The following is a 288358-nucleotide window of genomic DNA, read 5'->3' as shown; positions in this document are numbered from 1 at the left end:
TGAGATCAATTAACTCAATTCTTTCGGTATGCAAAATAGTCTTTTAATTATTACAGAGAACAAATTTAGCAGAAGTAATCATACATAATTTCTGCAACACACCCTGGCAAGGCTTCAAACATTATATTAGTGCCAAATTGTATTTTTAATGACTAGATTGTACCTAAATAGAATATTTTATTGAGCCAATAATTTGTTCCCATTTTACTTTTCATCTAAAGAAACAATTAGCTATTTACGATTTTCTGTAAGGATATAAGAAAACAGTAAAATGTCCTCGTCATATTTGTTCTACGTCTTTACTCAATGACTTTCCTTACGAACCGGCTTTGTTCGGTTTAGAAATATACAGCGCAATTACAATTCTGCTTATGTAACAAAATAATTGGTAGATCACAGCATATAGCAATGGTCTCCAGTATGGAGAGACACATGTTGGAGCCTACTGGTGTATAGTGTAAATACTTCGACATTTATAAGCCAGATCAGTCCTGTATTTCTGGTAAAACCTGCCTCAGGAATAAAGGTCTCCGGCTTACATCGAAATCATTTGGTGTGGAACCGGACAGTTCACATTCTGCATGCTCTGATTACTACTCATTGCTGCATGTAGAAATTTAAAACTGCCGGGATCAGACTAAAGTCCTTTCCCGGTAGTTGTAGGCAAGTGTCAGCTGTAAGATGCATCCAACATTCCTGACTCCACTCTATATGCAACAGCCATAAAAAGACATAGGGGGGCATTTATTAAGTCCGGCGTTTTTTACGCCGGACTTAAAAATGCCCCCGCAGCTGCGGCGCTACGGAGATTTATGTAGAGGCGGACTGCCTCTACATAAATCCCGTGCGCGCCAGTGCGCACCGCCGAAAACCTACGCCAGCTGAGGACTGGAGTAGGTTTTCGGCGTATATTTGGGCGGAACGGATGGTAAATCCGCCCACTACACGCCCCCTTTCCGCCCCCCTGGCATACTCGGCGGAAAGTGCCGATTTGCGAATATTTTATTCGCAGATCGGCCATTTGCGTATAAAAAAATACGCAAATCGGCACTTTCCGCCGAAAATCATCCGTTCGCAGGATGATACATGTGGCCCATATTGTCAGTCAATAAGAGGTTAATATTTAAGAGAAAAACAAATAAAATATTCCAGTAATATCCCAATTACCCATATTTAGAATGATATGACATTCACATACAGAGGACATAACACTGAGGCAGGCTACCGCTATGGCCAGTGATTGGCTGAGTGGGGGTTTCTGGGGTCTTAAAGTGGTTGGGGAGCGGAAGACGGCTGAAGCCTTCTGTCCTCTGGCATTTAGTTCCTATCATTCCACATCTTGGAAGTATCCCTTACGAGACGTGTCTGTGTGGAAGGGGGAAGGGGGGGGGGTGCAGCTACTGGACATCACAGTAAGGTTTTTTTTTCACCTGAAGAGAGAATAGAATATTAGTTGTTTAGAAATTTAATGCATATGAATATGGCCCGCTGTCTAAAACCAGAATCATTTACATTAACATTATAGAATTACAGGTGTTCTTCTTCTGTAAAAGTTGATTGATTGATTGATTGATTGATTAATTGATTAGGGAGGCCCCATTGTCTGACCTTGAGAATCTGCACAGTTCTTCAAAAAGTCTCCTGGTCAACTTCTATAGTGCTTTGTGAAATTGCCTCCTTAGGATTATACCAATCAAATATTTGCTACACGGGAGGATTCAAAATAAAGAAATCCAGGATAACATTCTGGAAGGTGGTTACATGGGCACTATCAAAATCTAAATCAGCAGGGCTGATGAATTAAAGCATGTTTTCAATTGACATTTACTTTTTATTTTTTAGTTATCATGCTTAACCCCTTCAAGACAGAGCCCTTTGATGCACAAAAGTCTGGGTCAAATTAATGCAATGTTCCTCCCCTCTTTCTGAGAGCCATAGCGCTTTTATTTTTCCACCTACAGGGCTGGTTGGGGTGTCATTTTTTGCGCCATGATCTCTAGTTTTTATTAATATTATATTGGTGTAACAGAAAAATTTTGATTGCTCTTTATGAATTTTTTTGTGATATATAATTTAATAAAATCAGCAATCCTGGTTCGTTTTTTTTGTTTCCATTCACGCCGTTCACCATGTGGAAACAATAATGTTAAATTTTAATAGACCCAACAATTCCGCACGCTACGATATGTAATATGTTTATTTATATTTATATTTTTATAATGGGCAAGGGGGTATTTTAAACTTTTATTGGAGGGGGGTTTATAAGGGTTTTTTAATACTTTTTAAAAACTTTTTATTACACTTTTTCTTTAACACTTTTAACACTGTAAAATATGCAATCATTAGATTGCATATACTAATCTATGCTATTCCATAGCATAGATCAGTGTTATCGGCGATCTATGTATAGAGCCTGCCTGAGAGCAGACTCTACACATAGATCGCCGATGCGACAGGACAGAGGTAAGGAGCTTACCCCCGCCTGTCAGCACATGCGATCGGGTCTTGATCACTCAGGGACAGATACTTGATCTGTCACTGAGTACCCTAAACGCCGCGATCGCTGTAGACTGCTTTGTTTAAGGGGATCGCAGCTGCCTCTCATTACCTCCAGGTCCCGGAGACTGATATGAGCGGGATCGCTCTCTCTGCAGCGCTCCCACTCACATCAATAACCCTGTCAGTACAGGAACGTATATATACATTCCTACTGCATGGGGTATGTGCAGAAGGAACGTATATATACATGTTACTGACAGGAATGGGTTAAAAACAAAGCTATATTTGCTTGAAATGCAAGGCCAGTCTCCTGAAGGCAGATTTTTAGTCTTGTGCTGTTCGAAAAAAAAGAGACCAAACACAAGAAATTCTGTGTTTCCCAGGCCATCTGAAAGCTCGTAGGGAAGGCAGTCATGTGACACATTGAGCCGTGACTCTCTGTACTGCTGGGACTTCCTGCAATTGGTCTCTTTTTTTTCAACCAGCACAAGACTAAAAATCTGCCTCCAGGAGACTGGACCTGGATACAAGTAAGTATAGCTTTGTTTTACAGCATGAAAAAAAAAAAATATATTTTCTGTAAGTGACAAATTTGCTTTGTATCGGATCCCTTGTTGATTTAGATTTTGAAAGTTATAACGACAGTGACACTTTACACAATGCTTGTTTTGTGGCCGCTTTTTGGGCCAACCTTAATTTTAAAGGCGAAAAATAGGAATCATTTTTTGCGGCCACGATTATTAAAAGACGGTAGTCCAAAAAAGACAGTCGCAAAACAACACTGTGTGAACATAGCCTAAAAGTGTGTTTGTGTATTATCAATGAGCATTGGAAACTGCCTTTCTTCAAGGTAATGTGTGTAATAAGTTTGAAATCTTCTTGAACCCAGAGGTGAGTAACATCAATTCACATTTGTATTGACTTACCCATTTATCCTCATGCACCATTCTTTGATTTTTCTACGTCCATCCACAAAACAATGCAAGCTCAGAATTGGTAACTATCTCAGTAGCTATGAATGGCTGGATGAATGATAAAAAAAGCTGGGGACTGAATAATCATTTGAACAACAGCTATTAGGAGGATGTATAGGCAGTAAGCACCTATAGCAGTTCAAGCACCTATAGCAGTTCACCCAATGTCTTCTTTTGGCCGGACGTCATTTTGAAGTGAAAACTGTATTATGCAAAGTTTGGCAGCAATTTGCATATTATGACCGCATTTTTAGTTTAAAATGACGGCCGGTCAAACATTCGAAATACGGCCTAAGAACACAGCCCAAAAGTGATTTATGTGTATCTTTCCTTAAAGTAGTGTCTTTTTTTGGTAGGGATCAGTGCAGCCACTGGTTGGATATACTGTACACAGTTCAGTTAAACAACATGTGATATATAAATTCTATATCTTGTTATATCACTCGGTCTTTTGACCACATGTATTGCTTAATTGTAAAATTCTAGTAAGTAAATAAAAAAAGAACTGATTCTCCTTGTAAAGATCTAGCTGGTAAGGTGGTGTAGGATAGGAAGGATCACCTTTAAGGAGAATCTGGTGTAAGTCACCTGGGGGGGGGGGGAGTTCTAATCTGCAGAATATATGTAGAGATATATGTAAAATATATGTTGCCTTATGTAGAGAGTCAGCGACAGTACCACATAAGGTAGAAGTACCCAGGTAGTATATTTCATATCATAAGTGCGATGTTTTGAATGTATATCTCAGCCTTTATAAACTATAGGGTATACTGTTATCAACTCTCTACATAGAGCCAGCTGGTAAGATATCCTAAAGTCAATGCTCCCTTGGTAAAAGTATGTAAAACAGTTCTCTTCCTGAAGGAAGAACATTGCTTTCTAGAGTCACCTGTACCTATTTTCTTCCTTCTGGGTGACCACTATATATCATTCCTAGAGACCTCTCCTCTCAGTAGTCTTACATCTGAAAATAAGTTATTAGAGGATGTCCCAGAAGTGACAGGAACTTTGATTTCTTTCTGCTTCTTTGAAAACTTAAAGGAGTAGTCTGCCAAGGAGACTTTTTTTTTAACCGAAGGGGCATGGGGGAACATAAAAAACAAGCTTAAAGGGGTACTCCAGCAAAAATCTTTATCCCAGTTATTGAAACACATTACAAAGATATATAACTTTGTAATATGCTTCAATCACCTATCTGCCCACCTTCCCTATCTTTCCCCCCTCAACCCCCCACCAGGAAGTGAAGTAAACTCATTCTTACCTAATGACTGTTGTCCCCAGGCTGCTCTGTGGCAGCCATTTTGTGACAAAGACATCATCAAGAGGGAGGCGGGTCTAAGCCCTGTTAAGCCAGCCTCCCTTCGTCAGATGACACGGGTTGCTCAGTTTTGATTGGCTTAACAAGATGTAAGCCATCTAACAGTTTTACAGAGTCAGTTAGACATCACAGGAGACAAAGTGCATCATGGGAAAGACCAAACCAGGAAGTAAAGAAAAAATTAAGCCACCAACTGAAGCTTCAGGGACCTGCAAACAGCGGGAAAATTCAAACGGAGACAGACTCAGGAGGGATGGTGAATGTAAAAACTGTGTTTTATTTCTCGGGCAATCCATCTGCCGAGAAGGCATTTTCCCCTCGTCGTGACATCTTCAGGACTCAGGGGAAAATGCCTTCTGGTAAGGGTGCTGGAGCCAGTTTAGTGGCATGGCGCAGGCATGTGGAGAGGTAAGTTAGTGTTCTGTAAATTAACCCCTGCCCTGGGGAATGGTCGGACTTCAACTTTAAACACTTTAGGGCACATTTATCAATATGCCCACTGGTGTGTTTGGCAGAGAAGGCACAGATTTTTACGCAAATTACTTGGTTTGTACAGTAATCAGCCCCTTTTCCATGGCATAAGCTCCACTTGCCTGATGAACGGGCCAGGGTGGGGGGGGGGGGCACGGCAAGGTGGGGAGGCACAGACTGGTTTACTCCTGCAATGAATGGCCAGTGTCAATGTCAAGGCAGCTCTAAACCATCCTTAAAAGGGAATTGGTTTAGCGGCGACAGTAATTTTCCTCTTGTCATGGTTTTTCCTGCAGAGCTCCACGTATTTCAGCTCTTAAAGTAACAGTCATTATGTTTTCCTAGTGAAACAGCTGATAACATGTTTTTACCAGATGTGAAATTACACTTGACTTTTCCCATGGCACATGTCTGAAATGAGTCTTTTTAAGATGTGATTACATAAAAACAAACTTTTCCTCTTGTAACTCTCCCATGCTGTATTTCAGCAATGTGTAATAAAGAAAAGCTGATAAGGCATATCATCTACCATGCTGTCACTGAACCGTGCGCTATGTAATCTGCTAACACAAACATATTATAGGATTTCAGGTGACAGGCATGCGTAGCATCAGTCTGTTCTTTAAAATAAGGACAAATTGGGGGAAAATACGATTTCCCATGTTTCCTGTGGATTGATTATTGTTTTATTGCATACAGTAGATCCAAATTGTATTTTATACAAGATTGTGGTAAAAATGGGGAATGTAGTGTGCAGAGGGGACTCCAATGATGGTGAAAAGCAGGCCTTACTACAATTAAAAACGGGTTTGAACTGATGCATTATATTAAATTAAACGTACTGTATTTCAAATGTACAAGCATTTCTAAAAAATAAAAAAATATATATACACACACACACACATATATATATATATATATATATACAGTATAAATTTCATGTGCTTTCTTTGTCCTGTTGCCTGTGGTTACGACCATAATAGGGCATCCACACATATGGTCGAGCATGCTCAGTTGAAGTGCAGAATGCTTATTGGTCTCTACTACATGTGCAAGCAAGGTGGATTGTGGTACATTGTGTGCTTTGCTACATGGAAACAGCAGGGTCACAGTTTAAAGAGGAAACCAGGAAGTGATCAAATCCATGGGGAGGAAGAACAGTAAAGTGATGAAGGTAATTGTCACTTTTGCGTTTTAGTTTTTTCCTCCTCGCCTTCTAAGACCCGTAACTCTTTTATTTTCCACACACAGGGCCATGTGAGGGCAGGTGTACTTTGTAATGGCATCTTTCAATCTGCCATAAAATGAATGTCAAAACCCCCAAAATATCATTTATGGGGTAAATTTGGGTCAAAAAATGTGATTCTGCAAATTTTTTGGGGCTTCCATTTTTACGTGTCGCACTTAACGGTAAAACTGTCATTTTTTCTTTATTGTATAGGTCAGTCTGAACACAGTGATATGCATGTTTACTATGTTTTCTAATGTTTTACTATTTTTATTAGCAGTAAAACCTTTTTTTTTCTGCAAATAGGCATATTTAAAACGGCCTTATTGTGACTCTTATAGCGCTTTTATGTTTTCACCTACGGCGTCGTATGGGGAATCATTTTTTGCGCCATGATTTCTAGTTTTTATCAGTAAAATTTTTTTTCTAGATCAGATGTATTGATCGCTTTTTATTATTTTTTTTATAAATAAAATATTATTTAAAAAAAAAAAATCTGTTTTTTTTACCGCTTTTTGTTCACGCCGTTCACCGTGCGGAAATAATATTGTTTTATTTTAATAGATCGGACGATTACGCATGCTACAGTATATTATATGTTAATTAGCTTTGTTATTTTTATGTGTTTTATGTATAAAATGGGAAGGGGGGGGGTGATTTTCACTTTGATTGGAGGGGGTTATGGGTCATTTTTTAAAACTTTTATTTTTTTTTTCTTCACACTTTTTAAGTCTCCTTAGGGGAATTTTACATTAATACATTTGATTCTATACAGCAGGGATCAGTGTTATATGCAATCTTCTGATCTTCTGCCTGTGGCAGACTGTCAGCAGACCGAAGATCTGACTGCATGGAGGAAGTTAAGAGACCTCCAGCAGTCTCCTGTCACTTACACTCAAACGCTGCATTTAAGAGGTTAATGGCGTGCAGCCGTGCCATTGAGGGTGAGGGCCTGGCTGCAGATAGCAGCCGCTCCTCACCGGCTATGGAGCGAGCTCAGCTATTGAGCCTGCTCCATAGCCTGGGACCCCAGCAGGGCGTACATTTATGCCTTCCTGCATTAATGCCCAGGCAGTGGGGGCGTAAATGTACGCCCATGGTCGTTAAGGGGTTAATATCACCACATAGAAATAATTCATGTGTAAAAGTTGATGGGCGGATTCCTCCATCCGTCCAAAGAATGAACAGGTTTATTCTTTGAACAGACGGCGGAGTCCACCCGACCATAGAATGGAGTCTATGGCATGGGCGGAGACGCGCACGGCCGCCAGAGCTACGGAATCCGCAACAGGTTTTGCTTTGGGATTCCATAGTGTGCACGTACCCTAAGGAAGGGAAGGATTTTAGAGATGTGCCAGAAGACCTGCATGTGGTACATGAGGCAATATGGTTTGATTAAATTATATACTAACATTCTGGCATAGGTTTTTAAATATAGCCGGGAGGCATTAGTATGGACCATGGGTGTGATGTACAGCAGCTCCTTTTTCTCTAGGTCTGTATTTTAAATGTTCTCTTTTTTCTTTGTGGCTTTCACTCCTCTCTTGTAAGACCCATGTGACCCCAATCAGCAGGAAGCACCTGTGCACACATGATAAGTACCTCCACTTTTTTCCATTTTTCCTGCTGGTGCATTGGTGAGTAGTAACACCTTGTTCACACTTGTGTTGCTTGGTGGCCGCCTTCTCCACTGGCGGCGCCTGCGAGGTATGGGAAGGCCCATGGGTTTGGTCCTGTGACAATGGGGTTGCAGGGCCATTTTGTGGTGCTTGGTGGGCAAGGTTGGTGGTCACTGACCAGCACAGTATTGTTTTTAGTGTAGGGACTCACGTTTGTCAGAAGACCTGCACGCAGTGCAATGGGGAATATGGTTTGATCAAATTAAATACCAACATTTTTTCGTTGGTTTTTAAATATAGCCGAGAGGCATTAGTATGAACCATGGGTGTGAGGTGCAGCCACTCCTCTTTCTCTCTAGGTCTGTATTTTAGATGCAGGTGGCAAGAATGTTCAGTTATTATAGATTTACCTACCGCATCTACTACTCTTTCAGTAAAGTAACATTTTCTTGTGTTGTTTCTGACCTTTCCCCCAACTAACCTCAGATTATGGCCCCACGGAAAGGTGTTGAAAACAACCTGCATTAAAATATGTGTCAAAAATGTATAAATTAAAATGTTTCAAAAAGACACAAGAAACCTGGTTCTAATTTCAAAAGAGAGCAACATTAAGGCACGTGCATATTTTTAGCCTCCTTTTCATGCTGTGTGAACATACTCTAATAGTGAGATTCACTGCAACATGCTGACTGCAGTGTTATAAAAAAAAAAGAAATAATAGTTACGAGGCAGAAAACTGAGTTAACGTCTAACAGAAAACAGTAACATGGCAGTGGTATCTGAGGGTGTGGATTAGGGATGGTCCGAACCGAGTTCGGTTCGGGTTCGTATAAACCCGAACTCTCGGTAATGATTCCCACTGTCTGCCCTCTCTGTGCAGCGGGCGGATCCAGTGGGAGGACCGCCTGGAAAACTGGGATACAGCCATAGCCATAGGCTGTATCCCAGTTTTCCAGGCGGTCCTCCCGCTGTATCCACCCGCTCCACGGAGCGGGCAGACAGCGGGAATCTGATGCCGAGCGTTCGGGTTCATACGAACCCGAGCCTCAGAGGGTTCGGACCATCCCTAGCGTGGATGTGTGATCTTCTGTGTGCGGGACAGTACACTCTATCTTATCTGCTTTGTCTTATGGTCCTTTTACACGTATTGATTCTCGTTCAAAAATTTTCAATAGTAATCGAAATGAAGTGATTATCTGCTGATGTAACTGCAGAAGCTGAATTAAGAAATTAAATTTTTCGAAGTTGCAAAACTGAATAGACACTCCACGGTATTGTGTGAGAGTATCAGACGTATGACACAACCTCCATATGTGAGTCATTGTAGTGCACCAATCCAGTATCAAAGCATCACAGACACTCATTTATTTTATTATACTACTAGGGTAGGCTGGGTTCACACATAGAGGGACACTCATTAAGTCCAGCGTTTTCTGCGCCGGACTTAAAAATGTCCCCGCAGCTCCGACAGTACGGAGATTTATGTAGAGGCGCACTGCCTCTACATAAATCCGTGCTTACCAGTGTGTGCGCTGAGGAAACCTAGCCATCTCAGAGCTGGCGTAGGTTTCCTGATGATTTTTCCGTGAGAAAGCGGACCCTGAGTCCGCGCCCCCCGTTCTGCCCCCTTGGTGTACTGAGTGGAAAATGGCCAGATGCAAATATTTATTCGCAAAACAGCCATTTGCAAATAAATTTATTCGCATTTGGCCATTTTCTGCCAAAAAATACGCCTTTTTGGCTTAATAAATGTCCCCCATAGTATTTTTAGTGCTCAATTTGATAAGTATTCTTAGCTGGAATCAACACATTGGAAAAGATTGGCTAGTGTGTGACATGGACAACACCACTGACTAATAAATGAATAGTGACCTGTATGCAGAACATTCATGTTTTTCTTCATGAGATGAGCACAAACAAATAGCGGTACAAGATAGATAAATCGAGTCTTGGTGCTCGTTCTATGTTCCATTCCACTTTTTAAAAAAAAATTAATTAGACACAAAGCACATACAGACAGGCGGATATGACTGCAAATGAAAACTTTAAAGGGAACCTGTCACCCTGGTAGAGTGGGCCGAACCCACCCCACCCCTGGATGGAGCACCCCCCATACTTGCCCTCTCCTGACAATCCCGATCCCATCGCCGGGAAATTGCCACCACTCCTTTTTGAGCTCATTATGCAAATGAGCAGAGACGAGACATCTCTGCTCATTTGCATAATGAGCGCTAAGTATGAGGGTTCTATCAAGGGTGAGAGGTTCCCTTTAATTTTTGTGCTTTTTTTGTGTTCCATGTGTGACACAGTAATTTTGTTTCATTTTCCATAAATTCAATGAATCAGGGGATCCCTATTCTCTCTCTCTTTTTTTTTTTTTTTTTAGAAATAAAAAGAGCTTGTTGCACACAACAGAGGAAGCTTGTCCACCCCCAGAGCCCCAGATTGGATAATAGCACATCTAATAGACCCACACATCCCTTGTGTTCACGTTTCACTGGTCAATTTTTTGCTGAATATTAAACAAAAGAATTAGCTGAAATGCTGACCAAAAAATTCACAAATATTCACTAGATGCCATTTTTTATACCACTGTATTATGGATATATTTTGAGATAAACAAAACTAGAATAAGAAACCCCAAGCACTCAACATTTGGAGAAGATGGATACAGTCTATGGCCACGACCATGCAACGTCTTTTTTGGCTGTTTAACAGCCATTTTTTGGAGGAGGCCGTCATTCTGACACCAAATAACCGCCTTTATTTAAAAAAGGGGCCGTTATTCCACAATTCAAACGGCCCCAAAAAAATGTTGTATGATCATGGCCCATGGTTGTATCCATGTTTTCCAGGAAGTTCTAGGGCTGCATCCATTAGTCAAAGTTAAATGCTGAGTGTTCAGGGTTTTGTGAACTTGAATTTACTGTAGTTACGCTCACCTCTAGATGTAATACTTGTCTTGAGTGCGTCGGCCCAATACTGTGAGACCAAATTGATATACAGATCCCATTCTGTATTGGAGTGCTGAGTTTCGTAATGCACTTTTTTAGGACTTTAATGTAAAAGCTCTATATGGCCATATTCATCAATACTAATAATAATTTATGTATCTTAGGCTGGAATCACACTACATTTTTGCAAGCTGTTTTTTTCATCAGTTTTTGCAAAAAAAACGGATGTAAAAACAGATGCATTTGTGTGCATCCGTTTTGATCCCTTTTTCCTTTGACTTCCATTATAAAAAAAAAAAAAAAAACAGATCTCAGCGCATCTTTTTTAACGTACACAAAAATAAGGTCAAGTACATTTTTGTGCACATTAACCCTTTGAGGACCAGGCCCAAAATGACCCAGTGGACCATGCAAATTTTGATCTTTGCGCTTTCGTTTTTCCCTCCTCCCCTTCTAAGAGCTCTTGCACTTTCAGTTTTCTATCTACGAGGCCATGTAATGGCTTGTTTGTTACAGAAATAGTTGTACTTTGTAATGGCGTCTTTCATTTTACCATAACATGTATGACGGAATTCCAAAATTATTATTTATGAAGATATAAATTGGTGAAATCGTAAAATAGAATGCAATATGGTAACGTTTGGGGGGTTCCTGTGTCTACATAATGCACTATATGGTAAAAGCCATATGATACTATTACTCTATAGGTCAGTCCGAACACAACCATATGCAGGTTTACACAGATTCTCTAATGTTATATATATTTTTTTAATTAAATCCTTTTTTTGGCAATTAATTATAAATAAAATGGGCCTATTGTGACGCTTATAACGGTTTTAGTTTTTCACCTACGGGGCTGTATGGGGTGTCATTTTTTCCGCCATGATCTCTAGTTTCTATTAATACCATATTTGTGAAGATCGTACATTTTGATCACTTTTTATTGATTTTATTTTTATATATAATGTAACATAAAATCGGTACACTTCTTTCCCTCTTTTCGTCTACGCCGTTCGCAATGAAGCTTGTTATATTTTAATAGATCGGACAATTCCGCATGCTACAGTATATTATATGTTTTTTTATTTATTTTTATATGTTTTATTTTTATAATGGGAAAGGGGGGTGATTTAAACTTTTATTGGGGCAGGGGTTTTGGGGTAGTGTGTTAGTGATTTTAACTTTTTTTTATACATTTTAAGTCCCTTTGGGGGACTTGTACATACATAACTTTCATTTTACACACTGATCATTGCTATGCCATAGGCATAGCAATGATCAGTGTTATCGGCGCTCTGCTCATTGAGCCTGCCTGTGCAGGCTCAGTGACCAGAGCGCCAATCAGACCGCACGGAGGCAGGTAAGAGACCTCCGGCGGTCCGTTTTAACGATCGGGACCCTCGCAGTCACACTGCGGCGGTCCCGATCGGTAAGTGACAGGGGACTCCCCCTATCACTTACACCCAAACGCCGCGGCCGCGAGGCGATCGCGGTGTGTAAGGAGTTAATGTCACGCTGCAGCGCGATCGCTGCAGCGTGTCATTAACGGTGAGGTGCCGGCCGCTTCATAGCTCAGGACGTACCGGTACGTCCAGGGTCGTCTGGGCACAGACTTCCAGGACGTACTGGTACGTCCTAGGTCGTCTAAGGGTTAAAAAAACATGCGTTTTGATCCGTTTTTTTTAATAATGAAAGTCAGTGGAAAAAAGTATGCACGCAAATGCAAAAACAGATAACAAAATGTAGTGTTAGGCATCTTAATAGGCAAATGACTCTACAGTGTTATCGGCAAACCAAAGAGGTTATAACAAATGATTGGACATCATCAAGTAACAATCAATTTAAGAATCATTTACAGGCCCCCAAATTTTTCAAAGCAAAGGAATTTTATACGCATTACTTTGGAATGAAGAAAAATGGCTGAAAGCATCAGTACCAGAGCTTCCACCGAAACAGTAATAGATTCAGCGAGCGAAGCTATGGTGAAGCATGTCTGCCGCTAATGGATTTTAAATAACAAGGAAGAAATCCTTGCTTTGCTACACCTAGGCGTGCAGATGTTTCTAGCACATATATTTGTTGTTTTTCTAACACAGCAGAGGAGGGAAGGTTATTTGCATTTCTAGTCTACAGCCTTTAACTGAAATGACATATGTGCAGTACTTCAGCAGGCAGATGTCAAGACTAAATTATAGCCCAGGAATGCTATCAATTGAGAGCTCTGAAATATCTGTCGTAACTGTTCACCCTGCAATGCTCAGACAAGGAGATGTTTTAAATAAAAACATATTGCTTTAGCATCTCACAGTTAACTCTTGAAGTGACACCAGATGAGGAATGTGTAAGTGATAACGTGTAAAACCATCTGATAAAAAGAATTCGAGCGATTCAACAAATGTTTGATGTAGATTTATGTGTTTATATAAATACGCGCACGTACACAAATATAAATATACGTGTAAATGGATGCATGCTTTATTATTCGAGATTAACTACTCTAACCAGTTTTTAGTAGGAAACATGTAAGGCTGGGTTCATATATTTATGTTGCATGGGTGCGATAACTCAGGGTCCTACCTGATGGTGTAGTGTAGGAGAAAGCAGGTGTTGTGGTACCACTGCGGCACTCGTCACGGGGCCTGAGGTGTAGATCGCTCTCGTTAGGTACCAACTAGAGATGAGCGAACCGGGTTTGGGTTTGGGTTTGGGTTCGAGTCGATCCAAACCCGATTGATCAGCATTTGATTAGCTGGTGCTGCTGACCTTGGATAAAGCTCTAAGGTTGTCTGGAAAACATGGATACAGCCAATGACTATATCCATGTTTTCCACATAGCCTTAGGGCTTTATCCAACTTCAGCAGCCACCGCTAATCAAATGCCGAAAGTTCGGGTTCAGATCGACTCGAGCATGCTCCAGGTTCGCTCATCTCTAGCACCAACACACACTATGAAAAGTTTTCCTAGTACTCCCTCCTATGGTGTGATGGCATAAGGTTCAAACGGACAGAGTTCAGGAGTAGGAGCCTTGATTTTGATCAATTAGAAGAGAGCTTAGAAGGTGGGGGCTAAACAGACTACCTAGAGGGGAAATTGTGATAAATATGCGGAGTAGTACATCAAGGAGTACGTGGCACCAGGAGGAACACTTGTAGGAGCCGAGCTTCGGTATTAGCCTAAAGGACTCGACGACTAACAGAGGGGGTCTTCGGCAAGATACAACTTTTTCAACCTATGGCTGAACTAGGAGCACTGCGTATTGCAGGACTTGACTGGAGACTTTAGAGAATGACTCCCTCAGCATGGATGGGCTTGATCCCTGTAATGGTAGCCGCACCTCTGGAGACTTAGCAATCTATGCTTAGAAGGCTCAGGAACACAGGAACTGGAAGAGACTGTACAGAAGTTCACGCTCCTCCACTATAGTCTGACTGCACTAAGGGCGTTTAATGCCCTATAACCTAAATGGCTAACCCACAACCCTTGATAATCAGGACCCAGGGACAATAATGTTTTTGCCTCTTTTTTGCCATGTACTGAAGTGTAATTGATGATGGACTTATTGAGAGACTCTTCTTACCCGTGTATCAGTCTCTGTAACAACAAGTGTAAAAGGTGTTGAGACTATTTGCACCTGTTTCTAGACCACTACATCCACTTTGACTCTCATCCTCAATGATGGAGATCAAAGCCACCCTTCTCTTTATAGTTCATGAAAAGGCTGCTTTATACTATTTAAGGCTGGGTTCACACTATGTATATTTGAGGCTGTATTTGTGAGGCTGTATAGCAACCAAAACCAGGAGTGGATTGAAAACACAGAAAGGCTCTGTTCACATAATGTTGTAATTGAGTGGATGGCCGTCATTTAATGGCAAATATTTGCTGTTATTTTAAAACAACGGCTGTGGTATTGAAATAATGGCCGTTATTTACTGTTATATGGCGGCCATCCACTCAATTTCAACATTGTGTGAACAGATCCTTTCTGTGTTTTCAATCCACTCCTGGTTTTGGTTGCTATGAGGACCTGACATGAGGACCAAATACAGCCTCAAATATACATAGTGTGAACCCAGCCTTACTCGTTCTATGTGTTAATGGGACCAATTGAGATAAAAAGGAAATGCCAGGCGTTCTATCTGTGAAATATTAACATGCAGAAGAGATGTCACATCCGTAGAAATACACTAATCAATCCTTATTGTTCTTCTCCATCCACAAATTTATACTTTGCGAGGCTGAAGGTGCTGCCTACTCCATTATTATTATGGCTGTCATTGTCATCTTTATCATTGCTGCCAACTGCTAGACGAGAAAACACCGGAACACCTCATTGTCATACATCTGGCCTTCTTAATAGCTGCTTTCTTGCTCTAATTGCAAGGTTATCAACAAGAGTTCCAGCCTTAAACCGGGATTTTGTGCCATCGGGTACTATTATGATGCAATAAAAAGTCAGTAAGAACAGACTGTAGACCAGGGGTGTAAAACCTGTGGCTCCTAGGCTGCATTTGGCCCACATTGCCTCTACCTGTCACCCCTCTCGGGCTGAGCAGGGACATGGATGATTGCAGTGACAGATGGGGAGTTTGGTCCCTTCTTCCCTTCCTAATGGAGAAGAATGCTTATTGGTTAAAGGAGAAGTCAGAATTTTTTTTTTTTATTAAAGTATTTTATTGCCCCCCAAAAGTTATACAAATCACCAATATACACTTATTACGGGAAATGCTTATAGGCTATATTCACACTGCGTATGAGTCCGGCCGCATTTCGTACACCGCCGTACATGTGCGGCTGAAACTACGGCCGTGGGAAAAATCGACATGCGGCCGGATGCGTACGAACTGCGAACATACGCCCGTAGTATAGTTATGCTTCCCTAGCTTGTTTCGAAGCGATCTGAAACAGGTCATTTACTTGGAAATCTTCGCCCAGCCCAATAAAACTAACAGAACCTTTTGGATCGAAAAATCAAGTTCAATTTGGCTGAAATAAGTACTTTGTACGGGACCGCATGGAAATCCACGGCCGTGAGTTGGAACATTGCCGTCCTCAAACAATGGTCTTTTTCATTTTTCATGGCGCCGTATATGATCCGGCCGTAAGCTCATACATACTGTGCATTGTGCGGGCGTATATCGTATACTTTCAAGCGAACGCATCAACCTCAAAACTACGTGCGTATATTCGCGGTTTGCACTGCGGCCGGAAAGATACGTAGTGTGAACATAGCCTTTTTTTCCCTGCACCTACTACTGCATCAAGGCTTCACTTCCTGGATAACATGGTGATGTCACTTCCTGGATAAAATAGTGATGTCACTTCCTGGATAAAATAGTGATGTCATGCCCCGACTCCCAGAGCTATGCGGTCTGTGGCTGCTGGAGAGGATGATGGCAGGGGGACACTGAGGGACACAGGGCACTGGAGGGACACTGAGCATCCCCCTGCCATCATCCTCCCCAGCAGCCACAGCCCACACAGCTCTGGGAGTCGACATCACCATGTTAACCAGGAAGTGACATCACCATGTTATCCAGGAAGTGAAGCCTTGATGCAGTAGTAAGTGCTGAACATCTCTCCTAATATTAATAGTACTAACAAACTGACCCACTATTACTGATAGTACCAGTAGCCTACCATTGCTCCTTGACAAAGCAGTTGCGAAATGCATTGGAATGTGGGGAGGTGGGAACTGGTACACGTGGCCACCGGGTCAGTATGTGGATATAGGGCTGCAGTTAGGTCTGGTTAGGTCGGCGATGAGCATGGGACGAGGAGCATTGATGTTATAGATAAACTATTTTGGTTATTACCATACGGTTTTTAATTGAGGGGATGTGGTAATTGGAGTTATATTTGTTTTTTTTGTTTTTTCTTTACTATTGCTGCTATTAGGCTGTATACCACAAGGGACTGTGCAATATTTACTCTGATGCTCCTACTGATTTACCCCAATTAATTCTTATATATTGATTGGCCCATTCGTGATTTACTATGTATATATGAATTTATATGTTATTTTGGGACCTGTAGTCCTCTATCATCCGATTACTTTGCATAGAAACTTATGTACCAGATTCCCCCCATCGGTTTTTAATGTATCTATGGTTTTATTGGAGGGCTGATTCTTTTGTCTAAATAAAATAAATAATTTGTTTTATATAAAATTGATCAGTTGTTATTGTGGAGATTATTTGTAGGTTTTTATGTTATTGATGAAATCTCATAGGGGTATACGTATTTTATTTTGACTTTGATGTTCTGAAATAGGTTCTATCACCTATTAGTAGTAGTGCTATAGACTAGCCCCTATTATTAATAGTGCCAGAATAATGCCTGCTGCTGTTATTTATTATGCTGGTAGTCTACTCCATATTACTAATAGAGCCTTCAGACTACTATTATTAAAGTAGTACTTCCAGCAAAAGTGTACATATATAGAGGGAGATTTATCAAACATGGTGTAAAGTGAAACTGGCTCAGTTGCCCCTAGCAACCAATCGGATTCCACCTTTCATTTTATAAAGAATCTGTGAGGAATGAAAGGTGGAATCTGATTGGTTGCTAGGGGCAACTGAGCCAGTTTCACTTTACAGCATGTTTGATAAATCTCTCCAATATTGTATAATATATATTATATATTATTACAGTGTTCACATTTCAGTTATGAGCTCTGTGCCAGTCCCGACCTAGATCATGTGAATGCCGCTGAAACTTGTGTTGGATTTGTGTACATGCTTGTGTACATGAGTTTCAATGAGTTTATTTACCGATCACCTGATGCAGTTCAGGACTGGGACAGAGCTGATAACTAGCCCATAAAGGTACCTGTAAAGGAACTAACCATACTACAGTGTACACCATAGAGGTGGCTAACAGGCTGCAAAATAGAACTTTTAAAAAGTGTTTATGTAATTGTTCCAGCAGTGTCCATCCTATTACAAATAGTGCCATTAGACAGCCCCCTAATTAGAGTGCATTCACACCTACAGAATCCGCAGCGGATTTTTATGCTGCGAATTTGCAGCGAAATCAGCTGCGGATCCTGTACTGTGAAGCTCAATGGGTCCCATACACACAGCGCCTGCTGCCTCCATGGGGCCTGGCCCCTTTAACCCCTGCGCCGCCGCCGGCCGCCCGCAGCTTACAGCCCCGGCCCCCTTAAACCCCCGCACCGCCTGCACGCCCGATCGCCGCACCGGATCCGCTGCGTGTATATGACCCATTGAGCTTCACAGTACAGGATCCGCAGCTGATTTCGCTGCAAACTCGCAGCATGAAAATCCGCTGCGGATCCTGTAGGTGTGAACGCACCCTAAGGCTATGTTCACACTAAGTTTCCGGCCGTAGCGCATTCCGTGAATAAGCGGCCGGAGACTTACGTAGTTTGCGTATAATGGAAAGTATACGAAGTACGGCTGCACAGTTCACATTACATACGAACTTACGCCCAGATCGTACGCGACGGTGTAAAAAATGAACCAGACCATTGTTTGCGTACGAAAATGCCGGAACTTACGCCCGTAGCGTTACCTGCGGTCCCGTACGTAGTGGTGATTTCTTCATTTTTGCAGCTTTTGGTGCCGATCCAAAAGGTTCTGTGGGGTGTCCGGGGCTATGCGAAGATTTCCAAGTAAAAGACCGCTGTCAGATCGCTACGTAGGGCACTCGGGAAGCGTAAGTAGACTAAGGGCGTAAGTTCGCGGTCCGTACGTAGCCGGCCGCAAGTAGCGTAAATCTCCGGCCGGAGTTTACCGCGTATATGTCCGGCCGCGAAAATATGCGGCCGGACATATACGCAGTGTGAACATAGCCTGAGGCTGCGTTCACACTACGTATATTTCAGTCAGTATATGTATATTTCAGTATTGCAACCAAAACCAGGAGTGGATTAAAAACACAGAAAGGCTCTGTTCACACAATGTTGAAATTGAGTGGATGGCCGCCATTTAATTGCAAATATTTGCTGTTATTTTAGAACAACGGCCGTTGTATTGAAATAATGGCAGTTATTTACTGTTATATGGCGGCCATCCACTCAATTTTAACATTGTGTGAACAGATCCTTTCTGTGTTTTTAATCCACTCCTGGTTTTGGTTGCAATACTGACTGAAATATACTGACTGAAATATACATAGTGTGAATGCAGCCTCAACAAACACACACACACACACACACACACACACACAAACACACACACACCGTATACGCAGTAGATATGCAGCCGATCTTCAGCAGATTTAATGGTGCAGATTTGATGCTGTGTTCAGTTATTTAGATCTAATCTGCTGCGTATCTTCTGCGTATTTGCTGCGTATTTGCTGCGTATCGCAGCAGTAAATATGCAGCGTATACGGCGTGTGTGTTTGTACCCTAATAGTGCTTCATAGTGACTTTAGAGCGTCCCCCGGAAATGCCTTCAGCATGCCCCAACAAATAAGGTTGAGTTCACACTACAGAGTTCGTTAAACGTATCCGTTTGATGCAAAAAGACTAGATGCAAAAACGGATGCATTTCTGTGCATTCGTTTGGATCTGTTTTCCCATTGACTTCCATTATTTAAAAAAAAAAAAGGATCAAAACAGATACGTGTTTTTTTTTTGTTTTTGTTTTTTAAGCGTACACCAAAACGTGGTTGACCATGTTTTTTTGCAAAGTAAAAGTAACCATTTAAAAATGGATCTGTTAAACGGACAGCAAAAACGCAGTGTGAACCCAGCCTAAGATGATGCTAATCATCAAAGTCTTAGCCATTTAGGCAGTTCCATTTTTTTCCCTTTGAAGTTGCAAAGTCTGACAATGTATCCCATCTTCCCATACAGCAACTGCCAGCCCTTCCTGTACCCCCTGTATACCCATCATTGGTCTTTAAGGGGTTAAACTGGCTTCATTAGCCACATATAAAATCTAGAACACATCCAAACTAAAACACACTACAGTATAAAAACATATGAAGGAATTAAAATGTAGGTTTTAATCTTCTCATTTAATATATCAGCCTGATGATAAAAAGTCTTCTACCATTAAGTCACCAACAGCCCATCTGATAGAGACAGGAGGGGATGAAATACACATAGAATAGAGCTATCAAAAGAAGCAAAATTGCAATTCCCTGTCACTTTCTAATCACGAGACGCCCCCGGCTACTCCTCATACTCCTCATTCCCCCGAAATTGCTATTTACTGCATAATCTACATAGTCATTGTTGTGCACTCAGCACATTCTGCTTGGCCGATTATTCAATATTCAGCACTATGCATGTCAGCAGAGTTTATTGTACAATGCCTCATCAGGAGCGCTAACTAAAGTCTCCTAATACGTCCTGCACTGGTGCTAACTAAAGACTTGTAAGACGTCCTGCACTGGTGCTAACTAAAGACTCGTAAGACGTCCTGCACTGGTGCTAGATAAAGACTCGTAAGATGTCCTGCACTGGTGCTAACTTAAGACTCATAATACATCCTGCACTGGTGCTAACTAAAGACTCGTAATACATCCTGCACTGGTGCTAACTAAAGACTCGTAATATGTCCTGCACTGGTGCAAACTAAAGACCAGTAATACATCCTGCACTGGTGCTAACTAAAGACTCATAATACATCCTGCACTGGTGCTAACTAAAGACTCGTAATATGTCCTGCACTGGTGCTAACTAAAGACAACGACCTGTAATATGTCCTGCACTGGTGCTAACTAAAGACTCGTAATACATCCTGCACTGGTGCTAACTAAAGACTAGTAATATGTCCTGCACTGGTGCTAACTTAAGACCAGTAATACATCCTGCACTGGTGCAAACTAAAGACAACGACCCGTAATATGTCCTGCACTGGTGCTAACTAAAGACTCGTAATACATCCTGCACTGGTGCTAACTAAAGACAACGACCCGTAATATGTCCTGCACTGGTGCTAACTAAAGACTAGTAATATGTCCTGCACTGGTGCTAACTTAAGACCAGTAATACATCCTGCACTGGTGCAAACTAAAGACAACGACCCGTAATATGTCCTGCACTGGTGCTAACTAAAGACTCGTAATACATCCTGCACTGGTGCTAACTAAAGACTCGTAATATGTCCTGCACTGGTGCTAACTAAAGACTCGTAATACATCCTGCACTGGTGCTAGATAAAGACTCGTAAGATGTCCTGCACTGGTGCTAACTTAAGACTCATAATACATCCTGCACTGGTGCTAACTAAAGACTCGTAATACATCCTGCACTGGTGCTAACTAAAGACTCGTAATATGTCCTGCACTGGTGCAAACTAAAGACCAGTAATACATCCTGCACTGGTGCTAACTAAAGACAACGACCTGTAATATGTCCTGCACTGGTGCTAACTAAAGACTCGTAATACATCCTGCACTGGTGCTAACTAAAGACTAGTAATATGTCCTGCACTGGTGCTAACTTAAGACCAGTAATACATCCTGCACTGGTGCAAACTAAAGACAACGACTCGTAATACATCCTGCACTGGTGCTAACTAAAGACAACGACCCGTAATATGTCCTGCACTGGTGCTAACTAAAGACTCGTAATACATCCTGCACTGGTGCTAACTAAAGACTCGTAATATGTCCTGCACTGGTGCTAACTAAAGACTCGTAATACATCCTGCACTGGTGCTAACTAAAGACTCGTAATATGTCCTGCACTGGTGCTAACTAAAGACTCGTAATACATCCTGCACTGGTGCTAACTAAAGACTCGTAATATGTCCTGCACTGGTGCAAACTAAAGACCAGTAATACATCCTGCACTGGTGCTAACTAAAGACAACGACCTGTAATATGTCCTGCACTGGTGCTAACTAAAGACTCGTAATACATCCTGCACTGGTGCTAACTAAAGACTAGTAATATGTCCTGCACTGGTGCTAACTTAAGACCAGTAATACATCCTGCACTGGTGCAAACTAAAGACAACGACCCGTAATATGTCCTGCACTGGTGCTAACTAAAGACTCGTAATACATCCTGCACTGGTGCTAACTAAAGACTCGTAATATGTCCTGCACTGGTGCTAACTAAAGACTCGTAATACATCCTGCACTGGTGCTAGATAAAGACTCGTAAGATGTCCTGCACTGGTGCTAACTTAAGACTCATAATACATCCTGCACTGGTGCTAACTAAAGACTCGTAATACATCCTGCACTGGTGCTAACTAAAGACTCGTAATATGTCCTGCACTGGTGCAAACTAAAGACCAGTAATACATCCTGCACTGGTGCTAACTAAAGACAACGACCTGTAATATGTCCTGCACTGGTGCTAACTAAAGACTCGTAATACATCCTGCACTGGTGCTAACTAAAGACTAGTAATATGTCCTGCACTGGTGCTAACTTAAGACCAGTAATACATCCTGCACTGGTGCAAACTAAAGACAACGACTCGTAATACATCCTGCACTGGTGCTAACTAAAGACAACGACCCGTAATATGTCCTGCACTGGTGCTAACTAAAGACTCGTAATACATCCTGCACTGGTGCTAACTAAAGACTCGTAATATGTCCTGCACTGGTGCTAACTAAAGACTCGTAATACATCCTGCACTGGTGCTAGATAAAGACTCGTAAGATGTCCTGCACTGGTGCTAACTTAAGACTCATAATACATCCTGCACTGGTGCTAACTAAAGACTCGTAATACATCCTGCACTGGTGCTAACTAAAGACTCGTAATATGTCCTGCACTGGTGCAAACTAAAGACCAGTAATACATCCTGCACTGGTGCTAACTAAAGACAACGACCTGTAATATGTCCTGCACTGGTGCTAACTAAAGACTCGTAATACATCCTGCACTGGTGCTAACTAAAGACTAGTAATATGTCCTGCACTGGTGCTAACTTAAGACCAGTAATACATCCTGCACTGGTGCAAACTAAAGACAACGACTCGTAATACATCCTGCACTGGTGCTAACTAAAGACAACGACCCGTAATATGTCCTGCACTGGTGCTAACTAAAGACTCGTAATACATCCTGCACTGGTGCTAACTAAAGACTCGTAATATGTCCTGCACTGGTGCTAACTAAAGACTCGTAATACATCCTGCACTGGTGCTAACTAAAGACTCGTAATATGTCCTGCACTGGTGCTAACTAAAGACTCGTAATACATCCTGCACTGGTGCTAACTAAAGACTCGTAATATGTCCTGCACTGGTGCTAACTAAAGACTGCAACTCGTAATAGATCCTGCACTGGTTCTAACTAACGACAACGCCCTGTAATATGTCCTGCACTGGTGCTAACTAAAGACAATGGCTCGTAATACGTCCTGCACTGGTGCTAACTAAAGACAACAACTCATAATACGTCCTGCACTGGTGCTATATCTACTGTGTCAGGTGGTTTTGATTATGGATGAGCGGATTTACTGTAGAAACAAAGCAAATCACTTTGTTAGGATCGGCTGGCAGCTTTTATTTATTTATTTTTTTTGGACTTGGGGCTTTAAAAAAAAATAAAAAATAAAAAGTATACCCACTAATCCTGATTCTGTGCGGCTGCCATTCCAACAGTGCTTGACCCTTTTTACCCATCACTTTTCCCTGCTTCTAATGTGTTGACCGTACAGGAAATGCCTGATCACCCAATGACTGGCTGCAGTGGATCCGAGCTTTTTATTTTTCAAGTCCATTATAAAAATCGTTCACCCCTTTAGTTCTTAAAGATTCTGTTTGTGTTATAGGAATCGCCCCATTATTGCAGCATATGATTTCATATATTCATATTTAGAGTAGCAACCACATTTTTCTGTACTAAGTACACATTCATACATCTGTGAAATACGGATTATAAGCTGACTGTATATCACGAATTGGACTCTTGAACTCTTATGGAATTCATGGCATCATAATTTGTTATTATACCGAGAGCTCCAAAACTGTTAAAGCTCTGTGCTCCTGTATAGACACAACTGCATCAGTTCAGCAGCAAAGAACTTTAGCTGTTACGGAAAGTTTAATCTGTAACTAGATTGAAAACTGGCTTAATAATCGTACCCTGAGTGGTGGACAGTGCTAGACAAGTTCTTAGACCAAAATAATTTAAATGCATATGTATCATAACCTATCATCACCCCTCCCCCTTCCCTTTATCCATCCCCTCCTTGGTTGAACTTGATGGACATGTGTCTTTTTTCAACCGTATTAACTATGTAACTATAAGCTCCAGGCATCATAATAAATTATGATGCCGGGAATTCTGTAAGAGTTCAAGAGTTCACTCCATGATATCCAGTCAGTTTACGATCATATATCATGGATGTGCAGCTTTAGACTCATTATTGAACATATATTTACAGGTACAATTACCAAACTAAAATTGAGTCAATGAGAAAAGTTGAGAACACAAATAATCTCAAACAATGCATTGGTTATTCAGGTCAGTAAACTAGTAGAGAAACCGAGATGAAGGCAGATTATCAAATCTCAGAGGAATTACATTACAGCTGCAGCCCATAGAAGTCGATGGAGATGAAAGGGGAGGAGGAAGCAGCAGCTGTATACAGTTTAAACAGAAAGGGAGAAAGAGAGGCACACACACCTTTCTGCTGCCTTTAGTTGCCTTCTGATTAACCGCAGTGCTAAATTTTCAGAAACACTGCACAATACTGCTGTATAAAGTCCACAATGTTTCTGTTTCTGCTCCTTCTTCTGTGTGTGAGAGACACATCATGTCTTATTCTAAAAGATCACCTGAACTGTGGTTTAACTTGTGTACTTTAACTGTGCCTTTATTTTGTGACAGCCCCTTGTCAAAACCCTCCCTTCTCTTGGGGATTGTTTAACCAATTCTATACCCTTGTGGTTATCCTAGCCAGGTACTAATAGGAGGTGCTATGCAGCTTCCATAACTGTTATCTTCCCCATACATATGAACGTGTGTCTGCTCCCTATAGGGAGGAGTAAACCGCCACCTGGCTCTAGTTTAACCCCCTGAGAACAAGTCAGGCAGTTAAACTCCATCAAACCCAACCTTTAATTCCACTGACAACATCTGTTGGTGGAGAATCAGAAGGCCCCCATACACCTTATACTGTTGGCTGAACCCGCTGCCAACAGGTTTGGATAATGTTAGTATAAAGTGTATGAGTACCTTTAAAGGGGTTGTCCGGAGATAAAAAATTATTCACAGAATAACACACATTACAAAGTTATACAACTTTGTAATGTATGTTATGTCTGTGAATGGCCCCCTTCCCCGTGTTTCCCCCCACCCACGCTAGACCCGGAAGTGTGGTGCATTATACTCACCGCATCTCGTGTCGTCCACGGTCTCCGATCGTCAGCAGTGACGTCTTCTTCGGGAGCTTGGCGGATCTTCCCGAGTGCCGGCCACCCTCTGCAGCGTCATCCGAAGCTCAGCCGCGATTGGCTGAGCATAACTGTGCTCAGCCAATCGCGGCTGAGCGGCTGATGACGCGGCCACGTCATCAGCTGCTCAGCCGCGATTGGCTGAGCACAGTTATGCTCAGCCAATCGCGGCTGAGCTTCGGATGACGCTGCAGAGGGCGGCCGGCACTCGGGAAGATCCGCCGGCCTCCCGAAGAAGACGTCACTGCTGACGATCGGAGACCGTGGTCGGCACGTGACAGGTAATGTATAGCGCACCACACTTCCGGGTACACGGGTGGGGGGTGGTGGGACACGGGGAAGGGGGCCATTCACAGACATAACATACATTACAAAGTTGTATAACTTTGTAATGTGTGTTATTCTGTGAATAATTTTTTATCGCCGGACAACCCCTTTAAGTCTTTCAAATCACAAGCACTACAGAAATGTATAATACATTTCTCAGCCAGATCCTATAAAATGTCACTGAAGGTTTTTTTTTTTTTTAATCAATCTTTCCATTATATATCTAACACTTCCTCAGTAACTCTTCCATATTCCCTATTTTGGAAACTGGAGAGGATAAACAGTTGTGTTATAACTAGAGATGAGAGAAACGGTCGAGGTTCGGGTTCCTATGAACCTGAACTCTCGGCTTCTGATTCCCGCTGTCTGCCCGCTCCGTGGAGAGGGTGGATACAGCTGGAGGACCGCCTAAAAAACTGGGATACAGCCATAGCCATAGGCTGTATCCCAGTTTTCCAGGCGGTCCTCCGGCTATATCCACCCTCTCCACAGAGCGGGGAGACAGCGGGAATTAGAAGCCTAAAGTTCAGGTTCATATAAACCCGAACCTCGACCGGTTCGCTCATCTTTAGTTATAATCTTAGGTTCCGTTTTTTTTTTTTTTTTTTTTGTTTTTTTTTTACTTTCAACTCAACTGATGACACAAAGTGCCAGAGATTTGCAATTTACTTGTATTAAAAAAAACTCAAGTCTTTCAGTACTTATCAGCTGCTGTATGTCCTACAGGAAGTGCTGTATTCTCTCAAGTCTGACACAGTGCTTTCTGCTGCCATCTCTGTCTAAGGCTATGTGCACACTGAGCAATTCTCGAGGAATTGTAGCTGAAAGTTTTGAGGCAGAATTCAAGCAGAATTTAAGCCCCCCATTGACTACTATAGGATTCCTCTAGCAGATCTACAGCAGAAAATTCTGCTTGGAAATTCTGCAGTGTGAACAACAGAGCAGAAAACCCATTGAACACAATGGGACTTTGCTCTGTACATTTTTTACGGGAGGAATTTCAAGCTGAATTCCTCGCCTTTTCCTCAGTGTGCACATACCCTATGTCAGGAACCGTCCAGAGCAGCAGCAAATCCTCATAGAAAAGCTCTCCTGCTCTCCAAACTAGAAAATTTACCACTTTCTGCAGGACATACAGCAGCTGATAAGTACTGGAAGATTTAAGATTTTTTTTTTTTTAATAGAAGTAAATTACAAACCTCTGGCACTTTCTGGTACCAGTTGATTTGAAAGAATTTTTTTTCCTTGGGAGCAACCCCTGTAACCTCTTAGGGACATATGCCGTACCCGTACGTCATATATGTCCCCAAGAGTTGTTCAGAGGTGGGCCGCGCCGAGACCCCGATCTGACCTGCCGTGACCCCGACTGCTATCTGCAGCACGGGACCGCAGCTATTAGCGGGAGCGGACGATCACCGATCCCGCTAATTAACACCGTTAGATGCAGCTGTCAAACATGACAGCTGCTTCTAACTGTGTTATTTGCAGCCCATCCCTGGAGTCTAGTGGCGGGATCCCCCCCGCAATGCGATCGCGGAGGGGGGATCCCTTGGTCTTACTGGACTGGGCCTCAGCAAAGCAATAGAGCACCGTTCTCATGCATTGGAAAATGTGTAATACAGCTACACTGATCTCTATGAGAGATTAGTGTAGTTGTATTAGAAGTCCCCCAGGGGGACTTCAAATTACTGTTAAAGTGAAAAAAAAAATAATGTTTTCATTAATAGAAACCGTCCTCCCCTAATAAAGGTCTGAATCACTTTATTACATTCCTGATCTCGCACGGTAAACGGTGTAAGCGCAAAGACCCGCCAAAGTTGGTCCCGCATTTTTGGTCGCATCAAATCCAGAAACATTGTAATAAAAAGCGATCAAAAAGTCGCATATACGCAATCAAGGAACCGATAGATAGAAAGAACAGATTATAGCGCAAAAAATTACACCTTAATCACCTTAATGACACCTTTTTAGGGAACGTTTTTTTGCTGTAGAAGGTTTTATTTTTTTAAAAGCCATCAAATAATTTAAAAGTTATGCAAGTTGCATATCGTTTTAATCGTAAAAACATGAGGAACATATATAACATGTCAGTTTTTCCATAGGACAGAGAAAAAGAGTTGCAAATATTAAGCCTTCCATTGCTAATTACAATTAGTAACGCAAAAAATAAGGGCTCATGTGGGTTTCTAGGTGAAAAAATGCAACTGCTATGGCCTTTTAAACACAAGGAGGAAAAAACGAAAACGCAAAAACGAAAATTGGCTCCATCCCTAAGAGGTTAAACTTTTTTGAGCTTTATCTGGCATGGATATGGAGACACTAAACTTACCTTTGTTATAGGAAAAAGACATTTCCAGTTGTATATGTCTGCCCGTTGAGTGTGTTCATATGCGAGGTATTTAGAGCCATTACACTGTATATATTTATAAGGCTATGTTCACACTGCGTATAAGTACGGCTGTTTTTGCCATCGGCAACAACGGCCGTACTTTATGCGCTTGTGAACATAGCCTTATCTTCTATGGGATCTCGGCCGGAGCGTATACACATCGTATACGCTGCGGCCGGGATCCCGTGCGGCGCCGCAAATAACTGACATGTCAGTTTTCTGCGGCCGCAATTCAATGAATTGCGGCCGTAGGAAGCCCTGTCAGTTCACACAATGAAGTGAGCAACTCCGGCCGCTTGCTTCATTATGTGCTGTGGGGAGTTCTGATGCGGGCGCGCGCTGATGCGCCCGCATCAGAACACTACGGCCATAAAGTTCATCCTGCCGGTACTTAAGTACAGGCTGGGATGATCCGGGCAGAGACCGGCCGTTCCGTGACCCGGCCAGGGTCGCGGAACGGCCGGTCTCTTACCCCGTGTGAACATACAGTAGCCTAAATGTAATATTGTGATGTAATTTGAAAGTTTTTGTATCAATTTTCTATAAATACCATAAACATTCCATTATCAAAGGAACATCTCATTAACGTCCGAGATTTTAAGTCTGATCTCACTTTTAACATTCTTCCTTTTAAATTAAGGTTACATAGTCTACATAGAGCTGTAAATTTACTAAATTGTGAAAATTTAATCTGCCACCAAATCCATCGCAGTATCTTACCCCCGAAAGGTCAAGAATAATCGCTCAATGCAAAGAAGTGTTTTAAATAATTTATTCCTTTTAAAATGTTTGTGCCTTCCATGCAGCTGGCGAGCCATAATGCTTTCATTAAGCATCACATCTGTGCTGAATTAGAACAGGAGCCTGCTCCAGCAGTGGGATGCTTGTCAGGTTGAATACCTTTACTTCTCCTTCTTCTTCTTTTTTTTTTTTCTTCTTTTTTTTTCAGTTCCTGAAGCTATTCCAAAACTGAAGACGGCAGACAGAGTGCAGGCCTTGTCACGGGCTGGTACTGAGCGTTAGGAACATTCTTCATAGGTTATTCACCTGTCTGGCTCCATTCTGGAGGTACATCTCCCTAGTGTTCAGTTTACTAGCCAGTCGATGACTACCCCTTTTGTTTAGTGATGGAAAAAAAAGTTTAACACTTTACCATAGATTTTCATTGGAAGTTGTTAAAACTTTAATATTGAAAACTTAAAAAAAAAGTCAAACCTACATTTAAAAAAATATATTTTTATTTGTTGCTGGGGTTGCCACTTGGCCGGCAACGCCAGACGTTGAGGCCAGTTTGTTCCCGGGGTTATCCACCATGTCTGTTATTGGGCACAGCACTTTTCTCGGCTCAGTGACAGCCAAAGAATCATCTCTATAAATCCCAGCTCTGGTCTCTGTTATGAGTTCAGAGATGTAACAGGAAGCCTAATGTTAGAGAAGAGGTCACTAGCGCCCGGGGAGTCGTCCAATAGACATATGGTTAACCCTCTTTGTCAAAGGGGCGGATTGTGTATTCATATTCACCTTTGCAGGAACTGTATCCTTTTGTAATTAGTTGCCTGTCACTTTAAACCAGGAATGGGGAACCTTCGACCCTCCAGGTGTTGCAAAACTACAGTTCCTATCATGCCTGAACACCAAAGTCAAAGCTAATAGTTTTGTAGCAGCTGGAGGGCCGAAGGTTCCCCATCCCTAGTTTAAACAAATACTTTGCACTAGAGTGACTCCTCCCTGATATATTTAGACGGGCTACAAAAATGGTGTCAGGCATAAAACATATCAGGAAAGACTCTGGGGAGAAGAAGAGAAAGGGGGGACATGATCAAAACCTTTAAAGCGAATGTACCAGCAGCAGTAGTGCTCCGCTGTTTGTGATCCTGTATCCTCTACTCCAGCTCTTCCCTGTCTTTAGGCTCCCCATCCTCTAGCTGCCAATCATTTTAAAGCAGACACCCAGAGCTGGACGGGAGAGCTGGAGTAGAGGACGTCGGATCACAAGCAGCAGAGCACTAGGTAAGTATGTACTGCTGTGTTATCCGCATACATATATATCCGTGCTATCAGTTTGCCTTGATCGGCCTCACACCCCACCAGTACCCACCCCACCAGGAAAGCTTACATTAACTGTTAGGAACCGGACAGCAGGACAAGACAAGACAGTGAGCCCTAAGCTCAGCCCCGCCCACTGTCCTCTACCTACTTGCCACTATCCGCCCTAAGATGGCGGCGAGCAACTGGGCGGCAGTCCCTGCACTGGCTAGGTGGGACACAAATACAAAACAGACAGGCAAACATAATGAAGAATAGTCCACAATCCGGGTCACAACAGTCGGGCAGCAAAAGTACAAAATCAGGATCCAAAGGCGTAATCAGAAAACAGGCAATATGGTCAGGGGCAGGCAGCAAGCAAGGGAGGTCAGAGATACAAAGCAGTAGTCAGGAGATGCAAAGAATCAGAATCCACAAGCAGGCAGAGACTAAGTCAATAACCAGCAATGAGTGCAGAGACTGAGGTAGTTATATAGGAGGCCAGGGTTCTGATCAAGAACATAATTGGACCATCCCCCTTAACTCCAAGCACAGACACCTGGGAACAAAACAGATCCACTGGCAAGAAGACCTGTCAGTCACAGCAGAACCAAAACACAGATTAACCCAGACATGGCCAAACAGAACTCAGCAGGTGAAGTCGGGTGTGTCTCCCAACATATAAACCAGTGTTCACACATTGCAAACAAAAACACAGAAACAGAAGACAAGAATATCAGCGCCTTCTCGGCCGCACAGCACGAGCCGAGGGGCGCATAATGCTCTGCAAAGATACCATCCTGACATTAACTCTCCTAAAGGGGATATTCAGAGAGCTGTCCACTTCCTCTTTCTGACCGTCAGCATTGATATTTCTATAGAAGTGAGTGGGATAGGAGCATTTTGCGGACGCCTGATGTTCCTGGCACCATGGGCCATTACTGATCACTGCTCGCAACATTTTCCCACTCCCTCTCATCTGTGGAAGTTATCACCATGAACGGCCAGATGGATGAAGTGGGGTGCTGGGAGTAGAAGTTAGGGCATTTCCTTCTCTTCGGATATCCCCTGGCCTAGACCATACGTCATGTTATAAGAGCTCAGTGGTCATTTCTATAACCTGGAAACTGAAACCTGTTCCTGAATATTATTTTTTTATGGACAGTTTTGATAATTAAGGCCGATTTAGTATGTATTCACACCCGGCCTTGTGACCCCATGGGTTAGTGAGCTCTGTCATGTACTGTACCATCATTCCATGTATTTTCCATGTATTGGAAACATATGGCAGAACTGTACAATGACTGTCCCCATTCACTTCGGTTCCCGTCCCCAGTGGGGGTTAACAATCTACGTCCCCTATCTTTAATGAAAACAGGGCCAATTTTATAGAAATCCAATTAACCTATCAAAGAGCTAATTATGTTTAGAAATATAGAAATATATCTTTTTCTACATATGTCCCCACAATATTTACCCAGCTAATTAAATGTAGAAAAGCCAAATAAGCATATGGACCTATCAACGTATGTGTTACCGAGAGCATTCACTTCAATAGAGAAGTGATATAATTATTCAGATTTGGCTTACTGACGAAACAGCGCTCGCTATTCCAATAGCTGAAGTCATCTGTGATCTCTACATTCTTCATCGCAAGAATATAGGAAATTATTTATAGCCTATGTACATCTGTTTCAGAGGATGACATTTAAAGAGCAACTAATTACCCTGAAAAAAAACATTAAAAAATCTGTACGTGATATAAGTCTTATGGTTTAAGATCTGGAAGAAAATATGGCCATGCTTTATATGTCTTTTATAAAAAAACTGAAGGTTAACACTACAAGTATGCTACAAGTACGCTACAAGTATACTATTACATTCCCAAGTAAGAAATTCGGTACAGTGTTTGGGATTCATTGCAGTTTTCTATTATACATAACGTACAACTTCACCTGTTTATGCCTCATGGAATCGAAACTAACTGTTGGATTTCCTTTCTTACCACTTATAAAGTTGTATTTCAACCATAAAAGACAAGAAAGGTTAAAGGGGTTTTCCAATTAACTTATTTTTCTTTGTGTAAAGTACTTGCCCTGGTTTCTATTACCATTTCAGGAGCAGGAAGACAGGGCAATATGCTTACCTGCTGTCATCTGCCCAGCCATCCCATTCCTGCAGCTATAGACAACACTGTCCGCTCCTAAGGGTCCTATTAGACTAAGGGCCCTATTCCACCGAACGATTATCGTTCAGATTATCGTTAAATCGTTCGAATCTAAACGATAATCGTTCGGTTGAAATGCAGTTAACGATTAACGACCGAACGAGAAATCGTTGATCGCTTTATAAGACCTGGACCTATTTTTATCGTTGCTCGTTCGTAAATCGTTCGCATTGAATAAGACATTGTTCGGTCGTTCGCAATAGATACGAATGCAATAGCGAAGAAATAGCGAAGAAAAACAATCGAAATTACGATCATAAGTAACGATTATCATTCCATGGAAATGAGTGAACGTTTTCAGGTCTTTCGCAATAGCGGTCGTTTGAGATCGTTAATCGTTAACGATTATGCAAACGATAATCGTCCGGTGGAATAGGGCCCTTAGGGTACTACAACACAAAGTGATTATTGTCTGTACTTGGCCAATTAGCGGACGAAAATCGTTTCGTGTAATAGGTCATGTTTTAACCCCCCCAAGTTTGATGTCAGTGCATGTAATAGCACAGACAGCGAGTGGGAAACCAGGAGCAAGCCAGTGCTGACCCGACAGGTAAGCTTGCTTGCTCTGAAATATCAGGCAGAGGCCTCCGTTGGATCAGAATTGTGCGCTAATCGTCTCCTAATGCTAATACGAGCAGTCGCCGGAAGTTCTATAGGCCCCCATTATAATTCCGAAGACTGCTCTTATTATCAGTTATAGCAGAGATGAAGTGTAGAGTGCGCAATGCTGAGTGCTTTTGCCCCTTCATTCTAGCGATCAGTCGGGCTCTCAGCAGCCGGACACCCACAGATATGGTATGCCATGTCAGAAGTTTTTATAAACGATAGTTACACTAAAGGGAATCTGTCATTACCAGGACCCAACCTGAGGTGCTAACAGTGTGCTGTAGGTGGTGTTACATCAGTTAGCAGGTTACCTGGGACTATTTTGTCAGTGGAGGGGGTGCTGTACAATATCAATTTTCCGACTGTAACCAAGAGTCAAAGAGGAGTCGCGGTGAGGCGCTTGTGCCGCTCTTTGGCATGCCTTACTACTCCTTACTCCTCCTTCTTGCCATGAAAATTCTGAACTGCCTGCTCTCCGGCATGATCGGCCATCTTACTGATCTGTGCATGTGCCGCTGATGTCAACAATGGCAGCAAACACAGGTGGTGCACAGTCTGGGACATCAGCAGCACACACGCAGACCAGGTAGATGGCACGATCATGCAGGAGGCTGGGCAGTTCACAATATTTATGGGAAGGAGGAGGAGGAAGGAGTGGTGAGAAATGCCCCAGTGCGGCACAAGCGCCTCACCACAACTGCTCTTTGAGGAGCGCATCTCAGGTCAGGTCCGGTTGCTGACAGATTTCCTTTAACCCCTTAAGGACCAGACCTGAAATAACCTTAAGGACCGTGCCAATTGTTACTTTTACGTTTTTTCCTCTACGCCTTCTAACCCATTCCCACCTACAGGGCTTGTTTTTTCAGGAGCAGGTGTACTTTGTAATGGTATCTTTCAATCTGCCATAAAATGAATGACAGAAACCCCAAAATATCATTTATGGGGTGAATTTGGGTCAAAAAATGCAATTTTGCTAATTTTTGGGGGTTCTATGTGTACATAATGCACTTAAAACTGGCCTTTTTTCTTTATTCTATAGGTCAAATTGAACACGGCGATATGCAGCTTTACTAGGTTTTCTAAGGTTTTACTATTTTTATTAGCAGTAAAACATTTTTTTTTGTTGCAAATAGGCATATTTAAAATTGCCCGATTGTGACTCCTATGGGGCATCATTTTTTGCGTCATGATCTCTAGTTTCTATTAGTAATTTTTTTTTACCGCTTTTTGTTCATGCCGTTAACCGTGCGGGAATAGTATTGTTTTATTTTAATGGATCGGGCGATTACACACGCTACGGTATATAATATGTTAATTAACTATAAATTTTTATGTGTTTTATATATGAAATGGGAAGAGAGGTGATTTTCACTTTTATTGGGGGAGGGGCTTTGGGGCATTTTGTAAAACATTTCCTTTTTTTTTTTTTACACTGTTATAGTTCCCTTAGGGAACTATCACTTACATACAATAGATCAGTAACACTGATCCCTGCTATGCCATAGCATTGCAGGGATCAGTGTAATCTGCAATCTTCTGATGGCCTGTGGCAGACTCTACCGGAAGATCGGACTGCACAGAGGTAAGTAGCAGACCTCTGGCAGCCAGGAAATGCAATTGGGACCCCGCAGACTTGCTGCGGGGGTTCCGATTGCTAGGTGACTGGAGGTGCTTCGGAGGTGCTAAATGCCGCGGTCGTGGCATGACTGCGGTGTTTAAGGGGTTAATGGCGGGCTGTCGCGCAATCGCGGCAGCCCGCCATTGAGGGTGAGGGCCTGGCTGCAGATAGCAGCCGGTACTCACCCGCTATGGGGCAGGCTCAGCTTATGAGCCCACTTCATAGCCCGGGACCGCTCCAGGACGTACATTTACGCCCTGATGCATTAAGGCACAGGCAGTGGGGGCGTAAATGTATGCCCATGGTTGTTAAGGGGTCAACACAAATAAAAAAATATACTGTTTCAGCTCTGTATACCATCATATTTGTAAAGGTGAACAGAACATGTTACATTAGGTTAGCGTAACTTACAAAAATTAAAATGAAACAAAAAAAAAAAAATCTGTGGAAAAGAATAAGCAAACATTCCCAAGCTCAATGTGATAATTTGTTTAAATATTCTGTAACTAAATCTTGAAAAGCTTTGGGTCACGGTATGCCAAAATATTTTTATCTTATTCTGTAGATATTATATAAAGTGGTCGGGTCTCTCACTTAATGGAAGATGCCTATGAAAATCCATAATACTATGAAGCATTGGTTCCACATCTTCAGGGTGAATTTTCCATGCACATTGAGTGTTGATAAAGCACATCACCATGGTGGATGCCGAGTTTATGAACCCATAGTGATATTACATAATGAAACAGAGCATTATATTATCTCCCTACAGGTTCTCATATAGAATGTTTGGTCCCTTTCTAGGACTACTGTATATTACTCTACAATCTTCCTGCTAGCTCTTCTCCGTCTCCTTTTTTTTCCAGTCCTTTTATCATTATTACACATGCCACCTGCATAGGCCTGGAAGACAAGGATATCTCCCGTAATATGGGACACTGCTGTGAGCATTTTCAATCACACTGTATGGCAAATGTTGTCCTGTAGTAACTACTTATGGAGACCTCCATGACACGAATTTCATTTTTGTTGGTGGGAGGGGGGTTAGAAAGGGTGGGAGATTGGTTAAGCTTTCTCAACAGGAAGGAGGTGTTTTGATTCCAAAAACATCCAGTCTGTCATCCAGTTTCAATCTGTATTAGAAGAGAAAAAATAATTTTGAAGCAATTTACTAAGACTGGCCATTCCCATGTAAATTCTTGCTAGTGTTAGAGTTGGTAAATTTATTAAGAGGCTGTGCTCCCCATTATGCTAAGCCCTGTCCACTTGTTTAAAAGTGGTAAGGATTGCATGAATCTTCAAAAAGTCGCCAAAATGTCAAGAAATTGTAATACCGTAAAAGGGAGATAGAGTTGGTTGAATTCCCAGCTAAAGTATACAGCAGGGACTAGAAGCCAGTTTCAAGTTGTAATCTATACAGAAGGTGGGGCAATGGAGATAACAGAGCAGAAAGTTTGCATAAAAGTAAAATAACTTTACCAGTATAGCAGTAGCTAGTATACTTTTGTTTATTTATTATACAGAGGAAATGACATTTAATTGGAAAACCCCTTTTAAAATAATAACATTAGTCATAGGAAAAAATACAACCAAATGATCTCTTTTTTTATCATTGGTTTCTTCCTTTTTTTTTTAAATAATTATTTGATTTTCCCATCTCCATGAACACATTTTGTATTTCTTCTCTTTACTACAGTGTCTTGTACATTAATCATTTGTGTCATTTTCTTTAGCAAAGTCACAAGAGAGGAAGACAATAGGGACATCCAGCATTGTTGATGACTATTCTTGCCAACATCAACACTAGAGATGAGTAAACTTTTGAAAAATTCGGTTGGCAGGTTTGTGCCGAATCGAACTTTAACTAATGGCATTGAAACAGCTAACGACTAAGCTGTATTAATGCAGTTTCTAAAGGTGACTCATTATACTTACAATTCTGCGCTCCCTCTGGGCCCTTCTTCTCCATCCTGGTGTCTTCTGCAGTGAAGGCCCACTCAGCCAATCACAGGCTGACTAGGACGGGGCAGCAATGTGGCCCGTGATTGGCTCACCCAGCCCGCTCAGCCAATCACAAAGTTCTGTGCTTTCCTGTCCTAATCAGCCTGCGATTGGCTGAGGGGGCTGTCACTCTTGTTTTAGGAGTGACAGCCTGCTTAGTCAATCACAGGCTGACTGGAATGGCACCACGGCCTGTGATTGGCTGAGTCGGCCTTCACTCTAGAGACAAGAGTGACTACCCGCTCAGCCAATCACAGCCCGCGGTGCTATCTCGTCCTAGTCAACCTTTTATTGGCTGAGTAGGCCTTCACCACAGAAGATGCAGGGATGGGACGAGAGAGCCACCAGGAGACACCGAAGACAGGTGAGAATATGTTTTTTTATTTATTAACATGAGCGGCGCCATCTTGCCGAACCCCTCTGAACTTTCAGGAAGTTTGGTAGCAAACCAAATTTTTTGCTAAGTTCGAAGCGAATCTGGGTTTGCCAGATTCGGTTCGCTCATGTCTAATTAACGCTCTCAGAATAGGGATTCTAGGTTTGGCCAACCAAACCAATTTAGATCCATCATGTAATATATCGCCAGATCTAGTCGTACATTCTAGGAGCAGATTTTTGACAGTTCAGGAATTAGTACCTTTGAAGTTTTATACATCTCTAGAGCAGGTGCATGAGCTCAGATTTTATGGGTGTCCATAAATGGACCAATATCTTCTCCCTATTTCTGTGTGAACTTTTTAAAACAGATTTTTCAGTAATGCTTTATAAATTTTGGATTTTGCTCTGTTTTATACCTATACATCTCTGTTTTTTCAAAATTCCACATCAGGTCTTAACCCCTCAATGGCCCCCATATGGCACATATGGCTATATACAATGGCAGTCGGAAAGGGGTTGTTGAAAAGGCTCAAAAGCACAAAATCACAAGCTAATTGCTTTATAAATGACACTGATGTCCAACTTTGAAACCCCTAAATCACAGCTTTTACAGGGCTGAAAATTTATTTTGTAAATAAAAAAAGTCTACGTTTCTAAAAAGAAAAAAAAACAGCCACATATTTGATATTGCAACATACAGAAATTTCAGAGCTATTACCAGAATTGCAGATTTTTTGGTCACATCATATCCCCAAAACATTTTTAAAACAAAAACTACAGATTATTAGTATTAGTCCTTCCTGTATATTTCCCATTCAGTTTGATTCCACTCTTAATTTTGGCTAAAAAAAAAAATTCCCACTTTCGCCAATACACTTTATAGTAAAACAAAAGGTCTCAATGTAGCAAGGTAAAACAGGAAAACTTTCCAGTCTTGTAAGGGTTAAAATAATCAGTCATATAAACTTAATAGCTTACCTCTCAGACATCTGGGACTCCATTGCTCCTTTTTGCTGCAATCCATTGTACATTAATCATTTGTGTCATTTTCTTTTTCCATGTCATAAGAGAGGAAGACACTGGGGACATCCAGTCTTGTAGGACGACTATTCTTGAGGCCATTAGCTCAGAATATTATTCCTAGGATCACATAAACAAACCAATTAAGACCCATCACCTAATAAACATAAAATAGTATACGTGTGGATTTTTTTACAAGCCTTTATTGATCGTAACCCAATAGCTATTCAAGATATACTTTTTTAAAAATTTAAATGTAGTCAAAATGGTACTGTTAAAAATACAAAAAACTTGCATTGGAAAAAAAGCCATCATACAAGAATCTAAGAATCTGAGTTCTAAGAATTCAGGGAGGAAAAAAACTATTCCTGAGTTCTGAAGGTCAAAATGTTCTGCGCCCTTATGGGGTTAAGTGAATTTCAATTGAAATTTGAAGTGAAACACTAACAAATTTCCCTTTCACGACAATGTTAAACTCTGAATGACTGGGCTAAGAAATTATAACTGTAACGTCATCCATCCAGAAATTGGGGCTTGTTTGACAGACCTCTCCCTTTTTGCTTAAAGGCACAGATCTGTCAATCAAGGTTGACAAACAAACTAAACAAACTAAAATAATGCTTTTATTTGTACATAGTTTTTGCCAATTTTGATCCCTGTCCAGAGTACCAGGAGAAACCAGAGTACCAGGAGGAAACCCATACAAATATGGATTTAAACCCATGACCCCAGGGCTACAGTGACAACCACTAAGCCACCATGCTGTCTCCTTGACAGACAATCAGAGGTACAGTAGTCATAAATTGTTTAGATAAGGGAGCCTACCGGTGTTTCATACTGACTCTGGTTTAGGCAACAAGAAACTAGTTGCAGATCTCCATTATACATTGCCAATAAGGATATTCTAGACCTATTGTGACATCACTATATATATAAAAAAACCTCACCCACTGGAGTCCTCCACAGCTCCCCCTTTGGCGTTTTTTTGTTCCCTGCCCAATACTCTGCTTGCTACTCCTGCTACTAAACGGGACGATTATCGTGCGGAAAATTGTTATATCGTTTGAATTTAATCGATAATCGTTTTGTGTAATTGCAGACAATTATTGAAAATCGTTTGCGTTTAGTTGATCGTTGATTTAGATCTGACCCTAAAATCATTGTTAATCGTTCGCTAATCGTTTGCTGTAATTCCGCATTCGTTCACTAATCGTTCAGTGTAATTTTAAATTGTTCCTTGTTTTGCTGGAGTCAGATGGAGTAAAAGATCGTAGTAACGATTGTTGTAACAATTGTAACTAATGACTATCGTTCTGTGTAATATTGTGAACGATTTCAGGTTAACGTAAACTATCTTTTTTGCGATCATTTAGCGTTAATCGCTAATCGATAAAAAGCTTTATCTTAGTGACTGACTGAGTTGCTGGGATGGGTCCGTTCAGAAGTAGTAAGCAGACCAACAAGTGGGGAATTGGAAGGCAGGTAGGTGAGTATGCATTTTTTTATTTATTTTTTTTTTTTTTTATAGTGACCCCATATTAAAATGTTCATGTATCTAAAACTTGCAAGGTTTCATATACTGTAAGTATCAGGATCCTCCTATATAAGTCTGAATAGAAAGCCACTCATTCATCTCTGTCTATCTGCATCTTCCCCCATCGGTATCAGATGATTGCCCGAGGTTTAAAATAAAATAGGTGAACACATGGAATGTCATTGAAAGGTTCACTACCCTATATAAGCATGAATGACCTCCTCAAGAGCGGCATGTGTATAAGATTTCGATCCAAGTGGATCCAAGGATATAGAATTTACAGAATTCGTTGTATCAACACAACCGAGTGTTTCCGAAGAAAATGAGCAATTACACTAGAACGTAATAGGAGGCAGATGTTGTGCCTAGCGAGTCATTGTTATAGCCAGAGTTCAGAAGGTTCCACCATATGTAAATGATTTAGGAAGAGAAGAAAGAAAAACAAAAACAATTGCAAGTCTTAGGAAAGACGGGTAACAATCTCTTATCTTTGTGTAAATCTCAAGTCCTATATGACGGCTCTAATGTGTTACGAATGGTAACTGTTGTATTTGAGACCGTATGACGGACACTCTAATGATGTATATATGTGAAAGCTTAGAACAAAGGGAACGGGAATATGGCGTAAACAATAAGAAACTGCATGTAATGGAAATTCTCTGCGGATGCATTTTACTTTTAGATATTGCCTAAAGTGTGGAGTATAACTAAAGAAGGTATTGACAGATCAAAGACTGAAAAGCGTTGACATTACTTGCAGATGAGAAATTTAAGACAGTATAAGAAAGGATTCAAGATTAAAGGGGTAGTCCAGATATCAAGAAAGCACTCTCTCCTTTTTTTAAATTAATTATACAGCTAAAATATATATTTCAGATAGTATTATCTCATTTAGGGTCCTATTCCACCGGACGATTATCGTTTAGATTATCATTAAATCGTTCGAATCTAAACGATAATCGTTCGGTTGAAATGCAGTTAACGATTAACGACCGAACGAGAAATCGTTGATCGCTTTATAAGACCTGGATCTATTTTTATCGTTGCTCGTTCGCAAAATGTTCGCAAATTGTTCGCATTGAATAAGACATCGTTCGGTCGTTCGCAATAGATACAAACGCAATAGCGAATGAGTAGCGAAGAAAAAACAATCGCTATTACGATTATAAGTAACGATTATCGTTCCATGGAAATCAGTGAACGTTTTCAGGTCTTTTGCAATAGCGGTCGTTTGAGATCGTTAATCGTTAACGATTATGCAAATGATAATCGTCCGGTGGAATAGGGCCCTAAGATGTTCCTTACTATCTGAAAATTCCTGGAATCCTTTTCTTTAGTTGGTCATGTGATCTCATGGTGACTCTCTGGAAATTACATGTGTTTCTGTGCTCTCATTGGGGTCACTATCTCAGCCATAACTTCCTATTATAAAGTTGCATGGGCTGCTCCACAAAAGATTTTTTTTTAAGAGAGCGATATAGACATAGGGATTACTACATTGTTCTCCTTGGCTGTCAATCACCCCTGTAGAGCGCACTGATGGGGGAGACTAGTCACAGCCTAAATGACTAGTTCTTAGCTCTGTCCCTGCCTCACGCAAGGCATGAAAACATGTTGTACCGTGATATGAAGACACTGGAGGAACAACCATAGACATGGTAGAGGGTCTCCTTACAGCATTGACTAGGCTCTTTTCCACGGCTCTAGAGTGCAGTGGCGACATGCTCCTTACTACTCCAGCCACATGATGATCCTAGGCTTGTGTGAAGCTACTCGACCATGAAAAATGATTTAAAAGGGTACACCTGGCGGTGAAAAAAAACAGGGGGTTCTACTTGCCCTTCCCTGTGCCCCTGTAGCACAGCGTCTCCACTCATGGTTTCCCCGCTGGGCTTCCGAAGCCAATGAACCTGTGACATCTTGGCCCCTCCCAGGAATGCCCGCTCAGCCAATCAGTGACTGAGGTGGGACCGCTCTGCAGCCCCTGATTGGCTGAGCTGGTAGTTCCTGTGGGGCTGGTACAAAACAGGAACATCAGAGATTCAGGAGACCGGACGCTGACAGAGAACTGGGGGCACGGAGATAGATAGGTAGGACTTCTTTATTATGTTTCCACCATGTACATTTGGACATAGAGGGTGCGTTAGATACCATGGTACCTACTAAGCCATGACGGCAATAGTTCTCCTATAAATTTTATCCTTTGTAAGATATTCTAAGCAAAATAAGAAAGCTCATATACATTGTACATAGTAAAGCTTAATGTATATTCCTTTATACGGTTACCCTTATATATTCTGTAGCCGGTTCTGTGGAATAATATACTTGGTTACAGAGGGTATGACACCAAAATATTAAAGAGATTGCATTTGTTTCTGTACAGCTGTGCGTATGTGTTTCCATAGTAACCTCCTGTATAATACTTTTGCTAATAATCAAGTTCCTATGCATAATTAAGAGCTGAAACAGATGTTGCTATATTACCATATTATTAGATGGCTGTGACCACAAATCGGCAAATTATCTTGTATTCTTGATAGGATTGATGGAGTTTTATGAAAGGACTTTGGACAATATTCCTATACAGGGAATGATGATATAGATAAAGTTGTCCAAAATTGTCCTAGTAAGTTTTTCTTGTAAGTACCAGGAATATAACAACACATTACTAATATAGGGTATATACTTAAGACTAGAGATCAGCGAAGCAAATCTGGTGAATCAAGATTTGCTGCAATTCGTGCTGTCAATTCTCTTCATTTTGTGAAGCGAATTCCCTCCGATTTGTTAAGGAAATTGGCAAAAAAACAAAATGGCAGCTGCACATGCTGTCTCTAGGAAAAGAGGGATATCCAGCTCCAGATGCAGTTGCTCATATAACGAAGTTTATTGAAGACACAATTAAAAACACTCCATAGTCCTTGTAACACCTACATGTTTCGGGCTATGCACCCTTATACATGGCATGCTGTCTCTAGGTGGGAGAAAGGGATTAACCATAATCCCTAGTGCCCGTCCAATCAGCTTCAGGCCCCTGTGTGATGTCAGCACCTCCCCCTCCACCTCTTTATAAGGCTTTTAGTTTCCAGAGGTGGCCAATCAGCTGTGTGTGGAGGAGACAGCAGGATGGCAGAATGCAGTTAGAGCAGAGCAGGGAGAGACTAACAGAGATACAGAGAGGAGAGGAATGGCGGAAATTGGATGATTGGCTGGCTGATTGACATTTTTTTTTAATTGGGATTTTCTGTTTTTGACACTTTTACAACAACATGCTTTAACATATATAGTCCCAGTATTGTAGCTACAACAGTTTTGGCTGTTTTAATGAAATTTATTAAGATGAGATTCCTGAACTTAACGAGTTTGACCAAAAACTCATGAAGCTCGCAAAACAAATTTCCGGGTGCTTCGCTCATCTCTTCTTAAGACCAAGACCAACAACCAACAAATCTTTACATCCATAAAACAAATTTTTTATTTAATTTTTCTAGAAGATAAAACAACCCGTTTTGGATGTGTCATCAATTTCGCAATGTGCATAGACAATGAACACTTAGGGGGAGATTTATCAAACATGGTATAAAGTGAAACTGGCTCAGTTGCCCCTAGCAACCAATCAGATTCCACTTCTCATTCCTCACAGACTCTTTGGAAAATGAAAGGTGGAATCTGATTGGTTGCTAGGGGCAACTGAGACAGTTTTACTTTTCACCATGTTTGATAAATCTCCCCCATAGTTTCTTAAAAATCATAGCCACTACGTTTTTAGGCCCCTATACAGGGCATATGAGGGGGCGGCATGCCAACTCTGTGGTCTGTAGAGCTCTGCACAGAGCAAGAAATCATGCATACGCTCCACCGCTCCATTGGGTACAATGCTCAGTACCTTCTGCAGGTCCGTAGATGATGAAGGAAGCAGCGCCATGCATAGACGAATTCCTGTGTCATTCATAACCAGAAGCTCTAACTCCATTCTGGAGATCGCGGGTGGTTCTAGCAGTTAAACTTATGTGATAGAACACCTGCCCCACTTTCCCCTTTGGATATTGCATAAGTTATTTTCACTTTAAACACCACTTTAAGGCTATGCTCACACAAAGTTTTTTACGGTGAAAAAAGGCCATTTTTTGTATAATGCCAACTGTTAATAATGTTTCTAATCATTATTTATGGCTGCCAATATAAACTAACACACGTAATTGAGAAAACAATGGCTAATATTAGATCTAAAAAAGACGTGTGAACATAGCCTAGGATTGATCCGGCTACCTCCAGCAGCTCCCATTGACAATGAATGGAGTGGCAGGCACATATATGACTCCATTCCAATGAGAAACTTGAGGCCCCACTCTTGAGATAGTTGAAGGGTCCCAGCAGTTTGACACCCCCAAGACTGTATACTATAATTATTTATTTTTAAAGTGCCCACCATGAATAGGACAGCAGGGATCACTTGCTGCTGGAAGTCCCTTCATGCCATTACTGCAAATCTTGAACAGATGAATGCTTCTTTTTCTTCTCTGTCTAGATGAAAACAAAGTCCCTTCTACAAAGCAGAAGAAATAAAACTCACTGGCTCTCGGTCTTTGTGGGCTATTTATGGTACTCTAATTAGTCTAATTGTTATCTGCTGACTAAATTCTCTTTTGCCTCTTCCCAGGGTACGTAAAACTCAACCAATTGTCGTGCTACAGTAGGACGTCCAGGAAAAGAGTTATTATAAGAGATAAGCTAATCTCAAGCACTCTCAGGGTTCGTCCAAACCCGATCATGTGGCATTTACTTAGTGGTGGCTGAAGATGTTGGATGCAGCCCTAGGGAGTCCTCAAAAACGTGGATACTGCCTATGGCTGTATCCATGTTCTCCAGGCAGCTTAGGGCTGCATCCAACTTCTTAAACTACCGGTATTCAAGTGCTGAATGATCGGACTTGAGCATGCTTGAGATTTGCTCATCTCTAGTTATTATACAGTTACTCAATGACAAATTGAATTTGGCTAGTTGCCCTACAGAACCCATAGTGACTCCTGCCCAGGGCTTAAAGCTGCTACAGTGGGCATGTGAACAACCGGACTGGGCCATGAAGTGATGGGTCAATGGTGGAAGCAAGTGGCCTGGTCTGATGGTTTCAAATTATGTTTTTTTTTATTAGATTATGCAGTTAGCCTGATGAAGGGCTGGCACCAGGATGCACCATGGGAAAAAAGCAGAACAGCGGAGGCAGTATGATGCTGGGCAGTCTTCTGCTGGAAACCTTGGATCCCGACACTCATGCATATGTTATTTTATCATGTTCCCAAACATTGTTGCAGGCCAAGTACACCACTGTTTTGGATAAATTAGACTTGAATAAGGACAGTTTCTTAGGTAGGTTTCTGGTTAGAAGACTTCGTAGAGTTGATAGGGGGCTACCAGGGGGACCTGTCTAGGCAGTGCAAAACTCTGTCAGGGTGACCTTAAAGGGGTTGTCCAGTGCTTCAAAAACATGTCCACTTGCTTCCAGAGACAACACGACTCTTGTGTCCAGGTCAGGTGTGGTTTGCATTTAAGCTCCATTCACTTCAATAGAACTAAGTGGCAAATCCCACCAAAACTGGAGACAAGAGCGGTGCCATGTGGCCATGTTGATCCAAATACAGAAATAAAAGGGCACCTACTGCCCTTTAAAACAACTTACTTAAAATCCATATAAAAAACAGCTAGGAAAATTTCCAACATGACACGTTTCGAGGTAGCAAACCTCTTCCTCAAAAGCATAGGACATCTTAATACTTGAGACTTGATAGAAGAAACCCATACTCACGGTTTAGACTAGAGAATACTACCTCATGCCGGAAGAGATCACCGAGTGCCAGATCCAGGAACATGGGCCCTGGGTTTGAACAACTGGGAGCAGCTAACATCTCAAGATTATCCAAGGAGATCAAGTGAAGATTTATTGGGGTACTTTAGCTTTAACTGCTCTTTGCCAACCACTGAGGATAGTCCAGACAGCTAAAGGACTTTCTGATGACAACTTTAGAGAGCAAGGTCACCCCAGACGAAGACAGGTTAGGTCCCTTTGGCGGTAGTTGCCCCTCTTAGGGTTTTAGTAATGCATGCTCACACTTGGGACGAACTCTGCTGTGCAGTCAATTCCCCATCGATGGAGGAACTGTGAGTTGACTCAACATACCATTGGTGGCAACTTTTTAGAATAAATCTTTGATAGGCTAGGGAATGAGACCTGTAAGGAAATCACACTCTTGCACTTGTAAAACATCACACAATATAACTAGAGATGAGCGAACCAACAGCATGCTCGAGTTCTTCCGAACCCGAGCGTTCAGCATTTGATTAGCTGGGGCTGCTGAAGTTGAATAAAGCTCTAAGGTTGTCTGGAAAACATGGATACAGCCAATGACTATATCCATGATTTCCACATAGCTTTAGGGCTTTATCCAAGTTCAGCAGCCACCGCTAATCAAATGCCGAAAGTTCGGGTTCGGATGAACTCGAGCATGCTCCAGGTTCGCTCATCTCTAAATATAACCAATGCATTAACCCATATTAGCTTTAATGTGCTGAAGAATGATAATACTCAGTGGCGGCATCTTATGGCTAAAAGTGAATATAGCAAATCTGAAAATATAATACAGAAAGACATAGGCAACCCATACAAAAATACTTTCAGGTGCTAACTGGACTAAGGAAAGGAACCCTTTAGTGGAACATGGTTTCTGGGCCACTACAAAATATAAAATCTAGTCTTTTCTAGTTTTGACTGATATAATTACATATAATTGATTGTTTTCTCAACTCTAATTTTAAAATGGTATAATGCTCAAACATAACTTTTGATATGTTTCTGCCCCAACTTTGTAGCTTATTTGTAATGCTGCGAGGGTTAATCTAAGGTTAAATTGCTGATGAATTTTGATTCATCCTCCTGGCATTACAAAGTTGCAGATAGGGACTTGTTTACATCAGATGTCTCAGAAGTGAGGGAGGAGGAGGGGGAGACGGAGAGAAAAGCTCACACACAGTTTTTTTGTTTCTTCAGCAGAAAACAGCAGGTCAGAACTGGGGAAAGGAGACAGAATAGATAATAACAAGTATGGAATGAATTGTTAGTCTCACCATGGGCAGCAATATATGAAAAGTTATGTTTAAGCAGAATACCCCTTTAAGCACTAGGCTTTTCTTTACCTGTAAAATATTTCTATTTGTTTTAAATGATAATATTTTTGGATAGACATTGGATTATGTTTATCAGTAAAAATTTGCATCCCATTAAATTAATTGTGTTCACATTACAATATTATTGTGTGTAAAGATTTTTATGTTTGCATTAGCATTCTATTCTGTATATATGTATATTCTTTACCCTGCATGTTGAACTTTTCAAAGAAATCTGTTTCCTATTTTGCTGGATGAAAAGTCTTTCGTGCTATAAAACTCATGATCACAAACATCTGGAAAACTGGTGGATTGCCATAGGGCAGGATCAATTGTTTTGATTGACAGTTGCCTTCATATGAACATTTTCTGTATGTTCCCCAGGCAGTCAAAGAGGAAACCATGTGTTTGTTAGTTTAGAGGTACTTTCCCTTGTAGGGTCAGTATGTGCCAATGGCAATGACACACTAGGAGTTATGTCAGGGTGACTGTACAGTATGTGTCTGTGCGCACTGATAATCCTGCTTATATTTCAGAGTTTTAGTAGCATAACATTGTGTGTACAAAGTTATAGACAATAAACAGGCATTAAGTTCAATGGATGATAATAATTATAATTATTATAAATATAATTACTAATTATTTAAATGGTGGTTTACTTACATCCATTATGCTACTAGAGGTTTAAATAAGGCAGGATTAGAACACTGTACACTAGAGAAACAGTGTAACAATCCATTTCCACATTTATAACCACCTCCTTCCCCCCATTGCAGTTACCATAGAGCCGTGATGGTGAACCTATAGCACACATTCCACAGGTGGCACTCAGAGCTGTCACATGCTCCATAGCCAATAATGGAATTGTGGACAGCTGTTACAGATTCCCCAGTGAGTGACTGATTTTTTTATGGTGTATGTGTATTTGCACATACACCTGAAAACTGTAAGTGTAGGCTGTGGGTCTGCGGCTTACACTTGTAGGCTGGGTTCACACACTGTATATTTCAGGCAGTATTTGGTCCTCAAGTCAGGTCCTCATAGCAACCAAAACCAGGAGTGGATTGAAAACACAGAAAAGATCTGTTCACACAATGTTGAAATTGAGTGGATGGCCGTCATATAACGGTAAATAACTGCCATTATTTCAATATAACAGCCGTTGTTTTAAAATAACAGCAAAAATTTGCCATTAAATGACGGCCATCCACTCAATTACAACATTATGTGAACATAGCCTTTCTGTGTTTTCAATCCACTCCTGGTTTTGGTTGCTATACAGCCTCACAAATACAGCCTCAAATATACATAGTGTGAACCCAGCCACAGGTTGCAACCTGTTATGCAGGAGAAGGAGGCTGTATAACTGCTCCGGAGTCCAAGTATGTTTAACTGATGCAAGTGGTGATGCCTAGCATCACCACTTACCTTCTGGAGCTTTGCACAGTGGGGGAGCCTGGACTCCCATCATAATGATGAGAGTCTCTGCTATGTATACGGTTTCCTGCTCAAGAGAAGAAAGCTTCTGCTCCTGAGTGGGCCCTCAAACTGTAGAGCCTTGGCTGGGCTAAGCAGGAGGACCTGATGCTCTGGGTCCACTAGTACCTGGCTCTTCCCAGTACCCCTATCTTGGTGGGTACTGGGGTAATAATTTTGGGGTAAGTGATAGCTGTTTTACAGGCTAACTCTAAATCACATGTCAGTAAGGAACACTGTCGATCAGAGAACTTCCACTACCAAGCCTGGAAAGTGAGTAATAAAAAAAAAAAAAAGACATCCGTGATTTTTTTAAATTAGTTAATTTGATGGTTAACATGTAGTCTTTGGGATTTCCATTTTGGCACGTTATGATAAATTAGTGGGTTTTGGCTTGCAGTTTGGGTCGTCGGTCCCTAAAAGGTTTGCCATCACTGATTCTGATAAGAACAGATACTACACTTTATGTGAGCCAAAAGGCCGAGAAGGGATACGGGCATCTAATTATTATAACTAAAATTAAATGTTTGATATATTCCTTATAATTTAAGTGAATATTTTGGAGATGGTCTATAGTTTGCCTATGCTGGTTATGAAAAGAATTTTGTCATTTTCTTTAGGAAACTGTTCCTCGAAAATACACTTCTAGGTGGACTTGAGGTGGATTCATTCTAACTTCAAGCAGTGTAAGTACAGTAATGGGGATACTTGGGGCAAAAGCAAGTACCATTTTAGTGTTAGCAGGAAAGGGGGGGGGTAACTTTTATTAGGAGAGGAATTTTTTGGGACTTTTAAAAACATTTTTCGCTATACTTTATAAGTTCCCCTGAAGGACATTACCATGAAATTAATCATTAGATTGCTTATAGTAAACAATGCAGAATAATTCTATTGCACTGATCAGTGTCATTGGCGCCTAAGGCAGACTGTACAAGCGGATATATCATGGTAACCATTCAGCACTCTGCAATTGTGTCATGGACACCTGTCAATTTACTACCTAAATACCCCAACCTCTAGCAAAGTAGAAGGTCAAACTGCCAGGATTGGACTGAAGTCTATTCTGAAAGTTTTAGGCAGATGTTAGCTGTAAAAAACAGCCAGCACTCAAGGGTTACAGACTCTATTATAGTGCTGAGCAGGTACGAACCAGAAGGTTCTTCAGTAAGTCCGGGTTATAACACAATAATGGGTTCCAAAAAGACAACTCCATTTGGACCTACTTACTTGTCACTAGGTTCTATTTCTTATGGGTTGAGTCCCAAATACTTCTAAATATCGGGAATATTTCTATGCATTAATCTTGTGTAAAGTCCTCTCATAATGATTCATCCCCTTCAGGAATCTCCTCCCTGCTGTGAAATGAAATAAGATGGATCTCCTTGAGTTAGACCCTTATCAGAGATTAGATAAGTCATGTACAGGATTATTTATAGTTCTTGATAGCGGTACATTAAAGATCGCTGACTTCCTCAGATCTCTGGAGTGTGTATTCTAGTTAATTTCTCAAGAACTGGCCATGGTGTTATTTACAGTCATACGATTAGAAAAAAAGGGCCACACATCTGTACATGAGCGACATCTGATAATACAACTCAAGTGAGAAGGACCATAGCTGCAGTACCAGACGCTTCCTATAGTCAATAGTGGCACTGTTTCTTTACTAATCCTTGGACAGATCCTTTAAAGTGACTCTGTACCCACAATCTGTCCCCCCAAACCGCTTATACCTTCAGATAGCTGCTTTTATTTCAAGATCTGTCCTGGGGTCCATTCAGCAGGTGATGCAGTTATTTTCCTAAAAGACAACCTTTAAACTTGCAGCCCTGTGTCAAATTGTGTGTGTGCCCTAGGATTGCGCCGCCTCTCCATCCCTCCTTCTCACCCTCTTCATCATTAGGAATACCCCATGCAGGAACACTGCACATGTGTTGGATTGTTAAGGCACATGTGCGGTGTTCAGACAAGTGATGATTAGGAGAAGTTCTGCCTAGGGCATTCCTAATGGTGAAGAGGACGGAGAGGCGGTGCAGGCCCAGGGCATGGATACTCTAGGCCATAGCAATTTGACACAGGGCTGCAAGTTTACAAGTTTTTTTTAGGGCAATAATTGCATCACCTGTCGAACGGACCCCAGGACAGATCTTTGATTAAAAGCAGCTATCCAATGGTACAAGTGGTTTGGGGGGGCAAGTTGTGGGTACAGAGTCGCTTTAAATACCCTGACTCCAAATAAGGCCATGTTCACACTATGTATGAGACCGGCCGTTCTGTGACCCGGCTGGGACACGGAACAGCCGGTCTCTGAAAAAATCATCCCGGCTGGTACTGCAGTACCGGCTGGATGATCTTTTTGGCTGCAGAGTTCTGATGCGGGCGCATCCCTGCGCGCCCGCATCATAACTCTCCACTGCACGCTATGGAGCAAGTGGCCGCAGCTGCTCGCTCCATTGTGTGCATAGACACAGTTTTCTGCGGCCGCTATTCAATGAATAGCGGCCGCAGAAAACTGACATGTCATTTGTTTGCAGCCCTGCGAGAGATCCCGGCCGGAGCGTATACTATGTGTATACGCTCCGGCCGGGATTCCTAGGCAGCAATGGCACGTATATTTCCGTAAAAATCAACGCCGTTGTACAACGGCCGTGGTTTTACAATAATATGGTGTGTAAACATAGCCTAATACTTATATCTGTCAGCCCCTTTAAATACCCTGACTCCAATTAATACTTATATCTGTCATCATAACAAGCTTGACTTTGCCTTGAAGATAAAATCTTCTATAAAGAAATGATTGGAGGCCCTGGTTTTCTTATTTTTTATTTTATCTAACTTGTGCATTCAGTGCCAGAGCTCGTCAAAGACACTTTCAAGCAACACTTCTATACAGAACTGAAATACACCTGGGAACATTCCAGAGGGTTCGAAGTTATCAATTCACTTTGATTGAATGCCAAGTTCAGTTCACACAGGCAGATTCTTGATTTAGAGAACATTTTTTTTTTTAGTGGGAATGAGTTAACCTTTTCTAGACGTCGAGCTATATGTTATAAATATGCTTTTTGAACTGTTGTGATCTTAAAAAAAAAAAGATAATACTGTATCATCTCATGATCCGCGTTACACAGTATATGTCTATAATGTTTTAATGCCAGTGTGTAGTCATATCTGATAGAGCGGGATTGTGGTGGCACATCTACGTGGATCTACGTTGAAGCTTCATTGTAGTCATGTCCGATACATAGTAGAGGTGACGGTGATGTTACACTGATCTTAACAAGAATATAAAACCAATGGAAAAATTTTTGTTGGTAGGTGGAGGTGATAGTGACACGTTAGCAATAGTGTTGAGCTCAATGCCTGACCAAGCATCTTGTGGTGCTTGAGTGCCCAGTAGAGATGAGTGGACTTTTCGGATTTCTGGTTCGTGAGAACCAGAACGATCAGCGTCGGATTCCCGCTGTCTGCTCGCTCCGTGCAGCGGGTGGATACCTCCTAAGGAACGCCTGGAAAACTGGGATACAGCTAATGCCAATGGCTGTATCCCAGTTTTCCAGGCATTCCTTAGGAGGTATCCACCCGCTGCACGGAACGAGCAGACAGCGGGAATCCGACGCCAATCGTTCTGGTTCTCACGAACCAGAAATCCGAAAAGTCCGCTCATCTCTAGTGCTTGGGTGGCAATACACATTTAGGCCATATTCACACAATGTATATTTTCACAAAAGTTCGTCCGTTGTTGCCGATTGCAACAACTGCCGTGATTAATACGAAAATATTCATTATGTGGCCATCATACAGCATCTGAACATAGCCCTAATAAGGAGAAGCTGGTGAATGACGTCAAGACTCTACATTTCGAGGAGTTCCCCTTTGTCAAGCGCTTGACAAAGGGGAACTCCCCGAAATGTAGGGTTGTGTGGTCGTTCACCAGCTTCTCCCGAGAGTGAGAGTCTCTGAGGACGTGTGGAGCTGAGGAGCGCCGCAGCAGTGGTTTAAAGACTGAAGCCCAACCTCCGATTTGCCCTGGGGTGACAATTATTTTATATTACTGGAATTATCTTCTGTGTGAACTCTATATTTACTATAAAGAAGAGGAATTTCGTCTGTCCTGCTTTTGCATTTATAATGTCCGGCTATGTCATAGTTTGACGTCATAATGTGAGCAGCTGGGGATCACTCGCTGGCACAAACCGATCATTCATCCCGCCTAATTAACCATGTAAATCCCGCTGTCAAAATTGGCAGTGACTTGTAAATGGCTTGTTAAAGCCATCCCGACGGTCTAGTCACAGGATTGCCCCCACACAATGGGATCACTGGGGGGGGGAGGGGGGTTGACCCAGCTCGGCAATTGCTTCAGGCTCTCTTCAGGAGCCTGACACAATTGAACTCAGAAAACATTGATCAATGCAGTACATATGTACTGCATTGATCTCTATGAGAAGTCAGGGTATTGCTCATAGGAGTCCCTAGGGGAATTACAAATTACTCATTTTTTGTCACATCACATCCAGAAAAATTGGAATACCCAGTCAAGATACCGACAAAAATTACAGATTATGGAGCAGAAAAATGACACAGCCCCATACACCAAAAAAAATAAAAGCGTTATAAGGATTATAATCAAGCAGTTTTAAACACATTGTTTTGTGTTTTTTAAAAGATAACATGTCAGGTTTACAACAGTGTGAACGGTGTAAAGATGAACCCCCCTTCGCCCCTATCGAGAAGGAAAAAACACAAACACACTTTTTACTTCACCGTGCGATTTATTATTTTTTCCAGTTTCACAGCATCTAACCTTTGTACCCACTAATAATTTCCAGACCCCCCCCCCCCCCCAGCTCCTTTGTTTAAATAGAGCTACAGGTCGGCACATGACAATCTACTATATTCATTATCTATGAAGCCGCTGGAGAAAGCCAACTACAGCACCTTTAAATGTAGAGGTGCTAGGAGTGACTACTTTAGACATGTCCTGTTCACTGTAATATCTATCTATGTATTTTCCTCCTCCATTATTTTATAAGATTAGTTTTTTTTACAATATAAAAAAAACTTAAAGGGAAAACTATAAAATAAATTAATTGAACTAATTGCCCATTGCAATTGGCTAAATTGCTCTCATAGGAAACACCACAATGGCTCTGAGCAGTTGACACCAGGCTATACAAGTAGTTTTTTTTAAATTGTTTTTTCCTTTTTCTTTTTCCAGTGATTTCTGTGTAGATTGTGATGCATTTTCCTGTAAACATTAACAAGGAAAACAGTGATACTGAAGGGATTCTACAGTCTCTTTAAACCCTGTAGTATACTATTAGTATTGATTGTACATTGTAGTATTTTATCCTGAATACTTGTAATCACGTAGCCCTGTTTTTCTGCATAAAGCAACAGCTGGTATTAGAATAATTTGTAGTCTGGGGGAAGCCATCTGTAGAGGTATTGCATAACAAGGCAAAGGAAGAGAAATGTTATTGGAATAGAAAGATTTATAATAGAACTTGAAATGAACATTGAGATTTGACATCCTTCACAGTTAAACTACATGTCCATGCCTAACGGAATAAGAGAATCAGCAGATCGCCAAGTCCTTGTGAACACGTCATCTCTTTATTTATTTATTTTTATTTATTTATTGGCATTAGTTGGTTAGAAGGGTTGTCTAATTTGGAAATGTATTTTTATATGTAGAACATAAAGGCATTCTCAGTTAATAGAGGAGGGGTTCTCTTTTTAGAATTGGTCATAGTTAGTGTTGAACCAGCACTAAAATGCTTAAGTGCTCGACTTGAGTAACGAACCCCTTTGAAATCAATGGGAGACTTGAGCCTTTAAAGGGAACCAATCACCACAAAATTGGCCAGAAGCTAGTAACTAGTGATGAGCAAACATCCCGATGTTCAATTTGTGTTCGCTGAACATACACAAACAAATAACGAATGTACAGTAGGGCTGGGTTCACACTACGTATATTTTAGTCAGTATTGTGGTCCTCATATTGCAACCAAAACCAGGAGTGGATTAAAAACACAGAAAGGCTCTGTTCACACAATGTTGAAATTGAGTGGATGGCCGTCATTTAATGGCAAATATTTGCTGTTATTTTAAAACAATGGCTGTTATATTGAAATAATGGCCGTAATTTACTGTTATATGGCGGCCATCCACTCAATTTCAACATTGTGTGAACAGATCCTTTCTGTGTTTTTAATCCACTCCTGGTTTTGGTTGCAATATGAGGACCACAATACTGACTGAAATATACGTAGTGTGAACCCAGCCTCAAAGCGTACATTTCAGTTTATACACATGCCTATAGATTATCTAGTGCAAAGCGTAAATTATGCCATTGCATACGTTTTAGTTTAGAGTTACGTACATGCATACAGATTATCAGGGCCAAAAGCATAAATTACGCAGTTGCATACATTTTGGTCTACGCACAGGCGTACAGATTATCAGGTGCAAAGCGTACATTGCGCAGTTGCATACATCGCAAGATAAACCTTTGCATGTTAAAATATGATTGAAATTGATCATTATAACCATTCCCATCATGCAACAAACACAAACAATTAATGTCATGTACAATTAATGTCGTACAAAGATATCCGAACATGTTTGCTTATCACTGCTAGTAACATAGCATAATACAGCCAGCAGCAGTGTTCCCAGACATATAAGTACTCTGTTTCCACGTTACACATACCCCCGAAGATCAAGTTTGAAAACCCTGTGCTGTATGTAAATTATCGTCATATGGGTGGTCCACCGGCACCAAGTAGTCACCGATGGTGCAAACATTCACCTGTAAACACGGCTCTCTGGGAGTGATTCTCTGTCCCTGAGCTCCAAGCGTCACAGAGGAGCTCAGTGATAACATCGGACACAGGAAAGATTACAGAACGGCCCCTCTGTGAGCATAGTGCTTGACCAAGCAATAATTCTCTGCCAGACACATTAAAACACCAGCGGTATGGAGGCAATTGCCGAGCAGGGGGCACCTGGTTAAAGGGAAACAATCATAACAAAATTGGGCCAGAAGCCAATATCATAGCATAATACGGCTAGTAGCAGTGTTCCCAGACATATAAATGTTTCCACGTTACATATCAAGTTTGAAAACTTCCTGTGCTGAATGTAAATTGCCGCTATCTAGTCACGTGGGTGGTCCTCCAGCACTATGTAGCCACCCATGGTGCGGGCAATCATCTATAAACACTTTTCTCTAGGCATGATTCTCTGTGTTAGAGCCCTTAGTTTCACGGAGGGGCCATCCTGTAATCTTCCCTGCTCATGGACGTCATCACTGAGCTCCTCTGTGACGCTGGGGGCTCAGGTACAGAGAATTACACCTAGAGAGCCATGTTTACAGGTGAATGCTCGCACCATTGATTACTACTTGGTGCTCTAGAACCGCTCACATGAATAGATAGCGATAATTTACATACAGCACAGGAACTTTTCAAACTTGATGTTCAGGAGTATGTGTAACGTAAAAACAGAGTATTTATGTCTGAGGACACTGCTACTCGTCATATTATGCTATTTTATTAGCTTCTGGCCCGATTTTGTGATGATTGGTTCCCTTTAAGCAGGTGCCACCTGCTCAGCAATTGCCTCTATACCGCTGGTGTTCTAATGTGTTTGCAGAAACCTATTACATTTTTTCATTTAAATTTTTGTATATTTTGTTTAAATATCCTTTCGAGGGACAAAAAATACAAAAATTAAATGAAAAAAAGAAATGCAATAGGTTACTGCGGAGGCTGGGCAAAATTACTGACAACAGTTATTGAAAATGTATGTCCACCTTTACCCAAACACCACAAGATGCTCAGTGAAGCACTATGCTCAACCAAGACAGCAGTTCCAAAGAGAAACAATCACGCCAGTGGACAAAGGCAATCCATGTATGTCAACGTTCACTGCTTAATGTTTTCTCTGTGGCGGCACTGTAGGAAATTTGAACACTTAATATTGTGATCATGCAAGAGTTGTCCTAAGTAGACAACCCATTTAAAGGGGTCTTCTTACTGAGCCCCATTGCATTTCCCCTTTTATTGTATATGGATATCCCAAGTGGGAGATCCCCTCTATGACCCAGAGTCAAGAGCAAAGCATCTACTCATCCATCCATGTATTACATTTGCTAGAATTAGGACTGGATGATACTACCTGGCAGTAGCTGGTGTAGGGCAAATATATGGACGACTCAACCTGTCCCTTGCACTGGGTTTTAGTTAGTGGAACCAATGACCTTTAGGTTTCATTTAAAAATGCTATAAAGCCTACACACCCTATGATGCTATATCCAATATTTAGACATAGGAGAACTTAGGGAGAACTGAGTTTTTATGTGGGTTTCCTCCGAGTACTCCATCTCCTCCCACACTCCAAGCACACCCTGGGAGGTTAATTTGAAATTTAGATTGTGAACTCCACCGGGGACCGTAACAGATGTGAGTGATTACAATCGCTATATCGTGCTGCGTAATATGTTGGTGTTATAATAACTATAAATAGAGGAATTATAATATTGATGCAAAAAGCTAGTAATTAGGGATGAGTGAACTTTTGAAAAGTTTGGTTCGGTTTGATCCAGCGAACTTTCATGAGGTTCGGCCGAACCGAACCTAAAACGAACCTTGCAATAACGGCTGAATAATTGCAGCTACAATAGTGGGAGTCTGATAGGGTATAGTTTCGTTTAGTTGCAGTTGCTATTACAATGAAAAAAGTGGAAAAAAATCAAAGTGCAAAAATAGTGAAAATTAGCCAAGGTGTAAGTGATTACACGGGACATAGGACACAAAGTTCCTTGGACCCAGTAGGGTGGAAAACAGACATTTGACAGTGGAACAAGCAGCAGTAATAGTACTGTATTGGACCCAGTGTGGAGGAGGGGGAGGCAGTAGCACTTGATTGCAAACAGCCCAGTATGGTTAAAAAGAGACTATTTGAGGAGGAGGAGGCAGTACCTGATTGCACTCAGGCCAGTGTTATTGAGAACAAACTAGTCATGGAGCAGGAGGATGGTCAGCCTTGGAGTGGTGGCCTGGGATTCCTCGCTAATGATGTTGGTTACTGCACTTTCCAGAATACGGGGGAGTGGGATGATGTCCCTGATGCCTGCTCACAGAGTCGCATCTTTAAAAGGGATCAACAATTGGCACAACATGTTCGAAGAAACCTGTGCACTATGAGGTTTATCACATGTGCCATACAAAGTGTATGACTCCTTGCTGCACTGCAGAGACAATGATCCTCCCATTGTCGGCTACAACACTTCCCACCGTTAGTTGACCTGGGGTCAGCCATTCATATACCAAGGTAAGACATTGTTGGAAAGACACCGGGGCAGGTTGGACTGCAGTCAAAGCGGTGGATGGTTGCAAGCTGGTGGAGGCAGAACTTGTGCAGAACTGGCCCCCTAAAGCACTGGGGAGGTGACAGTGGCAAGAATGGGCTAACTTTCTGGTGGTCTTCTGGGGGAATGTTGACCCAATGGGCAGTAACAGACCTGTACTGTCCTTGCCCATAATTAAAGGACCAGACATCAGCACTGGGGTGCACGGTCTTGGACACCAAGATACCCAATGAGTCGCCAACATTTTTCTACACAACTGTGCAGTGATGGGACAGGCAATGGGACAGGTGATGGGACTTGTTTTGTTTCCAGGACAGTGATGGGACTTTTTTTAAATTAACTTTTTGTTGTTGCAGCTAAACGGGGTTCTTCTATTTTTTGAACCTGATTTTAAAGATATGAACTGATTTTACCTTAATAAATTCGATAAGTTTGAACATTGAAGTTGCTTTCATGTGTCTTGGTTAATACCCACAGACAGCTGTCACATTACATTTTTGATTAGGCAGCACCCAGGTATATCTGAGGAGACTAATTTAAGGTCTCAACCTAACAAGGGGTGACGTCACACATCTTGATATTCACAGAAAACCAGGATACAAGGGATTATAAGAGTAATAATCCCTTGTATCCTGGTGTATTCTGTGAAAAAAGTACTATTTGCGTCGTTGTTGTTGTTTTTAACAGATTCGTAATGAACTTTCTCAAAGTTCGGTTCGGTGCCGAACCGAACTTTTTGTAAAGTTCGTAACGGTTCAGTTCGCTCATCCCTACTAGTAATGGTACAACAATAAGGCAACATTAAAGAAATACTCCAGCTATGAACAGTTATCATCTAACCTTTGCATAGGCGGAAAATATGAAAAGTGTGGGCTAGAACTGGAGATGGTTCCCATAAACAAAGTTTACTTTTATCCGGTTCAGGGAAGAAAAAGAGCGCTGCACCTCACACCTATGGCTGATACTAGTGCCCCTAGGCTAAATAAAAAACACATCAGAATTTTGTGTATGAATTGATAAAGCCATACTGCCCCATGTACCATCGTGCAGGTATCTGATACACATGGGTCCCTACACTAAGTCCACACTGTGCCAGTCAGTGGCCACCAACCCCGCAGGCCCGCACAGTCAGGGAACGGGGGCCATGGGAAGGCCCTGCAACCCCCATGCCACAGGACCAGACCCAAAAACACCACACCAGAACCCGGCCAGCACCGCCGGCGGAGAAGGTCGCCCCCAAACAGCACAAGTCTGGATGAGGTATTGCGCTCACCATAGCTGCTGCAGACAGAATGGGAAAAGACAGGAGGGATTAAAACCATGTGCACTCAGGTGTCTCCTGCTAATTGCGGTCATGTGGGTCTCACCAGGAGGAGTGCAAAACACGCAGAAAAGAGAGAAACAAAATGCGGTTCAGGGAAGAAAAAGAGCGCTGCACCTCACACCTATGGCTGATACTAGTGCCCCTAGGCTAAATAAAAAACACATCAGAATTTTGTGTATGAATTGATCAAGCCATACTGCCCCATGTACCATTGTGCAGGTATCTGATACACATGGGTCCCTACACTAAGTCCACACTGTGCCAGTCAGTGGCCACCAACCCCGCAGGCGCACACAGTCAGGGAACGGGGGCCATGGGATGGCCCTGCGACCCCCATGCCACAGGACCAGACCCAAAAACACCACACCAGAAACCGGCCAGCACCGTCGGCGGAGAAGGCCGCTCCCAAACAGCACAAGTCTGGATGAGGTATTGCGCTCACCATAGCTGCTGCAGACAGAATGGGAAAAGACAGGAGGGATTAAAACCATGTGCACTCAGGTGTCTCCTGCTAATTGCGGTCATGTGGGTCTCACCAGGAGGAGTGCAAAACACGGAGAAAAGAGAGAAACAAAATGCGGTTCAGGGAAGAAAAAGAGTGCTGCACCTCACACCTATGGCTGATACTAGTGCCCCTAGGCTAAAAAACACATCAGAATTTTGTGTATGAATTGATAAAGCCATACTGCCCCATGTACCATCGTGCAGGTATCTGATACACATGGGTCCCTACACTAAGTCCACACTGTGCCAGTCAGTGGCCACCAATCCCGCAGGCGCGCACAGTCAGGGAACAGGGGCCATGGGACAGCCCTGCGACCCCCATGCCACAGGACCAGACCCAAAAACACCACACCAGAACCCAAAGTTTACTTTTATATTGTCAAATAAGACTTAAAAAACTGATCAGATTTAACATTGGTTATGACTCTATGTAGAGAAAGCGTAAGCAATACGTCAGAAACCTAGAACTTCTATAGGGCCAAAGGAGATGTTGTCATTCAGTGGAGACTTAGACCAGCAAGATGTGAGAAGATGATATCATCTGCTGGGTCTGTTGTAGGCTGTACCTATGTTTTCCAGGACTCCCTAGGGCATCCAACCCCTCCCTGCATCCAACATCTGAAGCCACGAGGAGTCAAATGCCAAGCGTTCGGCTTGGAGAGCGTTGCGGAATTTAAAGCTACTCTGTACCCTCAATCTGCCCCCCCCCCCCCAATCGCTTGTACCGTTGGATATCTGCTTTTAATAAATGGTCTGTCTTGGGGTCTATCCGGCAGGTGATGCAGTTATTGTCCTAAAACAAATTGGCGTGGCCTAGAGTGTGTGTGCCCTAGGCCTGCACCGCCTCTCTGTCCCTCCTCCCCGTCTTCTTCATCATTAGGAATGCCCTAGACAGGATTTCTCCTAATCATCCCTTGTCTGAACACTGCACATGTGTTTGATCCTTAAGGCACATATATGTGCAGTGTTCAGACAAGTGGTGATTAGGAAAAATCTTGCCCAGGGGCATTGAGAGGGTGGGAAGAAGGGACAGAGAGGTGTTGCAGGCCTAGGGCAAGGGTACTCTAGGCCACGCCAATTTGACACAGAGCTGCAATTTAAAGTTATTTTTATGGACAATAACTGCATCACCTGCCATACAGACCGCAGGACAGATCTTGTATAAAAAGCAGCTATCCGAAGGTACAAGCGGTTTGGGGCAGTAGATTGTGAGTACAGAGTCACTTTAAATAGTTTGGCCTCATGACTCAACACTGTTTTGAGTAGTGTGCATGAGCAGAGTCCAGTAACAAGCCAGGGGTCAGATCCACAGAATCAGCGGTCACAGTATGCCAAAAGCAAGTAATGTGGTATGCAAGGAAGGGCTCAACTCTGTAGAACCTTCAGTCCTGGCAAAGCATGGATGACAAGGTCAAGTGGCAGCACTCAAAATAAAATCACAAAGACAAACTAGCAATACCTATAACCAGCTAAAGTCTAATAGAACATGACATTTTTAAAGCTGCTGCCTTTGACATAACCTTTGGCCATTGCCTGATTCAGCAACCCTGCAGCGCAGAGCAAAAGAGCTGAGCTGGTATCTGGAAGAGTCACAGGTAATTGAGGAGCCATCCTAAATCCTGGACATGCTTAGCTGCACCTGCCATCTATAAAAGGACAATCACAGGGGTTAGCACTTAAATCTGACCAAAAATAACATCTGTATGGAATTTATATATATATATATTTTTTGTGTTGTGTTTTAATGGATTTTGTTAGTTTTTCCTGTGAAATTGAATGACGATCTCTGTCCCTATTACAGAATATGTTGGTTTTGCACAAGCAATGAAAAATTGATATAACATCAGGAACAAACGTGGTCCGCATGATCTATATAAAGTTACTGCAGGCCTCCCTGTCTGTGCTGTTGGCATTATTATTAGCGTGCACTAATCTACCGTATATCATTAGCACCTAGAATACCTATGAGCGTTTCTTTAATTTTTCCACATCTTCTCAACATTTAACTAACAAACGTATAAAAAAAAAAGTTAATGTATTGCAGAGTGGATAAAACATATGTAAATATTTTTCATCAGCTGCTCCCTTCTCTCTCCCTCCGCTTTATTCTAATGCATAGAGCCACATTGCACTCAATAATTTAACTGCAGGAGACAGCAGCTCGGAGAATATAAATATATTTATTCGGCAGAAGCACATCTTTTGCAATCTTTTCAGTCTATAGATAAAAAGTAATTGTTGCTCTTTAAAGGGGAAAAAAAAAACATAAACAAGCACAAAGCTATAAAATACACAGGGGCGCATTAACATTTTTATTTGGTCTCGAATGTTCTCCGTTGCGCTCCTCCTGCCTAACTCGTTGCGGACTGAAAATAGCATATCTGTCACGTTTAAAGCTTTAAGGAAGAGAAAATAGTTCTCAAGCCCTAGCAGTCTAAATTAAAACCTCACAGTTGTCTCCTTCCATTCTTAAAACGTGCAGGGTTGTGGTTGTGTTGCTGACAGTGTGGATTTGCAGATGCCACCATATGGGTCTCGGAAATCTAGATACACTGATGATTCTCTGCACATGTAGGAGACAGTCTGTATTGTTGGCATTCTCCCTGAACAGAAACAAGCACAGCTTAGCAAAGAGGAGCAGATGGTACTAGATCTGGTGCCAGAGGAGCAGTGAATTAAAGGTTATACCCACCAGGTTTGATGCAGTGCCAGTTTGAATTGGTACAGAAGTTTCAGCCCACCTGCTTACTGGCCTTGTGACATCTGCCTATTTTCTTCTTCTTCTTCTTTTTTTTTCGACTCATTTACGTTCAGCGAGCAAAATAGTTATTTCATTGGCAAGATACTAATAAATAGGATTACAATGAGGCAAAATAGCTTATGAGAAAATCTATAAACCGGTAATTATCTTAATTTTATCTTATCAAGCTCATACGGCATGGGAATGTCAATTGATAGGAAAATGTTTGCACTGAATTGGGAATCAATTTTTTATAATTATATATTTTTTTTTACTATTTATTTCCTTATTTATCTGGAAATAGAATCAGGAATCTTGCTATTAATATGATTTTTTTTTTTTGCATTTTTATTTTTTTTTTATTAGGGAATATTTACATGCAGCCCGACTGTGCCATTCATCTAAATGGGGTTTGTAGAAATCTTTGAGAACACAATTCAGATGGAACTGTTTTTCTGGTGAAGACATTTCTGCAGCTTGAAAAAATAATTTTTGGAGACTTGAGATAAGTGAGCACTAAAGTACTCAAATGCTCTTTACTGGAACCTCTCTTTTGGATAGGGGAGAAGGTATATTCTTTGGATGCTGTGATTAAAGGGGTTATCCAGCGCTACAAAAACATGGCCACTTTTCCCCCTCTCTTGTCTCTAGATTGGGTGGGGTTTCAAACTCAGTTCCATTGAAGTAAATGGAGCTTAATTTCAAACCACACCTGAACTGGAGACAAGAGAGGGGGAAAAGTGGCCATGTTTTTGTAAAGCTGGATAATCCCTTTAAAGGGAATCTGTCAGCTATATATTATGCCACTGTAGATATGGGCAGATAGCTAATATGGAGGTAACACAAATGAAACCTGTCTCCCAGCTGATGCCTGTTTGCAAAGTCATAAAATCAAGTTTTAATTCTAAGCTCAAGAGTCAAGACAGAGCTGCTGCATGCATGCCTCCTGCCTCTCCCACCCTTCCCTGCCCTACCAGATTCATGTGCAGGGTTTGATATGCAATACATCAAGTTTTGTATGTCAATCATACAGAGCAGGAAGGGTTGTGGGGAAGGGGGAGATGTGCATGCTCCAGCTTAGCACAGCCCCTATTACACTTGAGCTTAAAAATAAAACATGATTTTTGTAACTTTCCAAACAGCAGTCAGCTAAGAGACCGGTATCTCCCTATCTACTATCTGCCCATGTCTGCAGCTCTGAGCGTTATGTAGAGCTGAAAGATTCCCTTTAGGTATGGGCCTAATAAATTCCATTATATTACAGCAAGGCAATAACATAGTATAACACAGTATTCTAACATGTTTATTTGGAAAGTAAAAAGTAGGGCAAAACATGCTATAATTCTCATACACATGTCCATATTTGATATGACTGTTATCAATGGATCGGGGGCCTCTTTCCCTATCAAGTAAAAAAAAACTTTTCAGATGTTGCTGCCCATGGTAAGACTAACAATTACTTCATACATGTTATAATCTATTTAGTCTCTTTCCCCCATTCTGAGCTGCTGCTTTCTGCTGAAGACACAAAAAACTGTGTGTGAGCTTTTCCCTCTGTCTCCCCCTCATCCCCCCTCCCTTCTGAGACGGCTGTTGTAAAGTCCCTATCTTTGTAATGCCAGGAGGGATAATTACAATGAGGGACATTTATCAAAGTTTCTGCAGGGGCCTACGCCAGGGAGAACGAGCAGATTCGCCCCTTCTCCCTGGAGTATGCTTGCTGTATCCCCCGCTTGCCCGATGGGTGGGCAGGGGGGCTCAGGGGTGTGTGGCAAGGTGGAGAGGAGGCGTGGCTTGCAGGCTAACTCATGATCCAAATCTGAAAGCAGGTGTAGATTTGGTATGTCGGGCGCAGAAGTCAGGAACACGGCCAGCTGGATTTAAAAAGAGGCGTGTGTCTCTTTGTGAATTTGGCTGGGGAAAAGGGGGCAGGGCAGCAACTTGACCTCAGAATCACCCTCCTAGCCTTACAAAGAAGCTACAAAGTTGCAGATAAAGCCTGCCAGGGACTTTTTTACATCAGCTGTCTTGGAAAGGAGGGTGGAGCAGGGGGAGATTGGGAGAAAAGGTCACAGTTTTTCGTACTTTCAGCATAAAGCAACAGCTCAGAGTTGGGGAAAGGAGAATGAATAAATAATAACAAGTATGGAAGGAATTGTTAGTCTCACCATGGACAGCAACATATAAAAAGTTATGGTTGAACAGAATACCCCTTTAATTTGTCTTGCCCTAAAAAAAAACTTTAATTCTTATACTTTGCAGGTCACCATTAAAATTTGGTCACACTAAGTCGAGGCAACATGACTTGACCCTATTCCATCCCACCTTATCCCCAACCTCTCCTCAGCACTTGTCCCAGCACTTACCCATCTCTTCAATCTATCACTAACTTCTGGCATCTTCCCATCTCCATACAAACATGCAACCATCACACCCATCCTCAAAAAGCCATCCCTTGACCCTACCTCCTTATCCAGCTACCGCCCCATCTCGCTTCTCCCCTTTGCCTCAAAACTCCTGGAACAACATGTCTACCATGAACTTTCCTCACATTTTTCATCGAACTTGCTTTTTGACTCCCTGCAATCTGGTTTCCGCCCCCACCACTCCACAGAAACTGCCCTCACCAAAGTGGCTAATGACCGGCTGACTGCTAAAACCTCGCGCCACTACTCTGTGCTCCTTCTCCTTGACCTATCTTCTGCCTTCGACACAGTTGACCATTTTCTCCTCTTACAAATCCTCTCATCCCTTGGTGTCACTAGCCTAGCTCTCTCTCTGGATCTCCTCTTACCTCTCCAACCGCACTTTTAGTGTCTCCCACTCCCACACCACCTCCTCTCCTCGTCCCCTTACTGTTGGTGTTCCCCAAGGCTCTGTACTCGGGCCTCTTCTCTTCTCCATCTACACCTCTGGCCTGGGACATATCATAGAATCCCATGGCTTCAGGTACCATCTTTATGCCGATGACACTCAGATCTACCTCTCTGGTCCGGATGTCACCTCATTGCTATCCAGGATTCCAGAGTGTCTATCGGCCATATCCTCCTTCTTCTCCTCCCGCTTTCTAAAACTCAACATGGACAAAACAGAACTTATCATCTTTCCCCCATCTCGCTCCACCCCGCCTTCTAATCTGTCAATCACTATCAATGGCTGTACTCTGTCCCCTGTCCCCTAAGTCCGCTGCCTTGGGGTCACCTTTGACTCTGCCCTGTTCTTTAAACCACATATTCAGGCCCTGACCACCTCCTGCTGCCTTCACCTCAAAAATATTTCCAGAATCCGCTCTTTCCTCACCCCTGACTCCACCAAACTGCTGGTCCATGCTCTCATTACCTCCCGCTTGGACTACTGTAACATCCTTCTCTCTGGCCTTCCAGCTAACTCCCTTGATCCCCTCCAGTCTATCCTTAACTCTGCTGCCCGACTAATCTACCTTTCCCCTCGCTTTGCCTCAGCCTCTCCCCTCTGCCAATCCCTCCACTGGCTCCCCATTGCCTAACGTATTCACTTTAAACTGTTGACCATGACATACAAGGCAATCCACAACCTGTCCCCTCCGTACATCTCTGACCTGATATCCCGCTACCGTCCCTCACGCAACCTTCGATCCTCCAGTGACCTCCGTCTCCGCTCCCCCCTTGTTCGTACCTCGCACAACCGCCTCCAAGACTTTGCCCGAGCCTCCCCCATACTCTGGAACTCGCTACCCCGACACATCCGGCTCTCATCCACCATCAAGTCCTTCAAAAGTAACCTGAAAACCCATCTCTTCAAACTAGGCTACAACATACAATAACTCTGCATCACACTTGACTGGCTGCACTTTACCTCCTGTTTCTCTCCCTATACCCTATAGATTGTGAGCCCTCGGGGCAGGGTCCTCTTCCCCCATGTACCAGTCTGTCTTTTGCCTTCATGTAATGTTTTCTGATCTTGTATTGTTCCTGCCTGTTGCCTATCTATTGTATAGCGCTCTGGAACTAAGGGCGCTTTATAAATAAATAAGAATAATAATAATACCTAATGTATTTATTAGTACAAAGGATTTGTAGGTTCCATAGATTCTCCGTTAGGTAATAAAAATAATATGATGCAGACTCTGCCAAACAGAATTACAATAAACGCCCATAATGAATAATGAAGCATGACATGATGTAAACAGGGGTGAATGTCAGAAATGACAGGACTCAGAGCATGAGGATTTATCTCAAGACATGTATTTTTGCTAACATGGTAAATAACTCCAGTGCAGGTTCAGTCAAAGACAGAGTCTGAGGCTGCCAATATTACATTTTAGATTTCCATCTGCCATTGCTTTCATTTATTTATCTGGCACTTGGCCTTGAAGAGCAAACTGTTGAATACCATGAAGAATATATGAAAAGACAGATGTATCTAGCAGCTTAATCCTGTGTGTTTCTACAGTGTATATTGTATATTTGTATATACAGCATTTATTTAGAATACCCCTTTACATCTATAGGTCTATTAACTGATAACCCCTTAAATATTCACTTTGATTAAACAGAGAGAAAGCGTGACTCTGTAACTCAATTTAATCTGAGCTTATCAGACTCGACTCCTCTAGAGGGTCCATTTTGTGCCTTAAAGGTAAATCAAGGCTTCCCTTTTATCTACAAGAAATTCCTGATCAGCTGACCCTTTTTGTAAATACTGGTTTTCTTACTATGTTCACAATGCTGCCTCCTGAATGTAATACCCTCTCCCCGTTCCCTTTAGTATGCCATCATCATCACAATCAACATTTTTTCAACTTTTTATTTTGAAGGGTTTCGTGTTTACATCTATCACCCTATGACATGTTATCTGTGTTCCTCAAGTCGGTACAATTACAATCATATGTAACTTGTAGAACATTTATTTCATTTGATGTCTTCAAAAATTTGAACTTTTTAGAAAAAATAAAAGTTCTTTAAATTGTTCTATTCTGATCCTTATAACGCTTTTATGTGTTGGTCTATGACGCAGTGTCATTTTTTGCGCCATGATCTGTTCTTTTTATTGGTACCTCGCTTGCTTATTATGAGACTTTTTGATTACTTTTTATTACAATTTTTCTGGATTTGATGTTACCAAAAACCATCAATTTAGCATTTTGGCAGGTATTGGCGCTCGTTTACTGTGGGATATCCGGAATGTGTTAATTTAATAGAGGTTAATGTACGCAAAAAAAAACTGTAGTATTTTTTTATGTAAAAAAAAAAATGGATGCGATTTGATCCTTTTTAGAGATGAGCGAACCTGGAGCATGCTCGAGTCCATCCGAACCCGAACTTTCGGCATTTGATTAGCGGTGGCTACTGAAGTTGGATAAAGCCCTAAGGCTATGTGGAAAACATGGATACAGCCAATGACTATATCCATGTTTTCCAGACAACCTTAGAGCTTTATCAAAGTTCAGCAGCCCCCGCTAATCAAATGCTGAAAGTTCGGGTTCGGATGGACTGAAACCTAAACCCGGTTCGCTCATCTCTAATCCTTTTTTTTTTATTGAAGCAGATAGAAAAATGGATCAAAATGGATGCATACAAATGTATCTGTTTTTACATCCATTTTTTGGAAAAAACAGATGAAAAAAAAGATTGCAATAACGTAGTGTGAACCCAGCTTAGCTGTATTCTCCTTATATATTGTGCTGTAGACACACTATTATGCCACCAAACAACAAATTTCATATTATCCTTCAACTCATATACAGATGTTCAAAATAGAAAAAAAAAATCGATTTGCTCTTTACCTTCTAAACAAACACATGAACATATGTTGTTTACAACATCAAAAAAGGAAATGAGAATGGTGCGGCTGCTATAGTCAACATCCTTATCATAAAGATGGCCGCATCTTATACTATGGCTGATATCAGGAATCCCACTGCTCCATGGACCTGAAAATGCTGATAATGATCATAGCTAAATCAATAGGATTAGTTATAATAGGATTAGTATAGGAAAATTGATAAATGTGATTAGGCGATGACCATGACTGGCCTATAAGTGTAGCGTTTGTGTACCAGTTTCTAATAGATGCCTTAGCGTGGATTCACGAGCTGAAGAATTGTTGTCGAATTTTCTGTGACTTAAAATCAATTCTATTCATGTGAATAGGGTTGTTTGGGTGGTAAGCACATAGATTTTTTTGCACATACTATTGACAGGAATGGAACTTTCAAATTAGGAAAATTCAAACTTAGAACTAAAGAAATAAAAGAATAAAAAAAACAAACAAAATCTAACTCGTACCATCTCTGGGTGGGACAATAACTTTATTATGACCTTAGACCTAACAATTTAAAGTCGTTTCTCAGTGGGTGTTCCAGCTTCACGAAGAATGAAATGAAATCTTTACAATTTTTGAATCAATACTTTTTGTATCAATTCTTCATAGTTTCCATGTCAGTCATTCAATAGAAGCCATCATGGCTTACTACCAACTTAGACATTTAATGGTTTTATTTGGAATGTGGTCTGCTTTGTATAGTTGAATAACTCTGGGATGATATTAATCTTATCAAGAAATAGCAAAAAGTCTCAGATGCATGTTGCGAATTTTTTATGCCACTTATTCCTTGACAATTCTTGTTATTTGTTGAGTTGAACGAACTTCGAGCACGTTTGAGCTTGTCTGCATCCGAGCATGGAGCATTTGATTACTGGTGGATGCAGCCCTAGAGAGTCCTGAAATACATGACTACAGCCCATGGCCTAAGGTTGTATCCATGTTTTTCAGGCAGCCTAAGGGTTGCATCCAACTTCTGCAGCCACCAGTAATCAAATTCCACATGCTCGGGTTCAGACGAGCTTGAACGTGCTCTAAGTTTGCTCAACTATAGGAATGAAAAAGGTCAGGTCTTGTTCAACATAGCTCTGTCCCACTGCTATGTTACAGGGCCCACCCCCTACTCATGCCTATTAGCTTCTCTATGTCCTGCAGGAAGTGGTGTATTCTTTCACGTCTGACACAGTGCTCTCTGCCGCCACCTTTGTCCATGACAGGAATTGTCAAGAGTAGGGGAGGTTTTCTAAGGGGATTTTCTACGGCTCTGGACAGTTCCTCAATGAATATAGATCAGACGTTCAAATGCTACCCCCTTGTCCATCATATAAACGTACATAGCTTGCCGTGGAGGTCGCTTATTTATCCACCTCATGACGATGGCTTTACGAGTCAGGAAGAGTGTCTCTATAAGAAATATTTGCAAGTGGTTTGGCCATTGTTCCTCATCTAGTAGACCCAATAGATAGATGGCTCACATGGTACCAGTCTTTGAGCTATTTCAGACAGGAAGGTGGTAATTTCCCCCCAGAATGTAGCCTGCTTAGGGCAATCCCAGATCAAATGTTAAAAGTCGGCTGGTTGGTGTGAACATTTCGGACACTCTGGGTTTGAAATTCCTGCTAATCAGCTTTAAAGCTTCTCGAAAGGCTGCCCAGCTTTTTTATATCGATCGAGCACCCCAATGCTTCATTGAGTACCGTGCTTGATCGAACATGCTTACTCAACACTATTTGTAACCAATAAATGAATGTTTCAGACTGGAGCATTCTGTTTGGATCAGTGAAGACTATCCTTACACATGGTAACATCATTAGCCATACGTGAGTCAAAGGAGTGTCTTTTTTGTCATACAAGTGGCCAAGTTAGGGTGCGTTCACACCTACAGGATCTGCAGCAGATTTGATGCTGTGTTCAGTTATTTAAATGAAATCTGCTGCAGAAAATCAGCTGCAGATCCTGTAGGTGTGAACGCACCATTAAGATACTGAACTCAAGTATAGTATTTTACATACTGTAGTCATAAACAATTTACAATACAACTATATAAAAAAATAAAAATAAAGGTGGCTGTGCACATATATAATTGCATTCCTCTGAGGCTTATATTCAGTTGAACATAATCCCCGTATGTGTTGTGCATGGAGCCCAACAAGATTATCATGTGATAACAAAGTTCAACATCAATTATATCAGATAGCTTAGTAATTCTCTATGTTACGTTTCAGTAATGAGGTCAACGCATGTCAAATCTTTAGGGTAAGGGTTTATGGCTGCATTACTAAGACCACTGGTTCAGCCGCCATATGGAACCAATTAGATTTAGCTCATTGAAGATCTACACGGCCCATGAAGAATTTATTAGGTTCAGGGTTTGTTGTGCAGGAGCCGAGGAAGTCACCAATTCATAAAAGTATAAGGAACTCTGTTAATTTAGAGAATGGCTAAGCCTGAGTCATTCTATACTTCCTTTACTTTCGGGAAGGCATGAGGGATCTACCAGAAGTTTCTTGAATGGCCAATGTCGCGCACCTCCTTACAACCACTTTGTATTCAGACTCGATAGCAATTGAAACGCGAGGGTTAAAGTTAATGCGACCTCTAATAGAGGATTGTTTTTCACTGGGAATTCGGTGGCCACTCCTGATTGTAAAGCACCAAGATGTGATATGTAATATAGGCATTGCTTTAGCATATCACAGCACAACATTTGTCACTAATAGGGAACAATGTTGCAGGAAGCATCTTGATGTGCCATGTGGTGGAGCATCTGTTCTCCTCGCTGATATTCACAGATCAATTAAGATACTGTGCTATGAAATCAAGACGAAGTTCAAAGAAAAAAGTACAGTAGGCGAAGCCGAAATCTGTCCATTATTGCTAATTATTATTACTGGCGCACTATTGTTTCCCTATACAACTAATTAGCGTATATATAATATATATATATATATATATATATATATACACACACATTGTTATATAATGAACAAGTACCACAGATGCAAACCCAACAGAAATCAATGGGTCCATTAATGGGGAAATTAGGTCAGACAATAATCTTTGATTCAATTGTTAAAACAAGAAACCAAAATTAAATGTTTATCTCTACTTTTTTTCGTGTTATTAGCTATAGCAAAAGAAAGTCCTTAAATGCTACTTAGGAATGTCAGATTGCTGCAAGGCACACCATGCAGTTATGTCATGCAGATATGTAAATGATTACAGGTCGAGATGAATGAACCAAATCTTACGAAACAAGATTTGTTCCGAACTTTGCCAAAAGTTTGGTTTGATACCAAACTTTTTGCAAAGTTCGGGATGAGTTAGTAAAGACAACGGCCGCACACGTTAATACACATAAAGAAAAGGGTATGTTCACCTTTCTGTGCTCCTCCGGTGTCCTCCTCCAGGTCTCCAGTGTTTCCCGCTGATTGTAGCCGCCCCCAGCCTGCTTAGCCAATCACTGACTGAGATGTCTTGTGTCTTGTCTCGATGAACCCAATCTTTACTTCAAAGTTCAGCGAACCTGCCGAACCGAACTTTTGAAAAGTTCACTCATCTGTAATTACAGGTGAGGTGTAAAACTGCTTCCTCTCCTGCTCTATAAAAGGATCTCAGAGGCCACGTTTGAAGAAATGATCCTGGGGGCCCATCAATGAAGACCCAGTGAAAAACAACATGTCAGTCACTGTGCAGGTTTTAAAGCTGGGGGCCCACCGGAGGATCATCCGGTCCTTTGGTGGGCCAGTCCGACACTGAATGTACCTCATATTGAGAAAATGTTGACTGCTAGACATGTCGATGCATTGGAATTAGAGATGAGCAAACCTGGAGCATGCTCGAGTCCATTCGAACCCGAACTTTTGGCATTTGATTAGCGGTGGCTGCTGAAGTTGGATAAAGCCCTAAGGCTATGTGGAAAACATGGATACAGCCAATGACTATATCCATGTTTTCCAGACAACCTTAGAGCTTTATCCAAGTTCAGCAGCCACCGCTAATCAAATGCTGAACGATCGGGTTCGGATGGACTCGAACCCGGTTCGCTCATCTCTAATTGGAATACATTGGGCAGGAAGAATCAGTATTGTTTTAATGAATTGCTGGCTATCTAGGCTGTTCTAAATCCATTAGACAATGTTTGGAGCAGTGGTTACATGAGGGTACACACATAGCCAATAGGCTCCAGACAATCCAGACAGACCTCTAGTAGAGAAGATTGCTTCCTCTGCCAAGTATCTCCCGCAGGTTCCTATCCCACCATCCAGACATAGACGGCCCCTTCATTACACCCCCTGTCTCTGCCCATACCATTTCTAGGCACCTATTATGGACAGCGCCCATCATGTGTCCTGCTATGGACCTCCGTCCACCTTCGCCTTCATTTGCAATCCTGTGATGAGTGAGAAACCTTTATTGCTTCTGAATTGTATGAAGTTTATTGACAAATCCAGGTTCTCTTTAGAATCCAGTGGGTCGGAGTATGAAGACTTTATGGTGAACGCTCTGGGAAGCTATTGAAAACAACAGTTGGTCACCCCTGGTAGTGATATGAGGGATACTAACAGCTCAGTGATATGTATAGGACATCCCGCAGCTACATATGTTGTCTCTTGTGGCTTCCAGCTGGTATTATTCAGCAGGATAACACTCCCTACACAGCATAATATCTTCACCACATTGTAACACTTCCTTGCCCTGCCATTCGAGCATGCATAGGACCAGCTGGGATGTCAGCTTTGGCAACCTATGAGTGTGCAGGATGGGCAAATGTGGTGCAGAATGCCTTATGGCACCTGTTTCTTCCATGCCCAACAATATCTCATCTTGTATCCAGGCTTGAGGTGTCCAACAGGTGCCCCAGTACCGTATCCTTGTAATCACTTAGATTAATCACATAGATGATCATTACATTCACACACAGAAACAGTGTCTTATATTAATTTTTGCTAATTTTATGCTATGTCTTATTGTCAGGGGATGTCTTATTTTTCCATGAAGAAGAATACTCAAGAATACTCATCAAAGTCCTGGTCCTGAGTATGTGCTTGCTGCTGGTGCAGGGTGGCAGAGGGTAGCGGCACGGTGGTGGAGGGTGGCAATGGGGGTCTTACTTTCAGGGGATGCCTTATTTTCGAGGATGTCTTATTGTCAAGGAAACGGTAAAATTATTTCGTCTCCTGTAAGAAACCTAATAGAAACCCATTTATCTGCTGTAAAAATTGCAGCCAAAGACGTCTATTCTCCATGGCTGTAATAAAAACGCCTGGAGACTTTGCATCAGTGGAGACCAGAAATATATGCATTAATAGTTATACATGATAGTTTACATGATGTAAAAACCTCAGAACTTAGATCATTATATCAGAATTTATAAAATTTTCAAGAACGCAACGCTCTTCTACATAGTTCCGTCCCGTCGTTTCCCCTAATCTGCAAATTTTCCGCCCAAATAATCCATAACAAAGCCATGTTTTGTATTTTCCATTTGGCGGCGGGCTGACAACCTCGGCCATTGTTGTCAGGAGACATAAGCTGTTGTTTTGACCATTTTAAGCCATTAGTCAATAACAAATACTATGAGAACATATTCCCTTTTGCCCACATGACTAGTATCTCTACGAGTTATCAGACAAGGAGCACTAGCCTCATTCATTGTTACTAGCCCTATGAGGCGGTAAACAGCAGGCGCTCTCATGTATGTGGAATACTAATGAAGCAGTGATATATAAATTACTATGTGACACAGTAAGGAGCTATGGAATTCATGCAGGTTATTTAGCTCTTAGAGTTGTCCGCAATGTGATTGTCATGTTAGGAACTTTAAAGTGATCTTTTTTTTTTTCCCCCTAAGTAGCGGGAATAAAAGCTACAAGGTGCACTGACTATGGTTTCAGAATAAGTGCCTGTAATGAATAAAAATGAATACTATAGTCATAATAACATATTCCAGGAATGCTAGCCTCCCCCCACCTGCCATAGGCAGTGTATATTGGAAGGAGCATAATTATAAGTATGAGCCTCTCTGGACATTTCGTTATTGTGCAGGAAGCCTGTAAATCCCGAGCAGGGCTATGAATCATTGATGTGTATGGTATTCATGCCCTTTTACCCCTTTAATTGCTGTACTATAAAGACAGGTAATTATTGCCGGTCAGTCTTGTCGTTCTCTCGGGAAGTCAAGAACTTTTTTTTTGGTGTTTGGTATTGTTCTATAGCATTGGCTTAATAGCCATTGACTCCAAATACAATGGACTCTTTGGATAATCCACTTACCTCAATAATTGCGTAGATTGTCACCTTCAGTGAATTCTTGGATGAGTGACGCACAAACTGTGCATAGAGGTCATAAAAGAAGGGAAAATATAAGTTACTCGCATAGCGCTGGTCAAGCATGGACGTAAAAAAATTGAAGGAAAAATCAGATGACCCGATTTTCTTGTAAATTAGCACCAGTCCCGTTTACAGATCTTGTCGGCCTGTTTTCCTGATTATTACTCTATGTAATGGGGCCATCGCCTGAACACTGTATAGGAAATAGATTTTTCATACATCAGAATATTGCATTGAAGCTTTGGAGCTTAAAAGGGCTGTCTGGGAACATACTTTTTTTTTTAAGTGTCCCTCACTGCTGCCTAACCCCCCCCCCCATAACCCTTTTTAAATGATTTTAAACGATTAGCTATTAACGATAAACGATGGCAAGCAAGATTGTTTATCGTTAACCCCAAATCGTTCACCTTATTACACAGAGCGATGGTCGTTGGTTACCACGATCATTAACTCCATCTGATCCAGGCAAAAGAAGTAATGCTTTGGAATTACACTAAACGATTAGTGAACAAATGCGGAATTACAGCAAATGAATGAGGAATTACAGCGAACGATTAGTGAACGATCGACAATGATTTTAGGGTCAGATCTCAATGAACGATCATGGACACATGAACGATTTTTCGATGCTACTTAGTGATTGACAGCTCTCTTTATGTCCCCTTATAAACAGATAGCTGTAGCACTATGTAAGCACTATGTAAGACTTGAAAGAATACCGCACTTCCTGCAGAAAAAGCAGCAGCTAATAAGTACTGGAATACTTTTTTCTTTTTAATATAAGTAATTTACAAATCTGTATAACTTTCTCACACCAGTAGATTTGAAAACAACCCCCCCCCCCTTCCCTCTGAACTACCCCTTTAAAGGTGGAGTGTCCAATAGGCAAAAATAAGCAGGAGGAGCTAAGCAGATTTTTATGTATTTTTGTGGGAAAAGTTCCAGGATAACTTGTCATTGTAAACCTCTCCAAGTAGTCATGTGGGTGGTGCTACAGCTATCTGTTTATAAGGGGACATAAAGAGAGCTGTCAATCAGTAAGTAGCACCACCCACTTGACTACTTACCTAATGATCAGATATTTACATAAATAAATGGAAAGTTATTCTAACAAATCTATATATCACTCTGCTCAGCTACTTTTGCTTTATAATAAGATATCTGCAGATTAGACTGCATTTTCAATGCGACAAGTTCCCTTTTATTAAAATTCTTACCATGCATTAGTATGCTCTTTTTTTGTCTTTGTATATACCTTACACATCTTCAATTCATCGCTTTGGTTTTTCTCTGTAACTCTACATCCAATAAACCTGTATTGTTTCGTCTTCCCCGATATGACTTGACACCACTCATCGTATAAGTGGCTGAATATTTCTCCCCAATTAGGATCCCGTAGACGACAATTGTTCTGTTTCACTGGAAAACGTTTCGGTTCAGAGCATAATATTTGGCCCTGGGAAACAGACGCAGCTAAAATTAGCAGCTAATTTTCATGTGTTCTCTCTGCAAACATTCTGTCTGGTCCTTTTTTTTTTTCTGCTTAAATCAGATGGATGGCTGTGACTTTCTGCCAAATTGCCTCGTTTTTTTTTTCTTTTCTAAAACACTGCGTTACCATTAAATATTACCAATTGGTTATTAGGATTTTCTATTGCTGCCGCTAACAAATAATTTGGATATCAGTTTGTGCTTACTGTTGTGTTATGGTTCTATTCACTGTGGCTCCATGTATGAATATCAGGTAATGGGTACCATTAGTTTTTGTAGTTAGCATGTTTCCTGGGGTGCCAGTGACAGCACAAATGTATGCATTAAAACAGGCGTGATGAAAAGCAGTAGTGTTTATAATTTTAGCCCAGCTGCTGTATTGATGGATACGATATCTACCACATGCTCCAGGTGGTTTCTAATGCCTGGCTCCCTGCAGAAACCTTTATTTGTACATCTTAAACCACTTATTGGATTTGAGCAGGATTTTTCAGCCTGAGCGTAGTAACAGTGCTCACTTGTGTAATAGACTAAATCCTGGCTTTGTATTGTGCATATTGTACTCTTCATCTTTTTGAACACATCCAAATATCATCCACACCAGCTCTTTATCCTGTCACTTAATGTAAAATAATAAAGTAGTAAGGGAAGAATAAAATTATTTAAGTCAAATAAGAAAAAAAAAAACATAAAAATAAAAAATAATAGAAATAATAATAATAATAATAATAATAATAATAATAATAATAATTATTATTATTATCATTATTATTATTATGTTTATTATTATTACTACTATTATTATTATACTTGTTTATAAACAAAATAGTTTTAACCTCTCCATGTCCAAAGGTCATTGATGCACAGATGTTCAGGTCACACAGAAGCAGCACTCTCCATCTCACCTTCTAAGAGCCAAATAATAATAATAATAATAATTATTATTATTATTATTATTATTATTAGACTTATTTATAAACAAAATAGTTTTAACCTCTCAATGTCCAAAGGTCATTGATGCACAGATGTTCAGGTCACACAGAAGCAGCGCTCTTCATCTCACCTTCTAAATGCCTAATAATAATAATAATTATTATTATTATTATTATTATTAGACTTGTTTATAAACAAAATAGTTTTAACCTCTCCATGTGCAAAGGTCATTGATGTACAGATGTTCAGGTCACACAGAAGCAGCGCTCTTCATCTCACCTTCTAAATGCCTAATAATAATAATAATAATTATTATTATTATTAGACTTGTTTATAAACAAAATAGTTTTAACCTCTCCATGTGCAAAGGTCATTGATGTACAGATGTTCAGGTCACACAGAAGCAGCGCTCATGTGGGATTTATAGTTTTTATTGGTGTGAATGGAAATTTATGATTGTTTTTTTATAAAGAAAAATTAAAAATCTACAATCCTGGTGTTTTTTCCCCCTCTATTGGTTTACGCTTCCTCCTGGGCAGAATTTCGACAATTCCACATGCTACAATACTAAATATGTTTCATTTTTTATTCTTTTATATATCTTTATTTGTAAAATGGGAAAGGGATTGATTTAAACTTTTATTAGGGGAGGTTTTTTTTTTAATACATATATTTTTAAAAACTTTTTTTCTTATCCTAGGGGACTTGGGTATTTAGATTGCATATACTGATCAATGCTATGCTATTGCATAACATTGGTCAGTATTATCGGGCAGACTTAATCAAAAAATTGCTGATCCAACAGGATGGAGGTAAGTATTATTACTTCTCTTGCCAGGGAAAGTAATAGGAACCTCCAAAGTCACACTGCATGGATCCAATGAGTCAGTGACAGGTACCTCTCCCGTCAATGACTCCCTTAATTTTTTGCAGTTGCTGTATTTAAGAGATTATTGGCAGGCGGCTGCATGATCACTGCTGCCTGTCATCATGCCCGGGTCCTGGCACATTAAAGGACAACTCCCGCGGGACCCCCCCCCCAAAAAAAAAGAACACAGACACACACAGACACCATACTCACCATCCCTCCGGTGACGATCGCCACTCCATTTGCCCGCCGTCCGCCTCACCGTCACCGCCGTCCGCCGTCCAGCGATGTCTCTGATTTCCGGGTCCTGGGGATGGAAAAGGCTGCCAGTGCGCTTGCGCACCGGCAGCCTTTTCATTGGCTGGAGCGCATTACATGGCTTCCAGCAACCTCAGCCAATCAGGGCTGACGAAGCTGGAAGCCATGTGATGCGCTCCAGCCAATGAAAAGGCTGCTGGTGCGCATGTGCACCAGCAGCCTTTTCCGTCCCATTCACTCTCTATGAAGACGCCGAGGAGGAAGAAGACCCAGACTGCCCCCCGGCTCTGACGTCGTCGTCACCAGATGCCGCCCGGAAGAAGAGGACCGTGACGATCGTAATAGGTAATGTAATGTATATATTCTTTAACTTCTGGTTGGGGGGGTCGGGGGTCTGAAAGTGGGGGAAGGGGGCCAGACCGGGTATTTAACCACATTACAAAGTTATATAACTTTGTAATGTGTGTTAAATAAGCTAAAAAAAAATTTCGTGGGAGTTGTCCTTTAATATGTACAGGGCTGCTCACACTAAAGTGGCCCCGATCACATTAAAACCCCTTCAAGCTAGGAATGTTTATATACATGGGCATTGGCAGTGAAGAAATATATAGCTGATATATTCCAATGACTGTGTGTCTGCATGCAATGTCCATTAGCTGTACAATGTTACTGATGTTGCATTGTTCAGCTATCGGACTTTGCATGCAAGCATACTTCTGAAATCCGGAATCTAAGGAAGTGAGCAACGGTGAGCAGAGGTCTCCAGCAATCTTCTGTTCAATGGACAACCCCTTTAAGCCCAGTGCATTTAGCATACAGAGATGAATAAGTACTGTGCTGTGATTGGCTACAGAAGTAAGGGAAAGGAAGTCCTGTGCATCTGCTACTTACTAAGGCGGAGTTCACACGGAGTAAAACTGGCAGAATTCTGTGGCGGAGAAGCCTTTGTGTCATACTGGCAGTCTATGGGAGGCTCACGCACCTCCTCTCCCCGCACCTCTCTGATCGGAAGAATATACATGTCCATTCTTCCGCACGGAGAGAGGAGGTATGTGAGAGGTATGGAGAGAGGAGGCCGCCAGTTTTACTTTCTGTTAATTGGCCCTAATGGCTCAGCTCTGATCCCTCCTCTCAAATGGATAGAATAGGAAATAGGTGTGCACCATGGAAGGGATTCCTGATTTGAAATAAATGTACAACTAAGGATAATATATATATATTTTTTTATATCCCCTAGTGGGCATCAGCACGGAGGTCCTGGTGGCTCGGTCCATTTTCAAAATCGCCACCCAGTTCCCACCATCTGCACCATTTTCTTCATATAAAATCAGACCATGCACTGAAGGCGGGCCCGGGTATTGATATCCCCACTCCTCTTTGATGCAGCCAAACCTAATTATGCAAGAGGTGCATGACCGGGGGGGATATCAGTCCACTGGGGGCACTATATGCATATAAAGAAACTGGAATCGGGTGGCGATTTGTAAAATGGACTGTGCCACCGGGATCTCTGCACTGGCGTCAACCAGATGATATATGAAAAAAAAAAAAAAATGACAGGTACACTTTAAGAAAAATGTTCTTAATATGTTTTGAGTTGATCCAAACACTTTTCTATTTGTATTAAGGTCTGTATCTGATACTATGTACGTACAATGGAAGGATAACAATAGTAATAAAATAAAAAGATGTAAAGTTGACTGAGCCATGTGGACAGCTTCAAAGATAGATGAAGCGTAGTGGTCAGGAACCCCCCCTCCAGGCTGGCATTGACTAGACAAGAATCTAAATTAAATCTGACATTCATTGCTGATTCCTGCATAGAGCATACTGCTTAGTATAACCCCCTCAAATACTCAAGTGGGTGGCAGAGAAAAAGTGCAAAGACTGCACATACAAAGCAGAGACAACATGCAGTAAACATGGTTAGACAGGGCAAATCAGAAACAGATGGTCCATTGGTATTTCAGGCAGATTTGCTGGACACTAGCCAGGTCAGTAGCTGTGAATCTTAGACAAGGATCACGGGACATACAGTAAGCCAGGTCAGCAAAACAGAGTAACACTGAATGCCAAATTTCATTAGAGTTCACCAATCAATGGATATTTACCGTTTCACGCTCCATTACTCCAATGTTATCACTTTTAATACGTGTAAAAAATACAACAACCTTCCATTATGTAGAAGATGGTTTATTGAAATTTTAGCAAATATTTACTGCAGCATGACTGTATGCATTGCCTGCCAGTGTAATGCTGACAAGCATAATATACTGCCCTATGCCGTGGTGTAGCTACCATAGAGGCAGGCCAGGCAGCTGCTATGGGGCCCGAGGATGGACAGGAAAGATAAGAACGATTCTGTGTCCTTCTGCTTAACCCCTTATGTACTGCTGTGTGTAAATGACCCAGAGTTCACTTACATGCTGCAGCACAAAAAAAGGGTTAAAAAGCAGAATACAAGGAGATCTCTGCTTCACAGCTCTTATAACCCCTGTTCTTAGAGCTTCTGCAGGGGTTAGGGCTTATCAGTGCACAGCACTGAAGCAGAGATCTCCTTGTCTTCTACTTTTAACCCTTTTTTGTGCTGCAGCATGTAAGTGAACATTGGGTCACTTACACACTGCAGTACATAAGGAGTTAAGCAGAAGGTAGTCTGCTCCTGCACCTATGGTGCTGCCAGTGTTTCGATAACTTTCAATGACGTGCCACTCTTGCCAAAAATAGACGTTCAGCATATATTTCATGCCGACCAGCCATTTCCTATGGGAACAAAACGTCATCACTGACAGTGGTGAAAAACCAGGAATTATCAGCCACGGGGGGGGGGGGGGGGGGGGGGGGGGAGGCTGGACAGGTAGGTGTATATTACTGACATCTCCCTTCCAGCTCCGGCAGCATGGCTAGGTATGAATTTTTGTTGGACAACCTCTTTATTACTTATAGATATAATCTTAGGATTACAGTGTATTGACCACCTAAAGTTGGAGCTATTCTTGGTACTGAAAATACTATGAGGAGCAGGTTTATCAGCTTCAGTTTTAAAAATAATACAATTTTATGGCAAAAAAGTGATTGAAGGGGTACTCCAGACACTAAAAATCTAATTCTAATTCAATGCTTGAATTACTTTGAAATATGACCTTACAAAAAAATGTACAGTTATTTACATATGCACCGTTCATTGGCAGTGATAAGGGGCAACCCAGACCCATCTGCTGCTACCAAGGCTTGTGTATCTAATCCCTGCAATTCTTAATCCCCTGCTTCACAGCCACATCCATACACATGATCCGTGCATCCCTACACCTGATTTACTAAGATTGTCTAGCTTTAAGAACCCCACACTTCAGGATTTTAGTTCCCCAAGCCAAAAGATTTATTAATATGTCATATTGCCCTTAGTAAATCTGGCATGTTTTTCACATGAGAAAATTAAAACACAACCTTCCCGCCACAGTAGAATTGGCTGATTTTTAAGAACCCGTCAAAAAATGAGGGTTTGTTTAATAAATATGTTGGCTATGGTGGGTTTTAAAGGGAGACGCCTATGACACACCCACTTACATCACAAAATGACAGGTTTTTTTTTTTTTTTTTTTTTTTTTTTTTTTAGATTGTTGCGGTTCACAACGTTAGTAAATATGGTAAAACAAGAAACCAACAGGGAAAAACTAGTAAAAACCATAAATCAATATATATGCATGAAGGGTGCATGAAAATTTTCAGGACACCATTTTAGTCCAGAAATTAAAGGAAAAATGACATACCAGAATACCTAGGCAAGCCTATGGTGAGTGAGCCTATCTTTTAAGCTATGTCTAGAACATGGATCTTGAAAGCCACCATCAGTGGATCATATTGCAATATCTCATTATATGTTATTGACACAGAAAGATACAACCTGGAACGTTCCCTGTGATGAACAGCTATTTGACTTGTTTAATGTGTTGTGTATGGTGCTGAACACAGAGCTGAAGCTGACCATAAAGCAACTTTCTGTGCTGATATAATTTGAGCCAATTTTTTTGGCAATCTTTTTTAGAGACAATAATTCTTAAATATTCTACATGGCCACCTTCCCATTGAATAAACCCGCCTTTGATCCAATATGGCGGTTCTGGACATAGCCTAAAAGATAGGCCCTCTCAACCATTACTTTCTTTAGTATTCATATATGTAATTTTCCCTTTTGTTTCTGAAATAAAGGGTGGTCCTGAGACGTTTGACTCACCTTGCAGGATACTGTCGCATAGTTGAGTGTATTGGGTGTTTTGTCGGGTTACCTCTCCTTTTTCCCTAAATATTTATTTATTCGGTAGGAATGTTTGCAGGTATATAGGAAAGTCCACCAAAAAGCAGTTATATACTCTTAAACACCATTATCTTTTTCGGCAGACACAGACCAAAGACTTAACGAACTAAACCAAGAAAGGAAATGCTTAGAGGATTTTACTATGACCTGAAGAAAGGTAAATGGCTGTGTCGCTAAGCAAAATGGCCAAAAAATAAATGCAAACCATGAGAATTGAGTCTATTGGGTGCAATTGAAAATGAAAATTGCTGTTATAGTGTGAAGAGTTAATAGAGTAGATTTGTTATAGAGGCATTTTCCGTCTCATTGAAAAGCATCACAACAACATCTAGTCGGGAGGGTCACCAGAGCTGTAAAATAAGTTTTTGTCTTTACGACTCAGAAGTTAGCACGTTAAAGAGTAAAGTTGGAAGTTTAAAGGGATTATCCAGAATAAGAAAAGCACAGCTGCATTCTTCCGGAAAGAGCTCTACTCATGTCCTGAGGTTTTATGCGGTATTACAACTTGGCTTCTTTTACTTTAATGGAACTGAGCTGCAATACCACAAACAAACTGAGGGCAAGAGTGGTGCTGTCTCTGGAAGAGACCAGCCATGTTTTTCTAAGCTAGGATAAACCTTTTAAAAGAAATGTACCACCAGGTACATCGCTATGGGCTTTTTACATGAGCAGACCGACACTGGTGGCGTGGTCCCTCTTTTGAACCGCCGGCGGTTAAAAAAAAAGGACCTTACTACCAGCATCCCTGCATGCACCAGCGCTGGTCTGTTAATGTAAAAAGCCCATAGCAATGTACTTGGTGGTACATTCCCTTTAAGTTTGCCTAACTTACAAAATAGGATTATTTGATATTGATGTATAACTTATATTCAGTCTTGCTTCTATCCGTGAAGGTAAATCAGCCTCTCTTGAACTTTTTTTGTGAGAACTAAGTGCTGACAAAAAAGATCAAACTCTCAATGCCTCCACCAACTTTTCTTTCAAGTTGGTCCACCATATAAGTCAACAAATGGGAAGAAGACTGGAGGAGGTCTGGTATGGCACCTTGTATGGCTGGTATACCATACATCTGGATTCTACAACAATAACTCTATTGAAATCTGTAGTGGATTTAGTACAGCTGTATAGAAGGAATGTATAAGCATACAGGTATATACATATACAATCATTTTAAATGGGGAGCATGTATTGCATCAAGCTAAAGGTGTATCCAGTAGAGATGAGCACAACTTGAGCATGCTCAAGTCTGATCATTTGACATTTAAATACTGATAGCTGAAGACGTTGGATGCAGCCCTAGGGAGTACTGGAAAACATGGATACAGCCATATTTTTCCGAACTCCCTAGGGCTTCATACTCAAATTGTGCTCATCTCTGGTATTCAGCCTTTAAAAATTGAGTACATAGTGCTGCCTTGACTACATTTTCTTACATTGGACCTGCTGTACTCTCCAATACACTCTCTACTATCACATGTGAGTTTTTAAAACTGATTGATAGGAGTCCAAATCCTGACCTTCAATAGGCAAAATATACAATGTACTGGTTTCCCTCAAATTGTATGTAAAGAGAAGACAAAGTGAATTCACGCCAAATAAACTAGATTTACAGTGGTACCTTGGTTTAAGAGCGTTTTGGTTTAAGAGCTCACAGTTTTTTAAAATTGTGACTTGGTTTAAGAGCTCCCTGTACTTGGTGGGAGCGTGAGTGGAGGAGGGGCATGGTCTGCATAATGTGGTCTACAGCCCTGTACTATGACCCAGGAAGTCTCGCTCACCTTTCAAATCATAGTAGATCAACATCAGGCTGGGGCTTACATCAGGGGACAGGACTGTGAAGGTAATCTCTCCATAGCTGTAACCCCTCTCTCCCGGAGAGTGCTGCATGTATGTGCCCACATCCGTCCTGCTCATTCCTTCATGCTCCCTGCAGTCTCTGTCCGCCCTTGTGTTTCCCATCCTCTCAATTACTGTACAGTAACTTATAATATCACAGATTCTGCTGTTTCTGAATGTTTGTTTAATCTGTTTTACATGTTATTCAGAATAATAAATCATTATATTGGAGTGTGGAACAAATTGTCTGCATTTCTATAAGCATGGCTCCGGAACAAATTATGCTCCTAATCCAAGGCACCACTGTACTTTTATTTTAGGGGTTAAAATCCTTTTAGAAACCCTTGGGTAAGCTACATATAGCTAATGCCATGTTCACATGATGGAGTTCAATGTTTCATAAACCTTATTATAGTTAAAGATTTTGATCTTGCCCCCCCCCCTTTCCCGTCTTTCCACTGACTATACAGATTTTGATCCTTAAGTTTTCCCTGATATGTTTTTTGCCTCACACCCTCCACACCCTTTTTTGCCTCACACCCTCCACCATTTTTGTAGCCGGTCTTTGGACCCGTTCTATTTTATCATTAAATTTTTGTAGATGAGGTCTCCAGAACTGTACACAGTATTACAGATGTGGTCTCACTAGAGCTTTATACCGTGGGATCATAATCTAATTCAGACTCTCTTACAAAACTGTGGCAGTGGTTCAGTGATTCCTGCCTGTTCTTTTTTACTTGGCCGCACCTTAGACCATAGATCTTTGACCACATCTTGGCTGCACCTAAGACCACATCTTTGACCACACCTTAGACCACATCTTTGACCACATCTTGGCTGCACCTAAGACCACATCTTTGACCACACCTTAGACCACATCTTTGACCACACCTTAGACCACATCTTTGACCACATCTTGGCTGCACCATAGATCTTTGACATAGAGCGTAAGAAGTACATTTTTTCCAACTAAAAAGCAATTTACACAGTGTTGCTAACCTCCTTTCTAAGTTCTAATTTACACTAGATTCCTGAAGCTCAGTTCTCCATAATTTTTACCTTTCACCTTCCGCTTTTCTCTCCAGTTTTTGGTTTAGAACCAAAAATAGAAATCAAACTGTGGCTGTCAAGACTCTAGTGTGATCAAACCCTTGAGCACATGAAATTGACAGGTACATCTGTCTGCTGCCATATGGGCGGGTGTTAGATTCTTTGAGCATGTTGTTACATGGTACCCACCGACACCTACTAAGAGGGGGCACGAAGAGCTCAAGTCTAAAACTTTTTTTTGCCTCGATCTAACAGTTCAATTCGAACAAATCCATTTTTGTTTCATTTAATAATCAACCTGTGGGTAATAAAGTTAACGTTGGTCATGGTCGGTGACATAACATTTAATACAATTGGTGCTTGGACAGACTTAATTTAAGGAAGGTTGATGGTATTTGCTCAAATCCTTTTTGGTTCTATATTAAAGTGACAACTTAATTGGCAGTTGTGACCTGGAGCTAATTAACTCAAATAGGGAACTCAAGAATTTTTTCGCCTCCTACAGTTCAGAGAATTCAGTGAGGTAATACTTATTATCACACTATTATAGATTTTCTTAGTAACATACTTCAAGGACTTGCAAAAAAAATAATAAAAAAAAATTGTATATTTCAATTAATAATCCTGCATTTTGTGGCTGAAATTCAGGCATTTTCAAATGAAATGAGAACGTTTGAAGTAGAATGAAACCTTTTCAAATGTCAAGAAGGAAAAGCGTTCAAGGTAACTGCATGGTGATCACTGGCTGCCGTTTCCTATTTAATAATTGAAATTTTTCTATTTGCCGGAATGTCTGGAGTACAATGTGTGGCAGATAGATATTCAGACAACAGCACAACAAATTAATTGACACCAACCGGGAAGACGGGAATCATCATTTAGCCATTTGTGCCCTTTCTTCTTACATTTCGCGCACTTGTGCTGAGATCCTGGAGAAATTATTAGCTGCCCGTAGTAGGTACTCTATGTATCACAGTTATTCTCTATTTCCAATGGGCTTTTATGATGTTTAGCACTATTGCCATGCAATAAAGTTTGATTATGGATTAACTTTTTCTCCTAGAAGGGTATGTCCACACTATGGACACTACGGGATCCCGGCTCATTCTTCGGGCAGAGGTCGGATTCTACCAAACCATAGAATGAAGCCTTTGGGACCAGCGGAGATGCACAAGGCTGCGAGCTGTGGAATCCGCGGAAGGTGATCCCCCGGGTTTCCATAGTCTGGACATACCCGAAAAGAGAACTGTAGATGAGAAAGACCTGACTAGTCATAGGAAACCATTTAAAACCATACAAACTCTAGTTATTAACTGCTCATATTAAATACCTTGTGGCACTATGTAGTTTTTTTCTGTCAATCATTGATTTTCATGATTCATAGCATTGACGATGCAAGAAGAGTTAACTTTCTCCCTTCCTCCCCATACACATAAACAGCTAAATGTTCATATGTTCTCTGTGGGGAGTGGAGAGGTAAGCCACAGCTGGACAGCGTTAGTGGCAGCTTATCTCTCCAAGAACAAAGTTGTTGGGCAGTGAAATCCCATCACCTGTTGGTGGAGATTCTGGAGGCTGACTCAGGAGATTGATAGGTTTTGCTGACGTTAGTATGGGGACCTTATGCCTCCAACTGTGCTATCTGACTGCAGATTACCCCTCCTCTCCCCACGTTGAACGCTCATACGTACGGATGGTCGAGAGATAACTGTTATTTACATGAATGTTTGGTGACAGCTATTGATGGTGTATGGCCGCCTTAACAAATGAGCCACCATACTGCTATAGAGTTGTAGACACTGCTACTGTATCAAGTTCCTCTACAGTTTATCTGGAGGATAATGATATTAAATTGTTAACAAACCGACAGATTGTTGGCATTGTTGTCAAGTTAAATTCTCAAGTGCTTGTTACTCGAGACAAGCATTTTTCAATTCTCGAATAACAGCCCCATTAAAATCAATGGGAGGCTTGGCAGAGCGGAGGGTGTCTGATTAACCTATTTAATTTTTCCATTCTAATTATGTATATTTCATCCCTTAAAGGGATGTTTAAATGAAATATACAAAAATTATGTAGAAAATTTTTTTATAAATTTCTGAAATACACATTAGAGATCCGGCGGTATGCCAGCAATTGCTGGCTGGTACACAGCCGCAGTTCTAGGCCATGTTTACACAATGTAAGTTTCCCTTTAATTATGCCCGTTGTTGCCGATTTGCAACACTGGCCGTGATTAACAGGACATTTACATTGTACTGCAGTCTATGGGATCCCGGCTCGAGTGTATACACATAGTATACACTTCCTCCGGGATTGCTAGTGGGCGTACAAAAAACTGACGCACAAGCCTGACAGGACACACAATAGAGAGTGCTGCTCCGGCACTTAATGTTCAATGATGAATTGGTATGCGGGCGCACACGGATGTACCCGCATCCCAATCTACCACAAATGAAGATCATCTGGCTGGAACTGCAGTACCGGCTGGGATGATTCTCACTACCACCAGCTGTTTTGGGTCACAGAACAGCTGGTGTTTCACTCTGTGTGAACACAGCCCTAATGCGTATTGCAGAAACCTGTAAATATAAATAAATTAGAATGGAAAAAAAAAATACTAGGTTTCTGCGGCGGGCAGCAGTTATAACTGATGATCGTTTGGGCGTCAGTTATTGAAGATGTATGGCCACCTTTACCCCAGCACCACAAGGTGATTGGTCAAGCAATCCTAATAGTGCCCCCCCCCCCTCCCCTGGATGCTCAACACTATTGACCATACTTGATCGAGCCCGCTCGCTCAACACTATTCACAATTTATTTTTTGGAAACTCTTTACAAAAATCTTTAAATGTATCAACATTAGGAAAATGAAAACCAGAGCTCTATTTTTATGAGACTATGGAAACATAAAGCCCTCAATACATTTGCTTGTCATCTTCATTATAAAAAAAAATACTGTGCAATATACCTTAGTACGTTTCTTATGTCTTTTAGAGTTAAGGAACAAGTCTATGCATTGTCCATATTTACCCAAGTAGCGAGCGCGGGGCCGCAGCTGTTTTCAATCCGTCTGACATGTGTGGTCTTTTAGAATACAATACGTTTCCTTAAGAAAAACTACTAATTTGGGTTGAAAAACAGTAAAAATTTATGCAAAATATATGAACGACTTAAAGATCTGCAAGTCAGATTCCTACACGTCCTCATCCATAATTCTAAGCAGGTTTATTTACGACATCCACCAGCCATTGTAAATATCTCCGGTACACCGCACATCTGGGTGAGGGTGAAATACAGTGAAACAGCTGTGCCCATATTTCCACAAATCAGGATAATTCAGTTTACTGGAGAGTTATAGATTCACAAGGGAATGACACCTTTCAGTGCTGACAACACCAGCAAACACGAGAGCTGAAAATATGCCGTGCTGCCTGCAAGATGGAAGCTGTAATTATTATCTACAAGTTCTAATTTGTGCCATGACAGGAAGACGAGTCTATATATATTAGCTAGGAGGAAGCCTTTTTGGCACAGTTCTTCTAGATCATCACAGAGAATTTTTTTTTTTTTCTGCCTTTGCCAGCGTTGTAATTTACTATACGGCAAACATTAGCACATTAATTGTTTATATGGAAAGTAACTAACTGTTCTGAATAATGGATTTGGACAATAAAAATTAACTAGCTCTGCCGTATGTTACTGTTCAGTTTGGGATATACTGTAAAGGGGTACTCCAGAGAAAATCTTTTTCTTTTAAATCAAGAGAAAGTTATATAGATTTGTAATTTACTTCTATTTAAAAATCTTAAATCTTCCCATCCTTATCAGCTGCTGTATGTCTTGCAGGGAATGTTGTTTTCTTTCCACTCTGACACAGTGCTCTCTGCTGCCACCTCTGTCCGAGACAGGAACTGTCCAGAGCAGGAAAGGTTTCCTATGGGGATTTGTTGCTGCTCTGGACAGTTACTATCTCGGACAGAGGTGGCAGCAGAGAGCTCTGTGTCAGACTGGAAAGAAAACACCACTTCCTGCATGACATACAGCAGCTGATAATTACTCGAAGACTTGAAATTTTTAAATAGAAGTAAATTACAAATCTGTAAAACTGTCTGACACTAGTTGATTTGAAAGTAAAAAAATAAATAAATAAAAAATCACGGCGTACCCCTTTAAGTGCTATGTACAGTATATAGTCCAGACTAGAGATGAGCAAGTAGTGAAATATTCGACTTTCGAGAATTCGAATCGAATAGGCACCGATATTCGACTATTCAAACAAGTATTCGATCCCATTATATATACAAAAGAAAGAAGTATAGCAGATCTCCCCCACACTGGAGCACATATGCGCTATTCTATGAGTGGAGGATGTTGTGTTGAAATAATATTGATGGGTTCTAGTTACAAACCATATACCTATAGAGACAACTGAACCTCCTTGAATAGTAAACATACAAAAATTCTTTATTTCATAAAAAGGCACATACAATTAAGAAGAGTCATAACAAACAGTGAACTGCGACTGAGAAAATACGTTAAAAACAACGGAAAACATACAAATGAGGGGTGCTGCTATCAGGCAAAATAGAGATGATGAGGGAACAGAAAGGACTACAAATCAATGGTATAGTACCATAAAAAGAGGCCCTAAACCAGCTCTATCACAAGATAACCATATAAAATGTTATACTTTACCCAAGTGGATTCAATATGCCAGCCAGACAGCTTCCCCCACCCCAACGCACGTTTAGGCAAACAACCTTTTTCAAGGTTGAAAAAGGTTGTTTAATTGTATGTGCCTTTTTATGAAATAAAGATTTTTTGTATGTTTACTATTCAAGGAGGTTCAGTTGTCTCTGTATAGGTATTCGATCCCATTATAGTCTATGGGGAAAAAAATTTGCGGCACTTGGAATTCGACCACTTGGAGGTCACCAAGTCCCCCATGAAACCTTCCTAAACGATGCAAACACCTCCGGAATGACACTGGGACATTATGGGGAGCATGCCTGGGTGCACTCAACACCCCCAAATCGCAGTATAATGCCACTCTCTGCAGTTGCGAAGGGAAAATATTTGCGAACGCTTGACGAACATTTATGGCAATGTTCACACATTTTGTTCGTATTTCTTGTGCAGTGTTACATACATGATTCCAATGTGCGTCCGCAGAGTGTCATGTTATTCGTGCGTACCATGCGTAATGCTGTACGAACGTTACTGGAACAGTATGTATGACGTGCCTTTTTCTGGGCTACTGGAACAATATGTATCACGTGCCTTTTACTGGGCTACTGAAACAGTATATATCAGGTGCCCTTAGTGGTCTACTGGAACAATATGTATAACGTGCCCTTAGTGGTGTTAAACAGGGACACTATAAGTCACTTGTACACACAGGGTCCTGGAATAAATACACCTGCTGATGCTGATGCTGATGTTATATCATCTATTTCTTAGCACTGAGAAGTGCCTTTGATTCAGAGATGACTTTTTCGCTTGATCTTAGCCCTGAAAAGGACTTTTGTGTTCTGTAGTAATCCTGCCTAACCAACACGCTAAAACCTATCTCTCCCAGCTGCAAGATCTCTCCCTGGCTAGGTTGAAAGCGCATCTGCGGTCGAGAGGCGGGAGCCAAGTATTTAAGATTCGAGGTCATGTGGTTTAGCCATCCAATGAGGGTAGATGCCGTTTTTGCGCTGCGTGCGTACTCCCAGGGTCCCTCACGGCCTCCCTGCATGGTCATTGGATTAAAAAAAAGCGGCAACTGCGATGGGAGGGCTTTCGAATGTTTCCCGTGTATTTGACTCACTACTCGATTGAATTAGAATCTTTCAAATACCGCAATATTCGATCGAATACCATCTCGATCGAATCATATTCGCTCATCTCTATTTCAGACCTTCTGTGCTGTATTACTCCTTGGTAATCTTTGCAGGGTGAGGTTTCAAGATGAACCTTACCTCATATATTTAGAATTTGTGCACATTCAGAAATACATTTTTTTTTTCACCATGTGTCCACATGTGCCGGAGACCAATCTCTGCTGTTAGTCGTTCAGTAGTTGATATTAAACGACATTTCTGGAACACTAATGGACAAACTGGCAAGGCACCATTGAGAAATTCTCTGGTAACAATGCAGCCACATCTTCAAATAATACTTTGCTTTTGGATGGAGCTTCCCTGGAACGGCTCTCCATTGAAATAAGGCAGCTGTGTAAATCACTTCAATTGAAAAAAAAGGCATTCTCTTTGGATAGCTGCTCCTGAATTAAAAGCTGTTAAACAAAACTAAAGCTCCCAGAGTCCTGCTAACCTAATATTTCCTCTTTCTCTCTTTCCCCATGGGTTGAAAGGGAGGTGATACGGCTTCCGTCTGCTTATGATAACCTATCTTTGATTTCGCCTTGCTTCTACATTATTATCTCTTTGCTGCAGATTGCTATTGTCAACCGAAGACAGGGCACATTTAATTGTGTGTAGGATAAATTGTTTTTTATCTGGATTGAACATGCCTGAGCACTGCAGATGAGGACCCTGGTCCTGACTGCAAAAATGTTGTTCTGTAAATACAAAAAACCCTTCCGGAGAAAAATAATTATGGAAAAAGGGAAAAGAGGGAGGAATGCGCAAAAGGCAGCAATGGATGTAGATACTATTATACAGCATTTATAGACGGTGCATTGGTTCTGACTTATTTTATAGTTAATACTAGAGATGAGTGGAGCAAATCTGGAAAATCAAGATTTGCTGCAATTCGTGCTGTCAATTCGATTCGATCTGTGAAGCCAATTCTTGCCAATTCAATAAGGGAATTTGCAGAGAAGACGAAATGGCGCCCGCACATGCTATCTGGAGTGTTACTGGGAGGGAGAAAGGGATTAATCATAATCCCTAGCACCCGTACATTCAGCTGCAGGCCCCTCTGTGATTTCAGCTCCTCCCCCTCTATATAAAGCGGTTCGGTAACGGAGGTGGCCAGTCGGCTGTGTGTGGAGGAGAGAGCACGATGGCAGCGAGTAGTTAGAGCAGAGCAGAGCAGGGAGAGACTAACAGAGAGATATAGGGACAGAGAGGAGAGGAATGGCCGAAATTGGATGATTGAAATTTTTTTAAAATTGTGATTTTCAGATTTTTGACACTTTTACAACAACATGCTTTAACAAATTCGCCCTTCTGTAATAGTCCCAGTATTGTAGCTACTAAAGTTTTGGCTGTATTTATAAAACTCGTTAAGATTCGATTTGCAAATTTTAATGCGTTTAAACACATTTCTGGTTGCTAAGATCATCTCTAGTTAATACTATTTAAAGGAAAACTATCAGCAAGTTAGAAGAATCTAACCTGCTAAAATCTCCCTATTGCGCATGGGGCACTGAGGATGAAAGTTTTTTATCTTCATCCTCTTTGCTGTTTATGTTTATTCCTCTTAATTCATTTTGGTGCACAGACACATTTTTGGTGTGAGACCACCACCTCCAGTGCACCGATCCCCCTGGAGCTAGTGGTGGATCGGTGCACTGGGGGCAGTAGTGCCACCCCCAGTGCACTAAAACAACTTGAATGTGCTTACCTTCATCCTTAGCCCTCCGTGCACTATAGAGAAACTGATCATAGTTTCCCTTTAAGCCTAATATAAAGTAAAGAAGTTATGTATTTTACAAGTAAACCAGTAATCAAAATGTCAAGAAATAGGTGAGGGATATAATAAGTGTACTGAAATAAGGGGGGGGGGCAATGTAGCAGGAGTAGAAAATGGGAACCCATGTTACCCTAAAACCGGGATGGGGAACCTTCTGCCTTTGACTGTTGCAGGACTACAATTCCTATCATGTCTGGACAGCCAAAGCTTTTGATTTGGAATTGGGATGCGGGCACATTCGGGTGTGCACGCATTCCAAATCACCATAGCAGACAATTTAAAGTGCGTCCGGAGCCGCACTTTACATTGTCTGCAATGTCAGTTTTGTGGGGCCACTATTCAATGAATAGCAGTCGCACAAAACTAACATGTCAGTTTTCTATGCAGCTACATCAAATCCCGGCCGGGAGTGTATACAGTGTGTATACACTCTGGCCGTGATTCCATAGGACACAATGTTATTTCAATTTTTAATAAATAGCTGCTGGTGTTGCAGCGTCCATTGTTTATTGAAAATTTACGTTGTGTGAACTTAGTCTAAAATAGTAACAACATGAAAAACACATATAAAATAGGTGCAGCGGAACAGGAATCATAGTGGGACACTGCACTCACTTATATTATATATTTTTTTTCAACACTATGACGTAAGTTTACAAAACTCTTTACAGTAAAGGTCCAGTCCATCCCTGAGGCTGTAACTTTACTATTTCCAGCAACCATTTACTGTTTCGATACATAACATTTTACTCTGATGTATATTTGTCTGTGGGCTAGTAGTTCAAAGGGAATGTACCACAGGTACATAACTTTCCTGATATTTTTGTATTAAGTAAAATTGTGTTCTGGTCGTTTGTCTCCACTAAAAAGATTCATAAGCTCCACATCAATGTTCTTTCCTTGCACAGCCAAGCATAGCGGCCTTGCAGTGTATACCAGGACTTTTTATTGTACTGCTTTTGCTGTTATAAATATGAATGTATCTTAATAGAGAGAATAACCATTACACAGGAATAATAATTGGATCCTTTACATTATCTATGTAATTTCTTGGAAGTCCTGCACATCTTCCGTGGCATTTAGTATTACAATGTTCCATTCACAGGTTAAGTTTCCTTACACAATTCCTTGTTCAGCTAGTAATGATATACAGAGGGCGGATAGATAAACAGCGAGGTCAGGTCCTTGTCACTCGGGGCATAAATTGTATTGTTCACCTAGGAGTATGACACAGACGGCAGTACAATGGACTGAGTGGTGTAACTCTATGTGCTCCTGTGCATCATCTGGAGGGTCACACTGACTAGATATCTAACTAAATGGCATCCTGTTATTTCTTCCATGCTTTACTGTGATCAAATGTTTAAATACTGGGCAATGGGGTTTATATCTGCCATATTTCCCATGTGTCCATACTGTAGCCTTATGATCAGGAAACAGGAAAATTAGGACCAGGTTCACACTATGTAAAAATGATGGCCGTCTTTCATAACAATGGCCGTCATTGTGCAAATATCGTCCATTATTTAAAAATATAACAGATGTTTTTTGGGCAATGATGGTTGTTATGAACAAGCCAATCAGTGGGGGTCTGAACCCACAATGTGCCCAGCGACCATAAGATTGGAGGTAAAACATCCCTCGTAATGAATGAAGGTCACCATGCGTGCTCAAGTGCCGCTCCATTTGTTTTATATGTGGCTTCAGAATGTTGGTGAGCGCTGAGCTTATTCTGGGTGATATTTCACCTCTGTTCTCATGATTGGAGGGGGTTCCAGAACTTAAACCTCCACAGACCAGCTAATTATTCCCTATGATGGTTATAGGGCATAATTTCTAAATTTTTTGGGTAACCTCTTTAAAGGGGTGAGTCTGATCTGTAGTGAGTCTGTCCATAAAATTTCTGACATGGAGGATCATGTGACCATGCCCCGCCTCCCAGTGTCCACCACTGAGCCTGTATATGCCTATAGAGGACACTGGGGGCGGGACATTGTCATATGCTCCTCCATGTCGGCCATCTTATGGACAGACTCACCACAGAGAAGGGCAGCTTCGCCTGGAGAAGGGGAGTCTTATTTTACCTCTATGAGGTACACAGGGAGCTGCTGTAAGTGGGTGATCCGACGAAATTCTGTAGTGTGGACATACCCTAACAATCATTTAATAGGAATACGTCATGGCAGTCATAGAAATTGCTTGGTGGCATAGGGTTTATGTACAGGAAGCTTTACGTTGGGTACATCTGTGAGTATTTAGGCCTACACTGGTTATATCTGGAATCAGATCCATTTGTTATAGGTCCATTATTCCTAAAGGGGGAGCTAAATAATAGAAAAGTCACATTGCAAAGATTTCATATTCAACTGAACAAAGCAGAGCGGTAATTAGAGGACGTCTGGCTTCAAGTTATATTTGTGGCTTGTAACTTGGCCAGCAGTGCGGCTTTTATGTAACGTTAAGTAACTGTGTCAGTATATTGATGGAGCATCCAAACCAGGAGAAGATGGTTCCAGTGCCTAGAACTAAAGCATGTGAACAAAATAAACTGGAAAATCCATAAGAAGGCAATAGTACCCATATGTACTGCTTTGAGAGAATGAATCGGATGACATTTCTGGAACATCTTTTCTAATAACTCTGCATTGTGCCATTCCTCGGTTACTCCTCCTAGAAATAACCGAGTAGGTAAGTAATAGAACATTGCCATTCTACTTGTTCAGGATGTATGCCTACCATGGTCGATTATAAATTTACTGCTACCTATGGTCAAAACTGACCCTATTAAAATCATAAGAAAATCATTATAAACTGTACTGTATACCTCTACTGTATACTGTACTGTATATCTCTATATAATAGGTATACAGTTACCATATAACTACCTTAGTCCTTTCTGCCGTGTATTCCACATCTGTGTTCAGGTATCATTTGGGGTCAATGAAGTCAACAGTACAGATCAGGAGTAGTGTGTAGCAGAACAGAGCTGGACAGTATGAGTTATGGTTAATTTATGCAACATGCCGCCCCTCACAGACTCTACACTCCTCATAGAACGTAATGTTTCTGGTTTCTACACTGATACTGTAGGGACATGTCATTGGACAGTGTCTGAGTTTGTAGGAATACGGCCAACTGACAGGGACAATATTGAAGGGAACCAATCATCTGCCCTCCCCCTCCCCATACAGTGGTCCCACCATAGTCTAGGTCAGTGTTCCCCAACCTGTGGCTACCCAGTTGCTGTTGTTTTACATGGAGGGGCTTGAATGCCTAATATACACCCCCTATATAATGACTGTATGATCCCTCCCATTATTAAAATTAGGTTCACGCCCATCTGACTATAAAATGAATTGTCAGACAAACTATAAACCCACATTTCTTGGAAACTGGAGATCATGTTGGCAAACTGTAAAAACAAACAATGTATCAGAGTGGCTATAAAATTTTAGTAACATCAACTGCTAAAAAAAACATATTAACCCCTTTATAACATAAAGGTTTCTGCCCTTTAAGAAACTTTTTTGTTTCATCACCCGGACCGGACCCGAGGTGCTGGCAGTGTAGTATAGGGGTGTCTTCCCTTGTGTGCATGGTCACTATCTATAAAGCCTACTGCAGTAGATTTTTACACTCTTTACAAACACACTCTATCCAAGTCTTAACGAGGAAAAGTGGCTTGGCGTCTGTACCAAATATCGGCACGTCTTGCCACTACTTCCTTCTCCCTGTCTTTATACATATTTACCCATTAGCTTGCCTCCTGCTCTCTGTTGCCATCATGTAGTTGCATGCATGCTCTGTTGCTGGCAATGCGCCGACTTGCCAGTTTGCTCCTGCGCCGACAATTCCCTCTGGGGGCAGGCTCCTAACAGCGCTATTTGCACCTGTGCCGTAGGGTGGAAGAGCAGGTCATTCACAATGAGGGCCAGAAGCTAATGCCTTCAGTTGGAACGTTCAACGCGTGCCGCTCTTCTGCCCTACGGTGCATTCGCGAATTGCATTACCAGGAGCACGTCCACAGAGGGAATTGTCAGCGCAGGTGCACACTGGCAAGTCACTGCGTGGCCCTTTTCAGCAATGGTGCATGCGTACAACTACATGATGGCAACGGGGAGCAGAGGGCAGGCTAATGGGTAAATATGCATGAAAATGGGAAGGAGGAAGTAGTGGTGAGGTGTGCCGAGGTGCAGCACAAATGCCAAGCCACTACTCCTCTTTGACACTTGGTTAGAGCGTGTTTGTAAAAAGTGTAAGAATCTACTTCACAAGGATTTTTTTTTTTTAGACAGGGACCATGCACACAAGGGGGCACACACCTATACTACACTGCACCTCGGGGACGGTCCGGGTGCTGACAGATTCCCTTCAAAATACTAGAATGCATCAAAAAGCGACTTATTTTGTCCATGTTGTTCACTGTTTCCTAACAATACCACATCAGATTTATAGCACAGATAGGTTTTGCTATTTTTCAGATTTTTGTTTAATAGAAATGTTTATATAATTAAATTAATTATTAAATGTATTTCCTTTTGTTTTAGTTCCACCAGGGAACTTTAACTTTTGATGTTTTATTTTTAACTGTAATAAATATTGCAATGCATCACCTCCTACATGTAGAAATGTATTTGTGCATCTGTTAGGACTCCCGGATGTTACAGTGGGAGTGAGCCTGTCAATCACAGCTGCCCTCCCGCTGTTGATCACATGGGCACAGCTGTTGTGCCTTAGTAAGCTTCCTGACATACGTGTACTCCATGGAACCATGACATACATTTATATCAGGGAAGGCCAAGGGGTTAACACAATGTTATGCAACACTAAAAATTAAATTACACTTGAGGGGGGGGGGGGGTCTTAAACATGGAACGGATGGCCCACGGGGTGTCATCTGCAGGCCAGCCGCAGTCACAGACAACACACAGATATAGGAACAAATGCAGTCCATTTTCTGTTCTGGGCTCCAAACAAATGCACAGACCATGTCTATCTATAGTCCTTTTATTTGGGTAGATACATTACATAGGAGATTGCTGTATGAAATATTTCAGAATTTCATGCGATTTAGTAAAGCAATAAAGCAAAACTTTACCCAAACTCTTGGCAATTGACTACCGGTGGCTGAAGAAGTTGGATGCAGCCCTCAGGGTGCCTAGAAAGCATAGATACAGCTATAGGCTGTCTAGTTGGTCCATATTAAGTAGAGATGAGCAAACCTGGAGCATGCTCGAGTCCATCCGTACCCGAACGTTCGGCATTTGATTAGCGGTGGCTGCTGAAGTTGGATAAAGCCCTAAGGCTATGTGGAAAACATGGATATAGTCATTGGCTGTATCAATGTTTTCCAGACAACCTTAGAGATTTATCCAAGTTCAGCAGCCCCAGCTAATCAAGTGCCAAACTTTCGGGTTCGGATGGACTCGACTCCGAACCCAGTTCGCTCATCTCTAATATTAAGCAATGGTTATGCAGCATTATTTGTTCAATCCATGTCTTAAAGCAAATGTACCATCAGGTACATTCGCTTTAGCACGACCCATAAATAGATAGGCGCCGGGGCAGGGAAGCTGGTGCCATGGTCCATTTTTTGAACCGCTGCCCGATTCCTGTGTATGGCGCCGTTCTATCCACAGGTACCGGCCTGGAGCTGAAGCATTGGGGGCGGGCCGGACCGCCCCGCCCCCAGTGGGAGAAAATCCCCTCCCCTGTATGAAGTGGCTCTGTTAGAATCAATAAAGCCGCGTCATAGAGGGGCATGGGATTCCTCCCACTGGGGGCAGGCCGGGGCTGAAGCACTGAAGGCATGCCAGCCCGCTCCCAGTGGGAGGAATCCCTCGCCCCTCTATGACGCAGCTTCATTGATTCTAACCCAGGCCGGTACCCGCGGATAGAACAGCGCCGTACACGGGAACCTGGCCTCAGTTCAAAAAATGGACCGCGGTACCAGCTTCCCTGCGCTGGTGCCGATCTATCCGTGGGTCATCTTAAAGCGTATGTACCTGATGGTACATTCACTTTAAAGTGATACTGTTACCCCCTCACACTATATGTAGAGTACAAGTACTCAAATGTGTACTTCCGGATTGGCGATTTTTTACATACTATGTCTGAAGATATCTATTTATTCTCTGGCCATTTTATCTGTTGAAGAGGCAAGGGCCTCGAAATGTGTAGTTTGTTTGGACAGAAACTCTTTTTGTGCCTCTGTGAATGCCTAACTACTATATGGGGGAACAGAGGGGGCCTAACTACTATATGTGCTGGAGTGAGAAGCCTAAAATGTTTCTCTGGTAAATTCTACCCAAATTGAAAATAAAAATAAAAATGAATGACTCCATTCAGAGGAGATGTTACTTGCAAGTTACTGGATATGTGTACTGTCATTATTTGTACGGTCTGCGGAACCTTTGTAAAACTGGTATTTACCAATATATGTTTTAATAGCAACTTACCTGCTGCAATCTACAGTATAGTAGAAGTGTAGTGGATGGAATTTTAACAAATCTTTTCACTTGCTGCAACTAAAACCCAACAGGACAAGGTGACATGCGCTGCATGTTTTATAGCTCGACATGCCAATTATTCTTGCAGGTTTCATCCACTGCTTTTAACCTTTGTACTGCAAAACTAAAAAGCTGCTGGAGACTTACTGAGATTACAGCAGGTGTCCAGCGATTACATACGGTGTCAGTGGTTTCTACTGTCTTATTGCTGCATGCCTTGGTCTTCAAAGGGGCCCACATAAACCTGGAGCTGGCTCAGCGGTTGCTGTAAAAATGGCATCGGATGCATTTTTTTTAGCATACACAAAAATGTGGTTGACCACGTCTTTTGTACGTACGTTACAAGTAATCATTTAAAAACTTATATGTTAAACTGACTCCAAAAACGCTGAGTGAACCCAGCCTTAAGGTCCTATTACACAGAACGATTTTTGGCCGCGTAATAGAAGGCAACGTTCCGTGTAATAGAAGGCAACGATCAGCCGACGTGAACGATGTCGGCTGATCGTTGCAGTTGTCTTGATCTAGCGATCACCCGAGCAGGCCACCCGCACCTCCCTGCGCCCCCCCCCCCGGCTTTCACCCGCTCGCTGCTGCCGTGTGTCAGCGCTCGTTTGCTCCTCATAGTCGCCCCGTGGAATAGGGGCTTTACACTTGCCCCCAGACCAACTGCCTGAGGAGGTTAGCCATAATCCACTCCTTTCTCCACCATCACGACTAGCAATCTGTTTGCTGTTTTACAAACTTACCCGCACACACCTCTCTTTTAGGCTATGTTCACACAACGTTTTTTTCAGCTCCGTTTAAAATGACGTCCCTTATTGTGAGTCTAAAATAACGGACGTTTTTCGAAACCTGGCATCCCCTTAGTGCAATGCCGGGTGTTTGCACATTATTTAAGTTTGAGGTTACTAATTGCCCTTTGGTTGTGGGTTAATTGAAAAAAAGGTCAGAAAATAATGTTAATGTTCATTATTTTGACGTCCACAGCAAAAACGTAAATTTTTCTATGCATTGTGTGCATAGGACGTCCGTCTTCCCATTGACTTCAATGCAATTGCATTGAGGTCAATTAAATTGCTGCAAAAACGGCCGTTTTTAAAAAAAAAGCGAAATCGGACGTTTTTTCTCCATTTTTGTCGTTGTGTGAACATAGCCTTACTCCCATTCCTGGGAAATCCCTACTTTTTAAGGGTGGGTTCACACTGAGTAATTCTCTTGGATAAATTCTGCGGAATTTCGTCACCTGTACGCGCGCACGGTCGCGCACCTTTCCACCAGCTTGTCAATTCTTTCGGCGGAATCAGCCGGCCCATAAAATGGTTTCTATGGAGCCGGCGGAAAGGCGCACAGCCATGTGCGCGTACAGGTGACGGAATTCCGCGGAATTTATCTGCGAGAATTCCTCAGTGTGAACCCACCCTAAGATGGGAAACCTGCTCACATCTTATCCATCATCTTTTCCAACAAAGTTGATATATTTTCCCCAGTACTAACTCCCATTCTAACGTTTCCTGATGTGCAATCAAAATTTTATCTCTTTTTCTCCACATTTTCCCTGCTGCTTCTCCAAGTGGCTCCAACATATGTCAAATCTTACCTACTGCAACTTGGTCAACACATTATGCAGGTTATACAAATTACTTTGTGCCGCGTCCTACTCGGACATGGTGATTAAAATCACGCATAGGGCATATATAGCTCCATAGCTCCACATTATATTCACTTGATAGGACTGAATCGTTCACATGTCCCAGGTGTAATCCTGATCTATACCACAGTTCTAGATCGGATGGAAACGAGCCAAAGATTTTCTATGCACACACCGATTTAAATTTATACTTCTGACCCCTGAGTGGGCCATCTTTGGTCACATTGGCTTTGCTGCCCAACCCTAGCAAAGCCAATAGGCTTTAATGTGTCACTGTCGTTATAACTTTCAAAATCTAAATCCACAGCAGATGTGATATAAAGCAAGTTTGCAATTTACATTCATTATTTTTTGTTGTTATCATGCTGTAAAACAAAGTTGTACTTACCAGAAACCAAGGTCCAGTTTCCAGAAAGCAGATTTTCTGACTTTTGCTGGTTGTAAAAACAGACTAAACACAGGGATTCCGACCAGTACAGAGAGTCACAGCTCAATGTGTCCATCAATCACATGACTGCCTTCTCTTTGTGAGCGCTCAGATGGCCTGGGATACACAGGACTTCCTGTTTTCTGACTCTTTGAGGAAAAAAAAAACAGAAAACAGGAAGTGCCATATTTTCCATGATAATAAAAAAAAAAATGTAAATTGCAAACTTGCTGCTGGAAAAACACTGCATTTTTTTTAAAGTGCCATTGCAGTTTTTGTGCCAAAACCAGAAGTGGATTCAAATGGGATGGAAAATATAATGGGTGGACTTGTACTTTCCTTTTTCTATTGGATCCACTTCTGGCTTTGGCACAAAAACTACAGTGGGAGTTTTTTTTTTTTTTTAATTGCTGTGTTCCCAGCCTGAATAAAGCAATTTTTTCATATATTGGTGTGCACACATTGGTGTGTGTGTTTTATAGGCTCTGCTTGTTTTTATGTCCATAATCGATTTTGTACACATTTCACTTTTGTTCTTCCCTCTGGAGGAGAGCATGCGCCCCAGCTCCTGATCACACACTTTATTGCCTGCACTTTATTACTACTGTTCATTATTTGTTCATGTTTGCTTTTTCCCGGTGGGGTGTGGAGACCATCACAGAGACATTTCTTCAGAAACTCTCTCTTTCATAACACCTTTTGCTTTCTGAAGACGGAACAGTGTTTCCTTCCTCACATTGTGTGTATTTTGTCATTACTCACCCTGACCCCTACCTACCCCCTCCACCTCTCTTACTTTCTTGTTGTTTTATTGAAAAAGTCTAATTAAAAACTTGAAAAAAAAAATTCCTTGGCAGCAGTTTATAGAGTTGTTGATCCAATAATATCCTTTTTATGTTGGAAGTTGGTAGTGGTGGGCATCCAGTGTCTGTCCCTATCTTCCTTTCATGCCCCTTCCCCTTTTTTCTATTTCTCTCTTCTTTCTTTCCTTCTCCTTTCCGTTTGTTCTCTTTTCCTTCGCTTCTGGCACAAGGTTCGAACTACTGCTACCAAGGTAATTATTTGTTGATTTTATACATTTAGTTTTTTATGGGATACGGCACATCAGTAGGTGGACTGAGGACTCGGAAGGGTTTACTTAGTATAGGGCCAACTTGGTCCATTATGTGACTATTCGCATGATAATAATTGGCAGTTGTATACTAGGGGAGAGTTGCTTTTGCACATTTTTACACCAATGAGCATAGTTTGTGCTTGTTTTTCCGGTTTCACAGTATTTATGAAGAAAGATCCGCATGCAAAAATTTTTTTTTTGCATATAATAGACACATTTCACACACATAAAAAAAACCTGCAATAAAAAAAAAGCACACAGTGAAAAAATATTAATATGCACTGTAATCTTCTGCCCAGTCTTTTGTATTGCTTTTGGTGACATGGACTAGTGAGTCCGTCATTGCTATTGCTTATTATTAATTTCCATGCCTCGATTTTTGTTACAATGTTTATTTTTAAATTTCTTAATAAAAATTGATTACACACAAAAACCATGAATCAAAAAATTCAATTAAAGGGAACCTGTCACCCCCCGTACCGGGGTGACAGGTTCCCGACCCCCCGTTAGAGACCCCTATACTTACCTCATCCCGCCGGGTCCCGCTTCTGGATTCGGTCGGGTCCCGGAGATCTCAGCCGCTGCAGCCCGGCGCGCGCGCTGAGAGATGAGTCCAACACCCATAGAGAATGACAGGAGAGTCCAGCGCTCCGTCATTCTCTATGGGTGTTGGACTCATCTGTCAGCGCGCGCGCCGGGCTGCAGCGGCTGAGATCTCCGGGACCCGACCGAATCCAGAAGCGGGACCCGGCGGGATGAGGTAAGTATAGGGGTCTCTAACGGGGGGGTCGGGAGCCTGTCACCCCGGCACGGGGGGTGACAGGTTCCCTTTAAAACTTAAATTTTGGTAATTTTGTAAATATAGCAGTAATGCAGTCCAAAAAGAAAAAAAAAATGTTTTTAGTGTTCATGTAAGTCATTTGCAGAATTTTTCTTTATTACTGTTTTGAGTATGTGTTTTCATGTTTATTTGTGTGTTTGCTTTTATTACATTTAAAGCCTCACCCTTTTAAGCCAAGCCCCCTCATTGAACAAGCCATAAAAATGCCTATAACACATAATAAATGTGATTTTAATAATTTTGAATTGAAGCGCATCAAATTGTGCAAAAAAAAAAAAAAAGTGCCAAATTTCAGTGAATTTTACAACAATGCTTAAGTGCAAACCCATTAGTAAATCTGCTCTATTGTTCTAGCAGGTGAAAAGAGCTTTGTAAGAAGCTGAAGTCAGTTTTCTTTTTTCCACCCTCTTACTTTATAAGATACAATGCATCACTTTACTTCTGCTGAGAGATTCTCTATGATGTGTTTGTTTTTGCTGTATAGAAAGTGCCTGAAAGTGTTATGGTAATTTCCAAATATGCCTGGGATTCTCACAAAGCATTCGGAGTTGAAGCTTTCATCTAAAGACTGCACAAGGACAGAAGGTCACCTTCCTTTCAACCAGACATAAAAGGATGTTTCACCTTGCACAGGAGAAACAATTCAGGAACGCTCACAATAAGATGCTAGCAATAAACTGCCATCTTATACATGAAGGGCTGCATGCTAGTAAACACACATAACCCGAATAATAGCCAATTGTCCTTTACATGAATGTATTTTATTGCAGCCTTTATTTTCAAAATTCTATTTACTCTGTGTTCAAGGGATTCACTACTTCAACAATTATAGTGATACACTGAGTTGTTTTTCCCTGTATTTGTAAAATGTGTGTATATTCTATGAACTTAAAGGGGCTGTCCTTAGTGGCCATTGTTCTCTATACCGCATGTACCTACTGCAGGTAAAGTGTTTTATTACCTGTTGGATATTTATTACTCAGCAAGTATTACTTGCAAGTATTACTTTTTCCTGGAATCCTTTCCTTTTGTTGGATCACGTGATCTCATAGTGACCCACCAGAAAAAGACATGTGTTTCTGTGCTTCCAATGTGTTCTCATCTAGACCTTTCTATATGATCAAGTGCATTGACTGGTCTATACAATCTCTACAGGATATATATATATATATATATATATATATATATATATATATATATATATATATATATAGATGAGGATTGATGCAGGCCCGAAAATTGTACGACATATCTTATAATTGTTCAGAATCCCAGCAGGGATGCCCCATAGAACCCCATGGGGGCATCAGGAATTTCGGATGCACTGCTTTGAAGCCCAGGCCAATGCCAGCACCGGAGGACTATTATATCAATGACTCTTCTGGCTGGAGGCAGCATTATGCCTCCAGCCAGAAGAGGTCCTCCCTCCCCCAGTGTTGTGGCACACGAGTGACGTCATTTGTGCACTTGCAAAGCCAGAATACAGGGGGTAGCTAAAGAGTAGCACCGCTGCAGCCTGCAGCAGGTGAGTATGTTTGTTGCTTTTTTTTTCTCTGTTTTTACAGTCAGGAAACATTTTTGGTTACCTGAAGCCTCCTAAAAAGGCTTCCTGATCAGTGTTTCCTGACCGTAAAAATGGCCACCAATGTGTAAAGGGGGCCTTATCAGGCTTTCCCTGCTACACTTGTCTAATTCAGATAGACAAGAGGGAGAGACTTTATAATAGATGGAATATTAAGTATAAGTCTCAGGACAGGCTGGTAGGTACAAGACGAGACAGTGGGCCCTAAGCCTGAACCCACCCACTGTCCCTACCTACTTGCCTCAATCGACCCTAGGCAGCCGCGGACAACCACAAAGACGTGCCCTATACTGTATAAGTGTAACACCGAACAAGACAGACAAACAAACACAATAAAGGAGATTTAACAAGCCAAGTCAAAACCAAACGGGCAACGCTATACAAAATCAGGCGGGAGGTCAGGTAACGAGTCAAACAAGCTGATGAATTAGGAAAGGGGATCGCAGGAGTAGATGGGGGAGCTGGGATCAGGGTATGAACCTTAATTGCCAGCAGGGAATAACTGGCTCAAGGGCCCCGGTCCGGATCCCCATTGGACAAGTGCCCTGATCCTCAAGGTTCCGGACAGGTAGAGGCATCTGTCAATCAACAAACATTGCTCAGCTGCAGCGATCAAGGCTAGCAATGAGCAGTGTAACTCCTGCATTGCCAGGAGGCTGGAAGGAAAACGGGTGTGTCAGGCAAAAAGTAAAAACAGGCCCAGTTCACACCAGGCTCACTGCACATTCCTGACAATTTTCTCTCAATCCAATGCTAGAGTCACAGTTTAAACTGTTCAGTACTGCTCCTCAACATCCTTCAGGCTCCTGCTGCTGAGACTATAGATAATAGATATATATAGGGGAGCAAAATCTCTTCTCGTGTATGTGGTGTGTAGGAAACACCCAGACATTAGGCTCCACGCACTTGTTCTAGGACAACTGAAGGTTAGAGATGGAGCCTGCAGAGAAGAAAACTGGTGAAAAATACCATAAACAAGTTATACAATGGCCAGAAATATTGGTGTTCCCCATGTACAGTAACAGGGCAGCTTATCCTAAAAAGTTACCAGATATTAAAGGGGTTATCAAGCAAAAATCTTTTTCTTCTAAATCAACTGATGTCAGAAAGTTATACAAATGTGTAATTTACTTCTATTTAAAAATTTCGTCTTCCCATAGTTATCAGCTGCTGTATGTCATGCAGGAAATGTTGTTTTGTTTTCATTCTGACACAGCGCTCTCTGCTGACATCTCTGGCCGAGACAGGAACTGCCCAGAGCAGGAGAGGTTTTCTATGGGGATTTCCTACTGCTCTTGACAGTTCCTGTCTCGGCCAGAGATGTCAGCAGAGAGCACTGTGTCAGACTAAAAACAAAACAACATTTCCTGCATGACATACAGCAGCTGATAAGTATGGGAAGACTTGAGATTTTTTTTATAGAAGTATATTACAAATCTATATAACTTTTTGACACCAGTTGATTTGAAAGAAAAAGATTTTCGCTGGACAACCCCTTTAAGTTCGGTTTCCTTCCACTATTCCTCTAATTCTTAACAAAATACATCTCATAGATAAACAAGAAGTAGCGGATATGTAAGGGAATATGACAGCAGGATCAGACAATATACAGGGTTTCTCACTTGTTTGTTGCCATGGGGCTGTACACAGAAAATGATAGGACATTGACTTTAAAATTGATGCATTTGACATTATAGCTGCATTTAGGATGCGTTCACACCTACAGGATCTGCAGCAGATCTGCAGCAGATTTGATGCTGTGTTCAGTTATTTGAATGAAATCTGCTGCAGAAAATCAGCTGCAGATCCTGTAGGTGTGAACGCACCATAAAACAATAAAATACATGGATGAAACACACACATATCCTTCAATATCAATAAGAATTCACTGTTTTTCATCTAATACCGTCTATACTTGGCTTCCCAGGCTCCATAACAGAGAATCTATGTGGTTGTGCATGAATGCATCCTCCATTTTTTTTTTTAAATTAAAAATTTTCCTTTAAAAAAGTAGGAAGGTAACAATAAGATGAACCAATAAAGAATATTAATTTACAGTGAGTGTCTCAATAGATGGACCTTTTAGAGCTAACAAAGAATACTAACACAAACAATTATGTGTATTAGGAAAAGGGAGATGAATTAAGGGCCAAATATGAGACAAGTTAAAGGAAAGAAAAGAAAGGAAGGAGGGGTAATAAAGATACTGACATAGAGCTGCATATAGGTATGGTCACATTTAGTATACAGTAAATTGAAGAAGTCCGGCGAGAAGGCAAAAAATTATTATGGGCAGGGGGTGGGGGGGATATTTAAAAAGATAACATGCTTACATGTCCCCATGCCCTCGCTCTCCCGGTTTCTGGGTATGTCACGACCAGGGTTGAACATCACAGGTGGGTGGGATTTAGCCCCTTCAGCCAATTAGTGACTGCAGCAGTGTTCCCCCCAGTCACTGACTGGCTGAGCCGGCATTCATCAACTGGGTCGTGACGTAGCCAGAGGCGAGCTAAGAAAACAGCTGGCTAGGGTCCAAGAGTAGGATGAGGGTTAGGTGAATATGACTTCTTTTTTATGTCCCCCAGCCTGGAATAATTTTTTTAACCCAGTGCTGGACTTCCCCTTTAAGTGTACCTTGGCTCCCGAATTGCTTAGAAAGAGCCCAGAATGTTGTTTAGGGATGCAGTCAATTATTCCAGGGATACACTATAGTCTTATTACACTCTTCTCTCCAAATACCCCAAAACAGCTGTCTGTGGATGGATGCCTGCCTTGATAAACCCTTGTCATGTCGCAATACTCGCAACAGAGTTAGACTTTGACACAAAAGTGGCCACCCTGGTATTTCCGTATTTATTTTCCAATACTCACAACTGAGTGGGAATTAAGGGGCTAAGTATCAGGGTGGTTTGGAGATCTTCGCACTGGGAGGCACCCCTTGACAACAGGCTTTCCCTCCCTGGAGGGATATCTGGCTATTCCCCTGTTTTGAGACTTGCAACTGAGGTTCCACGGACCACTTTTTTGCATATTTAAATTTATAGAGGGCAATGTATCAATTGAGACTCCTGAGTGAGTACTTCATTGGATTTTTTTCACTGATCTCCCTGATCCCAGTGATTGCACCTTGCATAAATCACTACCTGTTATTACGGTATTATACAAGGCTCTGCCGCCTGTTTTTTTCTCTCCGTTCCTTATCTCAGGTTAGGACCCACCTGAATTAGGAACTTTGAAGCGGTGTGAGAGCTTATAAACTGATCAACTTGTAATTAACTCCTGTTTATACAATTAAATAGTTCTGGGAAGCGGAAGGCCATATATTTTTTTTTCTCCATGGAATTAAAAATATATTAATATTTTTAAGTGGCATTTAGCAGATTAGAGTACCTGTCACAAAAAAAAACTTTTGACATGTCAACATTTTTGGAGCCTCCCTAATCTAGAGCACTTCACTTTCTTATTGTCAATCATCTCTGTCCAGCAGCCCCATAGCCTTATAATTAAGCTGCCTGGATGGAGATTGCTATAAGTCGGAGTATAAAATGATATAATTTAGAAGGACAGTTTTGCCTATAGGGGTTCCCATGTATCCATATATCTGTGATGGACAGAGAAGAGAACTTGTGAGATCACGCAAATAAGGTCCTTAGTGGAAGTACCAGCTCAGCACAGTTCTTTTATTATGATGGGGGGAACCTTTAGTAGAGCCAGTGAGATTCTTTATGGTAATGACCCTTTTCCACTTTGATATACATGGCAGGACCTAGTTAAAAACTTAGAATAATGAAGTTTTAAGGAGAAGGCATCTATCATATCATCAAAGCAGAAGATACCAACTAGAGATTAGGCCAGCACAATGAGAGAAGATAACCTCTTGGGTATAAGATTTTGTGTGTGGCCCCATATCTCAAGATGGGGCCATCATATATGTGTCAGGGCTCTTCTCTGCATCATCAAAAACTTTTCATTACACTGTTCTCTCTTCTTTATTAGAGATGATCAAACAGCGCGGATGTTCAGGTTTGTTCAAACTCGAACCATAGGCATTTGACTCCCGCTGCCTTCCCGTTCCGTGGGGAAGGTGGAGACAGCCCAAGTACCGCCTGGAAAACAGGGATACAGCCTAGTTAACAACGGATCGAGTTCGATCATCAGCGCTGTTCGATCATCTTTATTCTTTATAGCAGGTAATCTTGAGGATTAGGGCTTCGTTGCTATTGAGAGTTCTCTAACCTTTAATTTGACTCCACCAAACAGTAAGGACCTGATGATGCTCTGATATTAATTATAGTCCACCATGGAACACAGTAATAAAAAAAACAACCTATGCCTGTAACATTAATGACACTGCCACATGGCGAGCGGGACAGCCAAAAAGTTGTGGAAGGTTTGTTGTACGGGACTGATTCTTCAGCAATGTTCTACCATTTGTAATACTTCAACAGATGGATAACTCATTTTGCATATAAACACCTGCTGCCTTATCACACTGATAATGTAAATCTCTTTTTACAGGCTGTCACATTTTACAGAGGGGACATCACTTCACACCAGTTCCATGCAAAATGAGACTAAGCCGTGATGTGAAGCTGGCCTAAGGGGAGCATTTAGATAAGAAGAATATTTTTACTTAACTCCTAGAAAAGCCAATACTGAACCATTGTAACACAGGGAGAAGTTACAGTCAGCGGTAAAAAAAAGTAGGATTTTGGTGAGGTGTGTAATGAAACATACAGCTAATGTGGCGTCACAAAAACACTTCCGCCACGACCAACATCAATAACAAGTAAGTTCACAAAAGTTTACTTGATAGAAACGTATCCGCAATCAACATCACAGCCATGGGTTTAAGGGGCGCTTACCTGCCCGATCCCCAGAGCTGCTGTTCCAATGTCTCCTGATTCCTGCTACTCCCTACATCCTTCATTTTTTTGCGCCTGCAGGTAATGCCTGTTCAGCCAATCATTGGTGGTCAATAGTGCTGAGCAAACACTAAACATTAAAGAGGAAGTCCCACAAATGGTGGTAAAAAACATCAGACAGGCAGAAGTGGGTGAGAAAAACAAACAAACAAGTAAACGTACCCATCCCCATGCCTCTCATTGTGCTGCTTCAGGGTCCTGTAGATCGCCGCTGGCTGTTATCTTCTTCAGGAAACTGGGTAAGTCATATGTCATATGCAGCAGCAACGTCACAACCTGGCTGAGCAATTACCCGCTTAGCCAGTCAGTGATTAGGGCAGTGTCCCGCCCCAGTCACTGATTGGCTGGGAAGTCACTCAGCCGGGGCTTTGACATAGCGGAGCTGCAGGACCCCGGCTGATGTGAACAATATCTGGAAGCGGTGCTACAGAGGCACAGGCATGGGTGAGCTCAACTCGAGTAATGACCCCATCAAAATGCAAGGGAGACTCGAGCATTTAACCAGGCGTTCCCTACCCGGCAAAGTGGAGGTTGCCCAGTTCACCTCTTGCATTTTTTGTGTTCTACATTTTATACATTTCATCCCTTGAAGGGATGTATAAAGGAAATATACAAAAATTTTAAGGAAAAAAATTTACCATATTTTCTGGTGTACAAAACGACTGGGCGAATAAGACGACCCCCAACTTTTCCAGTTAAAATATAGAGTGTGGGATATATTGCTCTTCCAACACACACCAAATAAAAATTATTAAAAAACATCAGACAGCAGCAAGACCTGAGAGGCAGAGAAGGAGGCACAGTAATACCGTTAGGATACAAGGGCGGCCAGACAGATGAGAGGGGTGATTTTCTGGGCACAGCGCCACTCTACCATAGACAGTGGTTTAAGAGTAACTTGGTTTAAGAGCGTTTTGGTTTAAGAGCTCACAGTTTTTCTAAATTGTGACTTGGTTTAAGAGCATTGCTTTGGTTTAAGAGCTCCCTGTACTGAGTGGAAGGGCGAGTTGGGGAGGGGCATGGTCTGCATAGTGGGGTCTACAGCACTGTACTCTGACCGAGGAAGTCTCCCTCACCTTCTAAATCATAGCAGATCCACTTCAGGCTGGGGCTAGTATCAGAGGACGGGACTGTGGAGGTACTCTCTCCATAGCTGTAACCCCTCTCTCTCTGGACAGAGTGCTGCTATATTGTGCCCACATCTGCCCTGCTCATTCCTTCATGCTCCCTGCAGTCTCTGTCAGTCCTTGTGTTTCTCATAATCTCCATTACTGTACAGTAACTTATAATATGACATACTCATCTGTTATAAATGTTTGTTTCATTTGTTTTACATGTTATTCAGAATGTAAAATCATTATTTTTGGGGTGTGGAACCAATTGTCTGCATGTCAGTGATTTCTTATAGGAATATTTGCTTTGGTTTAATCCAAGGCACCACTGTATCTTTTTTCCATACCCCGGACGCCTGCAGTCTGTTCTGCCCTTCATATGGTCGCATACGGTGAAGTTGCGGACATTTTTGAGCTCCCCTCTGTATGCAGCAACCGCAGATTCTCCAGTTTGTTTCTAAAGTTTTTCCTGGGTAAAAAAAAGTTGTCTTATACGCAGGAAAATACGATAATAGGTTTCTAAAAGACACATTAGAACTCAAAGTCAATTGCCAACATACACCACAGTTCTAATGTGTCTTGCAGAAACCTATTGCACTTCACTGTTCTAATTTTTGTATATTTCATTTGCACATCCCTTCAAGGGACAAACTATACAAAAATTAGAACGAAAAAATGCAATAGGTTACTGCAAGACACATTAGAACTCTGATATGTTGGCAATTGACTACATACCGACGGAATTCTAGTGTGTTTATCAGAGACTTATTGTATTTTTTCATTCAACTTTTTGTACAGTTCATCCTTCAAAGGAATATGTAAGCGAAATATACAAAAATTAGAATTACTATTAAAAAAGTTTCAGGGCTCCCGGCATAATAATGAATAATTATGCTGATAACCCCGAAACTGTTTAAATATTTGCACTACTGTACTGACATTCTGTGTCAGTACAGTTACATGAATATTTATAAAACACCCTGAGCACCACGAGATGCTCAGTCAAGCATTGAGCTCGAGCGCTCTGATGCTCAGCCAAGCATACTCGCTCAATACATGGTCAATTTTCTCAAAGATTTTTTGTAGATTTGTATCCACAGAGTAGATTTCTACAGGTCCCATCTACCTATCGTATCTGTCCTGTGTAAATATATCCTTAGGCTGTGCACACATAGTATGCATCATCCCCATGAAAGCCATTGTTGTCGATTCTTGGCACTTCTTTAGTTCTATGGCCCTTATCCTGCCTTGCCATTAGACACTGCTATTGTCTGATCTGCCTAGCACCTAAACTAACCTCAGTCTCCTGATTCCGTAAGGTGCTTTCCAATTGTTACCAAACCATGGTGGCTCATCTGTCCTCCAATTTTGACTTGACCCCTTTTGACATAAATGACAGATGACTTTGTCACTTTTTTTCTGGTGGGTGTTACTTTGCCTTATAGTCCTGGAGCTAGGCGAGTACAAAAACCTAAACTAAGGTCACTCTGATATGACTTTTTGGGTATCTTGAAATGATTACAAAATGATTATGATCCTTCTGTCTTTTCCTCATCGTCCATATCGATCACGTCTTTCCTCCTTACCACTGAATCTCCTTTTCAGCCAAGAGACCCCATGGCAGGTGCCGCATCTGCTACCTCGGTTGTTATGTCTTTGCATGCAGCGAGTTAATCTGTAGATGTACAGCCAAAAATACTCCAACTCTTACAAAGGTGCAAACCATCTGTAAAGATTACTCATAGAAGAAGGGCTAAATCATTTATCACAATGGAAATACAAGTTCTTATTGAATCAACAATGCTTCCCTTATCCTTTATGATGCTCGTAGCAAATTCATACATAGCAGGCTGAATATCTGCTCCCACAAGGGCGCACAAATGAGAGCTGCTTTAAATAACAAAATAATACTTGACTGGGAGAGAAGAAGATCCATAGAAGGTCACAGCAATATAAATTCAAATATTCAATAACTGTATTATGTTGCTACTAGAGAACATGTAATCTGAATGAGAAAAAAGCATCTATTGTTCTGAAAACCAAAGACCAATCTACAGCATCCCCCGCTCAATGTAATTTAGCATTTTTACACATTTTGGGAACAGGAACACCGGGCACGCAGCCTTTTGTTTTATCCTTTTGAATAATTTTCTTTTTCATAAACTAAATCAGAAGAGCACATGTATCAGTATTTCTGCACCAGAGGGTTAAACTAGTATTCTGTTATCATTGGAGACCTTAATATTCTTTATCCCGGTTTACATTATCTGAAGCCATTCAGTTTCCTAAAGTCGTGCAGAAAATGGATTATTAGTGTAGTATTACTGTTCTTACTGGAGATATAAGAGCGTAAGTCTGAGCTTCCCAATCCCAACCAACCTCCCAACTGGTGCCTCACCAGCCAAAACATTGTCATGGATAATTATATAGGTTTATAGACAGATAAGCTTGGGTGACATGAGAAGTTGACCTCCATACCCATGATGAAGCTGCTCCTCATAAGAGATGAGTGAAGCAGTCTGAAATTGTTAAATAAACCTGTTAAATAAACTCAATGTAACCAAAGCTCCAGGGCCTGATGGATTACACCCCAGAGTTCTTAGGGAACTCAGTTCCGTAATTTCTCTACCCTTGTATGAAATATTCAGTGATTCTTTGCTTACTGGTATTGTGCCGACGGACTTGTGTAAGGCAAATGTAGTGCCGATCTTCAAAAAGGGCTCTCGAACTTCCCCCAGGTAACTATAGACCTGTAAGCTTAACGTCCATTGTGGGGAAACTATTTGAGGGGCTTATAAAGGACTACATCCAGGAATATGTAGTGGCTAATAGTATTATAAGTGATAACCAGCATGGTTTTACTAAGGACAGAAGCTGTCAAACCAACCTAATATGTTTCTATGAAGAGGTAAGTAGAAGCCTGGATGGCGGCGCGGCTGTGGATATCGTGTACCTGGATTTTGCAAAAGCGTTTGACACAGTTCCTCATGGACGTCTGATGGGTAAGTTAAAGTCTATCGGTTTGGTAAATTTAATGTGTAACTGGATTGAAAACTGGCTTAAAAATCGTAGCCAGAGAGTGGTGGTCAATGATTCCTACTCCGAATGGTCCCCGGTAATAAGTGGTGTACCCCAAGGGTCAGTACTGGGCCCTCTTCTGTTTAACTTGTTTATTAATGATATTGAGAATGGAATTAACAGCAATGTTTCTATCTTTGCAGATGACACCAAGCTTTGTAGTACAGTACAGTCTATGGAACATGTGCAGATGTTACAGGATGACTTAGACACACTGAGTGTTTGGGCGTCCACTTGGCAAATGAGGTTCAATGAAGATAAATGTAAAGTTATGCACCTTGGTACTAATAACCCACATGCATCATATGTCCTGGGGGGAGTTACTCTGGGAGAGTCGCTAATGGAGAAGGATCTGGGTGTACTTGTAGATAATAGACTACAGAACAGCACACAATGTCAGTCAGCTGCTTCTAAGGCCAGCCGGATATTGTCATGCATTAAAACAGGCATGGACTCACGGGACAGGGATATAATATTACCGCTTTATAAAGCTTTTGTGCGGCCTCATCTGGAGTATGCCGTCCAGTTTTGGAACCCGATTCATAAAAAGGACGTTCTAGAGCTGGAGAGGGTACAAAGACGGGCAACTAAACTAATAAGGGGAATAGAGCATCTTAGTTATGAGGAGAGATTAAAAGAATTACATTTGTTTAGTCTGGAGAAGAGACGTTTAAGGGGAGATATGATTAACTTATTTAAATATATAAATGGCCCCTACAAGAAATATGGGGAAAAGATGTTCCAGGTTAAACCCCCTCAAAGGACAAGGGGGCATTGCCTCCGCCTGGAGAAAAAAAGGTTCAATCTCCAGAGGCGACAAGCTTTCTTTACCATGAGAACTGTGAATCTGTGGAACAGTCTACCACAGGATCTGGTCACAGCAACAACAGTAGAGGGTTTCAAAACAGGGCTAGACAAGTTCTTAGAGCAAAATAATATAAATGCATATGTATAGAACCAATCACCCCTCCCCCTTCCCTGTATCCATCCCCTCCTTGGTTGAACTTGATGGACATGTGTCTTTTTTCAACCGTATTAACTATGTAACTATGTAAGATTCGCTTTGAATTTAATTAGAACAGCCAGAATTTGTTAAAGCATGTTGTTGTAAAAGTGTCAAAAATCGGAAAATCACAATATAAAAAATGTTAGTCAGCCAATCAATGATCCAATTTCCGCCATTCCTCTCTGTCCCTATATCACTCTGTTAGTCTCTCCCTGCTCTGCTGTAACTGCCTGCTGCCATCCTGCTCTCTCCTCCACACACAGCTGACTGGCCACCTCCATTACTGAACTTCCTTATATAGAGGGGGAGGGGCTGACATCACAAAGGGGCCTGCAGCTGATTGGACAGGGCTAAGGATTATGGTTGATCCCTTTCTTCCGCCCAGTGACGCTCCAGAAAGCATGTGCAGCCGCCATTTTGTTTTTTTGCAAGTTTCTTTAACGAATTGGTGGGAATTCTCTTTGCAAAATGAATTGAATTAACAACGCGACTTGCAGTGAATCTTGGTTTGCTTTGCTCATCTCTACTCCTTACCGATTTAGGCACAAACTTCAAGGACACTATATTTCACTCACCTGCCATGGCTCAATACTATACAGGGAACATTCTGCTCATTCTCACAGGTGGTAAGGATGGGTATGGATGGTGTGGATTTAAGAAGAGATAAATATCTACTTGTTGGGGCACCAAAACTCTGAAACCTCATCCATCACAAGAGGGGTGTCTCCCATTTCAGTGGAGGTCAAACATGTGCACTGCTGCTTCATTGACCTCTATGGGACTGATAGCGATAAACAGGGCTCACCATGCAACCCTCCCATCAGACACTTTTTACCCTTCCAGTGAATTAATCATAAGTGGTATTTTTGGGACTACCCCATTTACTAGGGGAGATCTTTATCTCTTGATTTTAGAAGTCATTTTAGAACAGAAAGAAGACAGACAGATGTTATAAAAGTATATTTCTAATGTGTAGCACCAAGCTTGTGGATGGTGCCGAGAACTGCACATAAAGTAAGGCTGGGTTCACACTGCATTTTTGAAATCCATTTAATGTATACAGTACGTTTTATGAAAAAAACGGATGCAAAAAATGGATGCAGTTGTGTGTCATGAATCTGTTTTTCCATTGACTTCAATTATAAAAAAAATGGATCGAAACGGATATTTTTATTTTTTATTTTTAACAGACACAAAAGTAGTTTTGACTACCTTTTTCTGTCCGTTAAATTTAACCGATACATTGAACGAATTGCAAAAAATGCAGTGATAACCCAGCCTAAGGGGAGGGGGGGGGGGGACAGTATAACTTAAAAAGTTTTTATACATAACTGGAGATTGTAAACCATGCCAGAATATCACCCAGGAGGAAGAGTGACCCATCTGTAGACAGCACTTTGGACCCCCCCCCCCCCCATTAGTACAGAATAGTGAATTAAAAGCCCCCTTTGAGACATGCACTGCAGATTTTAAAATTCCCTCCAAAATAAGCAAACATAACTGCTTTCTTGCAGAAACAGCACCACTCAAGTAAAGTTTCAGGTGAATAATGTACTTTGGTCTTCTTTTAAGTCATGGTACAGTATTGGCTAATGTCAACGTTACTCCCATTCTTAGGACTTTCACTTTCTGTGCTCACGCTTGTTCAGCTGAATGTTCAGAGCTCAGCTGGCATGACTGTCTTTCCACCTTCACTTAGGCCTGATTCACACATCCATACAATGTGCACTTCCAACCACCCGGAGCCTACCAGCAGTTGCACAGACCTCTTCATTCAAGATGAATCTGTGCACCACCATGACTTGTTTGTGTTATTTTGCGACACAGATCAAGGCCCCAACACACATCCAAAACACAATTTGTGTATGGGGCCATAGAAATGAATGGGTTCATTTTCAGGTGAATTAATGGATGTGTGAAAGGGGCCTTATGCTTCTATGCCTGTGCAAACTATGGCTGGGTTCACACACAGTATATTTCAGGCAGTTTTTGGTCCTCATGTCAGGTCCTCATAGCAACCAAAACCAGGAGTGGATTGAAAGCACAGAAAGGCTATGTTCACATAATGTTGTAATTGAGTGGATGGACATCATTTAATGCAAATATTTGCTGTTATCTTAAAACAACGGCTGTTATATTGAAATAATGGCCGTTATTTACCGTTATATGGCGGCCATCCACTCAATTTCAACATTTTGTGAACAGAGCCTTTCTGTGTTTTTAATCCACTCCTGATTTTGGTTGCTATGAGGACCTGACATGAGGACCAAATTCTGCTTGAAATATACTGTGTGTGAACCAAGCCTATAGGTACTTGTCAAATGTTTTTATGGACCGGGTGAATGTTCAGATCTGGACCGATTACATGAACGAGTGGGAAGAGAAGCCAGCAGCCATGTGCTTCTCTCCAGACCAAAACTTTGAATATGTTGCAATGATATATGAACAGTTTTTTTTTTTAATCACATAAATATCTACATAGGAGCTGTATGCACAAACCTGTAGAAGATTTTCAGTCAATTCTGTAAAGTTTCTTTAATTTCGATGCATTACAGCAAAAGAAAAAGAAATATTTCGAAGGGCACACATCCCCTTTAAGTGATTCTAAACCTGAGCTTTACCATCAAGGTTATTACCCATGAGCTTCTTGCACAGAACATACAGTTAATTTCCGGTCTACGGTAGTATTAAGAAAATACTAGCGAACCACTTGTGTTAGTCTTATCTAGTGTTATTTTCCAAGCCGTCTACCACCAACTTGAAACTGGATCCGGTAAAATTATTACAAATTTATAATAAAATACCTCAGGGGTGTCTTTAGGGTCGGTAATGTAAAACGCAGAGACAATTAGCCTCTCCTAATTTCGGAAACCTCTGTTTTCCTAAGTCACTGTTTCCATTATAATTTACCTTTTTCAAAGCTTTGTAGGCCGTAATACTTGGCTGGACTTTTATGAGTTGAGCATGTGTGGCATTTAGGTTTCCTATATTGTTAAAGGGGTCACTTTTATGGAGTATACATAAGGTTTTGGCTTCTCATATCAGCAGTAATATGGACGGTCAAGGAGGCGCCTGTTATAAAAATATACATAGAGAGAGCTGGTGGGCTGCTTTTTCTCAGAGTGAATGTAATGCATTCCTTCTGTTTAGGATCACTTTCCACGCTCGCATTCTTTGTGAACAAGTTATAAAAGAAATCTGATGCAGGCCAATTATTTTTACTTTCAAAGCCATTAATCAAGATAGACCGAGAGAATGAAAACAGCCAAGAAACATTTCATATGTGGCTGGAAGTGAGATTAAAATAAAACCAGATGGGGATGGACGGAGACACTAAGCATTTTTTGACTTGCGTAATAAATGTATTTTACAAATCGCAGGGCTCTTATTTTTCGTACAGTAAATCAAACCGGGTTATGGCGTACAAGTGGTCCCGCTGCAAAAAAAAAAAAGAACATGCCGTATTGGTGTAGAGTAATGCTTCCCAATGAAAACCAGCAGTGTGGCCTTAAAGCTTGTAATAGACAAGCTGGGCTCAAGCTCAGATATACAGCTGTTTTGTGATGTGGAGGCCCTTACTGTGATCATACCCAATACTTGGCTCCATGGTGGTGCTGGGTTCACGAGCTTAAATCTGTCCAGGGCAACATCTGCATTGAGTTTTTGTCACCTCTGCCTGGTGGGTTTTCTCCAATATTCTGGGTTTAGCTGAGGGAAAAAAAACACACACTTAGACCTCATGCATCCAGTAAATCAGTGTACAGGAGGCTTTAGGGTAACACATAAGGTCAGAAGTGTAACTTAAAGGTTTAAAGTCATAATGTAAAATCTGTGACAAGACCCCCCTACTATGATTGTGTCCTTCCTTTTCGTTCTTCATGGCTCAACATAATTCCAAATGGATGTCATCTAATGACTTGCTTATCAATCAACTTTTGTGATACTCTGTCGGGAGATGTATATGTGTCTGTGTATGGCCACCCAGTGGCTGGGATGTGCATTGCAGCATGCATGTTGAGGATTTTTCTTGCAAGTTCCGATATTGTTTCGAATTTGCATAATGTGACACTGAAATCCTTAAAGGGATTTCTGGCATTTAAAATATTTTATATGTTGCTGCCCTTATATAAAAGCAAACAAACATCCTATTCTTATCTATCAGTGTTCCCTCTGATACACTCCTGCTGCATCTCAGGATCACACACTAACCGCAGCAACTGTTGCCTCCACAGACGAACTCGTCATGGCAACGACAGCCAACTCAGCCAATCACTGACTGAGAGGGGACAGCACTGCAGCCAATTATCAGTGGTGCCTGTGGTCAGCAGGGGACCAGGAGATGCAGGAGGACAATACAAGGATGGTGTGAAAAAAAGTACCATGTGTGAAAAACTTCAAATAACGGCCGCTGTTTGCACAATAAAGGACGCAAATTAATGACACAAACATTGATTTAATTATTTCATACATTGTATGGATCCAGTGGCGTAGCTACCATGGAGGCAGACCGCGCAACTACGGGGCCCGTGCGGAAGGGGGGCCCGTACCCACCTTGGCAATGCCTTTGTGGTACTAGTTGCCATAATCCTCCTCCTCCCTCCCAGACTAAGAAAACCTGCAGCTGCTGCCACGATCCTACTCCACCCCTGGACTGAAGCATAGTACCTGTGCCACCAACAGCTGCTGCCATGATCCTCCACCCACAATCCATGCCCTGACCCCAGGGATCTAGAAGAATGGAGTGTCGTGGGACAACATTGGGTCATGCGAGTATGGGGGGGGGGGGTCGTAAAGGATTCATGGTGCCCCATAGTTACTTCCTATGGGGCCTCCTAAATCCTAGCTACGCCCCTGTATGAACCAACGGCCATTGTTTCCATAGACTTTAACGTTAATCATTATTTTAAGTTCACAGAGTGTAAACATAGCCTAAAACTATAGGACACGTGTGACTGGCTGTATTTATTTCCTACCGCTCTATTCATTTAAGTACACAGGCATTCTCCTATTCTGACATCATCCTAGAAATAAGCTTTACGATATTTGTACATTCTGTAGACAGATCCTCTTAGTTCAGGATAATAATACCTTTTTATGTCCTCTAGCCTTTAAATCTCAGCATAAAACAAGAAAAGCCAATGGAAAGCTTTATTCTAGTTTTACATAGCAAAATAAATAAGGTAAAGTGCGAGAAGTCTGGCTTTGTGGCATAATGCAGAAGGAATCTGCACTTAATCAAAGACTCACAACAATGTCCAGAAACAGTCTGGCAACATACAGAGGATGTGTAGAGCCAAGACGTTCATTATCTGACTATGTGCCGATGAAACTGTGCAGCCAGTTATCCATCTCCGATAGGATATCCACAATTACTATGCGTATGTGTGCACAGACAACTACAATATAATGCACATGCTCAGACCATATGGCTCCATGCTATTCACTGCCACTAGTGTAGAATATCCCCATAATACTGGAGCAAAAAGAATACCCCATATGAAATCTGAGGCATCTGGACGTACAGTAAGATTTCATATAGTAACTATAATAAAGCTCCTTGAAACTCGGAGATTCACTGAGCAATAATACAACTATGTGCATTAAATGTACCTTTGTATAGGTGATAAAAACACCTCTAGTGCCATATGATGAAACTTCATTGCATGTCGTGTTTTGACAACAGTTGTTAAAAGGAACGTGTCATCAGAAAATAATAATATTCTTTAAATCAAGTTTTTATGTTCGAGATATTTTTTAAAGATTTTCTTTTCCTTCAAATTTTCATTTTGCTGTCTATATTAGGAGAAAAAAACTGAAATCTTATAGTTTCCATTCTGGCCACTAAACCTGATCTAAGACTTCCTGTTCTATACAGAACAGTTTTCAGTGGTGTCATCATGTATCATCATGTGCATCTCCCCACGGCCTCCCCTGCACAAACTCGCTTGCTGCTGACACATGTAATAGCGCCAGCAGCAAGCAAGGAACAAGGAGCAAGCAAGCGCTGACAGCGCTCATTTGCTCCCCTCTATTGCCCCGTGTAATAGGGGCTTAAAGGAGTACTCGGGCACTGATTAAAAAAAAACAAAAAAACAATCAAACATAGTTTTTACATTTACCATCCCTCCGGAGCCTGGCTTGGTTTGAATTTCCAGGTGTTTGCAGGTCTCTGAAGCTTCATTTCTTCTATACTTCCTGGTTTAGGGTTTCCCACGATGCACTTTGTCTCCTGCGATGTCTAACTGACTATGTAAAACTGTTAGATGGCTTACATCTTGTTCAGCCAATCAGAGCTGAGCAACCTGAGTCATCTGACAAAGGGAGGCTGGCTTAACAGGGCTCAGACCCGCCTCCCTCTTGATGATGTCATTGTCACAAAATGGCTTCCTGGGGTCAAAAGTTATTAGGTAAGAATGAGTTTACTTCACTTCCTGGTGCTGGATTGAGGGGGGGGGGGTAGGGAAGGGGGGCAGATAGGTGATTGAAGCATATTACAGAGTTATATAACTTTGTAATGTGTTTCAATTACTGGGAAAAAGCTTTTAGCTGGAGTACCCTATTAACTGGTGACAACATTATATAGATAACAGAGGTATACACAATAGCTGCTGCTTACACTCCAACCCCCTCTCCTTGTAGAATGACCTTTATAAAGGTCACCAGGTATGCCCAGAAGCCTTTGTCATTCACCTGAATGGAACAGGTCCTTTATACTGTGCCTATGGTCCATGGGGCTTTCTATAAAGAATATCTCTAAATGCTGTCAAAATAGGTCAGGTGTGATGATTGCCCCCATAGTGAAACTAAAATCAGAAAATAGAAAAAGATTAGGGAAAAAAATAACATTTTCAATACTTTACTCTGATCAGTAAAAATAAATCTAGGTTACACATTACCTTTAAGGGTGCGGTCACACCTACAGGATCCGCAGAAGATCTGCAGCAGATCCGCAGCAGATTTGATGGTGTAGATTTGATGCTGTGTTCAGTTATTTAAATGAAATCTGCTGCGGATCCGCTACGGATCCGCAGCAGAAAATCAGCTGCGGATCCGGTAAGTGTGAACGTACCCTAAATGTCACATGCCATCAGTTTCATGCTGCCTGAACTACAAGTGATCAGGGTGGTCTCCGTTGGCTTCTGCCTGCCCCATTGGTCTTGGTTAATAGATTTCTCCATTTACCCAACCATGGAGAGAACCATCATTTGAGGCTGATGGGGAGGCTGGAGCTGCCAGGGGCCAACCTGATGACTCAGGGCAGCATGACAGTGATGATGGGTTCCCTTTAAGGAACTTTAGTCTGCAGAACAGAATCTTGAATCCTCCAACCTCTTCTGAATCCCTTGCCAAGATGCAATTTCTCCGACTAGCTGATGTTACATATTAAAATAAACTATCATCTATAGAGAACAGAAATATACATTCTATTTCAGGATTTCTTTGTGTGATTTAAAAAAAAAAAAACGAGTTAGAAAAAAAAAAAAGTGATAAAAAAATAATGTTTGTTTACACATGAAAAGCTGAATAATTCTAAATAAATAAATACTGTTTGTAAGGCCCCGTTCCCACTGAGCAAAGCTAGCGGAATTCCGCGACGGAATTGTCCGCCGCGGAATGCCGTTAGCCTCCCGTTCATTCTTCAGCGCAGACAGGGCAGGAGCGCGCGCCTCCCATAGACTCCCATTATGAGCGGGAGGCTAACGGCATTCCGCTGCAGACAATTCCGTCGCGGAATTCCGCTAGCTTTGCTCAGTGGGAACGGGGCCTAAGAATAGGAAAAACAAAAGCCCTGGGTATCACACTAAACTTTTTTTCGGGTATACAGCTCCTGCTGCAGGCATGGCCGGTACGTGCCGCGGTTCAGGCAACCATATCAGCCCAGTTGGGCTGACTGGTTCCCTTTAAGGACCTTCAGGTCATGTGATCAGGTCCTTCACCCTTTTCTCTCTTTCTCCTGGTCCTGTTCCATCTCCTGTGTCTTCTGATGTTCAGCACTCACCCTGCACTACAGTGAGCGGGCTGAACCTCAGAACACAGGGCTCCTCTCCCTCTCTGGGCCCCTAGAGGTGCTGTTGGCCCGACACTTGCCCTGGGGACCCGTCAGGCTTTAAGGCCAGGGTGTGATTACTACCTCCACACATTATACTTATGCTCCTGGTTGTCTTCTTACTTGTTAGAACAGAAGTTTCTATCACTGACTGTAACTTTTGTGCTGCTGGAGAAGTTGGAACTAAGCTCAGCGCTGTTATGTAATCCACTCTCAGATATGAATGTGCATCTCTGCCAAGTATGATGCTGAGAACATTTATGTAATAGCTATCTGCCGCTGATAGCTGTAAACTCTGACAATAATTCCCATAGATGTAGATTCATTTCAGGTGGATGTAACAATAACAGCCCTGTCTTACATGCCGGAATCCTCACACAGTGCCTGTAAGCTAAACCTACATATAACACCTTCTATAGTGAGTATAGTACACTACGTTACACTAATACACTATAAGTGCTTTGGCTATGGTTGCACCAATGTGTTGTTCACAGGGTTGCACCAGCTTCTTGTATAGCAATGTATTGGCATCTCCAGGGATCACAGTAACTGCTAGGCCTTCACTCTTTCCTAGAGAGGTGCCATGGTTATTACAACCAATGTTATGGGTGTATCATCTATTAAAGGAGGGCTTTATCCTTCTTACTAAAACACACTTAAAGGGGCACTCCGGGCTAGGGGGCTTTTCTGGCTATTGCCAGGGAGGAGGTGGATGAGGCCAACGACGTCCATTTACCTCCCCGGTTCCAAGGAGGGATGGAGAGATATACCCGGATCCCGGATCGCTCTGCTCCGGTCCACGCTGCCCGGGCGCTTCCAACGCGCTCCCTGGTGTCTGACACGGGCTTGAGACAAGACGTTTCAAACCTGCTCAACCAATCAGTGGCAGAAGCTGACTGGCTGTCCGGGCTTGAAACATCATGTCTCAAGCCCGCGTCAGAGACCAGGAAGCAGGTTGGAAGCGGCCAGGTAGTGAGGACCGGAGCAGCGTGATCCGGGACCCAGGTGTATCTCTCCATCCCTCCTTGCACAGGGAACATTTTTATAGGCTGACCATGAAGTCTGTGTCCTCAATAAGTCGCATTGAGCCAGCTATTAAAGCGCTCAGTCACAAGCTTCTCCTGGCAATATGTAGCAATTTATAGGACCCAAACTGAACAAAATGTATCTCTGTGACATATCAAAGGTTTTTAAATTGACAGCAATACTTTAAATCTATCCATATATATTTAAAAAAAAACCTGTATAAGCTCCCTACGTGTTTCATCACCTTCATGTGGTGTCATCAGGGGAATAATAAATAGCAGATGCACAATGATGTGACAGCTATCAAGTCTGTGGTGCTAAGCAGCTATCCAGTAGCATTTTTCCCCAGAAACAGCATGACATTTGTGAACGGGCTGCAATACCAGACACAGTCTATGGATAAGGGTGGCGCTGTTTCTGAAGAAAAAATAAAGAGAGAGAAAACTTATCCAACCACTTTAACATAAATAACCAATCCTTCTATTAAATATAAAGATGTTATAATTTTGAATCCCCGCTCGTCCTCACATCCCATTGTAGCCAGCATGTGTTCAGTATGAGTTTCACATCGGCTCATGAAGAATTAATTAACATGCTCGATGCCATTCCTAGTCATTTTCAGCTCATCATATCCTTCATATTGGTTTGACATTTTTCCATCTTCATTTTACTTTTGCCATCATAAAATATTAAGTGCGCTGTGATCACACTGTTTTTTGAGAAGAACGTGGCGTCTGCTTAACATTCAGATGATTGTGAGCCCGGTCCTAGGGAGTGCGGAGATTTCTCGGATCCTAATAATCAGCGCAGGTCAGAAGAGCATTTACATTTTTTTATTTTACATGTAATCACTTTATAAAAGAGACGGCTCATTACCGAAAAGCCGCGCTTCATCAGAGCAATCAGCCCCTACGAGCAGAGGAAACTTCCAGCCATTACACATTCATCATTAGTTTTAACTATTTTTTAAAAGTTTTTTTTTTTGTAATGAATTATTATTATTCACATGTAATTAGAACAGTACAAAGAAGAGAAATGCGGGAACCAGGCAACTAGAGATGGAGAGAAGAACTAGTTAAAGGAATATTTTATAATTAACAAACAAAGCTTGTTCATTGCAGCATGAAAAGTTTTATCAATTTCTATTACACTGTCTGTATAATTCTGCTCCTTGTTATTTCATGGAAAACTTCTTTGTATACTTTCACACATGTGCAAAGCTTGTTACAGATGCAGTGAGGTGTGAAGATTTGTGACGTTTAAAGAAGTACTCTGGAGATATATATATATTTATATATATACCGTATTTTCCGTCATATAAGACGACTTTTTAACCCCGAAAAATCTTATCAGAAGTCAGGGGTCGTCTTATACGCCGGGTATGGTCGTCCCATACGATGGGGGGGCTCAAAAATGGCCCGCATCCCCACCATATGGGGCAACCATTTAAAAAAAAAATGTTCCTGTTCCCGGCCTCTGCGCCTCTTCTCCTCTGCTCCCATTGCCGGCGCAGCAAGTGTGACTGACTGCACTGGGGATGCCCGAAGCTCTCCCGAGCAGCCGAGCGTCTTATCGGAGACGCTCGGCTGCTCGGGAGGACTTCGGAAGAATGACAGCTTCGGGAGGCTCTGGAAGTACCCAAAGCCTCTGTCATTCTTCCGAAGCTCTCCCGAGCAGCCGAGCATCTCCAATTAGACGCTCGGCTGCTGGGGAGAGTTTTGGGCATCCCTGTTGCAGTCAGTGTACATCACACTGGCTGCGCCGGCAACGGGAGCAGAGGAGAAGACGCTCGGAGGCCGGGAACGGGCCCAGGGGAGTTAATTGTTTGATTTTTTCATTAGTTTAGCTGCAGTAAACCCTTGCTCGACTGCAGCAGGGCTGAGGTCAGGCAGGGGTTAACATTTTCCGGCGTATAAGGCGAATCCCTGACAATCTAAGTTAAAGTCAGGGGTCGTCTTGTACGCCCAGTCGCCTTATACACCAGAAAATACGGTATATATATGCTGTCTTCTACCATCTTCTTTCCTTTTCTGCTCCAATGACACTTCTTGCCATTAGGGTGTGTATATGGTCAACTTCTCTGGATTTTTAGAGGCAGCCATCTGCCATCTGCCAATCCAGAGCCACATGCACCTATTTAAACTAGCTCAACCTGCATTGCTCTACCCTTCCTGAGCATTGTTGGATTTTTTCATTCCAAGCGAAGGTATGACTTACTGTGAATCCTGACCTGTGCCTGTTCTTCAGTATTCAGATAATTCAGTCTGCTTTTCAGATAATACTTATTGCCTAATCCCTGTCTGTACTGCCTACCTCTACTGCTGCCAACTCAGATTGTTTAGCCTGCTTCTGAAGCCACCTGCCCTGACCCTTTGCCTTTCTAGCTACAATACTCCTCTCATCCCTGGTCCTGCGCTAACTCTTCTGTTGACAACCTGGCCTGCTGACTATGACTACTCAACCTGTTCCCGTTGCCTTGCACCTACTCTGTCTGGTCATTTGAAACCAGCTGCTGCTCACAATGGGACCACACTTGGGAGCAACCTGGTGCCCTCTAGCCACAGAAGTTCAGCTTGCACATTCTCGAGTGAGATAATGGGTGAAGACCTAAAGGGCAGTTAGACTTCACTCACTAGTGTGGCCCAAAGCTAAACTGGCTGAGTAGCACAGCGAGTCCACACTCGCTGTTTGTTACACCAGTAGATGAAATAAAGTTGTCTATGATGCTACTTTATTTCCTTGTTTTTGTGTTATACTAACATAAACTGGTCAGGCAGAGGCCAGGGGGGCTCTTTCTCAGCCTGACTAATGGACTCCAATGGACATGTGTAGAGTGTTTATCTGGATCTTTCCCAGCATACATGCTAAGCAAAAGAAGAGCCCGTGGAGCCTCATCAAGACACCGGACTAGCCAGATATCCCTCCGGGAAGGACCCAGCCAAGGGGTGGTTCTTGTAAGGAAACCACCAAAACCACCATATTAAGTGGCCCTATAAGTCAATGTAATGATGACAGGGGAAAACCAAGGCCAGGTATCCATCCACATACAGCTGTTTCAGGGTGTTGCCCCTCATCAGTGTGGAGCAGGACTCTGGCTAGGTGGGAGCAATGCCTAATAGAGCCACAGTAGAGGAAAACAGGCGAGAGGCTGCAACTCGTGTGATACCGTACATTAAGGGAAAAGGAAGGTGAGGTAAGTAGGAGGCAACAACGGCTGTTCACGTTGTGTGAACATAGCCTAAAGATATATATATATATATATATATATATATATATATATATATAAACATGAAATAAATGGAGCCTTATACTGGTGTTTATATGAACCTATTAACTTTACTGCAGCACAAATGTCTCCATCTCTGTATAAGAATGAGCCTTGCCTAGTCTGGAAACTGTTGAATGAGCTAAAATACATCAACACTTCTGCCTCGCTTGATTTACTCCTCATTCTTCTCACCAACTACCAGCAACATGTTCCAGAAAGAATAATTATCTTGTTTCTTTCAAGATCCCATTCACATTATTTATTTGACTTGTCCACTTATCCGTCTTATAAATCGGAGAGGATAGTAGAGGGAAGTTCTGCACTTCAGACGGCCATTCTACTCCCCATTGAATTCAAATATAAAAACAAAAAAGGGGGGAAAAAAGCAATGGGCTAGCAAATGTTAAAAAAATGGTAAGTAATATATAGAGCTCTTTTTTACAGCTGAGCCATACAATATCCAGAGCTACAGAAGATAAAGAGAACAGACGGCACTTATGTCAAATTATTATCTCAAAAAGAACTGGAACTTACACAGATGTTTTTTAAGGCATAACACTTACACCCCCTGTGACTAGTCAGTGTTGGCTGGATTTAACGCTCTCGAAAATCACAGCTGCTGGTAGAAGTTCTGTTATACAGTTTCAGATTATATGCTAGATGGTATATTGTAATTAGTCACCATTTTAGTATCTAATTGTTTTTTACCATCATAACATTTCTTATAGAGACAAGCTAATCTTTCAATAATCCAATTGGTGAGATTCGCGAATATTCTGTCGGATTCTCGAATATTTGTGAATCTCATATAAAGAGTAGGGATGGTCCGAACCGAGTTCGGTTCGGGTTCGTACGAACCCGAACTCTTGGCAATGATTCCCGCTGTCTGCCCTCTCCGTGGAGAGGGTGGATACAGCGGGAGGACCGCCTGGAAAACTAGGATACAGCCATAGCCATAGGCTGTATCCCAGTTTTCCAGGCGGTCCTCCCGCTGTATCCACCCGCTGCAGGGAGCTGGCAGACAGCGGGAATCTGATGCCGAGCGTTTCGGACCATCCCTAGTAAAGAGTCTCAATAAAAAAGCCAAACCATTGTAGCTACAATAGTTGGACTATAACAGAGTAATGTTTTGTTCAACATCTATTATTGTGACAACAACTGGAAAATGGCATTTAAGGTCATTTTGATCTAAAGAAGTCTGGCCCTTTTCAGGGTTTGGCCAGTGGCAGCGGGAGAGGTACTGTATCAGTCAAGGGTGTGAAAGTGGTGAAACATGGGGTTGTGGTAGTGGTGATCCTAACAGGCTAGGATGAAGGTAACAGCTCCCAGTAAGATCCTGTGGTCAGGAAAATACTAGTCAGACTGGTATTGTAGAGTTCGAGCTCCATGGCAATCAGTAGTCAATCCCGGAGACAACAATCATCTAAAGGGTCCTCAGTGTGGCAAGTGTGTCCAAAGCTTTTTGGCTGATGGTGCCACAAAGGTGACTTGCGACCAAGGAGACGGGACCGAGCCTGGAATCTGGGAGTACAGGCATCATCATCTTCATCAGGAGATAAAGATGTGTTTGTTCCACCAAGCCAATGTCAGGTCCCAAGCACAACGTGTGGTTCCAGAGGCAAAAGGGTAAAACAAGGGGTACAACATCAGCTAGTTTGCAGACTAGCGTTCAGGAAGGCCCAGGGTACACCAAGGGGTACACCATTAGCTAGATGGCAGAGTAGGGTTCAGGAAGGCCAAAGCACTCGACATGTACCCCAAGGCAGCAGCGGCACTAAACAGCAGTCAAGCAGTGCAACTGCTACAAAGACCCACCCACTGTTATCAGAGGTGTGGCAGGTGAGGTTTTCCCATCTCAGTGGTGGCAAAGACCATCATACTATATGCACCATCTGTGATCATAAAGTGGGTCGGGTTTGGGTTCAAACCCAAGAAAATCTTCTATGTGGCAACACATGCAACGCCACCACCCCACTGCCTGAAAGAACCGGGATTTCCATGCCACTTCTTGATTGTAACCAACAGCTGCAGCTAGGGGTCAGGGGTCAGCAACCTCACTTGGAAGCAGGAAGTCAAGAACATCTACTTCTGCCTCCTTTATGGAGACCAGTGGAACAAACCGCTGCTGAGACAACAGTCTCGGTGTAAAGACAGCACTACATCAGCTTTCACCCTACGACAAACATGCTAAATAAACGACTGGCTAAGTCGATTGCCCTGTATTTCTAAATATAACAATAAATAAATACAAAAATAAACATATCATATGAGAACAAAATAATAAAATTAAACAAAACATAATATACCACACCATAAGAAAAGCGTGAAACCATTCCTTCCCCACACTCATTCCTTCCCACTAACAACCTATTAAATCTATATATACAGTGGGGGACATTTACAAAGACTGGCAAAGGCCCCGCCCCCTTTTCCATGGCCGAATTTACTAAGAGGCGCACATCTCTCAGGAAAACCCGGTTGAGCCTGCACCTGGTGCTGCCACTGAGCAACAAATCTGTGTCTTCTCCCTAAAGTACACCAGTGGCGCAGCCTTTTTAAATGTCCCCCAATCTAACCAAAATTAATTTTAATTAATACTTACTCTAACATATTAATGAACTATATATATACTGCTATATACAGTTTAACCTATATAAATAACTAAATGTGAACCTTCTTTTGGTTTATTCTGCCGCTGCAGACGGGTCTCTTGCAAGGTTATGGATCATTCTGACTTTGCTGCTGGGCAGTTGTAGGCTTATTGTTAGCCTAGGAGAGGCCATTGATAGTGTGAAAATGTTAGAGTAGGGACCATGTCTCTGAGGACACCTTAACGTTGGCGACATGGTACACTCTGTTTGATCAAATAGTTTGCTAAGATCCTCATTTTTCAATATTTATAGCGAGAGCTGTAACAGAGACATGACAAAATTTGTATTGGTTGGGATCTGAGTGTTCGTACCCCAACCGATTAATAGAACACGCTTCTCTATCTCTTATTTATGTGAGCAAGACGGTCTTGTAAAGTTACTTTATGGGGTTGTCTTAGTCTCATGACACAAAGCCGACTTTTCTGGTGTTGGGTTAAAAACAAAACACTCCCATCCCGACTGATCAAAAGTTTTGATCAAAAGGTTTTTCATAATTAGGTCCATTTAACTTTGACAGGATGCACTTTTAAGGGCATACGCCATGGAGAGAAAGGAGCGCTGCACCTCACATCTATGGCTGACTCTAATGCCTCTCGGCTACATTTAAAACCAACGCCAAGATGTTGGTATATGATTTGATCAAACCATATTGCCTCATGTACCACGTGCAGGTACCCTGGATCACGAGGCCCTACACAAACTCAACACTGTGTCAGTCAGCGACCGCAAATCCCTCTAAGCGAGTGCAAGCAGGGAAGGGAGGCTATAGAATGACCCTGCAACCCTAATGTCACAAGACCAAACCCCAAGGGTCCCCCCAAACCCAGCAGGCGCCACCGGCAGAGAAAGTTGCCACCAAGCAACACAAGTGTGAAAATGGTCTTGCTACTTACCATTGCTCCTGAAGGTAGAATGGGAAGAATAGGAGGTACTTGCCATGAGTGCGCTGTTGCTTCATGCTGATTTGGGTCTCTATGTCGACTGTTTAGGGTATGTTCACAAGTACCATGTTCACATGTATCGTGGACTTTACAGTTTGAGTTTTGGAGTGCAATGCAGTATGTTACTGATTATTGCTAAAGTCTGCGGTACTCCATCCTCGCAGCAGGACTTTATTCTGCTATGAGAATATAGTGCCAGAGCGGTGTAAAACTTAAAGGAGTTGTCAGAGATAAATTGATCCTGCCCAGGGCTGTGGGGGACATGTGACTAATGAATACTTACCTGTCCCACTCCCCCACCACTGGCGGATCTCAGCCTGCCCGTTCTCCTCTGCTGTCAGTGTTTGGGACAGTGACATCCCCCTCTCTCTGGTTAGCATAGATTCTATACTGTCTGTGCTGAACAGCCATTTTCAGAAAGAGCAGGATGTGACTGACTGTTCCCAAAATATTGACAGTGACGGAGAGCGGGTGGCTTCAAATCTGGCAGCAGCGGGGGAGCGGGACAGGCAAGTATACATTACTCACATATCCGCCGCAGCTCCACAAAGATAGTTAATATATATATTAATATATATATGTATATATAAATATATATATATATATATATATATATATATATATCCCGAAAAACCCCTTTAAATAAGTAGCTGTTGTCATCTTAAAAATTAAAAGGAAGCTATGCTTACTTTTCTGCACTCCTTTGCTGCCCCAATGCTTTTTACTTTGGGTTCCCCACTCAGGACAGCGCAGTGATTGGCTGATGGGGACGTCAAAGAGTGGCTATGACACTATATTCTCATGAGAATGGAGTGCCGTAGACTTTAATAGTAATCAGTAACAGATCAGATTTCACTGTGAAACTCACAGTGCAAAATCCACTGCAGACACAGAGCATGTGGATATACCCTTAAAGGGACATCTTGTCAAAGGTGAATGGAGCTTATTCTAAATACCTAAAATTCTAAAATGTTCTAAATAATGTTGGTTATTTTAGGTGGCCAAAAAAAAAAAAAAAAAAAAATTATTATTAATGGAGTTTTATGTTACAAGGTTACCTTCTGCTTTGTATTTGCACTATACTAGTTGTTCGCTGGTTACTTACCCTACTTATAGAAATGGCGATATCTAAAGAAGCGTTTATTGTGGAAATTTGAGGCTAAAAATATCTGTTGGAATCGCTTTAGAGGCATAAAAGAATCTGCCATTTGGAAACTGAGCAGGAGCGACCAGACTCACATCAAACAAAGCTCAGCAATGCTGTTGCATGAACTATCATATGCTCTTTATACCTTTTTAATAGAAAGTGTTCCCGTGGGGGCTTTCCTCAACACTTCTCTAACACAACCATATCCCAGTTTATTAAAAAATCATATACAACAATGCCGCTTGCCAGTTTTTATAGTACTAATGAAAATTTGGTCCAAAGCTCTAAAACTATTTGGAAAACTGCCTAAAATTTCCCTGTCACAGCTGTTTAAACAGAAGGTGCTTGCATGCCATTCGTTAATACAGTGCCATACGGGACACAGTATGACCACCGCAATAACCAGTAAGTAACAGACTCAGTATGTGCATCACTGCGCCAAATATTCCGTATGCTGTGTGTAAAGCGAAGCCTGTGGTTGGAGATGTACCTTGATAAAATGAGAGATAATCTTTGTGCATCCGAAATTAAACAAAGCTTTCTAATGGGTATAGTGTATGATAGTACAGCTCGATACCAGTTATATCCGTAGTTCAAGGGTTATTCTATCTTTACTGTCATTATCATAGATTTTTGTTTATACAGATCTCTCTAATTTACATAAAATATTTTTTTTACCATACAGTAGCATTGCTGCCCTCTCCATTCCCACATTTCTTCCTCCTGGATTGTGAGGTCATGATGGTTTTGTGCCATGTACTTTCCAGGCTTCCATGATCTTGAAGATTGCCCTATATTACACCTTGGGGAAGGATGTTTTCCTCAAGAACAAGACTCCATTAAAAATTTGGGATCTTTTGAGCTTCTATAGACTAGGGCTGCATGCACAATGTTGCCAGTAATGCATCATCACTAGAGATGAGTGAACCTGGAGCATGCTCGAGTCGATCCGAACCAGAACTTTCGGCATTTGTTTAGCGGTGGCTGCTGAAGTTGGATAAAGCCCTAAGGCTATGTGGAAAACATGTATATAGTCATTGGCTGTATCCATGTTTTCCAGACAACCTTAGAGCTTTATCCAAGTTCAGCAGCCCCAGCTAATCAAATACCGAACGTTCTGGTTCGGATCGACTCAAACCCGAACCCGGTTCGCTCATCTCTAATCGTCACAATTGACAGTCATAGTTTCCTATTATATTTGACAACAATAGTACCCTTTAGGGACAATATTTCAGTAAACCCTCTCCCTGGAGCTTACCCACTAGATGATGTGCACATAGGCACTAGGGGGTACATTTATGAAGTCCTGTTTTTTTTACGCTGGGCTTACAAATGTCCCCGCAGCTCCGGAGCTCTGGAAATTCATGTAGGGGCGCATTGCCTCTACATAAATCCCGAGCGCACAGAGCCCATCCGTGCGAAACTTTTGAAATTACCATTTGTGAATATTTTTATGCCGAACTGCCCCATCTGCGCCTAAAAAAGACATTTACGCCTTTTCATACATGCCCCCTGGGTGTCTACATCTAGAAGTCTAAGGGACCTATTACGTGGAGCGATAATCAGCCAACTTGGCCCGATTCGGGCGACTATCGATTCGTGTAAAAGAGATAATGATCAGCCAATGAAACGATCATCGAATGATTGTTTCTTTAGGTCCAGACCTAAAATGATTGACTGCCAACCCACATCGCTACGTGTAATAGGGATGCACGGCCGACAGCTGACTATTGCCCAAACAGTTATTACATTACCTCTCCACATTCTCAGTATTCTCCTGCTCTCTGCATGCATCTCGGCACCACGGCTGCAGCTTCGGGGTGGTCTGTCTGAGCTGACAGGCCGATCAGCCAATCACTGGCCGCAGCAGTCTCTGAAGCTCCAGCCGCCGGGATCGGGAAGCATGCAGAGCACAGAAGAAGCCGGGAGTGTGGACAGGTAATGTATTAACTGTTTGGGCAAGGGCTACATGGACATTGCTAACGATGTCCGTGCAGCCCTTGCTAAATGATTATCGGGCCATGTAATAGGCTCAGTAAACGAGCGCTGATCTAGCAGAGGGCCAAGCATTTACAATATTGATCGGGCCTTCATCAGTCGACGTAATAGTACCCTAAGAACATTGACTGGGGATATTATGCCAAGCTGAACAATATCTCCAAAAGGAAAGACTTAACACCTGCAGACAACTGTTTCGGGGTTGTTGCTCCTCTTCAGTGCAGAGCAGGGTGTTTGGCTGGCTTGTGAGAGGCCTATTGACTTGGGTCCAAGGGGCACTAATTCTCCTTAAGAAGAGTTCATAATTAAGACATATGGATACTTACAGGCCATTGATTCTCCACTGGCAATTTTGGGAAGAAAGTCAAGTCTCCCTCTTTCTAGGAGTCTTAGAACATTGTACCCTTTGGATCCATTAACTTAATAATCCCATTAACTGAAACAGATGTACAGTATAGAAGGCTTAAGACGGGTGAGGAATAGCCAAACTCTGCCACAAAAGTGGGGTTGGGGAAGACATGACAAGATAATAATACTGCATAAGCATGGTCTTTCTCAGAAAAAAGATTTCAAATCAGACTGGGGTTTTAAGAAGTGGAAAGAAAATGTGCAAAGCTGAGGACTGTAGATGCAGAGGTCATCAGAGAACTGACAGAGACCCAGGTACACCCATCTACTACTCAGTGAGGTCTGACCAGGAGTGATCTTCATGTCCCAAAAGCCAAACCTCAAACTTGGAACCAAGGCCAATCTCCCGAACAATACACAAACACATAGGAACCTGGGTGAAGAAAATGGCAGCAGATGTTCTGGACTGAAGTCTGAAGACTGGAGTCAAAATATGAAATATTTGTCTGTACCAGAAGACAATACAATAATACATGTGGTACATTTGCATCAGCAAATGGAGTTGGTGTTTTGGTCAGGATTAATGGTGTCCTCAATACTGGGAAGTAGCTGTCAAAGGGGATAACCATCTTCAGTCCCAAGAAGAACAAGAAGTCCTTGAAGTGATGATATGGCCCCCACAGAGCCCAGATCTCATCGTCATCCAGTCTGTCTGGGATTATATGTAGAGACAGAACGATCTGAGCAGGGAGATCCACAGAAGTTCTGGTTAGTTCTCCAAGATGTCTGGAACAACCTCCCTGCCGAGTTCCTTCAAGAACTTTGTGCAAGAAGAACTGATGATGATTTCAAGGTTTGAAAGCATTCTTTCTTTTCAGCTTTGTATTCACAACTAGAGATGAGCGGATTTCCCGAAGTTCGGGTTCGTATGAACCTGAACTATCGGCATCTGACTCCCGCTGCCGGCTCCGTGCTGCGGGTGGATACAGCCTAAGGCACGCCTAGAAAACTGGGATACAGCCATTGGCATAGGCTGTATCCCAGTTTTCTAGACGTTCCTTAGGCTGTATCCACCCGCTGCACGGAGCCGGCAGACAGTGGGAGTCAGATGCCGATAGTTCAGGTTCATACGAACCCGAACTTCGGGAAATCCGCTCATCTCTATTCACGTGTATGTGTAATTTTTTTTTTTAACTTAAACATTACATAAGTGTATACTGGAATGGAGGGGGTAGGTGGGTGAATGGCACATGGAACTATAAATATATAACAAGACAATTATAAGCAAAGAATTCTCTACCTCCTTATTACATTGTGCGGACATTTCGCGGTGATAATGCCGCCAGAGTGCACACTCATTTTACTTCTGCTCGGATACAATTTCCATTTAATGTCTTAAATATGTCTTACATTAATGCCTTGACTTCCCATTATACAGATTGTGTTAAGACGACTCTGTAGTGACATGCCATGAGAAGGATGACACCTCACTTTGTCTCAACTAAGTTATAATTAAGCTGCCACATTGAGCGCCGTGACCATTACCGCCCATGAAAGATGTGACAAAATGACTTTAATGAAATATGAGAAAATAATAAGATTTCGTGAAATATCAGCGGCTGTTCATTAAGATAATTAAAGCTTTTCTTACATGTATTTTTATTTTTCTAGGTTAGGAATATCGTTATAGTCTGTCATTGACGCAGTTGTGTATAAATGTGTCAGTTGCCGTGTAATTGTTTAATGCTGGATGTTCTTGGTTGAAAATAAAGATGAAGGGAGTAACTACCCCTGTAACAGCCATAGCGGCTGCTATGGGGCCTGCTGCATGAGTGGGCCCTGTGACCTGCTGCTGTAATACAACGGGGCCACTGAGCTTCATTATCTGCAGCACCAGGTGGCCAAGCAGGCCTCCCGGGGGCCCAAAATGTCCCTTTAACCGAAAGCCCTCCCAACGACTGCTTGCAGTAATGCAGTTTTGACTACAGTTGACTGTTTGGTGGTCAGTTGGTAAGGGGGGGAATTAGGGGAGGCGGCAATCAAAAGTTTGCCATGGAGCCCAGCCATTTCTAATTACGAAGTAAATTACGAAGTAAAAAAAAGTGGTGCAGTGTTGGATGCCAGTGCCAGAGCTAAGCAAGGGTTTGCACCATCTAACTTATGGACTATTTGTACTATTTCAGTCCCTAACACAATAGAGAATGTTATCAGTCCATGGGTTAGGAAATTAGTACTTACTCCACTAGTCCAAAATTGATTCCCTTAACTTATCCTGCTGCTCACCGCCTTAACCTGTCACCCCTGAATGGCCCCCAGAACCCACCCCACCCCTGGATACGGCCCCTATTTACTTATCCCATCCTGCCGGTCCCGCTCCCGATGCCGGTCCTGCCCCAGAGGTACGGCCGCCCGCTCATCTGTTCGCTCAGTATGCAAATGATCTTAGATGAGTCAAATGTCCATAGAAAATCACTGGAGAAGTTTAGGCTGGGTTCAAGTGCCGTCCAGGGGTGAAAGATTTGCTTTAAGCCCCTTGTTCCTTGTTTTTCCTAACGTCATACCATCCTATGCAACCCAATTCTATCCATACCTCTCCAACCCTCAGCTATCTACCGTAAGTCAACCTCCCATCACTTTCCCATAGCCCCTTTCTATTGAAACCCTGTCATTGTCCATCTCAATCTTTTCTCAAATCGTCCTATATTCTTCCCATCGTCAAGCCACTCCTATACTCTAATACATTTCCCTCTAGAGGGGTAACTAATAGTGATGAGCGAATACCATTCGATCGAATAGATATTCGATCGAATAGTGAGATATTCGAATATTCAATATTCGTACGAATATCCCACAAATAGTCGATAAATATTCGATAAGCGTTCAATTCCCCTAGCTTCTGCTTTCACCCTCCAAATGGTCAAATAGATGTTTTTCACTAATCGAATACTTGTTCCCATAGACTTTAATGGGATCGAATATTCGATCGAATATTCGAATATTCTCGGGATATTCGTACGAATATCGAATATTCGAATATCTCACTATTCGCTCATCACTAGTAACTAACATGAGGGAGTAGGAGACAGCACTGAGCCCATTTACTTTGTTGGGTCCAATCATTGTGCAGAAGGGAGACCTTTGCACTCCTTTTAACTGCATCCGTGTCCACACAAGAAAAATTTTGTTGCGTGCTATGGAGGAACAAGTAGCTATTATCTCCCTGCCTTATTATACAATCTTATAGACCTCAAGCCCTCTCCATGCAATGATTGTGCTTATTTGCACCATGCCAGAAGAGGCCAATGGGCTGAACTATTATCTTCATTGTGGGATTGAGAGATACTAAGTACTGTTTTTTTGGGGATGTAGGGGGTATATACTGTATTGGGAGATCATCTGTGTGAGTACTTGATTAATGTAACCAGGCACTAAAGTGGCACTTTGAGAAGGGCACTTAAGTGAACAGTAAGGGTCCTATTAGACAAAGCGATTTTTAACAATTAACGATAAACGATCACAAACAAGATTTTTTATCGTTAACCTGAAATTGTTCACCACATTACACAGAACAATAGTCGTTAGCTGCGATCGTTACAACCATAGTTTACTCCATCTGATCCCAGCAAATGAAGGAACGATTTGGAATTACAGGGAACGATTCGCGAACGATTACCAATGATTTAGGGGCAAATCTAAATGAACGATCAATGACACAGCAACGATTTTTTGATCGTTGCCTGCAATTACACAGGACTATTATCAGTTAAGTTCGAACAATATAATGATTTTCTGCACGATAATCGTCCCGTGTCGCTGTTACTCTTGGGGAGGCATTAAGGGCCACTACTATGGGATCCTGCAGATATTTCATAAATGTCCAGATGTAGAACACACCTTTAACTTTGGTCAAGTTTCTACAACCGTATATCAGCCCCACAAAAAAAGTACACAAATATATAAAAGTATATACATCTGTAATCTAAATAATAGAGTAGCTATAGTATTTTATCCTAAACTTTACGTTTTTAGAGCTTAAACCCCTTGCACTCCTTTTTTATAGCACTCCGCCCTCGTCTCCGCCATCATAGCGTCTTGTTATCTGTAATCACTGTTCCATGGTTCACGTCTGAAGTCCAAATTTAATGTGACCAGGAAGGTCCTGGCTCCGATCAGACTTCACACCCTGCCCTTGTGAACAAGAGGAGTACTGCATTCCCGTGGTAGCTTTTCTCCCCATTGATAAGCGTGTCTGGCCGCCATTGGTAGAGTGTCTGTGTGTGTCTATGTGCACTAGGCAGGGTGGTCATGAGAATTTACTGGGATACTGGTATCATCTGTTTTGTCTCATTGTTTCTGTTGAATGTGACATTGAGGCAAAGCAGGTAGTGAATGTGTTGGGGATCTGGACTGTGTCTTGTACATTCTTGATAGCAGTCTCCCTGTCTGCACGGCCGAGCCTTCAAGCCCTTTCCACAGACGCCTCTTGTATTCTTCCCCCCAGTTCACTTTTATTATAACACTTCAACCTCTTCACAATTTCTTCTTTTCCCCTCTTCTCTCCCAAGAGCAGATTGTCCAAATTCCTTCTCCTTTTGATGAATGAAAGGGATATCTATTTCCAGGGCTGACGACTAGTTAATGTACTTGTAAACAGTGTCTCAGGTCAATGGGTGGTGGGGGCATCTAGTATTCAACATAGGACTTCTGTCCATCACTTTGTATAATATGACATTATGATGATATCATAATAGGTTGTATATGTTCTTATTATAATACAATCTGTTTTATACCCTGTGTGTAATGTCATAAATATTCATATGTCACTATTGCTTGATATTATGGTTACATTTTGTGGTTCAAATGTTAAAGGCTTTATGCAGGATTAGAAACAGCACAGTGACTTTCTTGCAAAAACAGTGCCACCCTTGTCCTCAGGTTGTGTATGGTATTACAATTCAGCTCCAATCACTTAAATCAGGGATGGGGAATCTTCGGCCCTCCAGCTGTTGCAAAACTACAATTCCCATCATGCCTGGACTAGCATTGGACTGGCTTTGGCTGTCCAGGCATGATGGGAATTGTAGTTTTGCAACAGCTGGAGGGCTGAAGGTTCCCCATCCCTGACACAAATAGAACTGAGCTGCAAAACCCACCCCCAAACTGAGGACGAATTATACTGTTTCTGGAAGTAAGTGGTCAGGTTTTTCTAAGCCTAGACAATCCTTTTATAGTCCTCATACACATTAGAAAAAAGTCATGGGGGGACTACCGGACTGTCTACTGCAGTTATGTCCAACCTGTAGCTCTCCAGCTGTCTCTCCTGCTCCTGCAAAACTACAACAGCCAACATGCCCAGACTGCCTATGGCTGTGGTCAAGCAACATCTGGTTGAAAACCATTGGTCTAATGTGTATTGGAGACCTGTCAACTTTCTCTTCAGAGGATAAGAAAGGTCGGCCATGTTGGATTTCAGCTGCTCATTCTTTTGGAGTGAGCTAGACATGAGTGAACCTCGAGCACACTAGGGTTTGTCCAAACTCGAACACTCTGCATTTGGTTACCAATGGCTGAAGGAATTGGATGCCGCCCTAGGGAGTCCTAGGAAACATGGATACAACCTATGGCCTATGGCTGTATCCATGTTTTCCATACAGCCTCAGGCTATGTTCACACAATGTTTAACAGCGTCCGTTGTTAAACAGCCGGCCGCCGGGCTGTACTCAGTCCATTCCTGCAGCCGATACCTCTGTATCGGCTACAGGAACGTTCTAATTTCACGATTGATTTGCGGGCACCGTTGGGCGTGCCCGCAAATCAATTAGCCATTTACCTCAATGCAATGTACGGCCGCCACTGCACATTGCGTTGTGTGAACAGCTGATGTTTCCGGACGCTGTTCAGTGAAATAATTGACAGGCATAAAATTAAGAACGGGCAGCGGGCAGCATTGCATTGACTTCAAGGCAATGCCGCCCCTGCAGTAAAGAACGGATGCTGAGGCCATTGCAATCACAGTCCGTTCTTTACAAAAAAAAAACAAAACGCTATGTGAACCTAGCCTTAGGGCTGCATCCAACTTAGTCACCGAATGAATGTTTAGTCACCAGTAAAACCATGGCTACCTTTGATCTATGGCCTCGGTTTTCCACTTTTACATGAACTGATAGACATTATTTCTCTGAAGGATATTTGCTCTATGCTTGTGTTGTACTTTTAAAGGGGTTATCCAGGACTGGAAGAATATAGCTTGTTTCCTCTAGAAACAGCGCCACTCTTGTCCTTAGGTTGTGTGTGGTATTGCAGCTCACTTCTTCATAGTGACATATATATATATATATATATATATATATATATATATATATATAAAGCAGATAATTGCGCAGTAATAGTACACAGTAGGCAATCTGTTTTTTTTTTCCCTTCCATTGAGGAGAAGTCTCTATCATCATCCTTCTTATGCCTTTTGCAGGGCACAATGACATGGTAGGTTGTGCTTTTGTATATTGTAAAAGAAAACACAATCCAGACATTAACTAGTAAAACGTATTGCAAAGTACACTGGGTAAACACTTGGCCTACTTAGGCAATTCACATATGTATACAGTATATATACTGTTCTTTTTATATGCAAACATACTGTATACCAACGGCAAGCACGATGCACATGGCAGAGGCTTTTATATAGAGCCTGTATGTCAGTGAACAAAGGATGTATAGCTCCTTAGTACAGAGCCATTGGCCTTAAAGCCTTGTCATATAGGTTACATCTGACTCCATGTATACATAGGTATTCTCTCTTAGAAGCAATGGACTGATGTGGAATCCAGGAGAATAAAACCCTCTGTAGGGCTTCATATCAATAAGAGGCACACATACTGAATGATGGAAGAGACCAGGAGGCTGGAATTAAGAGTGTTGTATCCAAACCCCACCCAATCTGGAGAGAAGAGAGGGGAAAAAGTGGCCATGTTTTTGTAGCGCTGGATAACCCCTTTAAGAAAACTAGAGATATAGAATAAGGGCCCTATTACATGGAGTGATAATTGTCCGAATCGGCCTGATTCGGCCGATTATCACTCTGTGTAATAGATCGTTTCTTTAGGTCCAGACCTAAAGTCATTCGCCGCGACCGTGCATCACTACGTGTAATAGCAATGTGCGGCCGTTTATACATTACTTCTCCGCGCTCACGGTTTCCTCCTGCCTTCTGCTCTCTTCCCAGTACTTTGCGCTGCAGCTTCTCTGAGCCGACAGGCCACTCTGCCAATCACTGGCTACAGCATGGAGAAGTAATGTATGAACAGTTTAGGGCGAGGGCTGCACGGACATCACTGATGATGTCTGTGCAACCCTTGCTAAACGATAATCGAGCCATGTAATAGGCTCAGTAATCGAGCGCTGATCGAGCCTTTACGTTATTGATCGGCCTGTCTAATAGGACCCTTATGTCATGTGCCTGCATTGTTCTGATAACCTGCTGCCTTTGGTTACAACTAGAGATGAGTGAACCTGGAGCATGCTCGAGTCGATCCGAACCCAAACTTTCGGCATTTGATTAGCGGTGGCTGCTGAAGTTGGATAAAGCCCTAAGGCTATGTGGAAATCATGGATATAGATATTGTCTGTATCCATGTTTTCCACACAACCTTACAGCTTTATCCAAGTTCAGCAGCCACCGCTAATCAAATACCGAACGTTCGGGTTCGGATCGACTCAAACCCAAACCCGGTTCGCTCATCTCTAGTTACAACCCATTAAGGCATGCTCAATTCCAGCTGTAATTTCCAGCAATTACTGGTAGTTTTTTTTTCCTAAGCCTGCAAGCAAGGGGGATTGTGGGAAAGAGGCTGCATTGTTGAATGGTAACAGCAGGGTCACGGTTCAGAGAGGAAACCAGGAAGTGATCAGATCCATGAGGGAGAAAAACAGTACAGAGATGTAAGTTACTTTCCTAAAAGCAGCACATTTGCACTCCTTTACATATCTGATTTTTACCAACTTCGCTTCACAACCCCTTTAAATCCAGTCTCATGTGATGGTTCTTTTTCTGTGTTATAAATATCTTTATTATTGAGCTTTTATTATAGAACCAACATTTCTCAGCATAAAGAACTACAAAAGGAAAAGAAATAATATACTGATGAAATAACAGCCGAGGAATACAGCATTCGCATGGCCTTCCATCAACTTTACAATCTAAGCTCCTAGTTAATATGCATTCTGTTATTCTGAATATCATTTTAGAAAATTATTATTTGTATGTTACCTGGTTACATATAGTTGTGTTGAAAAATGACAAATCCGTCAAGTTGAATGCTTTGTTGTTGTGCTGTATTTATCCAGAGCCCATACGATGCTGATAGCATTTTGCAATCATAATATAACACAGGGCTAATAATAAAACCAGTCATTTAAAGCTCAATTCACACTGGCGTCATATGGGTATGAGTAGTTAGTAAATGTATGCACCGGATGTATACCCATACAGTACCCATATATATTTTACAATATATTTTTTGGGGGGGGATCCCTTTGAAAAGTGGGCAGACTATTCATTTAATACAGCCCCTGTAATAATACCCAGCAAATACTCAATTGTAATATTGCGCATAAAATTAATGCTATACGTGCGAGTGGTTGTTGTAACCTAATTTGCCTTACATGGATCTTTCATATGTATGGAAATTAAAGGGGTACTCCGCTGTGGCGTTTTTTTTTTTTATGTAGTCAGGTCATACTCACCTGCCCTCATCCTCCTTTGCTCCCTTTCCTATGATGGAAATGATTCCCACTGATCTGTGGGAATCAGTCACCACAGTGGTGATCCGCCTCTGGGGATATGCTGAACTGGTATTTCCTCCAAGGTCACATGTGTCTGAGAATTTGGAGAGCAGCATGGTAATGCAGTGGAGACTTGGCACAATCGGAACTGCAACAATGGGAGATCCGGTATTATTGGGGGGAGATAAAATATACTTACCATCCCAGGCTCCCTCTGCAGTATCTTCTAGCTTCATGTGCAATCAGCCAATCAATGGCAAGGATGGGACACCGCTGCAGCCACTGATTGACTGAGTGCAGACTCCTGCAGTCTCCAGCGGCTGTAGTGGTGTCCCATCTCAGCAGCTGATTGGCTAAATTTATATGAAGCAAGAAGATGCCACAGAAGGACTTCCAGATGGTAAGTATAATCCCCCTGCCCTCCAACAGACCAGAGTCTAGCCCCCAGACTTAACTTAACTTAACCTCTTGGGGGCCAGACTATACGTCTCTGATGTTTTCATGTTAATGAGCAGCAGGAGGGACCTGGTTAAATGCTCAATATCCCCTTGATTTCAATGTGGTTTGTTACTAGATTAGAGCACTGACGCATTGAAAAATGCTCGGCATGAGCATTTTAGACCTCGCTCAACACTATTACAGTGAAGGTGGCACTGTTGTATAAATAAGACACCATTCACAATAGCTTATATTCAGAGCTCAGCCTCTTGTAATAACCTCTCCACAGGTCACAGAGCATGCCTAGAAATATCTCCCATACAAAAACAAAAGTTTGCTTCAGCCTGTTGTGTATATGTCCAAAGGGCTGGCTGTAAAGCATATCAATAAAGGCTGTTAAAAGAGCTCAGGAAAGATGGCTGCCAATAATCATGTATTAAAAATCGTAAAAAGAGTAATAATCATAGTAATAATAATAATAATAATAATTTTAATATTATTTATTTGTATAGTGCCAACAGATTCCGCAGCACTAGACAAAGCCCCCACCTGCCATGTGCCAATGATAATACTGGTGTTGTATATAGCAGAAGGGCCTTTAGGACCGCGGGTGACTGCTACCACCGGACCCCCTATAGCTATACCCCTGCACCCAAGTGAGGCTAATGGCGGGATCATTTTAATATTCCACCTATATGCAATTTTCCCTCCTCCACAATACGCTCTTGTCTAACCACAAAACAATCGCCGCTTTATTCTACACAAATCATTATAAAACTAATAGCCAGGGTAAAAACTAATTCGACTAGAGGCGGCTTTCTGTTCAGAAAATTCAGGTAATGTATCCTTGCTACTAAATTGTATTTGAAGAAGTGTTATTAATTTCATATATCAAGTTGGTAGTGGCCATCTGTTCTCTCCACACTCTCCGTCTCCCTCCATCTGCCCTGTTTTTCTTCTGCTAATCGGGTGGCAAAAGCTCAGATGATCAGGAAGTTTTCCTCTGACTTTTGATTTGTCACTCATCATGGAGCCAGCTGTGCAGTTTTCGCAGCGTACTACGGTAGTCGTCGCGGTTGAATATAAAAATCTGACGTCTTCTGTATACACTTTTTTTCTTCTCCCCATCCTGTGAGTTTCTGTAAGGAAGATTACACTTGGTGCGCAGTAACAATCCATTCTCCTAGCATAAATTTGCCTGCTTGAATATAAATGAATCTGGAAGGCCTTATAATATTAGATAATACAGACAGCAGGGATGCATTTCAAGTGTTGAGAGATGTAGCAGTTTTACACTACAAAGAACATCAGAATAAATTGGTGTGAAGCTTTATTTAGTAGAAATTACACAGAAGGGGGGCCAGGAAGGGGGGCGGGGGTGGATTTTGTGTACACCTCCTATTATCATAGACACTTCAGCCACCATTGTATCATATCTGCCATTTTGAAATTATAAAGTAAGAGGAAAGAAAGTCAACATTACTGATATCGATTGTGCCATTAGAGATGAGTGAAGCAGCCGGAGATTTGTTTCGCGAGCTTCGCAAATTTTTGGTCAAATTTGTTAAGGTTTGCGAATCAAAGCCAGAAATATAGCAGCTACAATACTGGGACTATTACAGAAGGGTAAGATTGTTAAAGCATGTTGTTGTAAAAGTGTCAAAAATCAGAAAATCACTTTTTTAAAAAAAATGTCAATCAGCCAGTCACTCATCCAATTTCCACCATTCCTCTCCTCTCTGTCCCTATATCACTCTGTTAGTCTCTCCTTGCTCTGCTCTAACTTCCTGCTGCCATCCTGCTCTCTTCACACACAGCCGACTGGCTGCCTCTGTTACCGAACCTCCTTATACACAGGGTGAGGGGGAGGTGCTGACATCACAGAGGGGCCTGCAGCTGATTGTATGTGCGCTAGGAATTATGGTTAATCCCTTTCGTCAGTGAGTGTATCTAGGATACTGCCCCCTGGGAAATCAAATATGCAAAAATACTGCAGAGACACCATCACGTGTCTCGACATCTGTGAGCTAGCCAGACCTTCCTCCGGGAAGGAACAACCAAGTCAAAGAATGTCTCCAGTCAAGGAAACAACCCAAGCAAGGTATCCATCCACAGACAGCTGTTTCGGGGTATTTGCCTCTCATCAGTGTGGAGTAGGATGCTGGCTAGTGGGAGCAACGCCTAGTAAATGCAAAAGGACGCTGGTTGACCTCAGTGAAATCAACCAAAACACTGCAGTGACACCATCATGTGTCTCGACGTCAGTGCATCTAGGATATTGCCCCCTGGGAAATCAAATATGCAAAAACACTGCAGAGACACCATCACATGTTTCAACGTCGTCTAATACATCTAGTAAAATGCATCAAATAGTTACATGCAATGGGGGCTACTGTAATAAAGTTAACGCATATTCAGATTGCCTGATGCAAGGTAACATTAAGAGCGTGTTGGTACATCGGCTTCCTTGTGCCAGATATCAGTATGTTTATTAGCTTACACATTTGTAGACACAGATGATATTGCTGACAGAGAGGTGCTAGAACCAATCTTTACTTTTTGATAAGTGTAAAAACACTGAGATGAAAAAAAAAATCACAATCTCATAATATTCTCTGCAATAATGAACACTGATGCGAAACTGTGAATGCTCCTTGTATAGATAACACTTCTTGTATAGATAATGTGTAACACAGCTCATCTACAAAGTTGCTGCTTTTGCAGCATTTGTGCATTAACTGCAGATGTAAGTGTCCTATAACCAGTCAGGCAGGACTAGTGGATAGATCCCTACAGACTAAAACTTGTGTTGACACCTCACAGTTGCGAGTTCTTATGTTCTCTGCTAACTGAGAGCAGTACCCGGTTCAAATTGGTAGTTTGTATTCTAAGTTTTTAGGGGTCTCCTCAAAAACCATTGGAATAACATCAGGGGCGTAGCTAGGGGTTCAGCCTAGGGGGGGCGAGTGAGTCTGAGTGGGCCCACAACCAACCTTACCCATAGGGAACCTCAGCAGGTGACAAGGCTTTCTGAATAATAAAGGGAATATTCTTCTACATTACTTATAGTGTATAAGGATAAAGAGCTGTGTAAGAAGCTTCTGTACATTTCACGTATAGAACCACAAAAAAATTTAAAGTGCTTAAGATTAGAAAAATATAGCTGCCTTCTTCCACAGACAGCACCACTCTTGTCCTCAGTTTGTGTGTGGTATTTTGGAAGAAAGCAACTATGTTTTTTTTTCTTAATTCTGGAGAACTTTTTTAACCAGATTATCTTTGCCTAAAAATAATAGTGGTATAGGTAATATGTTTTTAGACATTAAGGCTATGTTCACACTGCGTATTTCGTACGCCGGCGTACATGTGCGGCTGAAACTACGGGCGTGGGAAAAATTGACATGCGCCGGATGCGTACGAACCGCGAACATACGCCCAAAGTACAGTTCTGCTTCCCTAGCTTGATTCGAAGCGATCTGAAACAGGTCATTTACTTGGAAATCTTCGCCCAGCCCAATAAAACACAGAACCTTTTGGATCGAAAAATCAAGTTCAATTTGGCTGAAATGAGTACATTGTACGAGACCGCGTGGAAATCCACGGCCATGAGTTGGACCATTTCCGTCCTCAAACAATGGTCTTGTTAATTTTTCACGGCGCCGTATACGATCCGGCCGTAAGCTCATAGGTAGTGAGCATTGTGCGGCCGTATATCATATACTTTCAAGCGAACGCATCAACCTCAAAACTATGTGCAGAAACATACGCAGTGTGAACATAGCCTCAAAGGGGTGAGCTGGTTGTGATCATACATGTACAATCCAAGATATGTGATGAGCTGCTAGATATCCATTTCCTATCTATCTATCTATCTATCTATCTATCTATCTATCTATCTATCTATCTATCTATCTATCTCCTATCTCCTATCTATCCCCTATCAATCTCCTATCTATCTCTATCTATCTATCTATCTATCTATCTATCTATCTATCTATCTATCTCCTATCCATCTATCTATCCCCTATCAATCTCCTATCTATCTATCTATCTATCTATCTATCTATCTATCTCCTACATATCTCCTATCTATCTATCTATCTATCTATCTATCTATCTATCTATCTATCTCCTATCTCCTATCTATCCCCTATCAATCTCCTATCTATCTCTATCTATCTATCTATCTATCTATCTATCTATCTATCTATCTCCTATCCATCTATCTATCCCCTATCAATCTCCTATCTATCTATCTATCTATCTATCTATCTATCTATCTATCTCCTACATATCTCCTATCTATCTATCTATCTATCTATCTATCTATCTATCTATCTATCTATCTGTCTCATATCTATCCCCTATCAATCTCCTATCTATCTATCTATCTATCTATCTATCTAATATCTATCTATCTATCTATCTATCTATCTATCTATCTATCTATCTATCTCCTATCTATCTATCTATCTATCTATCTCCTATCTATCATCTATCTATCTCCTATCTATCTATCTATCTATCTATCTATCTATCTATCTATCTATCTCCTATCTATCTATCTATCTATCTATCTATCTTCTATCTATCTATCTATCTATCTATCTATCTATCTATCTATCTATCTCCTATCTATCATCTATCTATCTCCTATCTATCTATCTATCTATCTATCTATCTATCTATCTATCTATCTATCTATCTTTTATCTACCTCCCTATTATCTATCTAAGATCTATCTATCTATCTATCTATCTATCTATCTATCTCCTATCTATCTATCTATCTATCTATCTCCTATCTATCTTCTATCTATCTATCTATCTATCTATCTATCTATCTATCCCCTATCTATCTATCTATCTATCTATCTCCTATCTATCTATCTATCTATCTATCTATCTATCTATCTCCTATCTCCTATCTATCCCCTATCAATCTCCTATCTATCTCTATCTATCTATCTATCTATCTATCTATCTATCTATCTATCTATCTCCTATCCATCTATCTATCCCCTATCAATCTCCTATCTATCTATCTATCTATCTATCTATCTATCTATCTATCTATCTATCTCCTACATATCTCCTATCTATCTATCTATCTATCTATCTATCTATCTATCTATCTATCTATCTCCTATCTCCTATCTATCCCCTATCAATCTCCTATCTATCTCTATCTATCTATCTATCTATCTATCTATCTATCTATCTATCTCCTATCCATCTATCTATCCCCTATCAATCTCCTATCTATCTATCTATCTATCTATCTATCTATCTATCTATCTATCTCCTACATATCTCCTATCTATCTATCTATCTATCTATCTATCTATCTATCTATCTATCTATCTATCTATCTATCTGTCTCATATCTATCCCCTATCAATCTCCTATCTATCTATCTATCTATCTATCTATCTAATATCTATCTATCTATCTATCTATCTATCTATCTATCTCCTATCTATCTATCTATCTATCTATCTATCTATCTATCTCCTATCTATCATCTATCTATCTCCTATCTATCTATCTATCTATCTATCTATCTATCTATCTATCTATCTATCTCCTATCTATCTATCTATCTATCTATCTATCTATCTATCTTCTATCTATCTATCTATCTATCTATCTATCTATCTATCTATCTATCTCCTATCTATCATCTATCTATCTCCTATCTATCTATCTATCTATCTATCTATCTATCTATCTATCTATCTATCTATCTATCTATCTATCTATCTATCTTTTATCTACCTCCCTATTATCTATCTAAGATCTATCTATCTATCTATCTATCTATCTATCTATCTATCTATCTATCTCCTATCTATCTATCTATCTATCTATCTATCTATCTATCTATCTCCTATCTATCTTCTATCTATCTATCTATCTATCTATCTATCTATCTATCTATCCCCTATCTATCTATCTATCTATCTATCTATCTATCTATCTATCTATCAATCTCCTATCTATTTATCTATCTATCTGTCTATCTCCTATCCCCTATCAATCTCCTATCTATCTATCTATCTATCTATCTATCTATCTATCTATCTATCTATCACATTACACGAGGAGATATAAGAGGACAATGATCACATGTCCTTCATGCACCAGCATCTTCTCAGCTCCGCCCCCCATGACATCACCACAGGTCCTTCATCCACAAAAATCCTCTCCAGTTCTCAGCCCCGCCCCCTTATGACGTCACCACAGGTCCTTCCTCATCGCTCTGCAGGCTGTCTGCAAAAGAAATAGCTCTTGCAGACAGCATTAAGCCTCTGAGACCTCAGTGGGCCCCTGCCAGTGTGGGCCCAGGAGCCACTGCCCCCCCTGCACCCCCCAAATTTCGCTTATGAATAACATAGTTTAGATTTTAGGCTGTAATAAATACATGGACCAATGAAAATTATGACAATCTTTGTTTGCCGTGGAATATGATGAACTTCTGGAGTTGCACCAGGTTGCTCCACAAGTGTGGTCCCCGTGTGACCAGCAACTGGTTCGCAAGGACCAGACAATGTCGGTGCAAGGCCTCAGGGACCAGGCCAAGTAATCGAGGTCAGCAGGCCGGGTCATCAACAGGAGAGTCAGCACAGTACCAGGGATGACACAAGTATCGTAGTCTTCAACTTCTGAGACAGGTCAGACAATCTGGGTCGGCAACAGGAGAGAAACACAATAAAGACGGGTCAGACAGAAAGCGTAATCCAAAGAACAGACACAGATCAGAATTTAGTCAGCAGAATAGCATAAGCACACCTTCACTTGGAATGCAGATATTAAATAATGCTCAGGCAGGGAGGGGCAGGCTGAACTAGTTTAAATAGGTGCAAGTCAAGCTGGATTGGCAGACGGCAGTAGCAGGTGGAGACAAGCTGCCTCCATAGATTCGAAAAAGTTGGCCCCATGGGCACCCTAATGGCCAGAGGTGACATTGCAGCAGAAGGATAAAGAAGACGCCAGAAGACACGAGCAGCCCCAGGACGAACATAGAGTACAGCAGAGGAGCAGACAGGATGGCACCACCTCTGATGAGTCTTGTCCGACAGCATTACAACCATACTGCCTAACACCTGGGGCTTGGACAATCCACAGAAAATCTACAGTTAAAATCCACAGTTTCAGAAAATAAACTACTGTAATCTACTGTTCAATGCTTGTTGTCAGAGGAAATCTGTCTCTCAAACAGTACAGCTCTGGTCCCACCCCCTGAAATATAAAGAATGAGACATAGTTGTGAACCATGGAGGGGACTCTCAGGGGCTCAATAACAGCAGTGAGAGCTCTAATATCACCTTTTTACCACAAAAAATAAATAAATAATAAAAATAATAAAATGACAGGTACACTTTAAGGCTGGGTTCACACTACGTAAGTTTCCGGCCGTAGCGCGTTCCGTGAATAAGCGGCCGTAAACTTATGTAGTTTGCGTACAATGTAAAGTATACGATCTACGGCCGCACAGTTCACACTACGTACGAACTTACGCCCGGATCATATGCGGCGCCGTAAAAAATGAACCAGACCATTATTTCGGGACAGAAATGCCGTAACTTACGCCCGTAGCGTTACATGCGGTCCCGTACGTAGTGGTGATTTCTTCATTTTGAAAGCTTTTTGTGCCGATCCAAAAGGTTCTGTGGGGTGTCGGGGCTAGGCGAAGATTTCCAAGTAAAAGACCGCTGTCAGATCGCTACGAAGAGCGCTCAAAAAGCGTAAGTACACTACGGGCGTAAGTTTGCATTCCGTACGTATCCGGCCGCAACTTGCGTAAAGTCCCGGCCGGAGTTTCATACGTATATGTCCGGCCGCGGAAAATATGCGGCCGGACATATACGTAGTATGAACATAGCCTGCTGGGTTCACACTACGTATATTTCAGTCAGTATTGTGGTCCTCATATTGCAACCAAAACCAGGAGTGCATTGAAAACACAGAAAGGATCTGTTCACACAATGTTGAAATTGAGTGGATGGCCGCCATATAACAGTAAATAACGGCCATTATTTCAATATAACAGCCGTTGTTTTAAAATACCAGCAAATATTTGCCATTAAATGGCGGCCATCCACTCAATTTCAACATTGTGTGAACAGAGCCTTTCTGTGTTTTCAATCCACTCCTGGTTTTGGTTGCAATATGAGGACCACAATACTGACTGAAATATACGTAGTGTGAACCCAGTAAAAGTGGTAAAATAAAAATTTATTTATCTGCAATTCAATGGAAGATTTTTTTCCTATTCTGACTGGCCAAGCCCTTTACTTTACCTATGAAAGCATGAGGCATCTGAGATCATATTTAATTTAGAATATAGCATGTCTCATTAAGGCCAGGAACCTCTACCTCCAGAACATTGTGATGCCGCATAGTGTAACCATATGCCACCTACTTTAATATTTCTAAAGTATTGCTTATGCCTAAAGGTAGCATGTCTCCACTCTTATAGTACACATTTTGCCTTAGGGCAATAAGTGACTTGTCTATATTCAAACAATCAAAACGAGACTTGCAGAATTGGTGAAGTTTAATGTGAAGACAAGAGGGATGCGGATATAATATTGTAAATATAATGTTACTTCCAATGATGTTAGTAACAGTGATGATAATTACGGAAAAATAGATGCATTTGCTGCTATATTACCAGTTACCATCTATATAGAAAGGCTGAAAACTAGAGATGTTTTCAAAATTTTTGGGGTATAGACATACTGTATGTTTAGCTGTTTAGCCGTTGTTTTGCAGCAAAGGACAAAGTGGCAAATCATCGGAGTTGTCCTAAGGCTATGTTTACATACTGTCAAAATGCCAGTGTTTCTTCTTGGACCGACATCATTTAACTATAAATAAAATAACGAACATTTTTCGGAAATAACGGCCAATATTTACCATTAAATTACGCCCATCCAAGAATAATAGCCGCCGTTCGATGGTCTGTGAACATAGCCTTATCCCTGATACCATTACACAAAAAAAAAACCCCATTAAGGGTGCCTTCACATGTACCGACTCACAGCTTACTTTCCTCAGAAAATCCGCATGGTACATAATATGCTACTGTGGGAATACATTGCCATTGAGTTACATAGTAATCATTATCGCAGCGGATTTCATTGCAATAAACTCGCAGCGTGAAATCTGCTGCGATACAGTACGTGTGAAGGCACCCTAAAAAAGGATTTTACCCATCTAAAAATAGTTCTGTTCCTGAAGGGGTTAAAAATAGACCTAATGCATCAGAGTTCTGAGCCAATATACATTAAGGGTGCCTTCACACCTACCGTATCGCAGTAGAAAATCCGCTGCGGATCTGCTGAGGATGAATGAACACAGCTAAACAATAACTAAATGAATGAACACAGCACTAAATCTGCACTTACAAATCTGCTGCGGATCCGCAGCGGATTTGACAGTGCGTATTTAATGCTGTGTTCATTCATTTAGTTAAATCTGTTGCGGATCCGCAGCGGATTTTCTACTGCGATACGGTAGGTGTGAAGGCACCCTTAAAATCTACACAAAAAAGTTACATTTTCAAAGGTTTTTTTTTCTTCCCTCCAATTTTAATGCAACCGACAAATGGTCAATAAAAAATAATTTATTTGTAAATATCCATGTGACAAGTCAACCTATGACCGCACCCATGTGCATATTTTAATTCGATATCGACTGACGATCTTACAAACCATCCTTCACTATTGTCCTTGTGTTCCCCTAGCAGTGAAATAGTTAACCTTGGTTTGACACCGAAAAGTCAAAATGCTAATTTATTCTGATCCGTTCACAAATTACCATTGTTTACCGCTGTGTGTACATGGTCGATTACTTTAAATCAAAATGTAAGACTTAGATATGAAAACCCTTTCATCGCCCGCTGTGCATTTTTGTCTTTGATTTTCTGGACCATGAAAAGTGATTTCTGATATGTGCGCTCATGTTAATGACAAACAGCACAAAGGCGCGCACTGAACGTCCTCTTAGCAACATTGCGACAAGGATGCAGAACATGTGATTGCAACATGTTGGACAATTTGCCGACATATGGTGCGCACAGCATTGTGGGATCAGCCTGACCCTGATAAAGGCTCCGATAACAGGTGGCTCTAATTATTATAGTGGTGGAAAACAAAATGTAGCAACCGTGGATGTGACATCACTAAGGGGACAAGCTGATTGCCGGATGGTAACGCTGCGACATACGATGGAAGGAGATGTGTATTCCTAGAATGATGTGCAGCACATTGCATGCTGTCCTCATCTCCTCATATGTAAAATAACAAACCTCCATCTATATATACATACAAAGAATTCATTGTCCATTGCAGTGGTTTATGAACGGCTTCAATTCAGAATGTAAAAGGGATTCATAGACTCCTATTCATTTAAATGGCTTTTCTCTCCCACCAACTAAAGAAGAAATCCCACAAAATTTAAAAAAGTGAGGAAGGCGGATGGTGCGGGAAGTTAGTAAGCAAAGTAAACTTATCCATCCCCGTGCCTCCTTAGCATCACTGCCAGATCCTACTTTTCCCTGCACTTACTCCTGCATCAAGGCTTCACTTCCTGGATAAAATGGTGATGCCACTTCCTGGATAACATGGTGATGTCACTTCCTGGATAACATGGTGATGTCACTTCCTGGATAATATGGTGATGTCACTTCCTAAATAACATGGTGATGTCACGACCCGACTCCCAGAGCTGTGCGGGCTGTGGCTGCTGGAGAAGATGATGACAGAGGGATGCTCAGTGTCCCTCCTGTGCCCTATGTCCCTCAGTGTCCCCCTGCCATTATCCTCTCCAGCAGCCACAGCCCGCAGAGCTCTGGGAGTCGGGTTGTGACATCACCATTTTATCCATGAAGTGACATCACCATGTTATCCAGGAAGTGACATCACCATTTTATCCAGGAAGTGACATCACCATGTTATCCAGGAAGTGACATCACCATGTTATCCAGGAAGTGACATCACCATGTTATCCAGGAAGTGAAGCCTTGATGCAGTAGTAAGTGCAGGGAAAAAGCATTTTATAAGCATTTCCCGTAATAAGTGTATATTGGTGATGTGTATAACTTAGGGGGCAATACAATACTTTAATCAAAATTTTCGCTGGACTTCTCCTTTAAGTCATGATGGAAACTGTAGGACAATTCTATCCTCAAATTCTATCCGAAATCTGCAGTGGGTCAATTCACGGTCACTTTCAATACGATTACATACTCGCAGTGGAGTAGCTAACCCACTGCAATTATGTAAAAGTATGTATCTATCTCCTATCTATCTATCTATCTATCTATGATCTATCCTTCCATCCTATTATCTATCTATCTATCTATCTATCTATCTATCTATCTTCTGTCTATCTATTATCTATCTATCTATCTATCTATCTATCTATCTATCTATTATCTATCTCCTATCTATCTATCTATCTATCTATCTATCTATCTTCTGTCTATCTTCTGTCTATCTTCTGTCTATCTTCTGTCTATCTATTATCTATCTATCTCTCTATCTATCTCCTATCTATCTATTTATCTATCTATCTATCTATTTATCTATCTATCTATCTATCTATCTATCTATCTATCTATCTCCTATCTATCTATTTATCTATCTATCTATCTATCTATCTATCTATCTATCTATCTTCTGTCTATATATTATCTATCTATCTATTATCTATCTCCTATCTATCTATCTATCTATCTATCTATCTATCTATCTATCTATCTATCTTCTGTCTATCTATCCATCTCCTATCTATCTATCTATCTATCTATCTATCTATCTATCTATCTATCATCTATCATCTATCTATCTATCTATCTATCTATCTATCTATCATCTATCATCTATCTATCTATCTATCTATCTATCTATCTATCTATCTATTTTCTATTATCTATCTATCTATCTATCTATTTTCTATCTATCTATCTATCTATCTATCTATCTATCTATCTATCTATCTATCTACCTATCTATTATCTATCTCCTATCTATCTATCTATCTATTCCTAAATGTGGCAGATTTGCTATAGAAATTGCTGTGAGTAAAAATCACTTTTATTTTCCATCGCTCATCTGAATAGCGCACTGATAGGCATTATTTTAAGCAGAAAGTTACATTAGAACAAATCTCTGAATCATATCATATCATATAATCGCTGAAATGATAGAACTTGTGATCATGAATGTCCTCGGCCGCACAGTATTCCACATTGCAGAACAGATGTGCGAATGCTTTACAGCTGCTTTTTCCTATTGTGGACATGTCACAGGAAAAGTGCTCGAGGGGAGGTACATCTCACCCAGACTACTGCTTATGGGGAGATGGTAAATCTGGAAGAGACCTGTCACTCAGCAGTGATATGCTGCTGAGTTGTTCTTTAAATTTTCCGGGCCGGATTTACTGGAATGGTGGGTAGGTTGGTAGTGGGACCTGCCATTCCCTCCCCCTCGATCCAGTGTGGGTTTTGGGATCAGGTGAGCTCTGATCCCAATCAGCCTGAGAAGGCAAAAGCTCTAGTCAGTCTGAAAGGGATTGCTCTCAGTCAGGAGTGAACAGCCTGCAGGCTGGGTTTGCTGCGAGCAAAGGATACTGTCGCTGCTGGGGGGCTTACTCAGCGACTCTGCTTACCAAGTGCCAGATAGGTGACCGGTTGTTAGTAAGTGCCCGGACGGGCAGGACCTTTTGTTTTGTTTGTTCTGAAAAGCACGGTATCGCTATTTTCTGTTATGGACTGTTTATGATACAAATAAACACCAAGCTGTTTTTTATAAGTCCAAGTTTTGCTGACTGAACTGTGTCCAAACACACCATCCCCCGGGAAGATCCCTACAATTGGTGCTGCGGAGCGGGCAAAACGGTTGCTAGGGGCAACGGTGTGTATCAACTTGGCTACAGCTGCGTATGTCCTGGGTGAAGGCTGCGGCTTCACTCCAAAAGCAGCCAAGCAACATGGAGGAGATGATGAAGCAGTTAATGCAAGTGAGTTTGCAACAACAACAGGCATTGGCCGCACAACAACAGGCATTGGCCGCACAACAACAGGCTCAGGCAGCCGCTAAACAGGATCAGGCAGCCGCTAACCTGCGCCATGAACAGACAATGGCTGCACATCAGCAAGCGATGGCTCAACAACAGAAACTTATTGAGCACCTAATCGCAAAGCAGGAGGCGTCTGCAGGTGCTAATCCCCAGCTGGTGGCCGCAGCCGCATCAGAGACCTTGTCTGTGAAAAGAGCCGTGCAGCGAGCGCTGCAAAAGATGACTGCTGATGATGATATTGAGGCCTACTTAACTGTCTTTGAGCGGGTGGCTGAGCGAGAGAAGTTACCCTCCACTGAGTGGGCAGAAGTGATTGCGCCCTATTTAACAGGCGAACCTCAAAAGGCCTATTATGACCTCAGTGAGCAAGAGGTCAAAGACTATCCTCGGCTAAGAGCGGAGATACTTGCCCGACTAGGAGTTACTGCTGCTGTCCGTGCCCGGAGGGTCCGCAACTGGAGCTACCGTCTCGACAAATCAGCGAGGTCCCAGATGTACGACCTGATCCATTTGGCAAGAAAGTGGTTGGAGCCAGACACCTCTACTCCTGCCCAGATCCTAGAGAGGGTCGTGATGGATCGCTACCTCCGTGCCCTTCCTGCTGATCTACAACGCTGGGTGGGACAAGGCGACCCTAGGAGTGCCGACGAACTCGTCAGCCTTGTGGAGAGGTTCCAGGCGACCGAGGACTACCTCCGTGATGTTCCTGCAGCACCGTCACCTCCCCGGAGTGCCAGATCTGTGCCATCATCTGGTAAGAGACTTCCATCTATTGGGGGAGTGTGGAGGGGTGCTGATAGAGGGAAAAGCGCTCAGGAGGTGTCTCAGGGGCAAAAGACTGGTGATGGTCCCCGGTGGCTAAGTGGCCCTAAAAAGGACTCCCTGCCAAGGAGACCAGGCCCTATCCAGTGCTGGAGATGCCATGAGACGGGACATGTGTCTGCCCATTGCCCTCTTACCACTGAGCCCATGGAGTGTGACGCTAGCCGGCGTCAGTCGCTATTTGCGGAGCCGTCATGTGTTGCAGTTCCTGGACTAGAGACTGAACCACAAGTCTGCAACATTACTGTCAATGACTTCCCTGTTAAGGCGTTGCTGGACTCAGGAAGCCTTGTCACCTTGGTGCATGCCAGCCTGGTGGCTGGGGACTTGGTGCCAAAAAGACATATGAGCGTTGTGTGCATACATGGTGATACAAAGGTTTACCCTATAGTACTGGCTAATGTCGGGACTGAACTAGGCGCTGTACAATATGAAGTGGGTGTGGTTAAAAACCTTATGCATAATGTGATATTGGGGCGTGATTTTCCATTGTTCTGGGCTCTATGGGGAAAACAACAATCCTCTGAAAGGAGTGAGGAGACCCCTAAGTCTATTGCATTACCCACGGTAAATGATAAAAATGTACAGGAGGAATATGATGCTTTTCCTTTGCAGGTCCTGGCTGGTGAGGAAGAGTCTCCTCCCACTGAGCAGAATGTTCCAGACTTAGAGGTGTCTAGGGATAATTTTGGTACTGCACAATTACAGGACCCCACTCTCAAAAATGCTAGAGAGCAGGTCACTGTTATGAATGGGGTACCTCAGGAACCAGAAGCTGAGAAAAAATTTCCACATTTTTCTGTGACTAATGATCTCTTCTATAGAGTCACTAAGATTAATGATGAGGTTGTGGAACAGCTTCTGGTGCCTAAGTCGTACCGGCGTCAGGTACTCGACATGGCCCATAATCATGTCCTTGGGGGCCACTTGGGGACAGATAAAACACAGGAGAGAGTCCTCCAGAGGTTTTTTTTGGCCTGCGATTTATGCTGACATAAAAAATTACTGCGAGTCGTGCCCCACATGTCAGCTTAGCGCCCCAGTGTCGCATTTCCGCAGTCCTTTGGTTTCGCTCCCCATCATAGAGGTACCTTTTGACCGCATTGCAATGGACTTGGTGGGTCCCATTGTAAAGTCGGCAAGGGGACACCAGTACATTTTGGTGGTCTTAGACTACGCAACCCGCTATCCTGAGGCTGTACCCCTAAGAAACACTGCATCTAAAACAATTGCCCGTGAGTTGTTTTATATGTTTTCCAGGGTGGGGATCCCCAAAGAAATCTTGACCGACCAAGGTACTCCGTTTATGTCAAAGGTGATGCAGGATGTATGCAAACTGTTTAAAATCTCACACCTTCGTACCTCTGTATATCATCCCCAGACAGATGGATTAGTGGAGAGGTTTAATAAAACCCTAAAACATATGTTAAAGAAAGTAGTGGAAAAAGATGGTCGGGATTGGGATCACTTACTACCTTACCTGATGTTTGCTATTAGGGAAGTGCCCCAAGCATCCACAGGGTTCTCTCCCTTCGAGTTGGTCTATGGTCGTCACCCTAGGGGTTTGTTGGATATAGCGAAAGAGACATGGGAAAGTGAGTCCACCCCATACAAGAGTGTTATAGAGCATGTAGCACAAATGCAGGACCGTATAGCCACTGTAATGCCCCTAGTAAGGGAACACCTCCAGAAGGCGCAAGAGAGCCAAAGCAGAATTTACAATCGTTCTGCCAGAATCAGGACATTTAGCCCAGGTGACCGGGTACTCATTCTTGTTCCCACTGTAGAAAGTAAATTCTTAGCAAAGTGGCAGGGTCCCTATGAAATTGTAGAGAAGATCAGTGAGGTCAACTACAAGGTACACCAACCAGGTAGAAGGAAGCCTTTTCAAGTTTATCACATAAACTTGATCAAACCCTGGAAAGACAGGGAATCCTTGGTGGCGACAAACTTTGTTAATCATTTGTCACAACCAATCCCTCCGGTCAAGATTGGTGATACTCTATCAGTGTCACAGAAGCAGGAGACTAAAGAGTTTTTGCAGAAAAATAAAGACAAGTTTTCTGACCTCCCAGGGCGTACGCATCTCATTCACCATCACATTGAAACTGAGCCTAGAAGCAGAGTAAACCTTAAGCCCTATAGGATACCAGAAGCACGGAGGGAGGCGGTGTCAGCCGAGGTAAAACGTATGCTTGACCTAGGAGTCATTGAGGTGTCCCAGAGCGAGTGGTCCAGCCCGATTGTGTTAATCCCAAAGCCCAATGGAACTTGGAGGTTCTGTAATGACTTTAGAAAGTTAAATGAGATCTCCAAGTTCGATGCGTACCCCATGCCCAGGGTGGATGAGTTGATTGAGAGAATGGGTAGTGCCAGGTACATAACCACCCTCGATCTCACCAAGGGCTACTGGCAGATCCCCCTCACTCCTGAGGCTAGAGAGAAGACTGCATTCTCCACCCCTGATGGGCTCTTCCAATACGTAGTGATGCCATTCGGGTTACATGGAGCCCCTGCCACTTTTCAGAGGTTGATGGACTTGATCCTGCGACCACATCGGGATTACTCTGCTGCCTACCTCGATGATGTGGTCATTTTTAGCCCTGATTGGGAAAGTCACCTCTGTAAGGTCCAGGCGGTGTTAGAGGCCATAAGTGGTGCGGGGTTAACCATCAATGCAGAGAAGTGTGCACTAGCCTTAGAGGAGGCCAAATACCTGGGATACATTATTGGGAGGGGGTTAGTGAAACCACAACTAAATAAAATTGAGGCAATACAGAATTGGCCCAAACCCCTCACAAAGAAACAGGTCAGAGCTTTCCTGGGTATTACGGGCTATTACCGTAGGTTTGTGCCAAACTTTGCCACAGTTGCAGCCCCGCTAACTGACCTGACAAAGGGTGCGAAGTCCGCAATGGTGACATGGACTCCAGAGGCCGAGAAGGCTTTTCAAAGCCTTAAATCTGCCTTGTGTCAACAACCTGTGCTAGTTACCCCTGACTTTAGGCAAGAATTTCTGGTCCAGACAGATGCCTCTAATACAGGGTTAGGTGCCGTCCTCTCGCAGGTCGTGAATGGCGAGGAACACCCGGTGATGTACTTGAGTAGAAAGCTATCCCCGGCCGAAAAAAACTACGCCATTGTTGAGCGAGAATGTCTGGCAGTGAAATGGGCCCTAGAGTCCCTAAGGTACTACTTGCTGGGTAGAAAATTCAAGTTAGTTACAGACCATGCCCCCCTAACATGGATGAAGCTGAACAAGGAGAAAAATGCAAGGGTGACTAGATGGTTTCTATCCCTCCAAAACTTTAATTTTACAGTGGAACACAGGCCAGGAAAGTTACAGGCAAATGCTGACGCCCTATCAAGGGTACACTGTCTGTGGGGACAGAATGCTCAGCCCTCCGGTCTGAAAAAGAGGGGGGGGATATGTGGACATGTCACAGGAAAAGTGCTCGAGGGGAGGTACATCTCACCCAGACTACTGCTTATGGGGAGATGGTAAATCTGGAAGAGACCTGTCACTCAGCAGTGATATGCTGCTGAGTTGTTCTTTAAATTTTCCGGGCCGGATTTACTGGAATGGTGGGTAGGTTGGTAGTGGGACCTGCCATTCCCTCCCCCTCGATCCAGTGTGGGTTTTGGGATCAGGTGAGCTCTGATCCCAATCAGCCTGAGAAGGCAAAAGCTCTAGTCAGTCTGAAAGGGATTGCTCTCAGTCAGGAGTGAACAGCCTGCAGGCTGGGTTTGCTGCGAGCAAAGGATACTGTCGCTGCTGGGGGGCTTACTCAGCGACTCTGCTTACCAAGTGCCAGATAGGTGACCGGTTGTTAGTAAGTGCCCGGACGGGCAGGACCTTTTGTTTTGTTTGTTCTGAAAAGCACGGTATCGCTATTTTCTGTTATGGACTGTTTATGATACAAATAAACACCAAGCTGTTTTTTATAAGTCCAAGTTTTGCTGACTGAACTGTGTCCAAACACACCATCCCCCGGGAAGATCCCTACACTATGTAAAAAAAATAATGAACAATCCATCTGACCGCCGCTTCACCAAATCGCCTGAATAGGCCCAACACTCAATTTAAAAGATGTCATTTCATATTTGGTGTCGCTAAAATTCCCATGAGATGTTAACACAGCACAACCTTCAAGGGAATAATGTAATATAGTCACTTTGTCCCAATGCAAGTCGAAGGCTTCACATATTTCTATGAGTGAAAAAACCTGCAATACTGAATTTCCTACCAAATGCTAAAAGTTTGCTGTTTGTTACCCTCCTAATTCTTTCTTCATTCCTTTTTCTTTTCTCCTCCACTTTTAAAGGGGTTGTCCAGCAAAAATATTTTCCTTTCAAATCAACTGGTTTCAGAAAGATAAATAGATTTGTAATTTACTTCTATTTAAAAATCTCAAGTCTTCCAGTACTTATCAGCTGCTACATGTCCCACAGGAAATGATGTATTCTTTCCAGTCTGACACAGCGCTTTCTGCTGCCACCTCTGTCCATGTATGGAACTGCCCAGAGCAGTTGCAAATCCCCATAGAAAACCTCACCTACTCTGGACAGTTCCTGACAGAGGTGGCAGCACTGGAAAGAATACACCACTTCCTGCAGGGCACACAGCAGCTGATAAGTATGGGAAGACTTCCAATTTTAAAATAGATTAAATTACAAATGTATATAGCTTTCTATAACCAGTAGATTTGAAGAAGAAAAAAAAAAGATTTTTTTCTGGAGTACCCCTTTAATTTTATTGTAATCTTTTTGTTTTTTGCTGTCATTGCACTCATAGGACATACCATTCATAAGATCTAATAGAATACTTGTGAATCAGCTCAATAAGAAACCATAGTAATCGATGGCTCCAAGTGTCATTGTCTTCTGTTGGGCTTATTATTGTGTTCATCATTGATATCAAAACTCCAATGCGAAGATACCCATGTAGTCTGATGGTCGATCTAAACCTGTGCTCACAGGATAAGCAGCAAAGAGCAAAGATTCCCATTCTGATATATGAGAAAGAACCCAAATATATACTGCAGCCTAATCAGTCTCCCGCCTTCCATTACGTATTAGCTGCTGTATGTCCTGCAGGAAGTGGTGTGTTCTTTCCAGTCTGACACAGAGATCCCTGCTGCCTCCTCTGTCCATGTCAGGAACTGTCCAGAGCAGCAGAGATTTTCTATGAGGATTTGCTACTGCTCTGAACAGTTCCTGAAAGGGACAGAGGTGGCAGCAGAGCGCATTGTGTAAGACTGAAAAGAACACACCACTTCCTGCAGGATATACAGCAGTGGATAAGTACTGGATGGCTTGAGATTTTTTAATAGAAGTAATTTACACACCTATATAAATTTCTTGTACCAGTTGATTAAAAAATAAATAAATATATATATATATATATATATATATATATATTAGGGATGGTCCGAACCGAGTTCGGTTCGGGTTCGTACGAACTCTCGGTAATGATTCCCGCTGTCTGCCCACTCCGTGCAGCGGGCGGATCCAGCAGGAGGTCCGCCTGGAAAACTGGGATACAGCCATAGCCATAGGCTGTATCCCAGTTTTCCAGGCGGTCCTCCCGCTGTATCCGTCCGCTCCACGGAGCGGGCAAACAGCGGGAATCTGGTGCCGAGCGTTCGGGATCATACAAACCCGAACCTCGGAGGGTTCGGACCATCCCTAATATATATATATATATATATATATATATATATATATATATATATATATATGTAGGACTTTTCACCGGAGTAGCCCTTTACATTGCAGATTGGGATACTCCTTTTTTGAACCATGTATCACTACTATAACTCCGACAAGATCTCTCAATAAACTTCCGTACTAGACCACCATGGCTGTACTGGCAAGCATGCGCTTAGGCTAGTTATACTCAATGTGTGCGCCTTATACTTTTGGTCTTACATTTCCTTTACAGCAAATTATTTTAGACTATTTCACAGTCTGTGAACAGATACAGTGTGCATTGTGACTACATTTTTGGCCACTTTCTCAGAGTTCAGCAGAGTTGGAGCCAGGATTTCCCAGCTGCGGAGTAGTGCGCTTAGCTCCACACAGCTGCACGGGGCCGGTGTCGTGCCTAGGAGAGATACTTATATTTATTCATCTTTTAATACAATATCATTGGGGGGGGGGGGGGGGGGGGAATTCCATTATTCTTCGTCCAGAGGAAAACTGCTGATGTGTGCAGAATATATTTCTATGTTTGTGGGACAGCCCTGGTTCTCCATGTGTTTAAAGGGTGTGTCTGGAATTGAGAAAAATAGGGTCACGGAGGGGATTAACAGCTGTTAGTGGGGTATCAAAATGATCAGTATGAGGCTCTGTCTTATACAATAAGGGAGATATATCAAACATGGTGTAAAGTGAAACTGGCTCAGTTGCCCCTAGCAACCAATCAGATTCCACCTTTCCTTTTCTAAAGAGTCTGTGAGAAATTAAAGGTGCAATCTGATTGGTTGCTAGGGGCAACTGAGCCAGTTTCACTTTACACCATGTTTGAGAAATCTCCCCCCCCCCATATTTGTATTGTCCTACATTAGGAATATCAGTACTTGAGATATTTACTCTTTGAGCGTTACTTTCACCATACAGTCCAAATACAGATTTGCTTCACAGTTTGGCTTTTTGTGAAAAGACTACTGAGACTTTAGTTACCTGGTTTGTGCTACGATACCCAATGGCAGGGTGCAGGTTCTTGGAATGTAAGTCACATAGCACTGGCTCCGACCAGGTGCCCACTAGTAGGCCAGTAGATGCCAGAAGGCAATTGTGACTGTACTGTCATCCAGACTTTCAGTAGATATCCCTTCGCCCTGGACTGTGGACTGATAGCCACTGATGTATATACTCCACAAAATGCCATACGATTCAGAATGAATGACCATGGGCTGACTAGAGTAGCAGATTAACTGGAGTCTTTCTGCTTGTTCACATAGGATCCTTCAGTGGCAAAGGCCAGGACTAAGCTGACTAGTCTGGTTTGATCTGGAGAAAGAGCTTTGGGCTCGGGGACTCCTCCCAAAGAAATGTCAAGAGGCTTCTAGCAGTCTGCGGGGTATATGGATCATGTAACTAACCTGTCTTGATGTTCTACATGCTCCAGGACGTATCCAGGATCTCCCAGTATATGGTGGCCAGATCCTCTCAGTTTTACTATTGCTGCATGGATCAGTACCTGGAAGGAATCCACCAGCTGATTCTATTGATGGGTGGGGGTAGGAATGGGGTGGGGTTGGGGGGGTAGTGATACAACTACTTTATTTCTCTATAATCCTGATAGACCTCATTGACTTGATAATTTGATCACTCAGGTTGTAGTCAAGTTTCTGTATTTTATGATGGCGATAATAGCACTGCAGGCTATACTGGTCTTGCCATAAGAAAATCTACTTAAACCCATTGGAATGGAGCCTGTTGGTGGTGTGAACGGAGCCTTAACCACAAGCAAAATATAAATGTTCCATGTTAAAGATATTGGGAAGGGATAATAGAATTTTCTACTATCTATCTATCTATCTATCTAGGAAAAAGAATATAAAAGCAGCACTACCTTGTAAAACGTAGTTTGGTGCCAGCAGATTCCCCAACCAGGGGTATGAATGTCCATATACAACGAATAGTCCGCAGCACTCCAAGTTGTGAAACAAAAAGTGGTATTTATTCCAAATATATCATAATATCAAAAATAGTGACATGCAGCAAATAGACGCAAAAATAGTGACATGCAGCAAATAGACGCATCTATTGCTGCATGTCACTATTTTTGATGCTTGATAATGGTTCTGTGAGAGAACTGAAACATTGCATCCTGTGTTTCTGAACATTTTTGTAATAAACCACTACCTTTTTTCACCTTATGCTGGAGTGCTTTGGATTTTCGTGTGATACTTGGGGATCCCCCCTGCCAAGGGATTTGCATCCTACTGCACCCGCTACACATGTGAAGAAGTGCGGCTCCTTTCTCCTATCTATCTATCTATCTATCTATCTATCTATCTATCTATCTATCAATTATCTATCTATTTATTATCTACTATCTATCATCTATCTATCTATCTATCTTCTATCAATCTATTGTCTATCTATCTATCTATCTATCTATTTATTATCTACTATCTATCTATCTATCAATTATCTATCTATTTATTATCTACTATCTATCTATCTATCTATCTCCTATCAATCTATTGTCTATCTATCTATCTATCTATCTATCTATCTATCTATCTGTCTGTCTGTCTGTCTGTCTGTCTGTCTATCTATTTATCTGTCTATCTATCTATCTATCTATCTATCTATCTATCTATCTATCTATCCAGGGGCGTAACTAGAAATGGCTGGGCCCCATAGCAAACTTTTGATTGGGCCCCCCCGACTGACCACTAAATGGTCAAGTGAAGTCATAACTACATAACTGCTAGCTCTGGTCAGGAGTGCTTGCAGTTAAAGGGACATTTGCAAAACCCAGGAGACCAGCAGGACCACCCGGTGCTGCAAATAATGACGGCTCAGCGGGCCCAGTGTATTGTAGGAGCAGGCCATGGGGCCCCCTGATGCGGCGGGCCCCATAGCAGCCGCTATGGCTGCTATAGTGGTAGTTACGCCGCTGTTTCTATCTATCTATCTATCTATCTCTCCCTCTATCTATCTATCTATCTATCTATCTATCTTATCTATCTATCTATCTATCTATCTATCTATCTATCTATCTATCTATCTATCTATCATCTATAATCTTGTCCTGCAGAGAATATACAGAATTTTTCAAAATACATCATGAATATTATAATACGATAGATTCACTATGTGTAAATCCCTGCCTGGATAGTTTAAACCTCTACATCAACTAAGATAGCGAGACCTCCATCTACCATCTGTAGTACTTTATTCCTACAATGATCGCTTACATGTGATTATCCCTTGGAGTACAACCCATTAAACACTCAGTGGTAACAAAACCTTCTCCCTATCCTATTAATTCTTTGCTCTTCTCGGTCTATGGCACCCTCAGTGTGGGCTATTTGCACACATTCCTTTTTCTCCTTCTTAAGCCAACTTCTGTGCTACAGAGCCTTGAAGTTACCACCAGCTGTTTTTTGGCCTGTACAGAAGGCCTGAGCACCTGCTATTTTCCATTCCCTCCTAGCGTATGTGTGTCTTCTTCTCCAAGCCGGGTCTTCTTGTCCTTTTGTGTCTAAGGCTTAAAATAGCCATGCATCTAATTTTGTATTCCCCAAGCCTGGGCACCTACAGCATCCATTATAATAAGACTCCTCTCCCTGTTATCGGCAATGACGGCTGAGAAATATACAATAACTGGCATATGGTGCTTATAACAATAGGACCTCAGATTTATAAGAAAAAGCCGGGCACAAATGGTTACTGTTCTCTCTAGAAATTAGAAGTTGACCTATTTTAGTACATATTCTTATATGAGCAGAGCACAGATATATTTGCACTGTGCATGGTGCAAATAGACGGTGTCTCTAACTAACTTATTGATGGTCTATCTACAGGATGTCTGATTGGTGGGAATCCACAGTAGCTTACAGCTCTGTTCTCTGTAGTTTCCGTACTTGGTTACTGCAGCTCATTGCATTGAAGTGAATAAGAGATGAGTTGCAGTAAACCAGCATGGCCACTACACAATGAACGGAGCTGTATAGCTTTGTTCACTATGTACTGTGCTGTGGGAGTGGTGAAGCTGATCGGTGAGGGCTAATCAGATATTGATGGGCTGAGCATGGGCCATCAACAGATTTTCACTGGTTGCCCCTTTATCCTGGGGTGGCATGTACCCCTCCAATAAAGGATATTAAACTGGCTGAGCAGCCAGGTTTCATTTTAATAGAATGCCCGTGGAGCTGGTGGGTAAAAAAAAACAAAAAACACTTACCTCCCTGGCTCTCGCGCTGCAGCTCTGGTCCCCAATGTGCATTTGCATTGGACTTCTGGGACATGCCGTAACAGGCCCACTCAGCTATTCAGTGATAGAGGCAGAACACCGTTACAGCTGCGTAATGTGGGACAGAAAGTGGAAGTGGCCATACATGTGGGACTGGAGCAGCAGAGTGCAGGTGGCAGTGCAGGAGCCAGGGAGGTAAGTGTATGCAATTTCTTTCAGCCCTCCCTTCAGCCCTCTTCTTTAATGTTCCCATAGATAAACTGAGGGATGGTGTGTTTAAAAAAAAATGAAGTAAAAATAAAAACAACTGTTTTTATAGTAATTGACAGTTTTTTTTTAATTTTATTTTTATTTTTGCATCTTGGGCTATAATAAAATAAAGCTCCAGGATGTCTATTGGATGATTTTTATACCGTAACATTTTTTCCATTGAGAACTGAATAGAAAAAAAAAAAGAATATTAAAAAAGGGAAGCTGTCAATCACAACATTACTACCGATATTTCCTCCCATCGTCTCTGAAACTTTCCTGTGTGTCAGTAACTTCTCGTTCCCTTTGGTGTACTGTTTCCCTTATTTGTTATGGGTGAACATTTCTTCCCACTCCAACATTTCTTCAGCAGCAAATAGCAGGTTCTTTACAAGCTTGTATATCAGCTAATAGCTATCTAGATGTATTTAATAGTCTCATTCTGAAAGAAGAAACAAAACCTAGGATGCAAAGAGATTAGCTCCCCCCTAGGGCCTAGTTTGATTTTCTATGCTGCGCTTTCCATTTTTGTAAAATGTGATCAGTTGCTTTTGTTGTGATGCCTGCAGGGAACAGATTAAGTTCTCTTCAGCTGGTTGTCCTAGGGTGTGGCTTTTTTTCAAGCATTTTGACTAGCAGATGGTGGCGAACCAACAGGTGCACAAGAAGCTGTGGCCGAAAGCTTTCTCCGTTTCCCTGACATACAAATAGTGCACCGTGCAGCCTCCCCCACACCAGCTGGGACGTTTACAGTTTCCGACTGTGCAAGTGGACAAGGTGATGAAGGATAGGAGGCTGGTGACCTTCAACTATTAACTGTCTAGTGGTCTATTGAGGCACAGTATACGGTATGAGTAAAATGCTTTGATCTGGTGTCTGTATACCACACTGCTCAGACACTATGAGGCAGTCACTATGCCAGGAAGTGTGTGCTTGTAGAACAAACTGATGGCTCAATGACAGCTTTGGTCAACGGGTAAAAAGTGGACAATTAGTTGTAGTTGTCTATTTAAAATTGTCTATTTAACTGCCTCTTGCTCCCCTGTCACTGACTGATGGAACAAACATAGTAGTGGCATCTTACAGGCACTAAGATTTATGCAAATATCCCAATATTTTATTGTTTCAAGTTGCTATTGTATATATCTATATCTATATCTATCCATATACACATACATATTAGAGATGAAGGAACCTCAAGCACACTTGAATTTGTCTAAACCCTGCGGTGCAGCATTCGATTACTAGAGATGAGCGAACCGGCCGAGGTTCGGGTTCGCATGACTACCAGTGGCTGAAGAAGTTGGGTTCAGCCCTACAAAGTCCTGGAAAACATGGGTACAGGCCATGGCCTTAGGGCTGCATCCAACTTCTTCAGCCACTAGTAGTCAAATGCTGCACACCCGAGTTTGGACAAACTCAAGCGTGCTAGAGGTTCGCTCATCTCTATATCTACATAAATCTTAAATTCTTAAATTCTTAGAGCATATTTACACATGGTTGGTAAACCCACAGTAAAGTGAATGTAAACCTGTCTGAGATAAACATATTGTCAGCAACGGCAAACACAACCAGACAGTGGGCCCTGATCTAATCCCACCCACTGTCCCTGCCTAATTGCCTCAGTCGACCCTAGGCGGTCGCGGACAACCACGAAGACGTTCCCTGTACTGAATACGTGGAACACAAAACACGACAGACGGACAAAACACAAAAGAGAGTAGTCAACACAGCCAGATCAAACCACACGGGCAACGCAGTACAGAATCGGCAGGCAAAGAATAGTCACAGGTCAGGCGGAGGGTCAAGAACACGAGAAGACAAGCAGAAAGGGATATAGGAAAGGGAACGCTGGGACGGAGCAGGGGAGCTGGGACTAGACGAACTAATAGCCAGCGATACCCTGCTGGCAATACAAACATTTTATACTGGACCAGGAGCCCGGACCAAAGGCTGATTGGTCCGGCCTCCTGAGTCCAGTCTCACTGCAGCTGGTGCACTGCAGGCTGAGCGGCCGGGCGACCTGTCACTCAGCCTGAGTGCAAGACACTTCAGCTGCGAGCCGGCCGGCTGACGATCACGTGACACCACGGCGTCCCCGGTTGCTAGGGACGCCGTCGGGTCTCCGTGACGTCACTCGGCTCCGGCGGGCGGAGCAGCGGCGCGCTCCTGAGCCGTCAGCCGGAGCCGAGCTAGAGGAAGACGCCGCTGGATCCGGACAAGGTAAGTTCCTGACACTACCCCCCTTCTTATGAGGGGCCTCAGGACCCTTATCCATTGGCCCGGGCTTAGACGGATTTTGCGTATGGTATAGTCGGATCAGTCGAGGAGCGTGCACGTTCCTAAGTGCCACCCAAGTACGCTCCTCTGGTCCATAACCCCTCCAGTGGACCAAATACTGTAATGATCCCTGTACCCAACGTGAATCTAGAACTTTCTCCACCTCATACTCCAATTCACCCTGAACGACCACGGGGGCAGGAGGAGGTGATGGAAACACCGGCGGTACATATCTTTTTAACAGAGCTTTGTGAAATACAGAATGAATTCTAAGAGATGCAGGTAATTTAAGTCTGAAAGTAACTGGGTTAATGATTTCCACTATAGTATACGGCCCAATGTATTTGGGCGCCAGTTTTCCCGATTGTACCCTTAATTTAAGATTCCGAGTAGAAAGCCAGACCTTATCACCTACTGCATATAGGTGGCCAGATATGCGTCTTTTGTTAGCAAATTTTTGGTAGGACTCTTGGGCTTTAACCAAGCTCTGATGAGCTTGGGCCCAAACTGTGCACAGTTTAGAAAAGATTGTCTCAGCTGAGGGATTGACAGACTCTGCAGAGTGAACGGACGAATACCTGGGATTGAAACCATAATTACAAAAAAACGGTGACATATTAGTAGAACGTTGTTCATGATTGTTGATAGCAAATTCGGCTAGAGGAATGAAATCTCGCCATTTATCCTGCGTATCAGCTATGAAACATCTCAGGAATTGTTCCAAAGACTGGTTGGTTCTCTCAGTTTGTCCATTCGTCTGAGGATGGAAAGCCGACGAGAAGGACAAAGAGATTCCCAGCTTCCCACAGAACTCCCTCCAGAATTTGGCCACAAACTGGACACCTCTGTCGGAAACAATATTCTCTGGGACACCATGTAACCGTAGAATATGACCGATAAACAACGTGGCCAACGAACGAGCACTAGGGAGTTTACGCAGGGGAACAAGGTGACACATTTTGGAAAATCGGTCCACCACTACCCAAATGACAGTTTTACCCCTAGATACTGGTAAGTCGGTAATAAAGTCCATAGATATATGTGTCCAAGGTCTCGTAGGGACCGGCAAGGGATGCAACAATCCCTCCGGTGGCCTACGGGGAACCTTGGACCTAGCACAGACCTCACATGCTTCCACAAACGATTTGACATCTCGGGCCCAAGTTGGCCACCAGAAATGGCGCGAGAGCAAGTATTTAGTACCTGCTATCCCTGGATGACCTGCCAACACGGAACTATGGATCTCTTCCAGGACCCGGAGGCGAAGGTTCGGTGGCACAAATAGGAGGGAGTCAGGAGTGTTATGGGGGGCCAACTCCTGAGATTCAGCCACGAGAGTAACCAAGTCAGGTTGTAAGACAGACACCACAATCCCTGGTTTCAAGATCGTACCGACCTGTTTCTCAGGAATGTTCCCTGAATTAAAACTGCGAGAGAGGGCATCAGCCCTAATATTACGAGAGCCAGGTCGATATGTGATCTCAAAGTCAAACCTCGTAAAGAACAGGGCCCATCGGGCCTGACGTGGAGAGAGTCTTTTAGCAGTATCCAGATAAATGAGATTCTTATGATCTGTTAACACTGTGACTCTATGTTTGGCCCCTTCCAAGAAATGCCTCCACTCATCAAATGCCATTTTAATGGCCAATAATTCTCTATTCCCAATATCGTAGTTGCGTTCCGCTTGGGAGAACTTCCTCGAGAAGTACGCAACTGGCCGAAGTTGAGTAAGAGTGTCAGTTCCCTGAGATAGAACTGCTCCCACCCCCACCTCGGATGCGTCCACCTCAACAATAAAAGGGCGCTCGAAGTCGGGTTGGGCTAGTACTGGAGCTTCTGAAAAACATTGCCGAAGGGTGTCAAACGCCTGTATTGCCTCTGTGGACCAGTGTACCAGATCCGCCCCTTTCTTAGTAAGATCTGTGAGGGGTTTAGCTATAACTGAGAACCCCTTAATAAATTTCCGGTAATAATTAGAGAAACCCAAAAACCTTTGTAAGGCCTTTAGGTTATTAGGACGTTCCCATTTTATGATGGCCGCTACTTTAAGGGGGTCCATACCAAAAGAATTGGGGGTGATTCTATAACCCAAAAACGAGACCTCCTGGATACCGAATTGGCACTTTGACACCTTGGCGTAAAGATTATTTTGTCTCAGAAGCTCCATTACCGTGCGGACTTGTTTTACGTGGGAAGACCAATCTGAGGAGAAAATCAAAATGTCATCGAGATAGACAACTAGAAAACGTCCAAGGTGCTCACGGAAGATATCATTAACAAAGTGTTGGAAGACCGCCGGGGCATTGCATAACCCAAAGGGCATAACAAGATATTCGAAGTGGCCCTCTGGGGTATTGAATGCGGTCTTCCACTCGTCACCTTCCCTGATTCTGATTAAATTATAAGCCCCCCGTAAATCAACCTTGGAAAACCATTTAGCGCCCACAATTTGATTAAACAAGTCTGGAATCAATGGTAGGGGGTGTTGGTTTTTCACAGTGATTTTGTTCAGTTCCCGGTAGTCGATACAAGGCCGGAGACCCCCATCCTTTTTGCCTACAAAAAAGAAGCCAGCACCCATGGGAGAAGAAGAAGGACGTATGTGGCCTTTGCGTAAACTGTCCTTTATGTATTCTCGCATGGCTTCTCTTTCGGGGCAGGACAAATTGAATATTCGACCTCGGGGGTATCTGGAACCGGGAACTAAATCAATGGTGCAATCATACCGTCTATGAGGTGGCAACCCATCCACTGCTTGTTCATCAAAAACATCGGAATAATCTAACAAAAATTCGTGAATCTCTCCCTCCGCCGGGGAACACCCAGCAAGGGAAACTGTGATACAATGTGATGCACACCCAGGCCCCCACCGCACAAGTTCCCTTTTGGACCAATCAAAAACCGGGTTATGGGCCTCCAGCCAGGGTAACCCCAGGATAACATCAGACGACAGATTATGCATAACAAGAAAATCTAGGTTTTCCACATGGACAGACCCTACTTTAACTTCCATGGAAGGGGTCCTATACCGTACATCCCCCTGTGAAAAGGGAGCAGAGTCTGCTCCAGTGACACCAACTGGACGCTGGAGCAGCAAGGGACATACCTCTAAGCCTGAAAAAAACATGGGGTTAATGAAATTGGCTGAGGATCCAGAATCGATCTGGGCATACCCACTAATACATTTACCTCCCAACACCAAGGAAATGGGCAACAACAGTTTATTTTTGAAGGATACCTGAGCGCCTGAGAGACCCCCTCGATAATCTCTCAGGCGTTGGAGTTTTCCGACGAAGATCTTGGCTTGTTGGGACACTGCCGAACCTGGTGTCCTGTCTTTCCACAGTAGAAACACAGCTTATTCTGCAGACGATGGGCTCTTCGGGCCTTGGCGTCGGCGGAGTCTACCTGCATCGGCTCCTCGAAAGAGGGTGAGACAGAAAGGGGAAGTTTGGGGAACGGAACAGGAGAGATAGGGGTTTTGTGATGGTCAGGAGTACCCTTCTCCCTTTGTCGATCCCTTAGTCTACGGTCCACTCTGATCGCTAGTGTCATGCTCTCTTCGAGCGAGTCGGGAGTGGGGTATGCTACTAGCATGTCCTTCAATCGGTCACTAAGACCCTCCCGAAACTGAAACCGGAGGGCTGGGTCGTTCCACGTGGAGAGACAGCTCCACTGCCTGAACTCAGAGCAGTACTCTTCCACTGGACGGCGACCCTGTCTTAACCCAGTTAACTGACGTTCGGCATTGGCTGCACAGTCTGGGTCATCATACAGCAACCCTAGTGAACCAAAGAACTGGTCGGTGGTCCTTAGGTTAGGGGAGTCAGGGGGTAGAGAAAAAGCCCATTCCTGCGGGGGTCCTTGGAGGAGGGACATGATGATACCCACTCTCTGGGTCTCATCTCCTGAGGAACGTGGCCGTAACCTAAAAAACAATTTGCACCCCTCCCGAAAAGTACGGAATTTAGTACGGTCCCCCGAAAACTTATCAGGGAGCTGGACGGGTGGTTCGGGAGGTAATGGGGAGGTTACAGTGAGCTGTCGTGATGTCGTCTCCTGATCCTGGACTCTCATAGCAAGTTCTTGGACCATGGTATTAAGTTGCTGCATCTGATCCACGATATTAGACATGGCGGTCCTGTCGTCCATGGGGCAATGGGCAGTATAAGGCTGGCTATTCTGTCAGCAACGGCAAACACAACCAGACAGTGGGCCCTGATCTAATCCCACCCACTGTCCCTGCCTAATTGCCTCAGTCGACCCTAGGCGGTCGCGGACAACCACGAAGACGTTCCCTGTACTGAATACGTGGAACACAAAACACGACAGACGGACAAAACACAAAAGAGAGTAGTCAACACAGCCAGATCAAACCACACGGGCAACGCAGTACAGAATCGGCAGGCAAAGAATAGTCACAGGTCAGGCGGAGGGTCAAGAACACGAGAAGACAAGCAGAAAGGGATATAGGAAAGGGAACGCTGGGACGGAGCAGGGGAGCTGGGACTAGACGAACTAATAGCCAGCGATACCCTGCTGGCAATACAAACATTTTATACTGGACCAGGAGCCCGGACCAAAGGCTGATTGGTCCGGCCTCCTGAGTCCAGTCTCACTGCAGCTGGTGCACTGCAGGCTGAGCGGCCGGGCGACCTGTCACTCAGCCTGAGTGCAAGACACTTCAGCTGCGAGCCGGCCGGCTGACGATCACGTGACACCACGGCGTCCCCGGTTGCTAGGGACGCCGTCGGGTCTCCGTGACGTCACTCGGCTCCGGCGGGCGGAGCAGCGGCGCGCTCCTGAGCCGTCAGCCGGAGCCGAGCTAGAGGAAGACGCCGCTGGATCCGGACAAGGTAAGTTCCTGACACATATCTATCCAATGTAAAATAAAGGAAATAATAAGGGCGGACTAGATGGACAGTGGGTCTTTTTTTTTTTTACATCAAGTTTCTATGAGTCTAAATTGCATGAGCCCATTGGTGATCATTGGCTAAGTTATAGGTGTCACTGACACCCGCCCCAGCTGTGGCTGCCTACTTGCTGCACTCTGCCCTAAACAGCAGTGGACAACTGGGTGATGTTTCCTCTCCTGCCGTAAGGTGAAAACACACAAAACAAGACAAGACAAATACACACAAAAACACATAGGGTGGTATTACATGGGCCGATGGGGGCCCGATAATACCTGTAAACGAGTGCCGATCTGGTAGATCGGCGCTCGTTTACTGGGCCTATTACACGGCCCGATAATCGTTTAACATTGTTACCAATGTCCTTGCAGCCCTTGCTTAAACTATATACTTTACCTATCCACGCTCCAGGGCTGCTCCTGCGGTCTGCTTCTCCCCGATTCCCGTGCGCTCTAGCTTCAGAGGACCACCGTGGCCTGTGATTGGCTGAGCGGCCTGTCAGCTGACAGGCTGCTCTGAATCTAGAGCGCTCAGGAACCGGGGAGAAGCGGACTGCAGGAGCAGCCCTGGAACGTGGATATGTAAAGTATATCGTCAGTCACCGGCTGCACACCGCTATTACACGTAGCGTTGCGCAGTCGGCACCCGACAAATATACCTATATCAACAATCAGCTGGTGACAACAATCATCGGCTGATCGTTGTATTTATTACACGGAGCGATATTCGGCCGAATCGTTCTGTGTAATAGTACCCATAGTCAGCAGTGCAAGTCAGCAATGTTCGGTATACTCAGGTACAAAATCGAGGTCCAAAAAGTATAGTTGAGGTCCAATAGCCAGAGGTCAGATAAACAAGATAATCAGGTCATAGGAATGCTAGCTCAAGATACACTTGGGTTACTAGGCTCTATCACAGGCAAGGAATATGAGACAAGTGAAGGTACTTGTGGAACTAGGAGTCCCAGCCTGACCCCGATACTGACAGCTGACTAGTAGTGTCAGCTGTCAATCAAAATCACTAAGATTACAAACACCTGATTCCAGGGGAATGAAACCCTGGCCACTGCTAAATCAAGGAATAGCAGAGCAGAAAATAAGAAGCAGTCTGGCTGCTATGGATACCGCTGGCGCGTGGTTGTTACTGCGGTGTCCCACCGCAGATATTTCTAGTCTGAACACCTGTCGCAAAAGCCTTGTACTCTAAAGTAAGGTGGTGATCAAGTTGTGTATGAGTTTCGCCACCAGATGTCACTATGTATAGTTTTGTATGTGTTGCACAGCTGTAGTCACTATAGGGTTACTGCCTTGTTATGTGATTCTGTGAACTAATGAGAGATGCTCTTTTCCTTCTAACTATCTCTATCCTCTTTTCTTTACACACTCTCTTCTCTACCACTCACAGGGACTTTTACACACCCTGTATAAGTAGTCATTTGGGGAGAGGAAATGTAGCGTGACCTAGTTTTAGTTTCCCTCAGATTCTCTGAGGAGTAAGACACACACAGATCAGGCATCCCTGCTGAAGTTAGCCAGGGCCTGGCTCTGCCCGGTTCCCTGTCCAGGACAGACCAGCTGTGATAGTGGACAGACAAGCATGTATGGAGAATGCAGAGACTTTCTTCAAGCTATAACTACAGACACTATGCAGTGCTAAGTCACTAAAAGAAAACAAATCAGAGATCACCCCAGCCCATGCCAAGAACCTCTCTTAACAGAGCAGGGCAGTATCCTAGACAGAGGAACTGACCTGGATAGAGCAAAGCAACCGTAATCAAGGTCTACGTAATCTCGCAGAGCAGGTGACACCAGATAATTTTGGACACTTAGCTACTCCCAGATAACCAAGACTGGGGCTTGTGTCACCCTCGTTGGACGGGTAACCCGACACTGCGGGGCAGAAGGTGGTTTTTAGTGACAGTAAGGTCAAAACACGGGCAGAAATATTCACTTCTCAAGTATTCTTCTTCAAGTATTTCTTTTCACAAGTTCCGTCAGAGCACATTACTACACTGGGCTGGGGCTCTCCCAACAAACTCCTCTCAACTCCTCTAAACTCTTCTACTCTTTTCAACACTCAACTGAACCAGCACTGCTCTCTCTTCAGTGAGCTCAAGTCTGTATCTCAGAAGTCACCTATTGAACGACTATTCTGTATTGTATTCAGTAAAGATCACTTTATTTATTCTAATCGGACTCAGTGATCATTGAACCAGCACCTATACACACAGGCTACACCATCCTTGGGTCATTTTCCCCTTTCTGTGGGTGGCGCTACCGTCATTCTGGGTGGGTTCTCTCTCCACTCCAGACCACTATGATAAGAGCCCAAGGGAACCGTCACATCTCGACAGATCACCGACCATTGGGGATCAATATAGCCAGCCACTAAACAAAGCAGGTATACCATCACACCTGTGTGCTGAGTTAGCACTGGGGTCACGACTGTGTCATCACTGGTTGAGCTATATTCCAACCACCAACATAACATCATCCCGGCGGTTGGGCACTAAAGGTGTGACCACCAGATTACATACAGAAGTCCTAACAATAGGGGTTGCAACTGTGGCCAGGACCATATATCAGGGAAGTCCAGAGACTCCCCCTCACCTTTTTAAGGTTGGCAACTCAAGCCTAACTTGCTAAAATTCTGCTGCAATGCTCAGCATTATATGGAGGTCTGTGCAGAAGCACTGACAACAGCAGAGGTGTCACACAGGACAGGATAGAGGTCAGGGAAGTAAGGAGGCTGCACTGACAGGAGCAGAGGAGATAAGAACCGTAGGTGAAATTAATTAAGGTTGCACCCCTACTGTATGCCTACCTTTTCTGTGCCGTACACCCTTAACCCTGCTCGCCTGATGGGTGGGCAGGGGGCGTGGCAAGGTGGGGAGGAAGCCTCCACCCAAGTCTAAGTTATCATGGCTGTGCCTAGAAACAGGCATAAGCCATGCAAAAATCTACACCTGCTCTGGATCAGGTGTAGATTTTTGCACAATTCCTGTGACAGGTGGGGGTCCAACCGGCTTTACTAAGAGGCCCGCGCCTCTCAATAAATTTGGCTTGGAAAATGGGGGTGGGGCTTTTTTTAAAGACTGGCGTACGAGTATCAGCGAGATCGGCACTCGGTTTGCAGTGTCTTTAGAACGATGACTGTTATGTTCATGATAGCACTTAAAGAGGATGTACCACCAGGTACATCCTCTTAAACCTGAAGCCACGGATCTAACGGCGCCGGCACGGTGAACCGTTCTATGTACCGGAATCGGCCGGTGCTCAAACACTGGAAGTAGGCCGGCCCGCCTACAGTGGGAGGGAGTTCCCTCCCCTGTATGACGCGGCTCCCTTAGAATGAATGGAGCCGCGTCATACAGGGGAGGGAAATCTAAATCAACAGTAGAAGTGATGTAAAGCAAGTTTTCAATATACATTCATTAATATTTTTGTTGTTATCATGCTGTAAAACAAAGCTGAACTTACCAGAAGACTAAACACAGGGATTCCGGCCAGTACAGAGAGTCACAGCTCAATGTGTCCATCAGTCACATGACTGCCTTCTCTCTGTGAGCGCTCAGATGACCTGGGATACACAGGACTTCCTGTTTTTTGACTGTTTTCTGTTTTTTTGAGAAAAAAAGTCAGAAATCAGGAAGTGCCGTGTTCTCCATGATAACAAAAAAAAAAATGAATGTAAATTGCAAACTTTCTTCATATCACATCTTCTGTTGATTTAGATTTAAAAAATTTTAACGACAGTGACACTTTAAATATTTTGCTATCGGCCACACATCTGATGTGTGGCCACTAGCAATAAAAGAAAAAGATGCTATCAGCCGCCGTTTTCCCGCTCCTCGGCTGATCGCTGTCAATCGCTGTCTCTGTCTCCATCATACTTGTCAACAGTTCCATGTTCTGCAGGATTGTGCAGTGTGTGATTCCACACTTGAAGGGTTTTCCTGGGATCTAAGAAATTATCTACATACCTACTGTAGTAAATCAGCACTCCACCTCTGACATGACCCGTATTGTTAGGGCATGCACTATGATGTGACTGCAGCATGTTAGAAGAACTACGCCCGCATTGTGTGGCCAGTGGGCATCGTGTGGCAGTTGCACATCCCTCTGAGTAAACATATAGCAACCAAAAACAATAAATTGAAATGGTCCAGATCATTTGTGCGGCCCGGCTGCTCAATCCATTGTGCTTTCTGAGGCTACTGCAAACATGCGCAAATCTTGTTGATAGGCACTCACTTGTGCCCTTGCATGTCTTCTATTGGGCCATGTGTAAAGACCCTTATAGCCCAGGAAAAATTATTAAAAACAGTTCAAGATGCGCTGGTCGAGCACTATTAGTCGGCATAATCTTTGACTGGGAGAACTGTCCCGTCCCTACAGCGTCATTGGCACACACGCTCCATTGATTACTATTAGAAGGAGTGGGCCAGCTTGGCGCGATGGGGGTGGGGCAGTGCTCCTAACAGAGCTCCCGGACGAAGATTACCCCGACTAACAGCACTGGACCGACGCTGAGGAGGAAGATAAGACACAAACCTTCCTCCTTGGCGTCCAAGGACATTATAGGGGGCTATCAGCAGGTTAGATTTGTCTAACCTGCTGATAGTTCCCCTTTAAGACGGCTGTCATTTAACGGCCTAACGATGGACATTATTAACGGAATAACGACCATTGTTTGGCTGGGAAAAGAGACGTTGTGTGGTTGTAGCCTAATGGTCCTTTTACACGGACCATAATTCGCCCAATCGAACGATTAACAATATAGTAACAATATGTTTTTTATAACAAGCAGCGTTTACACTGAACAATATAGTTTGAAAAAATCGTTATTGCGATCGTTTTAAGATGGCTTTAGCCCATCTCACACATAGGTTGAATCTTTGAAAGACTGTTTACATGAAGCGATCTGCGCATTTCTAGTGAACGACCAGCAATGGATAAAGAACTTGTTGAAAGATCACAATGAACGATCTATCGTTCGTCGCTTGATCGTTCGTTGTGTTTACACGAGGAGATTATCGCTCAAATGCGATTGTTATCGCTAAAATTTGAACGATAATCGCTCCGTGTAAAAAGAACATAACAGTGGTATATACAGTAGAGCCAGTCTATGGAAATCTACCATGTATTATATAAACATGACATAGACAATCTTAGATGATTTCTAGTAATAGGAGTTAACGATAAGAAATAAAATAAACAAAATGCCCTCCAAAAGTGTGTGCTGCTTCGGTACATTCATACAGTGATCAGTACTTGATCTACAATTGTAAAAGGATATTTTTTTTTTCTGCTTTATACCATATGGCATCTGCAGACTGTGGACATATGGGGAGCAGACAATACACTATGTCCAGGGGAAAAAACTGAGCAGGGACAATGAATTCATGCATGCTGCTACAGAAAGGGGACGAGCGCTGCTTTTTATGTTTTTATGCAGTGTAAAGTGACTCGGAATAATGAAGAAACACACAAACCATGCTTTCTTAAGCCAATACAATATTTCACATTATAGACGACAGCGAGAAGTGCTATTCTAGCAGAATAAGAAGTTTTTTGTGTTGTCTGGACGTCTCTCAGCAATATAGAATTGTATGTGTGACTGTGTTTATTATCATTTATGTTATTATGTTATGATACTGGGTAATACAGCAATGAATAAAAACCGGGACAGGGTCTACACAATTATTTTCTGTGTTTCTTTGTGGATGTTAAAGATGGACAATAAAGAAGTGGAACATGTACAGTATTGATCACCATGCTTTGAAATAAGCAAAAGATTAAAAACCAATATATCATTTATGGGGCTTACTTGGCCTTGATCACTGTAAGGCTATGTTCACACAATGGTTTCTTCTTCTGCGTTTAAAATGAAGTCCGTCATTTTGAGTTCAACATGATGGATGTCATGGATGGTGAAAGGACGGTGAAAAAAGAAAAACTGTGTGTGAACAACTAAAAAAATGGTGTCCACTGTTTGCAATAGACGTCCGAAAATAATTGACACGATCATTAGTTTGCCGTCGGCGCAGACAATGTCCATCTATTAATACATTGTGGGAGATTTATCAAACATGGTGTAAAGTGAAACTGGCTCAGTTGCCCCTAGCAACCAATCAGATTCCACTTTTCATTCCTTACAGACTCTTTGGAAAATGAAAGGTGGAATCCGATTGGTTGTTAGGGGCAACTGAGCCAGTTTCACTTTACACCATGTTTGATAAATCTCCCCCAGAGTGTATATAGAGTGCACTTATACTAATATATGTGTGTGTGTGTATAAAGATGCAATGGTGCTCCAGTACGGACCTGTAAAATATTTTTGGCAGTATAGATGTGTAACACACGGATCAGTTACATGACTGTGTGCATAAGGCTTTACCTAATGTTACTTACCATGAATTATCTGCTATGCTTGATTTAAACTTTTCTTTCCTATGTTGGTTACACAGCCTGCTCAGCCAATCACTGACTGATGTGGGACAGCACCGCAGCCAGTGATTGGCCGAGAAGGCTGTTGATGCCAAGACCAATCCGTCTCAGAAGTAGAGGCCAGACCATACTAGGTTATGGGGACCTCAACATGTGACAGGAGCCCCAAACCCCTGAGAGGCAATGGTCAGTTAGGGCCCTATTACACGGGACGATTATCGTTCTGTGTAATTGCAGGCAACGATCGAAAAATCATTCGTATGTCGTTGATCGTTGATTTAGATCTGAACCTAAAATTATTGTTAATCGTTCACTGTAATTCTACATTTGTTCACTAATTTTTCAGAGTAATAGCACATTGCCCATTGTTTTCCTTAGATCAGAAGGAATAAACGCTACATGGGGCTGCAAATAACTGACATTTCAGTTCACACAATGAAGCGAGTGGCTCCAGCCGCAAGCTTCATTGTGTGCTGTGGGAAGTTCTGATGCGGGCGTGCGCTGATGTGCCCGCATCAGAACCCAGTGGCCAAAAGATCATTCTGCGGTACCGGCCGGGATGATTCGTATAGAGACCGGCTGTTCCGAGACCCGGAACGGCCGGTCTCTTCACGTAGTGTGAACATAGCCAAAGGTTGTATCCATGTTTTCAGAGCTTCCTAGGGCTGCATCCAACTTCTTCAGTCACCAGGAATCAATGGAGTTTGCGCTTAGACCAACCCCAAATTACTCGAAGTTTGCTCACCTCTAGTCTGGTGATTGACAGAAAGTGTGTGGCACACCATGCACCCAGCAAGCCCTGCACTGTACTATCTATGGCACTCTCTAGTCATCCACCTCAACAGGATATACAAAAAAAGGTGTGGGAGTGCACCTATCTTGAGATCAACAGCTTCCTGACCCTCTTTATCCTGCTCACATCAGGCAGAGGTGGTCAGGGAGCTAAAATCAGTGGGACTGTCTATCTATGCAGTCTTCCTAACTCTACCGACATTAATAGGAGTTGTGTAACACAGCGTACCACCTCCATAAGTCCCAGTAACATCTGTGGGGGTTATGTAAACTATGTAAAACAGCTGGTGCAGCTCCCTGACCACCTCTGACAGCCACTAGCGGGCCAAAGGGGTTAGAGGGCTTTCAATCTTACGATAGGTGGAGGTCCCAGAGGTGGGATCTGCATCTGTCAGACAATTGTATCATATCCTGTGGATATCCTATAAATGTCTACATGGGAATACCCCTTTAAGAGGGCATGTAGTTAAATGTTAAGGGGTTACAAAAGTTTTATTCTCTATTGTATTTCTATTTCTGGCAATCATTTTTGGCAAATAGTTTTTGCTGTTTAAGCTAGAGCTATTTAATAAATTGAGTATATTACGGTAGATAGATAGATAGATAGATAGATAGATAGATAGGAGATAGATAGGAGATAGATAGATAGATAGATAGATAGATAGATAGATAGATAGATAGATAGGAGATAGATAGATAGATAGATAGATAGATAGATAGATAGGAGATAGATAGACAGATAGATAGATAGATAGATAGATAGATAGGAGATAGATAGATAGATAGATAGATAGATAGATAGATAGATAGGAGAGAGATAGATAGATAGATAGATAGATAGGAGATAGATAGATAGATAGATAGATAGATAGATAGATAGATAGATAGATAGGAGATAGATAGATAGATAGAAATAGGAAAAAAGCCGCACATCCAGGAGATCATGAAGCAGGTGCTGTACAGAGTCAGTCCCCTGGCTTGGGGATCCCCAAAAGTATGCAAAAATGTTCCGCAGCACACCAGCATAAGAGTGAAGGGTGATTTATTCCAAAAATACAAAGGAGTACAAAAGATGCATCTTTTGTACTCCTTTGTATTTTTGGAATAAATCACCCTTCACTCTTATGCTGGTGTGCTGCGGAACATTTTTGCATAGATAGATAGATAGATAGATAGATAGATAGGAGATAGATAGATAGATAGATAGATAGATAGATAGATAGATAGATAGATAGATAGGAGATAGATAGATAGATAGATAGATAGGAGAGAGAGATAGATAGATAGATAGATAGATAGATAGATAGATAGATAGATAGATAGATAGATAGATAGGAGATAGATAGATAGATAGGAGATAGATAGATAGATAGATAGATAGATAGATAGATAGATAGATAGATTGATAGGAGATAGATAGATAGATAGATAGGAGATAGATAGATAGATAGATAGATAGGAGATAGATAGATTAGGAGATAGATAGATAGATAGATAGATAGATAGATAGGAGATAGATAGGAGATAGATAGATAGATAGATAGATAGATAGATAGATAGATAGATAGGAGATAGATAGATAGATAGATAGATAGATAGATAGATAGATAGATAGATAGATCATGATCATCCAGGACCCTTGGAACCTTTTGAAATGCATTGAACTCAGAGTCTTCTTTAATCTGTGACAATATACTTCAAATAAAATATGTTCATAATGGGGAATATAAGCCTGACTTCTGCTCATATATGCATAGCAACCTATGCCCTCAGGAGAGAACCAGATGTCTCCTCTGAAGAAATTAATCTCCTCGCAGATAAGCCTTTCAAGCATGAAGATACATACTTTGGACACAATTGTCTGTTGGGAAATTCATAGATCTGGCAACCATGGTATGTAGTCTTGGGCATTGTTCAGTGTTGGGCACAACAGATGCAGCGCAACTGTTTAAGGTAAAGAAGATCCCATCAGATGCGACCCCATTAGCTCAGATATGTCCCGCATTTACTTTCTCATATATAGATAAGACAGCTTAGAAAAAATAATAATAATAATAAAAAAAAAAAAAAAAAAAAAAAAATATATATATATATATATATATATATATATATATATATATATATATAGTTTCAGAATATATGTTTCTAGAACATTTTTCCATCAAGCATTGCATTGTCTTTTACACTATGGAATCTCATTTAAAAAAAAAGCTATAAAACAGCATAAATGGGTTGCAATTGTATTTGTTAAGCTCGGCTTTCGTGGTGCAATAATTATATCTGTTATTGTTTTTCTGTATAACCTGCACATTGACCTTTTATTATGCCTAGAGGCAATGTCTCAGGAGAAAAAAATAATTTTAAATCAACCTGCGCCAGAAAGTTATACAGAATGTGGTGTATTCTTTCCAGTCTGCCACAGTGCTCTCTGCTGCCACCTCTGTCCATGTCAGGAACTATCCAGAGCAGTAGCAAATCCCCATAGAAAACCTCTCCTGCTATGAACACTTCCTGACATGGACAGAGGTGGCAGCAGAGAGCACTGTGTCAGTCTGGAAAGAATTTTATTTCCTGCAGGGCATACAGCAGCTGATACATACTGGAATATGTTAAAAGCTATATATTGTATATGTATAATAGTACCCCTTTAAGGCACTCTCTACCCCCCAAAGCAGCCAAACCTGTAGTCCAGGACAAGCCACTTCAACACCTGTAGATCAAGTATTGACCCATTATACCACTACATGCTGGCCATTCAGTTTCCTAATGACACAATGAATTTCCAGGAGCTGTCTTGCTATACCAATCAATGGTCACAGTGGTATCCAGTTTTCGGCTAAGCAGGAAGTTCTAGTGAGGTTATCAGGAACCAGGAAGTAGCCAAGAGGGCTGTAAACCTGGAGCACTGGCACAGCAGCTAAGAGGGATCAGGGTAGGTGAGTATATGTATTTTATTTTTATATTTACACCACCCCCAGGCATATATGAAAATCTTTCGATCCCCTGACAAACAATATAAGCTGGACAAATATAAAAAACTCAATTGGTTGACACTTATCTCTCCTCCCCACCTAATACACATGCATGCTCAGCTCTGCCATGTGTGCATATTAAATTAGGAGAGGGTGATAAACTGCTGTCAGACACCTCTGGCAGCAGCTTATCTCCTATGAGAACAAAAGGATTAGTCTAGCTAATATCCCAAATTGGATGGTTGGCTGATCCTGCCAAAACTGGTGGTTTTGGCTAACAATAATGTGTATGATCAGCTTTGGGCTGCTGTCACACTTGGCGTCCCTCCTGTCCTCAGTTTGGGTGCAGGTTTTGCAGATCATTTCTATTAAAGTGAATTAAGCTGAACTGTAATGCCCCACACAACCTGAGGACAGGGGTGGCGCTGTTTTGCAACAAATCAGCCATGCTGCCTCTAATCCTCCATAAACCTTTGAAACTTTGGAAAAACTCTGTACATTATTCCTAAATGGAATACACACATTATTGTCTTAAAAAATAAAATATATAATTTATTTTAAACTCTACAGCTTTTTTTTTTTCTAACTCCGTATATTCTGAATTTGTATTATTTTCTCAGAAGGCATATACCTAGGCATAAAATATTCCGGGCACAATCACCATTATGGGAAATTAGCGATGTACGGCTTTAACTACTGGAAGTCAATCATTTTACTGATTTCTTCATAACTCTTAAAATTACTTCTTAGCCTTAAATATTAGAATCTGCCTTGAACTAAAAACTACTTTTAGACGTTAAACTACCGCTATATAAACGTATATGTAATCCGCAGTGTATTAGAAGTGGAGATAAAGTGCGGATACTGTGGGAATATAACTTCTGTTTTTCTCGGTGCACAATCTGGTTGCCATTATATATGGAAAACGTTGTATAATAATCCCCTTGTACTATGGATCCTTAGGGGACGTGGTTCATCCGAGGGCATTTCAATTCATTATACCGGTGGTCCAAAGTGAGAAAGGCATCTTTCATGCACCATTCATTTTTCGTTATATAATGATCCTAATGGTCTTCATATTGACATTTTATTCTATTTGCTACAAGGCAGCAAACAATCGCAGTCTGTCAGGTCCGGAGTAAGGACTTCAGGGAGCAGCGGCTGAAGTTAATGATTAGTGAACTTTTTAAATAGGGTGTTATGTTACCGATCCCTAATGCTGCTTGGTGACTTGTCCCGGAGCATGCCCGACTGACCCAACACATCGCTTCTGTAAATAAGATCAGCTGCGTTACACGCCTTGTATTTTATTACATTTACTGCTCAAGGTTAACACCAAATAAACCCACCCAAAAAATATTTTCTGCACCTGGTAAGGTTAAAAAATCTACTATTTTATTTTATTTTTTTACATTTTTTGTACCTATTATATTTACATGCATTTATGTTACTATTTATATATTTTTTACTAGAGATACTAAAATCTTTTTTGTTGTTTTGTATCATTTAATGTTACTATAATTTAAAGTGTTGCTACAATAAAAATGTCTCTTTTACAGGTCACAAAGATATTGATGAGTTGGGGTCTTGGTGTTTAAATTGCTGAATACTAGACAAGCTTGGCTCTGTGCTCTCCCCATTTCATTGCAGGAGATTGATTCTTTAGTGGGTCTATGAAGCCCATCTGTATCGTAGAAAAGTGGGGAGATATGTGATTAGCCCGCATGACATATCAAAAAGTTTTATTTTAATGATAATGCCACTTTAAGGGTACGTTCACATGTACCGGATCCGCAGTTGATCCTGTAGTGTGAAGGTGAATGGGTCCCGGCAGTGGGCTGCAGGGGGTTAAAGGGGCCGGGTCCCATACTCGCAGTGGATCTGCTGCATGTATGGGACCCATTCACCTTCACACTACAGGATCCGCTGCGTGTATGGGACCCATTCACCTTCACACTACAGGATCCGCTGCGTGTATGGGACCCATTCACCTTCACACTACAGGATCCGCTGCGTTTATGGCACACATTCACCTTTACACTACAGGATCCGCTGCGTGTATGGGACCCATTCACCTTCACACTACAGGATCCGCTGCGGATCCGGTACGTGTAAACTTACCCTTAAGTGGCATTATCATAAAAAAAAAAACTTTTTGATATGTCATGCGGGCAATCACATCTCACCCCACTTTTAAAGGGGCTGCGGGCGGCCGGGGGGTTAAAGGAGCCGGGGCTGTGGGCGGCTGGCTGTGGGGGGTTAAAGGGGCTGGGTCCCATACACACAGCGGATGCCATTCTAGGATTAGCCACTCTTGATTGCTGCATCTAATGCTGCATTTACACGAAACGATAATTGGCCCGATCGTACGATTAACGATGTCAGAGTAACAATTTTTTTTTCATAATGATCAGCGTTTAGACGGCACATTATATTGTATGGAAAATCGTTTTGCGATCGCTTAAGCCTATCTCACACATTGGTTAAATCGGTGAACGACTGTTTACACGGAACGATCTGCAAATTTTTTGCGAACGACAAATGACAATTTGAGAACATGTTGTAAGATAAAAATGAACGATTTCTCGATCATTGTTTGATCACTGCGTTTACACGTACGATTATGGTTCGAATTCGATTGTTATCGCGCAAATTCGCACGATAATCATTACATGTAAACGCACCATAAGGGGTTAAACTCTGACCTCCGATCCTTATCATTGAGATACCATAAACTTTGTAAGGGTGCCTTCACACATACCGACTGCACGGGGTCCCGGGGTCTTGCTCTGCCGCCCAGCCAATCAGTGGCTGCGGCTGGGCAACACACTGATTGGCTGGGCGGCAGAGCAAGACGCCGGGACCCCGTGCAGCCAGAGCCAGCTAATGTATGGAGACAGCGGTACGGGACCGGTGCGGGAGCCGAAGGGGTTAAGGGGGCGGCTGCATTACATACACGCAGCGGTCTTTCAGACCACTGCTTGTATGTAGTGATAGGGGCCTTCCAGGACCTCGGCTCGTAGCAGAAACTCGTTGCGATTTTTTTGCTGCGAGTCGGTATGTGTGAAGGCACCCTAAACTACATTTAACTATTTTAACATTTCAAGTCTTCCTGTACATATCAGCTGCTGTATATCCTGCAGGAAGTGCTGTATTCTTTCCAGTCTGACACAGTGCTCTCTGCTGCCACCTCTGTTAATAACAGGAACCGTCCAGACAATAATAAGTAATAAGTAGAGACAAATGATAAGACTTGAGATTTTTAAATAGAAGTAATTTACAAATTTATATAACTTTCTGAAACCTGTTAATCTAAAGAAAAAAAAAAACAGGCTTTTTGTTTACGCCATTCACCGTGCGGGAACAATGTTTTTTTTCATTTTAATAGATTGAATGATTATGCACACTCTGGTATATTATATGTTAATTAACTTTATTATTTTTATGTGTTTCATGCATAAAATGGGAAGGGGGGGTAATTTTGACTTTTATTGGGGGAGGGGCTGTGGGACATTTTTTTTAAACTATTATTGTCCCCCCCCCCCCACACACACACACACACCTACACACCTTTATAGTCCACTTTTACTTACATGCTTTGGATTTAATACACTGATAATTGCCATGCCAACACAGTAAGGTGCAACAAGGAAAGGGGTCACTACTGTTCACTTGGAGGCACAAGTCATTCTAAAATTTAGTTTTTCCTGTCTTTTTGCAATATTATTTACAGTCCTTCTCATTTCTATGCCTTTTGTCTTATATCTTGACAATCTAGAAGTCCATATAGAGGCATAGGGTAACATAAACCTAGCTCAATTGTTAATGTAGGAAGCAAACTGTGTTCATTAGACCATTTTATGGATGTCGCATAGATCAAAGTCAGTGCAAGTTATTAATGTATAGTATGTACGCGCTCTATATCTATAGGGAACACGCCTGTACGCTACAAAGAGGCTCTTTATGGAAGGAATGTACATCAATGAGTTTTATTCATCAGTGCCAATGAAAAATGAACTCTATGGAAATGTGATTGAATAAAGCCCTTAGAGCATAATAGCTTTAGTAAAGGTGCCAAAGGCTCCTAACAGTTTGAATAAATATGAAACTTTTACAGTTTTAATGTGTGTGTAAACTAAGACAGGATTTGACCCCAGGATTCCATTTAGTGGTAAATTGGATTCATGAGAAGAATATATTTGAATTGCCGCAGATCCAATTTTCGAACGTAATTGCTCATTCAATAAATCCACTTTTTTTTTCACTCGTCTTTGTATAAAGCAGTGTACAGTCAAATAGCAGGAACATTTTCCAGTAAGCACTGTGTTAAAATAAGGGCTAAAAGTTCTTAAGAAATAATTGTTCGCTAAAATTATACACTCCCGTGCTGAGAACAAACAGTCTGGTTCAGTCCAGTCCAACCATGATACTGATTTCTGTGGATTACATTCGGAGATTACGGAGGATGAAGTCGAAATACTTTGTGCGGTTTTACCGGCTGCGGTCATAGACCCCTGCTGTGATAAAGCTGGTAATACATGTTACATATGAGGCAATTCATTATGAAAGCTAAGAGAATGGGGGGATTTATGAAGACAAGTACACCGGTCTTATATTAGGCCCAGCCCCCTTTTCCCCGTCAGGATTCACTAAGAGGCACACACCTCTTACTGAATCCAGCTGGCCCGGCGCCCGAACCTGTATCTGGCGTACTAAATCTACCCCTGCTTCCAGCGGGTGTAGATGTGGATCATTATTTACGCCTGCGAACAGGCGTAAATCATGACAAATGAGGAGGAGACCTCCCCAAGCTCCCTTAGCCTGCCTATCGGCAGGCGTACGCCAAGGAGAAGGGGGCGAATCTGCACCTTCTCCCTGGCGTACGCCTCAGGTGGACATTTCATAAATGTCCCCCAATGTGTCTATTTTCCTAATATAGTTAATAAGGTTGAAAAAAAAGACAAGAGTCCATCAAGTTTCACCTCTAACCCTATGTTGATCGAGAAGAAGGAAAAGACCCTCATGAGGCAAATGCCAATTGCCCTATCACAGGGGAAAAAATTCCTTTTCAACTCCATCAGAATAGAACCCTGGATCAATGTCCTATCATGTGAATTCTAGAGACCATAAGTTATCTAGAAGCCATAATATTAAAACATTTTTAGAGAGAAGTATCCAGGACTCCCTTGAATTTAATGTTTCTTTCTTTTATTATTATTATTATTATTATTATTATTATTATTATTATTATTATTATTATTATTATTAATAATAATAATAATAATAATAATAATAATAATAATAATAATTATTATTATTATTATTATTATTATTATTTGTATATTATCATGCATATTCTGCTTTGCTCTGTTAACAGCATTTAGAAACTTGCTTTACAGCAACCTCATGGACCACAGGAAGCAATAGACTGAGGGTACTATTACAAGGAATGATAATCGGCCAAATCGGCCCTATCCAGCCGATCATCGGTCCGTGTAATAAAGACAACGATATAGGTTTGGACCTATAAGTGTCGGGAACCGACAACACACCGCTATGTGTAATAGAACTGCGCGTTCGGCGGCTGACAATTTGCAAAGTGCATACCTTACCTATCCACGGTCCAGGGCTCCGGCTGCGCTCTGCTTCTCCCCGAGTCCCGTGCACTGCAGCTTCAGAGCGGCATGTCTTAGCTAACAGGCTGCTCAGCTAATCACTGGCCAGGACCGCCACGGGAAGAAGTGGATCACAAGAGAAGCCCTGGACCATGGATAGGTAAGATATGTAGTTTAAGCAAGGGCTGAAAGTGAAAAGGCTCTGTTGCGCAAAGTAATTATCGTCCGTATTCAGCCGATTATCAGCAAATACGGCCGATAATCGCTTGTAAAAAAATTACAACGATAACAACGGTCTGCTGTCCATCATTCCATGTAATATATTCCATGTAATATATTCCATGTAATATAAGTGGCAGCAGCAGACCACCGCTATCTCCTGTGCGCTCCCCCAACAATCAGGAGCCCATAGGGAATGGCATAATGATCAGGAGCCTTTAGTCATAAATGGTCTGACCAGGCAATGCAAGCAGAGACAGGGCCTTTGTTTGCAATATCTCTTGTGGTTCAGGAATATCAACATAGAGGGGGAGATTTATCAAATTGGTGTAAAGTAGAATTGGCTCTGTTGCTCCTAGCAACCAATCAGATTCCACCTATCATTTTCCAAAGAATCTGTGAGAAATGAAAAGTGGAATCTGATTGGTTACTAGGGGCAACTAAGACAATTCTACTTTACTCCAGTTTGATAAATCTCCCCCAGAGTGTATTTGTGTCAGCTCTGTGTTCAAAAGGACACTGGTTGACCTCAGGGAGATCAACCAAAACACTGCAGAGACACCATCAAGTGTCTCAACGTCAGTGAATTCTAGAACATTGCCCCCTGGGAAATCAAATATGCAAAAGAACACTGCAGAGACACCATCACGTGTCTCGATGTCAGTGAACTAGCCAGACCTTTCTCCGGGAAGGAACAACCAAGCCAAGGAATGTCTCCAATTAAGGAAACCACCTAAGCAAGGTATCCATCCACAGACAGCGGTTTCAGGGTTTTTGCCCCTCATCAGTGTGGATTAGGTTTCTGGCTAGTGGGAGCAATGACTAGTAAGTGCATGCAAAAGGACGCTGGTTGACCTCAGGGAGATCAACCAAAACACAGCAGAGACACCATCACGTGTCTCAACGTCAGTGTATTCTAGAACATTGCCCCTGGGAAATCAAATATGCAAAAGAACACTGCAGAGACACCATCACGTGTCCCGACGTCAGTGAACTATCCAGACCTTCCTCCGGGAAGGAACAACCAAGCCAAGGAATGTCTCTAATTATGGAAACCACCTAAGCAAGGTATCCATCCACAGACAGCTGTTTAGGGTTTTTGCCCCTCATCAGTGTGGAGTAGGTTTCTGGCTAGTGTTCAGCACCATGGACAACACATTAAACATGTGTAATAGCTGTGTATCACAGGGGACATTCCTGATTGTAGTTGAAACTTTTTACATTGATAACTTTTGAACCACAAGGGATATTACAAATCTGACCTTCCCATTGCAAAAATGTGCCTTTGATCCAATATCAAGATGGCAGGCATGTTCTTAACATAGCCTAAAAGATAGGCCCCATCACCCATTACTTTCTGGAACATTCAGGTATGTAGTTTCCCCTTTCATTTCTGAAATAAAAGGGTGTACAGAATACTTTTGACCTACCCTGTACATTGGTATTTCTCTGGCAAAAGGACCAACTTGTGGCTGAAGTTATTAAGCTATTAAGGTCTATGAGCACATTAGCCATAAACCTCATTTGTACATTACAGTGGTAACTTGGTTTGAGAGTAACTTGGATTAAGAGCGTTTTGCAAGAAGAGCTCACAGTTTTTCAAAAACTGGGGGCATTGTATAGCATTGTACTCTGACCCAGGAAGTCTCCCTCATCTTCCAAATCATAGCAGATCCAATTCAAGCTGGGGATTACATCAGGAGACAGGACTATGGAGGTAATCTCTTCCTAGCTGTAACCCCTCTCTCCCCGGAAGAGAGTGCTGCATTTATGTGCCTAAATATGTCTTGCTCATTCCTTCATGTTCCCTGCAGTCTCTTTCAGCCCTTGTGCTTCACATCCTCTCCATTCCTACTATAATGTGCCTGCACTTACACTCAGCTATACACACTGCTGCTATAATGTGTCTGCACTTACACTAAGCCATTCACACTGCTGTATAGAGAAGTTTCTGTCTCTTTCCTCCTGCACAGCTCTGTGATTCTCACTTCCTAAATGGTCCATGCTGAAAACAACCCCTTCCCCGTTGCTGTCATATGACCACACAGACCTCTGACAGCAGCCCTGCTTCTCTATTCTAGCCTGTTGTACTACGCTGCTGCATTATGGGAATCTGCATATCCATTCTGTATCTACAAACTGCTTCTGGTTTTTTTGGGTTTATGCACTTACTATACATTATACTCCACATGCTGATTGCTATACTATACAGTAACTTTTATTCGGAATAAAAAAATCATTATGTTTTGGGTGTGGAACCAATTGTCTGCATATTAGTGATTTCTTATGGGAAAATATGCTTTGGTTTAAGAATAGATTTAGATTACAAGCACGGTCCGAAACAAATTATGCTCGTAATCCAAGGCACCACTGTGTATTACATGTACAGAGCGTAATAAAATCCTGTCTTGCAGTTGAATCACGATCATTGCATTAAGGCTTTTTAATCTTCTCATTGAAAACCAGGGGATCTCTGGGCATAACTAGTGCACAGTACAAAGGCACCTTTGTCGTGTCATATACAGAGCAGAAGAAATACAGTTATAATAGTAAACACATCACAATTATTTTATTGTGCAGTACTGTTTTACCATTACAATGATACATTGGTGTGTTCCACTGGAAAGTTGTCCTTATTTAAGACAGGTGGCACCAAACGTAGGGGCAAGTCAATATTTCTTTTCAGCCTGAAAGATCCTTTATGAGAGCCTAACATTTGGCTTATAAAAAATATTCCGTTGTGCAGATGGCACAATAAACCTTCCGAATTGAAGATAATCTGAAACCTAGAATGTCTTCTGATCATCAATATGTGGATGGTATATGGGTAACACAGGAATATGAACATATCTCTTATAGTTGTTTAAAGTAGACCTGTTATCAGCTGTTTACTGATTAAAGTAAAGGCAGCGTACAATAGGGCTTCTTATCCCGAACCAGGAGATATAACTCTTGTGTCAATCTATCACTCCAGTGCTGAGATAAAGCCCACGTGGTTTTCCCCTGGGCTGCAAAAGCCCAGCAATGTTGGGCCTATGAATTAGAGATAAGCGAGTATGCTCGTCCCAGTATACTGTTCGCTCGAGTATAGGGGAGCTAGAAAGTACTCCATACTGTAATGAGTACTTGTGTAAAAAAGCAAGTCTCCTCCCCACATGTTTGGCGGCATAAATTAGTCAATAAATATGCAGGGAAGGGGCTGGGAGATCCTGCTATGCCTCATCCCTGTTGGCTGCTGGTCTAGCAGTGATTAACCGGCTCATCAGGTGACCTGGGTGTATATAGACGCAGGTCACTTGAATTGTTGGCTAAAAGAGAGAGCTGCTGGAACAGGGACAGAGCAAGTGTAGGGTTTAGTTTTAATAGTTTATTAGACAGCTCCAGAAACCTTCCTCTCTGTCAAGTAGGGGCTTCTGAAAACATGCTTGAGTCTCCCATTGACTTTAATGGGGTTCATTACTCTATCGAGTATTCGAGTATGAAAGAATACTCAACACAAATAATGGGCATTCAAGCATTTTAGTGGTTGATCATCTTTACTATCAATCGAAGCAGAGTGGGTGTTAACATACAGGCATGGAGGTGCTAGGAAAGTAGGGACTGAATATTGCTGGGCTTTTGTAGCCCATGGGATTGCTCCTTGGGCTTTACCTCCTAATTTTCATAAAACATTTATATCTCACCACTGGAGTGATAGATTGAAAGAAGAGCTATATCTCCAAATGCTGGGTAAGAAGCCCTATTGTAAGTTGCTGACAGGTCTGACAAGCTCATTTACATGCTGCATCTACTCCGCAGAGAAGTCATTCCCGAACATTTTACCTTGAGAAAATTTCCAAAGACGTTACTCTCTCAGGCATTGCTTATGTGCAATCTCACCTCGAAGCTTGGCACAAGGAGAAAAGAGTTAAAGCATTGTTTAAATGTATGTTCTATCTGGGATTTGCTTTGTCTGTTCCTATTCCAAGTATCTCCAAGCACCTCTGTAACAGGAACAGCTCGGCTGCAGCTTTCTTCTAAGAAACCCTCCAAGGTGCCCGTAAACTCAGTGCTACAATATAAGAAAAATGTTATGTGTGGTTTTCAAAACTTTGCGTATGAATTATGGGACATTGCAAGAATGGCTAACTCTGTATCTACTCTGTATCTATCACATAATAGTGACCCTAAAATTAGAAAGCTACTTTCATGGGGAAGATACCGATTAGCTGACAGCAGCAGTCTAGCTTAAAGGGGAAGTCTGGTGAAATGTTTTTATTAACGTATTGTGTCGCCCTCCAAAAGTTATACAAATTACCAACATACACTTATTAGGGGAAATGCATATAAAGTGCTTTTCCCCCTGCATTTACTATTGCATCAAGGCTTCACTTCTTGGATAACATGGTGATGTCACTTCTTGGATAAAATGGTGATGTTACTGTGGTGTCCCACCACAGGTGTTTCTAGTCTTTACACCCAGGCATTAAAGTAAAAGTGGTAATGAAGTAGTAGCAGTTTTGAGACTAGATGTCACTAGTAAGTATTGAACAGCTGGATGTAACTAAAGGGTTATTGTTTTAGGATCTGTGCACCAATGGGAGTTCTTTCTCTTTTCTACCTATCCCTACCCTTCTCTGTCTATTGCACTCTCTTCTCACCCACTCACAGCACACCTTACAAAAGCTGTAGAAGGAAGTCACATGGGGAGAGGAAGTTTAGCCACGCCTTAGTAAGTCTTACTCTGGCTGTTGTAGAGGAAGGACACAAGCCAGAAAAGTCTCTGTAGTAGCCAAGGAGGGCCCTGGCTTCTGCCAGGTCCCCTGTGGACCATAGTTGGTTGGTCTCTGTAGAGAACAGATGCACATGAGAAACCTTAGCACTTGTTTCTTGAAAGCGGCACTTCTATACACTATGCAGTGCTGAATGCACACTTAGAGAGGACAAGTCAGGGATCACCCCAACCCATGCCGAGAACCAGTCTAAAAGTGCAGGACAATATCCAACAGAAGAAACTGATCCAGAGAGAGCAAAGTTGCTAGAAGCCTATGTTATCAAAGAACTCTGACCACTCTGCTCAACCCAGGTTACAAGGTCTTGTGTCACCCTCTAGGATGGGTCGCCCGACACTGGTGGGTAATAGGTGGTGCAAAGGCTAAAGAGTCAAAACACAGGCACAAGTATTCTCTCTACTCTCAAGTACTCTACTTATTCTTCTTCTAAAGTTCCGGCAGAGCACATTTCTACCCTGGGTTGGGACTCTGTCATCCTCTCATCCTCTTCTCTACTTCTTTGAACCTCTTCTACCTCTAAGCACTCAACTCAGTCAGCACGACTATACCTCTTTTTCTTTCAGACTCCCAGCACAGATCAGGTCGCTAAAGATTCAAGGATACGCTCAAGTTAAGATCCTACTGTATATCACTGTATTATTCCTTCCTGTGGTAAAGAAGATGTATATTTATTCTAATGGAACTCAGTGGTTATATCCTCATTGGGTAATCTCCCCTTTCTGTGGGCATACCTTCTTTTATTTTAGATAGGCTGGCTATACCCTTTACCCTGTGGTCAGTAATCTGCTGGTGGTTTGGGGGTCCCTTGAGCACTTTTCACAGTGGTCCAGAAGGGAGTTGTGACCCACACAGACTATTGGTACCGCTGTACCAATAGTCGGTGTGGGTCACAAATCCCTTCTGGACCACCGTGATAAGTGCTCAAGGGACCCCCAAACCGCCAGCAGGTTACTGACCACAGAGGAAAGGGTATAGCCAGCCTATCTAAAATAAAAGCAGGTGTTCCACCATACCTGTGTGCCCAACTGGCACTAATGTCACGACAACCTAACATCTGGCTGAGCTATATTCCGACCAACCACCATAGAAGTGGCGTCACACGTTACAAGCTAGCAAGTGCGTACACCACATCATGACCCGACTCCCAGAGCTGTGCGGGCTATGGCTGCTGGAGAGGATGATGGCAGAGGGATGCTCAGAGTCCCCCCAGTGCCCTGTGTCCCTCAGTGTCCCCCTGCCATCATCCTCTCCAGCAGCCACAGCCTGCACATCTCTGGGAGTCTGGTCGTGACATCACCATGTTATCCAGGAAGTGACATCACCATGTTATCCAGGAAGTGACATCACCATGTTATCCAGGAAGTGAAGCCTTGATGCAGTAGTAAGTGCAGGGAAAAAACACTTTATAAGCATTTCCCGTAAAAAGTGTATATTGGGGATATGTATAACTTTTGGGGGGCAATACAATACTTTAATAAAAATTGTCGCCGGACGTCTCTTTTAACTTAGGACCATGCTCAGAGGTAAAGTGCAAGTACCCTCTTGGTGTTTACTCTCTTCCTACTCCAGGGTGATTACAAGTGACATCTGCTGCAAAAGAATACTTCCCAAATGTGGTCCCAGTTTGGGTAGCAGCTGGCCTAGTAGACTAAAAGACACTGGTTTAAGGCACTGGTTCTTGTTAGCCATGAAGATCAGGTGCAGAGGAGTCAGTACGGGAGTCAGGAGTAGTAGGCATACACAGATTTCAGGCCCTTTAAGCAGCAGCAAGAACATGTCCACTCACATACAGGCCAAACCACACACAGCAGCAGCAGCAGAGAAGAAAGCAGTAAGGAGGTGGCTGGTTGTGATTGCCAGGAGTGACAGCTCCCCAGTATTTTACACAGGTGGGTCTTTACTTTTGGAAGAGTTATGCTACGTTTACACGGAACGATAATTCGCCCGATCGTACTATTAAAGATGTCGAAGTAATGATGTGTATCTCATAAAGATCAGCTTTTAGACATTATGATATATCATACGGAAAATTTGTTTTACGATCTCACACATAAATACGACTGTTTACACGTTTACACGGAACGATCTTCAAATTTTTTGCGAACGATCAACGACGATTTGAGAACTTGTTGAAAGATCAAACTGAACGATTTATCACTCGTCGCTTGATCGTTCGCAGCGTTTACACGTACGATTATCGTTCGAATTCGATCGTTATCGTGCGAATTCGCACGATAATCGTTCCGTGTACACGCAGCATAAGTCATGTTGCTTATAAGACTTATAGGATAGAGTCTTACAGTAGGTTGAAATGGAAAAACTCTTTTTTCTTTCCAGAGAGTTTAAAGAAGTCTGTATAATACCTTTAATAACACTGGTGCTTTTAACATCATAGAGGTGGACTCCCACTCAGGACTCTCCCACTATAAACCACAACAGAGAATCACATCTGAAGGACTGCTGTGTTATTTTATATTTCCTTTGCAGTGGGTACTGGTAAAATCAGATTGATGTTCCCACTAGCGGGCTGCCATTTAATCATAAACATAAACAATATTTGAGGCCATCATTATCAATGGATGACTGTCTTTCCCCGCTAAAATTCCTTAGTGGGAGCATAGCCTGAGGGTCTGAGGAGCTGCCCCTCAGTTAAAGGGGAACTATCAGCATGTTTAATGAATCTAACCTGCTGATAGCCCCCTATTGTGCAAGGGGCACTGAGGATGAAGGTATGTCTCTTACCTTCATCCCCAGTGCAGTTCCTATACATTTTAGTAGCAGTAGTAGTAGTAGTTTAATCCTTGCTCCTGTAAGGCCATTTGGAGCACTGCCCCATCTGCCCCGTCTAACCTGCTGATAGTTCCCCTAAATGCCTGTGATGGTTACTATGGGGAACATTTGCAAAGGTCCCGCCCCAGGCGTACGCCAGGAAGAAGGTGCAGGTTTTCCACTTCTCCCTGGTGTATGCCTGCTGTAGTCGCCCAATGAGTGGGCAGGGGGGCGTAAATCATGATCCAAATCTACACCTGCTAGGAAAAAGGGACTGGGCCTTATTGAAGACAGACCTATTTGTATGCTGGTCTTTATATATCTCTACTAAGGCTATGTTCACATGTCATAAGAGACCGGCTGTTCCGTGATTGCAACAACGGCCGTACTTTTACGAAAAGATATGTTGTGTGAACATAGCCTAAGAGTTGTAAAATCCAAAGTTTACCAGTGCATTATTTATGCCGCTGATGTATACATTTTCAGACATATAGGGGACTACTATATTTTTGAAAAGCAGCAGCCATGACTTGATTTTTTAATTCAACGTAATATCCTTTTATTATACTAGATTAATAAAGCCAAGAAAACGTAACAAGAAAAAATGTGTTCATATTCCTCTAAACATTTTAATGGCACAATATCCCTTTAATATTTTATTTTAATAAGACATAAAATATACACTTGCGTTGCGTTACGAGAGATGTGTTTCACATCCTATAATTCAATAGTAATATTCAAAAAAACAATAAAAGTTAATCTCCAATGCATTAAACCGAGTTTTAATGAAATTTGTGCTTGGTGCTGCCAGAAAATGAGACGGATGAGATAAAAGCCGAGCGTTTACATTGTAATTGTACTGTAAATCACAATGATAATAATTGCATTACACAATTGAATGTAGGTATCTTGAGGAAATTCAGAGAGCTGCACTTAAAACTATAATTTTGTAAGAACAAGTAGCTCCTGAAAAGCTCATGACAAGTTAAAGGGATTGTTTTATTTTGATATTAAAATCCGAATTAGTCATTTGTGGCAATGTTTTTGCATTGGTATTAATATAGTTATGTGTTGGTTATTTATTTTGACGTGTTTAAAGCGAATGTGCCATCAGGTACATTCGCTTTAAGTGTTGCACATAGATAGAACGATGCCGTGCCGTGGTCGTTTTTTTGAACCACGGCCCAGTTCCTGTGCACAGCACTGCTCTATTACTGATAGTGGGAGGAAACCCCCTCCCCTCTGTGACGCAGCTCCATTGATTCTAATGGAGCCGCGTACCAGAGGGGAGGGGTTTCCTCCAACAGGGGTGGGCTGACCCCCCCTCCAGTGCTTCAGCTTGGCCAGTGCTCAGTAATAGATTGGCGCCATGCTCGGGAACCGGGCCGCAGTGCAAAAAAAGGACCTCGGCAACAGCTTCCCCACTCCAGCTTTGTTTTATTCACGTGCGACTCCTAAAGCAAATGTACTTGATGGTGCATTCACTTTAACTATAAAAATTAACGCTACTGGGGAGATTTATCAAGTCGTGTAAAGTAGAACTGGCTCAGTTGCCCCTAGCAACCAATCAGATTACACCTTTCATTCTTTACAGATTCCTTGGAAAATGAAAGGTGTAATCTGATTGGTTGCTAGGGGCAAATGGGCCAATTCTACTTTACACCAGTTTGATTAATCTCCCCCTATGTTCACACACACTAAAATAATATAATAATACAGAAGTAATTTTGAGTAAAAAAAACAAAACAATGTATGATCAGGGGAAGAAAAAAACTGCTGTATTTTGTATAAGTGGGTCATAAATGATCATGACCGATTGTAGGGTATATACATGAGACCCCCCATTGATCGCTAGAACAAAGGAGCAGAAGTGATCAGATGGGTGCACGCTGACCCTTCATGTTCATTATAACTGCTAATATGAGCAGTCTACTAAATTATAATGGAGCCCATGGAACTTCCGGACGACTTCATGTAATTCATCTCCGTATACCAGTACCCCCTTCAGCATCCTCTTGTCCCTTCATCTGTATTTAAAACAAAAAAAGCTGTACTTACCTCACCAGTATGGTTCCTCTAGTCCCCAAGGGACTTCTCTCCCTGCTCTGCATGAGTGACTTATGCTGGAAGGGGGCGGGGCTTCCTGAGACAGGGGCGGAGCTTCCCAGGACATACCCAGGACATGGTTTTGCCGGGGCTGTCTCCTCAGAATCGGAACAGTCCCGGCGGAACGGGGACTGTTGGCAGCTATGCACGGGAGATGGAGCAGGACCTGCACAGAGAGAGAAAAGGGTGAAGGACCTAATCACACGACTGGAAGGTCCTCAACCTTACAGTGTGAAAAGTAGCCTGAGAGGAAGAGGGAGAACACTGAGCTGGAAGTGCTGTGTGTTAGTGTCAGCCTGTTAGTGTCTCTCTGTCTGTCAGTGTCAGTCAGTCAGTCAGTGTGTGTCAGTGTCAGTCAGTCAGTTAGTGTCTGTGTCAATAATGTGTGTGTGTGTGTTTGTTTTTGTATGTTAGTGGTGTCTCAAGTGATTGTGCATGGTGGATGCATGGATGAGGGGCCCGCTGAGACTCTGTCGCCCAAGGGCCCACAATAACCTGGAACCGGCCCTGAACATCAGGGTGGAGGCCAAGCTGTAACAAGTCACAGCTCTCTGCCTGAATGACTAGTAAAGAGTTTTCTATGTCACATGTTGCAGGGACATATCCGCCTCTTTATCTACAGCAGTGTATAAGCTCAGGCATACATAGTCACTAGTGCTGTATTCTACATATACATTGTTTAAAATTTTTTGAATTTAACATTTTTGGCATATGAATTTATTTATAATTCTAAATTGTAAAATAGGCCATGAATAATGGATGAGAGCTCTGCATTTACCATGGACCTAGCCGAGACTTATTTCTACAATAATGAGTTTTCCGGTAGGGTGCAGGAGACTGCAGATTAACAGCCTTGACCCAACCTCCATGGGAAGGTGCAGTAATGACAGCAATGTCCTCACACAAAGTAAGAGAGCGGAATATTACCCGCACTTCTATTCCATTGTTAATTAACTGCAAGCAATTACCTTAGCAGCACAAAATAGTTGGCTGCTCCGAGGTAATAAGTGAAATGGTGTTAGCAAAGCCTGTCCTTATCCCATGCTGTGTATGCTTCTGCCACAATATCTCCTCCTATAATATTTCAGCTACTGTTACTATTCTTAAGTGATATCTCTACGAGACTGGAACGGAATTATGATTTTGGGGGCAAGAAGTTACCTCTGTAGGCAGTTCTGGAAATAAAAAGACTATTAAAGAAGAGTTTTTATTAAAAAGAAGTTACTTCAACTTTATGCATTTGTTCCCATGTACTGTTAATAAAAATAGGATTGAAAAAAAAAAAAAAGTAAAGTTAATAAAAACAGGATTGAAAAAAAAAAGTTGCTGCTATGAAAACAATTATTTATTTATTGCCTGAAAGGAGTAAGCTGCTGTGAGTGCTCTCACTGTGGCTTATATTTCTCTCTGAACAAAGGAAAGTTTTCTATGGGGATTTGCTATTGCTCTGGTCAGTTCCTGTCACGGACAGAGGTGGCAGCAAAGAGCACTGTTTCCGACTGGAAAGAACATACCACTTCCTACAGGGCATACAGCAGATAAAAAGTACTGGAAGACTTGAGACTTTATTAAAATAAGTAATTAACCAATTTGTATAACTCTCTGGCACCAGTTAATTTCAAAGAATTTTTTTTTCCGGAGTATCCCTTTAAGACTCTGGCCCATTCACTTAATGATCTGCTTCAGTGGTGTCCCAACTTCGTCAGTGATTGGCTGAGTGGACCATAACTGCAGAGACAAGTCCATCTCATAAGCAGCATGAGCGACCAGTGGGAATCCAGAAGATATCATAGAGGAAGCTCTGGAGGACCATTGTAGGCATATGTTTTAGCAATATAAAAAGAAAAAAAAAAAAAGCACAGTTATGCTCAGCCAATCGCGGCTGAGCGGCTGATGACGCGGCGGAGGGGGGGCGGCGGCAGGGATTCGGCCATGCGTCCGAAGATGACATTTGGCACAAAATGGCGGACAGCCCTCGACACGGATCAGGTAATGTGTAATGGACCACACACTTCCGGGTACACGGGCGGGGTTGGTGGGACACGGGAAGGGGGTGATTCACAAACATACATTACAAAGTTGTATAACTTTGTAATGTGTGTTATTTTGTGAATAATTTTTTTGCGCCGCACTACCCCTTTAAATATCTGCATCTGATATCAACGTGTAATCCACTTTAAAATCAGCATCGACATTGGCATTTCAATTTCAAAGCAGCAAAATATGTCAGATGACAATTCAATGTGGATTTTGAGGCTTCTTTATTTGCAGTATGAACACACCCTTAAAGCCCCTATTACACGGGCTGATATTTAGCAGCAAGCAGGTGCCGACCTGTCAGATCAGCGCTCACTTGCTCCTCGTTCCCCGCTCGCTGTTGGTGCTATTACATGCACCGTCAGTGATCTGGGGGTGGGGGATGTAGCTGTTGGAGGGGCTACAAAGATGATCTTTAGATTGTTTGGGGAGCCCATAGGAGGTAGTGGTGGTCTGCTGTCGCCACTCCTGTTGCACAAAGCAATGACCAGCAGACCGTCGCTATAGTAATTTTTTTCCAACGTGTTCAAAGACAAACTTCAGTCGACATTGTGCATGTCGGCTGATTGTTGCTCTTTAACACTTCCTATTACAGCCTAATATGGCCGATAGTCGTTTGATGAAATAGGGCCTAGGTTCAATTTCAACAAACAATCGATTAAATGTAATGCTCTAATTATTTGAACATCATTAATAAAAAATTTTTTAAAAAACCTTACTTAAACCTAAATAAAAAATCTTAACCCCTTACCGACCAAGGACTTTACTGTACGCACCCTCTAATATGCCGTTTAGATGCAGCTGTCATGGTTGACAGCTGCATCTAAATAACTATTTATGCCCCATCCCTGGTGTCTAGTGGGCAGATCGCCACCCTGTGGAGGGGTGATCTGTTTAACTTACCTGGCCGGGCCTCAGCGTCGGAATGATGCTGATCACAGCTCAGTATTCTGTTGATCTGGTATGCAGCAGACCAGACTAACAGAGCAATATAACAGTGGTGTAGATAGGGTACACCCACCAATCAGTGGAAATAGGGAACCTTCGCTAGAAGTACAGAAATATGAAAAATGAAGGTATAGCTTAAAATATAACTTTTATTAAGATCAAGATAAAATAAGATCCACAATTAATTAGGTCCCATCCGGGACTAATGTATACAAAAAAGATCTCCTAGAGTGACTAAAGATCCACTAGGTCATACCGTCACTAGCCTCTGAATTAGGTAATGTACACCAATAATAATTCAGAGGTCCAACAGACCATGTAAGTGGGGAAAACTCAGTCACTCTTACAATACAAAAACACACTTGTGTAACTGAGAAGTCACCAACTAGGCTAAAAAGCCAAATATATGTCAGTGAACCAGCCACACAAGTACCAGGATGCCGTACACCTCACCCTACGCGTTTCTGTCACTGATACAATGTGACGTCATCAGGGGCAAATGAGGAAACAAGACATGGTACAGCAAAAGCATACACACCACCAGCATTGATTAATTTATTAATATGGTGAACAATGTGTAGACAAGAGGACTGCCTGTGGCAGGTAATTACTCACTGTTACCCTTTAGGGAAGACCAACGGACTAGATGTCCCAGAAGACAGTGGCCAAAGGAGGGGCACTAGCAAATGTAAAACATTAAAGTTAGTCCCCGAGGTCCCAGTCCCATAGAAATTAAAGGAGTGGGATAAGAATACTCACTCTATCCGTATGGTCAATGTATATAGGTGAGTATTACTAGTCAATACAGCGCCTACCTGGGGAGAATAGTATTCAAAGTCCCGTAAGTGTCATGACTAACTTCTCACATATAGATGCTGTATAAATATGGCACATAGTTCGTACTCACAAGCAGACCTCTATCCGGAGACCAGAACCGCTCTCATCATCCTGCAGTGGCAGAATGACCAGAGTGCCGGCAGCGCTGCCCTTTAATGTCGGCCGCGCGGCCCGGGGGCGCGTCTGACGTCACCAGCTCCACTGGAGCGCGCCGGTTCAATGACACTCCCCCGTACCGCCCCAGGAGGAGTGTCTAGAGCTCCGTAAATAAACAGAGCCGTATCGCACCGACTTTAAATGTGCGCTTCCTAAGCTAGCGATGCACTAAGCTAAGGGCTAAATGTAAGACACCCAAATGCTCACAAACAAAGAGGCTTAGGGACTAGTATTAAACTAAATGAATTATACGTGGCTAAAATGTAGTAGGACATTGTTATATAAAGTTAGAAATGTCAAAACAAGAGTGTATATGCAGAAGATGCCTATTAGCTATTTGCATGGGAGGAGGGGAAAATACACGGGCGGGGGGGGGGGGGGGGGGGGGAAACGTTAGGAAAAAAGGACCAGGGTGATATATATGTGCAGGGTGATATATGTGTGCAGGGTTACGGCTTTCATGATAGGGAAGAGGTCTATAGGTCATCGGCCAGACTATTTATAGGGACTAGGAATATATAATATAATAAACCGGAACAATGGGACAGGACAACAGTTGGACCTAAATTTCCCTATTACTCCCTATATTCGGGTTCCCTAAGCCTAGGTGGGGTGGCCGCCCTAAAAAGGGCGGTCCCACTCTGGATCCTATCCCTAGATGCCCTATAGCCCCCTACTCAAGGGGAAAAAGACCAGTCTACTATCTACAGTACGGTCCTCTAAGACCGTTCCTCTCTACCTACCCAGACTGGTATACCACCCAATATATGTTGTGATATATGTACAGTAGTATCATATAAAGCAGGCAAAGTTAATCATTTCGTTTAACCCTCGAGGGGAGACTGTCTGTAGGGAATAGATCCATCTGGCCTCTTTCTGAAGAAGGGCTCTATCCAAATCTCCCCCTCTTGGAGATGGTTTTAGACCATCGATGGCCGTAAAAGAAAGACCTTGGGGGTTACCATTATGATGTTCATGGACATGTTTAGCAAGTGGTGTGTCCCTCTTATTGCGTATGTCCCCCAGATGTTCTAGAGTTCTTTTACGCCATTCCCTGATGGTTTTGCCAACATATTGTGCAGAGCAAGAGCAGGTGACCAAATAGATGATCGCTTTGCTGCTGCAGTTGTAGAATGACTTGATTTTATATGTTCTGCCAGTGTTTGTACTGCTGAAGTCTTTAGTTTTGTTTACATAATTACAGGCCTTACAGTGTCCGCACCGGTAGCAGCCAGAGGTCTGTGCGGTCTCCAACCATGTTCTGGGTGCTGGAAGTGGTGTTAAATGGCTATGTGTAACCAAGTCTCCAATGCTTCTACCTTTCCGATAGGTCACAAGCGGATAATCCTCAAGGACATCGCTCAGGTCTGGGTCTAATTTAAGAATACCCCAGTGTTTACGTAAAATGTCCCTGACTTCTGTGGCCGCCCTATCAAATGTGCCTATAATCCGAATAGGTCCCTGTTTCTCCTCCTTCACCCTGGGTACTAGCAATTCTTCCCTCCTTTTTGCCCTTGATATCTGAAAAGCTTCCCTCAAGGTGTAATCGGGATAGCCTCTCGATTGAAACCTCTGTCTGAGATCCCTCGCCTGATTTACAAAGTCCTCCTCCTTTGAACAATTTCTTCTTAGGCGGAGGTATTGCCCCTTGGGGATACCTCTCTTAAGGGGAGCTGGATGACAACTTTCCCACCTAAGAAGAGAATTGGTGGAAGTCTCTTTCCTGTATATAGTGGTGTCAAGATATCCCGTATCAGTTTTGGAAATCCTGACATCAAGAAATGTCAGCATATCCTTGTTAATTTCAAAAGTGAACCCCAGCCCGATTTGGTTGGAGTTCAGAGCCTCAATGAATAGTCCGAAGTCCAACTCTGTACCTGACCATAGGATAAACACGTCATCGATAAATCTAGTCCACAGGAGCACTTTCTCCCCAAAGTACTCTCTCTCATCAGATAGGGCGATGGTGGCCTCCCACCAACCCAGGAGCAAATTTGCGTACGTGGGCGCACAAGGACTGCCCATCGCAGTGCCCCTGAGTTGGTGGTAGTACCGCCCATCGAATAGGAAGAAATTTCTGGTAAGTATGAATTGCAATAACTCTAATACAAAGGAGTTGTGTGCCTGTAGATGAATCCCCCTGGTGGACAGGTAGTATTCCACTGCCCGCAAACCACAAGCATGGGGTATGGAAGAATATAAAGCCTCCACATCAATGCTGGCAAGTAACACTTCAGGTTCCACTATTAGATTCTCTAGTTTCCTTAAAAGATCCATAGTGTCCCTGGTGTATGAAGGGAGCCCCAACACAAAGTTTCTCAACACCTTATCCACATAAATACCTATGTTCTGAGTGATGCTCCCGATGCCGGCAACAATCGGCCTACCCTTAAGGGGTGTAGTGCCCTTATGTATTTTGGGTAGGGCATAGAACGTTGCAGTCACCGGATTATTTGGGCAAAGGAATTGGTACTCGTTTTCATCAATGAGTCTTGTCTCCCTTGCCCTCCTCAGGATACCATCCAATTCCTTCCTAAATATTTGAGTAGGATTATGAGTGAGAGTCTCATAGGTCTCCCTATCATCAAGCAATTTATAACACATTTTTATGTATTCCCCCCTATCCAAGAGCACGATGTTTCCCCCCTTGTCCGCTTGTTTAATTACAATATGAGGGTTATTTTGCAGCTGTTTTAAGGATTCCCATTCCTCATAGGTAAGATTGTTAAATCGGGATCCCGGCGCAAGTTGTCTGAAATCACGTTCAACAAGATCAACAAACACCTCTATGCTGGAAATATCCCCTACCGGGGGAAACCTCGTGCTCCTGGGTCTACAATCAGTGAAGGGACCGCAATCACTAGACCTCTGGTTTATGTCCAACAATCCCACCAAGTCTCTGACTGCTGGTAAGTCCTCCATTGTAATGCCCAGCTCCTGACATTCTCTCAAATCTTTATGTTTGTATAATTTATGCCACCTGAGCTTTCTAGCAAACAAATGGAGGTCTTTGGTCCATTCAAACGAATCATAGTTCGTAGTGGGGACAAAAGAGAGTCCACGCGCCAAAATCTGTTCTTGTTGTGGAGTGATGAAAATCGTGGATAAATTAACAACCTGTGAAGGTCCCTGAACTAGATTTAAATTTGTTTCTTCCCTCGTGGGGGCTGATGACGTGATGGTGGACCATGATTTGTCTTGCCTCTCCCCTTCCCCTTTCCTAAAAAAGGTTGCGAGGAATAGGTAGAAGCAGAATTTTCCCCACATGGGTTCTGATTGAACTGTCCTGGTGTGGGTGATCTGCTAACCACTCTTTTTGGACCACCTTTTCCCCTTTTGCCTTTACGAGCTCCTTCTCTGCTCTGAGATTCTGATTCTGAGAAATCAGTATCTGAGGAGGAGGCCTCTGTCTCTTGTTCCCTGATTTTACGATTTTTATCTAGGACCGTATAGGCTTTATTGTCCCTGAAGTCCTGGAGGTCTCTGGCAAACTGGGAATGCTTTCGTTCTTTGAGATGATATTGAAAACGTTCAATTGTTGCCTTTAATTGTGCCTCCTTTGCTAGAAAATCAGGGTCAGTACTGAATTTTAGAGTGAGCTCCTTTTGTTCTTTCAGTTTATTTGTAGCTATCTCTAATTTTAGCCGTTCTTCCTCAAGGAGATATTCCAATAATCTAAGTGAGCTACTGGTAGCCTCCGCTTCCCACTTTTTTATAACTGTGGGTGAGCGAAGTCTAGGAGCTGGCAAAATGGGATTTCTGAGTCCTCTGGGAACGATCTTGTTCTTAATATAGTTCTCAAAGGACTGGACTTCCCACCAAGAAATTATGTACTGTTTTTGGCACAGCGTTAGTTCTTTGAATGCTGCTCTAAGAGATGGTGTATATTTAGGTTGAGTAAAGGTCTTCTCTGAGAATACCTCTTTAGCCTCTGACAACCAACTATTTATGTCCACAACATTGGCCACAAATCCAGCCATGCCTCATGAATAATCAAAATAATATAACAGTGGTGTAGATAGGGTACACCCACCAATCAGTGGAAATAGGGAACCTTCGCTAGAAGTACAGAAATATGAAAAATGAAGGTATAGCTTAAAATATAACTTTTATTAAGATCAAGATAAAATAAGATCCACAATTAATTAGGTCCCATCCGGGACTAATGTATACAAAAAAGATCTCCTAGAGTGACTAAAGATCCACTAGGTCATACCGTCACTAGCCTCTGAATTAGGTAATGTACACCAATAATAATTCAGAGGTCCAACAGACCATGTAAGTGGGGAAAACTCAGTCACTCTTACAATACAAAAACACACTTGTGTAACTGAGAAGTCACCAACTAGGCTAAAAAGCCAAATATATGTCAGTGAACCAGCCACACAAGTACCAGGATGCCGTACACCTCACCCTACGCGTTTCTGTCACTGATACAATGTGACGTCATCAGGGGCAAATGAGGAAACAAGACATGGTACAGCAAAAGCATACACACCACCAGCATTGATTAATTTATTAATATGGTGAACAATGTGTAGACAAGAGGACTGCCTGTGGCAGGTAATTACTCACTGTTACCCTTTAGGGAAGACCAACGGACTAGATGTCCCAGAAGACAGTGGCCAAAGGAGGGGCACTAGCAAATGTAAAACATTAAAGTTAGTCCCCGAGGTCCCAGTCCCATAGAAATTAAAGGAGTGGGATAAGAATACTCACTCTATCCGTATGGTCAATGTATATAGGTGAGTATTACTAGTCAATACAGCGCCTACCTGGGGAGAATAGTATTCAAAGTCCCGTAAGTGTCATGACTAACTTCTCACATATAGATGCTGTATAAATATGGCACATAGTTCGTACTCACAAGCAGACCTCTATCCGGAGACCAGAACCGCTCTCATCATCCTGCAGTGGCAGAATGACCAGAGTGCCGGCAGCGCTGCCCTTTAATGTCGGCCGCGCGGCCCGGGGGCGCGTCTGACGTCACCAGCTCCACTGGAGCGCGCCGGTTCAATGACACTCCCCCGTACCGCCCCAGGAGGAGTGTCTAGAGCTCCGTAAATAAACAGAGCCGTATCGCACCGACTTTAAATGTGCGCTTCCTAAGCTAGCGATGCACTAAGCTAAGGGCTAAATGTAAGACACCCAAATGCTCACAAACAAAGAGGCTTAGGGACTAGTATTAAACTAAATGAATTATACGTGGCTAAAATGTAGTAGGACATTGTTATATAAAGTTAGAAATGTCAAAACAAGAGTGTATATGCAGAAGATGCCTATTAGCTATTTGCATGGGAGGAGGGGAAAATACACGGGCGGGGGGGGGGGGGGGGGGGGGGGGGGGGGGGGGGGGGGAAACGTTAGGAAAAAAGGACCAGGGTGATATATATGTGCAGGGTGATATATGTGTGCAGGGTTACGGCTTTCATGATAGGGAAGAGGTCTATAGGTCATCGGCCAGACTATTTATAGGGACTAGGAATATATAATATAATAAACCGGAACAATGGGACAGGACAACGGTTGGACCTAAATTTCCCTATTACTCCCTATATTCGGGTTCCCTAAGCCTAGGTGGGGTGGCCGCCCTAAAAAGGGCGGTCCCACTCTGGATCCTATCCCTAGATGCCCTATAGCCCCCTACTCAAGGGGAAAAAGACCAGTCTACTATCTACAGTACGGTCCTCTAAGACCGTTTCTCTCTACCTACCCAGACTGGTATACCACCCAATATATGTTGTGATATATGTACAGTAGTATCATATAAAGCAGGCAAAGTTAATTATTTCGTTTAACCCTCGAGGGGAGACTGTCTGTAGGGAATAGATCCATCTGGCCTCTTTCTGAAGAAGGGCTCTATCCAAATCTCCCCCTCTTGGAGATGGTTTTAGACCATCGATGGCCGTAAAAGAAAGACCTTGGGGGTTACCATTATGATGTTCATGGACATGTTTAGCAAGTGGTGTGTCCCTCTTATTGCGTATGTCCCCCAGATGTTCTAGAGTTCTTTTACGCCATTCCCTGATGGTTTTGCCAACATATTGTGCAGAGCAAGAGCAGGTGACCAAATAGATGATCGCTTTGCTGCTGCAGTTGTAGAATGACTTGATTTTATATGTTCTGCCAGTGTTTGTACTGCTGAAGTCTTTAGTTTTGTTTACATAATTACAGGCCTTACAGTGTCCGCACCGGTAGCAGCCAGAGGTCTGTGCGGTCTCCAACCATGTTCTGGGTGCTGGAAGTGGTGTTAAATGGCTATGTGTAACCAAGTCTCCAATGCTTCTACCTTTCCGATAGGTCACAAGCGGATAATCCTCAAGGACATCGCTCAGGTCTGGGTCTAATTTAAGAATACCCCAGTGTTTACGTAAAATGTCCCTGACTTCTGTGGCCGCCCTATCAAATGTGCCTATAATCCGAATAGGTCCCTGTTTCTCCTCCTTCACCCTGGGTACTAGCAATTCTTCCCTCCTTTTTGCCCTTGATATCTGAAAAGCTTCCCTCAAGGTGTAATCGGGATAGCCTCTCGATTGAAACCTCTGTCTGAGATCCCTCGCCTGATTTACAAAGTCCTCCTCCTTTGAACAATTTCTTCTTAGGCGGAGGTATTGCCCCTTGGGGATACCTCTCTTAAGGGGAGCTGGATGACAACTTTCCCACCTAAGAAGAGAATTGGTGGAAGTCTCTTTCCTGTATATAGTGGTGTCAAGATATCCCGTATCAGTTTTGGAAATCCTGACATCAAGAAATGTCAGCATATCCTTGTTAATTTCAAAAGTGAACCCCAGCCCGATTTGGTTGGAGTTCAGAGCCTCAATGAATAGTCCGAAGTCCAACTCTGTACCTGACCATAGGATAAACACGTCATCGATAAATCTAGTCCACAGGAGCACTTTCTCCCCAAAGTACTCTCTCTCATCAGATAGGGCGATGGTGGCCTCCCAGACAGAGGTTTCAATCGAGAGGCTATCCCGATTACACCTTGAGGGAAGCTTTTCAGATATCAAGGGCAAAAAGGAGGGAAGAATTGCTAGTACCCAGGGTGAAGGAGGAGAAACAGGGACCTATTCGGATTATAGGCACATTTGATAGGGCGGCCACAGAAGTCAGGGACATTTTACGTAAACACTGGGGTATTCTTAAATTAGACCCAGACCTGAGCGATGTCCTTGAGGATTATCCGCTTGTGACCTATCGGAAAGGTAGAAGCATTGGAGACTTGGTTACACATAGCCATTTAACACCACTTCCAGCACCCAGAACATGGTTGGAGACCGCACAGACCTCTGGCTGCTACCGGTGCGGACACTGTAAGGCCTGTAATTATGTAAACAAAACTAAAGACTTCAGCAGTACAAACACTGGCAGAACATATAAAATCAAGTCATTCTACAACTGCAGCAGCAAAGCGATCATCTATTTGGTCACCTGCTCTTGCTCTGCACAATATGTTGGCAAAACCATCAGGGAATGGCGTAAAAGAACTCTAGAACATCTGGGGGACATACGCAATAAGAGGGACACACCACTTGCTAAACATGTCCATGAACATCATAATGGTAACCCCCAAGGTCTTTCTTTTACGGCCATCGATGGTCTAAAACCATCTCCAAGAGGGGGAGATTTGGATAGAGCCCTTCTTCAGAAAGAGGCCAGATGGATCTATTCCCTACAGACAGTCTCCCCTCGAGGGTTAAACGAAATGATTAACTTTGCCTGCTTTATATGATACTACTGTACATATATCACAACATATATTGGGTGGTATACCAGTCTGGGTAGGTAGAGAGGAACGGTCTTAGAGGACCGTACTGTAGATAGTAGACTGGTCTTTTTCCCCTTGAGTAGGGGGCTATAGGGCATCTAGGGATAGGATCCAGAGTGGGACCGCCCTTTTTAGGGCGGCCACCCCACCTAGGCTTAGGGAACCCGAATATAGGGAGTAATAGGGAAATTTAGGTCCAACTGTTGTCCTGTCCCATTGTTCCGGTTTATTATATTATATATTCCTAGTCCCTATAAATAGTCTGGCCGATGACCTATAGACCTCTTCCCTATCATGAAAGCCGTAACCCTGCACACATATATCACCCTGCACATATATATCACCCTGGTCCTTTTTTCCTAACGTTTCCCCCCCCCCCCCCCCCCCGCCCGTGTATTTTCCCCTCCTCCCATGCAAATAGCTAATAGGCATCTTCTGCATATACACTCTTGTTTTGACATTTCTAACTTTATATAACAATGTCCTACTACATTTTAGCCACGTATAATTCATTTAGTTTAATACTAGTCCCTAAGCCTCTTTGTTTGTGAGCATTTGGGTGTCTTACATTTAGCCCTTAGCTTAGTGCATCGCTAGCTTAGGAAGCGCACATTTAAAGTCGGTGCGATACGGCTCTGTTTATTTACGGAGCTCTAGACACTCCTCCTGGGGCGGTACGGGGGAGTGTCATTGAACCGGCGCGCTCCAGTGGAGCTGGTGACGTCAGACGCGCCCCCGGGCCGCGTGGCCGACATTAAAGGGCAGCGCTGCCGGCACTCTGGTCATTCTGCCACTGCAGGATGATGAGAGCGGTTCTGGTCTCCGGATAGAGGTCTGCTTGTGAGTACGAACTATGTGCCATATTTATACAGCATCTATATGTGAGAAGTTAGTCATGACACTTACGGGACTTTGAATACTATTCTCCCCAGGTAGGCGCTGTATTGACTAGTAATACTCACCTATATACATTGACCATACGGATAGAGTGAGTATTCTTATCCCACTCCTTTAATTTCTATGGGACTGGGACCTCGGGGACTAACTTTAATGTTTTACATTTGCTAGTGCCCCTCCTTTGGCCACTGTCTTCTGGGACATCTAGTCCGTTGGTCTTCCCTAAAGGGTAACAGTGAGTAATTACCTGCCACAGGCAGTCCTCTTGTCTACACATTGTTCACCATATTAATAAATTAATCAATGCTGGTGGTGTGTATGCTTTTGCTGTACCATGTCTTGTTTCCTCATTTGCCCCTGATGACGTCACATTGTATCAGTGACAGAAACGCGTAGGGTGAGGTGTACGGCATCCTGGTACTTGTGTGGCTGGTTCACTGACATATATTTGGCTTTTTAGCCTAGTTGGTGACTTCTCAGTTACACAAGTGTGTTTTTGTATTGTAAGAGTGACTGAGTTTTCCCCACTTACATGGTCTGTTGGACCTCTGAATTATTATTGGTGTACATTACCTAATTCAGAGGCTAGTGACGGTATGACCTAGTGGATCTTTAGTCACTCTAGGAGATCTTTTTTGTATACATTAGTCCCGGATGGGACCTAATTAATTGTGGATCTTATTTTATCTTGATCTTAATAAAAGTTATATTTTAAGCTATACCTTCATTTTTCATATTTCCAGACTAACAGAGCACCAAACTAATGGATCGGTGCTCTGTAATATACACAGCTTTGATCTCAATGGAAGATCAATGGTGTGTATATAGAAGTCCACCATTAATAAAAAATCCCCCTTTTCCCATTTTCTAAATATAAATAAATAAACATATTTGGTATCACCGCGTGCGTTATCGCCGAAACTATTAAATTATCACATTCATGATCTTGTACGGTAAACAGCGTAAGCGCAAAAATCCGCCAAAATGCAAAAGTTGTAATAAAAAGCGATCAAAAAGTCGCCTGCAATCAAGGTACCGATAGAAAGTACAGATCATGATGCAAAAAATGACACCACAAGCAGGGCAGTATTACCAGCTGGTTATGCCCTAGGCACTAAACTTGAAGACGCCCCATCTTCACGCACCTATTGGCGATACCAGACCTGACCAATACCACCATACCCCCCACCACCCTGGAAAAGACACCAGATTTACTGGCAAGTCTGAACGGGAGGAGGGAAACTACAAAAATAAAAACAAAAAAAATAGTTTTTTCTGTCCCCCTGCACCCTGGTGCTGCCCCCCTGCAAGGTGCTGCCCTAGGCACCGGACCACGGGTGCCTAGTGGTAAATACGGCCCTGACCACAAGCAGCCCCATAGACCAAAGGATAAATTAGGGAATAGAGCAATTTTAAGGAGCATTTAGAATTTTCGCAGCATATTTTATGGAAAAATTAAGTCTGTCATTGCAAAGTACAATTAGTGGCGCAAAAAATAAGGGTTTGTGTGGGCCTGTAGGTGAAAAAAAGGAAGTGCTATGGCCTTTTAAATGCGAGAAGATAAAAAAATAAAGTGCAAAAATGAAAATTTGCACGGTCCTGAAGGGGTTAAAACGTTAGTGGAAAATTAAATATTTAAAAAAAATCTTTCTTTTTTTTGTTTGCTTCAGCAAATCCAGAGATATTGAACCAATTTAGTCTTTTTGCAGTTTCAGTAGAACTTTTGCTTAAAGCTAACACAATTCTTCTCTTCAGCACTAAGTAGAGATCCTCAGATGACCCTTAATGTAAGTCTTCTCAATCATCCCATTGGGAAGAGGATGAGCATGCATTACTTAACGTCTATTAAATATTTATATCGTTGACATCATAACATCTACATTTATATCCTTGCACAGTTATTCTCTACCCCTAGTATGATACATTTATATGGTGTCATTGATTTCTTAAAGGAACTAAATTTAGTGACGACTTTGACAAAAAAAAGGTATCAACTGTAGCTGTTAACTGAGATAAAGATAAAGTGCTTTAATCTACATGGTGTCGCTATACTTATAATGCGGGATCTTAACTCTATGATATAGCTTAAAGTGTCACTGTCGTTATTACTTTCAAAATCTAAATCAACAGTAGATGTGATATAAAGCAAGTTTGCAATCTACATCCTTTTTTTTTTTTTTTTAGTTATCATGAAAAACATGGCACTTCCTGTTTTCTGACTTTTCAGGAAACAGTCAGAAAACAGGAAGTCCTGTGTTTCCCAGGCCATCTGAGAGAAGACAGTCATGTGATTGTCGGACACATTGAGCTGTGACTCTCTGTACTATAGGAGGAAAACCACGGCACTCGATGTTGCAAGAATAAGTGAGGATTTTTATTTAGCAAATAGATACAAGGTATTTACTCCGACCGTACATAAGAAATGCAAGAGATGAGACCAAATAACATATGGTGCGACGTTTCGGTCCGCTATGGACCTTCCTCAGGCAATACGGTCTCTCATGTGCTGTATGCAGGGAGAAGGGTCGGTGGAGTGTGACTCTCTGTACTGGCCGGAATCCCTGTGTTTAGTCTCTTTTTTTACAACCAGCACAAGTCAGAAAATCTTCCTTCAGGAGACTGGACCTGGATTTCTGGTAAGTTCAGCTTTGTTTTACAGCATGATAACAACAACAAATAATGCATGTATCTTGCAAACTTGCTTTATTTCACGTCTACTGTTGATTTAGATTTAGAAAGTTATAACAACAGGGACACTTTAACCTTAAAACCTCTTCTGGACCTGAAAGATCTCCATTGTATAATGCTATATTAAAGGGGTTATCCAGCGCTACAAAAACATGGCCACTTTTACCCCTACTGTTGTCTCCAGTTCAGGTGCGGTTTGCAATTAAGCTCCATTTACTTCAATGGAACTGCGTTTCAAAACCCCACCCAAACTGGAGATAACAGTAGGGGGAAAGTGGCCATGTTTTGTAGCGCTGGATAACCCCTTTAAGCACAATCTGGCTTAGCTAACTGCAGTGAATCGCTGATTAGGATGGTTGTCCCTCTACAGATTCTCACCTGGCAATCCACAATGGAGATCCTGGAGCTTGTTCTTGTCTGCTGTATCCAGATCAAGATCTCAACTCCATAGACTAGTTTTATAACCCACTCTGTCCAATAAATAACAACTCCTATATATCAAGATATGTAGACCCAGGTCACCTGATGCAGCCAACCAATCACTGCTGTGCCAATAGCCAACATAGTTTCTACGTAGCAGGACTTCCTAGTCCCTTTCCTGCATGTTTATTGGCTGATTAAAGCTTCCAAACATGCGGGGAGGAGACTATCAATTTGATTCAAGCACCCCATGCTATTCGAGTATTGAGTACTTTCAAGTACTTTAGAGACTCAGGTGAATAGTGAGCTCGAACTAGTATACTCACTCATCTCTACTGTTGACATTATATAAACAGAGACCTGTAATGACGACCAAACACAGGGTGGCACAATATTGTGGAGCCATATTACACTTTGTGGTCTACATTCTGTGTATAGTCATGTGTGCGTGAGCGGCAATGCATACATATCACTATTGTACTCCGAGTTGTGCCTTACAGTATTGGCATGAACAATGAAAGAACTTAGTAGAGAATCCTATTAAAAAAGGAGTCTCTGCTCTTTTACAGTCTGCTGTATGCATTGGCCCAGATCAACATTTGGACATCCCACAGAATGTTATTGTAATTCAGTGACATAGCATACAATATGTGCCATACCACTCAGTACCTATAGCAGCAGGGACATCTTTCTTTGAAAGGTATCACTGCCCCTGTACAGTAAACTGTATGCGTTGTATGCTTACTCAGTAAGGGGGCCACACTATTGGCACAGCTTAACATTTAGACAGCCTGAAGAATGCTAAAGTAACTGAGCAGCAAGGCATACAATGTATACCATGTTGCTCATAGTGTATAAGAACAGGGACTCCTTTCTTTGAAAGGCGTCCCTGCTTCTGTACTGTACATCGTTTTCAAGATGCATCTGTATTCTTTACTAGCAATATACAGTATTATAATTAAGTTATGATTAACTAGAAGTATGTATTCTTGCAGAGAAAAAGGAAAACCAAGACACGTCTCTGTGCAGCCCATGTGGACAGTTTAAAGTTGTTGTTACTATGCAAGAAAGGATAAGTGACCAGGTTACACCTCAGTATGTTCTTATTACAGAACATCTATTTTGGATATTGAAAAGTAATAGGTAATTCTTAGTGTCATTTAAATGCACAGGGCTTGTCCCATCCATCTTCTTCTCTTACATCCATATATTATGCCAGTGTTCTGTTCTGTCTTTCTGCTCGCACTGCTTTCTTTATTAAGAATTCTTGTTGTTGCACATATTGCAGCCATCAGTGTCAGTCTGCTTCAGATATATGTAAAAGCGGCTATGGAGATTATCCCGGAGGGATTTCTTGTTTTAGTAGGCACGCACAACAATTATTTCCCTATGGCACAACTAAGTCCATTAGTCACTTTAAATATTGGGGTTTACAGCTAAGCCATTCATCACGCTCACCAAGTCAGTGGGGATATTCTCTTCCTTGGGTCTTGTAAACATGAAAAACCTCGACACATAATGAAATATTTATTTTTACCCAGCATGCATTGCACCCGGACTGTCTTTCCTGTGCTTCTGAAGACGGTGGAACAACTATTTAAGTATGTGAGAAAAAGTACTTTACGCATACAAAATATATATTACAGTGTATTCATGTACCCCAGAGCTGCCAGTAAGTGGGGCAGGGGCAATTTATAAATTTATTGGGCTCCTATTGGTACATGACTTTCGCCGTGTCCGGTGACCGTAATAAATAACAGACAGGACACTCAGATGCTGCTGTCACCTGGATCGGGAAGCTGTGGAGCACAGGAGAGAAGTCTGGGAGCGGGGAGAGGTAAGGTATCAGGTGTTTGGGCCAGGGCTGCATGGACATCGTTAACGATATCCATACAGCCCTTACTTCCTGATTATCGGCAGTAAATAGGTCCAGTACACGAGCGTCAATCTTGCATATCGGTGCTCATTTACTAAAATGATCGGGCCGTAGTCGGCCCATGTAATAGAAACCTTAGTCATGGTCAAAATTAGGTCCTAACTATATAAAGTAGAAAGGACCAATAAGATGGCTCAACTACTAATATTACAGACTAGATTAAATTATTACTGTATTTTGGACTATATATCGTATAAATACTCCAGTATATAGAAATCTCTTGTGTCGTCTACCATGATGTCTGATGTCACTGATGTCTCCGGTAGGTTTGTATAGTAAATAATAAAACATTGAGCAGACTGTGTCTGGGTCATTGCATCACAGATTCAACAATCCAGGAAAGTTCCAGTTGATATCTAAAAATCGACTCTGTCTTGTGTATTCTGCTCTTGTCACTGAACCTCCACCAGGCTGCTTCCTGTGTGCTGTACAAATAATGTGAAGGTGCACATAGATCTACAGTACACTAGCTACTGGCTAAATGTCTGACGGCTATCTTACCCGGTACGCATACATATGAACATGGCAGAACATGTCTAGGGGAAAAGAAGGAGATCGTGGGGGGTCCGACCTCTGTACCCTCCGCCGATCTCTGTATCAGGTCCCGCCAGCTCTGTTATGAATAGAGCCGCTCGTACGGCACGTGACCCGCGGCTTTATTAATTCCTATGGAGCCGTCAGAAAGAGTTGAGTAAAGCACTCATCCGGCGTATTCGGCTCTTTCCGTCGCTCCATAGGTATGAATAGAGCCGGCGGGGGATAGAGAGGTCGGACCCCCCGTGATCTCCTACTTTTCTCCTATCCTGATCATAGGGAAAAAGTTCATGTGCCATTTTCTGTGCCGTAAGGATGCCATTCACGGCTGAATTATCGTTCAGCCATCAGTTATCTCTCCCGTTCAGCTCCTGTCCCTATACTCAGGAATGACAGTAATGGCCAAATGTTCCTTTGTCCTCTATGGGGAGGGAATGATTAAGCCACAGCTAGAGAGATCTGGCTGTGACTTATCTCTTCCAGAACAAAGGGGTTGGACCGACCCCTTTTTTCACTGACCTCATCGGCCCGTGGTTGATCGGCAGAACCACATACACCTTATAGTGATGGCCAAACCCACCATTTAAGATGTATGGGGACCTTTACATCTTCATCTGTGGTTCTCCATTCTGCTCAAAATTTCTAAAGACATGTTACTATCATTTCAGACATTTCAGATCTGGAAATAATGTGATGCAAAGCATAATGGTACATGGAGTTCCCAGTGATTATTGCAATAATGTTGGAGAGGAAATACATTATTCATGTTAAAAAAGAAGCTAGAGGAGCATAGGGGGCTATATAAGAATATGGTGTGGGCTGGAATTAGGGCTGGTAGATATGTTCTTACTCACAGACCCAAAGTATGTTTTCTAGAAACAACATCACATTTCTATAAAACCCCCTATTGTGCAATACATAATTAATACTGTGGTCTTAGGGTAACTACTAAGAAATGATTTTCCTTGTCCCATTGGTCAACACGATGGCGCCTGCAAAGACATCCAGATATATTGTATATTGTATAGTCAATGGGATAAAGACTTTAAATCCTAGAAACATGGTAATTGCAGCCTTTCAGCGCCCAGTCAGTATATAGTATGCAGGCAGCCTTTACATATTAGAGTATAAGTAGGACTATTAACATTATTTCCTCACTATTAGTGTAACATAAAATGCTGGATTTTTCTTTTATCAGCCTTGATCGGAATATTTCTGGCTTCTATAGTCAGATGTCTGATTAACAATTCTGTAGATATATCTGTGTTTCCAGTAAAGAGACCTTAGTTATGAGGACACATCCTTAGGCTACGTTCACACTTGGTAAGAGACCAGCCGTTCTGTGACCCAGCCAGGTCATGGAACGGCCGTTCTGTGACCCAGCCGCGCCATGGAATGGCCAATCTCAGAGAAGATCATCCTGGCCGGTACTGCATCTGTGCGCGCCCGCATCAGAACTTCCCACTGCAAACAATGGAGCGTGCGTCCTGAGCCGCTCGCTCCATTGTGTGAACTGACAGGGTTTTTCTGAGGCCGCTATTCATTGAATAGCGGCCGCAAAAAACTAACATGTCAGTTTCTCACGGCGTCGCTAGGGATCCCGGCTGGAGTGTATACTATGTGTATACACTCCGGCCAGGATTCCTCAGAAGGCAGCACTATGTAAGTGCTGCAGAAATCACGGCAGTTGTTACAACGGCCGGATTACTATGGAACTAACGTAGTGTGAACATAGCTTGATACTGTTAGGGTGCCCCTTCATACATCCTTTTTTTGTGGTGTTTTTCAGGCCTTCAAAAAAATGCCAGGAAAACTGCCAATGTGTTTTTTGCATGCATTTGCCTTTTTTTTGTGCGTGTGTGTGTGAATCTTTTTTTTTTGTGTGTGTGTGTGATCTTTTTTGTGGTTTAGGCGATTTTTTTTGTGTGCTGAACTTTTTTTTCCTCTGCCATCACATGGATCAGTTGCTGGACCACAAAAATGCAAAAAAATCCATACGCACAGCAATTGCGGTTTTCAATACTATATGGGGGCTTGTGCAAAGAGACGGCCTAGGGGGCTACTGCACTGAAGAGGCCTATATTATACAGGAGCACAAAAGGGACCTATACTATACGGAGGCTCAGAGAGGTCCTATACTATATAGGGATATAGCGGGGGCCTATGCTTGATGCAGGCACTTAATGGTAGACAAACACCTTCAATAACTGTGTGCTGAGTGATCATTTGGCTGACAGTTATGTCTCCCGTTCTCCAAATACAAAGGAATGTTCAGCGTGATTGAGCTGTGTTTTCTGTGGGGAGGGCTAAGCTGCAGCCACACTGCTTAGGCGGCAGATTATCTCTCTGAGAACAAAGGGATCAAGTAGGAATTTTCGATCTCGCCTGATCCATATCTCCATCAACATCATCTGTCAGTGGAGTTTCAGGAGAGCCCCATATACTTCAGATAACAGAAGTATAACGTGTATGGGGACCCTTAGGGTTATATCTACTCATAACACTCTGCAAGGTTAAAAGGGTCATCCAGACTTAAAAAAAAAAAAAAAAAAACATGGCTGCTCTTGTCCTTAGTTTGGATGTGGGTTTTGCAATTCAGTCCTATTGTAATACCACACACAACCTTGGGACAGTGGTGGCGCTGTCTGTGCTAACCCTGCATAACCCCTCTAAACCTGCAGATTATAGCAGGTGACTCCCAACTGTTATAATTACAATGTATTTGTACACAGCCACAGTTCCAGCAATAACGGTCCGTTCCTATCATTGTTATCCGCCATCGGAGTCTGATGTTATTGAAATAATAAAAAAAAGCAAATATCCGACATTTTCCGGGCCTGGTTTCCATTATCGCTTTTAAATAAAAGGAATTCAAGAATGCAAAGGAATCTCTGAGACGCAGCCTTATTTCTGCATGGATCAGGGATTACAGATTGCCTTTTTAGCCTCATCTTATCCACATAGTTTTTTTTTTTTTTTCCAGTTATTTAATTTACTCTACATGAAGTCTATTGATTATTCAAGCTGGCAGTCAATTTTATAGGGCACCCCACGGTTTCTTTGCTTAATGTAGTCAATAAGTGTAATTGCTTGATCAGTACAGACCATGAAACAGGTTTTTGTGTCTCTTTTTTACAATGCGTTGATAGCTTTATCTGATGCATCCTTGGCAGGGTGTAGGTTTTACAGCACTATCCAGAAATCCCAGTGGTCTCTAGATTAATGACTATAGCTTTCTGCCGTAGCTGCTGATACTGCTGTCCTGAATGTATTAGCACATCTGGCATACCATGTTAGTTTCTGATGCCAGACTCTTTTGTTCTGTACCCTCGGAATATCTCGCCAGTGCCTAGTTAACTGCTTTCATTGAGAGACTGCGATAAAAATTATATCAATCTATTGAATGTAACTAAGGCTCTGCTTGATGTTTCACTTTATCAGTGCACTTTATTAACCTTTACTTGCATAGAGAACTCCATCTTGTACTCACAGTCTATTCATGTACAGTACGCCGGTCTTTCTTCTTGTGGAACTGCTACCTGGCTGAAAAGCTTGGGCTGTGCTTAGTATATTACTTTTTTGCAAATATATATATATATATATATATATATATATATGCAAAAATATGAAAAATTCTAGATTCATTGCATACATATGGCATCCCATTGCTAGCGAAAGCGATTTGCTAGCAGTGCCCAAGGGTGACTAGCTCCTGGACATTTGCCATGGAGTCAATAAGCCCCTTGCCCATTCCCGACATTGTAATTAGTGCCCACAGGACTATTGTTTTTAGTAACAGATAAAACACACTTGGCCTATCAGTTGGCACAGGACACATATATAAGTAACCCTGGTGTTAAATAGGCATTGTCATCATGTGAAACTTTTTTAAAAAAAAAAGGTTTTTAGCAGTCGGAGTCTTTTCAAACTATTTAGGAGAAAAAGCTGGGAGAAGTCCCTGACTCTGTGTCATGTTACCAAGACAGCCACATCATGTAAGAAAGAGAGAGGCGTTTTGGTCCCAGTTGTCAAAGGGGTGTGTCCCTATACAGCCTGGCTCTGTCAGCGCTACCTGGACAGTGTCCTACCGTGTAGAGACATTCCTCCATTTAGTAACACCCAGCTGTCAATTTATTCCAAAATTTCACTATGACAGAATATTCCGCAGTCTCACAGCTCTTACGGTAAAGAATCCTTTTCTATGTTGATGTAGAAACATTTCCTATAGGAGTAGAGGATGCCTTCATGGATGTCTGAAGACACTGCCTGCTCTCCCACGGCACAGTATGCCGCATACTCTTACTCCTCTGCTTTGTGCTGGTGAGTACGGAGGTCGGGCTATGCACATTAGATGGTAATTCGTGAGGACTGGGGGCTCTACCTGGCGGAGGAGGTGGCCATACTCTGTTAATAACTGATGGCAGGATATCCTGACGGAGTTCAAATGTGTCTTGCAGAAATCTATTACATTTTTTTCTTCTACTTTTTTTTATATTTCGTTTAAACATCCTTTCAAGGGACGAAATAAACAAAAATAAGAACAAAAAATAAAATAGTTTAGCCAGACACCCTCCACTTTGTTAAACAGGGGGCACCTGGTTAACTGTTTGAGTCTCCCATTGATTTCAATGAGGCTCATTTCTTGAGTCGAGCACTCGAGCATTGAAAAATACTCGACTCGAGTAACAAGCGCTCGAGCATTTAAGTGCTCGCTCAACACTAATATTTATTCATAGTTATGTGATCGCCCCTCGACTGTTGTACACCCAGTATAGATCGGATGTGACGTTGGACTGAAATGGACCGCCCACCAAAAGGCTACATACACCTGAGCGTCCGCTTCAGGTAAGTCACATGGCTGTTTACATCGCACATAAAGTATAACAGTAAACAGAAAATAAATGATTCTAGGCAACGGGGTAAGATACGTTGCACGCAGAGGTCAAACTTTGGGTAATTTGTTGTCTCCGAGCGACATTGGAAACGGTCCACAGCCACACACACAGAATTGGCTTAAAACCACAGGTTTTTTCCCGTGTGCGGTACCGCGATGCGGCATGTGCCGCTATGTAATTAAAAAGCCTACAGTGGTGTCATCCAGTACGGGCCGCGATTTCAGGATCCGATCGTTCCTCAACTGCAATTCCTCCCACACCGTGTATGTCGCACACTGCACGGTGTGTGACTTGCAGTACGTGGGGTCGAGTATCAGGAAGCTCAAAACCCGTATTGGAGAACACCTATCTGATATTAAAATGTCTATTTCATCTCATAGTATCCGCTCACTCTCAGGCCTTGCTAGACACTATGTTGAGTGTCACGCAGGGGATACGAGTGGTCTAAAAGTTTCCGCGATTGAAAGGTTTAATAGACCCAAACGTGGGGGTGATTGGACCCGCATGGTTAGGAAAAGGGAGGCGCTTTGGATCCTTAATCTTAATACCAGGTTCCCGAAAGGGTTAAATTATAAAACTGACTTATACTACATCTATTGAATTAACATGATAGTTATACTGTTTTTCTGTTTATGATTTTCCAATATGTTTTTGATTGTCATTTATTTTCTGTTTACTGTTATACTTTATGTGCGATGTAAACAGCCATGTGACTTACCTGAAGCGGACGCTCAGGTGTATGTAGCCTTTTGGTGGGCGGTCCATTTCAGTCCAACGTCACATCCGATCTGTATTTAAATCAGTTGTAACTTTGCTACTATTGCCATGATTAAGGGGTTCTCACCCTGCAACGCGTCGGCGTGTCTTTTTAACCATTTTGTTATTTTATGTCTTAATAATGAATAAAAGCTATTGATTTTTATGAAGCTGCGGATGCACACGTTTTTTCCTATCTTGGATGATTCGGGTTGCGGTCTCCAATACCAGCACCCGCGAGCTCTCAAATCACGGAGATCCATATATCAGGCGAAGCAAGGCTGAGTGGGTGAGCTGACAAAATTCCTTTTGTTTTACTGCGTACACCCAGTATACTCTGCTGTATAAATGAACTCCTATTAATGATCCATTTCATTCTTTGGCTATGTTCACGCAATGTAATCACAGCCATGATTAATACAAAAGTTATGTTACACTGCCGTCTGAGGGAATCCCGGTTGGAGTGTATACACATATTAAACACTCCGGCCGGGATCCCTGGCGGCCACATGAAAAACTGACATGTCAGTTTTGTGCGGCTGCTATTCATTGAATAGCGGCCACACAACACTGACAGCTCACACAATGGAAAGTGTGGCTCTGGCCACACTCTCCATTGTCGGTGCCCGCATCCCAATTCAGCACACATGAAGATCATCTGTCCCGATACTGCAGTACCGGCCAGGATGATCTTCACTGACACCGGGTATTTGTGAACCTGGCCTTTCAATGTGAAAAAGACAGTATTATAACCAAAATGCAAACGTTAAAGACTAAAAGTAAAAATATTTTCCTATTAAACCCATACAGTAGTACTCTTTACTATACTGCCCTGTCCACTGAACTGTCCTACCAAAGACCTACGAAGACTAAGAAGTCTCCTCTGTTCAGTCCTCTTTAAAAAGTGGATAACTTCAAGATTCATACAGGTTAAGAAACAGGACCTGTGACACATTCCCGAACAGATTTACAGTAATTAAAGATCCGTAACTCTATTTCTCAGTACATTATGTCAACGACTCAGGCAATGTTTGCTGAGACTTGATTGTCACAGTTTTATGTTTGGTGAAATTGGGTTATTAGGCATATAAAACATTGTCTCTAGAAGCAGGCCAAGAAAATGTAATAAAAACATGCAGCACAGGTGCATAAATCCACGGACAATATAATTATATAGCACACATGTGCCATTCACAGTGCTGGAGGTGACGTTGCCAAATGTAAACCTGCACTATACTTTCGACCAGCTGCAGGATGCACAGAATTTTCCCATCTGAGTTTAATAGAGAGGTCAGACGTGTAACATTGTGACTAACCGGTTTCCTACTACGTTCACATTTTTGCAAATTTAATGTTCCATTCCCCATCGTACGCTCGTACGGGGTCTGGAGAACATGCCTTAAGCTCAATTGTTTAAATCCAAAGCAATATGTTTAGTTGCAATAATGCAAACAACGGAGAAATAAAACTCACACCCAACAAAAAGTAATAGACTCTTTATGACAAAATATTTACTTGTTTCTATATAGTGTGGGACACAGTAAAATCATATGAAGTGAGAAGGTGAGCTAGGTCTATAAAATTAAAGTTAAATGGCTATGCTGAAACCTGCTTGTGGGTTATGGGGAGCTAATAAAAGCTTTAGAGCTGCTTCAAATAGAGGAGCATCATTATATTATTGGTCCTTCATCTACCATAAAGGCCACTGTGGTAAGAAGACTTAGGGGGGTTTGACAGAAGTAAAACTTTTATCTGTGACTCTGGAGCTCCAATTCTTTGCATCTGTTGGTAATGTGTATGCAAAATGTGACTTTTTGTACTTTTGAGCAAAAAAGCTCAAGCCTTCTGCTTTCTGGTGCCAACTTCTCGTTTTTCTGCATTTGTACCGTATACTGTCATGTCCTTGTCTATTCAGACCTCAGCACAATCCTCTGCTCCTAAAATATGTCCAAGACTGCGCTTTTGGCCATGATTCAGCGTATGAATTGTATGCTTTATTTTCACCAGTCTGAACCCTGTCTTATTTGAGTACCTGCTAAGTGGTTATTGATAATTTTCTACCACACCCATCTAAGTTTTTGCTAGCCCAGTGCAGGGCTGTAGAAAGTTACTCTGAATAGTAATGGACTGTTGCCTTCACCACTCATCCCTTTCCTTGTCAATCTTTGTTCTAGATGATTGGTCCAATCAGGCTCTGGACTGGGACTTGACATCCCATAAAGAATTCTCTAGACCAGACTCCATTACTTGCTATTAGTCTCTGTTTAAGCGTGCTAGCATTTCCTCCTATGATATATTTTTTTATCCTGACCCTCTGCTATCACTATTTGACTATTCTTCTGATTCTGACTTTGCTTTTTGCTGCTGACCCTGCATGTGTCCAATAGCTGTATAATGTATACACTAGAGATGTGAAAGGACAGAAAGTGCAGAGGAGCAGTAAGCTTGATATGCCCTCTTTTCCCTGTACAAGCCCTTTAAGTCACTTATAAGTTTAAAACATGAAACTGCCATTCATGTAATGCACCTGGAAAGAAAGAACCCTATTTTCATATATAGTATCGTCAGTTCTGTGTTAGTGAAGACTTCAGAAGAATAGGGTTAAGGATCAGATATTATCAAACCACCCAAGGTGCAGGTTTATACAACCCTGAATTAACATATTTTGATTCCCCCTGCCTGCCAGCTCCACAGTGAAGGTGGATACAGCCCATGGACTGCCAGGTAAACATGGATACAGCCATGGGTCAAAAGCTGTATCCATGTTTTCCAGATGATCCTTGGGCCATATCCACCTTCTATACAGAGTTAGCAGTCTAGAAAGCCACATTTCTATTTAGTGCTAATGAAGTTTAACAACTGTGACCAATGGTAGGGAAAGAAGTTAAATGCTCGACTGTATAGCTAAAAGTATAACCAGTAGGAAAAGGGAGATTGGGATCTCACTGTACAGAGACCTAGTGACAAAACATCTGAAATACTGTAAACTTCACCTGGTTCAAAGACGGCGTACAAAAATGGTGGAGGGTGTGAAGCATAAAACATATCAGTAGAGATGTGCGAACTTGCCGAAAGTTTCACACAAAAGAGTTCACACAAACCCAAACAATTGGCATTTGAATCTGACTGCCTGAAGACGGTGGATGCAGCCCAAGGACAGCCTATGGCTATATCTGCATTTTCCATGCAGTCCTCGGGCTGCATCCAGCTTCTCCAGAAAGTGGGATTCAATTGCCCATCGTTCTGGTTCGTGCAAACCCGAACTTTTGGCAAGTTTGCTTATCTGTACATATTAGGAAATATTTAAAGTAACTCTGTACCCACAATCTGACCCCGCCAAACCACTTGTACCTTCAGATAGCTGCTTTTAATCCAAGATCTGTCCTGGGGTCCGTTCGGCAGGTGATGCAGTTATTGTCCTAAAAAATAACTTTTAAACTTGCAGCCCCGTGCCAGACGGCTGGAGCCTAGAGCATCTGTGCCCTAACTTTGCACCACCCCTCCGTCCCTCCTCCCCACCCTCTTCATAATTAGGAATGCCACTGAAACATTGCCCCCCTCTTTCCCCTACCCTCATAGATGCCCCCCTCTTTCCCCCCACCCTCATAGATGCCCCCCTCTTTCCCCCACCCTCATAGATGCTCCCCTCTTTTCCCCCACCCTCATAGATGCCTCCCTCTTTCCCCCCACCCTTGTAGATGCCCCCCTCTTTCCCCCCACCCTCATAGATGCCCCCCTATTTCCCCCCACCCTCATAGATGCCCCCCTCTTTCCCCCCACCCTCATAGATGCCCCCCTCTTTCCCCCCACCCCTGTGCAGGCTGATAAAAAACAAAACTTAACTCACCTGACAACGCGCTCCTACGTTGATCCTCTCTCCTCCTGGTCTGTCCCCGGCTGCTGCGCGGCTGCCGGGAGTGTCGCGTCTTATCCGCGGCAGCGCGCGCATCCCAGAGCTCCCTGTGTGCCGGAACCGGAAGTCAGGGCCCAAGGCGCGCAGGGAGCTCTGGGATGCGCGCGCTGCCGGGGATAAGACGTGACACCCCCGGCAGCCGTGCAGCAGCCAGGGGAAGACGGAGCCGGACTCTTGTGACCGCAAGCAAAACAATGCTTGCGGTCACAAGTGTGATTGATCGGGAGGGCCTTTCGTGGCGGGCCCGGTCCGTGCGACCGCGGTAGCTACGCCACTGGTTCCGACCTTTGGGCACGGGGCTGCCAGTTTAAAAGTTGTTTTTTAGGACAATAACTGCATCTCCTGCTGAACGGACCCCAAGACAGATCTTGGATTAAAAGCAGCTATCTGAAGGTACAAGCGGTTTTGGGGGGGGGGCAGATTGTGGGTACAGAGTCGCTTTAATGATCCAAGACAAAGGGACATGATTGAAACCTTTATACATGTTAAAGGGTTAAATAAGGTTCTAGATGGAATTGTGTTTTAAGAAGTTGAACCCAAGAACAAAAAGACTAAATCTGATGATGGGAAAGAAAAGATCAGGAACGACAAATGATGTTTTTTTTCCCTGCCCGGACTCTTTTGTTCTTGGAGGATTAATATGGTGCCAGAGCTCTCTGGTGGTGGCTTACCCCTCCCTATAGGGAGAACACAAATGTTTGGACATGCCAAATATTCATGTGTATGTACCAAGAGAGATAACTGTCGGTCAAACGATCAAGACTATGTATAGGTGAGGGGAGAGGATTATTGGGAATTGTAGTTTTTGACATGGTGATCCCACCCACAGCAAACCCTGGCTGCATCAAAAGAAAGGTTCAGCACAGAGTTTGGCAACAACATATTCTTTTGATATGGTGGCATGGCCTGTTGAGAATGCAGACACTCTATGTTTTTTTATATATAATTCTTTAAATTTTGTGACTTGGCACTGTAACGCGGGACAAAGTAGTCTAGTAGAATAAATTATAATTTAGGTCATGATTTTTTTTTTTTTTAAATCTTTTTATATGGTTATTTAGATTTTGAGATCATGTCGAGTATCAGAAAGTTTGTAGACTGATTTCGGAATATTCTCAATGTTTATCCACAATTTTATTTAGAAAAATACTTAGAAAAGAGCAATATATTCTGCATCCATAATAATGAATTTCAGAACATCTGCTCCCTGTGACACCTATTAATAATGAACTAGCAACATTTCTGCTTTTCTTGTCATCAAAACATAGGCTGTCATTAGGACAAAGATTTCCTGATTACTTGCAAACAGATGTTACTAAATTTGTGTCTACTAATCTTAATATATCTGGAATATTAAACACACCATACACATAGGATTGAAAGGCAGCTAGAAAAAATAGCAAAATACATTTTTTTTATTTTTTTTAACTGTATCCACATATTTTTTCTTATAAAGTCGTTTTATAAAGCCAATTTGAGACGAATCAGTCGTTTTTGGTTGTTGTCTGGTTTTATATCCAATTAAATCCAATTTCTTAATTTAATTTTTGTATAGTATGCAAAATGACATCAATATCACAATCATTACTGCATATAATAATTTTAAAGATATACACATTGGGGGAGATTTATCAAACATGGTGTAAAGTGAAACTGGCTCAGTCGCCCCTAGCAACCAATCAGATTCCGCCTTTCATTCCTCACAGACTCTTTGGAAAATGAAAGGTGGAATCTGATTGGTTGCTAGGGGCAACTGAGCCAGTTTCACTTTACACCATATTTGATAAATCTCCCCCTAAGTCTAATAAGATTAGCTCTTTTAATTTGACAACGAGATAAATAGCTATCATTTCGATGGATAAATAGTTAAATAGAGAGATAGATGATGGAGATAGATATTATATAAATAGATGATAGAGAGAGAGGAGATCAATAGACATGATATATATGTGTGTGTTAAAAGGCTGATAAATCTTAAATACAGAGATAGGCATTTAAATAAATATATGAGCAATAAGATAGATAGATAGATAGATAGATAGATAGATAGATAGATAGATAATATGATAGAGGATAGATAGATAGATAGATAGATAGATATATGCAGAGAATCCACAGCACTCCAGCGTAGTGAAAAAGCTCTATAGGCTATGTTTATTCAGTCAATTCATAGTGCAACACTCCAAACGCAACGTTTCAGTGACTCTCTGTCACCATTTTCAAGCGTGACAGAGAGTCACTTAAACGTTGCGTTTGGAGTGTTGCACTATGAATTGACTGAATAAACATAGCCTATAGAGCTTTTTCACTACGCTGGAGTGCTGTGGATTCTCTGCATATATTTTCACTATGATCTTTGGTCTGGATCAAGATCCGCTGGCACCACCAATACTACATTAAAGCAGTGCTGCTGCTTCTTCTCTTTTACTAGATAGATAGATAGATAGATAGATAGATAGATAGAATACATATGACAATGATAAATGAGTTTTTGCCATCCTCCCATGGACATTAACCTCTTTGCGTCAGACATAGAGCTATTTATGTTCCGGCTGCATATATGTTTTAATGCGATCGGTCCTGCACAAATTACAGTCTCAGACCCGGGAATGACAAACAGCCGCTGTCCTGCAGCTGCATGTCCTTAACTTCCTTAAATGCCGAGATGCATAGCGATCGCGGCGTTTAAGGTAGTCAGTGACATGGCTCTTAGGAGGCGGGGAGGAACATTGCATTAATTTGACCCGGACATCCGGGCATCAATGACCTTGGTCATGAAGGGGTTGATAGGGATTACTGCTCTCCACTCGCTCCCGATCCAGCATCACATCAGCCGATTGTCCCTCTGGGAAGTCCCCTGATGATATCCCATACCTGCTGTACCCTTACTGGTCTCAGCAGTCACATGCAAAAGAAATTGCAGTGATAGACTCACTATGAATATTCGATAAACTAATGACTTATATGACATGGATTAGTACATGGATGTGCGATAGAGATTTGCATCACTTGGGTAGACGTAAATGTTGCACCCGGTGCAAACAATTAAGCCTATCCTATTGGCAAATAAATGGTGGTATCCAGGTTTCGACAGATGATCATTGCCGTTCCTAGTAGAACCCAATACACATACATCCCCTCTCTCCTAGTCAGGGTGGCATTGCTCATTGCCATGCCTCCCTCTGCAGAAAAACACTTCGAAAAAAATCTTTACTCATGAAATATTTATATTCCAGACACATCACTAAAAGGAGAGTATGATTACAGGGAGCGGATTATATGATTGTAACATAATTGCTTTATTTTTAGGCCTTGATGCTTAAGGAAAACAAGGTCTAGAAGAAAATGAGCAGTGAAGTTTTGTAACAGCGCACATTAATCAAAAAGAAGAAACGCTGCGAGAAAGATGTGATCGTTCAGCTCTTTCATCCCCAAAAAGTCTTTTTTTCTTCTTCTTCTTTTAAATATGTAAAAGGAAGCTTCTGTTCTGTCCTCATTTATCATCCGCCTGTCATTAGATCACAGCGCTATGGTGTCAATATTACTAAAGATTTTGCCATCCTACATGATATTGAAGCGCTTTTCCTGCAGGGATAGACTATAGCTTATGATGAATGGCTTGTTAAGTGAAACGACATAGGAAAAAAAATAAAACAATTGACTAATTTCCCTGAACTTTTGATTTCTCTATAAGGTATTTTACACTTCATTGAACATGATGTTGCCACTATGTAAATATAAAGCAGCGATATAGGAAATGGAGCCCTGGGCAACAAGGAAAGTAACGTTTGAGTCAGAAAGAGAAAAGAAAAAAAGAAAAAAACAAGCAAACAAAAAAACTTTACCTCCATATAATACTATAAAACATCACCTTATAGTGCACAATACACAACACACAAATAATACACAACACTCAATTAATACATATATAATGATTAAGTATTTCACCACAGCAATGCAATGCTACTGATAAAAATATGGCTTTTGACTACTCAAGATCAAGGATGGGAAACATTCGGTCTTTAAACTGTTGCAAAATTACAATTTCCATCATGTCTGGACAGCCATAACTTTACATAGTGAAAATTGTAGCTGTGCAAAAGCTAAAGGGCCGAAGGTTTCCCATCTGTGCTCAGGAGGGAGGCTGTCTTCAGGTGTGCTCAAAAAACACGGGTCCAGGGAAATTACCTAGTTTGCCATTAACAATTTTAATAATAAAATGACAAAAATAGACTAAATTGATTGGTTATCAATAGTTGATCGGTGGGGTGCTGCCACCTGACTCCTTTGCCGATCAGCTGTTCAGTGACCAAACTACAGTGAGAATGGAGCCAGAAGCGGTCGCAAGTTATGTAATTTGTTTTATTCTTTAATAGCATGGGCATGACCCTTAACTAACAAACATTACAAAGTTATACAACTTTGTAATGTATGTTAGTCACCTGCTTGGGGCCATTCCGCCTCTTCCCCCCCCCCCCCCCCCCCCCCCCCCCGACCGCCCCCCGGAATTAAAAAAAAAACATACTCTTCTCCCGCCGCCATTTTCTGACAATGTCGTCACAAGCTGGGGGGCGGGCCTGGTCATCCTCTTCTTCCCAGTCTTCCATTAGAATGAATGGGAACAAAAAGACTGCCGGTGAACGTGCACACCAGCAGCCTGTTCTTGGCTGGAATGCATCACATGGCTTCCAGCTTGCTTAGCTCTGATTGGCTGAGCAAGCTGGAAGCCATGTGATGCGATCCAGCCAATGAAAAGGCTGCCGGTGCACACGCGCATCGGCAGCCTTTTCAGTCTCATTCCCTTGCCGTGGGGATCGTGGCCGGCGGGATTTTTGAATGGCGATCGACTTAGGAGGAATGGTGAGTATGGGATCTGTGTCTGTTAGTGTTTTTTTTTTTTTCTTTGCTGACGCCGGAGTTGTCCTTTAAGGTTATAACTAACCTTAATAAATCTCATGAGGTTCATTTTAGGTCTGATTCAACTAACTTGGCTTTAAGGGTAGGTTCATATATACGTTTGTCTCATTCATGAACAGATCAGTCCGTATTAAATTAACAGATAAGCACAAACTGATGTAAACTGATTGCAAAATTATTATTTTTTTAGTTTTTTTTTAATGGTCCAATTTGGCTTAAAAAAAATCCCAACTTTTGTACAGTACATCCGTTTACTTCAGTCGGCATCCGTTTGCATATGAGTTTATATTCCTTCCTGATTTCTCTCCTCTTTTACTCATGTTCAGTGAAAAAAACACATGATGACAGATAACTTGCTTAAGGACGGTAAAGGAAATACCTTCCATTTATAGCCATCATCATTGACTATACTGTAAAAAAAATAAATAAAAGACAACAAAAACAAATGTGCACTTACCATTTGTGTTCCGTTTTTTTTTTTTGGATGTACAATAATGTTCGGTCCAGAAAACGGAACACTGATGTATAAGATATATACAGAGCACCTCTGGTAAAAAGGGAGCATATGACCTATGACGGATCTACTAGGTTTTTTTTCTCTGTTATCAAAATGGAAAATAGAAACTGAATAGTGGCAAAGGGTAAAACACCGGTGTGAACTTAGCCTAAGATTTATTTTAGATTCAGATCTTGATTTGGATTTGAAAGTGCCCTAACTTCAATGCAATTGCCTATTGTAAGTACTGTAGCAGGGACACCTGTCATAAGAGCTGGGCCAGGTGAGTCAGAATTTTAGAAACAGGAGCCCAGGGACCATGCCCAGTTAGCCATCCCCTAAACTAATCCTCAATACAAATGACATAAACAAAGTATACTTGACAGGGACATAACTAGAGATGAGCAAACCTCGAGCATGCTCGAGTCGATCCGAACCCGAACTTTTGGCATTTGATTAGCGGTGCCTGCTGAAGTCATTGGCTGTATCCATGTTTTCCAGACAACCTTAGAGCTTTATCCAAGTTCAGCAGCCCCAGATAATCAAATACCGAACGTTCGAGTTCGGATCGACTCGAACCCGAACCCAGTTCGCTTATCTCTAAACATGACCAATCATGTCTATAGACAAGTAGCCCAGTTGCCCATTGTGTCTACCAAAATATTCAGCATTGTTATATACCTCCGGGCCATTCAGTGTACAGGAACAGGGGCAAAACAAATCGGAAACCTATCACAAAAAATTCAGCTTGTTTGTGAAATTCTGACTGAATCCAATTTGTGACAAATTGATTGGCTCATCCCATTGTTTCTACAAAAACATGTCACCCTTAGTATGTTTCCCTCATTTAGATAATTAGTAATAGCCAGATGAAGGCTGGTACAAGCCAATAAATTATAGTCCCCTAAGGGTGAAGAAACCCCTTAAGCAGCATAAGGATAATGTATATTCCAAGAGACAGAACAAGATCCTCTGTGTCACCAAGGATTAAGTCAAGTTAATGAGTCCTTCAGCTTCACAATGGACTCTTTCTCTTCACCATGAGATGTAGATGTCATTGTAGGGAATGTGTAGGTTGTGGCCTTTGGTGTTATATGGTCAGGATCATTGGCCTATTAAAATTATCATGGACAAGTCATGATCAGGGTTCAAGGTCTAAAGCAAGCTCGGTATTATTATAGTCCAGGTATGTGAAGTTTTTTGTCCCTGGATCTCGGTGGAATAATAGAGAGGACGGGATAGTGACTGCATTGACACAACAAGCCATCAAGATCTATTTGTTTATTACAATCCCAGATTGTTTGAATGTAACATCTCCAAATTGGAGACTTCCATTAGTCAAGCTTATTGGGAGTAACGTACGACTTCATTTCACACGACCCTGTGATAGAAGATTGTATATATGTTTGTAAATGGCAGAGCATGAGATACTGCTACTTGCCAAATACTTCTGGCATGTCAAACCCTGGAACATTTCACTGCCACAGCTGAAAGATATGAAAAATGACCTACTAAAAATATCTCCCGTTCTGCAGAAGCCACGAGGAGGAAATTTAAATATTGTGGAGTCATCGATCGGAGAAAAAGCAGACAAATATAATTATTGGAGTCGCGGTGACCTCTGGGGATTTAGCCACACAGAGGAAACACAGAGGAATGAGTGTCCCCAAATACCCTTGTTCTTGAGCCAAATACTTTGCGGTGCTTATTAAATGAATTACACTGCATTAAATTGTAATACATTACAACTACAAATATTATTATTATTGTTGTTGTTTTATTTCTATTATATATTTATATGTCGTACTTTTATTCCTCATATATTCTACAACTGTACAGAGTTTGTTGTAAGCGGGGGTCTGAATCTACATTCCATATAAACATATGACACAAAATGGGGAAATCTACAAAGAATGGTAAAATCATAAAAGCTCCATGCTGCATTTGGTCAAATTCGAACCCAGGAATCGAGTGCCGCAAGGCAACAATACTAACCACTAAGCCACCATTACAGTCCTGTTTTGTGCCGGTCCCATTTTGTAGAAATATAGAAGACTGTCGGCAGAAAAAGACCGCTGGGTCCATCTAGTCTGCCCTTTTAGTATTTCCTTTTTTATTATCTTAGGATAGATATATGTTTATCTTAGGCAGGTTTACATTTAGTTATTGTAGATTTACCAACCAAGCATCTACTACTCTTTCAGTAAAGTAATATTTTCTCACGTTGCTGCTGATCTTTCCCCCAATAGTAGTAGTTATAACTAGAGATGAGGGAATCTACAATGTTAACAAAGTCGGCTGTTGGCTTGCCAGCTGATGCCTTTGAACTCCGCTCTGGAAAAGATGGATGAAGTCCTGAGAAGCTTTTCCCAGGACTGCATCCAACTTTTCCAGGCACCTGAAGTGGACTTCAAAGGCATTCGGCTGACAAGCGTAACAAAGCAGTTCACTTTGTTAATACCCCTTTTGTGCCCCCATAGACTAGAGGTCCTTTTGTGCCACCATATAGTTAGGCTATGCTCACACTACGTAAAAGTACGGCCGTTGTTGCCATCGGCCATCTCGCTTCATTGTGTGCTATGGGAAGCTCTCATGCGGGCGCGCGCTGATGCGCCTGCATCAGAGCTCTGCGGCCGGAAAGATCACCCGGCCGGCTGATCCGGGCAGAGACCGGCCGTTCCGTGACCCGGCCGGAGTCACGGAATGGCCGGTTGTTCACGTTGTGTTAACATAGCCTAAAAGTGGCCCCAAACACCAGTTATATAATAATCAGTTATATAATTAAAACTGTCCACTTTGGAGGATGTTGAATATGAATTTGATGAATATATGTTTTTAAGCCCATTTTGTGGACTAGGTTCTATTTATCAACCAGTATTTGACGGATGAATGGTTTTTTAGATGCAATTTTTTTTATGTGGCTGTTTTCAGTATTCACTCACAAATTTGCAAACTCTGGTGTTACACCCAATTTATTATATCTAATATACAAAAAAGGGGATCAAATATAATGACAAGAAATCTTTATTTATCAATAACACTACTCATAATAAAAAATATTAAAAAACTACATTACATGGTGTTTTATGGCAATCCAGATAAACTGACACAGTGAGATGGGTAGCATAGGCTCAAACAGGCAACTGCTCCGAAAGTGCTCAGTGCAGTGTAAACATGGGTTATACTCAGGGGGATGGGATAAGACCAAGTACAAGCTTCCCACAATGGGGACTATCTCCTAACTTCCACCCAACAGAACCATAAACCCTGTAAGCCCGTAATCAAATCACCACTCACCCATGTCAGCGTCTCCCCAATTTATTATATCTAGTAGATATCCCCTTGCCATGAGGTGTAACCAGGACCTTACTCAGGACTTGTTGCTGTTTTTTTAAGTGGGTATACATACATACATACATACATACATACATATATACTGTACATACATACAATTGGCTCCTTGGCCTTACTTTTCAATGTAAACTATAAAAGTTTCTTGGTATGCTGATGATGTTTCTTATATGGTTTCTTATACGGTTTTATCAGATGGATCTCCTTGTAAAATGATATTATTTAATTAATGATATTAGCGTCAATTGATGTTTATGATAATTGATGTTTCAAAGCGAATGTACCAGCAAGTACATTGCTATAAGATTTTAACACCAATAGACCGGCGCCAGCACGAGGATGCCACTGTCCTTTCTTGAACCACGGCCCGGTTACCATGCATGGCGCCAGTCTCTTCCTGGTCACCGTCACAGTCTGAAGCGCCCAGTGGGAGGGGTGGGGGTTTCCTCTCACTGGGGGAGGGGAGGTGGCCCGCCTCTAGTGCTTCAGGCCGGGCCAGTGACCAGGAATAGACCGACGCCATGCTCAGGAACCAGTCCATGATTCAAAAACAGGACTGAGGCACTGGCATCTCTATGCCGGCGCTGATCTATTGGTGTTAAAATCTTAAAGTAATGTATCTGCTGCTACATTCGCTTTGAAGAAAAAATCTTGTTATGTTCCCTGATGACAAAACTGAAACTCGGCCTTGTTCTCTCTGTTCCATGGCACAGGTTAACGTTCATGTTAACTAAGAAAAACCTATTTTCTAAGACTTTTCAAAGTCTTATAATTAAGAGCCACAAAACCAATGTGGTTGTGATCAAGTGGTTTTCACAGATTGTTTCCAGTTCTATTGCGGATCATCATTTTATTATTTATGACATTTCTCGCCGCGCCGTATAAATATGTGAAATATCATTATTTCTCTTCTTTTCATATTTCACTAATTATTTTCTCATTAGTTGACAATACCCATAAATCCATTAAGGATGCAACAATAGCAGCTACTCAAGACTCAAGACAGTACTATCCATCTAACCTGAATGACTGGAGATGCACCGAGAAAATCCACGGCTTGTACAATACTTTTATATAACAGCTAAAGATTTTCTGACAGAAAGCTCTGCACTTATATAACTGTATAGAAATGAATTTGGGAGTGCAGAAATTTCTTCTGTTGGGCACAAATATATATTTTTTGTGTAGACGCAAAAAATTAAAAGCTGATTTTGAATACTTGTCCTTGTTGTTTCTCATTAGTTAGTCTTGATGCATTTATGGATTACAATCTGATGAAGTATTGGTCGGCCATTTTGGAATACATTGTTAATTTTTATAAAGATATATTTGATTAGAATTATTATTGGCCAAAAGTATAGTCCAATAACATTGTGTCATGCATTTTTGTCTGATAAGATATATTAAAAAATTTCTTACATTTACTTGTACCACTGCTCTATGCAAGAAAAGGGGTCTGTGGAGCCACAGTCACGAGTCTCAAAACTCGGGAATATTCAGATATCCCTCCTGGGAAGGAAACCCATTGGCAAAGGGTGCCTCCCAGTGGGGAGGTCACCAAACCATTCTCATATGTAGCCCCTTAAGTCCTACTCAGTTGAGAGTATTAGGAAACAATTAGGGAAATACCAAGGTGGCCCCTTTTGCATCAAATTCTAACTCAGCTGCGAGTATTGTGACATAACAAGGAAAATATCAAAGCCAGGCATCCATCCACAGACAGCTGTTTCGGGCTATTGCCCCTCATCAGTGTGGAGCAAGATTCTTGCTAATGGGGGCAAAGAATAGTACACCAACAAAACTCCATTGATACATCGCCCCCTAAAGAATTAGAGTATGCAAAGTTGGTTGAAATGACAGTGCCTAATAAAGTCCATTTTATAGACAAGAAACTTGACTCAAAGTAATCTTACATATTTGTCATTACTTACTCATTTGTCATAGTTCTTAACATATCTTGTTTTCAGCTTCTTTAATAACAGGCAACCTCTTCAACTTCTGCTCAAGATTGAATAAAAAACTCAATAAAGCTCCTTGCCAAACGTATCCATTAGCACTAGATTGAAAGGGACCAGTTTATTGGCTTTTACTGTTACTTAGTTTGCAGTGATATGCTAAGTAGTATTTGACACAGTTGTAAATGACTTTGTGGAAAATATAGTGACTATAGTTTATTATATTTATATAACGGCACATTAGATTAGATGTTGCACCTTCCTCACTATGCCTTGGCTAGGCTTGGTATCTCTCAGGATCCCCCAGTATACATAAAGTCGATCTCTGACTCTTTCAGCAATGGCTTGTCTCTTAGTAGGACCCCATCACATATTAGTCAGCTGGCCCTTCTGAAATTGGCTAGCCAACATTAGGCTGGGATCACACTGCGTTTCTGCTGTCCATTTAATGGATCTGTTTTCAAATGTTTACTTTTAACATACAGCAAAAGTGGTCAGCCATGTTTTTGCGCACACTAAACATTTTTTAACCCTTTAAGGACATGGCCCATTTTCGTTTTTACGTTTTCGGTTTTTCCTCCTTGTGTTTAAAAGGTCATAGCACTTGCATTTTTCCACCTAGAAACCCACATGACCCCTTATTTTTTGCGTCACTAATTGTACTTTGCAATTACAGGCTGAATTTTTGCATAAAGTACACTGCGAAACCAGAAAAAAATTCGAAGTGTGGTGAAATTGAAAAAAAAAACGCATTTCTTTTATTTGGGGGAAATGTGTTTTTACGCCATTCACCCTGGGGTAAAACTGACTTGTTATGCATGTTCCTCAAGTCGTTACGATTAAAACGATATATAACATGTATAACTTATATTGTATCTGATGGCCTGTAAAAAATTCAAACCGTTGTTAACCAATATACGTTCCTTAAAATCGCTCCATTCCCAGGGTTATAGCACTTTTATCCTTTGGTCTATGGGGCTGTGTAAGGTGTCATTTTTTGCGCCATGATGTGATCTTTCTATCGGTACCTTGATTGCCCATATACGTCTTTTTGATCGCTTTTTATTACATTTTTTCTGGATTTGATGCGACCAAAAATGCGCAATTTTGCACTTTGGGATTTTTTTGCGCTGACGCCGTTTACCGTACGAGATCAGGAATGTGATTAATTAATAGTTCGGGCGATTACGCACGCGGCGATAGCAAACATGTTTATTTATTTATTTATTTGTTTACTTTTATTTAAAACCTGGGAAAAGGGGGGTGATTCAGACTTTTATTAGGGGAGGGGGCTTTTTACTATTAACAACACTTTTTTTTTTTTTTTTACACATATACTAGAAGCCCCCTTGGGGGACTTCTAGTATATACACTTTGATCTCTCATTGAGATCTCTGCAGCATAGATATGCTGCAGAGATCCATGAGATCGGCACTCGTTTGCTTTCGGCTGCTGCAGCCGAATACAAACGAGTGCCGAGCCGAGGACGGCGCCATCTTGGACGCGTCCCCGGCCGGCATCAGTAACGGAGATCGCTCCTCCGGGACAAGGTCCCGGAGGAGCGATCTCCCCCACTAGACACCAGGGAAAGGTTGCCTCCGGTAATCGGAGGCAGCTGTCAAAGTTGACAGCTGCCTCCGATTAGCTAATTAGCGGACACGGCGATCAGACCGTGCCCGCTAATAGCGGCGGTCCCGGGCTACACGCGGCACCCGGGATCGCGGCACTTCAAAGCGGGGCCGCCGCGCGGCCCCGCTTTGAAGTGCAAGTAAGGACATAGGACGTACCGGTACGTCCTATGTCCTTAAGAGGTTAAAGTCACTGAAAAACGGACCCTGAGGGATGGCATATGCCTGCATCTATTTTTACCATCAGTTTCCCATAAAATAGATATTGCAAAAATGCATGGTGACCCTAGCCTTATTCTAATCTCTATGAGGGCCTTAAAAGGGTTGTGCTTTCTCACAATCCCTCTTTCTTGCAGACCCAGTGGAGATCAACAGCCAGTACTTCCTGGAGATTGGGGTTATACTGTGCATCACATTCAAAACATGGGGGATTAGTATGTCTATAGCTCACAGGACAGTTTCAGAAATGCTTGTACATTTGAAATATGTTTAATTTTGCATACTGCATCAGTTAAGACCTAGGGCTTGAACCTTTATGTCTGTACAGAAGGCTGTGCACTAATTCCCCAAGCCTGCTGCAGTACTGTACTCTATAAGACCCAATTCCCAATCCCACCTGCTAAGAAATGCTACCTTTGTTTGAAATATTGCAGGAGGCTATTCGGATCCACTGATCTAGATGTCAGTGTTGGTGTATTAGTCGATATTGGTCTTATATTGGTATTATAAATTGGGTAATGGTAATCGAAAAATACATGGATCCTGCACAGGGTGCTCAGAACCTGACCCAGAAGAGACAATTAAACCAAAGCAAAAAAAAAAAAAGGTCAGAATAAGAACCGGCACACACTGGCGATATAATAAAAAATACTAAATTTATAATAAAAGTAAATGTGACAACACCAAAAAACAATTAAAACAACACTATACACAACCGTCTATACTAAAAGTACGGTCAAAGGACCCTGGTAAGCCAATGCAACTGTCCACCCCTCATGCACCCTTAGGCCAAATGACAAAATGAGCTCTAATACCTACAATAAATGATACACAGGTTGCTGAAATATAATAATAGTGCTGACCAAGTGCAACTACAGATGATACACATGAAAAACTATAGGAATAGATGCATACGGTAAATAAATTAAAAAGTCAGTGTATGGTGTATATCTTCTTCTTGTATGGTCTTCTCTTATAGTAATGGGAGCATCATTATTGGGGTAAATAGTCAAAGATCCTCCGCAGGACCCAATATCTGTGAAAGAGAACACTGTCCTACATCTAATTAAGATTTATTTCATACCGAAGTCTACTTTTTAGAAAATGTTTGTTGTGATAATTTTTTTTTTAGTTGTATCTCATCATCGAGAACCGAGTAAATTTGGCGCCGAGTGATCGTTCTATCATCCGTCAGTTTCTCCCTCCCAGCCCGTATCATCATGCGTTGACATGTTGTATTCATTTTCATTAAGCCCCCCGCACAGCGGAAGAGTTGTTTCACTCGTCCGGCAGATCTACTCAATAGACTCCTCGTCTTTGGGCAGATGTACGACATAACAGAGATGTTATTATTTTCATGGATTCTTGAGCACCTGCCTTCATTTACATTTTATAAGCCGGAGTAGCATGCATGATTTCTTTTCCGCACTGTCTGTCCACAATCATTCATAGTTAATGTTTCGGAGGAAGGAATCGGAGGCAAGTGAAATAATCTTCTCCTTCATAAATTATTCTGTTTAAACTTTCAGCTTCGGCATTCTAGTCCACAGCCTGACACTGCACAGAAGGCTGGCTCTCAGCTTGCTATTAGGATTGTGCTAATAGTATTGCTAGATCTAAAAAAAAAAAATTAAAAAAAGTCTATTCTTTCGGATGACTCCAAACCATTCATTACATAAAGTATAGACTGGTAATTCTGGGTCCAATTAGATCAATACTTCCACTCACTTTCAATTGGGGAGATGGATCGGCTTGTGGCAAGGACTGAGGCAATTTTCCCGACTCCTCTGCATTCCCATAGGCATGCAGCGTTTGACAGATTGGAAAGAGCTGCCACAATGGAGTCTGACACAGATGGTGTAATTAGAAAATGCGAACAGTGAGTGTGAAATTTATCTTTGATCAGAGCCTCCTTGCCAGATTGTCATCTATGTTAATATGATGATGGTTTTTTTTGGAGATGGATACAAAAAAAATAAAAATAAATAAATTGAGAAGCCTTGAGGAGATGCGTCACCTCTTTATTATTTACCTTTGGAATTTCATCAGAGCGGAGGGAGGAAATGTAATGATCTTGTTAAATTATGAAAGAAAAAAGAAAAAAAATTATTTATGGCATTAAACTTAAGACGCGAAAAAACATGGAGTCTACGCATTAAAACACGCGAGGCGGATATACATACATAATATACAGCCGCATAGATCCGGGAGAGAAACTAATTAACATACAGAGCATGTAAATATGAGTGATACATATGCATATTCCGGAGCTAAAATATATTTCTCCAGCTCATTTGTTTTCCTTTATGTCATGCCCATGTGCAGGAAGAGAATACCTTATCAGATTGCTGTAACACTTGACTTAACACACAGTGTGATCTGAATATTGATATGGATTTAAATGTAAACACACATATCGGGCTGTCCGTCATGCACACAATGTTGGCTTATTGTCTCCGCAATGGCTTTAGAAATTTCTATTGTGTTGTTGGGCAAATGTAGATATTATAGTTTTATAGAGTTCGTGACCTCATACAACAACAATAAAAATAACAACAATATATAACAACAGTTTCATCCAAATTACAGGACCCTCTTGGTAGAAAAATAATGGTTTATTGTATTTATTATATTGAATTTTATCTATTTAGAGAAAAAAAGAATGACAACAGTTACAGAAAACTACATTGGGTCAATGTGTTGTCAGTTAATATTATTTGATCCTTTGTTTTGCCTTGTGTTATAATTTGGGGGTATGGCACTAATATAAGGGTCCCCATACACACTAGACAAAAGACAACTGAACCTGTCAACTTAAAGTGTCACTGTCGTGAAAATTTTTTTTGCAGAAATCAATAGTACAGGCGATTTTAAGAAACTTTGTAATTGGGTTTATTATCCGAAAAATGCATTTTTATCATGAAAAAGCAGTTTGAAGCTCTCCCCCCTGTCTTCATTGTTCTCCTATGAAGAGAGCTAAAGAAAAGACCAAAACAGGACAACAAAGAGTTAATCTACAAATCCCTCACGGAATATCTCCTGTGACAGTCACCAGTGACCTGTCTGAGCTCAGATTACAGCTGTCACCCAGCTCCGTGCCTGTAATCCTCTGTTATCTGCTTTCTGCTGCCGGCTAACTCCCTCCTTCCTCCTCCCCCCTCCCCTCTCCCTAGAACAGACAGGGTACGACTCCTGCAACAAGTCACAATTTTCAGATTTTTTGGAGTGGATGAAAAAGAGGAAGGAGGGGGGGACCTGGGAAAAGGCTTTTTACATGCAGATAATGGCAGATTTGGCTAATAAACCCAATTACAAAGTTTCTTAAAATCGCCTGGACTATTGATTTCTGCAAAAAAAAAAAAATACGACAGTGACTCTTTAAGCAGGTAATGCCGACAGTTTAAAGTTTACGATGATCTCTTTACTGATGAATTGCAACTGCCTGATCCTATTGTTCTGGGAGAGAGAAGCCATTGTCAAAGCGGTTTAGCAGTGGCTTACACCTCCCCTTTCTCTAGAGGACACACAAACACTTGGGAGAAGTAGCTACTGTATGTCCACCTTAATACTCTGGCTAAGGTGTATGTCCACCTTAATACTCTGAGCACAGTAATGAACCTGTGAATTGGAATCTAGTAAAGAGGTTTCTCCAGACAGGTGTACTTCCAGTCTTTGGCTATGTTCACACAACATACTATTTTTGAAAAGAATGGCTGTTGTTTTCATACTGGAATTATAAGCATTAAAGTCAATGGAACAACAGCCATTGTTTCACACAATGTATTGAACAATGTCTGTTGTTCCATTGACTTCAATGCATATCACTGCAGTATGGGGCTATGTTCACACAGCGTCAAAAAAAGAGAAAAGGCGTCCACTTTTTCTATTTTATATTCGTCCATTATTGCCGCAATTTAATTGACTTCAATGCAATGCATTGAAATCAATGGAATAATGGACGTCCAATGCCCACAGTATATTAAAGGACGTTGTCTACGCAGACATCAAAATAATGATATTTTCGCACATCTTTTGCAAACAGCGGACGTCATTTTTTAGTTTTTCACACAGTTTTCCCTTTTATACCGTTCTTACTATTAAATTAAATGGGCTGTTGAATTAAAGACACATCCAAAGGGCAATCCGTCCACCTGAACTTGAATAATGATAATACCAATAGCTGTGCCAAACAGCTGTTTGACGGGCGGCCAAACAGCAAAATGACGTCCACCATTTTAACCTTGAAATGACGGACATGATTTTAAACAGAGAGGAAAAAATCGTGTGAACAGAGCCTGGATATGGAAAATAATGATCGTTCTCTTTAAAATAATACGTTGTGTGAACATAGCCTTTTAACTGCCTGAGGTTACAAATGAAATGGCAAAATCTTTCCAAATCTACCCACATCTACTAGAAAGAAAGAGACAGACTGTATATCTACTAAGAAGCCGCCCACAATCGGGCAGAGAGGGAAGAGTGCTAGGTTATGAGTATATACCTTCACTGTCTACCTTCAAGGACAAACCAGTCATTATCAGTTTCAGTGCTATGATTTACTGGAACGCAGTCTGTAGTCTTTGCAGGTAATTGAAAAAAGACACAAGTTAAAGGTGACCTGACACAAACGGCCAACTCCTGATCAGCATGCGATCACAGCTGACACCAGATCAGGTTACGGTGGAAATGTCCTACGTACACCAAGTTCTATGCACAAACCTGTTATAAAAATTAAGGCTCATTCACAGATTTCACCTGGCGTGAGATGTATCCACAGTAACCCGATCTTCCAGTGTTAGTGAGTGCATGGCAATATAGAGTTCGGAGTTTGTAACCAGTAACCTTTAAGCCTTTCTAAAGGCCTTATTATACGGGGCAATCAGCAGGTGCAAGCAAATGCCGACCTGCTCGCTTGCTCCTCGTTCCCTGTAGGTAAGTACAGGGGGGGGGGGGCATGAGAAGATGCAGGAGGGGCTCCTAAAGATCTAAAGATCGTCCATGGGAGACAGCAGCGGTCTGCTGCTACCACTCCTAGTACATGGGGCCACGGCAGCAGATCTTTGCCATTGTTGTTGTTAGTCTTTCAACATCTTGAAAGACAACGATCAGCCAACATTGGGCATGTTGGCTGATTGTTGCCTTTTAATACACAAAACGATTATCAGCCGTAGTGGCCGATAATCGACCAAATGCGGGCGATAATCGACTCATGTAATAGGGGCTTAAGACACAGAAATGTAGATAGTAGAAACATAGAGGATTGGTGACCAGGTTCAACTAGTAGATTACATTAAATAATACATAGTCTTCAGAGTCCATTTGGTCCTTGGAATAGGACCATAGGGTAAAATATACACATATAGAGAGTACATGCTTGAAAGACTTAAACGGAAACCACTTTGTGGTTAAAAACATAATACACCAACATGATAAAGATGATGCGGCTTCTACCAATGTTATTTTCCAATTAAGGTGATGTTAATTGATGCAAATGGATATTTATTTATAGCAACATATTTAGCTTTAAGGGTCTGTTTACAATGAGCTCATGCCTTCCCCTTTTTACAGGACCCATGATGGATCTATTATGAGCCGTCATGCTATGTTATAATCTGTAAGGATCTGTTTTTCTATCCCATAGGCTATGTTCATGTCATGTGCAGGGACCCGGCGCTGCTACTAGTTCGGCCCCGGGGGGCGCCTTACCTCGCCCCGCTCCTGTCTCCGTCTGTCCCGGCCGGCGCGCGCGTCCCCGCCTCCTAGGGCGCGCGCGCCGGCAGCCTCAGATTTAAAGGGCCAGTCCGCCCTTAATTGGTAGTTGCACCAACCACTCCCTATTTAATCCCACCATGCCCCACCACAGGTGTTGGAGCCCCTACATGCTTCCCATAGCGTTTGACCCAGCTCCCTGTTGTTCCTGACCTCAGTCCTTGTTACTTGTTCCTGTCCGCTGTCCTTGTCCCTAGTCCCTGCCCGCTGCCTTCCTATTGTTTCTGAGTACTGTCCGCCACCTGCGATTATGCCTACAGACCTCTGCCTGCACTATCTTTTGCCTACTGCTCCTGCCACGCCTCGCCTGCCGTCACTGGCAACCAAGCCAGGGGTAGCGACCTGGGGGTCGCCTGCCGCAGCAAGTCCATCCCGCCTTGCGGCGGGCTCTGGTGAAAACCAGCGGCCCCTTAGACTCCGCTCCCTGGTGAGGTTAGTGCCATCGCTGGTGACGGTCCAGTGGATCCACGACTCCAGGCGTTACAGTTCACACATAGTATTTCCATCAGTCTTTTTTCAACCAAAACCAGAAGTGGGTTGAAAACACAGAAACTGTGCAAATCTTTCCATTATAATTCTGCCTTGTCAGTTCCACTGCAGAATTTGGTTGAAAAAAGACTGATCAAAAGACTGATGACAATACTGTGTGTAAACATAGCCATAGACTTAAATCCAGCTATCAAGATAACCCAGTTCCCACATTAAAGAAGCTAATTATTTGTATCCATATATTGGATGTCCCCATCAACTATTATGTGGGAGATAGCGGTACTATAATGTTAGCACTAATTTTTATTTTTCTTGCCACACCATACTCCTCACTGTTTTCAGTAAGGGCCCTATTACACTGCACGATTATCGTTCCACAAATCATTAGATCATTCGAATTTAAACAATAATCATTTAGTTGTAATAGCAGACAAAGAATAAATGACCGAGAAATCGCTGGCTGTTTGATAGAATTTGGATCTATTTTTAGCATTGATCGTTTGCAAATCTTTCGCAAGGAATAAGTCGTCGTTCAGTCGTTCCCAGTAGCAACGAACGCAATAGCGACGACAAGACGACCACAAGAACAATCATAAGTAACGATCATCATTCCGCGTAACTGGGTGAACGATAAAACAATACCTTGCATTATTAAATAAAATAAATTATATACTTACGGGCTAAAAATAACCACAGTCCTTTATTAAGGTGAATATGCCACCAGGTATATCGCTTTAAGATTTATTCATCAATAGACTGACGCCAACACAGGAATGCCAGTGTTGCGGTCCCCTTTTTGAACCACAGCCCGGTTCCCAACCAAGGAGCTGGTTTATTCTTGTTCACCAGCTTGGCCTGAAGCACTGGAGGTGGGCCAGCCTGCCCCCAGTGTGACGGAACCCCTTCCCTCTGTGACGCAGCTCCATTTATACTAATGGAGCTGAGTCACTGAGGGGAGGGGGTTTCGTCACACTGGGGGCAGGCAAGCTCGCCTCCAGTGCTTTAGGCCGAGCTGGTGACCAGGAACAGACTGGGGCTGTTCGTGGCAACAGGGCTGAGGTTCCAAAAAAAATGACCATGGCATTGGCATTCCCGCACCAGCACCAGTCTATTGATCAAAGAATCTTAAAGCGATGTACCTGATGGTATATTCATTTTAAGGGTTTAAATTTTTACAATTTACATAACCATACAATAATATAAATTTTTTTAAACAATAAAGATTCAGTAAATCTGCCATACACATTAATAGCAGCCAAACCGGACAATCTTTGCAAGACTAGCTAATAGTGTTGAGTGGACTTACCAAACTATTAAGGTTCGGCAAGTTCTCCAAACCCAACAGCTCTGCACTTGACTCTCAGCCTCTGTAGAAGTTGGCTGCCAGGAATTAACTGTATGCATGCTTTCCAGCACTCCATAGGGCAGCATTCAACTTCTTCAGACATCGTTAGTCAAATGGTAAGCGTTCGGGTTGGGAAAAAGGTGCCGGACCTAAACAGTTCAGCAAGCCACTCAACACTAGTTGTTAACCATCTAATTTAATGTACAGGAAGTTATCCTCTGATGGCAAGTGTTTAGAAAGAGATGGGTCAAGCAGTTGGATTTCAACGTGATCAATTCTTTTGTGCCGCTGGGCGATATACTGCGGGCCAGTGGTATCTGGCAGTGGCTTCTTCTTCTTTTCCTATTCAGAACATATGCTTACTTAGTGGAGCCAAGAATGCATGTGTATGGGGAGCCATCCATTGTGTACGGCCAGCCTTGGCTTCGAAGAGCATAAGTTACTCCATATAAACAAAGGAATAATCCTGAACTGGTAAATTGTAGAGAAGAACGGCCAGTCATGACATGCAATACGGAATTCATGACAATGGCAAAACGACTAAAATTCTGAATTAAAAGAATAATCTCAAGGCTGGCTGCACACCTATTACTAGAGCCGTTCTAATGTAATCCTTTGGAAGAGAATCCTTCAAAATGTAATTGTGTTAGCTAAGGTTAGTCAATTGCAAATTTCCGATCTGAAGTACCAGAAGTTGGGAGAAATTAAACCTTTGATCTGTACATCAAGAAAAAAAAAAAAGAAAAAAACCTGATTATCCAATTTCCCGTTTTCCCCGGGAGTCCCAGTTAAAGGGGTCGCCTGCACGGTATTAATTTTCAGGATGTGTAAATTAGCATAATTAATGAGCAGCCATATTTGGGGGTAATACTGTATGTAATTAACATTAGATAGTTCTGTTTTACCACCTGCCCCCAGATTTCATTGTTTTGCAATGTCTGAAGTGTACAGGAGGAAATTTTCTCCTTTGCTGCACCGAGCTAAAAGCAGCTTCCTTCATCAGAATAAGCCATTAGCTGTAATGGCATGTAGGTGTAATGGAATGTGCTTGAAACATCTGTGCTGAGAACAGGGGAGAAATTGCTGCATGCCGTCGTAGGCCTTTGGGAGCTTGATTAAGGATTGCTTCAGAGAACTCGAGATCAAGCCTGGGATACAAAATAAGAGGAGAAAGAAAAATACCGCTAATAGATTTACGCTTGCACTGTGGGGAGAACAAAGGGATTTTTTTTTTTAACTTTCTTTTTATGGCTCTTATATTGCATCATTCTCTATTGGGTTTTCACTGATTGAAATATTAACTAAAAACAAGAATTACTAGGCAAAGAGGGGAAACATCATTACAGCAGATTACATATATTTGTGTAGAGCGCTGTTTACTTGTACATACTCTATGGTCTACTGTATGCTTACGTTTCTTGCCTACAACTAAGGCCATGTTCACACACTGTATTTCTTGATTAAACAATGGCCGTTGTTTAACCACAGCGGCCGATCGCATTCACTACTATGGAACCCCGGGGGGAGTGTATACATTGTATACACTCCGGACAGGATTCCATACAGGCGCACAGAAAACTCACATGTCTATTTTGTGTGGCCGCTATTCATTGAATAGCGGCCTCACAAAAAAGAATGTGCAGACAATGTAAAGTGCGGCTCCAGCCGTACTTTACATTGTCTGCTATAGTTAATTGGAACGGGGACACACCCAAGTGTGCCCACATTCCAATTTTTAAAAAAATGATGTTCATGTGGCCTGCAATGCAGTACCAGCTGGGGTGGACTCCACAGACAGCAGCTGTTCTGTGACGCGGCCATGTCACAGTACAGCCGCTGTTATACACCATCCGAACGTGGCCTAAAGGGCTATTCTGTCTGGGGTCTCTTTTTGGCAATACCTAAGGAGGTGGTGGGTGAAAACAATAGCATGAACTTACCTACCTGACTCCAGCGCTGCTGACCACATTTCGATGCTCCAGTCCCCCAATGCTGCTCCCTGGTCTTGAGACGTGGCGTTGAATATCTGCTAAGCCATGCAGAGGTAGGACACCACTACAGCTACTGAATGGCTGAGCAGGCCTGCAATGTCATGTCTCAAGATTGGGAAGCGGCTGCACACCGGGGGACTGAAACAGCGGAATGTGGTCGGCAGAGCTGGAGCCAGAGAGGTAAGAGGTGTAATTGTTTACCCCCAACCTCTCCCCAGGCATTGACAAAAGAAGGGCCCCTGCTGGAATATCCCTTTAATCTTGAGTATATTACACAACAATAGTTGTATTTGAGCATACGGTACATAATATTATTGATTTACTTTATAGACGATCTATGATCCTTTTGGCTAGTTCAGTTATTAGTATTAATGTGTATTATGCCAGCTGCAGTTGTATGTGGGCCATTGGACTGAGAGGCATTAGGCATGTTCACTGAGATCTGGGTCTCTGTGCTCTCTGTTGTGTAAAGATTGTCTACAAATTTAAAGGTACTTAGAGGGAATGCAGGAACTGAAAACCATCCCATCTATGAATGTACATCTCTGCTTTCTAAACATAATCTCCCTAAAGTGTCCATTGGAGTACAATTACAAGTAACATAGTTAACAAGACTGATAGGTTCATGAGGTCCAGAAAAATCACGTACATACCAAGTGCGTCATTCTAGGAGAAAAATAAAATAAATCCCAGGACTAATGTCCCCTATCTAGAATCTAGGAAACATTACTGAAATTATAATTTTATAAAGTTTGGCAATCATTTGGCAGTCACAGCTGGGTCTGACACCCAACCGATAAAAACTTTTGATGGCAAGCCAATAGTGACAACTTAAGGGTCAACTTACCTTACTGAATACTGGTGTGTTCTCTGTGTAGTTCCTTAACCGATTGCAGGGAAAGGACAAAGGGAATGGATCTTATCCCCTTTTTTTCTTGCTGAAATGAAACAAAAAGTGGAACTGACCCTTTTGAAGTTAGTGTAGATAAATAAAGAAAACTATAATATATTAATATTTGGAATTAAATACTTTACACTGTAATAGCAACAAACTAATTTGCCCTCCCTATATGTTCCTGGGTTTTACCATCCAGGACTTGGTTTGCTGTTTATGTCATCACCCAGCCCATTTAGTAATGCAGTTTCAGGCCATGTTCACATGGCGTAAGAGACCGGCCGTTCTGTGACCTGGCTGGTCTCTGAAAAGATCATCCTGGTCGGGACTGCAGTACCGGCCGGATGATCTTTATGGCCGTAGAGTTCTGATGGGGGCGCATCCATGTCCGTCCGCATCAGAACTCCCCATAGCACACTGTGAAGCAAGCAGCCGCAGCCGTTCCCTCCATAGTGTGCACTGACAGGGTTTTCTATGGCCGATATTCGCTGAATAGCGGCCACAGAAAAATGACATGTCAGTTGTTTGCAGCGCCGCCTGGGATCCCATAGAAGAACATGCAGCATGTCTTTTCGCACAAAGTACGGCCGTTGTTGCCAATTGCAACAACGGCTGTACTTTTACGAAAAGATACGCCGTGTGAACATAGCCTCAGTGTAGAATTTAATCCTCAAAAAGTTCTCATCAGCAAAATGGATGGAGCCAACCAGGACTGAGCCCCTTTTTTTTGAAAGCTTAATAGCAGTTAAATGACCTGTCTCTGTTATGTACAGCTGTGGAGGACCCAGAGGGTGGGGCATGGTCACATGATACTCCATCTTATGGACAGACTCACCACAGAGCAGGACACAGGCAAAGGGGAGTCTGATTTTAGCTCTATGAGGTACACAGGGAGCTGCTGTCAGTATAGACAATGAGTACACTTACTAATACTGTGCACTGAGCTATTTTACTATAAAGTAGCCAACCCCTTTAAAACGACTCTGTACCCACAATCTGTCCCCCCTAAACCACTTACACCTTCAGATAGCTGCTTTTAATCCAAGATCTGTCCTGAGGTCCGTTTGGCAGGTGATACAGTTATTTTCTTAAAAAACAACTTTTAAACTTACAGCCCCGTGCCCTACGGGCGTGGCTTAGAATATCTGTGCCCTAACTTTGCACCACCCCTCCGTCCCTCCTCCCCACCCTCTTCATCATTAGGAATGCCACTGGAACATTTTCTCCATGCTGAACATTTGCACAGGTGTCTCAACGATCAAGGCCATGTGCCGGGCTGACACAGCTGAGGAATAGGAGACAATCTGCCTGGGGCATTCTTAATGATGAGGAGGGCGGGGAGGAGGGACAGAGAGGTTGTGCCAGCCTAATGCATACACAATCTAGGCCACTCCTGTAGGGCACGGGACTGCCAGTTTAAAAGTTTTTTTTTTAGAACAATATCTGCATGACCTGCCGAATGGACCCCAGGACAGATCTTGGATTAAAAGCAGCTATCTGAAGGTACAAGTGGTTTGGGGGGGTCAGATTGTGGGTACAGAGTCCCATTAATGGAATAATGAGGTGTGTTTACAGCAAGCTGTATTTTGATGAACAATGTCAGCAGCAGAGAAACAGACAGAGAATAATACAGCAACTACCTCGGACTGTTGGAAAGAGGCTCAAAGACCTACATAAAAAGACCCACAAAACTAATGGATTTTTGATTTGGTTTCGAAACTGGCTGCAGATATGCTTGTGCGATATGCAATATGCTACTTCTGCATTTTTATTTTTTTACCTGACATTGAGTAAAGGGGTACTTCTTAGAAACAAACAAAAAAAAATGTTGTCAAATCAACTGGTATCAGAAAGTAATACAGATGTGTAAATTACTTCAATTTAAACATCTTCCAGTATTTTTCAGCTACTCTATGTCCTGCAGGAAGTCGTGTATTCTTTCCAGTTTGACAAGGAGAGGAGAGGTTTTCTATGCAAATTTGCTATTGCTCTGGACAGTTCCTGACAGGGACAGAGGTGGCAGCAGAGAGCACTGTGTCAGAATGAAAGGGATATACCACTTCATGCAGCACATACAGCAGTTGATAAGTACCTGAATAACTGACATTTTTAGATAGAAGTAAATTACAAATCTATATAGTTTTATGACACCAGTTGATTTAAAACATTTTTCTCCTGAGTACCCCTTTAAGCATCAGTACACTTTGGGAGACACACTCACTACTCTACATGACTATAGACAGGAGGACAAGATAATGAATAGACCAGAGAATTAACATTTTGGCAATTATGTATTAGTGTCTTGGCCTAACATTTTTTTTTTTCACTATGTACATTTTTGTAAATGTAAATTAATGTAAATTTATATTTTAAATTTAACTTTTTTTTTTTATAAACTCGATTACAAAAAGTTGCATTTTGCTGCACAATATTTTTATTCTTCTGTTTTTGCCTTTTCCATAAAATCTACAGTAAATCTTTTGTCTTCCCTGCATTTCCTTTACTCTTTCTAAGATTATTTAGTCCTGACTCCAGGAAACTCTGGCTTGTTTGCAAACAATTATAAGGGAAAATTAGGAAGAAGAAGAAAAAAAAAAAACACGATGCCCGCAGCATAATAAGAATGATCAAGCTACAACATGGAGCTGGCTTCTTATCTTGGGTTATTACATTGAAGGAAATTAACCCCTTGCCAGCTTAGAGAGGCCCAAAAGAGTATTTGTATTCTATGTATACAATGGTTTGATTAAGAGGAGAAAATATCGAGCGCATTTTGCCAAAGAAATAGTTGAAAGACCTCATTAACGGAAAACAAGCCTTTAACTATTTGGCAGCCGCCTGATTTCTCGATAAACATGTTGTTTAATACTGAATAACAACAAATGATTGTGTACTTAAGTGCTCAACTCCTCCCATTTTGAACCAGTGCCAAAAATTACGTTGCTTACTGAGATGCAAAAAAAAAAAAGAAAAAAAAAAAGATATAATAAAAGAGGAAATAAAGAAACAAACATAAAAAAAACCAATATGATGGTGTCTGCCTTGTTTAGTGCACAAAGCACCTGCTGTTTAGGTTGGAAAAAAAATACAAAAACAAAAAAGTGGTATCATCTAGTTGTTCCTAAACAGAGAATCTGGGCTTGGAGCCAATGGCACAATGTGTTTCAGGTGCACTGTAAATAGAAACAATACAAAATATAAAAAAAATAAAAGAATATATGAGATATTAATGGTATTCCTCATACAAATACAAATTTCCTCTCTTTCAAAGATGGGAGAGCGAGCAGGTAGATCGGAGGAAAAGGGGTTTGAGAAATCTACACGGTAGTCTTCATATGTAGTGTACGCAAGAGGACGCATATAAATAATTGAACAGAATTCGCTGCCGGAGTTCCTATTTATGAGGTCAATGTATAATGATGTGGGTTTAAATGGCAAGTTGTAGAAAATAATTACCCGCCTGAAAAAAAAGAAAATTAAAAAAAAAAAAAGAGAGAAATTGGTTTGCCCCCCCCCCCCCATTTTTTTTTTTTTTTTTTTTTTTTTTTTTAGAATTGGGAATGAGACTGTACAATTAGAGTGCCACTTATAAGCAGCTTTCAGATGAAAAGCAGGGCAAAATACAGATGTAGTATAGGCTGGCATAGAGCCAGAGAAAAATAACACATTCCCTTCACTAAAATTACTCCATTGCCATCTGGAAGTATATAGCTCCCACACAAGTGTGTCCTGAATGAGACGGAGAGGAAAAGAAACGTGGCTTTTTTTTTTTTTTAACATCTGGATGTCTAAAGTATATATGTAATGCAAAGGTTCTAAAAATACACACAGTATACGCCCCGTGCCACAGATACTTTACTCTTAGGATTATGGTAGATGTATAATTATTTGTAATATTATAACAATTTAATAAAAAATAAAAAAAAACATAAAAAAATTGGCAAAGGCTACAGCTGGTTGATGAATGTCTAGAGACTTTAAAGGGGTATTCTGACTTTTATTTTTTTTTCTCAAAACCCTTTATTTACCTTCTTTGTTCTACCTTGCACTTTCGTTCTCCAAGCCCTGATCCCAATACACAGCATTTCTTGTGGTTTAGGGCATGCGTTGCTCTCTGAGCCATTCAATGGCTGCAACTGTCAGCAGCAGACTCTCACAGCCAATGATTGACAGCGATCATGCTGATGCTGGTAACTCCTGGTGTCTGGAGAAGATGGATGCAGCCCTAGAGCTGCCTGGAAAACATAGATACAGCCCATTCTGCTGGCATGCCAACATGTACCCTAAATGTAGTATACTTTTCAGATGTCAACATATACTGTTAGGTACTTACTGTAAGAATATAACCCCTAAGGCTGGGTTCACGCTGTGTTCTTGCAATCCGTTCAACGTATCCAGTTTTAATTGGTTATTTTTAACGGACAGAAAAACGTAATCAAGACTACTTTTGTGTCTGTTAAAAAAAAAATGTATCAGTTTCGATCTGTTTTTTATTTATTTTTTTATAATGGAAGCCAATGGAAAAACGGATCCAAATGGATCCAAATGGATGACACACAATTGCATTTGTTTTTATATAAAATGTATACATTAAATTGATTGCAAAAACGCAGTGTGAATCCAGCCTTATCATCATGGCTTTATGGGAATTATTAGTTTCCATGAATAAGCATACACAAAGAGCTATGGACACAGTCCACAATTTAGGGCAAGAACACGAATAAATCTTCTTGCCTTCAAAGGTGGCACCTTGAATTAGTGTTATGGTCAGGCTCCCCAGAGGAAACCACCCTGGGGCCTAAAGTCCGTCTTTTAGACAACATGCAGATATACTGTAAATACACTGTAAATGTTTTCAGGAACCAACCTATAAGAACTATCTACTTCAGTAGGGTTGCACTTTGCTGAACTTTTCAGGCCAATTATTGTGTCAGAAACAGATCTTATTAAGGAGTTCTTCTGGTGCTATGACGGGCTAATCCAAACCTCTAAAGCTGACAGTTCACCTTTAAAAACGGACGGCCGAACCATAATCTATCCATCAGTTAAGTCTACTGGTGTCCCTGTGCCCCTTTATACACAGTAACATTCGGCATGAACAAGTGTTCCTGAGTTCTCTATGGGGAGGATTAAGCTAGAACATTCCTAACCCTATCTCCACTGACATCATCTGTTGGTGGTTGGTCAGGAAAGCCCCATACACCTTAAACTGGTGGCCGAAAAAAAAAATATAAGGTGTATGGGGACCTTAAAGGCTTTTTCCCAGTAATTAACAGTTACAAAGTTATATAACTTTGTAATATGCTTCAGTCACCTATCTGCCCCCTTCCCTATGACCCCCCCTTAACCCCCCCACCAGGAAGTGAAGTAAACTAATTCTTACCTAATGACTGTTGACCCCAGGCTTTCCTGTGGCAGCCATTTTGTGACAATGACATAATCAAGAGGGAAACTGGTCTAAGCCCTGTTGGGTCAGCCTCCCTTTGTCAGATGACTCAGGTTGCTCAGCTCTGATTGGCTGAGCAAGCTGTAATCCATCTAACAGTTCTACAGAGTAAGTTAGACATCACAGGAGACAAAGTGCATCATGGGAAAGCCCAAATAAGGAAGTGAAGAAAAAAATTAAGCCACCAACTGGAGCTTCAGGGACCTGCAAATAGCGTTAAATTCAAAACTATGTTTTTTTGATTGATTTTTTTTTATCAGCACCAGAGTACTCCTTTAAGGCTCTGTTTACATTTGGCTTTCATGTTTATCTTCAGGGATTCCACTTATATTTATGGCAAGAGTAGTGTGGTCTACAGCATTCTTCTTGCTCTACAGAATTACAGTACATTGGCAAAAACCTGTTTTCCCTCATTATAAGCCAATGGAATTGGTCAAAAATCCTTTGGTATCTGTTAGAAAAAATGGATCAAATATAGCTGTTATATTATACAAGTAAAAAGGAAACTATCCAATTTATAAACACCTCTGATCCTGATCCTAAGCATCACTTCACAAAACCTACCGAAACACAATAAAATCAGGTAGCATAAAAATAGCATACAAAATACAAGGGGTTCCCCATGTAGCTAATGAGATAACATTGTTGTCTATATCAGGGACATCATTATGCTACCCCAATTTTATTGTGTTTGGAAGCTCTTGGTCGAGTACATTTAGTGAAGAGATATATAGCTGTTTTAAGGGGTTCTTCTGCTAAAAATTAACTTCTAATATATTGCTGTCTAGAGATGAGCGAACCTCAAGCATGCTGGAGTCGATCCAAACCCGATCGTTCAGCATTTGATTAGCGGTGGCTGCTGAACTTGGATAAAGCCCTAAGGCTATGTGGAAATCATGGATATAGTCATTGGCTGTATCCATGTTTTCCAGACAACCTTAGAGCTTTATCCAAGTTCAGCAGCCACCGCTAATCAAATGCCGAACGTTCGGGTTCGGATCGACTCAAACCCGAACCCGGTTCGCTCATCTCTATTGCTGTCCTTAGTGAAAACATAACAAACATCTTATTTTTACTTTTCTGTACTGCCCTAGTGTCCTCCTGTGGAATCTTCGGATCCCGACTATGCGATCCTGCCTCCACTTCCAAGACGGACTTGTTTTGGTAAACACAGCCCGCTTTGCCAATCATTGCTCATACTGCTGTCCCGTCTTGATCAGCGATGGGCTGAGCAAGCTGTCACTGCAGAGACAAGTCCGTCTCAGAAGTGGAGACAGGATCGCTCAGCCGCGACCTGAAGATGACGTAGAAGGACACCAGGGGAATGCGGAAAGGTAAGAACAGGTTGGCATACAAGAGCCTCCTATACAAGTCCTATATTAAATTGCATCAAGTCTCATCGAGGTGCAAATGGAATAAACTGAATAAAATGATCACTAGAATAAAAACAACTAGAAAAAATATAATTATGGAAAAAAAATCAAATTAAATTACCATTATAATGATAACAAAATAAGATTAAGAAAAAAAAAGAGAGACATCAACATAAAAAGATATAAATATCACAATAAAATCTAGGTAGGCATAAACACAGTAAATGGATCTGAACATAAAAGTCCTGTTATGGTTCCTATTGTCTGCTCTCCGCTGATGCAGAACGCCATTGTACGGGGATATTCATATTCAAATGGGAACATTCAGATAAGGAATAAATTAATGTAGGCCTCTTCACTATCTCTTTAAGGAGCTAATAAAAGGGAAAAAAAATAATGTAATATAAAAATATATAGAATTTTACTTTTATTAAAAAACTCATCTCTGTACATTATGTTTAGGTCTATTCTCTAGTAAACATTCTTGTCTAAACAAAGCGCTTCTTACATGATAAAGATCAGAAAGTGCATTTACTAAATAGGCTCAATAAGAAAGAATTTATGATGTATTGCCGACCATAGAAAGAAGGTTCATTCTTATAATAAATAGATTCCTAGGATGCACGCTCCTTTATAGGACTGAGTATTTATTGTAGATTAATAGAGAATAATTAATGGAAAATGTTTATCATTATGTAAAAAATTTCCATTTCTGTCTGATGTGTAATGCCTATATGTGTATGGCCATGTTACAGAGTTCTAGGAAACTGGGAGAGTTTTTTGATGGGGCCCCGACATTATACAGTGCTTGACTCATGGTGGATAGAAGTTTTCCTATATAAGAAAATATTAGCTTTATTGGCTATGACATCAGTTTGCCTGTTCAGCTACTGACTTAGTTACTGGTGATGATACTTGACAATGACCTTGGTTCTTTAGTTACTGCGTCGTGAAAATGTAGACATTTTCTTTGAATGGATTGTTTAATCAAGAGAATCTTCTCAAAATGCTGCCAACAGGGTGATCGGCTGATCGTCTCAGGTCCCACTCCCAACACCATCGGCAGGTAATATCCTGCAGTGGCCACTGCAGGACAAAAGTGGTATTACAAGTCAGCCCTTCAGATAAATTGCCATCCATGTGATATACTGTAAGACCCCCCAAAACATGCTTTGGCTTATGTAAGGGGGAAGTGAGTTGGGGATCCCCATCCATGATGGCCTTGTACCCTTACAGGACAAAATTATCTTTAGGAGATAACCTCTTAAAGGATCAGGGGTTCTTGAAAGTTCATGACTCAATCTAGTATGCACCAATGTTATCCATTTGCACAATCCAGTTAACCTGTTAAGAACCATGTATAGCAGAAGAACAGCATGTGCTGTGATGTGGCGACCATGACTAACTCCTATGCAGTTCCCCCACACGGTGTCTCCTATAACTCTTGAGCACAGTATACCAACAAAGGTTGTAAATGACCGAAACGTCAAGTGAAATGGTACACCAAAACTTATGTTAAAGAGGACCTGTCACCCCCCGTGCCGGGGCAGAGCCGGTCATCCCCCCAGTGGAGACCCCTATACTTAACCTGTGCACGAAGTCCCGCTCCTGGACCCGCTCCCGTTGCCGAGATATCGCCGTCAGAAGCCCAGCTCAGAGATGAGTCCGACGCTCATAGAGAATGATTGAAGACGTCATTCTCTATGAGCGTCGGACTCATCTCTGATGAGCGCGCTGTGAGCTTCTGACTGTGATATCTCTGCAACGGGAGTGGGTCCAGGAGTGGGACTTCGTGCACGGGGTAAGTATAAGGGTCTCCACTGGGGGGGTCGGCCGGCCTCTGCCCCAGCACAGGGGGTGACAGGTTCCCTTTAAATCCTCACTACCTGTGCTAGAAACTGTAAAAAATCTTTTAAGTGCATAAATAAAAATATAAAAATTGATGGCAATTGGTGTGCAGTTGATATTCCTGTAAACAGAGCAAATTTAAACACATTTATTAAAGTTTTAATTGTTTAAAAGTAGTAAAATAAGATAAAAATTATATACATCCCCTATCTATGTAATCGTACGGACATGCCAGTTTTACCACATGGTAAATGGAATAAAGACGTGCAAATAATTTAGATTTTTCAGCTTCCCAGCATATGTTATGAAGCAATTAAATGTGTCAGTAAAACGTACAATTGGTGACATTAAAAAAAGACCTCATATGGGTTTGTAAAAAAAAGGAAAGTGCTATGGTCGTTTAAACATGGAGGAAAAAACTAAAGTGCAAAAAACAAAATTGGCCTTTTTAATAGTTTTTTTCTTTTGAGAATAAGAATTCACTGAATGGAGTAAAGTTTTCCTGGCACAAACTGCAAAATAAAGAAAAAGACAACTGGAATAATCCTTGGAGGACGTAATTACACGAATGTTTAATCATTTCTCTTTAATATGAATTGCAGTTAAACTAATGCATAGCTGTTATAGATCTCTGCATCTAAATATACATTTCAGTGCAGGACTGCCCCTTTAAACAACAGGCTTATAAAATCCTTGGCTTAGCCTATTAACGTCAGTAATTTCTGGGAGCTTTTCCCCAGTCGGTATCATTTAATACAATAATGTATAGCTAAAAACAAACATACTGTAGTCTTAATTGCCTGTGAGCCTCTGCCAACATGTACTGCCTGCATACGTAATAACTTGTCTCCTTCTATAAGTGCTTAAATTAACAATAGGAAAACACCAACGCTGAAAGTAAGGCTCATATTCTATTAAACAGTTAATGAATTGGGGCGTCTAAGGACGGCATAGAAAATCAAAGGTTAAGAGATGATGAAGACAATGATGGTATAGAAGACTCTACGTGGAACATCGATTCTTGAGCTTTGTCATGCATTACTCTTAAGATACTATGAATGGAACATGTTAGAGGACTGGGTAGGGTATAGCAAGGAACCATCCATTTAGGGCAAGTAGCTGTGAAAAAAGGAATGGGCATAGAGCACAGTGAAGAGTAGCTTTGCTTGGGCCCATGAAGCAATAGGCTCCGCCTCTTTAAACCTATGTACAGTTTTAACAAAAGCCATCTTAAAGAAAATAAAAACGCAGGTAGCAAAGACATGTTCTGAACGCTTTTATTGAAATCTATCCAGCTGTGGGGGGGGGGGGGGGGGTTGAGAGAGAGGGGGGATGACCATGGAAATCACCAGATTTTAACAGCATCATGAGTTTGCAACACTCTTAGGCTGCATTCCCATGTTCCGTGTTCCTCACAGAACATGGAGGTGGAATGCCTGTAACGGACTCTCCCCTGCCCAGGCAGCATCTGCAATTAGCTGGGGAACTGTACAGATATGCACCGCGCTGTAATGAAGCAGCCACGCGCCATCTAATTACAGATGCTGCCCGGGCAGGAGGAGAGTCCGTTACAGGCAATCCACGTCCTTGTTCCGTGAGGAACACAAAACGAGGGAATGCAGCCTTACACTTCAAGCCTTTTACTTTTTCCATTAGAATTCCCTTAACTAAAGGAAAGCTAGGGGTGGACACATCTGTACGTAACATAATAAAGGTATTTACCAAGGATGAACAAACAAAGTTTGCTTTGTTAATGAAGAAAATTTTTGCAAGCTTCATTTTTAAATTAATTCAAAACTCTTATTTTAAAACTCTTGGTTGTTGGTTAGATGGATACATTGCTAGGAGACCTATGGTATGCTCACTAGAGATGAGCGAACCGGTTCGGCCTGTATGGGATCCGGTTCGAATTTTTCCTAAAGTCGGAGTCCGGTTGGATTCGGATTTTTGGAAGTCCGCTCCGAATTTTCTTTTTTCTTGCTTTCTAAAATGGCAGCCTCCATTTTAGAAAGCAGGAATTGTTCTGGGCGGGAAAAGCGCTTTCCCATGATGCCCGGAACACATCCAATCAGCAGGGATGTTGCACTAGCCCACCCCCTGTGTGACGTCGGTATTGCTTTAAGAGGAGCGGACCGCATGAGGAAGTCAGCACAGAGAGAGGAAGGAGACTGTTAGCAGTGCACAGAGTTCGTCAGTGACAAAACGCTGCTGCTGCATGCTGCTGTACTGAGAAGATATTGTACAAAAGCAAAGACAAAAAGATTATTAGGAAAGTGGAGAGGAGAAACATATAGTGATTGAGTGAGAAAAATAGAGAGGGCGAAAGATAGATAGGTAGATAGATTAGGCATAGGAGAGCAAAGGGTGCACAGAACAAAAACGTGCTATACAGATATCCAAGTACTATACTGTCACCCTTGCGAGAGTGTATATGGCATAGGTGTTTTCCTGAGGCACAAATATATACCTCGTGCATGTGTGTATAATAAAACTCTAAAAAAAAAAGGTGCTATACAGATATACAAGTACTATAGTTGGACCCTTGCGAGAGTGTAGTGGACAGACTGCTCCTTCACTGCATTTGTGACCTTTTTCCTGCATAGACCCTGTAATGGTGAATTTCCTGCAAAGACCCTGTAATGGTAAATATTGAAGTCTAAAAAAAAAATTGACTTTGAGATATTGAAAAGATAATGATGTTACTGACATGTAGAGCCCTAAATTCAACCGAATACACTACCCCCATATCATATAGATGCTTTAAACTATTAAATCTGAAGAAATTTGAAATTTGGTCAAACCGAACTTTAAAAAAAAAATCCGGAAGTCCGATCGGAAAGAACTTTTGAAAAGTTCGCTCATCTCTAATGCTTACCTGTCCACCCTCCCCTGGTAACCTCCTCTGTGTCTTCCCCTGTACTTGCTGGGTGTCCTCGGTTTTTGGTGTCCCCATCAGCCAAAACACAGCTCAGCCATTTACTAACTGAGGCTGTGGCCAGTGTTTGGCAGACTGTCTCTCTTATCTGGAAAGGGACAGCCTGCTCAGCCAATCACTGACTGCAGTGCTGTCCATTAGTCAGTAATTGGCTGAGCGGGACACCAGAGACCAAGGACACCCAATGATTCTTTGAGCGGAGAGCCACAGAAGTAGAGGCACGTAAGCTTTCCCATTGAAACAGGCAGCAGGCGGGATTCCATGGTGGAATTCCACCAATTTTACTCTGTGTGAACTGGCCCTTACTTGTCATACTTGAAGCCAGAAAGGATGAGGAACGACCACTTGGGTTTGATTTTGCATGACCATGGTAATAGACTGAACTACATGACCTTTATGTCTTTTTGACCTTCCCACAGTACCCAGTAGAGTACCAGTCTTCTAGATACAAATTATATATTTTCACAGTAAATTACTTTTATTTTATCCTCAAACAACCACAACCTCTAAAGACAGTGTGAAATTGCAGATCCTGTGAATTTAAAGTTGTCCTCAGAAAGTTGTTTTTTTTTTGTATGTTTTTTTTTTTTTATGTGGTGTTCCATGGCTCAGGAGCCTAGGGTAGACTGGGGTAAAACTCCATGGAAAATTATTCTGTTTTGCTCCTTTCATGTACAGATGAAAACCCCCTTTTGGTGTGAAATACTGTGACAGTATTCATGTTATGGAATGGAAATATCTCGAGAATAAATAAATAAATAATTAAAAAGAAGATCAAAGTGGAGGACATCCCTTGTGGGTTTAGATTCAATCTCATTATATCACATTCTTTTATGCCTTGATCCTTTTCATATGCTTCTGGCAATCTGTATGAATTTATCATGTTACACTGAGAACTAATTATGAATGTCACAGCTTTAATGAAAGCGATCGTAGCCCACTATGTCTCTCTAGATACTACATTGCCTCTAACTTCTATTAAAGGGGGTCACTGTATTACGGTGTATAATATAAAATTAAAATTTCATTTTGCTAATTGTTACCATCACCAGTAATTAGTTATTACAAAGTATTGGAAACATCCTTTAAAAATATCCTTCTATAGCCTACGTGAGGTGATACCTAATGATGGTAATCCTGTGCAATTGAGTGACTACTTTCTGGTACACTAGTGTGGGTAAAAAAGTATAATATATTTGAGATGTAAGATTGTGCCAGTAAAGCTAATAGTACTAAAATAAAGGATTTAGATCGGACTGGTCCGACAGAGTGATAAAGTGGTCGTACGTAAAGGGGTTGTTTCTAGGGATGGTCCGAACCTGCCGAGGTTCGGGTTCGTATGAACCCGAACGCTCGGCAGCAGATTCCCGCTGTCTTCCCGCTCTGTGCAGCGGGCAGATACAGCGGGAGTAACGCCTGGAAAACTGGGATACAGCCTATGGCTATGGCTGTATCCCAGTTTTTCAGGCGGTCTTCCCGCTGAATCCGCCCGCTCTGCGGAGCGGGCAGACAGCGGGAATCATTACCGAGGGTTCAGGTTCGTACGAACCCGAACAGAACTCGGTTCGGACCATCCCTAGTTGTTTCATGAAGCAAAGTTGGTAAAATCAGATGTGGACCACATTTACATATGTAAAAGAGTACAAATATGTTTCTAGTAAAGTAACATATTCCTATACTGTTTTTCTCCTCCATGGATCTGATGACTTCCTAGTTTCCTCTCTGACTTTTCTGTTGCCATGCAACAGTGTACACACTTTCCCATAATCCCCCTTGCTTGCAGTCTCAGTGGAGACCAACTGTTAGTACTTCTTGGGGAGTGTAGTTGAACTGAGCATGCCTGGTTCGCTTAGTAAATTGTAATGAAGGGCAACAGTTTATCCAAACAATGTAGGCACATGGAGGATTAATAATTCTGTATCTCTCGAACAGTAGAAATGCTTGTTTATAATATAATATATATTATTAATATATTTCACATAATGCATCACTTTAGACCTAGTTGAAAGCCTTCTGCTCAACAGCACACCCTCTGAGATGCGGGGGCTGAGTTGAGATTATTGCAATAACAGAGAGCCGCTACAGGCTGAGCGCCCACAACCTGCCCATTGAAACTGGACAGACGTACAAGCCCAGGCAGAGCGACCAGGAGGCTGTGGAGGATGAGGCCCACTTCCTGCTACAGTGCCAGAGAAACTCACTTTGGGAGACTAGCAGGTCTCCTCCGAGGTTTCACCACCATGGAGAACGAAGAAAAACTGCTGATCCTGCTGGAGGAAGAAGAGACCACAGTGACTATAGCGGCACAATATGTCACTGCTTGCCATAGACTGAGAGGAGCGTGATATGCCATGGACTCCAATTCCCTGACCCCGGTATCTCCCTATCCCGTCACCTATGATATACCACAGAGTTCTGTCCCTTACCCCGATCCCTACCCATCCCCAATAATTTCCTGTTTGCTTTGGCAATGCCAATTATGTAATTTAGACCTGCCAATAAAGCTTATTTGATTGGATTTGACACTGTGCAGATATCTGTCATTGCACACAGGTGTAGTTTAGCCTTGTCTTCCCCCACATCCTGGAAGGCTTACTTCTGAGATGTGGAGCACCTGTAAGCAGAAGGCTTTAGGTGTCTTCTGCTTCTGGACAACCCCTTTAATTACACCACCCCTTTACACATTTTGTTAATGTGTATTAATCAACTATGGTATATATTCACATACTGTTCTGCTGGTATACCAACATGTTCTCCAAACATAGGTTCGGCAGTACATGAAGGTATGAGTGCATGTAGAGTCTTAATAGGGTTTTATTTTTTTAATCACAATAGGGCTTTTCATATTTCAGACATTTTATTGCTTGTTTAGGGATCATACAAGGTTGAAGGTGTTCCTTTAGTATTAAGCCTTAGTAATAAGTTAGATTTTTAGGGTAAAAATTAAATATCTTAGTCAATATTTCTAGCAAAGTTGTCCCAAAAATTGTACCATAGGGTATTATTCGAATCTAACAGAATTGTTAATATCTACCATTATATTGGCACATACTTTTTAACATTCATGTCTGTAAGAAAGTGGGTGACAGACTAAATTATAATACTAACTAGAAATGAACGAACTTACAATAAGCTCAGCCAAACTCGAAGCTGAAAGCTCAGCTGTTGGTTACCTTAGTCTGCAGGCAGGAAGAGTCCAGGATGCCAGTCATAGGTCTCCTACGGGTGTATCTTTTCCTAGCAGCGTTATTCTATGACTGAACAATCAGGTTCTATTACTAACCTTCTTGGTCATCAACGAAATTTCCTAGAAATGGATACAGCTATAAAAAGTTCAGTATAATTCTTTTTCCAGGAGATAAACTCAAAACTTGCTGCTTAACCTAGTGGACATACTTGACGGTATGGTTGGACCCCAGGCAATTTTTGGTCTTCATGCCATGGCGATCACCCTCACTTCATGTACAAGTAGATATGGTTCCTTTCCTCATCTCGACACATCTCATCAACAACAGACATCACGCTCACTTAGAAATGAATTGAATCATTGGTTTGAAATGGACAAATCGATGAGAAATAATTTTCTAACCCTTAAGTGAATAGCGTAATCCTAAAGATTCATTTAATTATAGGAGCCATTCCACATAATGCACAACAATCCCCAGCTTCTCCGCCTCTAGCACTTCCAGGAAAAGTGGATTTGTATTCATCTTTGGGAAAGAAAACGGCATTAATATTTGAAGGCATTTAAACCCATTAGCGGGTCATCTGAACATCACAGATCTGTTTTACATTGCTAATTGAGGCAATGATGACTAATAAGCCAATAGCTAGTAATGTCTAGCGTGTTTTATCATTTTAATTTGCTACGGTTCCTGGAAATATGTAAATTTGTTGCTGAACAGTTGTAAAAAATGTGCGGTAAATGGAGGACTTTAAGATTTTGTTGATATTGTGTTAATGTGATAAACAATTTTGTTCATAATTACATAAAAAATGGAATGATGGGTTCAGTTTATCCACAATACAAGAAGCTAAAAGCAAGAATGGCCTGGTGTGTTTTAGCATTTTAGCAAATCCCCTGATGTATTCCCCTGCCTGGAGCCAACAAAAATTTGGAGTGATACAAGCCTCACTCTATCATACAGTCAGCAAGACTTGTCAAGAGAATTTTGGCTACTAATAGCCTAGAGACACATTAAAAAATATAGCAAAAAGACTTCCTTACCAAAACAGTAAATTTTTAGAGATGAGTGAACAGAATCTTACAAACCGAGATTTGTTCAAACTTTGCAAAAAGTTTAGTTTTGACTACCATACTGCCTGCCGATCTCCATATCGGGCCCCAACTCCTGTATTATCGATAGAGACGCAGGTATGGCACGTGACCCATGCTCTATTCATTCCTATGGAGCGACAGAAAAAGACAAGTAAGCCTGATATACGATGCACTCAGCTCTTTCTGTTGGCTCCATAGGAATGAATGAAGTTGCGGTCACATGCCGTACCCACGTCTCTATTCATAATACAGAAGCCGGGGCCCAATACAGAGATCAACAGGGGGTAGGGAGGTTGGACCTCCTGCAATCTCTTACTTTCCTGTATCTTGTGGATAGGGGAAAAGTTGATTCCTTTAATTGTATTTTTATCAGAGCTTAGATTGCAGAAGAGCTAAAGAGAGGCAGTATCTATGATACTGAGATTTGGAATACAAGGACTATTCCCATTTGCAGCTTAATTATTTGGGGCTTGTAACAGAACTCAAATCTAAAAGAAGCCGCAGTGCTAAAAAATAGCATAATGATGGAACTGAGTTAGACTGATGGCAGTGGCATAAGCTTGAGTTCCATGAGCATGACTAGGATTGGCAACAAGAGGTAAAGAGTACAGGGGAGACAGGGTGCAGTGCTTTTACGGAAGCACAGGGCTGGTTGGCAGTCCTCTATTTTTGACTAACTAGAGCAGCTTCACCTCCTCTGTTGTAGGCTTGATCAAACATCGGGAAAAGCTTGGTAATAGGCTGTATTCCGGAATTCCAGGCGGTCTCCGGGATGTCCCCTTCTTCCGCACGGATCATAAAGACATCAGCAATCAAATGCGGAAGGTCCGGATAGGTTCGAGTTTGATCGAACCTAGCTTTTCCCGATGTTCAATCAAGCCCAACAGAGTAGGCTTGATTGATAGATCACAGGTGTCATGTTTGTACAACAAAAGTCAAAGCGATGTACTGTATTAAAAGGGTTGGGCCACTGAAAGATACCTGAGTGGGTTAGGCAGATTGAAACAAATGCTAAAGGTGGTTATACACCTTCAATAACTATCTGACTATCAGTTATCTCTCCCGACTGGCCATCATCCTCCTATACACACTAATATTTCGCACGCCCGAGCATTCCCATATTCTCTATGGGGAGGGTTGTGATAGACCGCAGTCACAGAGCTCTGATTCCACGGAGCAATGGCAGCAGATCGCTGCTATCCCAGTCGTTTGTCTTTCAACATGTTTGAAAGACAAACGATGCAACATAACATGAACGTTGTCGGCTGACCGTTGCCTTCTATTCCACAGGACAATTATCGGCCAAATGCGACTGATAATGGTTCCGTGGGATGACTTATTTCTCCTACAACAAAGGGGTTAGGCATTCATTTTGCATCTCACCCAACCCCCACCAGATGATGTCAGTGGACAGTCGGGAAAGCACCAAACACTTTATTTTGACGCCAGAACACAGCACAAGCGGCAGGTATGTTACGACCTTTAGCCCATTTTCACAGGAAGGCAATTAGCTAGTTATGTCTTATTAGTTATACCTTGAAGGGGTATTCCAGGGATTTTATATACGGTAGACCCATGGTGGTGGTAAGCAAACAAACAAACACATAAAAATCTATATATAACTTTAAATATAAAACCTACATGAAGACCATACTGTAGTTACGACAAGGTTCTAAGCAGCGAATTTCAATTTGAATTCTAAACTCTTATTTTAAATGTCGTTTAGAGAGTTCTATGCTATATTGTAAACTTCAGGATGTAGAACCAATAATGTAAATTACAGATAGGCTGGAGATGTAGATCCTTACTAACCAGGATTTATTTTAGTCAATGTGTACAAGTACCTTTTTCATGGACACAAATCCAAGTGTAGTTTCAATTCAATGGTGCAATGACTTGGCCGAATTCCTGGAAACCTAGGATGTATTTTTCCATCTGGAGATCAGTTTTAAGTTTTTATTGCAATATGGAGTGAGCAGAAGGGATGTCCTAGGTCCTCTGTTAATTGATAGCAGTCAGACGCTACTTCTGAAACCTAATGCCTTGGAAATAAACGCTTTCAATAGTCTCTCTATGTTGTGCTAATAAAAACTGTAGAATATAGGTAATATAGAGTTTACGTCAAAAATGGCTATGACATATATTATAAATAAAATCTCCACAAGGGGTGATTGACTAGTATATACAGCCAAGGCAGGGGAAGCAGACTATTGTCTCATGCACATGGTAGACCTTTGTGCACACAGTCTCTATGTATCATACCAATCACTTTCTGATACTGTAACACAGTCCTGTGTGCACTGCTGTCTCTATCTCTCTCTCTCTCAGCTGTGACTGTGTCCTCTGTCTAGCCATCCTAAATTGCAGTGTAAAATAGTGCACTTAGGAAGTTGGAATCCTCTATCCAAGTATCATATCAGCAGTTTGTCTTGGCAAAGACTTCAGAAGAGAAGGATTCAGGGGTAGTGATTTTTGACAGCCTTAAAATGAGTCACCAGTGCAACCAGGTGGTGGTGGGGGGGAGCTAATTATATGCTGCTCAGCTGTATAATTAGAGGTATAACCAGTAGGAAGAGGGAGTATGTTTCTATTTTTCTGGCCTGACCTTCTGTTCACTTCCCATACTGCAAGAACTCCTCTGGCCTTGAGTCTTGCCTTGTTGAGAAAACTCTACCTGCACTGACCTTGTGCTTCATCGACTATGTATTGAAGGAGTATCAACTTCTCCTTTAATACTGTGTTTCTAAATGCCATCTCTTGCTACTAGGAACTTCTTTAAGAGTAAAAACAACCTTCAGGTTTCCTCAATGAAATCAAGATATTTTATGGTGTCCCAGTATAATGAAACTTGAGAACCTGGTCATCAATGCATTAGTGGATAGAAAAACTAAATCTGGTGTCAGGCACCAGATGGCAGGGACAAGACAAGACAGTGAGCCCTGACACTGAACCCACCAAACTGTCCCTACCTACTTGCCTCTAACGTCCCTAGGCGGCCATGGACAACCACGAAGGCGGTCCCTGCACTAGTATAGGTGCACACAGAACAAGACAGACAAACAAACACAATAAAGAATAGTAAACAGTCCGGGTCACAACAATCGGGCAGCAAAAGTACAATATCAGAATCCAATAGGTGTAGTCAAAGTACAGGCAATATGGTCAGGGGCAGGCGGCGAGCAAGAGAGGTCAAAGATACAAACGCAAACATCAGGAGATGCAAATACCCAGAAGACACAAGCAGGCAGAGACTAAGTAAATAACCAGCAATGAGTGCACAAACTGGGGTTAGTTATATAGGAGGCCAGGGTTCTGGTCCAGGACATAATTGGAACATTCCCCTGATCTCCAAGCACAGACACCTGAGAACAAAACAGATCCACTGGCAGGAAGACCTGTCAGTCCCAGCAAAACCAAAACACAGATTACCCATGAGATGGCCAGACAGAATTCAGCAGGTGAAGTCGGGTGAGTCCACCAAACAAAGTGAGCAGATAAACCAGTGTTCAGACACTACAAAGCAAAACACAGAAACAGAATACAAGAAATCAGCGCCTTCTCGGCCACACAGCACGAGCCAAGGGGCGCATTACACTCCGCAAAGACACAATCCTGACATCTGGGTTACAAAACAAAATGTTCTTATCTCTAACTGAAAGAAAAACGTATGCTGTAGGCCTTGGGGGACCAATGGGAATTAGTTGAGAACACTGAATGCTATGGACACTCACTGATTTCTTTGAAGGATATTAATTAACCAATCCACATGGAGCATTTTAACTAAGCGAGTCTGCAAATATGTAAGCATTCTGTATCCAATCTTAATAACTACTTCCCTCTATATAACACAGGATAGTGTAAGAAAGGCAGAGATATATAACTAGTGCTGGGTGGAGAGGTTGCTCAGGTTCGGCAACATTCTCTAAACCAGGATTCCCTACGGTATCATCAAGCGGAATGGGATGCAGAGTGTTCAGGTTCAGAGAATGTTGCCGGAGCTGAACAGCTTGCCCTCTCTGCTTAATACTATCCGTAACTCATTGAAAAAATTGACTCGTCCTATGCATGTGTCCTGTTTGGCTGCACAAGGAGTACTTATGGCTCTATAGTATGAAGGTACTTTACTACAGCACTATGCTTCTCTAAAAAAAATTCTTTCAGGCCTCACGTCTGCAAAAACTGTCCACATTTGTGGATCCGACAATTTTCAACACAGATCACAACGCTTTCAATAGGGCTATCCACACGTCCGTATTGTTTGTCTCTGCATTTGCGGTCTACAAAAAATAGGACCGCAGTTTCAGCACATTTCCTCCTAGAAATCTATTAGAGCCTCCACGATCCACAAACCATCTGCAAACCGTCCGCAAAAAATTGCTGAACCCAACACTAGTTCAAAACACTGTAAATTTCTGGGTATCAGCCAAAAAACACTGAAGCTACGGATGTGCACTATGGATGGTTTTTAGCAGATTGCGGATGCCAAAATGCAGACACAAATTTCAGTCAGCAAAAATATACTGATGTGTGAATGAGGCCTTAGAGTTCTATTAAAATTACCTTTTTTTTCGGTCTGATTGGGTATGAACTCAATAAAAAGACCCCTGTGTACTATTAGAGGTGTTTGAAGGAACAATACACTCTCATGGACAAGGTAGCACAGTACCATCCTGTGCATAAAGCAATATACATATATAGTATGCTAAAATAAAGTCTATTGTACTAGCTACATGCAATAATTTTCCATTTGTAACTTATGAATGATGTGATGTTGTCCAGTGGGAAAACAGTTGTTGTCCTTGCTTCATATAATAACATTAAGTATAATTGACCATTTGAATTCTTCATTGTTTTATTGCATATCAATTGTCCCATTCCGAAAGGTGTTCAGTCTTATTGTGTCTGACAATGAAAATATGTTGGGTAGATTTTTTCTGATAAAGTGGCTTCCATCATGGACGTCTCTGGGGGATTGCAGCAGCTGTTTGGACTATAGCTCTATCTTCATGCGTAATGTAAGAGGTTGACCTCCTTATATGTATTCGTTGGTACTTACACTGAGAGACACAAGTGCAAACAAGTAAAATATACATGGGATGCCATTAAAGCATAGAAATACTGTACTAAACCTGGGGCAGATGGTTTAGTAAAACATGTATTATGAAAGGGGTAGGTTGCTTCCATTGTATACTTTCCAATAAGTGTTAGTGGGCAATATATATATATATATATATATATATATATATATATATATATGTATGTATATATAAAAGTTTATAGTATAAAATTATGCGGCTATTGTCTTTGGTTGAATGGCAAGGCGAAATGTTAAACTACAGATAGTAGGCTCAGGTGCAATTCAGGTGTCAATTTAAATCAGATTTGATGGTTGCTTTGGATTTGGCCCTTCACTGGCCCAGTAACTGCAGGAAATGTGAATGGCATCGCACAGCAAGTCCTCTTACCTCCACTTGTCCAGAGACATAAAGCATCACTACTTACAACACAGGGACATCTGTATTTGACAGGAGTCCCTGCTCCTCCATGTAAATTGCAAAGAGCTCTACACTGTATGCCTTGCCTTTTAGTGAAAATTCGCTTGGCTGGTTGCAGAAAAACAGAAGTATGCTCCATTGCTTAGTAGTTACTAGAGCAGGGACCTCTGTCAGATAGAAGACTCCCTGCTCCTGTCCCACTGACCCACCATGTTTAATATATTGATGATTAACAAACCTCAACAAGATCTTGGAGCTCCCATTTTATTAGTAGACCTTATGTTTGACTAAATGGGTGGCAGTATTTGGGATTCAGCTCTTCCTATAGGTAGTCTTGCTCTACTAGCATTGTAGATTCCAGTCTCCGAAAATATGATTGTACCTATATGAAGGTCAATTCTTTACTTGGAAAAGAATGATCACCACAAAGTCAATTTCCTCTTTCAGTCCTCTTTGCTCATTGGAATGTCCTAATGATAAGACATGCCCCAGGTGTCCAGTTTTCTTTTTCCTTCTCCACAAGTGGAACATTTTATCTTGACCTTGGAACCATGAAAATTGTTAATGATGTATTTTATACCTGTTATTAGACCTCATAAGTAGCTGGAGTGACAGAAAAGTATACAGTTGTGACTAGGGAAGGGATGGACCAGATGTCAGATTGGCACAGCTATTCATTAAATTATTCTCAGATCTTTTCAATATAATAATTACATTAATTTGCTTGATTGAGTAGCTGCCACCGAAGAACGTGAATAGACACTATAATATTGTTCTTAACCTATAATAGATTGCCATTTGTCATCTATCCAGAATACCTGGAGACTGATTGTCCGTAATTTTTATGGGACAGCTGGACGTTGTGACATGAATCACAAATCATGACTTCCTGGTGTAATATTGAAACATTCTCTGTAGAGTTACATGTCATTGCCATTAATGGAATTATCACATAAAGATTATTCAAAGGAAGTATGGGTGACATAAAGAGGAGTCCCAAAATTAAAATGTACTCATCTTTAAAAATGAAAATTTAGACATATGCATCAAAAAAATAAAAAGTCCAACAGCACCGTGAAACCAGGTCGGCAAGTAGAGAAGTGGATGCACACAGGGATGTTTGCAATACCCAGTACTAACCAGTGATACATAAAGATGAAGGAGTCCAACAGCATCCAGTAGTCAAAGTAGTCTTCAAACTTCTATTGCATAACAGAGTACATAAACCCTTGAGAAACACCTTTACGGTCAAAACATTACTGTGATTTAGGTATTCTGTTATGCAATAGAAGCTTTAAGAAATACTTTGAATATTGGATGCTGTTGGACGCCTTTATCTTTATGTCATATGAACCTGTCAAAAGTTTTGATAGATTGGAGTTTCACTGCTGGACCTTTACTGATCAGGAGAATGAGTTTTGCTCTAGGGAGTCAGTGATTGATTGAGTGTTCGTGGCCAGTGATTCGCTGAGCGGCCTGTCACTTCAGAGACTGGCTCAGAAGTTCTGCAGCGGCTGTGGACAACAGGCAGAAGCGAGGAGGACACCGGGAAGCGCAGAGAGGTATGTGCAAGGTTTATTATTTTTTTATACTGTCATCTGTCGACCATGCATTACACTTAGCGTTGTGCGAACAGCAGCTGATGATTCTTAGGTTGAAATAAACAAGAACGATGAACCGATGATCATTTGATCATTGTCTTTATTACACAGAGCTTTAAAGCGACTCTGTACCCACAATCTGACCTCCCCAAACGGCTTGTACCTTTGGATAGCTGCTTTTACTCCGAGATCTGTCCTGGGGTCCTCTCGGCAGGTGATGCAGTTATTGTCCTAGAAAACAACTTTTACAAATTGTCTGTTTCCTAGGATTGCACCACCCCTCTTTCCCTTCTCCTGCCCTCCTTATCATTAGGAATGCCCCCGAGCAGGATTTTTACTATTCATCACTTGTCTGAACACTGCACAGGTGCCTTATCGATCCAGCGCATGTGCAGTATTCAGACAGGTGATGAATTTGAGAAATTGTTCCATGGGCATTCCTAATAATGAGGAAGGCGGGTAGGAAGGACGAAGGGGTGTCGCAATCCTAGGGAATGGGTACTCTAGGCAACTCCAATTTGACACAGGGCTGCAAGCTTACAAGTTGTTTTTTAAAACAATAACTGCATCACCTGTAGGACAGACCCCAGGACAGATCTTGAATTAAAAGTAGCTATCCGATGGTCCAAGTGGTTGGGGGGTCATATTGTGGGTACAGAGTCCCTTTAATCTGCCAAATCGGCCTGAATTGGCAGATTATCGCTCTGTGTAATAGGGCCCTTACTGTAGATGCGCTCAGCTTCGAAGCAGACATCTCCATTCATTGCATAATGGCTATACCTTACTTCTGTAGCCCAGCTTCCACGTACTTGAATGGCTTGCCCTCAGAAAGAATCAATAATTTTTTCCTTAAAAGACCCTTTAATGCAAAATGCAACCATTATGAAATAATAATAAGTTTGGCAGCACAATAATAAGTGTACTAACAAAAATTACAGCCTGCTTTATGCATTTATTTTATATAATTGGCCGGTGGCATTTCTTTCTCCCACTTTTTGGCCCTTGGTTGTCAAGGAATTTTCTTATCAAAAACAGCTGGTTTACTCCTCCGTGAAATCTTCCACAAGAGACCGGACAGGAATTTGTTTCTGATCTAAATTTTATTGAATTAATTAGGCATTTGATACCAATGAATATGCAGAGAGGATGGGTATTAGTAACAAAATCACTCAACGTCAAGATGCATTTCTATGAAATCATAATCTTAAAAACATCTCATTAGTATTAAAAAGTTAAAGAGGGTCCCTTGTAGTTAGTATGATCTAGCCATATTAGTGATTTGCAAGCTACGTGTGCTCTAAATAGGCCTGAGATCTTGAGTACAGATGATCGAACAGCGCTGATGTTCAGGTTTGTACGAACTCGAACTATCGGTAGTTGACTCCCGCAGTCTTCCCGTTCCGTGGAGAAGGTGGAGACAGCCCGAGTCCCGCCTGGAAAATAGGAATACAATCTATGGCCAGGCTGTATTCCTGTTTTCCAGGCGGGACTTGGGCTGTCTCCTCCTTCTCCACGGAACGGGAAGACTGCGGGAGTCAACTACCGATAGTTCGAGTTTGTACAAACCTGAATATCAGCGCTGTTCGATCATCTCTAATCTTGAGTTTTCATTTTCTTTGTTTGAGGCCACATCTCGGAATCCTTTCTGCCTCTAATGAAGATGTGAACCTTGCCTTTAGGAAATGCATCACCATAAAATAAACTATTGTTTAAATCTAACTTTTATGTCAAAATATTTTTAACAAAATGTTGATTGTATTTTTTTTTTTTTTTTTTTTTCAGTTTACTTTGTATATAGTAAACTGGAAAACTATATAGTAAACTGACAATGTAAAGTGTGGCTCCGGCTGGACTTTACATTGTCTGCAATGGCTGATCGGAACGTGGGCACACCCAAATGTGCCTGCATCCCAATTCTAAAGATATGAAGTCCATCCGGTCAGTACTGCAGTACCGGCTGGGTTGAACTTCAAGGACAGCGGCCATTCTGTGACACGGCCGTGGCAGTCATGTCTGCGTCCTGTGGTGTCAGGTGACGCATTGCGGCTGCATATGGGGGATTTCTAGAAACATTGGAATAAGGGGAATAAATAGTGAGTGGTATTTCTCAGTTAGTATTTGTTGTGTAAGAGGAAAAAAATTGATTAAAATGGAATATCTGCCAAAAAAATGAAAATGTTAAATTTCCCCTCCAACTTGCCTAAATTTCTGTGAAACACCTAATGAAATGTTACTTTAAATACTTTGAGGGGTGCAGTTTTTATAGTAGAGAGATTTATGGGGTAACATACAAACATACAAACATACAAATCCACTTCAGAACTGAACTGGTCGCTAATGAAATCAGAATTTGAAATTTTCCTGAAAATTAAAAAAATTGCTGCAAAATTTCGAAGCCCTGTAACATCCTAACAAGTAAAAGGACGTTCACCAAATGACGTCACCATAAAGCAGACATGTTGTAGATGTTGCAGTAATAATTAGTTCATGTGGCATGACTATTTTTCTTAGGAAAAGAGAGTTTTGAATATACAGAAACATACATTTTTCAAATTTTTGCGCAAATGTTGTGTTTTTTTACAAAAAACTACTGAGTGTATCAACCAAAGTATACCACTAAAATAAAGAGGAATATGTTACGAAAAAACAATCTCAGAATAACCGCAATAGTGAAAAGCAACGCAGAGTTATAACTACATAAAGAGAGACAGGTCAGATTTGAAAAATAGGCCCTGGTCATTAAGGCCAAAACAGGCTGCGGAGGCGAGGGGTTATAGCCAAAAAAGCAATGTCAATAACAATATCTAGTCTATATTGGGCCATTCTTGTCATTCCTTCTGGAAGTGAATGATAAAATTGACAACTGGATGTTTGAACAATGACATAGCCTGTCACTGTTCAAACACTGCTCATAGTATATGGACACACCCTGTTGACATGGTGAATGATAACGCCTAGTTGTCAATTTATTTATACCTTTGCAGAAAATAATCGATGCACATAATAAATCTTGCATTAAATACAGGTGTCCGATCGACATTATAGGTGGAATTCTGATTTACCTACAAGCTTCTAACAACTGTAAATGTGAAATTATGTCCTTTTGTTCTCCTAATACAATTTGTAGGAGAATCTTTTCTCCTATCTGCAGGTCAGTAATGGGATCTGCAGAAACAGCTATGGGCTATGTGATCATTCACAATCACAATTCTTGCTACAGGAGCCAGAAATGGCACTCGGCACAGCAGGGTCTAGTTATGCAGTGTTCCTGCTGGATTTCCATTGCCACCCACTGAGCGTACCCCATAAATTAACTGAATCTGATGCAAATGCATAAAAGAATATAACCAAGAGGTCAGTTCACCAGTCTATGAACACATCTTGAAAGCCTGGAAAACATGACAGTTTGTATCTGGAATCTCTACACTCCTCTATTTTTTTTTTTTTTTTTTAAGAAAAAGCTTTAGATCAGAGACAAGACATCATCTGCCGAAAGACTTGTTAAATATGACTTTCTATTTCCTCACATGGCTGCACAGCCTGTATACACTACAATAGTACAGCAATTCCGCACACCACGAAAGCCTTTATAGTCAGCAGTCATTTTATTTTACCTTTCACGAGGTGAACTGTAACCTCCGCAGACTTTGATGTTGATTTTCTTTTAAAAACACCATGTTCGCCTTGATATTTTAGTGGTAAAAGATTTAACCTCTCTGCAAATGAGCAACATGGAAAACACAGTTTTCTATAGTACAAAGAGCCTGTTCTATTTTAGATCCACTTACAGTATATTAACGTTTCAGGGCATTTTTATTTATAATCTGGTTTATGTCCTTTTAATGTAAAATAAAAATATATTTTTTTTACAGGGCTGTGAAAAAGTATTTGCCACCTGGCCCTATGAAAAAAGGTAATTGCCCCCTAAGCTACTAAATCAACCAAATAACCGAATTCATTCAACAATTAGAGTTCAGTTTTTTCTAGTTACACCCAGACAAACTTCACTTAAAGGGTTTTTCCAGGTAAGACATTAACATACTTACCTCCCCTGATACCCTGCCCCTGAAGTTTGATGGCTCCGAGTCCCCACTGCCCCCCACGTCTTCCTTCTTTCTCTGTTCTCTGTTCCATTCCATTCTCTCTTCCATTCCATTCTATTTCTCTGTTCCATTCCAGAAGGAAATTCCCACTCAGTGATTGGCTGACTGGCCATTTCTTCCATGTATAAAATATTTCAGGAAGTGGGAAGCATCAATGTGCAGCAGGAACTTGGGGGATCAGGGGAGGTGAGTAGACTTTTTCTTCATTGCTACTGCACCCAAAAGCAATGTTAAAAAAAAAAACCTTTAATGCCCAGAAATCCAGTTTAAATAGAATCTGTCCAGCAAACGTTTATTAACAAATGGAGAAAATTTAGGGACAGTTTCCAGCCTAACAGAATTTCACCAAGAGTGCATCGTTGTCTGTTCCAGGAGGTCACAAACGATCTCAAACCTCTAATGAACGGCATGCCACATTCTCTGCAGCTTAGATCAATATTTTGGCAAATGCATGATTCCTGTATAAGAAAGACTCTTTCTGAAAATAGCATTCACATTTGCAAGGCACCAATACCTTCTGACCAAATAAACAGCTTGCCTCAAATTTACCAGCCTCCCGGCCTCCGCAAGTCTTCTTCTCTGCTCCCGTTCCCCGGCGCAGGCAGTGTGACGTACACTGGCTGCGCCTGGGATGCCCGAAGCCCTCCCGAGCAGCTGAGTGTCTAATCTAATCGGCTGCTCGGCAGAGCTTCAGCAGAATAACAGAGGCTTCGGGAGGCTCCAGAAGTACCCGAAGCGTCTGTCATTCTTCCAAAGCTCTCCCGAGCAGCCGAGCATATCTGATTAGATGCTCTGCTCCTCTGGAGGGGTTCCGGCATCCCCAGCGCAGCGGAGCGGAGGAGAAGACACTTGGAGGCCGGAAACGGGCCTGGGTAAGTTAACTTTTTGTTATTTTATTCACTTAGGTGCAGTTAACCCCTGCCTGACTGTAGCAGCGCTGCGGTCAGGCACGGGTTAACTTTTTCCGGTGTATAAGGCGAATCCCTGACAATCTGATTGAAAGTCAGGGGTCGTCTTATACGCCCAGTCCCCTTATACGCCGCAAAATACGGTATTTGGATCTCTGTCCACTCCCAGTTCCAGCTCAGCTTCAGTCTGAACCTCGTCCTAACGTTGCATCCTGCACTTCTACCACAGAGAAGGAGCACCTAGTCCCGGACTCTAGAACTCCTTCATTTTTTCAGTCGGTGGTCACGAGACCCTTCTCTGAGGGTAGCGACCCGGGAGTTTCCCGCAGCATAGTCCAACCAGCCTTGCATCAGGTTCTGGTAAAAACTCTGAACTCCTTAGACTTTGCTCCTCGATGAGGGAACACCAGCACTCCTCGGTGATCCAAGGAATCCACCTCCTCGTGCTTGGACAATCCATTACAGACATTATAAATGACATTAAACTAATAGCAGATTCTACAATAAGAACTTGATACAAACAGTCAGACATGGTGGAGGTAATATCTTGGCCAGCTTTGATTCTGCAGGACCTGGAGGACTTATTATAATTCCTGAAGCCATGAACTCTGCCCCCTATCAGAAAATCCTGAAGGCGAATGTTCAGCCATCCTTTCTGCAGAACAATATTCCAAAACACACCCTTCTGAATGGCTCAATATAACTAATGTTTTGTAGTGGCAGATTCAAGGGTGGACTCCAAAGCCATTGAGATATTGTTGCAAAAGTAAGGGGTCATTCAAACATCCTGTGCGCAGTCCGTAATTATGAGCGATGTACTACGGAACAGACTTCAGGGAACTCAGAAACTGTGTGTCAGTACAGTAGCGCAAAGATTTAACTATTTTGGAGCTCCTGGCATTCTAAGGTATGATGATGTTCGGAGTTCCAAAGTTTGTTCTGTATCACATCATCCATGATTACGGCCCCGTCAAAGAATAAAGTATGTCAATGACCCTCTTAAGGGGCAACTTATCAAGACTCAATTAAAGGTTTTCCCATGCCCCCCTTACCCTTCTTCCCTCCAGCCATATGTGTATAGATATTTACATTGGTTTTATGCCTCTACCATTTTTGTAGTCTTTCCTCTTGTTCTATTTTATCAATTTTTCTATTAACCTGCAGACTGCAACATAGATCGGCATGCGACTTAACCGACTTATGCCCCCTTGAAACAGTTGTATGTGGTTCTGCAATGCAAGACCTGTGTTTATAGAGGGCACATGGATGATGTCTTGTGTGCACCCAGTATGCTGCTCACAATCACGGTCCATACATCCTAAAGTCTATGAAGCATGGACAGCAAATGTGGACGGAATATATCAGCAGGTCCTATTTTTATTTATTTTCTTTGTGTGCATTTTTCTATAGACTAGTATGGGACCTATATTGTACGTAATTGTCGATCCACAAAACACAGCAATGTGAAGGAGGCCTAAATTTCACAATAGGCTGCGTTCAAACTGCATTTTTGCAGTCAATTTTTGTCATCTGTTTTATGCAAAAAATTGATCGAAAACTGATAAATTTGTGTGCATCCGTTTTTCCATTGACTTCCATTATATAAAAAAAACAGTCAAACAAATCAAAATGCATCAGTTTTTTTTTAACGTACACAAAAACGTGGTTGACCATATTTTTGTGTGTGTTAAAAAAAAGGATGCATTCTGATGTTTTTTTTTTCATAAATGAAAGTCAATGAAAACAGATCAAAACAGATGCCCACAAATACATCTGTTTTTCATCTTTTTTTCTTTTTTTTTCATAAATAAAATTGATGGAAAACAAAAACGGACTGCAAAAGGGCAATGTGAACCCAGCCTTGTAGATCGCTTTCTATGAAGATTTTCTGTCGATATTTTTCAACAGCATGTGGATGAGATTTTTAGAAACCCCATTCCCTACTTTCACATGCTGCAAAATTTCCCACATGCAAATGTGCTATGTTATTATTATCGGATTTATATTATTTTTATTCTTAATCATTTTCTCAGTTTTAATAAATAGGGTTGTTTAGACTTAGAAAAACATGGCCGATTTCTTCCCGAAACAGGACCACCTCTGCAGTAGTGGATTATAATAGGTCAGTTTCGGGCGGCAGCCCAGGCCCTGAGCTCCTGGGGGACCCATGGCCACCCAAAAAGACTTAAACTTTCAGTGGTTTATTATCTTCTGGCTACAGTTCTGCCATGATTTGCAGAAAATGTGCTGCTTTTCTACATCAATTTTGCACAAATCAGGGCATTGTGACATTATCTATCCTGTACTATGAATACCCCTGCACCTCTGTTCTCAGTTTGTGTGTGGGGTTTGCAGCTCCTTTCCATTGACGTAAATGGAGCTGAATTATAATACCACACACATACAGGAGACAGGGGTGGCGCCATTTTTAGAAGTACACAGCTGTGTTTTTCTCATTTTGGACCATCTCTCTAATGGTTCTAAAAATCAATGTAACTTCCAAGAAGTAACACACACATATATATATATATATATATATATATATATCCAGTATATATATATATATATATATATATATATATATATATATATATATATATACAGTATATATATATATATATATATATATATATATATATATATATATATATATATATATATATCCAGTATAAGATTCCCATACAATATAATGTTTACTACACTACTAAAAAGCAAGTGAAGTCTAATGGAGCATGCCTCTATCTTTTTTGTTTGTGTCTGATGCGGCACTTTTATGGGTAGTGTAGTAGGATGATGGTTATATGGAGTCGGCCATGTGCATGGTCTAAGCCCCAGGCACAACATACCGTACTATGGTGCAATGATTGTGGTTGGGCCTTATATAGAAGAGAGGCTAATAAAATTAATACCGAATCCCAAATAACACAACTCTTCGGCAATGATTATAGATTTTGGAGCGCTCATTGTGTAAATGGCTAAGATTGATTCGGAGGCTGAATACCACCCATAATTTGGATAGTGCGGGGGTCAGACGGGCAGCTGCAGAAAGAGCTCAGCTAATTATGAGAATTCACTGCCGGTTAATAGAATCCCTCTCCTGGAGCAGCAGCTGTGTGTTTGCTCACGCAGATTATTAATTTCAGCCTTGCCTCAGCTGTGAGTGCGTGCTGCATGGAAGGCCATCCTCTGATAGAAGTGTCACTTATCATCACCCAATCACTGACGGCACCCACGGAAAAAAATATACCAAAAAAAAAAAAAAAAACCCACACACACTACTTTCTAATCACAGGTGTATAAAGATTTTGCATCTACTTCGCAATTCAACCTCTCAATCCTTAACAATTAAATAGCAATTTTGGAAGTCATTAATCTGTAGGCAACCTTGTGAGATCTAATTCATACCTGTCAGCAGCAACGGACAGCAGCTAATATGAAAGTAATTGCAATAGAAGGCTGCCTTAATGCTTGATAACGCGCTTTTACCGCAGAGACCTGGACGATTGCGTTGTCAGAACATGTGCTGAATTTTATACTCGCTGGATCATCAACACGAGCTTAACCCCTTACATTAAAGGAGAAGTCCGGCGAAAAACTTTTTTCCCTATCCCCTCCCCACATAAGAAGTTATATAACTTGTCAATGTACACTCATTACTGATTATATCCCCTTACCAGATTTTTCCTGCTGCCTCCAGCCACCGGAAGTTGCATTCTTCCTCTTTTCTTGCCTACGTCACGACGAGTCCCTGGTCCCCTGCACCCTGCTGGGTCGTGACGTTCCTGAGGCGCTCCTCTGAGCAGTCAGCACGCCTCCCAGCTCATACACATGTAGGCCAGCCAATCAGCACGCCTCCCAGCTCATACACATGTAGGCCAGCCAATCAGCACGCCTCCCAGCTCATACACATGCAGGCCAGCCAATCAGCACGCCCCCCAGCCTCATACTTATGCTGGCCAGCCAATCAGCACGCCTCCCAGCTCATACACATGCAGGCCAGCCAATCAGCACGCCCCCCAGCCTCATGCTTATGCTGGCCAGCCAATCAGCACTTCCTCCTTCCTGGACCTCCCATTTCTGGTGACATGGTTCTCAGGGCAGAGAAAACAGCTCTGGAAACCATGTGACCGCTCTGTACCCAGCCAGGAGCAGCGTTTTTATTATGGTGGGCTAGAGTGAGCTGAGGTCGGCAATGCTCTTCCCATCCCCCCCTACAGGAACCTACAACAGTGTACACTGACAGCAGCAGCAGCAGGGAGATCAGTGCTGGGGTCTGTTCTCAGTATCATCCTCAGCTATATACACTGAATAGAACCCCAGGATCAGTGTACACTGACAGCAGCAGCAGGGAGATCAGTGCTGGGGTCTGTTCTCAGTATCATCCTCAGCTATATACACTGAATAGAACAACCTGCAGCAGTGTGGACTGACAGCGGCAGCAGGACACCTCCCAGCTTCAGTATTTATTATCAGTCCACACTGCTGCAGGTTGTTCTATTCAGTGTATATAGCTGAGGATGATACTGAGAACAGACCCCAGCACTGATCTCCCTGCTGCTGCTGTCAGTGTACACTGATCCTGGGGTTCTATTCAGTGTATATAGCTGAGGAGAACAGACCCCAGCACTGATCTCCCTGCTGCTGCTGTCAGTGTACACTGATCCTGGGGTTCTATTCCGTGTATATAGCTGAGGATGATACTGAGAACAGACCCCAGCACTGATCTCCCTGCTGCTGCTGTCAGTGTACACTGATCCTGGGGTTCTATTCCGTGTATATAGCTGAGGATGATACTGACAACAGACCCCAGTACTGATCTCCCTGCTGCTGCTGTCAGTGTACACTGATCCTGGGGTTCTATTCAGTGTATATAGCTGAGGATGATACTGAGAACAGACCCCAGTACTGATCTCCCTGCTGCTGCTGTCAGTGTACACTGATCCTGGGGTTCTATTCCGTGTATATAGCTGAGGATGATACTGAGTACAGACCCCAGCACTGATCTCCCTGCTGCTGCTGCTGTCAGTGTGCCAGCCTTACACCTCAATGCAAATCTCTGTTTTTGAATGTACTGAGCATTGCCAAACTCAAAGAGGAGCTGTTGCTAGCCCTGGTGTATATACATATATACTTCTACTTGTACTAGCAACAGCTCCTCTTTGAGTTTGGCAATGCTCAGTACATTCAAAAACAGAGATTTGCATTGAGGTGTAAGAACAGGGGTGGGAGGTGAGGAGGATAAGGTGTGACCGGCTTATGGAGGCGCTGAGACACCTCTGTCTGTTCACTGATCATAAAGTAAGGAGGGGGGGGGGGTGCAGGGGGAGATAGCCTGGCAGACACTGGACAGGGGATGCAGGGGGCAGGGATATAGGCTAAGAGGAGGAATATGGGTGGGATAAAGAGGAGAGGGGAGTGTACAGTAGGTGTGACAGAGGAACAGCAACAAGGAAGAGGAGGGGGGAGCTTAGACAGGAAGTTAGGAGAGACCAGGTGATAATCAGAACAGGTGATGTGGGGGTCAGAGAGTGGCGATTATGGGCTCAAACTGTTACTATACAAAAGGTAGACAGGATCCCTTGTTTATTTGGTAATTGGTTTTTTTTGAACAGACCCTGGAATTCTCCTTTAAGAAGAGGGCTCCAGATGGGAACAGGAATAGGGCATGAACCGTATGTAAAGGGCGTTCCCAGCTTAAAATCCAGTCAGTCAATAACACAAAGTGATCAGCGATAAAAGAAAGCTGGGGGACTACCAGTATTTGTCATACACAGGTGGCTAAATGGCAACGGGCAAGGTACAGTAGAGGTGTAAAGGAAGTGGAGTGGACATGTGTTCCTTAAAGGGGTGCGCTGGCCCTTTAAAAAAAAAAAAAAATACATATATATATATATATATATATAAAATTTGTTTGCTGCCCTTATAGAGAACATACTGAAGATCCTATTTGTACCTCAACATTCTTATGTCTTTGCTCCCTGCCACTCCCACTGCTATTTAAAAAAAAAAAATCACTCTCTTGCCTGTCAATCAGAATAAGTCACTGCCCATTCTAGTAACTATAACTTGTAATATTACACACAATAAAGTCATCCAGGCTCCTTTGCATTCTTTCAGTGAGTTCCCCACTGCCACTGCTTATGGCAAAGATTAAGGCTGAAACACACACAGCTTTTTTGGGAAAGCTGCCACTACAGTTTTTGTGCCAAAACCAAAAGAGGATCCAACAGACAAAAGAAGTACAAACCTTCTTTTCTCTAGAAGTTGTATATACGTCTCTGTTATACAGTCCTGGATTGGATAAACCATGGAGATGTTTATATACTGTAATATGGCATAGAATATATAATGCATAGAAAACTTCTAGTTGGGATCGGTCAAATAAATTACGGCTCCCTACATTATGCTCTATGGCTAATTGGAGCGCGGGCACACCTGAATATGCCTTCATTCCAAGTCAAATAAAATTATGTTTATCCGGTCGAAACTAGAGTATCAGCCAGGTGAACATCTGAGACATCGTTGTTATTTGGCACTGCAAACAACGGCCGTATCAAGCTATGGCGATGTTCATATAAACATGGCCATAGGCTGTATCCTTTTTTTTTTCAGGCAGCCTTATAACTGCATCTAACTTCTTATGCCACCGGTATTCAAATGCAGAGAGTTTGATGACCCCAAGGGACTAGGCTCGCTCATCTCTAGTAACCAACAAAAACCTAATGAGGGAGGCAATTCTCATTCTCAAAGACATGGCACCCATGGCCTACAAATATTTCCTCCTCGATACAAGATTTGATAAAGGGTGGGTTCACACGTACCGACTTGCAGTGGAAATCTCCCTGTGAGTTTTGTAGCGAGATCCACTATGAGCCTAGTCCTGGCAGGCCCCTGTGACTCCATACTGAAAGACCACCCCCTTAACCCCTTCATCAGCTCCCGCTCGGCTCCCGTGCTGTCTGTATATACATTACCTGTCTCCTTGCTGCACGGGGTCCCGGCTTCCTGCTCTCCCGCCTAGTCAATCAGTAGCTGCGGCTGGGCAACACATTGATTGGCTGGGCGGGAGAGCAGGAAGCTGGGACCCCGTGCAGAAAGGAGACAGGTAATGTATAGAGATGAGTGAACCGGGTTCAGGTTCGAGACGATCCGAACCCGAACGTTCAGCATTTGATTAGCGGTGGCTGCTGAACTTGGATAAAGCTCTAAGGTTGTCTAGAAAACATGAATACAGCCAATGACTATATCCATGTTTTCCACATAGCCTTAGGCCTTTATCCAACTTCAGCAGCCACCGCTAATCAAATGCCGAAAGTTCGGGTTCCAATGGACTCGAGCATGCAAAATTCGCTGCGAGATTTCCACTGCTAGTCGGTATGTGTGAAGGCACCCTTAGGGCACAGTTTATCCTTCATACTCACATCTCCTCTTCCTTAAGGTAATACTGACTTAACGTCCAAACACATTCAGTATAATACGTTGCCCCCTTCATGTATTTGTGCTTCTTTACCTGGGTAATTTGTTGTTTTTGTAGCTCCTCTGGGGCAGGGCCTTATATGTTTCAATACATGATCTCTATATACGGAGGCTACAGTAAAAGAGAACAAAGAGAAGGTAAAAAAGAAAAGGAAAAAAGACTCGCCTATATTAATTACAACCGTTCCTTTGTTCAGGGCTGAAGTCATTGCAGTGAACTAATTGTTCTTTGATGGCTTCACCTAACACGTGTGTACGTGTGAATGTGGCCATCTGTGTTAGGAAAATTAGATTGTAAGCTCCAGTGGGGCAAGAATCATGCAAATGAATAAATTATCTACACAGGGCATAATATACGAGACCCTATATAACGATAACGTAATTATATGGGTGTCGCTCATTAACACAAGGTCTTCAGACATCATGGATTTATTCTCAGCCATTACTATGTCATTTATTTTCACCGATAAAGTATATTTGATCTTAGAAGAGAAGATCTCTGCAGTAGAGAGATTTTTTTTTTTTTTTTTTATCACTAGAGCCCACAGGAACATCTGTCAGGCACAGTCTCCCCTGGGTGGCGGTAGAATATGTGACGTTAGCTTCACAGGTGTAAAGGACTCATTATTCAGGTATGTCAAGAAGTGCTTCAAGTATTCCCCGCGGACCTCTGAAGCCAATTCAAATGATCATAATTCAGCATGAAAAATCAAGTCATGTAAAACTTCTTCCACTTGGGTGTAATGACTTAGAAAGACGTTATTCTTTCTTCCTTTCTCTATTGGATTGAACATATCATTTATCCCCCCCAGACACAAGATATGACTGTATAATACGGTGCCGTACAGTCCAATGTGTCGTGCGATTTTATTTATGATCACTGGTGCGTACAGTACATTGATATTATTACTACATGTTATATGAATTGCTTTACTATTAGGCGGTATCAAGCGATACAGAACGAATACAGAACTGAAAGCATACAAAATAAACATCATTTAACAGTAAGTAAATATATATTTGGCATCCATAGAAATAGAATCTGTACAATAGTGTTAACATTCACCTAGAACTGCCTTTTTTATGCTTTTTTTTTTTATAATAGAAATTGATATAAATAAAATAGAGACTTAAAAAACTATAATTCATCTTTCAATAACAGTGGCCCCATTTAGCTACAGTATATAAACATAAAAATAAAAAATTCTGCTAGTTATGCTGTTTACTTAAAGGGAATTGGTCACGTCCCTTATGCTATGTAAATCCTCCAATACAATGTTCAGATGCTGCGCTCAGTAGTCTGCTGTGACCTGGAATTATTATTATAATAATGTTTAATTCCCTCAACTGGTACCAATCATCATCCTGTGATCTTGTCACTGGACTGCCAATGGGGTACGTGACGTTGTCCAAGCCGTTCTATGCACGGTCATGACTAGACTGTGGCATAGAATAGGTAAAACTACCCGGAGAGGAATGTTCTCCACTATGGATAGTTACTAGTGATGAGCGAATAGTGAGATATTCGAATATTCGA

General features: G+C 42.0%; 1 long non-coding RNA gene and 1 pseudogene across 2 annotated transcripts; both read right to left on the bottom strand.

The window, feature by feature from the left end:
* Window positions 1–48570: 48570 nt before the first annotated feature.
* Window positions 48571–48662, bottom strand: LOC138785018 (U2 spliceosomal RNA; annotated as a pseudogene).
* Window positions 48663–117536: 68874 nt separating this feature from the next.
* LOC138784366 (uncharacterized) lies at window positions 117537–283551 on the bottom strand. 2 transcript variants are annotated; one of them, XR_011361827.1, is made up of 6 exons: window positions 283359–283551; window positions 283020–283318; window positions 251310–251400; window positions 121583–121695; window positions 118483–118600; window positions 117537–118328 (listed from the first exon to the last, which is right to left on the bottom strand). It is a non-coding gene; the product is annotated as an uncharacterized lncRNA (long non-coding RNA). The 2 variants fall into 2 exon arrangements; XR_011361828.1 differs by lacking the exon at window positions 121583–121695.
* Window positions 283552–288358: the final 4807 nt, after the last annotated feature.

Source organism: Dendropsophus ebraccatus, chromosome 2 (assembly GCF_027789765.1).
Source record: "Dendropsophus ebraccatus isolate aDenEbr1 chromosome 2, aDenEbr1.pat, whole genome shotgun sequence".
Classification (NCBI taxonomy): Eukaryota; Metazoa; Chordata; class Amphibia; order Anura; family Hylidae; genus Dendropsophus; species Dendropsophus ebraccatus.
Note: the sequence above shows the minus strand (reverse complement) of the source record. Positions and strands in the feature narration are given on the sequence as shown.